Source organism: Monodelphis domestica, chromosome 4, assembly GCF_027887165.1.
Source record: "Monodelphis domestica isolate mMonDom1 chromosome 4, mMonDom1.pri, whole genome shotgun sequence".
Classification (NCBI taxonomy): domain Eukaryota; kingdom Metazoa; phylum Chordata; class Mammalia; order Didelphimorphia; family Didelphidae; genus Monodelphis; species Monodelphis domestica.
Window position 1 is genome coordinate 340330681 of NC_077230.1, and position 288358 is coordinate 340619038.

General features: G+C 40.0%; 2 protein-coding genes across 8 annotated transcripts in view; one reads left to right on the forward strand and one right to left on the reverse strand.

Annotated features, from left to right (window-relative positions):
* Positions 1-55972: 55972 nt before the first annotated feature.
* Positions 55973-168684, forward strand: GDPD4 (glycerophosphodiester phosphodiesterase domain containing 4). Of its 7 annotated transcripts, XM_007490910.3 has the most exons (24): positions 56012-56042; positions 60070-60110; positions 60899-60955; positions 62445-62650; positions 69335-69438; positions 73497-73590; positions 95647-95706; positions 100959-101057; positions 101136-101229; positions 102358-102426; positions 108003-108148; positions 118585-118667; positions 119049-119199; positions 124092-124316; positions 126045-126202; positions 132939-133086; positions 134275-134357; positions 147193-147242; positions 153263-153355; positions 153664-153732; positions 156639-156707; positions 159376-159441; positions 164245-164295; positions 167782-168684. In XM_007490910.3, exons 3-23 carry the CDS (start codon positions 60910-60912, stop codon positions 164250-164252), a joined length of 2121 nt encoding a protein of 706 aa, XP_007490972.1. In that variant the 5' UTR covers positions 56012-56042; positions 60070-60110; positions 60899-60909; the 3' UTR covers positions 164253-164295; positions 167782-168684. The 7 variants fall into 7 exon arrangements, 6 of the variants coding, with proteins under 6 accessions (XP_007490971.1, XP_007490974.1, XP_007490973.1 ...); XM_007490912.3 differs by lacking the exon at positions 156639-156707 and having other exon boundaries at positions 55998-56042; XM_016421973.2 differs by lacking the exons at positions 164245-164295; positions 167782-168684 and adding an exon at positions 162557-162651 and having other exon boundaries at positions 56011-56042.
* Positions 168685-176664: 7980 nt separating this feature from the next.
* MYO7A (myosin VIIA) overlaps positions 176665-288358 on the reverse strand; it is a 155448-nt gene continuing 43754 nt past the window's right edge. The window contains exons 10-48 of the mRNA XM_056794938.1: positions 287468-287610; positions 285622-285832; positions 283071-283206; positions 281202-281308; positions 277742-277798; positions 271169-271306; positions 265319-265477; positions 262388-262480; positions 257623-257717; positions 256564-256648; positions 255198-255416; positions 254544-254651; positions 254057-254266; positions 252078-252281; positions 249908-250084; positions 248732-248821; positions 243785-243912; positions 240898-241024; positions 238581-238700; positions 235587-235760; positions 224476-224703; positions 223121-223291; positions 219434-219551; positions 215402-215528; positions 213226-213395; positions 210862-211052; positions 206029-206153; positions 203186-203343; positions 201068-201221; positions 199572-199727; positions 199054-199159; positions 196734-196847; positions 194809-194896; positions 192449-192555; positions 190579-190764; positions 189307-189423; positions 180705-180788; positions 180021-180140; positions 176665-177572 (exon numbers count right to left, since the gene is read on the reverse strand). Of these exons, the coding sequence (XP_056650916.1) occupies positions 177483-177572; positions 180021-180140; positions 180705-180788; positions 189307-189423; positions 190579-190764; positions 192449-192555; positions 194809-194896; positions 196734-196847; positions 199054-199159; positions 199572-199727; positions 201068-201221; positions 203186-203343; positions 206029-206153; positions 210862-211052; positions 213226-213395; positions 215402-215528; positions 219434-219551; positions 223121-223291; positions 224476-224703; positions 235587-235760; positions 238581-238700; positions 240898-241024; positions 243785-243912; positions 248732-248821; positions 249908-250084; positions 252078-252281; positions 254057-254266; positions 254544-254651; positions 255198-255416; positions 256564-256648; positions 257623-257717; positions 262388-262480; positions 265319-265477; positions 271169-271306; positions 277742-277798; positions 281202-281308; positions 283071-283206; positions 285622-285832; positions 287468-287610 (5391 nt within the window). The 3' untranslated portion in view covers positions 176665-177482. The remainder of the gene's footprint in view (positions 177573-180020; positions 180141-180704; positions 180789-189306; positions 189424-190578; positions 190765-192448; positions 192556-194808; positions 194897-196733; positions 196848-199053; positions 199160-199571; positions 199728-201067; positions 201222-203185; positions 203344-206028; positions 206154-210861; positions 211053-213225; positions 213396-215401; positions 215529-219433; positions 219552-223120; positions 223292-224475; positions 224704-235586; positions 235761-238580; positions 238701-240897; positions 241025-243784; positions 243913-248731; positions 248822-249907; positions 250085-252077; positions 252282-254056; positions 254267-254543; positions 254652-255197; positions 255417-256563; positions 256649-257622; positions 257718-262387; positions 262481-265318; positions 265478-271168; positions 271307-277741; positions 277799-281201; positions 281309-283070; positions 283207-285621; positions 285833-287467; positions 287611-288358) is intronic.

The window sequence follows — 288358 nt, forward strand, 5'->3', positions numbered from 1 at the left end:
AAGTGATCATGAGGGTTATTCATTATGACCAGGTAGGATTTATACCAGGAATATAAGGATGGTTCAATATTAGGAAAACCATCCACATAATTGACCATATTAACAAACAAAGCGACAAAAATCACGATTATGTCAAAAGATGCAGAAAAAGCCTTTGACAAAATACAACACTCATTCCTATTGAAAACACTAGAAAGCATAGGAATAGAAGGGCCTTTCCTGAAAATAATGAACAGTATATATCTAAAACCATCACCAAACATCATCCGCAATGGGGATAAACTAGAAGCCTTCCCTTTAAGATCAGGAGTGAAACAAGGATGCCCATTTTCATCTTCATTATTTAACATTGTACTAGAAACACTAGCAGTAGCAATTAGAGAAGAAAAAGCAAGTGAAGGTATTAAAATAGGCAATGAGGAGATCAAGCTATGACTCTTTGCAGATGATATGATGGTCTACTTAAAGAATCCTAGAGAATCAACTAAAAAGCTAGTCGAAATAATCAACAACTTTAGCAAACTTGCAGGGTACAAAATAAACCCACATAAGTCATCAGCATTTCTATTTATCTCCAACACATCTCAGCAGCAGGAATTAGAAAGAGAAATTCCATTTAAAATCACCCTAGACAATGTAAAATACTTAGGAATTTGTCTGCCCAGACAAAAACAGGAACTATATGAACACAACTACAAAACACTCTCCACACAATTAAAACTAGATCTAAACAATTGGAAAAACATTGATTGCTCATGGGTAGGACAAGCTAACATAATAAAAATGATAATTCTACCCAAATTAATTTACTTATTTAGTGCCATACCCATCGAACTATCAAAAAACTTTTTTACTGATTTAGAAAAAAATCATTACAAAATTCATTTGGAAGAACAAAAGGTCAAGGATATCCAGGGAAATAATGAAAAAAAATAAAGCAGTGGTCATCAAAACAATTTGGTACTGGCTAAGAGATAGAAAGGAGGATCAGTGGAATAGACTTGGTAAGTGTCTGAGACTGAGGTAAGTGACCTCAACAAGACTGTCTATGATAAGCCCAAAGATCCCAGCTTCTGGGACCAAAATCCACTATTTGATAAAAACTGCTGGGAAAATTAGAAGACGGTATGGGAGAGATTAGATTTGGATCAACATCTCATACCCTACACCAAGCTAAACTCAGAATGGGTGAATGACTTGAATATTTATATTCAAGGAGGAAACTATAAGTAAATTAGGTGAGTACAGAATAGTATACATGTTAGATCTTTGGGAAAGGAAAGATTTTAAAACCAAGAAAGAGAAAAAAAATCACAAAATGTAAAATAAATAATTTTGATTACAACAAATTAAAAAGGTTTTGTACAAACAAAACCAATGTAACCAAAATTAGAAGGGAAGCAACAAATTGGGAAGCAATCTTCATTACAAAAACCTGACAAAGGTTTAATTACTCAAATTTATAAAGATCTAAACCAGTTGTACAAAAAATCAAGCCATTCTCCAATTGATAAACGGGCAAGGGACATGAAAAGGCAATTTCCAGATAAAGAAATCAAAACTATTAATAAGCACATGAAAAAGTGTTCTAAATCTCTTACAATCAGAGAGATGCTAATCAAAACAACTCTAAAGTATCACCTGACACCTAGCAGATTGGCTAACATGACAGCAAAGGAAAGTAATGAATGTTGGAGGGGATGTGGCAAAGTAGGGACATTAATGCACTGCTGGTGGAGTTATGAATTGATCCAACCATTCTGGAGGGGAATTTGGAACTATGCCCAAAGGGCATTAAAAGACTGTCTGCCCTTTGATCCAGCCATAGCACTGCTGGGCTTGTACCCCAAAGAGATAATAAGGAAAAAGACTTGTACAAGAATATTCATAGCTGCGTTCTTTGTGGTGGCAAAAAATTGGAAAATGAGGGGATGCCCTTCAATTGGGGAATGGTTGAACAAATTGTGGTATATGTTGGTGATGGAATACTTTTGTGCTCAAAGGAACTGGAGGAATTCCATGTGAACTGGAACAATCTCCAGGAATTGATGATGAGTGAAAGGAGCAGAACCAGTAGAACATTATACACAGAGACAGATACACTGTGGTACAATCGATTGTAATGGACTTCTCTATTAGTGGCAATGCAGTGATCCTGAATGAGGAAGAACACTATCCACATCAAGAGGAAAAACTGTGGGAGTAAAAACACAGAAGAAAAACAACTACTTGATTACATGGGTGGAGGAGGATATGACTGGGGATGTAGACTCTAAATAAACATCCTAGTGCAAACATCAACAACATGGAAATTGGTTCTGATCAAGGACACATGTAATACCCAGTGGAATTGAGCATCAGCTAAGGGAAAGGGTGGGGGGGAGGGGAGGGAGGGAAAGAATATGATTCTTGTTACCAAGGAATAATGTTCTAAATTGACTAAATAAAATTTTAAAAAATAATAATTTAAAAGGGTGTTGTGCCAAATTATAAGTGAAAAAAGCTGTGGTTGCTGTTTATAAAAATTATAACATTTGTATATTATATTTTATTTGTATATATAATATATTTATTTAAATATACATGTTTATAATATTTATATAATTTATAATAATTAAAATTTAAGCTAAGAGTCTGTTAGTAGTGTCAACATGAAATCTAGGGATCCCAAACTTGTTATTTGTGAGATCTGATGAATCCCAAGTTTCAGGACTAGCTTATAGGTTAGAGACCCTGTTCCCATGGGAATCTACCCTGAAGGGAATCCCAAGCTAGTTTACTTTTTTTTTAATGAGTTAATGCAAATAAAAATAATAAAAAATAAAAATGTTTTGGAACTGGGCTCTGAGTAAAGGGCCAAATATTGGGCTTATCCCTTTCCTGATTAAAGACTTGGTTTTTCCAACTACTTTGGTAGTTCTGTGTTATTTCCAAGTTAACACTTTTAGTTGTTTAACTTTGTAAGATGCAGTTTGGATAAAGTTTAAGTGAACTCCTGAGACTGAACAAAGGCCTTGCAGTGCTGTCTGATTAGTTCTGGTCTTGGTGGCATAAAGAAAATGTTGCATGTTGGTCAGTCATTAAATATTGTTTAAAGCACCTTGCATGTGCCTTGCAGTTTTATACTTGCTGGGGTTACAAAAAGAGACAAAAGACTGTCCCTGTTCTCAAGAAACTCACAATGTAACCGGGAAGACAATAAGCAAATAGTTTTATTCAAATAATATACAGAAAAATAGGAAATAACAGAGGGGAAGCACTAGAATTAAGAGGTTTGGGAAAGAATTCCTGTAGAAGGCGAGATTTAAATTGAGATTTCAAGGAAACCAGGAGGTGGAGATGAAGAGGGAGACCATTTCAGGGTAGGAGAATTGCCAGAGAAAAGACTCTGAGCTGAGATCCAGGGAGGGGGTGAGGGACTAGGGGGGAAGGGGTGTGTGAAATTACAGCAAACTTAATTAACAAGAGTAAAATGTAGTTGTACCAAGGTCTTGGAGAGAGGTAAAATGCAATTGACCGGTGCTTGCTTTTTTTCCCCCTTCTTGTTCAAATGATTTTACTTAATGGAATGATTTTTAAAATATGTAAATAAGTTTTAAAACTTAAAAAAATTATCAAATATTGAAAAAAGTTTATGGACCCTGGTTAGGAGCACCTACTGTACAAAATGTGTCTCTGAACTAATCCTCAAAACTCAGCACAACGCTTGTCATATGGTAAATAATAAATGCTTGTTGAGGGATTGTTAAGTGCAGCTGAATACATGTGAACAAATGTAAAGTCTTACAACGGGGTTAAAAATAAATAAATTTTACAATTACAACTTGCAGGACGACTAACCCTTTTCACCCAAACGATCTTCTTACTTGGTATAGGTTGGAGTTCGTGGAATGAGTCTGTTCTGGAAAGGAGGCTGGACGCTGATCTGAGAAGGACACTTCTTATTGGTGGAGAGTTCTGCCTCGTTTTGGGGAACGAGGCTGCCCCGCCCAAGTTCAGAGCCTTTAAGTACTCTGGTCTGGAGCAGCCTTAACTTTCTCTGGTGTGTTTGCTGCATTCTTTCTTCGTCTTCTTTTTTTTTAGGACTGTTCTCCTGTAAATTCAACTCTTTCTTGGGTATTCTTCAGGCCTTGGCTGACTCGAGGTTTCCTCTAAAAGATAGTCTTGAGCAGTTTTTTTTTTTTCTTGCGTGCGTTCTGCTCCCGAAATTCACGTTTAAGGGACTTGGGAGAAAGGAATCTTTATCTCTCGCCTCCAGGAGCTGAATACCCTGGAGAGTTTGGGGGGGGTGGGCAACTGGGGTAGACTTGGGAGGGGGTGGGGGAGGAGGAATGAAGAATGTCATTTGCTATTTTAAGACAGGTCCCCTAGTCTCTCCAAGTCCTAAATGGGGGCTGGGAGTCGCTTTGGCTGCCGATGCGCTCCTTCCTGAGCTCCGAGCTGGGTAGTGTACCCCGGGGTACATTCCTTTGTATCTGCAACTATGAGATACTGAGGACTTAAGAGGTGCAAGGAAATCCTTGTTTTATTCCTTCTACATCTCCCCGCAGCAAAGGAACGGGGAAGCTGTTTGATAGCGGGATCGCATAGCCCTGGCTGCAAAAGCAATAGGCTGCCGTAAGAGATTGATCAGCTGAGGCATTCTTCACAGCTGCAGGCTCCAAACACGCCTCCACTATTCTACAGATAGCTAGTCTTTTCTAGGTGCCCTCTCATCGTCCTCAGGTTTTGGGGCGTCTCGCTGCCAGCCCTAAACAAATGCCTTTCCGGATACTACAGAAAACTGGCTCATTTCCCTCCACAGCTGCTACTTTGCAGCCTGCCCTAAATATTTGCAAGATAGTAATGGGGTGGGATGGGAAGGTGGGATGGCAGGAGAAGGAAATGGTCTCCAGGGATTCTTTCAATAGCAGGTTAGGCAGATTTGAAAAAATTATCCTCAGAGTTGCAATATATGTCTCAAGACTGAAGTATAGTACCTAAAGTGTCCTCTTTGCTCTAACCATTAGCAACCAGTTAATTCTTTCTGTTTTAGGAATGCAAATGATGTTGGAATTCTCTAAATTTGGCTTCCCTCCTCTGGAGTTGAGGGAAGTTGGGGAAGGTGGGAAAGCGATTGGAATGAGAGCTAGAGTGCAGGAGTCTGCCTAACTGTAAAGTATTTATTTTTTCTTAGAGGAATGAACTTATATTCTGTACAGTTAGTGGGGCACAAAAATTAAATTCAATATGAAGCAATTTATACGACAGGTTTTGAGGATTAGAAGAAACCCTAACAAATGGACAAGTGTCTCAAAGATTAGTGAAGGGTAAACTAGTCAGGAGGCTGATGAGTATATAAAAAATAATCTGCAGACATTTTTGGGGTCGCAGACATTTTGGGTTGGATGGGTCACAGAAAAGAGTCAGATTTGCTCACTTATTTGGAGATCAGTTTCAGAAAGCAGTGATCAAAAAATGAAATGGAAGAGAGAAGGGGAAAGATAATATTCTGGGGAAATAGAGCCTCTCTTTTTTTGGAAGTGGAGAACCTGTTCTGTTGGTGTTTTCTCACTAAATAGATAACATCTTTTCTAGGAATATGTTATGTGCCCCAAGGACTCAACCTTAGTTTTTACCTCCTCTGGAAAATGGTTATTCAATATACATTTATTACTCTACTATGTGTAAGGCCTAATAAATATAAATACACACTTTAAAAAAAAAGAAAAAAAATCTCCAATATAAAAGCCCTGATATTTTCGCGGGTAGAATGTCAAGGAACTAAAGATGGGAACTGGTAGGGAGTTTCAGAAACTGAAGAAATGGGATAGGAAATAACTTGGTGGGTCAGAAACTTGCCAGTGGAAGGTACGATAGTTGTAGGAGTTCATCCCAGTCCTTAAATAAGTCAGATTTCTATTGGTTTATATGCTTGGTTTTTATATCCAGGTTTTCCTCTCAGTTTCAAAGAGAGCTTAAGAAATGTATTGCTTATAGTCTGACCAGCAGGGATTAATCTAGCCATTAATAGCCTAGTCCTCAGGTAGGTTGACAAGCTAAAAGGCAGATGACTTACTTCTGTCAGTAGGGTGGTTTTCTGAAGATTCTAATTTCTTCCTTATCTCTTAGACCTCTGGCTTGAGTTCACAGATGATAAGCTATAGTCATTAGTAGGTGAATAAGACCGCCATAAGGAGGATTGCCATTGCCTGGATCCTGGAGTTAGAGCCACTCTGTGAATAATATTTCCAAAAGTGTGGTTCCCTTAAAGTAGAAGATGGTGGGGAGGGAGAGAAGCTATAAAGTGCAATGTGATTTACATGAATTTTAGTAAGAATCAGTCCAGTGGATTCTTCTTTAGGGAAAAAGCAGCCTCTGGACAAGGTTGGTGAACTTTTTCCCAGTTTGAGTGCCCAGAGGGCAAATTCAAGTTGTCTGTGACCCCCCCCCCCCCAATACTGGAGAGAATTGAGGGAGAAAGTGCTTGCTTTGGGGACTGGACAGAAGGGTAGGGCATGCAAAAAAATGTCCTCCAGTGCTGGGAAGAGGGGGAATGGAGAAGCTCCCCCAGTACCAGCTGTGCACTCTGTGCCAGGGCTTCACCAAGGAGGCTCTAGGGAGTTGGCTAAAAGCCTGTGGGCCTTTGAGACTTATTAGAGCCTTTGTCTCAAATTAGCATTCAATTCAATTTAGCAAATATTTATTAATTTCCAAATAATATGCACAGTACTGTGTTCCTCCAAGGTGTGTAAACATTGAAAAGAAACACAAAATAAAACAGCCTTGGTCCTCAAGGAGTTTACCTTCTACTATAGCCAATAGGTAACCTGGCATGGGGATGAAGAGGTATACTAGGTTAGGAATTCCTGGTTGAGATTCAGGCAAAAGGAGAGAATTTTGTTTTGCATATCAAAAACCTTGATTTGTGAGATGTTTCTAAGTTCACTAGTGCCCAGACCTTATTCTCCCCTGTGTTTCTTGGATGAGCCTGTCCCCATGGCCATCTCTTTCAGGAATAAGATTTTCCTCTCATATGTAAAGAGACACATCAGGCACAATGTTTCCAGGATTGGTAATGATGCTTGGCCTTGCCATTATTAATCTAGACCTCTGGTAGAGATGTATAGAGTGAGAAATTAGTGTATTATTCTTAAGTTAGTAGTAGTTATTAAAATCTCCAAGAAGTTAGTAAAAGCTGGTCCCTGATCTTCCCTCCCCACCCCCCCCACTCCCAAGTAAAAATAACCCCATTCCCATTCTTCTCCAGATAGGATAAAAGCCCTACAGCTTCCAGTGTTTTGGGTTGGGTCTTTGGAATTTGTTTGGGAACTTGCCTTAGGGAGATGTTCCAGACTGTGAATTTTAAAAGTCTCCATCTTGGTCTAGCACCCCAAAATTGTGCACACCCACACTACACGGGCATGTGCTAGTCAATGACAAATCAGAAATAACTAACTGCCCACCTGGGCTGTCCTAGCCAAGCTAGAGCCACCATTGGCACTTGTGAGGCACAGGAAGTGAGGTAGGGAACAGCCTCTGGAATTCGCTCACTTCCTATGGAGAGAGCGAGACGGGAGTTCGTGTTAGAAGCTTGAACAGAGAGGAGGCCCGCAGACAGCTTCCCTTCAGATTGGTCACGTGAGTCAAGGACTGATTCCTTCCACCTTGGCCCTTTGGGCCTAAACTCCCTCTGCCTTGGTCAGAGGTTGAGTAGCCCCTTTCCCTTTTCTCCTCTCTCCTTCTCTCCCTCTCCTTTTCCCTACTCCCATTGTGATTAAACCTCCATAAACTCCATTCTGACTTGAGTGTTTCATTTTAGGAATTTCATAAGTAAATTCCTTGGCGGCCATCGTTCAATATTATAACAATTTTAAAAGGTGAAATTTTCACCATAACAGATGGCAACCACTAGATTGGATGAGAATTTCTCAAATTTTTTAGCCTAGATAATGATTTTTTTAAAGCCAAATTTCTCCAAGATGCTCTTTAGAAAACTCTTGATCAGCTCCTGTCTGCGGTCCTCTCCTGCTCCTGCTTCTGCAGCCTCTCACCTGGTGCCCAAGCTCCTGGCCCTGCTTGTCTTTTTTTTTTTTACCTTCCCAAAGTTGTTGATCAGCTCCTGCCTGCCTGCCTGCCGCCGCCGCCGCCGCCACCATCCGCTTTGGACAGCCACTTCTCCCGGCCCCACCCCGGCTGCCTGCTCCGCTCGGCCCTGCTTGTCTGTGCTCTGGCTCTGGCCCCAGCCCAGCGGACTTTCTCTCGCTCACCTGGCCCACCTGATTCAACCAAGATTGTAATCACCTGATGACCTGCCTGCCCAACAAACCCAGATCCTTGGTGGGTAACAAAACGGGGGTGGGGGTGGGGGTGGGGGGGTGTATTGACTCCACATGGGTGGCCTGGACTCCATGTGGACTGGGGCAGGAGGAGGTGTCAGAGCAGAGGAGAGAGAAAAGGGAGAGGAGAAGAAACAGATTTTTCAAACAGACTTTTAAGCAATGGGCTGTTTAGAAGGATACCTTTTGATTGTTCTGGTAATTTCATTGATTTCATCTGCATGCCAGAAGAAAGATTCAGCCCAAAGATTCAACTTTGAATTTGCAAATGGGTGGCTCAGGGCACTGAGAGCATGGTCTTGGGTTAAAATCTGGCCTCAGATACTTCCCAGCTATGGGGCCGTGGATGGGTCCCTTGAAACCCATTGCCTAGCCCTTACTACTCTACCTTCAGACAATAGACATTTAAATGGATAATCACACCTAAGGAATTTTAAAGACTAAAGGCTATATTCTAAGGCATTTCAGACTCCAATGGTTTATAAAAATCTCTGTATTCTATTGCATTTTTTGTTATGGTTTAACTTTGTGATTTTAAGTTCATATATTACTGGATTCAATATTATTCTGCTTGAACTGAAGGTTGATTGAATTTATTTTGAATGTAGTGAGTTTTGAAATTCTGTTGTTTTTCCCCTATAACTATTGAACAAATATTATTGTGAATAAGCCCATATATGGAAAAAAACAGCTTTTTTCTATTTTGCGGAGGATAGATGGACTTCAGAACTGGTTATAATTGTATTAACAACCTTTGGAAAATTTAATGTGCTAAATATCTCAAATGATTTTAAGGGTTTTTTAAATATGATTTTTGTAATTTTTTAAAACAATCTCTGGTTATTTTTGCCTGCCCCTACCACGAGGTAAGGCCTAGTAGCTGAAGTGAAATACATTTTATAACCCCCAACCTTCCCGCATTTCTAAATATGTGAATGGAAGTTGGGCAGTTAATCTCAGGGCATTTGTATCCCTAAAAGCCTCCAAAAAAGGAGCACCCCTTTATTTATAATCTTCAGCTCACTATTTAACTTCCACCAAAATGATATCTAGATTTCTTGATTATGTTCTTAGCCCAAGATGAGTTTTACTTTGTTTAAAAATATGTTTATTACCAAGGTTGAAAGATTACTATGTTTATAAAAATTGTGACAAATGTCCATCAATTAATAGGTTTTTTAAATGTCATACAGCAACTTATGTGAAATATGAAAGTGTGTTTATTTGCTATTGTAATTAATTGGGCTATTGAGAATTTTGGGGATTTTGGTAACTATATATTTGTACTACTGTATTTTTAAAAATGAAAAATTGTTAACCTTGTACAATTCATTTGCCTTCTACTCACAGTGATCATGGCCAGATATTAAGAGGAAATGGATCTCATTTTTGGTGAGAAAGCTTTGTATTCTATATTTTCTTAGCTGACACAGAGTGTCAATGATTATAAGCTATATTTTTGAATTTTTAAAGCTCTTTTATTATTATATTTTCCTTGCATGTGCAATATACTTTTTCAGTTTTTTTATTATTTTTTCTCTCCTTTTTATATTTGAAGCACATGTCACCAGCATTAAGATTTTCTTTAACTTTTTTACTTTTCAGTGCCACAAGTTTGAAATACATTTGCTAATGCATGCCCTAAAAAGCTTGTGACTATAAAAATGATGCCACTAATTATTTAAATAAATTATGGGACTTTGCTTAATGATTCTGTCTGATTCCAGGACAAGATATACACAAAAGAGCCACTGCATAGTGCCAATAGAGCATAAGGTCAAAGACCAATCCAGGTAGGATTAATGCATTTCTAAGCCAATACTAAGGACTTGAACCTAGTGTGAGACTCGGGGTTGCGACACTTGACAGACTTTAAGATGTAGGCCTTCCTTGTACCCACACTCTTCGTGAAAATACCTACAGACAAGTACCAAAGGTTGGCTACCATCCTGGCTCCCACCATCCCTGAGAACGAAGGTAAAATCAGAAGAGGGAATGACACTTCCCTACATAAATAAAAAAAAAATCTGGTCCTTTTTTCTCTCCTATAGTATGGCAACTTCCTGTAGCCTTGGCTGCAAATGGGGAAGTAAAATATGCTGCATTCTGTCCTACAGACTTGTGGGATTAGAAATTACTTAACTGGACCCTAATACAGGGGCCTGTGGGGGGGGGTTAATTTTTGCTTTCTCAAATTTTTGTATACATAGATTTTTTTTTATTTTTTGATACTGATTTTGAATTCTTCTTTAATATAAATATATGTATATATAAAGGGTCTATTTTTTCCCCTTTTTCTTCTTTTGATTTTGTTTTTGATTTTATTTTTCATTTTGTTTTGTTTTCCTTTTGGATTAACACCCCCACAACTAAAACTTGCATCCTCAGCTGGACTCAGTGTTTTTTTTCAACACTTTCTTCAGGGGGGATTGTATTTCATCAAATCCAAGATTTAAATTTTGTTCGAGATAAATCTTCAGAGAAGAAGCTTGCTAACTAACTGAATCCAGAGAATGAACTGTTTGCAGAAAGATATCTAAACCTTTTCACTACAGGAAGATCCAGAATGAACCTTGGGGTGTGGTTGATTGAATATTTTTTGAATGTACACTCTTATGCCAAAGGGGACTGCCCCCTAATTGGCTTTTGTCAATGCGCCCAGCAAAACATTGGTTTGCTGTCTTTCTCTCTCCTCTATTTCCCCATATCTACAACTATTATAGTTTTCCTCTTAGTGGGTAAAATTTTTGTATACACTTACAGTTAGAATTTTTTTGGGTGCAGTATGCTTATGTTTAGTGATCAATTGGGGAGACTAGTCCCCCAATCATCATTAGGGGGGATTGTGAATTTTAAAAGTCTCCATCTTGGTCTAGCACCCAAAAATTGTGCACACCCACACTACACGGGCATGTGCTAGTCAATGACAAATCAGAAATAACTAACTGCCCACCTGGGCTGTCCTAACCAAGCTAGAGCCACCATTGGCACTGGACCAGGGATGCCTTTTTGGCACTTAAAGAGTAGCCTAGGTGGTCCAAGTTCTTTAAAAGAGCTAGTGTGGCTTGCTCACAATCATCTGAGGTGCGGACAACCAAAAGAAGATCATCCATGTATTGGAGGACGGTGACCTCAGGGTGGGGGTGTCTAGTTCAAAAATATTGAAGGTCCTGAACCAAGGCTTCACTGAAAAGTGTGGGGCTATTTTTGAACCCCTGGGGCAGTCTAGTCCAGGTGAGTTTCCCAGAGATCTGAGTACTTTCATTAAATCATTCAAATGCAAAAATTGGCTGACTGGAGGGTGCCAGGGGTAAGGTGAAGAAGGTGTCCTTCAGATCTAGAGCTGTATACCAGGTCAAGTTGGGAGAGAGGGAACTGAGCAAGGTGTAGGGGTTAGGCACAGTTGGGTGGATGTCCTCAACTGTAGCATTCACTTTCCTTAGGTCCTGGACAGGGTGGTATTCAACCACTCCTGGCTTACGGATTGGTAGTAAGGGAGTATTCCAGGGAGAGTGGCAAGGTACCAGGATACCCAAGCCTAGGATAATGTTGATCTGAGGGGTAATACCTCTTCGGGCCTCCAGGGTCATAGGGTATTGTTTAATCCAAATAGGCGTTGCACCTGGTTTTAAGGTGACAATGACAGGGGGTCTGTTTTTGGCCAGACCTACCCCTGATAGTTCCGCCCATACCCCAGCGGCCTGATCCACCCACAACTGGACATCCTTACAGATGGAAACTGGAGGTTGGAAGTAGAGGGGCTCATAGAGACGGTATTCTTCTGGGAGGGTTAAAGTCAAGACCTGTAAGGGGGCACCAGTATGGTCTGTGACAGAAACTGCTGAGTCCGTAAAATGAATATGGGCCCCAATTTTGTGCAAGAGATCCAGGACCAATAAGGGAGCAGTACTCTCTGGAATAACAAGAAAAGAGTGTGACACCAGATGAGATCCTAGATTAACGGTGCGTTTTGTAGTCCAATTATAGCGGCAGGTTCCAGTGGCCTCTTGGACCCAACTAGCCCGTGAAGAAACATCTCCAACGGGGTTCCTAAGGATGGACTTGTCAGCTCCAGTGTCTACCAAAAATTTAACCAGTTTTCCCTCCACTTTAGCGGTTACCCAGGACTCGGGGAGTGATGACAAGTCCCATCCCCTTCAATCCTCCTCTCCTTGAAGGGCAAGGATATTTTGCCTTCTCTCTTGTCTCCACCGCTCCCCCACCCCCACGGGGTTGAGGGCAATTTCATGCCCAGTGGCCCTCTTCACCACAGTTAAAACACCCATTCCTTTGCTCCGGTAGCCTTTGAGGGACAGGTCTATAGGGTATCCCCTGAGGTCTTAGATTACCTGTTGGAGGAGTCTGAGGAGTCTGAACCAGGCTGGCTGCTAGGATGTGGGCCACTTCTCTTTGGCATCTATAGTCTTTCTGCCTCTCTTCCTGCCTGCGTTTCTATTCACTCTCTTCTCTCCTTTTTCTCTCCTCTCTTTCTTCCAGATCTTTCCTTTCAGCCCTATCTTCAAGAGTTTCTCGGGTGTTAAAAACCCTCTCTGCAATTTGTAAGCGGTCAGATATACTCTGGTTCCCTAGATCCTCCATCTTCTGGAGCTTGTGGCGAATATCTGGTGCCACTTGGTTAACAAAGGCTAAAAGGATGGCAGCCCAACTAGTTTCTGCTTGGGGGCCCATAGGGGAATACAGCCGGAATGCCTCTTGCGGACGTTCTAAAAAGGCTGCCAGACTTTCATCTGCCCCTTGCCTAACTAAATTAACCTTGGCCAAATTAGTGGGCTTGTGGGCTGCAGCCCGGAGACTGGTCATGAGAATCTGGCAATAGACACAGAGACACTCCCTACCTTCAGGTTGTTCAAAATCCCAATTGGGATGAGTGAGAGGGAAGGCTTCTTCGATGAGGTGTTGCTGGGTTGTGGGATGGCCTTCAACCCCATTAGGCACATTTTTGCAGGCCTCTGTGAAGATGTGTTCATGCTCTTCGAGGGTGAAAAGGACCTGCAAAAGCTGCTAACAATCGTCCCAAGTGGAACTGTGGGTAGACATAATAGACTCACATAGATCAATTAGATTTTGGGGTTCTTGGGAAAGGGGAGGGTTTTAGGTCTTCCAATTATAGAGGTCACTGGAGGAAAATGGCCAATATTGGTAAAGTCGGGGGGCTCCAGGAATTGATGGGCCCATCACATGCACAGGTAAGATGGTGCTAGTAGAAGGTTTCTCAGCCTCGGGGTCCGGGGTTAGCACCCTCCCGCTTCCCCTTGTACGACTGGCCAGAGGGCTAGAGTGGGGGCTAGCAGCTGTGACTGCCTCCCCCGGATGCTGATTTAGATCAGGGTACAAGGGGGCATAAGGAGGCAGGGCAGGATCAAGGGGACTATTGTTTGAATCCTGTGGAACTGGTTTCCTGGGTGAGGAAGGGGGAGAAGTGGTCACCTGTAGTTTGTGAATTTTAAAACTATTCCACCCTAATCAGACCATTCTTTAGAAGATCTGATTTAGCTATTTCCTGATCAATAACAATGAAGATACTTGGAATAATAGAATCAGGTCTTGGAAACCCATATTCTCCACCCTACTCAGTTTAATAAGATTTTGAAAGGTCTGCATCAAACTCAAGATTTAATTATCTGAGGAGATGGCTTTCAACAGACATGTGCAAAAAAGGACAGACCTCTGGGCTGTCCTAAGTCAAGCTAAGTCCTCATTGGTACAGATGAGACACAGAAAAGTGATGTAAAAACATCCATATAAGGCATGTTATGGGCTGCCTCTCGCTCTTTCCCTGGAGAGATGACTCTGGCTAGCAGAGTGCTAAGCATTCCGACATCTTGGAGTGTTGGGTGGTGAGTTTTGCCCTGGAGCTGATTTCAGGTTCAGGCATCTTAGTTGAGCCCCTTTGAAGGTCAAGCTGATCCCTTCCTCCTTCATACTCCAAACCCTTACTCCCTTATCTCTTGATCTCCCTGCCTGGATACCATAAGGGTGGGTTCAGAGCCAGATCTTGCCAGGTGATTAAATATGGGGCCTGATCTGGGTGACTGGAGGGTCCGGGGTCCAGGATACGGGAACTGAGGTGTGAGATGACCCCCAAGTTAAAGGTGCCTCCTTTCAGCCATCCAAGCTCAAGGGTAGGCCACTTCGAATCACAATAGATGACAAGGCGTCCCTTCTTAACAGTGAGGGAGAGATTCTAGGCTCGCTCCTTAAAGTCGGAGAAGTGAGCCAGGACCAAATCTAAGGGGGGTAGATGTTTGCTGGCCCATGAGGACTATTAAAGGCCCAAATGTAGAAAGACACACGAGACAAACAGTAAAGGCCAGACAACAAATAGACGTGGAAGACAAACAACAGATATACAGACTTTCACTAGGTTTCGGGGCAGGCAAGAGTACACTCCCCTGACCCCAAGGGCTTATCTTAGAAGTCCTATTCTGTCTGCCAGCATGGAAATTTTTCACACTCACCATCTAATGATGCTCCTTAGGACTTATTGGGTCCTCAGAGGACTCGAACCTCTGTTGCAGGGACCCAGTCCCTGTCCCAAATCCAACTTGGGTGGGAGGGCCCTCTAACCACCCCAAAGTTCCTACTGAGCACTCTTAACAAATCCTCTAGAAGGGAAATCTTTCAATCTCTCAAAACAACACTTCTGCTTCCCAGCCGTTCTGGCCTAGCTCCTTGCAGGACTCAGGAACCACATACTTGGCAAGCCATCACTCAGAAACAGGTGAAAGGGCATCTCAATGGATCTGACTTGGCAATAGGCCGTCTCCCTGTAATCTGCGGAGCAAGGAATCTGCCAGCCATTTCGCTGTATGCCGTGATCCAGACTCTCCCTTCCCTATATACATTCACACAGACAAACACACTCAGATTTCCCTTCAGGGATTCAAGTACCTTTACCACTGTGTGGTCCAAACCTTTGGAATCCCGGACAAGCCCCCAAATGGTCTGTCCGGTTCTGGTTCAGATCCCAAGGAGGAGACACTGACCGTAATGCAATATACAAGAGGTACTTTATTCAAGCTATAGCTTGGGCCTCCACAAGAAGTTGAAGACCCCGAGCCCTTCCTAGGCCAGGCTCATATAGAGGGACTAGGGATGGGGGGTTGTCCTGAAAACCAGGTGCCAAAAGGAATGACACATCAATCTCAGTCTGTGCTACCAGATGTTTCTCTTTAACATATGGTCACAGTGACCTCGGTCAGGTCAGTGAAACCTGAAGTTCTGATATAACATATCCTTATGATACTACATAAATAAGGACATGTCAATCTTTGTTCTTGGGAAAAGGGATCCATTAGGGGGTCATCTGGAGGGCAAGTTCCCGCGATGTCAGTCTGTTTCTTAAAAAATACTTTAAATGTTCCTCTATTAATGCTGATATATAATGAAATTTTATGTGTTTCATCTTGAAAATTTCATCTCATAGAGATAATGCCAAATACATGTGGTTATGTTTTAATTGAGCATAGTCATTGTTTGGAATGCATTTATATAATTCTACTATATAATCTTGATCTTTGCCTTTTTGTTTGTCATTGAGATATAAATTAATCACTCCCACTTAAAGATTAGATGGAAGCTTCTTAATTGCACAGTTATATTGAGAGGAATGACCACTCAACTCAGCCTCAGTGTGTCAAAGGCTCTTTTATTTCATCCTCCAGAGAATGGGTAGTCAGGAGCCAGTACTACAAGTGCTACAGCAATTAAGCAAGTACAAAGACTGGGAGCAGGCAGGCTCCTATTTATCCTAGTCTCTGCTGCAAAGATGGTCTCTGTTCACCATTGGCTGGTTATTTGAGAGTTATAATCTTCTTCCTGAAAGCTAGCTAATCTGAACTGGCTATTTACAAAATCAATTATCCTAATTATTCAAGTGAGTTTTAACCAATCAAACAAGGACTGTTTCAATCCTATCTCTCTGAAATGGGGTTTAGGTGGGAACATGAAACTTAATTTGTTTTAATCAAAACTTGGATGACTTCTTCCTACTTTGGCTCCATTTTGTATCTTTGTGAGAGGAGTCCACCATTTTATAGGTTCCTGCTCTTCACACATATGAATTTTGAAATCTGGAAATTTCTTTAGGACTCATATCGAGGTCCTGAAAAGTGTTAGAACTGTAGTTTTGAACTCAGAAAATATGTCCACTGAAAATCTATGTGGAGATTTAACTTCTTGTTTTAACTTTTCATAGCACAAGAAATGGGTAAAGTAGATTGACATTACCTGTGATTTAACATTAGTTGTCATCCAGTTGACTTTACTGTAGCATAAGTGTAACACTAGCCTGGCCCTGACTCTCTGAAAGCCAAAGCTCTGAAGACTACATCTCACCCCTCCTTCTGAGTTCGTTAGTTCCCTTAAGGGAGTTAGGGATGTTTAGGCTTTCTGTAAATGCCATTTTGTTGATATTACTTTAAGTGTAGGGGAGGAGTCCCCTAAACTCCAGCTCCGTTCAGACACTAACAGTTGGATTAGCTTTTACAAAGAAATATGTACTTCAAAAGGTAATCATAACTACATATGAAGTGGGATGACTTCATAAACTAGTCCAGACACCCAGAAGTTCAAATCAATGGTACTGGTATTTATTTATCAATCTATTGATTAATAAATGAAACTACTGGCCAGGGCAATCTTTCCTAGTGAAAGATGCCCCACGTGGAAGTTACAAGCAGTGTTTATAGGATTACATAGGTGAACAATGCAAGGTAACTTTAAACAATTCTATGCATGCCTTTCCTTATAGAGTTTAATGATATATTTCCTTTGTGGCAAAAGCAAGCAAGCAAGTCTTGCGTGTAGAATGTACAGTATTGTCCATTGTATAGTATATTTGGTCTTATATTGTATTTAGCTCTCCATTATTAGTATGGAATAATTTCCTCACATACATCAACTATATATTCCCTGGGTTATGTGAGATTTAAAATGGTTGAGGTCTTAAACTGTAGTGATTAAAATAGTGGAAGATATAAATTGTGATAGATATAAGAGAGGGTGAGTAAATTTGACCGCAGAAATATGTTTCACTACAGTGTCTTGGTTTTAAATCAAATATAAGGTAGTCGCCAGGGAAATATTACCAATTATTCAAATACCCAAGTCAACTGGCTTTTATAGAGATTTTTAATTAATAATATAATGAGGAATTAGAGAAAGAGGAGGAAAGGAATAATTATGAAGGGCTTCAAGCCAATATGGCCTAGACCTGAGTCTTAAGAGAGAGAATCAATCAGTCAGTCTTTTAACACTCACCACAAGGTCTGCCTAAACAAGGATTCTAGTGACACCAGGCAAGCTTCATCTCAGCTGACTTCACCAGAGAGAGATCCAGCGAGACCTCCTTAGAGATTGTCCTCCAAGAGCTTCCCTTCTCCAGAGCCTCTCTCAAGAGATTCTTCCCAAGCAATCCTCATCAGAGATTCTCCAAAAGGATTTCTCCAAAAGGATATCCTCAAGAGATTCTGCTTTTTCTTATATAGGGGTTTTTCTCCCATGTCACCTCCCCTAAGTCCCTACATCTACCAATCACGGTAGACACTTTCCAAAAGACAGCCCATTTTGAATTCACATCTGAGCAGATCAATCTCTTTAGTAAGTCAGAGAAAAATGCTGCTGTGTCGACTAATTTCATTAGTAAGTCTGAACCAGTGAAAACACAGCTGAGTCAACTAATCTCATTAAGAGAAAACTTGCCCGACCCTTTTAGGTACCTAGCATCCCATTGTATCAATTTTAAAAACAGGCCTGGCTCAAAGAACTCCTTGCCCCACCATAAGCATGGATCCAAGTACTTTCTTTGTTTAGCAAGGAGTTTTCTGCCCTAAAGCATTCTTAAGTACGGGTGGAATAGAGGTCCTCCCATTTCTGATCCTGGCAAGTTCTCACATCAAAATGGGGAATGTTTCTCAGTAGGGAATTTGAGGATTCCTCAATGTGGAGTAAAATTTTTAACATTCATAAGTCTGTGAAATTTTAAGGTTCACAGTTACTGCCTCTGAGTTATCTCACAGGTGTGTCTGACTTTCTCATGGGAAAACAGCTTTCTGATTAATACATCAATCAATAGATTAATGAGTTAATCTATTTCAATCCCTCCTTTTCTTGTTCATGAGCCAAACCTTTGACTGGGCAGACATAGGAGAGTAATGAGAGTGAAGGACCAAAATCTTAACAGCCTCCAAATGTTATCAGACATAGGTTGTGAGGCAGTTAACCAAGCAGGGGTCTATAACTCAAATACCAGTTGGTGGATTGAGAATTCTTCTGTTCCCTCTCTTGAATCCTACCTGGGAGCACAGTGAGGGATTCCTGTACCAATCCCAAATGGTTGGCATAGAAACAGCAGGATTCTCCCAAAGCTACACAGAGGCCACCTTGCTTAAGGAAAAGGAGGTCCAGCTTCCACTATTTTGAAGAAACATTTCTGCCAGAGAGGACAGTGATTTTTCCGAGAAACTAACAGTTTTCTAATTCACTAAGGTCTAAATCAATCTGTTGAGAGAGAGACTGGAAATTCTGACTTCCTTGAACGAGGGCAGCAGTACTTAAAGCCTCAGTTCTTCCTACCCAGATGGGGATAAGGATAGGCACTCTATGATGCTGAAGAGGCCAGCGAAGTTTTCTCCAGTCTGCATTCCATCAAAATGTTCTCTATTTCCTTGCACTGAATAATAGTAAACCTGGAGAATAATGTGAACCAGGATGCAAATTGTGGGGTTACCTGTAGCATCTGGTGTTTCCAAGGTCTGAGGGGTGAGGCAAGGTATAATGCCGGTAGTACAAGCAAACCATGTTCTAGGAGGGGCTTTCTAGTACCATATATCTGAGGAATCAGTGGGAGAGGTGGTGACAGTACTGACACAGTAAGGAGCAAGAAACAAGCTACTGAGGTTGGCCTTAGAGTCCATAAAACAGGTGCCATTATCTTGTTGGTCCCCTAGGGTAAGGATTGGCTCATTCCCCCATTTACACTGGGTCTGGGCCTCAACATTTGTGATTAAGGTGACATGCAGAGCATCTGGACAGGACAGGTGACATGCAGACATCTGGACAGGAATTCAAGAAGTTGAAGATTGTTGTGAGCATATTGAAGAGGGATTGCTCGTGGTGGGGGCATCGTCCCACAGTCATGCCTGGTTGCTCAGATGCAGAGACTACAGGGGTGGGTCCCACCAGGATCCCTCTGGTCCAGCCAATAGGCGAGGGCACTAACTTATCAGTTATTTGCTGCACCAGAAATTCTATCTTTGGATCCCTTCTGGAGATATATAGCCAAAGTCCACCATGTCCAGCTTGCTGACCAGCCCACAGCTGCCGGGTTTCTAATAGTTAAAACAAATGGATTCTAGGAACCAACAGTGTCCCCAAACTCCCCTTTTCTGCATAGCTGGATATCAGGATCTGACTGATGCCTTAGGGCAATGGTTTCACAACCTCAAGCTGCACAATGAAATGTCCCAGGTACTTTGCACAAGGATGACCCTGCTGAGGGATACTCATAGAAAGAGAATGTAGTCAGCATTTGTTCTCCCACTGGAGTCCCACACCCTTAAGAGTACAAACAGTCCTTCTGGTTTTTTCCCAACAATTCACAAAGATCAAAAAGAATTTTGGGGGCTTGATAGGCCACAGCAAATTTAGCACTGGCCAGCTCCTTCCCATCCCAAGTTCTATTGATCACCATCTGTGACTTATTTGGTAAGATAGATCAACCTCCCAAACCCTCAGAAGTATGAGCCCAGTTATAAATCCGATCCATCCTCCCTTCTCCATGTTGATCAATGTCAATGGATCCTAATCTTTAAAGGATCATAAATTTTGGTAGCCATTCATTGCTCTGCTTCCTGCACTGTTGCACGTGGTTTAACTAATTTCAGTTGGGACATGTGAATCCAGTACTTCTTTCCTGTCACCTTTATGGCTGTTGAGGTGGTTAATATTATCAAGTAGGGTCCTGTCCACCCATGATTCAAGAGTCCCATTGGGGATTTTCTGGACCCACACAAGGTCCCCTGGTTCACCTGTAAAAGGGGGCAGGTTACATTTGGAGGGTAAAGCGTGGGCAGCTGGGACAGTTTGATTAATGATTTTCCTGAGTTTGTTCAAAGGCTTTAAGGAGGAGAACAGATATTGTTGTCATGTTCAATCAGGCTTTCTAGGCCTAATTTAGGAAGGAAAGGAGGGAGTTGACTAAAGAGAATTTCAAATGTGGTAATTCCTTGTATATAAGGGGTGTACCAAGCTCTAAGAAGGGCAAAGGGGAGGAGGCTTACCCAGTTCTCACCAGACTCTAGAGCCAATTTAGTCAAGGTTTCCTTCAATGTGTGGTTCATTCTTTCAACCTGTCCCAAACTTTGGGGCCAAAATGCACAATGTAATTTCCAATTTATACTGAGGGCCTTAGCCAATTGTTTGCTATGAAGGCAGGTCCACTATCTGATCCTGTTCTAAGTGGGAACTCAAACCTAGGAATAATCTCTGACACTAATTTTTTTTACCACCACTGAGGCAGTCTCATGTTTTGTTGGATATGCTTCTACTCATCCTGAAAGGGAGTCTACCAGAACCAAAAGATACTTGTACTCATACTTCCCTGGTTTAACTTCTGTGAAATCTATCTCCTATTGTTCTCCTGGCTCCAATCCTCTTAATCTGGTACCCCCTGGTTCCTTCAGTCCCCCTTTTTGATTAACTCATTCGCACATTTCACATCACTTCCAGATCACTCATTTTTATGCCTCCCATATGTGTGGTCTCATGTATTCTTTTTGCCCCACTGATTCTGGTAAAGGGTCCTGCCATCAGATAGGACCAGCCATCTGCCTGAATTTGGGGTGGCACCCAGACTCTTGCCCTGGTCTGAATCATCAGGAGAGTAATGAAGGACCAGGGAATCATGTGGCACTCCCATGGGTAAGGCTTGAATGGGTGACACAGGCTGCAAGTCCACGGCCCATGCCATTTCATCTGCCAGTTGATTACCCACAGCCTCAGGGAGTTGCCTGTTTAATGGCCCTTGCAGTGGATGGTGGCAAGGTTAGATGGTATATATGTATATATATATATATATATATATATATATATATATACATATATATATATGTATATATATATATTGTAAACCTTAAAATTTCTTAGACTTGTGAATGTTGGAAATTTCACCATTGGAATGTGAACCCCATTGGCAAGGGAGGTTCCTCCTCCTCCCTTCTTAAGATTACTTTAGGACAGAAACCTTTTGCTGAACAATGGAAAGGGCTGTAGCATAGATCAAAATTTAATTATTCCAATCTCCACCCTACTCAGGGTAACAGGATTTAGGAAGGGCTGCAGCATAGATCAAAATTTAATTATTCCAATCTCCACCCTACTCAGGGTAACAGGATTTAGGAAGGGCTGTAGCAAAGGATCAAGATTTAATTATTTGAGAATATGACCTTCAACAGACATGTGCAAAGCCACAGACCTCTGGGCTGTCCTGGGTTAAGCTAGAGCCACCATTGGCACAGGGAAGAGATGGACAGTGATTGGTAGATGTGAGAACTGAGGGGAGGGAACTTGGATGGTTTCCTTAAAGATAGCGGGGTCTGAGGACGAGGGATGGTTGGTTGGAGAGGTTGGTTAGAGAGGTTGTGCTCTGAGAAGCTGGCTCTGAAGGAAGCTGGAGGTGGAGGCCCCTGAGACTGTTTCTCCATTTTGGTCACGTGAGTGATAGGGACTGATCTCTTTTCTTTGCCTCAGCTATCTAAGAGCTTGGGCCTTTTGGCCCAGCCTAAACAGAAGGGGTATTTAAGCCCTATTCCCTTCTCTCCCCTTTCTCTCTCCCTCTCTCTCTCTATCTTTAATACCTTTCTTCCTCCTGTTTGTAATTAAATTCCATAAAAGGTTGACTGCTGACTTGAGTTTTCATTTAGGAATTACATAGCTGAATTCCTTGGCGACCTTAAATTAATATATATCAGTCTTTTAAAGTGATTTCCTTGTCACATTGTGGTGACCACGAAGGGACTTGAACCCTTTGTTTTCTGGTAACAAAAAAGATGACATTTTTTCAATATAATCTGTCTTACAAAGATGTTGAGAACTTGCTACAGGCTTTTTTAACTGAACATGAGAAAAATAAAATAATTGCTCATGTCAATAAAACCTGGGGGCGCAATGCAGTACACTGGCCATCTCAGGATCCTGAATGGGAGTATAAAAACTCTGAGGATTATTTACAACTATACTGTTGTAGGGAGGCTATCTTAACGGCAATGAGAGAGTGTGCAGACAGTACAGATAATTGGACAGAATTTGAAAGAATTAAAATGAGGAAGAGACACCCTCTAGATTCATGGATGGAATAATTGAGTTTGGGGGTTGATACCTGGATTTTGACCTATCTAAAGAAAATTGCTTAAGACAAATTAGAAGGCACTTTGTCAATAACTCTTGCAAGATGATTAGGGATTATTTTAGAACACATTGCCCAAGATGGCCTGAGATGGACCTTGAAGAATTGAGGGAAAAAGCTCTATATGTTTCAAAGGGAAACAAAGAAAAGGAGGAAGAAAATAATGATCTCATGGAGAAAATGAAGAAAGAATTGCCATATTTAAAAGATAAGATTGCTAAACTGGAAAGTGGGCCTTATACTCAAACAATGGCATTTGCCCCTCTTCAGGATTCTAATTATCAATTCATTACCTGCCTGCCAATTCTGTGAGAAGAAGGGCCACAGAATGATAGAGTGTAGAACTTTATTCAAGGCAATCAGAAGGAATATGCAATTTAATAACAACTACAGAAGTGATAATTATAGAAATAACTATAATAATGATAATGGAAACCACAACTTTAGGAATGATAACTATAGGAATAGATATTGGGAAAATGATAACTCAAACCAAATGACTTCTCAACAATATAACTTAAGTGGTGCTTGTCCAAAAAATACTTGGGGTGCTAATGCCTCTCAGGGGGTGTGCCTTTCAGGGGGGTGCCCAAGGATCTTCCCAAATACAATGAAGGTGTCTGGGGGGTGGGTGGAACGCAGGAATCAGAGGATACAACCTTTGATTTTTCTGGACCCTGATGTCCTGTTACCCGTTGTCCCTATCCACTGCCCCCCAACCCCCATACTAATGAGTCCCATGTTACCTTAAAGGTGGGTAACACCTATTATGATTGTCTTCTAGACACTGGAGCTTCCATGTCTGTATTAAAGAGTACACTTGATTTACATTGCTATTCCATTGGCTCAGAGAATGTAATGGGAGTGCCAGGAACACCCTAAAGAGTTAAAAAGCTTTCCTCTAGAATGGTGTCTGTAGGACTTCTAGAAGTACAACATTCCTTCCTTTTGATGCCTGACTCCCCTTTAAATTTGCTGGGGAAGGATCTTCTATGCAAATTCAGAGCCACAATAACTTGCTCCCCAGATGCTTCCTTATCATTGGAAGTACCTGAGGAATATTTAAAATTACTCCCTGTACTTCTCTCAGAGAGTCAGGAGGGGAAAGAGCATTCCACCTTTTTAATACCTGCAGATATACCAGTCTCTGGGCCACATCTTCTTCTGATGTAGGCTTACTTAAGTCAGCTGTTCCTGTGCAGATAAAAATGAAATCTAGCCCACCTTCTTCCATTCCTCAGTATCCCCTCTCAAAAGAGGCAATTGAGGCTATTACCCTGGTAATAAACTCATTAATTGACCAAGGAATAATAATCCCTTATAAATCTGAATACAATTCAACCATCCTGCCCATTAAAAAACCAAAAATGGTCCCCAATGGCAAGCACTTCTATAGATTCATACAGGATTTGAGGGCTGTGAACAACCACGTTATAAAGAGACACTCCTGTATAATCGCCAAGGATAAAAAGGCAACAATTTATATGGATTCTAGATATGCTTTTGGCATTTGTCACTCAGTTGGGATGCTATGGCTCCAGAGAGAACTTTTAACCTCAGCTGGAAAATCTATAGCTAATGCAGAAATTATTAATGAAGTTCTTTCTGCTCCCCAACTGCCTGAAACCCTAGCTGTAGTTCATTGCTCTGCCCATACAGGTGGCACTGACTTTGTCTCTAGGGGAAATGATCAAGCAGATGCTGCTGCAAAGCTAGCAGCCATAGAAGGGCCTGAATTAATTTTAACATTAACAACCACTGATGACTTAAATTTATCACTTTCCTATTATGAAAGGGAAGTGGAAAAATGGAAGCAAAAATTCAAAACAAAAGAGATTAATGGAGTATGGGTGTCATCTGAAGGAAAACCCCTGCTTCCTAGAAGTTTCTATCACCAAATTTGCCAATCTATTCATAAAAATGGTCCCTGGTATGACTACTATAGCCTCTAAAGTTTGTACAGCCTGCTTTACCTGCCAAGCATATAACCAAAACGCCTTTTGTGGCAAAGACTTTGGTGGGTATCCTCTGGCTTAAACACCTTTTGAGTGCCTACAGATAGATTTCATAATAATGCCAAAGGGCAGACATTATAAATTTTGTCTAGTCATAGTAGATCAACTGACCAGATGGCTGGAAGCATTTCCTGCAACCCAAGCCACAGCAGCTTTTGTTGCTAAGGTGCTTTTAATAGAAATTATTCCTTACTTTGGCCTGCCAGCACATATTGATTCAGATAGAGGAAGTACTTTTACTGATTATGTCCTAAATCATATATATTCTTGCTTGGGGATAACTCCCAAATTTGCTATGGGACAGATACAACAGGTCCTCGAGCTCAAAAGCACAATGGTTAAATTAGGTCCTCTCACCATTGATCATACATTCCTATTGATCCCTTCATGTCCAGATAACCTTTTAGGATGAGATTTTTTATGTAAGATCATAGCAACCTTGAAATGTGAATATTTTGGAAAGATATACCTGCATTTGCCCAAACATTCTCTAAAACACTACCCATTATTATATCTGGATCAATTGGAAGAAGAACCTGAGCAAATTCAAATTTTGACATCTATGTATGAGATACCAAATGATATTCCACAAGGGGTGGTTGCTAAACATTAGAATGATGTATGTAGAATAAAATCAGTGGCACTGGTAAAGATTGAAGTCAAGGATAGTGTTCCTCCTAAGATATCTCAGTACAAATTAAGCAGAGAAGCCATAGAAGGCATAACACCAATTATAAATAGCTTATTGGAACAAGGCATTTTAAGACCCACAGTGTCTGAATTTAATAGTCCAATTCTGGCTATTAAGAAAAACAAAAGTTCATTCGGAAGAACAAAAGATCAAGGATATCCAGGGAAATCATGGAAAAAAAAATGCAAAGGAAGAAGGACTTGGTTTCCCAGATCTCAAACTACACTATAAAGCAGTGGTTATCAAAACAATTTGGTACTGGCTAAGAGACAGAAAGGAGGATAGGTGGAATAGACTTGGTAAGTGTCTGAGACTGAGGTAAGTGACCTCAACAAGACTGTCTATGATAAGCCCAAAGATCCCAGCTTCTGGGACCAAAATCCACTATTTGATAAAAACTGCTGGGAAAATTAGAAGATGGTATGGGAGAGATTAGATTTGGATCAACATCTCACACCCTACACCAAGCTAAACTCAGAATGGGTGAATGACTTGAATATTTATATTCAAGGAGGAAACTATAAGTAAATTAGGTGAGTACAGAATAATATACATGTTAGATCTTTGGGAAAGGAAAGATTTTAAAACCAAGAAAGAGAATGGCTGAACAAATTATGGTATATGTTGGTGATAAAATACTATTGTGCTCAAAGGAATAATAAAGTGGAGGAATTCCATGTGAACTGGAACAACCTCCAGGAATTGATGTAGAGTGAGAGGAGCAGAACCAGGAGAACATTGTACACAGAGACAGTGTGGCAATGCAACGACCCTGAAAATCTTGGAGGAACCTACGAGAAAAACCACTATCCACGTCGAGAGGAAACACAGTGGGAGTAAAAACACTGAAGAAAAACAACTGCTTGAATACATGGGTCGAAGGGATATGGTTGGGGATTTAGACTCTAAATGAACATCCTAGTGTAAACAACAACATAGAAATAGGTTCTGATCAAGAACTCAAGTAATACCCAATGAAATTCCGCGATGGCTGAGGGAAGAGTGGGTGGAGGGGAGGGAGGGAAATAATGTGATTATTGTAACCAAGGAATAGTGTTCTAAATTGACTAAATAAACTTATTCAAATGGAAAAAAAAGAAAAACAAAATTAATGCAGATGGAAAACAAAGTTGGGGATTTGTGATGGATCTTAGGGCAGTGAACAACTTTATAAAAAAGACATACACAGTAACACCTTCACCAAACGATATTATCACAGTGATACCACCAGATGCACGGTGGTACACAGTGTTAGATTTAAGTAATGCTTATTTTACTATACCATTGCACCCTGACTCCCAGAACATTTTTGCTTTCCAATGGGGCAAAATCAACTCTGTTATATTAGAGTAGTAAAAGGGTGTTGTGAATCAACTTTTATATTTTGTCAATTTCTTCAAAGAGATCTAGCTAACATCACTTTCAAGCACAGCAAGCTAGTACACTATATAGATGATTTATTGCTAGGATCACCTAACCCAAAGATGTGCTTGGAAGATTCAAAGAAGTTATTAATAGAGCTTTATAAGAGAAGACATAAAGTGTCAGTGGGTACTCCCAAAAGTTGACTATCTCGGATTTATCCTGGAGGGGGGCACCAGGAAAATCTCAAGTAAAAGGATAGCAGATATACAGAAGCTTGGCATCCCTAGTACCAAGAAAGAACTCAGGGCATTTCTAGGGGTTGCTCGCTTCTCAAGACATGATATCATAGGGTATTCTCATATTTCCAAGTGTTTAACTGACTTGACAAAGAAAGAAGTTAAAGAACCTTTGAAATTAAACAAAGAACATCTGCATGCTTTGTCAAAGTTGAAAGAAGCCATTTTAACAGCTCCAGCTTTGGGAATACCAGGCTATAAAAAGGAGTTCCACTTGTATGTCCATGAAGCTAAGGGCACCCAGTAAAAGAGCCTCCAATACAAGTCCAGGGATGTGACTCAATGTGGCCACTTGCACCTTGAATAAGGGTGTTCCAAGAAGAGTATAGTATAGACCAGGATCAGGGTGCATGGCAGAGTAGGTGGCCTCCATGTTGACTAGGAAGTTCACTATTTTGCCCCCTACTTTCAACTTAACCATTGGCTCTTGGGGGCTGGCCATGCCCTGGACCCATCCACCTCAGGCACTCATTCTTCCAATGGCCTTTTCCCTTACAATAGGCACATTGGTCTCTTTGCAACCGAGTGATTTTCCATCACTCCCATTTTCTTTATCCCTGCTGTCCCCAACTCTTCCCTCCCTTCTGTCCCTTCTTCATTGGGCTGGCTGTTCTTTCCCCCAGTGAATGCTGCTAGAACTGCCCTAGCTGCCTTCTTAGTGTTTCGGGTGTCAGCCCCCTCCCTAGTGTTGAATATCTTTTGAGCTACTTCCATTAGTTCTGATAACAGTTTCCCTTCAAACCCACTGTAAGAGAGAGAAATCTGGAAACTTTTGGGAATAAGCCTGGAAGAGCTGCAAGAATCCTGCAAGTAGTGAAGGCAGATGGGCAAAAAGGAACCTGGAATCTTGGAGGGAGAGAAAAAGCAGATCCAGGCAGTTGAAATGGACTCCCGACTGAGAGTACCTGGGCAGAGGGGTTTTTTTTGGACTCTGACTGAATCTCAAAGTCAGTGATCTTTCTCTCCCTGAATTCCTGATCCCAGATCCTCCCCAAACCCAGCCAATGGCCATGGATTTTGAGAGACAAGCAGTCCACAAAGAAGATCTCTACAACTCCTTTTGAACTTTGAACTGGGGGACACTTATTGTGCCAGCCAAGAAACTATGGTTTCTCTACTCTGAGGGTTCAGATTATTAGACCAGAGCTATCTAACTTTGGGGAGAAAGGTGTTAATTTCCTGGGGACCCCCTCTCCCTCTTTCCCTCCTGAATCTCAATCCTTACCATTCATCAGCCCTGTCCCTTTCCTGCTTCCCTTGAATAAACTCAGTCATTAGGACCCAGAACTGACTCCAGCTTTATTAGAAGACAACCTGAATTGGGGGGGGGGGAAGGGGTTTCTCTCTCTCCAGAAGAAAGAGGCTTACCACCTGAAGCCTCTTCCAACAAAGATCCCAGAGAGCCTGCTAGTAGGAATTGAAGGCAGCCATAGTGAGGGGGTCTAGTCAGAGAGGGCTGAGGAAGAAAAGACGAAATCCATCCTCTTTCTCTCCTCTGGCTAAACAACAACACCTCCTCTCTGTCCCTGCTTTAGAAGAAAGAGGCTCCATTTCCATTTTCCCCTTTCCCTAGTATATTACACCATCCAGCTTCTGTAACTTTCAGTGTATATCTGGGGTAGGCTGGGCCACAAAAGCAATATTGACTGCCCTGTGATTTTCGGGGGCCTCGGGGACTACCGGGGTCCAATAAGCCTCCATGAGGTGCTCAAGAAAAGCTGAAGCTGACTCATCTGGCCCTTGGACAGCTTCACTTCCTTTGGATAAATTAGTCAGCCTCCTGGCTAAGGCCAGATTCCTCTCAATAGAGTCTGTCAGTAGCACTCGAGAGCCTCCTTACCTTGATCAGAATTAAAATCCCAGGCTGGCCTAGTGGGCGGAAAGATAGCCTCTATGAAGTGTGGATCAGCAGTCGGTTGGCCATTCCATCCCAAGATAGTTTTGATGGCTTCCCACTTGATTTGATCCCTTTCCTCAAAGGTGAACAGGACCTGTAAAAGTTGATGACAATCACCCCAAGTGGAATTATGGGTAAAGAAGATAGTTTCAAGCAAGGAAATCAATTTTTTTTAAAAGGAGGATTCTAGTTCTTCCAATTGTAAAGGTCTGTGGAAGAAAAGGGGGCATTCACCAAGAAGGTTTGTAAATCTTCACTGGTCCCAGGTCCTGCCTGATATAAGGGCAGCTAGGATGGAGCAGCCATTTTCTCAGCAGCCTGTCCTGGATCCTGGGTATAAGGATGGGGGTGCCCTGCTGTGTATGGGCTGGGCTGGTTATGGGTGGGGTCCCCTGGAGCACAGGAGAGGTTTTGTTTTTCTTGCCTGGGGAGAATAAGTTTACTAGCAAGGCAGCCTCTGCTTGGGTAGAATAATTTTGTCCTGAGAAACAAACCTTCAATTTCTTTGGGGCATCAGTAAGTCAGTCAATTCAATCAATTCAGTCAAAAATATCAATGTAGGTAATTTGATCAGGGTGTTCTGGGTCTCATATATTATTCTCTGGATCGCATGGGCCACCGAGAGAGGTCTGTGGTTCTTTCTGGGGGCCACTCGACTTCAAAGATGGGCCACTCTCACATAGGGTACAGAGGGTACCAGGGGATGCATCCCATAATCAGCTGCAGCCTTTTTGAAAAGCTGGAAATTCTTAAGGATACATACCAGCAGGGTCAGATGGCCTGATGATGAGGACTGACCCACAACTTCAAACCCATGATATAAAGGATGCACATAACAGAAAGGGAAAAGGGAATTTTGGGATGAGGAAAGAATGCTGGGAGATGAAATCCAAAGGATACACAATTTCCACTTACACAAATATTAGTATGGAGTATTTCCTCACACACATCAACCATATATTCCCTGGGTGCCTGCCTCTGAGTTATCTCATAGGTGTGTCTGACTTTCTCATGGGAAAGCAGCTTTCTGATTAATTCACCAATCAATAGATTAATGAATTAATCTATTTCACATAAACTTCTCTAAGATATGGGTGGCATAATCTCTCCCTAACTTGTGTAAAGGTTAAAATTTGGGGAAACTGAGGCAGGTAGAAATTAGTTTCTCTCTGCAAGGAGTATTATATTTTAGAGGTTTATTAAAAGTTAAGGATTAAAGAAAATACAGAATAAGAAAGGCACGTGCTAGGTGGGCCGAGAGGCCCAATTTAATTTCACTCACATCATGAGAGCCGTGTCTGCTCCGAAGTGGAAGTAGAAAAGAGCACATGTAGCCTTTACAACGAGGTTAAATACCCCATCTCGTTCTCTGCCCAGGTGAGGTTGGAGACTAATTAATGCAGGCCACTCCAATATTTCTTTTGTTGGTGATGAGGACTTGAATTGCCATTACTATTCTAGTTCTCTGTTGGAGATGGGACATGCTCATCTCCCGAGTTAAGTGAGAGATACCTTTCTAGTCAGGAAGAATGGTTGGAGGTATGGAGAGTCTTCTCTACTTAGTCCTCTCAGGCTGAATCTAAGCCATGATTCTTCCTAAAAACAGACAAGTTAGATGCTAGCTGAAGAAAAGATTTGTTTGGCATTGTTACTGTTCTGAACTCAGGCGTGTATAAGAATTAAAATTAAGAAACTGGTCCTTAGAATTTTATAAAGTTTATTAGAGTCACTTGGATAGGTAAAAGATGAGAAATAGGCAGAAAAATAAAAGTAAAATAGACTAATTTAACTACCACGTGGATGCTCTTCAGCCTGACATCCAGCAGCAGCTCCCCCTTGGCCAGTCAGCAGAGACAGAGAGTGAACACTTCCTGGATTGAACCTTTTATTCCTTCCTTTTACACCCAGTTCAAATTTAGAATCATGTCCAGATCAAGTTCAGAATCACAGTCACATGGCCTACACGAGATGATGTATGTGATGTAGCTTCCGGAATCCAGGGGTGCAGGAAGGACAGCATCCCATGGATAATCCTAGGAGAGGATTCCTTTCACACAATCACCCCCCTTTGATTCTCTGGGAGACCAGCATGTTAAATCTCCTCACTTGGGGTTTCTAGGAGATTAGCATGTCAGATCTCCCTAATGAATCATTCCACATATGTAGCTTATATATCTAAAGGTGAGAATGTAGACGTATATAAAATATTGTACTTTACATACAATTTGGGGGATAAGAGGGAAAGAAAGAAAAAGGAGAAGGAAAACAAAAAAATGATAGGTGCATTAACAAATAGCCAATTGAGGGGCACTCCCCTTTTGCATAAGAGTTTACATTCAGGGAATAAATGATAGGTTCAACCCCTTTCAATTCAGTTCATTATATTCTAAAGTTCACTTAAGATCTTTTGACCTAGTGTGTGGTTTCTGTAGGCATCTTCACCAGAAGATCCACTTTCTTGATTTGGGGTGTTGGTGATTTTCTTTTCCTAAAATTGCTTTAAAAGACCTTAAACCTTGGATTTTAGGATGATTATACAATCCCCCTTTAGGAGGATATTGACCAACACTAGAATCACCCCAGGGCACATGGATAAGCTATACAGTATATGAATAAATTCTCAAAAGAACCCAAAAACCAAAAAGAAGAGAAAAAATTAAATTCTGGATAAAAAATATATCAAAATCTTATGTATAAAATTACAAGTAAAAAATAAAAACAACATAACAAATCCTTGAATCACCAGCAAGGATCAATTAAAGTGGTTTATATCCTTCAAGCATGCTGGACAATTGTAGCACTATTGCAATTACCCATCAGCAGCCAGGGTTATGGAAAGTTGCCATACTATAAAAGAAAAAGGGGAAAAAGTCTGGGGTAAAAAGGGAAGTATGATTCCCTGGTCTGATTTTATCTTCAATCTCAGGAAGAGGGAAGCCAAAATGAAAGCCAAATGAAGGTACCTGTAGAAACCTTTCACCTGTGGAAATCCAATGTCTGAATTTGTCAAAAAGTTGCTACCTTGAACCTCAAAACAAATCCTTTGTCTTGGTGTGGATCCTCATCAATCCTATAGGGATTGTTGTTCTCCTTGACTTTGTGATTCTTTGTACTGAACAGAGTCTTCTTAGTAATCCCTTCTTCTGAAATCAGACACAAATATTGGTATTAGGGCTAATAGATATTATAAATTTATCCTTCAAAATAAAAACACATTAATATTGATTCCATGAACTCATGTACAAAACATAAGAAGGAAAAATATAGAAAATATTTGAAATTGAAAAAATATTGAAAATACAGAGAAATCAATTAAAAATCAGAAATTCATATTGCAAATCCCATCTGACAATGGCTCAGCCAAACAGAGGCTTAACAAAAGGATTTCTCACTCAAAAGTGAGCTCTGTCTGGATGTCTTGCCACATTGCTTGATAAGGTTTTTCCCCAATGTGGATTCTCTGATGTTGAGGTAGCCAAAATGTAATAATTAATATTAAGGGACCCTTAGAATTTTATAAAGCTTATTAAATTATTTGGATAGGTAAAAGATGAGAAATAGGCAGAAAAATAAAAGTAAAATAATCTAATCTGACTACCACGTGGATGCTCCTCAGACTGACCTGAGTAGCAGCAACATCTTGGCTAGTCAACAGGAGTGAACACTTCCTTAATTGAACCTTTTATCCCTTTCTTTTACATACAGTTCAAATTCAGAATCATGTCTAGATCAAGTTCAGAGTCACAGTCATGTGGCCTATGCTAGGTGATGTAAGTGATGTAGCTCCAGGGATGCAGGGATGCAGACACGACAACATCTCATGGATAATCCCAAGAGAGGATTTCCTTCACACAGATGTACTTCTTTTATTGGTGGAATAGTGTCCCAAAAGGGCTTATGGAGTTCTGGCCAGTGGTGATGTTTAAAAGAAGTGGTAGGCTACAAAGAATAAGAGGGTAAAAGTGCCAGGACAAGAGCACCTTCTGGAGGATACAGTGGGAGAATTGTTCTGTTGTTTCTAGGTTCTGTTTAGCAGAAAGTAGTGAGAGTTAGCATCATGTCTGTGGGCTTATGAGCCCTTTTTTTTGCCTCTATTTAAGGGATGGATTGGTACTGGATTCATTTCTACATATCTTTATTAAATGTGTGTTATGTGGAAGGCACTGTATTAAACTGGGGGATATAATGTTGATAAAAACAAAACAATCAAGGCCCTCAAAGGAAGTTTCTCTTAGCTTCTACTAGATCCATTGGGAAGTTGGGATGAGGAAGAAAATGTAGACTGGAAATTCTAGGCAACGAATTCATGGGGGAGACAATACTTTTGTGGTGTTAAATACTTTTCTGTCAAAGGTTTCTAAGTTCACTGTTATGCATTTTGCATACCCCAATTCCCAATACAAATATTTTACTAATAAACATGTAGTAGCAACTTTTCACATAAGTGGAACTAAATCCTGAGTGCCTCAATCCTTCAGAGTCCGTCTTTGCATCATCTGCACATCTTTAAACAGTTGAGTACAGGAAGCTTCAGTATTTACAATAATTGTATTGAGGCCTTGATTTGCCAGTACTAGTTTAGTCCTCTGGTGGAATTAAGAAATGCTTGTCTCCAAGATAAGTGAGAGGTGCCTTTCTGGTCAGGAGATTGGGTTGGACTTAAGGAAGTTCTAACCTGGTTGACCTCTTTTAGTTCTTTCATATCCATAGATAATATACTATATAGTTCTTCCTAAAAAATAGGTGGGTTGGATACTAGTAGAAGATGAGCAGACTGGCTTTGGTATTCTCTGCTCTGGTTTCAGAGGTACTTCCTTAACCCAAAAGAGTTCCCAAAGAACTTGGGATATTTGTATCCTTTAAGTGGGAAATAGTGAAATCTTCAGGGCAAGATTGCATTGTCCTAGGGCAGTGATAGCGAACCTTTTAGAGACGGAATGCCCAGAACCCACTTATTTATTTCAAAGTGCCAACATGGCAATTTAACCTGAATACTGAGGTTTTCGTTTAGAAAAAAACAAAAACAAAAAACAAACCAAAAAAACAACTCATACACGAACATCTTTTGTCTTAAAAGGAAAACACAGCAACAGAACTTTCAATGATATAAACAACTATATTGAAAGATAAAAGTTTGCATTTGTCATGATTTTGAACAATTAATGTGATTTTTGCTGTTGTATGCATACTGATAATTTGTCTAATCTCCTACTTTGTAAGTGAGAGCAACACATGCGACACTCAGGTCATCTGTTAGTCTATTTCTGGTGTCAAATTTGATACAATTCAAAGCTGAAAACAGCTGTTCACAAGCATAAGATGATCCAAACAAAAGTAAGAAAAGCAATCCCAAGTGCTTTCATGACTTAAAATTTATTTGGCAGAGAATTGCACACTTTAAGGATTTCATTTTCAGAACTAACTGTGCTGTCCTTTGTTACCCCTTCTATCTTCTCAAGTGTTTCATGTCAGATTTCCTAAATCTAGCCTAGTAAGCAGGAAAGATCAAGTTCTTCAAATTTGGCTTTATCTGGAGAAGTAAGAAAACACAAGATTGTCTCCATCTTACAGAACTGTAAAAATCTGTTGCTAAAATTCACCTTTGCAGCTGCTACAGTGCTAGAAAATTCCTTGTAGATTTCCTGATGGCTTGTAGGCTTGTCTTCAGATGTAGAGTTTTCTAAATGCATTTTTAGATTTGGAAAATATTTTAGCTGCCCATTTTCAAGGTCTCTTTCAAAAACCTGCAGTTTCTCTCAAATATTTTGATATCACAAAATATCCTTTCTGCTGTTCTCCTAGCTACACCTTGTAGTTGTTTGTTCAGTACATTGAAGTATAGTGTAAAATTTGTAAAAATCATGAAGTTGGTAAGCCAGGCCATACATATCATTGAGCTGTGGATATTCTGCCCTTTTTCATTCATAAACAGCTGCATTTCATCCAAGCAGGCTACAAATCTGCTCAGCCACCAGGCATTATTGTACATAAGTAAACAATTATGCTGTGCCTGAATCTCCTCAAGAAGTGCTTGAAACTGTTGAAAATTCAGAGCATGAAGCCATGATTCACCATTTTTGTGACATCTTTGAGGACATCATCAAGTTTTTTGTTGCTTTCCCCGGCACAGAGAGCTTCTGGAATTGAATGACTTGATGTTTTGTTTCCTTAACAAAGAACTGTATGAAACCAGATATTGTCCCCCACCATAGAAGGTGTCCCATCACTGGTCACTGGAATCATTTTTTCTGGTCTTATGTCTTGTGACACAAAAGCCTCTGTCACAGCATTGTAGATATCCATCCTTGTGTTATTTCAGGCAAAGACACCAGTTTCACCAGCTCTTCTCTCATGATGTCACCAACGGCATAATGCGAAATGACTGCTAGCATTGCAGGACTATTTATATCTGTGCTTTTATCCAAGCATGTGGAGTAACAGACTGCCTTTTATAAGTCAGTGGTAAGCTGCTGACTAACATCACTTTCCACGTGCTGGACTCGATCTTTAACAGATCTGCTAAGTGGCATCTCAGAAATGCATTGACTAATTTTATCTTTGTTTGGGAGATCATGAAAAAGGGAATTACTCACAGACAACATGGCTATTTTGATAATAATATCCCCATCAGAGAGGGGCTATCTTGTTTTGCTATGCACGGTGAAATTTGAAAACTGACAGCTGTCAGATGAGTTTATCTAGAAAGATAGTTGCAAGAACTAAGGATATTTCCTCAATTTCCCTTTAAGAAACTCTTTTCGGTTTTACCAAGTTTGGCAACACTTTTGTGGTTGGTGTCAAAGTGCCATCTGGCACTTGATGCACGACACACAATACTTTCATTACACAGAATACATAAAATTTCCCCATCATGTTCAACCACTCCAAATTACTCTGTCCAGGACTCTTGGAATGATCTGCCACTATCTGTTTTTGCTTTTTTGTTTTTGTTTTTGTTTTGCAGTACTCGGTCAAGACTTGGAGTTTGCAAAAACACAATTTTTTTTTTTAAGATGAGGCACCCAATACAAATCTATCCCTATACCAAAAATAGCTAAAACACCATTAGTCAACCCTAAAGAAATGGATATTCCCCGAACCAACCATCCAAGGCAGTGACTCTCAGCTGGGGTTCCTTTGGAATTGCTGACCACCAGGGCAAGGGGGCAATGTTCCACTGACCACCAGCTTTTGGCTTGCTCTGGACAGAGCCCATTTGGCCAGCTCCTATATCTCACATCTATAATAAGGAGGTAGCACATACGCATCAGGGCTAGTAACCTGTGATGGACTTTCCCTCCAGAAATTTGTCCAATCCCCTCTTAAAGGCATCTGGGCTAAATGCCATCAGTACATCCTGTAGCAAGGAGTTCCACAGGCTAATGATGTGCTGGGTTAGTGGGTGTTCCTCTTTTATGAAGCAAGGGGAGAGTAACCAGTCCTCGCACCCTAGCAGTGTCTTTTCTGGTGGCCAGCTGCTGCTTTTCTTTTGCTTCCTTTTACATAGTGAGCCCCTTAGGGGCAGGCAACAGTTAGAAAAGTGAAATATAAAAATGGTCAATAATAGTAATACTGTGGAAGATTGCATTTATTATTATTTTTTTAATTAAGCCAGCAGTATCCTAGTTGGATGGCTGCATCATGCTGTATTTCACGAACACTCACAGCTATGTGAAATTCTGCATGCAATTCTTTTCCAGTAGGATTAGAGAAGCAATTCTGTGGCTTATCTCTAAGATCATAGAAAAATTAGTTTTATGTGATGTTCTTACAGATAAGCCTCCAGTGGGCAACAAGGCATGGTCAGTTGCATGGGCAGGGCTGGCCCCACAGTGGCCGAAGCACTCAGCTCCCCTCCAGCTCTGCTCCACTCCAGCTATGTGCCATGCTGTGAACTATGCTCACCTCAAACCTAGTTCCTCTGAAAACCCACTGTTGGAATCACCTTTACCACATACTCAACAGGCTGCCATCTGTGCTGCACTCTCATGCAGCATGTGAGTCTGTCACCCTCCCCCAGGGCTTCACCCCTGACAGGGGAGAGAGGAAGTGCTCCCACTGGACTCCTGGGCAGAGGGGTGAGTGAAGTGAGGAATGTCCTCAGAGGCCTGTGGAGAGGGGAAGGGAAGCAGTCTGGCTCTGTGTGGGGTCCCTCTGGCTTTCTAATAATGAATTCTGGCAAATTCTGTGCTGGGGTGATGGTGCATGTGCCCAAGGAGAGGGCTCTAAGTGACCCCTTTGGCACACATACCATAGGTTTGCCACCACAGGCCTAGGGGAATCTATCAGAGCAATGGCCTTCTGTTCCTTCTTCTTCACCAGGCAAAAAGTAGCATCCTTCTAGGAGTCAGCATTATGCTTGTTATCCAAACCTTTTCACCTCCTCAGTGGAAGGGGTTCAATACTAGATCTACTTCCACAAATACTTGTGAATTGTCTGTTCTGTGCAAGGCACTATGTTAGGTTAGGAGATATAAACACTGAAAAACCGAACCCCCAAATCTCTGTTGGTGTTAGTAGGTAACCTGGTATGGGTAGTTATAGACTGGTAGTTCCAGGCAAGGAGTTCTTGGGATTGGGGTAAAGAGAAAGAAAATTATTTTTGGGGAAGGTTAAAAGCTTTTGTCTATGCAACATTTCTAAGTTCACTGTTACCAAGAGCTCATTTCTTTGCTTCCTGCATGTTCCAATCCTCAATAACCCTGTTTTTTGGTAAGGATATTTTATTTTACAAATTAGCATGTAATAATTTTCCACTTAAGTTTTCTAAAGTTTTATGATCCAAATTGCATGCACTTTTCAAAGATTTTCTAACCTGTATGTAAAGTACATACTTTCAGAGAGATGAATAAAGCAACATTACTATTAGTAGGGCCTTTCCTTGCTATTACTAGTCTAGAAGGGAGACATATACTAAGTTTAATGACAAATATCTTCCTTGGGAGGAGATTGGAGTGATATTCTGCATCTTCTAACCTTTCCTATCTCAGTCTTATTTGGTTATGTCCACTGACAAGAAACTATGGTTATTACCTGGGTGGACAAGACAACCCATCTGTGTCCTCTAGGCAGTGGTATTCACTTTAATTGGATAAGTCATTTTCCAAAAGAACTGACATAATTCATATGAGTGGTGCACTTTTAAAAAGGGAGAGAATATAGTGGAACGTAGCCAAATGCTGAAGTATGCTGTCTTTTGGCCCCTGGAGATTATTTTCCTCATCTGAAAAATGGATTTGAGATAAAAGGAAGCAAAAATGAATTTTTGTTTGTTTTGAACAAGGTATTCTCTTAACCTGTGTCTATGGTCAAGGGATAAGGTTTAAAAATTAAAGGGTTGGACCGACTATATAAAATGTGGCCGCCAGAAATTATTACTCAAGTCAGAATCAATTGATAGCAATTTATAAAATAGAGGGAAGGAGTGAAAGTAAGGAAATAAGAGAGTAGATAATTACTCTAGCCTGGTTCAAACCAGGCAGGGCTTCAGAGGCCCAGAGGTAAATTAAACAAGGGTTTTAGGCCTCCTCCAAGATGAGGGGACTCTCCAGAGGCTAGTACCTCCAGAAAAGCCAGGAAAGGGAGTCAGCCTTTTTCACTCACCCACATGGTAGTTCTAAGGGAAAAATCTAAAAGCAGTCTGAGGTTCCCAAACCAGAGCTCCTTCAAGGTCAAGTTACAAGGTGAAAGAGCTTGTCACAGGAAGTTCTTGCCACTTTTACAGACCCTTCCTTTCATTACTTCCTGTGCCTTCCTTTCACTTTATGTGGACCAATTGTAGCTATAGCTTTACTTAGGACTGCCCGGGGGCAGTCAGTTCATTCTGTTTCGTCACTCACTATAGCACACATGGGTTACAGACCGCCCCATACTTAAGGATAAGTGGGGTGTATACGCTTCTTATGATTAAATCTAAAAATAGGCAGGGTAGAGTTAATCCGATCTTCACACATGATACTAGGATAAGGATGTGAAATGGTATTCATTTCCAGGCAGTAAATTTCTAGGATTGCGGGAAGGTCAGAGAAAATAATTTTGGGGATAAATAATTGCTGTTTATAGAACATTTCTAACTTCAGTGGTGGTAAGAGTTCATTCCTATGCTTTCTGGATGCTACTGTCCCCTATCACCATGTCTTTGGGGAAGAGAATTTTCCTGAGACATGTGCAAAGAGGCACAAATGTTTGGACAGAAGAATAAAGGAAGCTTTTGTTTCTAATGGTGACAGCAGAGCCGATCCGATTCTCTGATGTGTGAGACATGCTTGTTTCCCCATCCTAGTAAGAGGTGCCTTTCTAGTGGTCAGGAGTTTGGGGTGATGTAGCTTATAATTTTTTAGATTTCTTTTATTTCTTTAAGGCTGTATCCATAGAAAGGAACAAGAGGTTTAGGGGAAAATGGAGATGAGAAACCTAAGGAAGAGATTTCCCTCTCTGAAATAAATGGGGGAGCTCTGGATTTATATTTATTAACTAACTACTTATTGTTATAGCAGAATTTTAACAAAAGGACAAACTGAGGCAGCTCTCTGAGCAAGATAATATGTATTATTTGGAGCATGCTACCTGTCAGTTAACATATCTGTGTTAACTCCATTCATACCAAAATCCTGAGGAGACAGCTCCCCTTTTATAGATGTTGGGGAGTCTAGAACAAAGAACAAAAGAGGGTAGATGACATTATGGGCTTAAGTACAACATGCCTGGTTACAGAGCTCAGTACAGGGAACAACATGATTGGTTGGAAGTTTGGTAACTGGGGCCAACACTATACCTCCTTTTCCCATGAAACTAAGAAGAGTTTTATTGTTGGAGTTCAGGTACAAGATAATCGCCTAGACTTTTGGATAGCAAACCAGACATTCTTGAAAAATAACATAGTAGCTAAAGATATTGGTCCCAGCTCTCAGTTTCTCACATCATTCTCAAGGTTAGCAAAATTTCTCAAGCTGGAGGGATGGACTTCTAGATTTGTAACCCATTATAGACCAGCTGAATTCTGAACAATGTTTATAGACAAAGAATCACAAGGAAATAAAGCAGTATAGGATGAAATAAATTACCTGTAAATAGGATCAATAAGAATCATACATAATCATTTTTAATCATCATATGTATAAGGCATTGCTTACAACCTGGGACTTCAAAGATCAAAAATAATAATAATAATAATAATAGGACACAAAAGTCTTCAAAGAGCTTACCTTGTGTAAGGAAAATGATAATGAAGCTTTGGAGTGGTAATTAAAAAAAATTTATTTAATTGATTAATTCAGAGTATCTTTCCAGAATTACAAAAATCACGTTCTTTTCCTCCTCTCTCCCCACCCCCTCCTGTAGCTGACACACAATTCCACTGGGTTTTACATGTGTCATTGATCAAGACCTATTTCCATATTATTGATATTTGCACTAGGGTGATCGTTTAGGGTTTATAACCCCAATTATATCTCCTTCAACCCATGTGATCAAGTAGTTGTTTTTCTTCTGTGTTTCTACTTCCACAGATCTTCCTCTGAATGTGGATAGTGTTCTTTCTCATAAGTCCTGGAGTGGAAATTCCTTGCAAAGAATTTCTGGGTTATGCAATAGAAGAAAAACAATCATTTGGATACTTATAGACTTGTCTGTGGATAGTTCACACTATTGAAAAGCTCATCTTGGACCCTCCTGGATAGAGCTACCTCCTTGAAGGAAAGATTTTCCTGACTCTTCTGGAATGTAGAGAGGGGTATTAATCCACAGCTGCCTTTAGTGGGACCAACCAGGCCCAGATTTGCCATTATTTAGGGGATAAAAGAACTGAGAAAAGGCCCCAGCCATTGTGCTACCTTGTAGGTTATAATGCACACAGGGTAAAGGATGGAAAGTGGTAGAGGGACAAATGAAGTTTGGGGCAATATTTACATAAAAAGTAATTCTTTTATTATTGGGGAACTTGCTAAACATCAAAAGATAAGAACTCTTCCATGTACAAAAGGAAAAAAAGAATTGTCAGTGTATTTTTTATTGCAGCATGGATGCTCTCATTTTTTTTTGGCTATTGTTATTACTACTTCAAATTTCTCTCTTCCAATCCATTTTCTGCTGACCTGTTGAACTGATCATTTTATTCATGTTACCTTCTGTGTCCCCCCCCCCCCCCACCCCCCATTCAGTAAAACTCCATTTGCTTCTTACCTCCAGAATCAAATATAAAATCCTCTTTCTGGTATTTTGGGCCCTTCTCATACCCCCCCATCTTTCCAGACTCCTTAATTTACAAGATACTTCATATCCCTAGCCCGAGTATTTGCACCGGCTGGCCTTCATTCCTAGAATCTAGTCCCACCTAATTTCTGCCTTCCTTCAAATACCAGCTCAATCTCAAGAATCTTCTCCAGATAATGCCAACCTCTCCCTTCTCTTAATTATCTCTAAATATCTCCATTCCTATCTCTATCTTATTTGTACAGAGTTGTTTGCATATTGTCTTGCCCAGTAGCTTGTGAACTTCTTTAGGGCAGGGGCTGTTTTTGCCCCCTTGGTGTCCTCAATGCTTAATGTAGTGGTTGGTATGTGCTTATTAATAAAAGCTCATTGCCTGACAAATTTACCCCTGTCCCCACAGACTCACTCTCCAACCCCACCAGGAAAAAATTAAACAAAAGCAATCTAGTCAAGCATAACAAATGAAAACGCTGGATGTATCTGAAAATGTAATGGCCATTTTGGATCTCTAGTCTATCACCTCTCTTCCAAAAATAGAGGAACACAATTCGTCATTAGTCATTCCACTAATCATTCTGTAGTGTAAACCTTAAAATTTCTTAGACTTATAAATGTTGGAAATTTCACCATTGGGAAATTTCATACTTGGAAAATTTCTTACTGATAGTCTATTGGAATGTGAACCCCATTGGCATGGGAGGTTCCTCCTCTTCCCTTCTTAAGATTACTTTAGGACAGAAACCCTTTGCTGAACAATGGAAAGGACTTTGACCTATGCTTAAGCATAGAACAGGAATTTCTTTGAGTCATGATTGATTTTAGAATTGATACAATGGAGATACTTGGAATCATATGGGCATATGTGTAAAAAGCAATGTGTCTTCAAATTAGTGAAGGAAGCTTCAGTGTTTCCAGTAGTGGTGATGAATCCTGGGCTTGTCTTCTGGGGTAGATGAGAGCGCTAAGTGAGAGGTGCCTTTCTGGTTAGGAGGTAGAGTTGGTATTCTGCCTCTTGTCTTATAGGCTGAATCTACCAATGACAAACCTTAGTTCTTCCCAGAAACACAGAAGAGGAACAGACTAGCTTAGAAATATTTCTGCCCTGGACTCAGAGATACTCTTACTTCATTTGATGTAAGTTTACCAAAAGGCTATCTAGTTGTGTTCTTCAAGTTCAGAGCAAACAGCATAGAAGGGATAAGTGTGTGAAATCTTGGTGGCATTGGTACCTCATCCTGGGGGAACTAATGGGAGGACTGTTTCCTTTGATTCTTCATTATTAGGAAGAAATAAAATCCTTCTGAAAAGAGAGCAGTGAACCTGTGGGCTTCTGAAGGAGCCATACTAGATTCACTTAAACATTATCTTCCAGTTATGTACAAGGCACACTGCTAAAATGGGAGATAAAAACACTAATGACCAAAACAAAACAGACCAGGCCCTTTAGGAGCTGAGTTTCTGCTAGAATTAACAGATACCTTGTCATAGGCAAAATAATATGGACTGATAGTTCAAGGCAAGGAATAATTGAGATGAAAACGACTAGAGGAGGACTAAAAACTCTTTTGTCTGTGTACGGTTTCTAAGTTCACTGTTACCAAGAGCTCATTCCTGTGACCTGAGAATTCCCCTTATCCCAAGTAACCAGGCTTTTTTGGAATAAGATTTTCCTTTTGCATATGTATAAAACAGTGAATGAACATTTTGAAGGTATGTGTTTCTGTGGTGGGGATGAGGCCGGATGCTGTAATTAGGCTAGTTCTTTGTAGAGAGAACACTTATCTATCCCCCAAGACAAGTGTTTTCTGCTGCAAGATGTGGGGCTGATGGTCTGCATCTCTACATTTTCCAGCTTTCCAATGTCTCTTAGCCTTTTCAAGCTATAACTTGGAACAAGAAGAAATAGTTATTACTAAGATGGAGAAGACTGTCCATTTCAAGGATTCGACTTTTTATCATCTCTGCCCTCAACCACTGAGGCACTCACTAAATTGGCATAATTTCCCCAAAAGACTGACCTAGTTTTAGGCACTTGTAGCATCTCAGTGTAGAAGAGAGAGGCTAGAAAGGTAAAAGGATGAAATATTATAGGGAAGAATGTATTGTCTTGAGAAATCAGTGGGAGAACTGTCCCCATTGACTTTTCTTCTTAGGGCAGAAAATAGGCATCTCCTGGGAGACAGAAGTGTACGTATGGCCATTTGAGATGTTTTTCCTTCCCTGTAAAAGGGGGAGAGATACTGGAATTGGCTTCCACAAATATTAACTGTCATGTGCAGGGCAATGTATTTAGCCTGGGAATATGAACACTGAAAAGCTAAGGATCCACTGCTGGAAAGATCATTGCCCATGTTATACTCAACAGCCTCCTGTCATCTGTTTCAGAGCAGAACCTGCCTGAATCACAATGTGGCTTCCGACTAGATCGCAGCACCATCGATATGGTCTTCACGGTGAGGCAAATGCAGGAAAAATGCCTTGAGCAAAACCTGAGTCTCTACATTGTCTTCATAGACCTGATGAAGGCATTCAACACAGTGAACAGGGACGCATTGTGGGTGATCCTCAGCAAGCTCAGTTGCCCAGCAAAATTCGTCAAACTGATCCAGCTCTTTCATGTCGACATGACAGGGGAAGTCCTATCTTTTGGAGAGACTTCCGATCACTTCAACATCTCCAATGGCATGAAACAAGGCTGTGTCCTCGCACCGGTACTATTCAACCTATACTTCACCCAAGTATTACAACATGCTGTGATGGATCTAGACCTGGGTGTCTACATCAAATACCAACTGGATGGCTCACTATTTGACCTTCGCCGCCTGACTGCAAAAACAAAGACAATAGAGAGACTCATCCTGGAAGCTCTCTTTGCAGATGACTGTGCTCTCATGGCCCACCAAGAAAATCATCTCCAAACCATTGTGGACAGGTTCTCCACCGCAACAAAACTGTTTGGCCTGACCATCAGCCTCAGCAAAACAAAGGTGCTGTTCCAACCTGCACCAGGGAGACCAACTAACCAGCCTTGCATTACAATCAATGGCACGCAGCTTTCCAACGTCAACACTTTCAAGTACCTGGGCAGCACCATGGCCAACGACAGGTCCCTAGACCACGAGATCAATGCCAGGATCCAAAAGGCCAGCCAGGCACTCGGGCGGCTGCACTGCAAAGTCCTCCAACACTGCGGTGTAAGCACTGCGACGAAGCTCCAAGTGTATAACGCAGTGGTCCTCAGCTCGCTCCTGTACGGTTGTGAGACATGGACACTGTACCGAAGAACATGAAACAGCTGGAGCAATTCCACCAACGCTCCCTCCGGTCAATCATGAGGATCCGATGGCAGGACCGAATCACCAACCAGGAAGTCCTCGACAGAGCCAACTCCACCAGCATCGAAGTCATGGTCCTCAAAACCCAGCTATGATGGTCTGGACACGTCATCCACATGGACCCACAGCGAATACCAAGACAGATATTCTATGATGAACTGTCAGCTGGACTCAGGAAACAAGGCCAACCAAAGAAAAGATTCAAGGATCAGCTAAAGTCAAACTTGAAGTGGGCTGGCATGACACCAAAGCAACTAGAACTCGCTGCCTCTGACAGAAGCAGCTGTTGTACCCACATTAACCATGCCGCCACCACCTTTGAAGATGAGCGACGTTGACGTCTTGCCGCTGCGTGTGAATGCCGACACCAGGCCACACCCGCATCTCCCGTTACAACTGGAGTCCCGTGCCCCATGTGCCACAAACTGTGCGCCTCAGCCTTTGGACTCCAAAGCCACATGAGGGTACATCAATAGATGATAATGCACAAAGACAATTGTCATTCTCGGTCACCGAGAGACTACCACTACTAGGGTTGGGGGGAGTTGGGGAGAAAATCATTTTGGAGGGTTAAAAATTCTTCTTTGTGGGTGGTTTCTAAGTTCACAGTTACCAAGAACTCAGTTTATACTTTCTGGGTGCTTCAGTTCCAATAAATGGTCTTTTGAGAAGATACTTTGGCATGTATGAGAGTATGAGCGAGGAAAGAAAGGAAAATGGTGATCTAGGTGTAGCGTCTTTGAGAAATAAGGGAGAATGATCCAGGGGTCATTCTATAGCCTACTCATAGCATACTATCTAGCACCATTTTTATTGGGTGAAAATTTTTTGAGAGACTTCCAAAGAGGAAATGTGTACTAAACAAAGGAGGCAAAGCAAGAGTCTGGAAGCGACTATTCTCTCTCCCCCTCTAATCCCAGTGAATGGGCTGGGTGAGAGAAAAGTGTTGGAGAGAAAAGCTGGAGAAAGAGAAAAAACAAGGTCACTGAGGGTGGCCACATGTCTTTGATGGCTAATAGGTGGAATGTGAGAGGGAGGCATTAGTCTGAAAAGAAGGTTGTTTGAACTGGAATTCAAAGGACACAGTGGAAGAGTTAGGATTGGATATAGGACATAGGCTGGTTTGGGTTGGGAGAAATGGAAGAAACTGGAGAGGGTGGGTGACTGCTTCCTTCTAAATGGCCACTGATAAATTATAGGAATGTTGAGAAAAACAGCAAGTTAATAGTGGACATTAGATGAGGAGAAAAATCTACTAGCTCCAAGCTTTGTTGAAAAAAAATTGAGCTCAATATTATGTTCTTCACCTTAGAGGCAGGCAAAGAAGGGGTGGGATGAGGCATTGGAAGTAGAGTGGGCATTGTTCCCCGAACCCTCAGGAGATGTTTGGATGGAGAACTGACCTAGAGCTCAAGGTTTCAACCTGGATTGGTCCAAGTGTAGGTGAGTTTGCTTTTCCTCTCCTAGAACGGGTGATATATGGGCTGGGAGATGAAGTATTGAGGAAAAGTCTCATCCTCAGCTTGACATAAGGCCCTGATGGTAGACAACAGTATATTTTAGCATAACGGTTCTTAAACTTCTTTACCTTAGGACCCCTTAAGAGATTTTGAGGACCTTAAAAGAATTTTTGTTTATGTGGATTATTTCTACCATTATTTATCATTTTAGATATTAAGATGGATAAAGTTTTAAAATATTTATTCATCTAGATAACAACATACACATTAACAGAAATAAAATATTTTATGAATAATAACTTTTCGAAAACAAAATTTTTGCGACAAGATTGGTTGCTAATTTACCTTTTTGCCTATCTTTTTTTTTTTTATATCTGACTTGATAGAAGACAATTGGATTCTCATATCTGCTTTTGCATTCAATCTGTTGTGATAGGTTGTTTTAGTTGAATTATACTCAGAAAATTTGGTCTTACCCAGATAGGTAGAAAAAGGAAGGTGTCTATTAATAGTCTTTTCAGATAATTACAGATTTACTTTGATACTACGCCCAAAACTCAAGTGGTGGTTTGTTAAGGTTAGTTGCATAAATCTAAGACCATATCAAAGAACTTTTCATTCTCTGTTTTTATGAAAACCCATTCACCTCTATTATACTTTTAGTGATTTTTTTTAAACCCTTACCTTCCATCTTGGAGTCAATACTGTGTATTGCTTCCAAGGCAGAAGAGTGGTAAGGGCTAGGCAATGGGGGTTAAGTGACTTGTCCAGGGTCACACAGCTGGGAGTGTCTGAGGACCTCCCATCTCTAGGCTTGGCTCTCCATCCACTGAGTCACCCATCTTCCCCCTCATGATTTTTTAACAGTAGGCATTGGTCATTTGGAAAACATTGGTTCACTCAGTTATACAGATTGTCTTGGTGTGGGCACATTTCATAATGTGTAATATAAGAAAATCACATTCATTAATATGACCATCTGAAAAGTCTGTATTGGGAAAGTGTCAGACGCACAGTAGCAGATCCAAGCCTTCCAAAATTCTCATTTTTCTTGAAAGCTTGAATTTCATCATTGCCAGCAAATATTTTCAGTTGTTTTCCTTGAACTGACACTTGCTTTATGTTTGAGAAAATGTCTGCCACCTACCCAAGTCTGAATAACCACAATTTATCCATTGTTCTTTGAAGTAAAAATGGTGTTCTGTGAAAAAGGAGGCTGGCTCAGTTTAGAATTCAAACAATAAAGAGAATAAATTCTTCACTTTGATCAGCCATTAGACTTGAGTGTCATGAAAGGACTATATTTAAGCTTCCATTTTCTCACACAATATAAAAATATGTGGACATGGGGTAGTGATTTGATAAAATTCATCATTTTTATTGTTCAATCAAGGGCATTCGTAAGTGGGGTGTGTGTGTGTGTGTGTGTGTGTGTGTGTGTGTGTGTGTGTGTGTGTGTGTGTGTGACTGATTGAATTTCAGCTCAAAAGAGATCTAACAAATAAATGATGTTATGGTACCCGAGGTGGTTGTTAGGCTCAACAAAGAGACAAAAAGTGGAGGAGATATGCAGGTAGTTGGGGGAATAATACCAATATTTGCATTTATGATGTATATTTAATTTAATTTTGTACATTGAGATATATTCATTGCTTTAGATTCTGAGTAATGTTTCAGTTGTACTATTTTGCTGTTTATATTTATTTGCTTATGTGTTATAGCTATGAAGGTACTATAGCTAACATTTGAGAGCCATGCATTGTTGTAATTTGTTTATTTGCTAATGCTAATCCTGTTTGTTGCTGACTATCTGTTAGCCTATTGATATTTTGTTGCTAGCTTTACATTATCTCCTCCTTTCAAGACTCCATCCAAAGTACAAGTCCTAATTATCAGTAGGTATGGCTTAAAATCTGCAGGATGGTTTTCTATGCTGATATATGCATGCAAAATGTTCTGCATGTAATATAAAGTAGCTGCTGTCAAGTATTACTTTCCATTGAGCTGTGTCTATTGTAATGGCCATTGACCATTGGGACAAGATGTAAGTAGTACTAATAGGATGGTTACTTGGGATTTGGGAATAAGTGTTAGTGTTTACTGTATTTTGGTGCTTGTGATGTATACATGCAGATTTCCAGTACAGTGACATAAAAGTAATTAAAGGCAGAGACCAGCCACCAAGGGAAAAGATATGGGGATTGGCTGTATTCCCTCCATGAGTCCTGCCTAGGGATGGGATGGAGTCAGAATCATTGAGCCTCCTAAGCTTTGCTCCTTTGCCTTCCTTGACCTTGGGGAACCCTGTCTTAGTCTCCACTCACCTGAACCACAGTTACTGAATTACACATTGGGGACCTTAACTATTTTCTGAGAGGGAAGCAGGAATGATGGATGATGGGAAAGGAAGAGAACACACATCTATTAAATATTAACCACATGCTAAGCACTGGGCTAAGTGTTATGCAAATAATATCTATGTCTCTATATTTTTCCACATTTTAATTCTGGGTGTCTAAATCTTGTGGGGGCTGAGGATTAACTGGGAGCAGTGAATTGTGCTGGATGAATGGGAGCAAAGCCTAAAATAGAAATATAGAAAATTCTGTGTTTTTCTATTTTATCACTTTTTCATCCCCATGATGAGACTTGGGATAGTAGAGAGGTTAAAAGCTGATTTGAAGAAGAAAGCGTAAGTAGTGTGGCTATAGTAGGGGAAACAGGCCAGGTGATTGCCAGTCTTGAGAGCCCTCTCCCTCTCTCCGTACTACCCTCTTTGTTCTATCTGGAGTGTAACACCGATGAATGGGATTGAATATGAATGACACACTAGTTAAATAGGACATACTACAGCAGTCCCTGCTCATCTGTCTACCTCTAAATAGAATACCTGATTTTCCTAGGAAAACAACAACAACAATAACGTAGCTAGTAGGTGAGTTTGTAATCTGGTTTAAAACAAAACAAAAAAACTCAAGAGCCCCACTTGGTGATTAACTCGGGTGGTGCATTCTGAGCTAATTCAAATCCTTTGGCTGGATTTTTAACCTGTGAGAAAGCATAGTAAAAGCCATTGCTCCCAAGTTACAGCACCAATAGGGGTATTCACTCATATGTTCATATATTGTCAACCTAGGGTCATCCATCTGAATATATGCCACTTTGTCCAACATTGATCATTTTTATGACTTGGAATTGTTAGTTAATTAGGAAGTTGGGTTAATTAACAAATAATCTATTACAGAATCTCTTACATTCTTACACTGTGAAAACGGGAATTCAATAGAATTCAATCACCAGTATGAAGCATTTGCTACAGGGTACGTGATGATAGGTGGGGGGATACAAACTCTGAAGAAACAGAGCCTGACCACAAAGAAATGACGTTCCTTGTATTCACAGATGATTGAAAACAAGATCATTTTAGGAGAGTGCTAATGATAAGGGGCCAGAGATCAGAGAGAGCTTTGTATAGGCTATAATATTTATATTCCCTTTTGCTGTTTTTCAGTGGTGTCTCTAAATCTTGGTGACCTCATTTGGGGTTTTCTTGGCAAAGAAACTGGAGTACTTTGCCATTTCCTTATCAAGCTCATTTTACAGATGAGAAAACTGAGGCAAATAATATAAAGTGACTTGCTCAAGGTCATAGAACTAATAGTCTGAGGCTAGATTTGAACTCATGAAGATGAGTTTTTCTGACTTCAGGCTCACAAGTCTATGTCACCTAGCAGCCCTTTACCTACCTTATGGTATTTGAGGATATAGCTTTGTGATTCTTAGTACAACTTAGGGCACAAAAGTATTAGTAAACTTGCTTAAAACATTTTATTTGATAACTACATTTCTATATACTTGTTTTCTTTCAAATCCTATGCATAATAATACAGGACAATTCTGAGGGCCTTCTGAGAAAGAACACTATCCACATCCAGAGAAAGAACCGTGGGAGCAGAAACACAGAAGAAAAACAACTGCTTGATCACATGAGTCCAAGGGAATATGATTGGGTATGTAAACTCTAAATGATCCACTCTAGTGCAAATGTCAATAACATGGAAATAGGTTCTGATCAATGACACATGTAAAATCCAGAGGAATTGCGCATTGGCTGGGAGAAGGTAAGGAGGGGAGGGAAAGAACATGAATCATGTAACCATTGAAAAATATTGTAAATTAATTAATTAAATAAAAAATTTCAACATTGTACACAGAGACTGATACACTGTAGTACAATCAAATGTAATGGACTTCTCCATTAGTGGCCATGCAGTGATCCTGAACAACTTGGAGGGATCCATAAGAAAGAACACTATCCACATTCAAAGGAAAAACTGTGGGAGCAGAAACACAGAAGAAAAACAACTGCTTGATCACATGGGTCGAGGGGGATATGATTGGGGATGTAGACTCCAAATGATCACCCTAGTGCAGATATCAACAACATGGAAATAGGTTCTGATCAAGGACACATGTAAAACCCAGTGAAATTGTGGGTCGGCTATGGGAAGGGTGAGAGGAGGAGAGGGGAGGGAGGGAAAGAATATGATTCTTGTAACCAAGGAATAATGTTCTAAATTGACTAAATAAAAAAATAAAATAAAATGAAGATGCTAAGTAAAAAAAAATGTTTAATTTAATTTAAAAATAAATAAATAAAAATGTTCAAACCTAAGGAATAAAAACAAATCCTATGCATGGAGAAGGGGTTTATGGACTTCCCTATACTGCCAAAGGAGTCCATGGCATGAAAAAGGGGGAGTAGCTCTGCCCTAGGATGAGTTCAGTAATCCTCTCATGACGAGACAGATTCTTTGGGACGAAGAGAGATGGTTCTGGGAGGAATTGGAGTGCTTTGTCAGATGGACAGGTGACAGTGCTCAAATGTTCACTTTGGGTTTAGGATCTTAGGGAGAAGGAATGTGGAGACTTGCAACATAGTTAACCCCATTGCTAGTGACTAGATTTTCTTGGAGAAGAAGAGTATTCAGATTCCTACTTTCTGGACAAGCTTGTGTAAGGCCTTGGTTGGCAAAATTTAGTGGCAAAGGACAGTAATCTTAGTGAGAAGGAGGGACTTAGGACATAACAATGGCTAGCATTTATTTATATAGTGCTTTAAGGTTTTCAAAGTGCTTTTCAGATGATTTTATGATATTCCTAACATAATCCAACCCATAGGTGCTGCCTGATTTCCTGGGTTAGAAGGATTGAAAGACCTGTTGGACTGGTTGGTAACGGACAAGGGCCATTACCAAGTGCTTGAGTGTTTTCCATGAAACAGGGAGAACTTGGGCCACTTGGGAGCCAGAAGGGATTCTCTAAACATGCCATCCAGGGAGATCCCAAGTGCCACCTTTTGTAATTTCTATGTGGGTTGTTCAGGGAATTTTCCAAATCTCTGCTAAGTTTGGACAAGTCAAAGTTGTTTTTCTACAAGCAATAATCTAGAATCACAATGGAGATCATGTTTTTGAAGTAAATGTTGCTACATTTCTGAAAAGAACACTGGGTTATTTTGACATTTCATGACCCCGGAGCTTGAGTTGAAGCAAAAAGAAGTTGCCTACCCCATCACAAACAGCTTAGGTTTGTGTTCTTGTTGCTTAAATTATTCCTCCCAAAAGGGAAAACATTGCAACTTAAGGTGTTTTTCTTTAAAAACAAACAAACAAACAAAAAACCCCTCACAATAAGATTCAAGAGGAAATATCCAACTCTTAGCCTGAGAAGGCAAATGATACAGCTGCTGGGAAGAAACCCAGAGGAAATAGGGACTGCCATTGGCTGTGACCTCAGATATCTGCAGTCATTTGATGGCCCCTGGATGGAGTGGGGCCAGGGCCACCAAGGACTCAGAGGATATGAGGTCCACTCCTAAAAAATCAGTGACTGTTTCACCAGGATTTTGTTGTTCTCTCTCCATTTTAACAGTATTTTATTTTGAATATTGGATTTTATTGTATATCATATGGTTGCTCTCTCTCTCTCTTTCTCTCTCTCTCTCTCTCCACCTCCCTCTGTCTCTCTCTCCTCCTCTCCCGCTGTCTCTGTCTCTCTGTCTCTGTCCCTCCCCCTCTGTCTGTCTCTGTCTGTCTGACTCACTCTCCCTCCTCTCCCTCTCTCTCTGTATGTGCATATACCTTTTGGTCTGAATGATTTCACTGGAAAATTCTGCATACATGTATTTTAAGACAATAAATAGTAATCCAAGTAAATATGATAATGCAAGGGGAAAAAAATCTCAGTTTTCTCAACAATCTTCAAAAGTAGGTGCTATTATCCCAATTTTACAGATGAGGTATCAGTAGCATTTGCAAAAACAGCTTTCCCAGGGGCACACAGCTAAGTATCTGCAGGTAGATTTGAAATTGGTTCTTCTTGACTTCAAGTCCTGTATTGTATCCACTGAGCCCCCCAGCTGTCCCTAGACTGGTAGTAACTGGACCATCTCTACTGGGATGGGAGCAGCTGTAGTGGTTCAAGGACTAATGGGGGGGCCTGGCTTGTAAGATCAGACTGTTGATGCTGATTTCTGGTAACAGCAGTCAGAGAGAGAGACCCCAAATGGCCTCTGCTAGAAATTGTCCAGAACTTCAAGAGATGCTTTCTGGGAGCCTGTCTGATAGGACTGAGAAAGACTGTCCATTTCAGGGAGGCATCTGCTTTCTGGAGGGTGTTTATTATCTGGGTGTTCTGGTGAGTGTTCCATTTTGTTTTCTTTGACTGTTAGTGCCATACTTCTCAGTGATTTTCTGGGCAGAGGTTATCAACCAGAGAAAAGAGGAATTTCAAATAAACTCCTGGGGAGGGCTGGGGAACCTCTTGACATGAGGCTTGGAATGGCTGGGCCACTTTCTCTATGTTCAGTGAAGACTGGTGAAAGACAAGTGTGGAATGATCAGCCTTAGCATCAAACTTATCAGAACACACACACACACACACACACACACACACCCCTAATTGGGGATGAAGTATCAGTCTGGGGACTTTTCTGACATCCTAATAGGATAGGCATGAGCCTCCAGTACAGTAACAATCTATCATCTCAGCCTAAGTCTGTTTTCTGTTAATAACCTTATAGTGTTTTAGAGTTTGCAAAGTGCTTTACAAAGATTTCATTTGATCCTCAATATGACCTGAATTGGGGACTGCAAGTATTAATTCCATTTTATAGAGGAGGAAAAAGATGCCCAGAGGTCAAGTGACTGTCATGGTGAAATAGCTGAGAAGCCTCACAGGGAGGATCCACAGGCAAATGTCTCAGACTGACTTAGAGAGCACACTTTCCTGCTTGCCAGTCTAGGTACCCATCTCAGAACCAGTTTCACAGGATCTAGGAGCTGGGTGTTAGAGACCAGTTTATCCAATCTATAAACTCATGCTGCAAAAGAAAAAGTTGATGTTACCAGATATAAAAAATGGTCATTTAGGAATAAAATTAAAATCCCAATGAAAATTCTTATAGTGCGAGTGTAAATAATTGGGTAATAATGTAGACAATCCACTTGAGAAACAAAAGAAAAGACCTGTGGAGGGTTTGGTCTATTCCTTCTCTCTCTTTTGTGGGTAGAGGAAAAATTCCCAAAGGCCTTTGGCAAGAATTAGCCCATCTGCGTAAGGATGGCACCATGGAGAAGATAAGGCATTGGCAAGAAGGGAGACAACGGAGGAGTACACAGTAATTGGGATCTGGTTGAGATTGGGCATCAGAAATTTGTACAAGACCTTGTCAACCTGCTCATGTGACTTCTCCAGAGGCATTCAGGAACATTTGAACAGCACCAGAAAAAGTAGTTTTGGTAGGTCAAAATTGAACCAGTAACTAAAGTGAGTCTAGAACAAAGATAATGGTTTGGGAGTGTGGGAAGGGTGTCTAGAAGTGACAGCAGATACTCTGGCAGGAGGGATGAGACAAAAATATAAAAAGCAGACCCAAATCTATGATATAAGTAAAAGCCCCCCACACACCTCTATAGGTCCTGTGGCCATTATAGTACAGTAATTGCTATTCATTCATTCATTAATTCAACAACATTTGAACATGTTCAAAGTGCCAAATAGGTACAGGGTACTATGTTAATAATGGGAGGAAGTAGAAAGATAATGATAACATGGTGCCTCCTTTTATGGAACGAATAATTTACCAACCTTGAGACATCAAAAAACAGTTGTAGGACATCCAACAGCCTTTTTGGTTAAGAAGGCAGGGAATACTATGATTGAAAAAAATTCTGCCTATTAATACTGAATTTTTAAAAAGCTTTTGGGGACTTTGAGCTTTTTTGGTTGTCCAGAAAGGCTCATTTAAAAAAAAAACTTTTTAAAAACTAAAAGTATATTTTCCCATCCTTTCATTTTCTCCCCTGTTGGGGGGAGGGGGAAGCAAAACAATAGAGTATTGGCCTAGTCCCAAAATATGCCTTAATCTGCATTCTGGGCTTTTTTGAAGCAAATATTTTGTAACTCTAAAATGTTACAGAAATATTATACTGTACTCTTTAATTTTTCAACTTAATATGTCTTATTCCATTTATAATTTTATTTTGTAACTAATTTATAACTAATTTTTATAATTATTTGTTTTATAATTTAAAATTTCTTATATGTAATACCTGAAAATAATTTTAAGTTAGTATTTCTAGAGGCAACTGGTGGAGCAATGGATAGGGCTCTCTGGGCCTGGACTCAGGAAGACCTGAATTCAAATATGACCTTAAGATATTTCCAGCTGTATGGTCCTGAGAAATCGCTCACTTTAATCTCTGCTTCAGTTTTCTCAATTCAGTTCCTCTGCTTTCTTAAGCGGCTACCTTGAGAATCATATGGCATAATATTTGTGAAGTGCTCTGTCCAGGAGCTGGCACATAGTAGTTACTATATAAAATACTTATTTCTTTTTCCCCTCTCCCTTTAAAAAATAAATTTTATTAATTTAGTTTTTATAACACTAATATTTTCTGATGTCTCTCTTTTCTTCATAGAGAGCCATCCTTTATAATAAGAATTTAAATTGTATTTAATTTTAATAAATTTATTAAAATTTTAAATATGGCACTATTTAAATTGATTTGAATTTTTAAATAGCTGAGTTACAAATCAGTCAACAATCATTTATTAAGGGCTTGCTATGCTTGAGGCACTGTAGAGTACCAGGGATACAAATGTAGTCCTTGGCCTCAGGTAGCTCAAAGTCTAAGGGAGGAGATGGCAGATAAATGTATGTATGGGATAGATGCAGAGTAAATGGGAGATAATCTCAGAAGGGAAGAATTAAGGGATTGAGGAGAGAAGAGAAACCAATTCAGAGAGATAGCCCAAACATGGAAAAATCTAGTACTTGTGGCACTGGTCTCCACCTCCTCAAAGGAGAGAGAAGGTCCCTTCTCATGCCTCTTCATAACAATTTCCCAGCCTTGAGATTCAGTGCTAGGTCATTCATTTCCTGTCCTGCTGGATGGTTTCTAAAATTCTCTGCTCCTCATACCAGTCCTATGAAGGAGGCAGATCAGACAGTAGCACTCCTCTTCTAAAGGCCAGAACACTGGCTTACGAGGGTTTAGGAATTTGCCAGAGGTCCCGTAACTGCCATGTCTGAGTTGGTATGAGACCCTGCTCTTGTGATCAAGAAATCCAGCCCTTCTCCGTGCACTACACCCACATATTGGCCTTATGGCAGGACTTTTTGGTGGTTGGGTGAAGCATGAGTTTTGTGATCAAGGAGCCCTTGATGAGCCTCCATCATGGCATGTGGCCCATGAGGGAATCTCTGCTTGGTTGCCAGACATGGAAGTCCCCCCTCATTCTTAGGCTCCTGAGGAAGAGAAGCCACTTCCTGAAGAGGCATCAAGGATTTAATATCTCTCCCCAGGAAGGAGACTCCATCCAATATCAGTATCACTTACCTGAGAGTCCTCCAGAACTATGGGAAGGGAAGTAGAATCAGGGGCCACTGGGGAGGGAGGAAAGGCTGGCGTTGCTTAGCAACTGCCAGTCTAGATCCTGACACTTGGAAGGAAAGTGTGGTTAGGTGAGCAGTTGGTCAAGGGAGGATCTGGGATGGGAGGGGGTGAAACCCAGGCACAGTAGGGGACAGGAACTGTGTCTGGCTTGAGAAATGGTTACGGGTGGCACTTGATTTCCACCTTGTGTATGTGTGTTCCCCTTGGGAAGTGTCCCTTTCCCATCCCCCCTTGTTTCCCCCCGAATCCCTTTACATAGACTGTGTCTACAGGTTAAATGCTATCAGGATCCTGGGACTCAATTTGGGGGGAAGACTTGAGCTCTGCCAGGCTGTTGCCCTCAGAATGAGGGTTAGGGTGGGGGTACTGAGAAAGGTCTAAGCCTTCTAATTCCCATCCTGAATCATATTGTATTACCTGGGAGGGGTTCATGGCATTCTCAGTCATAAAATATCCTGAAGTCGATTAGGTTCTCTGAAGAGCGACCTGGAGCACAGCTAGGCTGTAGGTATTGTTTAAGTTTAGGGTGGGATGAACCAGAAAGGATCACACCCCTGGGGCCCTGAGCTACTGCTGTCAGGAATCAGGAGGGAGAAGAAGATGGGGCTGGAGCGGAATTACCCTTTTTCTTACTTATCTGTATCCTGCCCTTGCCAATACTACTTTGTGCTGAGAGAGAGAGAGACAGAGACAGAGACAGAGACAGAGACAGAGACAGAGAGACAGAGAGAACGCTCAGATCCTCTCCCTGAGCTACGGGAGAAACAGCTCTCTTTTCCTCCCATTCTGCCACTTCATGTATCTTCTCTTCCTTTTCTCACCTCTTCGTATTTTCTTCCTCTTTTGCCCCTTTTCTCCGTCTTGAATGATAATCCATTACTAGAATTTTAAGGGGAAACTATATGGCTCAGTAGATAGAGAGCCAGGTCTAGAGATCGGAGGTCCTGGGTTCAAATGTGGTCTCAGACACTTCCTAGATGTGTGACCCATTGCCTAGCTCTTACTACTCTTCTGCCTTGGAACCCAATACATGGTATGGCTTCTAAGACAGAAGGTAAGGATTTAAATACTTGTTTAGAAATAGTCATTCCTCTCCTTTCTTTGGTACTCTCTGGTTTTCAGGTATCAACTTGGGTCCTCTTAAACTCGACTCACATAACCACAAACCTTATCTAATAATTTCTGGGGTTGCACAGGTATGCCGGCTATTACAACACTGGTGGAATTGTGTGTTGGCCCAATCATTTTTTAAAAAATCCTTACCTTCCATCTTAGACTCAATTCTGTGTATCGCTTCCAAGGTAGAAAAGTGGTAAAAGCTATTGAGATCTGTAGTGCCAGTATCATTACCCCTTTTTACAGATGGGGAGACCAAGACTTGTAAAGGTAACAAGTTCCTTCGATTTAAGTGTTTAAGTGTTCCTGCGATCTCCAGGTTATCCCATCAAGTTACTGGCGATAGTATCTGTTGATGCTTGGACAAGGAGTATTTGCTACAATCTGGAGAGGAGATTGGAGGGAGAGTCAAACTACTGAAGTGATGATGTAATACAGGGTATAGATTATACAGGGACAAAGTGTAGCTCAGGTTCTTGACCAAGAATTGCTGCCTAAATCATTCAGCTGGGAAGAAGCTAGGGCTTCAGAGTCCAAGAAAGAGGGTCCAGTCATTTCTGATGATTGGGACCACCTTTGAAGCAGTACGTTAAACCTTGGGTTCTTTTTTAGTGTTTGCTATGCTTATTCCCTGCCTCCTCCCCCATTTTATTGTAAAGATGGAAAGCAAAGACCATTCACACATCCAATTTTTTTTTTAAAGTTTTAAAAGTATTTTATCATTGAATTTAATTTAGCCTCCATGAACTTATAAGTATTTCTAAATATAGGCATATGAATAAGAAAATGAAAAACAAAATTTTCATTTCAAATTTTATTTGAGGTGAAATAAACTCACCACAAACTTGTTATTTATGATTATTAGCTTCATCCCTAGAAGGGAGAATATTGAAATTAGTTTAGTCACAGCTTATTGTTTTCATCATATCTTTCTGACCCTCTTTATGGTGTTCATAACATAAATTTGTTGCTGTTTTTATAGTATTTAAGTTATGGTTATTGCTTCATATTTGGTTCTTTGTCGTTCACTGTGTACCATTTATTTTTCTATATTTCTATGCATTCCTCAAATTCTTTGTTTCTTATGGCATCATAAGATTCCATTGCATTTATATGCCCAAATTTGTCCAACCATTCCCTAATTGCTAGGTTGTTCGCAATTTTTTTTGTTATAATTAATTCTCCAGGCAAAATTCTGTCTTTGGAAGGATAGTTATGAAACATATGAATGACTTATGAGAATATCCTCTATTGGAGAGGGAAAGCTCTTGATCAATGGGCTGAGGGATTGGGATGGATTGGGATCCCAACTCTGCACTCAAAAAAGTCACTCTCTATCCTTTAGATGTCCTGTGCAAACAAAGGTATGCAAGGATATGCATAGGACAGGGTTAACAATATGAATTTATGAGAAATATGATTACTACAGTGAGATGCAGTCTTTAATAGAATAAAAAAGACAAAGGGCTGGTTCTTCCATTTTGGTTTTCTTTTTTTCCCCCTCAGTGCTCCCGATCCTCTGAGCTAATTTCCTTGTCCTTTCTACTTGGCTCTTCAGATTTCCACCAGAGTTTTAGGAGGGAAATGGTCCCATTTTAATTCTCTTCTCTCTGGGTTCTTCCTTCTTAAGGCAGATGCTAGGTGGCACAATGGATAGAGCATTAGACTTCGAGGCAGGAAGTCCCCAGTTCAAATTCTGATTTAGAACTTTATTAGGCTATGTGACTCTAGGAAAATCATTTACACAGTATCTGACTTATCTGTAAAATGGGAAAAACAGAAGTATTTACCCTTTGAGGATTGTTACAAGAATTAAATGAGATATTTGTAAAGTACTTTGATAATCTTAAACTGCCATGTAAATGTTAGCAATTATCATTATAAATCCTTAAAACTCCAATTATAGGGGGAAATTTTTGTCCTCTGTCCTTAATTACAGTTTAACTTCCCATTTTCCTAAACTGGAAAGAAATATAAATATGGCTTCCAGAAATACAGTACAGCTTCTTATTTGATTTAATTAGATTTTTAATGACTTTAGCCATGCTATATAAGGCATCCAATTCAAGTCTTGCCAGAAGGACTGTTAACATCTTTTCAATGTTGTTTGCCTTTTATAATCAAAAGGTCATCCTTGCTGTAACATCTTTCAAGAAAATCTTGTGTTTTTTGAAACATAAATAGGGGGAAATTTCCAGTTAGAGGAGAAAATATTTTAAGGTGGCATTTTGCTCTATGGAATCCTGTTTGTCAATAAAATTTGAACAGATTCCATTCAATTCATCAAATTTTTAAAGTACCTTCTATGTGCAAGGCACTGTTTTAGCAGCTGGGAATGTAAGACAAGAAAATTTACACTCTGAACAAATACGTCTTTAATTCTCTATACTTCTCAGTGAAACATTATATGGGGAAGTTTGCCTGTTTGCTTTTCTCATTTTTATAATCTCTCTCTATCCTATCTAACTCTAGATACCTATCTACCTATGGATATTGGCCCGATCTATAGATCTATAACTATAGGCATTTAACCTGTATCTATAGACATCTATATTATTTTACAGGGTTTCTAGAGGTTAGAAATTTGTAAGGATCAGTAATAGTTATTTTTTAAACCACTTACTGTAATGGTTAGAATGGGTGGTCACCAAAAATTGTAATTAACCCTTAAGTCACAAGACTGTTAATAGCTGGATTTATTAGTAAGAAAAAGAAAATAAGAGAGAAATATAGAAAGGAGGTGAAGAATTTCCTAACCTGATAATCCAGAGCCCAACAACTCAGTGTCTGTCTCTGAATCTCAGCCTCAGAAGCTTCCTCAAATGAGTTCCATCCCTTTTCATGATAGCAATTTGGTTTTGATTTTTGTCCTGACAATTTGATGGCCACTATATATTAAAAAGTTTTTCCCCATTTGTAGCCTTTTAGGTTATAATCCATTAAATTGGGACCTTATTTATTCAATGCTTTCCTTTTCAGCACCTATGACTGACTCTAAATAAAGAAAGAATTCACATCAGGTAATGTACTTGAGATGCAAAATGAAACATTTTATGTTGATTTACCATGTGCATTTTCTAAGGGTTTCATTTTGTCTTTTTTTAAACCTCTTCAAAGAGACAATAAATATTTGGTCATTGAAAAAATTTTTAGTAAATTTTGATGATAGATAGGCTTGAGGCTTATTTGCAATTTCACAGCTTTTGGCCTCTTATTTCTCATTTCTGAATCATTTTCACTGTTATATTTTTCTGTTTCTGTCTATTAAAATCACTGAGTATTAAAATAGGCTGATAACTATTTTCAGGAGCATATCTATTACTTAATAAAATTTCTTTGTGTTTAGCTTCTGCAGCATAGGTTTGCTATCTATTGGCTACAAATATTTTCATAGTCATCCTTTAAGAGAAAGAAATGCATCCATTTCAAAGTATCAGTGGAAAGACCACCGAATTCACAGTCAGAGGAGTTTAGTTTGAATAATGGTTCTGCTGTTCATTTTTGTGTGACCTCATGCATTAGGGTAGGAATTCCTCTGCTTACATGGGGCGCTGGGTTGACCTTTGGAAGACTTGGGCTCTGGCACTTACTAGCTGTCTGGTCAAGTTGCATAGCCTTCTTAAGCCTTGTTTTCCTCATTTGTAAGATGAAGATAATAATAAAGTGCTAAGTAAATGCTACGGTTATATTGTTATTATTACAAGATATGGTAAATATGTTATCAAATCATTATCATAACATTATTATTATTATTTCTTGATTCCTTTCTACCCTTCTTCCTTTTTTCTTATTTTAAAAATTCTCCTAGGATTTGGAACAATGAGTAAACCTAACGATAAGAAAACCATGATTAAGCTTTGCCCAGGTAAATGGGGACTTAGGGAAAAAAAGTAGCTCCGTTTAGTAGCAGACTACTTAGCTCACCTGCCATCCATTCAATAAATGATAATTTTCTAGACTATTGTTTGTGTGCAATGAATGTCCTCTGTTCAGTAGAGCAACTGCAACCAATAAAAAGATGAACCTGTTCCCCACCAACTCGGCCTAAGTTTAAAGGCCATAGCAGATATGGGTGTCTGAGAAAGATGGATGCAGTGACTCACACACACATACAGATAACTATAGGTGCTATATCTCCAGTTTTTTAACCCAGATTTCGATGGTTGTTTGTCAAGTTTGTCTAGCAACCTTGCAAAACAGGAATTAGAGCACTCACTGGAGGATATTTTGGGGGAGAGGGAGATACTCCAAATGTTCCATTAAAACAATGTTCCATAAAAAAGCATATCTTAAACAATAAAGGGGAGGGGCAGCTGGGTAGCTCAGTGGATTGAGAGCCAGGCCTAGAGACAGGAGGTCCTAGGTTCAAATCTGGCCTCAAACACTTCCCAGCTGTGTGACCCTGGGCAAGTCACTTAATCCCCATTGCATAGCCCTGACCACTCTTTTGCCTTGGAACCAATATACAGTATTGATTCCAAGTCGGAAGGTGAGGGTTATTTAAAAAAAAAAGATAAAGGGAATAGTGTCATATTGAGGAAAGGGTCCTAGACTCTCCCACCACTACTACTTTTGCTGTTGCTGATAGTAGTATAGGATAGTGGATAGAGAGTTGGCCTTGGAGCCTGGCCTGCCTCTGACTCACACTGGCTATGTAACATTGGTTGGGTGAGTCACCTACCTCTCGATGCCCCGGACCCCTGTCTACAGCTAGAAGGGGCAGGAAAAGTGCTTGCCTGCATTTATAGAGGGAATTTCCTGATCCCAATTAAATCTCAAATCTAGGCCCCAATTCTGTTGTTGGAGAGCAGGTTTAACTTTTCTAAGCACTTTCCCATCTGTCATCTCAATGCATTTTCCATTTGATTTTATTATAATTTCCATTAAAAAGAAATTTATTTTTGAGATCAGGTCTGCCCATCTCCAGGCTTGAAAATACAGAGGCCACTCCCAGACCCAGCCTTATCGATGGGCCTTTGCTCCACCTTAGGCAGCCAGATGGATCCCTTTGTTGGTGCTAGTTGTGGTACAGTTGTCTAACTGACTTAGACTAGAACTCCAGAACTCATGATCCACACACCTTAAGCTTTCCAAGAGCGGGAACTAAAGGGATGTGCCACTATGCCCACTTAATTATATATTAGAGAATTGGGCCCAGTTGAGGGGTTGGGAGTAGGACTTGATCAGTGCTATACAGAAAATTTGTATCGTAGCAGCACCCTATTCCTGGGATCCTAGTCCAAGGCTCGGCCTTGTGGAAGGGCAGCTTCCTATTGGGTTATGGATGTTGGAACCAGGGCAAAATGCCTTGGTGAGAGTCTCAGACCTTGATCTTCTCACCTTGATCCTTTCAGAAACACCACTGCTTTCACTGCCTAATGAGAATAATTCTTTTAATCCTGCGCTGCTGAACATGAGCAAAATTAAGGTGGTGAAGAAGGAGTTACAGCACCGATATCGGCGACATCGCATCTTAGCTTTCCTGCAGGGCCTGTACAGCTGCCACTGGAAACGCTACCAGTGGAGAGAGATAGAGATAGGTGCCTGTTGCTGTTTGAGGGTAAGGGCTGGTGGGGAAAGTACCTCCCCTCAAATGTAAAAGTCCCCCATCTCCCAAATCTGCTGGGGATAGCTTGGAGGGGGATGGTGAACAAAGTGACAAAAATGGGATATTTAGAGGTCCAAATCCTGCCACTACCCATCCTGGAGCAAGGACAAACACAGCTTCTGTCACATCATGAAGTCTCGAGAGTTGGAAGGGACCTCAGCCACCATCTGGTCCAATTTTTACTCAAAGAAAGACTCTTCACCACCCTGTTCCTGACAAATCTGGTCTGAGTCTGAAGACCTCCAAGGAGCCCACAACATCACAAGGCATCTCACTCCACTTGTTTGGTTAGACCTAATTGTTAGAAAATCTTAGTCAAACCTTAATTTGCATACTTACAGCTTCAACCCTGGGTTCCTAATTTTTTCTTAAGACCAAGCAGAACAAATTAAGTTGTTGGATCTGATAGCCTTTCAAATAATTGAAGACTTTTTTCATGTTCTGATACTGCTTCTCTTCTCCAGAATAAACCCCCTCATTTCTCTAACTGGTCCTCTTGGGGATGGAGCCAGAGATTTTTACCATTCTGGTTTTGCCTTCCTCTACATGTTCTTTAGCTTAGCAGTGTCCTTGCTAAAAGACATCTCTTCATGCCCTCTCAGTATTTGACCCTCTTTCCTCCTTTTTATCTCCCCTTCTTCTTGGAAGGAAGTATTTATCAATCACCTACTGTATGCCAGGCAGTGTGCTAAGCTCTTCACAGCTAACACCTTCTTTGAGCCTCACTACAATCCCTGGGAGGTAGCTGCTAAAATTATCCTTACTTTACAGATAAGGAAAATGAGGCCCAAAGATCAGGTGGCTTGTCTAGGGGAACATGGCTAGAAAGTGATCGAATTTAGTTTTGACCTTGAGTCAGGTCCAACTCTATCCATTGTACCACCTAACCATCTATTCCTTTTACTTCTCAATTCCACTTTTAATCAATCCCTTGCTACCTCTTCTTCATCCTCTCACTACTATCACAAAAGTAAAAGTAATGAACAAGTCCCTCTTACCCCTCATCTGGTACTGAGGACTACAGCTTCTCCAAAGAGGGAAGGGTCAGCCAATATTGCTATGCAGCCTGTTAGAAATGAAGGGATGGTGTTGAAAATTTGGACTTGTCACAACTGGAAGAGGCCATAGAGATTAGACAAAGTTCCTAAGCCTGCAGTTGAGGAATCTAAGTGACTTTTGCTCTCTGGCTGGGGAGCCTGGATGCATATCATGGGCATGCAGTCCAAGATCCCCAGTCTTTAGATCTAAGATGTTTCTCTTGTTGTACATTAGATTGAATGATATCTGAAGTCCTTTATTACTTCAACGTTCTGTGAAAATGAATGGTACTTAGCATTCATAAGACTAGTTCATGTTTATATTGTGCTTTATAAACACATCACATACAACATCATTTCATTGGTGCTTCATAACAGGGTAACCCATTTTATAGATGAAAAAACTAAGTCTGACAAAAAAATCTAATGGTCATGAGAAGGGAGATTTCTTTGTTTTTCCTGTGGTCAGATTACATCTGTAGCATCTATTTAGCTCAGTGCTATATTTTAAGGATACTGATAGAATATGGACCAGAGACTGTGTGATATGGATACTAGTTGCATGAACTCCCAAATGTAGCCATGGGCCCCCATGGAAGTCAGTCTAGTGAAGCCTGTGAGCCTCATCTCTGTTTTTATTTCTCAATATTCAATATTTTATTTTTCTCCTCTATTTTACTACCTGTAAAAGTCTTTTTGTGCTTTTTTATGCTATGTAATTTACCACCATTGTACCTTTTTCCCTTCCCCTTTCTCTTAGTGCATCCCTCTTTCTCATCCCTTAATTTTATTTTTATATATCATCATTATATTTAACTCACATCCATGACCATGACTATGTTTAGTACTTCTAATTACCCTAATAATGATAAATTTCTTAGAAGTTATAAATATCATCTTTCCATGTAGGAATATAAACAGCTTAATCTTATTAAACTTAAAATTAAGTTAACCTTCTTAAATTCCTTCTGATTTCTCTTTCCTGTTTACCTTTTTTTTTTAAACATTATTTTATTTGGTCATTTTCAAACATTATTCCTTGGAAACAAAAGATCATTTTCTCCCCCCACCCCCCAACACCCCTCCCATAGCCAACGTGCGATTCCACTGGGCATCACATGTGTCCTTGATTTGAACCCATTTTCATGTTGTTGGCATTTGCATTAGGGTGTTCATTTAGAGTCTCTCCTCAATCATGTCCCCTCAACCCCTGTAGTCAAGCAGTTGCTTTTCCTCGGTGTTTTTACTCCCCACAATTTGTCCTCTGCTTGTGGATTGTGTTTTTTCTCCTAGATCCCTGCAGAATGTTCAGGGACATTGTATTGACATTAATGGTGAAGTCCATTACATTCGATTGTACCACAGTATATCAATCTCTGTGTACAAGGTTCTCCTGGTTCTACTCCTCTCACTCAGCATCACTTCCTGGAGGTTGTTCCAGTCTCCATGGAATTCCTCCACTTTATTATTCCTTTGAGCACAATAGGATTCCATCACTAACATTTACCACAATTTGTTCAGTCATTCCCCAATTGAAGGGCATCCCCTCATTTTCCAATTTTTGGCTACCACAAAGAGCACAGCTATGAATATTCTTGTACAAGTCTTTTTCCTTATCTCTTTGGGGTACAAACCCAGCAGTGCTATGGCTGGATCAAAGGGCAGACAGTCTTTTATCACCCTTTGGGCATAGTTCCAAATTGCCCTCCAGAATGGTTGGATCAATTTACAACTCCACCAGCAATGAATTAATGTCCCAACTTTGCCACATCCCCTCCAGCATTCATTACTTTCCTTTGCTGTCATGTTGGCCAATCTGCTAGGTGTGAAGTGATACCTCAGAGTTGTTTTGATTTGCATCTCTCTGATTATCAGAGATTTAGAGCACTTTTTCATGTGCTTATTAATTGTTTTGATTTCTTTGGCTGAAAACTGCCTGTTCATGTCCCTTGCCCATTTATCAATTGGAGAATGGCTTGATTTTTTGTACAATTGATTTAGCTCTTTATAAATATGAGTAATTAGACCTTTGTCAGAGGTTTTTGTTATGAAGATTGTTTCCCAATTTGTTGCTTCCCTTTTCATTTTGGATGCATTAGGTTTGTTTGTACAAAAACTTTTTAACTTTATATAATCAAAATTGTGTATTTTACATTTTGTGACTCTTTCTATGTCTTGCTTGGTTTTAAAGTCTTTCCCTTCCCACCAGTCTGACATGCATATTATTCTGTGTTCACTTAATTTACTTATAGTTTCCTTCTTTATGTTCAAATCATTCACCCATTCTGAGTTTAGCTTGGTGTAGGGTGTGAGGTGTTGATCCAAACCTAATCTCTCCCACACTGTCTTCCAGTTTTCCCAGAAGTTTTTGTCAAATAGTTGGTTTTTGTCCCAAAAGCTGGGGTCTTTGGGTTTGTCATAGATTGTCTTGCTGAGGTCACTTACTCCAAGTCTATTCCACTGATTCTCCTTTCTGTCTCTTAGCCAGTACCAAATTGTTTTGATGACCACTGCTTTATAATAGAGTTTGAGATCTGGGACTGCAAGGCCACCTTCCTTTGTATTTTTTTTTCATTACTTCCCTGGATATCCTTGATCTTTTGTTCTTCCAAATGAACTTTGTTATGGTTTTTTCTAAATCAGTAAAATTTTTTTTGGAAGTTCAATGGGTATAGCACTAAATAGATAAATAAGTTTGGGTAGGATGGTCATTTTTATTATATTGGCTCATCCTACTCATGAGCAGTTAATGTTTTTCCAATTGCTCAAGTCTAGTTTTAGTTGTGTGGAGAGTGTTTTGTAATTGTGTTCATATAGTTCCTGTGTTTGTTTCGGGATATAGATTCCTAAGTATTTTATTTTGTCTAAGGTGATTTTGAATGGGATTTCTCTTTCTAGTTCTTGCTGCTGAGCTGTGTTGGAAATATATAGAAATGCTGATGACTTATGAGGGTTTATTTTGTATCCTGCAACTTTGCTAAAGTTGTTGATTATTTTGACTAGCTTTTTGGTTGATTCTCTAGCATTATTTAAGTAGACCATCATATCATCCACAAAGAGCGATAACTTGGTCTCCTCCTTGCCTATTTTAAAGCCTTCAATTTCTTTTTCTTCTCTAATTGCTACTGCTACTGTTTCTAGTACAATGTTAAATAATAGAGGTGATAATGGACATCCTTGTTTCACTCCTGATCTTATTGGGAATGCATCTAGTTTATCCCCATTGCAGATGAAGTTAGTGGATAGTTTTAGATATATATATTGTTTATTATTTTTAGGAAAGACCCTTTTATTCCTATGCTTTCTAGTGTTTTTAATAGGAATGGGTATTGTATTTTATCAAAGGCTTTTTCTGCATCTATTGAGATAATCATGTGATTTTTGTTGGTTTGCTTATTGATATGGTCAATTATGTGGATGGTTTTCCTAATATTGAAGCAGCCTTGCATTCCTGGTATAAATCCTACTTGATCATAGTGAATGACCTGTTTACCTTTTTTATGCTTCTCTTGAGTCTTGAATTTGAAAGTCAAGTTTTCTATTCACTGTGATCTTTTTTTAATCAGGAATGTCCAAGGGTCCTCTGTTTCATTGAATTTCCTTTTTTTTCCCCTCTGAAGGACTATGCTCAGTTTTGCCAAGTATTTGTCTTGAGTTTAATGCTAACTTCTTGGCCCTCTGGAATATCATATGCTAAGTCCTCTGATCCTTTAAGGTAGAAGCTGCTAAATCTTGTGTTAATCCTAATTGTGGTTCCATGATATTTGAATTGTTTCTTTCTGGCTATTTGCAATATTTTCTACATAACCTGGGAGCTCTAGAATTTGGTTATTATAATATTCCTGGGAGTTTTCATTTTGGGATCTCTTTTAGGAGATGATCAGTGGATTATTTCAATTTTTAAATTTATTCTCTGACTCTAGACAGCAGGGTGGTTTGCCTTGATAATTTCTTGAAAGTTGATGTATAAGCTGGTTTTCTTTTTTAATGTTTCTTTCAGGTAGTCCAATAATTCTTAAATTCTCCCTCCTAGATCTATTTTTCAGGTCAGTTTTTCTAATGAGATATTTTATATATTCTATTTTTTTATTTTTTGATCTTGTTGTTGTTGTTGTTTCTTGACATCTCATGGAGTCATTACATTTTACTTTCCTAATTCTAATTTTTAAGAATTTATTTTCTTTAGTTAGCTTTTGGTATCTACTTTTTCATTTGGCCAATTCTACTTTTTAAGAAGTTTTCTTTAGTGAATTTTTGTAGCTCTTTTTCCATGTGACCAATTCTGCTTTTAAAAAAGTTCTCTTTAGTGAATTTTTGTGCTTCTTTTACCATTTGACTTATTCTGTTTCTCAAGATGGTTTTTTCTGCTTCTTGTATTAAGTTGTTCATTCTTTTTTTATGATTATCTTGTATCACTTTCATTTCTTTTCCCAATTTTAAATGAACCTCTCATTTTATTTTGAGCTCTTCTATGCTCTTTTTAGGCCCCCAAATAATTCATATTTTCTTTGAAATTTTGCATGTAACAGTTTTGACTTCTTTGTTTTCTTCTGAATTTGTCATTGTTTTAAAACCTGACTTCAAAAGAGAATCCACTCTTGGCACTCTTCTCCCTCTCCCAATTAAAAATCCTAGAGGCATCTAATTTGGCTAGTGGCTAGAGTGATGTTTAGAGTCAGGGAGACTAGACTTCATATCCATTCTTAGATATGTACTCGCTGTGTGACCCTGGATAATTCTCTTAATTATTTGCCTGAGTTTATTTAACTAGAAAATGGGGATAAATAATAGTACCTATTTCCCAGAGTTGTTGTGAAGGTCACATGAGATACTTGTAAATTACTTAGCTCAGTTCCTGGCACATAGTATGTACTTAATAAATTCTTTCAAGGGACTGAATATTATTAGGAAATATTTTGAGATACAATGGAAAGAGCACTAGACTTGGAGAGTTAGAAGACCCATATTCTAGTCCTAGGTCTGCTAATTATTAGCTATTTGGTTTCTAAAGTCACCTTAACATTTCTGAGCTTTAGCTAGTTCATCTAGGGTTAGGGGGAATGGTGGTACATAAATTAGATTTGGAGTCAGAGGATTTGACTAATACGTGACCTTGGAAAACTCATCTTACATCTCTGGGCCTTAGTTTGCTCATTTGTCAAATGAGTGGTTGGACTGATAGACTCTGACCTTTTAACTCTTAATCAGTGATCCTACAATCTTTAAAACAAGGATTTTTAAATGTGATCCTTGCTAAGATGCCTTTCATATCTATGTGGTTTCTGTATTAATTCCTTGTTTTGAGGACTCTTGCAGTTCTGAGGTTTCAACATTCTCTGAACTTTAATCTAATTTAGTAATCATTTGAGCCAAACATTAAGAAAGTTTGTAGCTGACCCCTCCCCACCCCAAACACACCCACACCCACACCCACACACCCACAACCAGCAAGAACATGGAATTATCTCCTGTTTGCCATTTATTCATGCCATTGCTCCTGTGCAGGAAATTCATTTGTCTCTCTTTGAAAAGTATATGCTGAGATTTTTTAGGACTGCCTGAATTGGAGATGTTAGGCTAATTTTCTTTTCTTTCTCAGGGAGAGCAAATATTTTTTACCTTCCTGTTATTGACGTTCTGCATATCATTTGTATTTCTGTACATGTGGCTGGAGGCAAAGAACGACTACGGCGGCTTTGACGCGTGAGTTTTCCCTTTTTTATGTGAGTGATCCTGAGTCTTAGTACAGCATCTTTTCTCCAGGGCATTCTGTAGTTTAATACTAAAAGTCCTAAGATGCCAGATGCCTGGGCTGTGGGCTAGCTCTACTGCTCATTCGGCTTACTTAGGTCACTTTTCCCCCCATGGGCTTTGGAGTCTACCTTTAGGAAATAAGCAGGGTGTTGAACCGGATGATCCCTGAGGTCCCTTAAAGCTTTGGAACTTCTGTAGTCCTTTAGGTACTCAGCATGCACCTGTCTCTCCTATATTGGCCCATGTCTAGGGTGGGGTGCTGAGGTAAAGGAGTGGTGGAGTGGCTGGCTGCTGTAGGCACCCTGTACTGGGGACTGTAAGGGTTTGCCCTTCCATCTCCAGATAGAGTACTCACTCTGGCTACATTGTCTTCCAATTTCAAGGCTATCGACTCAAGAAGGTAGAAGGTAACTTGTGTCCAGTGTTATGCTCTATTCTTTAGGTGGGTTCCCCATGCCTATTTGCCAGAATTTTGCAAAGCAAGGGACACACACACACACACACACACTCACACTCACACTCACACAGTTGGTCTTAATCAAATGGTAGTGGAAGTGATTATTAGTTTCAAATTGCCTAGAATTTTTGGCCTGGGTCTCTTTCTCCTCTTAGATCTAATACTTTTTCTTTGCTGATGCCAACTTTGTGCCATTCTTCCTTCCTTCCTTCTTCCTGTCAGTGCCCTAGGAGAGGAGGTCCATATTGGCCTCTTTACAGGATTTCCTATCTCTTCCCTTTTCCAATTCTTCATGTTGTTTCATGCCCAGCTATGTATTCCTGGAACTCAATGGATTTCCTTCTGCCTCATTTTTGTCATCCACAACATAGAGCTGTGAGAGTAAATGTGAGAGTAAATTTTTGTATAGTGTTATCCAAACCTAATGTACTATCTTAATGCCAAGATTATTCTTATTCTTGTCATCGGTGCTACTAGTCTACTTTCTTTATGTGTTAATCTTTTCACCTTACTCCCCTGCTTGAGAGCTTCTGTGGCTCTATTATTTAAGGGAATCGGCATTTATATAGAGCCTATGGTGTGCCAAGTAAGTGCTAGGCTGAAATTACTTTATTTGATCCTCATGACAACACTGGGAGGTAGGGCTATTATTATCTTCATTTTATAGATGAGGAAACTGAGGCAGACACCATTGAAGTGATTTGCCCACGGTCACATGGCTGGAAGTAACTGGGGCTGGATTTGAATTCAGATCTTCCTGACTCCCATCTTGGCATTCTATCGATGGCACCAACTGGATACTTCTATCTGCTACCAGATGCTTCTGAATTATAACCAGACCCAACTTGGACCATTGGTTTCCCCTTGTCCATGCCCTGTACCTTTCTACTTCCATGCCCATGGTCTAGCTGATTCTTATATTCAGGTTCATGGATCAGAAACTGAGAGCTGAAAGGGATAGTTCAAATTAAGCCCAGGATGTCTCCTGGATTTGGTTTAGGTCATACAGGAAGTAACCAAGTATGAGAGCCAGGATTTGAATTCATATCTTCTGACTTAAAAGATTGTGATGTTTCCACTGTATTCTGTGTGTGTGTGTGTGTGTGTGTGTGTGTGTGTGTGCTCACAAAGAAGAAAGAGTTTTATTGAAAGGGGGATTAATATTTAGATATTTTGTTAAGTCATTTCAGTCAGGTATGACTCTTCATGACCCTATTTGGGTTTTGTTTGTTTGTTTTTTGGCAAAGATGATGGAGTGGTTTGCCATTTCCTTTTCCAGCTCACTTGAGGAACCCGGTTAAGTGACTTGCCCAGAGTCACATGGCTAGGTCAGATTGAACCCTATTGTCTCTAGTCTTGGCTCTCTCTCCACCTAGATGCCCCCTCCAACTTCTGGCTTTAAAGAGTTACCTGGGAGTTACTGACAGGTTAATTGTCTTGCCAAGAGTCCCATGATAAATATTTGCCATGTAACTTTGCAGTTCAGTGAGACTGGTCTCCTTGATCTTCGTCAAAAACAACACCCCATCCCCTAACCAAGTATTTTTTCTGGCTCTCCCTTGGCAAGAATTCTCTCCTTCCTCATCCCTGCCTCCTGATTTCTCTGACTTCCTTTCTTCCAGTCCTGGCTAAAATTTGACCTTCTGCAAGAAACCTTTCCTGATTCTCCTTAATATTAGTGGCTTCCCTCTAAAATTATCTTGTCTATATCCTGTTTGTCCATAGCTGATTGCATGTTGTCTCCTGCATTAAAGGGTGAACTCCTTGAGAATTTTGGGTTTGTTTTGAGTATTTTTGCTTGCCTTTGTATATACCCCCAATGTTTAGCCAAGTGCTGGGAACATAGCAGCCACATAAAAAATGCTTGCTGACTAACTCCCAGGAACTCAAAATGTTAAACTGGAAAAAACGCAGAACTATTAAATAGTCAGAAAAACCACGTCTTTAATCAGGAGAGGAGTAGGGCACAATTTATTAGGCCTCCACACAGCCACACACTCAAAACCCACCTAGAGCCCCAAGGCTCTGGCTGCTCTGGCTACCAACTCCAGGGAGAAATCACCATGTTAGATGACAATTCCAAAGAAAAATAGAATTCAGGGAACTTGTATACCTCTTGGGGAACTGAGGATGGGAGAATATGGCTACAAAGCCATGAGGAGTCCTAGATATGCTTTACAATGGACCCAAAGGGAAAGATCCAGCCAAGGGCTGGGCTAACTGAGTACTTTAGGTGGAGCTAGCAGATTGAATCAGATGTTAAATACCCTTTTTGCCTGGGTAGGTTTTCCTAATGTATCAAAGACTTCAGACCTCATGCTGCTACAAATGTGGGGTTCTCAAGATCTCAAGATTGGGGTTTCTAGGTTCCAAGTTGACAATCATAATTGCTTTTGAATTGTGTATGTTTTAAATTGTGAATGAATGGAAGACTACAAAGGAGTTAGCTAATGAGTGACTAGAATTCGACTCAGAAAGGGAGACAGAGTTCAGACTCCTTAATCTAAAATTGTTTTCTAAAATCAATCTCTCTCTCTCTCTCTCTCTCTCTCTCTCTCTCTCTCTCTCTCTCTCTCTCTCCATCTATCCATCCATCCATCCATCCATCCATCCATCCATCCATCCATCCATCCATCACCTATATTATCTATCTGTGGTTTTGGGTCAATTGAGAAGGAAATTTATAGTTTATTGACTTTGGATAAATGTTCCAAAAGGCAGTTTTCCCTTTCCCTAATCCAAAAAGAAGGCCTCACATTATTTTTCTGAGACTGTGCTATTGGGTCATATTGCCTCACTTGTTACTCCCCCCTGGCCCATTATTCTCCCCTCATCTCAATGTAAGGAAGGGACTTATAATGAGTAGAGAGTAGGAATTGCTTTGTGAGGGGAGAAAAAGTAGGATTGAACCCACTGGATAAAACCCATATTCTAAAAATAAAGGTCAGAAAAGAGAGTAGTCACTTCCAAGCCTGGACAAGAACAGAAAGCTCTGTAACACTAATCCTTAATTCCTGTAGCATCAAGAAGCCCAAGTTACTGCATATTTCCCTAGATCCTACCACCAGTCCTCTAAACTCTTGCTCCCTAAGAATTTAGTCCTCATGGCAGTTGAGTAGTTTCTTGAAGAGAAGATAATAACTAGAGAATTTCAAGGGAAAGTTCTTTAGGTTAAGAGACACCTGAGTATATTTTTAGGAAAATAGAAAGGTTCTAGGAAAGAACCAATGACAGTAAGGGAAAGATTGGGGAAACTATTGATAGAGCAATGTCCTGTTGAATAGCAGAGGTAATAGGATCAAGGGTATAAGTGAAGAGGTTAACCTTGGGGGACAGGAGAGGAGGAAAGGAGGGATAAGTTTTGATTTTTTGGAGGAGTCCAAAATCTCTCAAGGCCATTCATGATTAGGCTTCCATGATCATTTTCAAACATTTTATCTCTCCTCTTCAGGAACCTTCCCTCTACTATAGCCAGACTGGTCTCCCTGGCGAATAGGTCATATTTATTCTTAGCACATTTTAGAGAATGGAATTCCTTGCTGTCTTTCAGGTTCGTTTTCCAGTTCACAAAACAATGGTTTTACTGGTCCTTTTTTCTGGTGATTATAGCCTCAATCATGTTTACTTACGTCTTGCTGCTCATGGTGAGTGTTGGTAAGCTCTCTCCAACTTAACCCCGGTGGTATTTAGAGCTGGGAATCCAAAAGAGGAACTCCAAAAAGGGGGGGCATCTAGGTGACTTAGTGGAAAGAGATCCAGGCCTAAAGATGGGAGGTCCTAGGTTTGTAAGATTTAAAATGGTTGAAGTTTGTAAACTGTGATAGATATAAGAGTTGTATGTTTCCACTACAGTGTCTTGTTTTTAAATCAACATATAAGGTGGTCGCCAGGGAAATATTCCCAATTATTCAATATACCCAAGTCAACTGGGTTTTATAGAGATTTTAATTAATGATACAATGAGTAATTAAAGGAAAGAGAGAAAAAAGGAAATAAGTATGAAGGGCCTTAAGCCAACATGGCCTAGACCTGAGTCTTAAGAGAGAGAATCAGTCAGTCAGTCTTTTAACACTCACTACAAGGTCTGTCTAAGCAAGGATTCTAGTGACACCAGGCCAGCTCCATCTCAGCTGACTTCATCAGAGAGAGTTCCAGCCACAGTCCTCCTCAAAGAGAGATCCAGCCAGAGACTGTTTCAAAGGGCCTCTCTCCAGAGCCTCCAGAGGGACAGAGTCCCCTCAGAGGAGCTCCAGTGAGACCTCCTTAGAGATTGTCCTCCAAGAGCTTCCCTTCTCCAGAGCCTCTCTCAAGAGATCCTCCTCAAGCAATCCTCATAAGAGATTTCTCCAAAAGGATTGTCTCAAGCGATTCTGCTTTTTCTTATATAGGGGGTTTTCTCCTATGTCACCTCCCCTAAGTCCTTACATCTACCAATCACTGTAGACGTTTTCTAAAGGACAACCCATTCTAAAAACACTGCTGGGTCAACTAATCCCTTTAGTAGAAAACCTCTTAGTAAATCTGAACCAGAGAAAACACAGCTGAGTCGACTAATCCCCTCAAGTGAAACCCTCTGAATAAGTTTTCACCTCTTTGCTCCTGGCAAGTTTACAAGTTGCCTGACCTTTATAGGTACCTAGCATCCCATTGTATCAATTCTAAAAACAGGCATGGCTCAAAGAACTCCTTGCCTTATTATAAGTATGGGTCTAAGTACTATCATTGTTTAGCAAGGAGTTTTCTCCCCTAAAGCAGTCTTAAGTATGGGTGGAGTAGAGGTTCTCCCATTCTGATCCTGGCAAGTTCTCACAGTCAAAATGGGGAATGTTCCCAGTAGGGAACTGTTCCAATTGAGAATTCCCCATTGGGGAAAATTTTTAACATTCACCAGTCTGAGAAATTTCAAGATTTACAGGTTCAAATCTGGCCTCAGACATTTCCTAGCTGTGTGACCCTGAACAAGTCATTTCACCCCCCTTGCCTAGCCCTTACCACTCTTCTGCCTTAGAGCCAATACACAGTATTGATTCTAGGTGGACAGTAAGGGTTGCTTTTTTGGTTTTGTTTAAGAGGAACACTAATCTTAGTTGTCCCCCTGTGATGATGACCGTCAATACCATAGAGAAAAGCCCTTGTTTTAGACTGTTCTAAATGGCCCTGTTTAAACTGAAATTCTCTTGGATCTCCCCAAATTTGAGGATTCTATCTCTGTAGGCAGCACCTTATTTTATGTTTGGACCTGATAAAGGCAAAATGGTTATTTGCAAGACCTTGCCTTTTGTCTACCAAAGACATTTCTGGTCTCTCTCATGAGTGCTTGCCATTTTTGTTACATATACCCCAGGGGAGGGGAGATAAGTTTGCAGACACATGATCCCTTAAAAAAATAAGCAGCACTTTCATATTCTACCAATTCAATCCCATTTTAGTTGTAGAAAACAGCCTCAAAGTATTTAGAGCTGGGTGGGATCTTAGAGATCATGTAGTTTTACCTTCTTATTGATAAAAGAGCTAAGGCCTAGATTCTATACTATTTTCAACATTCTTCTTCTAATCCCATTCCTATCATTAGGAGGATCTGCCCTCTCTGATTGCTACCTAAAGCTACCCTTCAAACCACCCACTGCTTTTTGCTTCTCTCCCATCCCCTAATCCAAACACATTGAAATTTCTGTCCTCTTTTTTTATCCCTTTAGAATCAGGCTCTTTCTACCTTCTGTGGTGCCAATTGTTATGAAAGGCTAAAAGACAGTCCTTTTCCCCAAAGTTTCCCTTTCTAGATGATGTGTTTGTTTGGCTAGTAGTTCCCAGAGACGATCACTTTTTCTGTTAAAACAATTGATGGTCCCAATAGTGGAAGTTTCAAGCAACAGGAAGAGGAGCTTAGTCATTAAGGTAGTCATTTATGGTGACTGTTTAATGTCAGATGGTAGTTTTTTGATGTTACCATAAAATTATGTAGGTAGACCATCCATTCCACCTATGTATAGGGCTGACCTTGATCCTTTCATGAGTTTATCATTTCCCTATCTTCTTACAAAAATGAGCTGTGACATTTGCAGAATTCTTTTGTAACATGGCCCAATTTAGTGCAGATTTTGGACCTCTAACATGTTTCAAATTATGTCCTCTAAATTCCATAAAATAAGTACCAGGGATGAGCAAATCTAGTCTTTTAGTTGAGGTGGTGTTCTAGATCCCATTATCATTACAAGTGGGGTTCTATTTTTTAAAAAATGAAAATGAGCACCATCAAGAACCCTGAGAGAATTTTATGACATTCTAGCTCTAATCATACCCAAGTTCATTACAGATAATCAAAGTCTAGTGGGAAGAGCAGCTATTCTGTCAATAAACATTTACTAAGCACCTATTCTGTGCCAGGCATGGTGATAAGAATTGCACATTCAAAAAAGAGGCAGAAGACAGTCTCTGCTCTCAAGGAGCTCACAACCTAAAATATGTACAGCCAAGCTATATACAAGATAAATAGGAAATAATGAAGAAAGGAAAGGCACTAGATAGAAGGGTTGGGAAACACTTCTTGTAGAAGGTAGGAATTTAGTTGTGACTTAAAGGAAAACCAGGTCAGTAGTCAGAGCAGAGGAAGGAAGTGTTCTAGCTGTGGGGAACAGCCAGAGAAAATGCTGAACTGAAAGATGGATGCCTTGTTTTTGAAGCACAGCCAGAACACCAGTGTCACTGAATTGAAGAGTAAATTTTGGGGGATTGAGATGTAAGAAGCCTAGAATAATAGGAGCACAGAACTCAGAGGTAGAAGGCTTAAATTCTTTTCCCTATTCTGTCAGTGACTCATTATATGAATTGTACAGATCACTTCTAGGCAGCAAATAAATCTGAAAATTATTGGTTTCCCAGAAATAAATGATGAAACAAAAAAAACCTGAAAATATTCCTTAGTGAAAGCATACGAGACAATTGCCTAGACGTATTGAAAACAAAGCACAAATAACAGATCAACAGAATTCATAGAATATGGGGAGAGATCCCTCAAGTCCAAGACACCTCAAAACATTGTGATCATGTTGTAGATCTTTAATAGTAAATACCAAATATTTCATGCATCCACAAGAATATTTCACCTAACATGGACTTGCCCAAGGCAATAATAAACTCGACTTCTCAATTATTTTCATACCAATTACCCCATTTGTAACCTGATCAATCCTAGAATTCTCCTTATGATATATATATATATATATATATGTATATATATATATATATATATACTCTGATCATTACATTCACCAATTCTTCAGATATCTAACAAACTTTCCTTCTAACAATAATTATTCTAGTATCAGCCAACAATCTATTTCAACTATTTATTGGGTGAGAATAGAGGGTGTGGGAATTATATCACTCTTATTAATTGGATGGTGATATGGACATGCAGACGCCAATACCACAGCCCTTCAAGCAATCCTTTAATTTTTTCTTTTTTTAAAATATTTTATTTAATTAGATGATTTAGAATAATTTCCCACGGTTACAAGACTCATGTTCCTTCCTTCCCCCACCCCCTCCCATATCTGATGCGCAATTCCACTGGGTTTTACATGTGTCACTGATCAAGACCCATTTCCTTATTACTAATATTTGCACTAGGGTAATCTTTTAGAGTCTACTTTCCCAGTCATTGCCCCACCGACTCATGTGATCAAGCAGTTATTTTTCTTCTGTGTTTCTTTTCCACAGTTCTTTCTCTGGATGTGGATAGTGTTCTTTCTCACATGTCCCTCTGAATACTTGTAGATTATTGCCTTGCTGCTAGTAGAGAAGTCCATTACATTTGATGGTCCACAGTGTATCAGTCTCTGTGTACAATGTTCTTCTGGTTCTGCTCCTTTTACTCTGCATCTATTCCTGGAGGTCATTCCAGTTCACATGGAATTCCTCCAGTTTATTATTCCTTTGAGCATACTAGTATTCTATCACCAGCATATACCACAATTTATTCAGCCATTCCCCACAAGCAATCCTTTATAATCATATTGACGACATTGGATTTATACTTAAAATAGCATGGTTAATATTAAATAATAACTCCTGAGATCTACAACACATTTTTTCTACCAATATAAGCTCAATTGCATGCCTAGATCTAATTATTGCTGCAACTGGAAAATCAGCTCAATTTGGCTTTCATCCATGACTTCCTTCAGCAATAGAAGGACCAACCCCTGTATCATCCCTACTACATTCAAGCACTATAGTTGTAGTAGGTATCTTTCTTTTAATACACTTTTACTCTATAATAGAAAATAATAAAATAATCTTAACAATTGTCCTCTGTTTAGGCACCATCACTACAGTATTTATAGCAATTTGCACAATCACACAAAATGATATAAAAAATTGTATCATTCTCAACCTCTTAACCAACCTTACTTAGTCTTCCTTCACATTTGTACACATGCTTTCTTCAAAGCTATTCTATTTTTATGCTCTGGATCAATCATTCATAGCCTAAATGATGAACAAGATATTTGAAAACTAGGAGGTATATTTAATGCATTGTCTATTACATCATCTGCTTTAATAACAGGTAGCTTATCTCTAATAGGCACCCCATTTCTAGCCGGCTTTTACTCAAAAGACTCAATTATTGAAGCCATAAACGCCATAAACAAATTCATGAGCTCTAACAATAACACTAATTGCTACTTTTCTTACTGCTGTTTATAGTTTGTGCATTATCTACTATGTTCTTCTAGGTAACCCATGCTTCATATCGATCTCCCCCATTAATGAAAATAATCCAAACCTAATTAATCCTATGATATGATTAGCCATAGGAAGCATTTTCACAGGGTTTCTCTTAACAATCAACATCCCACCAAAGTCATCAATTACTATAACCATACCAACCATAACCAAATTATCAGCCCTAATTATTACCCTACTAGGTCTTCTAATTGGAATAGAATTCAACTCTTTTACTAATAAATTTATAAACTCAATAAGCAATACTAATAACTTCTCAAACATATTAGGGTATTTTACTCACATCAACATCGAACTTATTCCCTAATAAATCTATTTGCAGGCCAACGAATTGCTACCATACTAATTGATCTAAACTGATAAGAAAAAACAGGACCTAAAGGTCAAACTAATATTCATTCCACAGCATCATTAATTATTTCAACTCAAAAAGTTCTTGTTAAAATATATTTTATATCCTTTTTGATCTCTATTATCTTTATTCTAGTATTTATTTCATCTATATCCACGAGCAACTTCTAATACAACATAAATAGTACTAAACAAGATTCATCTTAACAAGGCTAATGCTCAGCCACCACAACAATACAACAATGAGCCACCACCAAAATCCTGACCAATGCAACTCACTATAGCAAAATCAATCAATTGAATATACATACCAATATGGGCATTCCCAGATATAAAATATCACATCAATTCCATAAGCAAAACAAACAACAACATACTAAAAGCCACAATATTACCAATTCAAGTTTCAGGATACTCCTCTGTAGCTATGGCAGCAGCATAACCAAAAACTACTAATATTCTCCCTAAATAAATTTTAAAAAAAACTACTAACCCTAAAAATACATCTTCCAAACTTACAACTATGGCACATCCTAAATCCCCACTTACAACCAAACTCAATCCTCCATACACAGGAGAAGGTTTAGAAGAAAAAGCCACAAACCCAAAAATCAAGAGCCAAGAAATAATAAAAATAAGTATCACTTTTATTATTTTAGCATGTATTTCAACTACAAAAATCTAATGACTAACCTACAAAAAAGCTACCCTCTAATAAAAATTATTAACCGCTCGGCATCTTCCTAATCATCCAAATCTTAACAGGACTCTTTCTGGTAATACATTATACATCAGATACACTTACTGCCTTCTCATTAGTTGCCCACATCTGTCGAGATGTTAACTATGGATGACTAATCTGAAACCTTCATGCTAATGGAGCATCCATATACTTCATATGCTTATTTCTTCATGTAGGCCAACGGATTTACTATGGATCTTATCTATTTAAAGAAACTTGAAACATTGGAGTAATCCTTCTACTCACCATCATAGCCAATGCATTCATAGTGTGTCAAGGAAGTTCATCCCCTTCCCATCTTGAGTAGCTTGACCTGTCCATCAAATATTCCTGACATAACACAGTTGTGCCAGGTTTTATGTCCGTCTATGTGCTGTACATCAATAAAAGTCAAGACTTTGGTCTTGAGGAGGGGGAGAAGTGAGAAGAGAACAAAGAAGGAAGAAGGGGGAACAGAGCAGGCAGGGATAAGAAGGAAGGAGGAAGAGACTTGCACATTAGGCACCACGTGGTCAGGTTACTTAGAGGAATAATTGTCTACCCTTTCTAATAAACTTTATAAAATATATATCTGGGTAGAAATATTATTTCAATTCTTACAATAGGATATGTACTTCCTTGAGGACAGATACCCTTCTGAGAAGCTACAGTAATTACAGATCTATCAGCCATTCCATATATTAGGAGAACACTAGTAGAATGACTCTGAGGAGGTTTTTCTGGTAGACAAAGTTATATTAACCTGATTCTTTGTCTTCTATTTTATCCTGCCTTTTTTTATCCTAGCCTTAGTAATAGTTCACCTCTTATTCTTACATGAAACAGGTTCAAATAACCCTACAGGAATCAACCCTGATTCAGATAAAAATCCCATTCCACCCTTATTACACTATTAAAGATGCCTTAGGGCTAATTCTCATAATTCTTATTCTAATATCACTAGCAATATTCTCACCAGATATGCTAGGTGATCCAGACAACTTCACACTGGCTAACCGACTTAATACCCCTCCCCACATTAAACCAGAATACTTCTTATTTGCCTTCGCAGTCTTTCGATCAATCCCTAATAAATTAGGAGGGGTATTAGCCCTTCTAGCATCCATCCTAGTACTCCTAATTATCTCACTACTACATACATCCAAACAAGGAAGCCCTATATTCCAACCAATCTCACAAGTTCTTTTCTGAATATTAACAGCTAACCTACTAACTTTAACATGAACCAGAGGTCAACCCATAGAACAACCTTCCATTACCAGTGGCCAACTAGCCTCAATCCTTTACTTTTCCTTAATCATCATTATAATGCCACTAGCAGGAATATTCAAAGATTATATACTCAAACCAAAATACCTATAAAATCAGTCCAAGTAATTTAACAAAAATACTGGCTTTGTAAGCCAGCAATGAAGGAAAATCCCCTTCCTAGGACATCTCAAGAAGGCCTAAAACACCCTACCATCAACACCCAATGCTGATATTCTAATTAAACTACTTCCTGAATTTATTTCAATTTATATACTATGTCAGTATTAAATGAATCTATCTTAACAAATTTTTTAGTCCCATGCCTATAGTTCATGGATTTATTTATCCCTAGCATATCTATATATACATTATACTCTTATATTACTAGATGTATTGTATTCATAATTATACTAAACACATTAAATTCTTATAGTACTATAATTTATCTAATACATAGATATCCTTAACCTAATATATATCATAATTTTACATAAGACATATCATGTAGACAGACATATACATTAATTCCATGTTCACAGCCTAATCTTTCTAGCATATCATCACCATCAGGAATACCTCAATCTTCCCCTCATGAGAGATCATCATCCCACCATCTAAAGGCTTTCGATACTTTGGAGGAAATGTATGAATTGTGACAAACATACCTAATTCCTTCAACTGGCTACTGGTTGTTACTTCAGGGTCATAATATTGTTCATTGCATCCAGACTGCCATTAAATAAAGCATCATGATGTTACAATTACTAATCAGCCCATAATGCAGCATAACTGCTTCTGACTGGCATGGGGGGGCGATTTTTTTGGAGGGAGCTATATCCAACGAGCAGGCACCTTGGACACCAATATAATCTAGGACCTAACATAAAGTGCTGTTCTCAGAGTTCATGCAATTAAATGAGGATATTATATAAATGATTTTAAGACATATTATATTATTAGAATTAACACATATATATGTATATGCACTATTAAAAGATTATCATTTAATTAATTTTAAGCTGACATTAAATCAATGATCTGAAGACATATATTTACATTATTCCACCCAGGTGATGGAAGCAAGCATGAATTTATAATAATTTACATATTATTAAGTGAATATAATTTAAAGTATATATTCATTAAACCCAATACCCCCCTTAACAAAAAATCATGTCCATCAAACCCCAAAACCAGAAACATAATTTCAAGCATTTATATAGGGTCAAGAGTCAAAACGATAAAAATAGTATATAGATAGTATATAAATAATACAATTACAATATAAAAACTACCACATATATAGTATATAAATAGCTTAAAACTATCTTAATTTACTCATAAAAACTATACTATGTCAGTAGATTAAAAAATTTTTTTGTTTTTACTTTTTGCAAAAACAAATTTCAGAAATATACTATATCAGTAGATTAAAAAATAAATTACATCAATACTGACATAGTATACAAATTTAAATTACTCCTCACATATCTATAAGTTTTATTATCTTAACTAATTAATGTAGCTTATTTAAAGCAAAGCATTGAAAATGCTTAGATGATTTATAATATAAACCCATAAACAAAAGGTTTGGTCCAAGCTGTCCTTACTGTTAATTTTAATTAGACCCACACATGCAAGTTTCCACTACCCTCTGAGAATGTCTTTAAAATTAATATAAAAGATGAGAGGAGCCAGTATCAGGCATACTAATAGTAGCCCATTACACCTTGCTCAACCACACCCCCACGGGACAGAGCAGTGACTAAAATTAAGTCATAAATGAAAATTTGACTAAATCATAATTATTTAGTGTTGGTAAATTTCGTGCCAGCTGCTGGGGTCATACAATTAATCCAAATTAACAAATCTCAGTGTAAAAGCATGTTTAAGCTGAACATAAAAATAAAGTTAATACTTAACTAAACTGCAATACACTCTAGTTAATAATAAAATAAGCAATTAAAATGATTTTAACAATGCTGACATACGACAACTAAGACAAACTGGGATTAGATACTACCCCACTATGCTTCATCATAAACTCAAATAGGTAAATAACAAAACTATTTGGCAGAGGACTACTAGCCATTGATTAATACTCAAAGGACTTGGTGGTGACCTAAACCAACCTAGAGGAACCTGTTCCATAATCCATAAGCCCTGATAAACCCAACCCTATCTTGCCAGTACAGCCTATGTACCACCATTGTCAGCCCACCTTAAAAAAGCCAAACAGTAAGCAAAACTATTTCTCCATAAAAACGTTAGGTAAAGGTGTATCACATGAAAGGGAAAGAAATGGGCTACATTCTCTATTTTCGAGAACAACGAATCACATTATGAAAGTAAAGTGTTTAAAGGAGGATTTAGTAGTAAATTAAGAATAGAGTGCTTAACTGAAATGGGCAATAGGGCATGCATACACCACCGGTCACCCTCCTCAATACAACTAATTTATATTACTAATAATTTTATCCAAGTAAAGAGGAGAAAAGTCATAACATGGGAAGTGTACTGGAAAGTGCACTTAGAATATCAAAATGTAGCTTAACTTTTAAAGCATTTAGCTTACACCTAAAAGATTTCAGTTAATTCTGACCATTTTGAGCCAATTATAGCCCTAACAAACATCAAATAAATTATCTTTTAACTAATATAAACCATTTTAATCTTCCTAGTATAGGTGATAGAACAGATATTTGTAGGAGCAATAACAATAGTACCATAAGGGAAAAACGAAAGACCAATTAATAGGATGAAAAAGCAAAGACTAACCCTTGTACATTTTGCATAATGATTTAGCTAGTTAATATGGACAAAAAGAATTATGCCTGACTTTCCGAAATTAAGTAAGCTACCATAAAACAGTTAATTTGAACCAACTCGTCTATGTAGCAAAATAGTGAGAAGATTTTATAGTAGAAGTGAAAAACTATCAAACTTAATGAGAGCTGGTTATCCAAAATGCAAATTTCAGCTCAACTTTAAGTTTAATATAAAGCATTCACACAATTTAAGCATACCTTAAACTTAAAAGTTAATCAAATGAGGGACAACTCCTTTGAACCAATAGACAAACTCAATTTGAGGATAATGATTAACCTAACCCCATTGTAAGCCTAAAAGCAGCCACCAATTAAGAAAGTGTTAAAGTTCAAACACAAATTTTAAACCTAATTTCACAAAATTCTCAAAACCCTAATATTATATTGGATGATTCTATTTTACTATAGAAGACATAATGCTAAAATCAGTAATAAGAATTTTATTCTCCTCTCATAAGCCCAAATTAGTAAACGGATAACCCGCTAACACTTAACAAAATAGTAATTATAAATATCTACTAGTCTATTACCCCAATTATTGTTAATCCAACACAGGCATGCACCATTATGAGGATAGATTAAAAAGAATAAAAGGAACTCAGCAATCTAAAACCCCACCTGTTTACCAAAAACGTCACCTCTAGCATATTAAGTATTTGAGGCACTGCCTGCCCAGTGAGTTAACTTCAAGGGCCAAGGTATCCTGACTGTGCAAAGGTAACATAATCACTTGTCTCTTAGAGACTTATATGAATGGCATAATGAGGGTTTAACTGTCTTTTTCTTAATCAATGAAATTGATCTACCCGTGCAAAGCCAGGTAAAATTAGATTAGGCGAGAAGACCCTGTGGAGCTTGAGATAAATAACTTAAATGACAACCATTAATATATTCCTAAGGGATCAAACCTATGAAAACTTTAAGTTAAATCTTTGATTGGGGTGACCTTGGAGCACAAAAAAACCTCTGAATGATATAACCAAGATCAACTAATCTAAGTGCTATAAGCCAATAATTGACCCAAATTTTGATCAATGGAACAAGTTACCCCAGGGATAACAACAGCACAATTCTATTTAAGAGCCCATATTGATAATTAGGGTTTATGACCTCGATGTTGGATCAGAACACCCAAATGGTGCAGCTGCTATTAAAGGTTCATTTGTTCAAGGATTAAAATCCTACATGATCTGAGTTCAGACTGGATAAATTCAGGTCAGTTTCTATCTATATATTAATTTCCCCCAGTACTAAAGGACAAGAGAATTAAGGCCAACATTATAAATGAGCCTTAAAACTAATTAATGAAACATATCTCAATTAATTAATATAATAATTCACTATTCTAGAAAAGAGTACATTAAGGTGGCAGTGCAGGTAATTGCATAAGACTTAGCCTTTATAATCAGTGGTTCAAACACTCTCCTTAATATGTGTTTTTAATAAATCTCTTAATACATATTATTCCTATTCTATTAGCAGTAGCTTTCCTAACACTAATTGAATGAAAAATTCTAGGTTATATACAATTTACAACCTATAACAATAGGTTATATTACAAAGGCCCAAATGTCATTGGACCATATGGCATTCTCCAACCGTTTGCAGATGCTATAAAACTATTTACAAAAGAACCATTACAACCTCTAACATCATCAATCTCAATATTTATTATTGTACCAATCCTAACCCTAACCATCTGAACCCCACTACCTATACCCCACACCCTAATTGACCTCAACCTAGGACTTTATTTTAGCCCTATCTGGTCTATTCATTTACTCAATCCTATGATCTGGGTGAGCATCAAATTCTAAATACACCCTAATTGGAGCCATGTGGTCCGTAGCTTAGACAATTTCCTATGAAGTTACATTAGCCATTATTTTGCTTTCCATTATACTTGGTAATGGCTCATTTACCCTAAAAAAACTAATAATTACCCAAGAAAACATATGATTAATTATGACTGCATGGCCCCTAATCATAATATGGTATATCTCTACATTAGCTGAGACAAATTGAGGTCTATTTGACCTACCAGAAGGAGAATCAGAACTTGTATCAGGGACCCTTCGCTATATTCTTCTTAGCAGAATATACCAACATTATCCCAATAAATGCCATAACAACTATTCTATTTCTTGGCTCCTCACTAAATTGTAATTTACCATACATTAATACAAATGATATCATAATCAACTCAATACTCTTAATAAGAGCCTTCCTATGAATTCATGCATCATATCCATGATTTCAATACAACCAATTAATATATTTATTATAAAAGAACTTTCTACCTATTACCCTAGCACTTTGTCTATTATTTATCTCAATCCCTATTGCACTATCAAGCATCCCACCACAAATATAAGAAATGTATCTGACAAAAGAATTATGTTGATAGGATAAATTATAGGGGTTTAAATCCCCTTATTTCTAGAACAATAGGAGTTGAACCTACATTTAAGAACTCAAAATTCTCTGTGTTTCCTTTACACACTACATTCTAGTAAGATCAGCTAAATAAGCTATCGGGCCCATACCCTAAAAATGTTGGTTTACACACTTCCCATATGAATGTCCCCATATGTATTAACAATTATTTCACTCAGCTTATTAATAGAAACATCAGCACCTCATTAGCAATCACTGATTAACCACCTGAATAGGACTAGAAATCAACACACTAGCTATTATTCCATTAATAACTTATCCACATCACACCCGCAACACAGTTAGCTATTAAATATTTTATAACTCAAGCCACAGAATCAATAATAATCATATTTTCCATCATTTATAACGCATCCATAACTAACCAATGAACTATAATTCAAATTTCCGATCAATAAGCCTCATTACTAATAACTCTAGCTTTAGCTATAAAACTAGGACTTGCCCTTTTCCACTTCTGAGTCCCAGAAGTTACCCAAGGTATCCCACTCCTATCAGGCATAATACTTCTTATATGACAAAAAATTGCACCAATCTCAATCTTATACCAAACCTCACCATCATTAAATATACCTACGCTCACAATTTTAAGCATTTTATCAACTATTCTAGGAGAATGGGGAGGCCTAAACCAAACACACTTACGAAAAATCCTAGCCTATTAATCAATTGCTCACATAGGATGAATGGCTATTATTATTATAATCTACCCCGCACTTACCCTACTAAACCCAACAATTTATTTCATTGCTACACTTACTATAGTTCTTTCATTAAACTATTCATCAACAACCAAAACCAATTCATTATCGATTCTCTGTAACAAATCCACTCCCATAATAACTATCATTATAGTAACCCTGCTATCTTTAGGAAGATTACCACCACTAACCAGTTTCAAATCTAAATGACTAATCTTACAAGAACTTATCTCATATAATATCTTTTTAGCAACTAACTAACTAGCCCTATCTGCACTACTAAACCTATTAACTATAACTATATTTCCATCTATCAACAATTCAAAATTACATTGAACTTTCTTCTCACCAAAAACAATTATACCCATCCCAACACTATCATCTCATCTCAATTCCTACCATTAAACCTTATATTTATCACATTATCCTAAGAATTACAAGCCTTTATCTTGCATATTTTGAATGAAAATTGAATGCTTTAATTAAGCTAAATCCTTAAATTATATATATATATATATATATATATATATATATATATATACTTATATATATATCAGACCTTGGTAGTATTATTCATCTACTTCTTCAAATTTGCAATTCAATGTATTATTATACTTCAAGATCTGACTATAAAAGGCTTGGGATAAAATTAGACCAAAGGCCTTCAAAGCCTTAAGCAGGTGTTAAACCACCTAGCCTTTACTAAAAACATAGTCTCTCCTGCGTTGAAATGAAAAAAAAAAAAGGGAGAGCCTCCGGGGAAAATATATACTAAATTGGTAGGTATTTATCCTACTTAATCTTGGTTAACAGCTAAGTGCCTGTGCTTTTGGCCTCAATTTAATGGTAAAAAGAGACTATTATTCTCTGTCTTTGAATTTACAGTTCAATGCTTAACCAAGCCATTTTAACTATGTGCATTAATTGATGACTTTTTTCAACTAATCATAAAGATATTGGAACCCTATATTTACTCTTTGGTGTCTGAGCAGGAATAGTTAGTACAGCCTACTTATTTGAGTAGAGCTTGGCCAACCAGGCACCCCAATTGGTGATGATCAAATTTATAATGTTATTGTTACTGTTCACGCCTTTGTCATAATTTTCTTTATAGTAATGCCTATTATAAATGGGGGTTTTGGTAATTAACTTGTACCATTAATAATTGGTGCCCCAGATGTAGCATTTCCACAAATAAATAAGTTTCTGATTACTCCCACCTTCATTTTTACTTCTAGCATCTTCTACTATTGAAGCAGGAGCTGGAACCGGCTGAACAGTATACCACCATTAGCTGGTAATCTAGCCCATGCAGGAGCTTCAGTTGATTTAGCAATTTTCTCACTCCATTTGGCTGGAGTTTCATCTATTTTAGGAGTTATTAATTTTATTACTACAATTATTAATATAAAACCATCAGCAATATCCCAATATAAAATCTCTTTATTTGTTTGATCAGTAATAATTACAGCAGTACTTTAGCTATTATCACTTCCAGTTTTTTAGCTGCAGGAATTACTATACCTCTAACAGACCAAAATTTAAACACTACTTTTTTTGATCCTGTTGGGGGAGGTGATCCTATTTTATACCAACAGTTGTTTTGATTTTTCGGCCACCCAGAAGTCTACATTTTAATCCTACCTGGATTTGCAATTATTTCTCATATTGTTACATACTATTTAGGTAAAAAAAGAACCTTTTGTCTATATAGGAATAGTTTGAGCTATAATATCAATTGGATTTCTAGGTTTTATTGTATGAACCCATCATATGTTTACAGTAGGCTTATATGTTGACATTCAAGCATATTTTACATCAGCAACAATGATTATTGCTATCCCAACAGGAGTTTTTAGCTGATTAGCTATTTTACATGGAGGCAATATTAAATGATCTCCTGCAATACTATGAGCCCTAGGCTTTATCTTTTTATTTACAATTGGAGGCCTATAGGTATTATACTAACCAGCTCTTCATTAGATATTGTTCTACATGACACATATTATGTAGTAGCCCACTTTCATTATGTTTTTTTTATCAATAGGGGCTGTATTTGCTCTCATAGGTGGTTTTGTTCACTGATTCCCATTATTTACAGGATATATACTCATGATTTATGAACAAAAATCCATTTCTTCATTATATTTCTTGGAGTAAATTTAACCTTTTTTCCTCAACATTTTTTAGGATTATCTGGTATAGTGGTAGTCTCTCGGTGACCGAGAATGACAATTGTCTTTATGCATTATCATCTATTGATGTACCCTCATGTGGCTTTGGAGTCCAAAGGCTGAGGCGCAGAGTTTGTGGCACATGGGGCATGGGACTACAGTTGTTACGGGAGGTGCAGGTGTGGCCTGGTGTCGGCGTTCACACGCAGCGGCAAGACATCGACGTCGCTCGTCTTCAAAGGTGGCGGCGGCATGGTTAATGTGGGTACGACAGCTGCTTCTGACAGAGGCAGCATGTTCTAGTTGCTTTGGTGTAATGCCAGCCCACTTCAAGTTGGACTTTAGCTGATCCTTGAATCTTTTCTTTGGTTTCCTGAGTCCAGCCTTGTTTCCTGAGTCCAGCTGACAGTTCACCATAGAATACTTGCCTTGGTATTGGCTGTGGGTACATGCGGATGACGTGTCCAGACCATCGTAGCTGGGTTTTGAGGACCATGACTTCAATGCTGGTGGAGTTGGCTCTGTCGAGGACTTCCTGGTTGGTGATTCAGTCTTGCCATCGGATCCGCATGATTGACTGGAGGGAGCATTGGTGGCATTGCTCCAGCTGTTTCATGTGCTTCCGGTACAGTGTCCATGTTTCACAACCGTACAGGAGCGAGCTGAGGTCCACTGCGTTATACACTTTGAGCTTCGTCGCAGTGCTTACACCGCTGTGTTGGAGGACTTTGCAGTGCAGCCACCGGAGTGCCTGGCTGGCCTTTTGGATCCTAGCATTAATCTTGTGGTCTAGGGACCCGTCGTTGGCGATGGTGCTGCCCAGGTACTTGAAAGTGTTGACGTTAGAAAGCTGCGTGCGGTCTATTGTAATGCACGGCTGGTTCATTGGCCTCCCTGGTGCAGGTTGGAACAGCACCTCTGTTTTGCTGAGGCTGATGGTCAGGCCAAACAGTTTTGTTGCTGTAGAGAACCCGTCCACAATGGTTTGGAGATGATTTTCTTGGTGGTCCATGAGAGCAGAGTCATCTGCAAAGAGCTTCCAGGATGAATCTCTCTATTGTCTTTGTTTTTGCAGTCAGGTGGCGAAGGTCAAATAGTGAGCCATCCAGTCGGTATTTGAAGTAGACGCCCAGGTCTAGATCCATCACAGCATGTTGTAATACTTGGGTGAAGTATAGGTTAAATAGTACCGGTGCGAGGACACAGCCTTGTTTCATGCCATTGGAGATGTTGAAGCGATCGGAAGTCTCTCCAACAGATAGGACTTCCCCTGTCATGTCGACATGAAAGAGCTGGATCAGTTTGACGAATTTTGCTGGGCAACCGAGCTTGCTGAGGATCACCCACAATGCATCCCTGTTCACTGTGTTGAACACCTTCATCAGGTCTATGAAGACAATGTAGAGACTCAGGTTCTGCTCAAGGCATTTTTCCTGCATTTGCCTCACTGTGAAGCCCATGTCGATGGTGCTACGATCTGGTCGGAAGCCACATTATGATTCAGGCAGGTTCTGCTCTGAAACAGATGACAGGATTCTGTTGAGTATAACACGGGTGAGGATCTTTCCAGCAGTGGAGAGTAGTGAAATGCCTCTGTAGTTGTCACAGGCTGCTCGTGTACCTTTGTTCTTGTATAGGGCTACGATGGAGGCATCTCTGAGTTCTGGGGGCATGTCTTCCTCTTCCCATATGCTGGTCAGCACTATGTGGAATGCCTGGAGCGCCTTTCCATTTAAGGCCTTGTACACCTCGGTTGGGATCCCATCTTTACCGGGTGCCTTGCCTGCACTCATTTGTTTAATGGCTTTTTGGACTTCCTCTATTGAAGGAGGGACGTATATTAATTTTTTTTAGAAGATGTTTTACACGCATGGGCAGTTCCATCATTAGACCTAAAAGCAGATGCTATCCCAGGATGACTGAGCCAAGTTACCTTAACCTCATCTCGACCTGGCATATTTTATGGGCAACGTTCAGAAATTTGTGGATCAAACCATAGCTTTTTACTCATTGTCCTAGAAATAATCTCACTTAAATATTTTGAAAAATGATCTTCCATAATGCAATCATTTTAAGTAAATTAACCTTATACTTTTAAGTATAAATGAGATATAATATTCTCCTTAAAATAAAATGCCACAACTTGATACTTCCACCTGATCGTTAACAATTTTATTAATAATTATTTCACTGTTTTGTGTTTACCAACTAAAAATAATGAATCAACCAATAATCCAAATTTCACCCTCAACAGAACAAACAAAAACTATAAAAACTACTCTAACTTGAGAAAAAAATGAATGAAAATTTAGTTGCCCTATTCATCACACCAACAATTATAGGTATTACAACTTTACCAATTATTATTATGTTTCCATGTATTATTTTATCATCTCCCAAATGATGATTACCAAATCGAATCCAAATTTTACAAATTTGATTAATTAGCTTAATTACTAAACAAATAATGACAATACATAATAAACAAGGCCAAACCTGAACCCTAATACTAATATCCTTAATGCTATTTATTGCCTCAACTAACCTATTAGGACTCCTTCCATATTCATTTACACATACTACCCAACTTTCCATAAATATTGGCATAGTCATTCCACTATGAGCAGGAACAGTAATTGTAGGATTTTGAAACAAACCTAAAATATCATTTGCTCATTTCTTACCACCAGGTACTCCTACTACTCTAATCCCTATACTCATTATTATTGAAACAATTAGCCTATTTATTCAACCCCTAGCATTAGCAGTATGATTAACAGCTAATATCACAGTAGGCCATCTACTTATTCACCTGACTAGATCTGCAACCCTAGCCCTATCCTCAATTAACATAACCATGTCAACTATCGCATTCTCAATTTTATTCTTTGTTACTATTCTTGACCTAACTGTAGTTCAAGATATCCAAGATATCAAGATAATCCAAGCCCATGTTTTTACACTTCTAATAAGCCTCTATTTACATGATAATTCATAATGCCCCACCAAACGCATGCACATCATGCTTTCAGCATTACTTTTAACCTCAGGATTAATTATGTGATTCCACTGTAATTCAATAATACTTCTAATCACTGGATTAACCTCAATACTTTTAATAATATACCAATGATGGTGTGACATTATCTGAGAAGGAACATTTCAAGGACATCACCCTCCTGTAGTTCAAAAAGAGCTACAATATGGAATAATCTTATTTATTTTATCAGAAGTTTTCTTCTTCATTGGATTTTTCTGAGCATTTTTTATCACTCAAGTCTAGCTCCTACTCCAGATCTAGGAGGTTGTTGACTTTCTACAGGCATACATCCACTTAATCCACTTGAAGTGCCACTATTAAATATATGCATCTTACTAGCCTCAGGAGTCTCAATTACATGAGCCCATCATAGCTTAATAGAAGGTAATCACAAACAAATAATTCAAGCACTATTACCATTCTAGTAGGTCTATATTTTACAATTTTACAAGCCATAGAATATTATGAAGCCTCATTTACAATCTCTGATGGAATTTATGCATCTACCTTCTTTGTAGCCCCAGGATTCCATGGCTTACATGTAATTATTGGATCAACATTATTAATTGTCTGCCTACTTCACCAGTTCTACTTTCACTTCACTTCTACACATCATTTCGGCTTTGAAGCAGCTGCTTGATATTGACATTTCTTAGATGTCATATGATTATTCCTTTATGTCTCTATTTACTGATGAGGTTCATATTTTTCTAGTATAATTAGTACTACTGATTTCCAATCATTAAGTTCTGGGTAAACCCAGAGAAAAAGAATTAACCTAATTATCACTTTAATAATCAACTCACTTCTAGCATCTATTGTAATAATTATTGCTTTCTGACTCCCACAATTATACTTATACTTAGAAAAATCAAGCCCATATGAATGTGGTTTTGATCCATTAGGGTCCTCATGACTACCATTCTCCATAAAATTCTTCCTAGTAGCAATTACATTCCTCCTCTTTGACCTAGAAATTGCACTTCTCCCCCTCTACCATGAGCTATTCAACTACCAAACCCATTCGTTATATTAATATTATCTTACTACTTAATTATTTTACTCACAGCTGGCCTAACCTATGAATGAATCAAAAAAGGGCTAGAATGGGCTGAATAGGCATTTAATCTAATTAAGATATTTGATTTCGACTCCACTAATCATGGTTTAAATCCATGGCTACCTTACCTTATAGAACAAATTAACTTAAACATAAATATAGCCTTTATAATTGCCCTAATGGGAGTCCTAATTTATTGATCACATTTAATATCTACCCTACTATGCCTAGAAGGAATGATATCATCATTATTTATCATAATTATCTTATTAATTTCTCACTTCCACATATTCCCCACCTCAATAATACCACTTATTCTCCTAGTATTTTCTGCTTGTGAAGCAGGAGTTAGTCTGGCCTTACTTGTAACAATCTCATACATTTATAGTAATGATTATGCTCAAAATCTCAATCTCTTACAATGCTAAAAATTTTATTCCCAATCTTAATGTTAATCCCACTAACCTGATACTCCAAAAAAACCTTGATTATTAATAAATACAACTTCCTATAGCCTTATAATTAGGATCATTAGCCTATCATTACTATATCATAATATAGCCTTAGGCTACAATTTTAATAATTCATTCTCCATAGACACCCTATCAGGCCCCTTATTAACCTTATCCTGCTGACTACTTCCATTAATAATCATGTCAAGTCAAAATCACTTAAACAAAGAATCTTTGACATGAAAAAAATATTACTATATTAATTACCCTTCAACTCTCACTGATTATAGCCTTTACCTCATCAGAATTCATTATATTCTACATTTTATTTGAAAATACTCTAATTCCAACTCTTATTATTACCCAATGAAGTAACCAAAATGAACGACTAAATGCATGACTCTATTTCCTATTCTATACATTAGTAGGATTACTTCCACTCAACATTTCAATAAGCTTTAAACTAGACTTTGTCCATGAGAAATGAGAGTAAAGATTGGAACAGGGTATTCTGAAAAGCAGCATAGTTTGTATCCTAAAATAATATTGTCCTTCAATGTAAGGCAGTAGCAGTTAAAGAAACAAATGAACAAACATATAACTGGAAAAGAGATAGAATGGGAAACTGAATTAAATAGTCTCTTGGAAAATGGTATCACGGACAGTGGTCCACTCAAACAAAGACATGGGGACATAGGGAAGAAATATGAGAAATGCACAAGCATATCCATGTGGAGAAAATAAGCAAATGGGACAAACTCATTAGCCATTGGAAATCTCATCTTGTCTATTTAAGGGTCATTAAAAGAAGCACGAGAAACATTTATGGACAAAATCATTAAAAGAGTATAGGAGTTAATATAGTGATTGAGTAAAGGGAAGAAGGAGAAAAGTTCAGTGCATTCAGAAAGATGGGAAGAAAGGAGTGTGTATATGGGGAGACTGGACTCACACTATTAGCTAGGCTAGGAAAAAGAAGGAAAAGTCTAAATAAAATTATTTTATATAATATTTATATTTATAAAAATAATAATTATAATAAGTGGCCCATTTATATGGCACTTTAAGGTTAAGAAGTCACTTACAAATATCTAATTTGATCCTCACAACAACCCTGGGAGATAGGTGCTATTATGACCTCCATTTTACATTTGAGGAAACTGAGGTAGATAGATTAAATGCCTTGCTTTGGAATCAGAGTTAGTAAGTATCTGAAGTCAGATTTAGGTCCAGTTCTCTATCCACTAAACCACCTCACCGCCTCTTATTTGCCTTACTTTTGTATTAAGGTCATAGAGAGAACATCTCCATTTAAATCTTCTATAGAGAGATCAGGTTTTAGGGTCTCCACAGTGCCTGGCACACAGTAAATACCTAATCAGTCCTTTATTTAGGAGTTACAAAGTGAGGAAGGGGAGGAGGTGATATTTCTTGAAAAAGAGAGCCACAGATTAAGATAATTAAAGTGAGGAGATGAGGAAAAGGGTAGGGAGGATTCTGAATCTCGTTCTTATCTGGGTTGGAGGGGAAAAAAAGAACAGCAATAAAAATAAAACCAAGGAATCTCAGCTTAGGCAGAAGAACAAATGAGGGGGGAGTTGGATGGGCTAGAGCCAGAGGTTAACTTTTTTTGTGACACAGATCCCTTTGGCAATTTGATCAAGATTAGGGACTCCTCAGAATAATGTTCTTAAATGCATAAAACAAAATGCATAGGATTTTAATGGAAACCAATTATATTGAAATAGTTACCAAATATATCTTTTTAAAGTTCATAGATCCCAGGTTAAGAAACTCTTGTAGAAGGAGGAGACTGTTATCAGATGACTAAGAACTTGGTGCTTATTTTAATGACTTTCAGAACCCTGCCAGCATCTTTTCCATTTGTCTTTGCAGATGATAGGTCTATGTTTGTTAACGGAAGGGCAGCAACCTCATCTGCACTGGAGCAACAAGGTAGGACATATGAAAAATTTCCAATCTGACTTTCCCTAGAGTCTGGGTGTATGCCAGTGATGGTGAACCTATGGAATGAGTGCACACAGAGCACTCTCTGTGGGCATGTGGCTGCCCCACCTCCCCAACCAGAATTGATTACTAGAAAGGCAGAGGGACTTGAGCAGAGCTGCTCCCCCCCTCCCAACCCCCTGCACCATGCCTCCCTCATCCCTCTGCCCAAAAGCCAATGGAGGCATACAGGGGGTAAGGTGGGCAGCTCGCAGGTGGCAGAGCTGGAGGGAAGCAGAGAGCTCAGGCCATTGTCCTCCCCCTCCTCTATACTTGCTGAGAACATTCCTCACTTCACCCACCCCTCTGCCCAGCAGCCCAATGGGAGCGCTTCCTCATGCTTCCTCGCTCCTTGTGTAGGGTAAAGGGGGGAGTAGGGGGCATACCCAGCATGTGGTGTTGTGGAGGGGCACAGCAATGCTCTGGGGGATTGGGGGTGGGGGGGGTTGGCACTCTATCTCTAAAAGGTTCACCATCACTGATGTATGCTTTCCCCAACCCTACTTAAAAAGTCTGGGGGAGAAGGATGCAAAAACTACCTGCAGAAGGAAGAAGAGGAATATTTACCTGTAGAGATTAATGAAGGAGAAGGGTCGAGGGTGGGGAGGGTTTGTATTGGACTTAATATATTGTTAATAATTGCATTTAAAAAAAATGATGGTGACTCTCTGTTCTACTACCCAGATTCACTGTCAAGTCCAAGCTGCCTGTTTCCCATAGCAGCTTGGTACCCCTCCAGAGCCACATCTGTTTTGCCATATGTTGGCATTTCAAGTGTCCTGGTTCAGTTATCTATTTATCTACTTACCATTCATTTAGCCAACAGTCCAATCTTGTCCACAAAAATATTATAGGTACCTTAATTCAATCAAATAATTTATGCTTATGATAGTTCTTGCCATTCTGAAAACCCTGTCCAAAAAAAGACATCAGGTCAACTTGTCATGACTTGTTTCTTATGAACCTATTTTCTAAGTGCCCACAAAACATATTCAATGACAATATTACCATTTTGCTGGAGATCCATGCCAAACTTGGATATCTGTAGTTCTAGGATTGATCTTTCCCTTTTTATGGGCTTCCCTCTTGTTCTCTTGTGTTTCAAAACTTCTGAACAAAAATCCCTTCATCACATCTGCATATTTTTTCATAGTCTCTATTTCATCTAGACCTGGAGTCTTGAAGTCATTATAATTCTCTCTAGTATTGAAGGGATTGAAGGTATTTTGATAAGGTAAGAGAAGCCTGATTGCAGACATGAACTGTCTCTAAAAAATGACTGCCATATAGAAAAGGATTAGATTGATTCTAGAAGTTAGAAAAGGATTAGATTGATTCTAGAAGTTACAGTGAGGTTAAATTTGGCTTCACTGGTTGTTGCCCATATCTAAAACACTCTCCATCTTCACCTGTGCCTCCTGGCTTCCTACAAGACTTGAATCTCATCTTTGCAAGAGGACTCTTCCAGTTCTCCCAATCCTCTAAAATTACACAATATTCATCTTGCTTTATGTACATAGTTGTCTGTTTAGAAATCTGTCCAGTGGTCTCTCGGAGGGTCCATGATCTACTCTGTCCAAGTGTGATCATTTCAGTTGAATAATGGAGTGAGAAGCACTATGTGTTTAGTCCTACATGCATAGGCATCACATAGTGTTCTGCCATGGCAAGAGATTGGTTTATTTTATTCAGTGAGTACATGCTTTTTTGGCACACAATCAATTTTCTACATACATGTTTCCATAGAACTTAACAACAAATGCAAAGTCTAAGGAGATAAACATTGTTGCTACAACAGAGATGGAGATAAATGACATAGATAGGGTAATTTGGAGGTTAGTCTCTCTTGACCTAAGGAGAATCATTGTTACTTTTGGCCAGCTTTCACAATCAATGACAATTACTTAGGAGATGGATAACAACATTTCATAGCTAGGTACAGGGTCAGAGGGTAATTTAATGACAGACCAGAATTGGGGTTTTTCCCAATTTACAAGTTCTATTTTTCTTGTGTTACTTTAAAGCATCTGGCAATGTTGCCTGGTTTCTGTCTGCAGTGGAGTGTGTCTTGAAGGTGACTGATGTTCTTGGCTTGCCTGGCTCCTACACTCCTTGTAATAGGAGTGAATGTAACTCTGTGGAGAGGGAAAGGAGGGAGTTAATGGGTAGTGATCTTCAGGTTTTAATTCTGTGAATGTAATCTTTTAGGGTAACAATCTGGGGGAATTAAAGTGGGATACGCGTTTCTTCTATAAGTCTTTGCTCTTATATTATTTCTTTTGTATTGGAGAGAGAACAATAATCATCCATTAGTGAGGGAAGTTAAAGAGAGAGAAGTCACAGAGGGGGATCAGTGGGGGTCTCATTTCCCAAACTGTGACTTTGTCAGCCTATGGGGATTTGATGACTCCCAACATGTCTGCATGCTGTCTCCCTCATTAAAATGTCAGCGTCTTGAGGAAAGACTGTACTTTAGCCTTTCTTTAGAAAGACTCCTCAGCATTTAACACAATGCCTGGCACATGGTAAGAGGCTAATAAATACATAGTGATGATGATGAGACTAAGAAGGGCTCATTTTTGGAGTCCTGGTACAAGAAAACAATCCAGACATTTGGAGACCCAACCAAAAGGATAGCTTGGTGGCTAAAGATATTGAATCCAACTTACTTTCTTACATCCTTTTCAAGGCCAGCAAGAATTCTTTGAGGCATAAAAAGATCAATGATTAGTAGGAGAGCTAGATTTCTAAATTAAACCATAATAAGCCAGCTGAATTTTGAACCACAGTTCAGAAACAAAGAACTATGATGTAAGCAGACAAATACAATACAGGACAAAATAAATTATTTGTAAACAGGATCAATAAGAAAATGATACAAGATCACTTTTAATCTTCTCAATCCCCTTCTTTGATCATGAAAGACATTAATCTCCTTCATTAATCACTTATCTATAATCTAATCTTTCAAGATATTTTATATAACCATTATCAATAATAGATAAATGGCCAAAGGACACAAATAGGCAGTTTCCAAAGGAAGAAATCCAAGCTATTAGTAAGCATGTGAAAAAAACAACAACCTTCAGTCACTAATTAAGAGGAATGAAAAATAAAGCAACTTTGAGGTTCCACCTTTCACCCATTACAGTGGCAAAAATGACAAAAACGGAAAACAGGCAGACAAATGGCAGAGCTTTGAATAGATCCAGTTATTTGGTACTGTGCCCCCAAAGTCATTTAACTGGTATGTCCTTTGACCCAGCTAGAGTATTCTATTTCCTGGTAGCTTGCCTGTCTTTTCCAGGCTAAAATAGATTTTTTCCCTGACCTTCCTGTTCTTTTGAGCTTGCCTCTTATGATTTGGTCTAACTCTCTCTTACCTTCCCATCATTCTCCTCCTTGGTCTATTCTTTGTTCTAGCCAAGCTTATATACTTGCTATTTTCTCACATTTAACATTCTAGTTCTTATCTGCCTCTGCTCAGGTTTTCTCAGCCTGGAATGTCCTCCCTCCTCATTTATGCCTCATGGAATCCCTAGCTCCTTTAAAGGCTCAGCTCCAAAGACACCTCAAGAACATGAGACCTTTTCTCAACCCCCAGTTATTAGTGATCCCTTCCAAAGTTCTTTTAAAATTTATATCAGTATAAAATTTATATCAGTATTCTTTATCCCAATGGAAAGTTACTTTAGAGAAGGGATTATTTTCAGATTTGACTTTGTGGCTCCACTACCTGACCTGGCACATAGTAGATTCTTAACAAATGCTTCTTGAATTGGACTACTGAAAGAACAGTCTAGTGGGGTCCTCTAGACTCTGTGAACCTAACAGGAAAGAGGATATGGAAGGATAGATGATATCCTCATATATATCCTGGGGAATATCTGATGGATTGATAGCTGTGTGGTCATTCCATTCTGAACATTATGAGGAACCTTGAGGTCTGTATCCCAGGATAGGGTCCTGGCCATTGTGAACTCTAGAAGAGTGTGGGGCTCAGAAGCAAATCATATTGTGTCTTCTTCCTCCACAGCATCATAAAAGAATGACATTTGGTTCAAGTAGATATCAAGGGCAACCTTTTATAGGAGAGGGGAAAGAAGTTACAGAAAAGGGTTGTATGAGAGCTAACAGTGCCAAAGTGATCGACCATAAGCTCAGATCTGACCAGGCTATCCTCTATTTAATCAATTCCACTGGTTCCCTGTTATTTCCAGAATCAAATATAAAATCCACTGTTTGACTTTTAAAGTACTTAATAACCTGGCCCCTTTCTGCCTTTCCAGTCTACTTATACTTTCCTCTTATATACTCTTTGATGCAATGTCACTGGCATCCTTGCTGCTCCTTAAATAAGGCATTCCATCTCTTGATTCAATGCACTTCAAAAAAATACACCTTTACTTTCTGCTTTAGAATCAATACCATGTATTGGTTCCCAGGCAGAGGAGTGGTAAGGGCCAAGCAGCAGAGTTTAAGTGACTTGCCCAAGGTCACACAGCTAGGAAGTAGCTGAGGCCAGCTTTGAACCCAGGGCCTCCCAGCTTCTAAGCCTGGCTCTCCATCCACTGAGCCTATCTAGTTGGTCCCTCAATGCACATTCACTGGCTGTCCTTCATGCTTCAGGCCCCCTTACCTTCATTCCCTATCTTCCCTGGCTTACTTTAAGTCCTAGCTAATCATCTTACCTTCTGCAAAAAGCCTTCATCAGATCTCCTTAATATCAGTGCCTTCTTTTGGAGATTATCTCCAAATTGTCATCCATCCAAATAGCAATCTATTTAACTCTACATCCATATCTCATTTGTACATAATTGTTTTCATCAGACTGTGAGTTCTTGAGACAGGGAGCTTTTTTTTTTCTTTGCATCCTAGTACTTAGCACAGTGCTTGGCACATTGCTTTCTAAATGCTTGTTGATAATGATGATCACCACCAGGAGGTCATTTGGAATTGCCTTGGTGTGCTTGGTGAGTGTGAATAGTTTTTTGCAGTTATTGTATGAATATGAATTTCTGGTCTTTTGATTGCATCTCACTACACTACAATTTTCTCTTGGCTTCCAACCTCCAATGGCATCCCAAGTCACTAGACTCTCTATTTTCCCTGTCCCTATGGTAGTGTGGGGTTCTGCAGTCCTTAGGGCTGCCATTACACCCTGGGCATGCTTCCAACACAAGAAGTATTTATCTCTGCAGATTGGCATCCTGCTGGTCTTGTCCATATGTATCTTTGGTATGGTGGCCGTAACTCTATTTTATGAGGAAAAATGGAAAGCTGCTGAGTTATCACTACAGGTAAGCATACCCAGAAGAGTCACAGTTCTGTGCCTATTAGAAGCTAATCTCAGCCTAATAGTCTGACTTTCTTGGTAGATGACTGCTCCCTACTTACATATCTTTGGAATATGCCTGATGGTGGCTTTCTCGTGGCCCATGGGCCTCTATTTTGCCAAGCTGAATGGAGCAGGTAGGCCAGGTTAAATACACCCCAGACACTGGAGTAACTGGAGGTTGGGTAGTAAGGAGGAATACACATGGGGGCCCTGAGAGGCTTTGCCAGAGGAGGAGGGCTTGGGAAGATTGTTGGCCAAAGAGTAAACTAGAGATGCTGACATTCTTGCCAAGTGCCACGAAATGTATTTGGAGTCAGTATCACCATTAGTTGGGGAGGACACTGTGTGGTATAGGGGATTCCACCATCTGGTGGTTAAGCCATTCTTACTGAGCAGTTGGGAGGTATCATGGATAGAGAGCTGACCTTGGGAGCCAGGAAGTACCAAGTTCAAGTCCAGCCTCTTGATCTATACTTAGCCCTTCATACTTTGCTGTAGGCCATCTCTTTAAGACTCTTGGGTCTTATCACCCTCATAGACTCACACTGAGCTTGCAGTCACTTTTTGCAAAAAATCAGATATGGCAAATCACAGAAGGAAGCTGACAGTCTGTATTCCTCCTAAGAGGAATCTTCTTGCCTGAGAGTCCTCAGTGTAATCACTGATTCAGAATCTAGCCCACTGTCCCTGTTAACTAAGTGTTAAGCTGTGTCTTCTGTATGTTGCTGAAACACTGAGATGCCAATGCCAGCTTCCTATAAATTGAGACAAAGCTCTGGTTTGCCACACATCCCATCCTGTCCCCAGGCATGGCTTTGCCTTTCATTTATTCCTAACCCTTTTTCCAGATTTGCCAGGGCATCAGCCCTCCTTCAACTCCTCTAGGGTGATGATGAGCTCTAGCATAGAGCTAGCATAGTATTCCTCTCCCAGTTTCTAGAGAGAGTAGTGGTAGTCCCAATTAACTCTGTAATGTGAATAGAGTGGATGTTCCCTGGGAAAAACTCCATCTGATAGTAAGCACAATCCAGCCAGGATTAAAGAGGGAGGATGGCCCCTTGTTAAGTGCTAGCTGCAATAACAGCATGTTCTATTTAGACCTGGGAAAGACCATGGAGGTCATCTAGTCCAAGCCCCTCATCATACTTGTAGTTTGGGGACAATAGTGATATCTGTGGAGAGGAGAGGAAAAGTCTTCCCAGAATAGAGTAGCCATGGAAAAGAAGCTAATAAACTAATGGTGGTTCTATTTTCCTCTTCAGCTCTCGTTGAGAAAAAGCAAAGGCAGAGCGGAAACGTGAAAGACTCTAGGAAAATAAAACGAATTAGAGGTAAGGGTTGGTGCAATAGATTTGAGCATCAGGTAACTGAAATCAGGCAAGTGCAGCAAGGTCCTACAAGTGAGGCTGAGGCCATGCCAGAGTCCTGCTAATTACATTTTTGGATGACACAAAGCTTGGGAGGGAAAACGTATGAGGTCTTAACTAGTTAGAGCAGTGAACTCATTGAATCTAATGAGATGCCTTGATAGGAACAAATGGAAGTCCTGTACTTGGGTTCAAAAAAGTCAACATTACAAATACGCAAGGGGAGAGAGAGAGTTATGGCTAGACAGCAGTCCAGGCTGTCAAGAATTTATTCAATGCCTACTTTGTGCCAGGCATTGTGCTAAACCTTGTGGGTGCAAAGTAAGGGAAAAGACAGTCCTGCTCTCAAGGAGTTCACTGAAGTAAAAAAAAAAAAGAGGGGGGGCTTACACAAGCTTAATGTGAATCTATGAGGGTAATAAGGTAGCTAGAGCAATCATAAACTGTATGAATTAAAAGCAGTATGGGGCCAAGAAGGAGAATTATCTCTACAGTACTCCACTCTTTCCTGACCCCGTAGACAAGTTCATATCTACTTCTAGAAATGTCTAGGACCTTTTTAAGAGGTCCTTGATAAACTGGAGTGTATCCAGAGAGGAGCAGCTGGAATGAGGCCATTTGGGTCTATACAGTGAAGGGAATAGGTGTCAGTGCTAAGCCACTTAGCTCTGGCATGGACAGATGTCACCTCGGACACAGGTAAGATGGAGCTCCCCAAGCAGCCAGGGACAAGTACCAATCTGTGGACAGAGGGCAGAATCCCAGTATTCTGCCTCTGAATCTTGAGGATAAATCTGGCAGTGGTTCCAGGAAAGCCATCCATTGGAAACTATAAGAAAGACAGGAACATGCCCAAAAGGATAGTCTTCAAAATATAGGCTGTTGAACTTGATTGATTACTGAATGATAAAGCAAGATACCATCCAATAAGAGATCATCTGGCAAGGGTCAGAGAAAGAAGATAATGGTGGCCAACTACCTAGCTGGGATACTTATACAGTCCTTTGTTGACCTAGTTACCCCAATAGAGAGGACTGCTGTTTTCCCTGGAACATGGATCTGGGACATCTTGGGGAACTTCCCAAGATTTACTAAATTGGATGACTCACACCTACTTCTGGTGATTGATAAGGGTATGGATTAATCTAGGAAGATTTGAATCCAGGACCTTCCATCTCTAGGTCTAATTCTCCATCCACTGAACCACCTAGCTGCTCCCTGTTTGGCTGTAAAAGTACTTCATAACTTGGCCCTTTCATACTTTTCTAGTCTTATATCTTTCTCCATCTCCTTCCCCCATATTCTGTGATTCAATGACACTGGCCTTGCTGTTCTCCCCCAAAGGCCTTCTATCTTCCAACTGTTCATTTTCATTGGCTTCTCCTGTACCTGGAATTCTCTCATGCCTCATATTTACATCATGGCTTCCTTCAAGTCTCAGTTAAATTCCCTTCTGCAAGAAGCCTTTCTTCTGAGATGAACTTCAATTTGTATTATATTATCTCCTGCATATATATAGTTTGCATACAGTTCCTGGCATATTATCTCTGCTACCCTCAGCTACTTTTACACTGTAATCTTAAGGGCAGGAATCATTCTTTTTAAACCCTTACCTTTTGTCTTAGAATAAGTGTTGCTTATTGACTATATTTATGTAAAAGGCAAGAAAAGAGGAACATTGGATATTAAGGAGACATACTTAAGTGAAGAAATTAAGAAAGCATTCAAGGAAATATAGTGGAGATCATTTGGGTGAATTTAAAGAGGGAGAAACAGAAGGTATCATCAGAATGTATTACTGGGTACTTGGCCAGGAGCGGGAAGTAGATACGATCCAAACACAGATATGTCTTTTTATGGACATCTTTGGGGGAACTTTTCCCTGCCCCAAACATAATCTTGTGACTTGATAATTTCCTTTCCAACAAACAGAACTCTCTGGCTATAATTCTTACTAGTAAGGAACTGGTTAATGAGGTCATGAGTGTTGCCAGAGTGTGTGGCTAGGGACAGGTCTGGAGTTGAGAGAACCTGGGTTCAAATTTGGCCTCAGATACTTCCTAGATATGTGACTCTGGGCAAGTCACTTAACCCCTCTTCTGCTTTAATAATGTCTGTAAGATGGAAGTGAAGTGTTTTTTTAAAAAACCTCAAAAACTTGTCAAATACTACCTCATTCGATCTGGCAGAACTAAAGACCATGGATGAAAGTTGTGGAGAGACAGTTTGAGATTTGGTATTCAGAAGGGCTTCCTAGTCATTGGAGCTATCCAGAAATGGTATGGGCAGCCTTAGGAGAGGAGCCTTAGGGCACCTACTTTTCTGGAAGTATTCAAGACAAAGACTAGATGACCACTGGTTAGGTAGGTTGTAAAGGGTCTTCTTATTGAAACTGGTGGCTCCCAAAGTTTCTCTCTACCTGGAGACTGTGATTTGATGTTCTAGAATGCTTTGGTAGGCATATATTGCCCTTCTGACCACTTTTATTGTTGCTGTTCAGTCACTTTTTAGTTCTGATTTTTTGTGACCCATTTGGGGTTTTCTGAGCAAAGAGTGGTTTGTCATTTCCTTCCCCAGCTCATCCTCAGGGATATCTTTTAAAGTCATTTCTTGTCTATATCTACAGTGTGTCTCTCCATTGTTCTCTGAGTCACCTGCATTTTGATTCTCCTGAAGACATACTGCTCTCTGATTTGCATCCATATAGCATCACTGGAGGGAAGTTGGTATTGAAATGATGGGTGAAGGAAAGAAGCAAGAAAGCAAGCCTGCATGGACTTCGTGATGTTCTTGGTCTGGCCCAGTTGCTTTTCCTAATTTCATCTACCTTTATGTCATTCCTATTTTTTTGTACAACCCACTTGGTACTGTGGTGTCTGCTTTAAGTGTGGTAGTTTTGTTGTCATCAGGGATGAAAAAGAGGATTCTGTTGTCTACTTTCCAGGTTCATCATAATCTTTGTAATGCATGTTATTGATTTTTACCGTTGCTATTCCTAATGAATTCTTTGACTGCTTGTACATGATTTATTTGTAAATAATTTTATACTGGCAACCAGTTTCCTATATGTTAATGTATTTGTTGTTTAGTCATTTTTCAATTGTGTCCCATTCCTTGTAATCCCAAGGGGGGTTTCTTGACAAAGATACTGGAGTGTGATTTGCTATTTCCTTCTCCAGCTTATTTTACAGAGGAGGAAATTGAAGCAAACAAGGTTAAGTAACTTGCCAAAGTCCCACAGCTAGTGTCTGAGGCTAAATTTGAACTTGGAACTTTCTGACTCCAGGCCCAGCACTCTATCCACTTCAAGACCTAGCTGCGCTTTATTAGTGCCCATATTAATGTATAAGTAGTTCCATTTCATGTATGTTTGTCAAAAGTACTTTTCAGATTCTTCGGATTTCTTTCTTAATCTATGGTCTTTTTCATTTATTAATCTCAAATTATATTCCCTGGCCCTTTTTTGGGGCATCATCCTCTATGTTTACCTTGGTGAATCTTGTCAAGTACTTCCTACAATATCCCTGCTTATTCATCTCCAACAACAGGTGTTGGCTCCTAAGTTCTTGTTACCTCCATGGGGGCCTGCTTTAAGACAAAGTGATTGAATATTCCATGATATGCTTCTTGTTTCCTTTGGGCACATGATGAAACCGATTCTGCCAACTTCCTTATTCACATATCCAAGGAGAATTTGTACTTAGCTGTAACTTTTTAAGGTCTCTTGATTTCATTTTTAGTGAGAATGTTAATACAGACAAGGTCCATTTTCTCCAGTAATCTATTAACTTGTCAGTCATTGGGAAAAGATCCCATAGTCAGAGGGTCAACATTTTAAGATAGTTTAAAACCTGTTGTGATTCTCATCTCCTCTTGCCCCTCCTTACTACTTCTCTTCCACCAGTGGGGCAGAGGAAAGAGGGCCATTTTGTGTTTTTATGTATTTCATGGGCCACCATGACTCAACTAAAAGTCTATTTTCTATAGGAAATCTTTCCTATCCCCTCTTAATTTCAGTGCCTTCCCTCCATTATTTCCTATTTATTTTGCATGTAGCTTGCTTTGCATATATTTATTTGCATGTTGTCTCCCCAATTAGGCTATAAACTCCTTGAGGGCAATGATCTATCTTTTGCCTCTTTTTATATCTCCAGTACTTAGCACAGTGCCCGGCACATAGTAGGTGCTTAACAAATGTTGAAGAATTGATTGATGGACCCAAGAATTCACTTTCTGGTGACCAGTCTTGCTGGTGTTGGGCCCTATCCAACTTATCGAGGCTCTTTCAATTCTATGTGGGCACAATCTGTGTTGGGAGCTTGTACTTTGTTGATAAAGCCATTGGGATCCCTAAGTCACTTCCATAATGCAAGGAAACATTAGAGCAAGACAGTGGAGAAAATTGCTCAAAATACAATTTATTATTATCATACTTATTTTAGGTTTAGGAACTTGGACTAGTGTTGTTTTTTAAACCCTTTCCTTCTATCTTGGAATCAGTACTGTGTATTGGCTCCAAGGCAGAAGAGTGGTAAGGGCTAGGCAATGGGGGTCAAGTGACTTGCCCAGGGTCACACAGCTGGGAAGTGTCTGAGGCCAAATTTGAACCCAGGACCTCCTGTCTCTAGGCTTGTCTCTCAATCCACTGAGTCACCCAGCTGCCCCCCATGAACCTGTGTTTTCATTGGTATAGGGGACCCTCATATGAGAAGACTCTCTACCAGTGTTCCGGTATAGGTTGACACGTTCTCTAATGAAGCTTTACGGTTTTAGAATTTCTTGGAGCAGTGAGAGATTAAAAGACTTGCCCCAAGACACACAGACCTAATGGTATATGTTTGAGGCAGGTCTTGAGCCTGACAAGCTCACAAATGCTTTGCTGTTTCTTCCATCCCCATTTTGAAGTCAATTAGCTTACTCAAGATCACAGAGCTGAGGGGTAGAGCCTGGAGTCTGGAGACTCTTCTATCTCCACATCTGTGGCTCAAATAAAATTGTAAGAAACTACCATTTTTATCCCTTTCCCCTTGCCTTTCCCATATACATATTTGTATACAGGTGGCAGCAGGTTAAAGTATGTCTCAGGCAGCTTTAATATAGCTAGAATTAGAAGAAAGTATAAAACACAGCCTTGGTGGGGAGGATATCAAAGGGTAGGACTGTCACACCTACTTTGCCTGGGCAACAGTGAGAGATGTAGGTAATTTGTATCCATGCAAGGGCTCTATTCTCCCCATCTAGCATCCCTACCTGACTGTTGTCTCCCCAAAAGAGAGAGTAGGACCAAAGCTTGGACCCTAAGGGCATCCCCCACTGATTTGTAGTACTTATGGGGTGGCTGGCTCTTGGAGCTCTGGTGATGAAGGGTAGAGGAGGTCTTTGAAAGCAAGAGAATGAGGGAGGAGTGGCTAAACACCAACCAGTCATTGTAGGAAGGAAATTTGGGGGCATATGTTGAGACAAGCACTTCATAATGTGAATCTCCTTGAGTTGGCCCTCAGTGAATGAATCTTTCTCTTCTCTGCTTCAAACTCTTTCAGCTATTCAGTTCATCAGTCTTATTTCCTTCCTGGTCGTTCTTCTCATTATCTACACCATCCCCCTAGGGATAAGTTCTCCCTGTATCCGAGAAAACAAGACCCTGGCACGCAAACCAACTTTCATTGGGCACAGAGGCGCACCAATGGTAGGTCTGAATATGTGGGACAGATTTGTTAGAGGTAGGGTTAGTAAGAATGCAGTCAGAGACCACAGATTCCATAGCCGGGACCTGAAGGATTTTTGAGACCTATGTATTTAGAGATCACTGAACTCAACCTCTAAATCACTTAGGAGGCAGTGTGGAAGAGTTGTAGGCTCAAAAGAAAGCCTGGGATCCTATAACGCTCCTTATTAGTCATGTGGCCTTGGTTTAGTAACCTCGAATCTAAGAGTCTCATTTTCTTCATATGTAAAATGTCACAGGGTTGATGTGAAAAATCAAATAAGATAATAGAGGTCATGTGAATAAGTTAATGTTATGGGCAGCAGAGGCAGAAGGACTTGCCTCCTTCTCCAGTGCTGACGGGTTATTGATCATAGGGAGTTCTCACGTTTATGTTAGGGTAGTGCCGTTTAGCCCTGAGGAAGGAAGGAAGGCTGAAGTGTAATTTACAGCATGGCATTAAATATCTGGGTGTAGGATGGCTATGTTCTCTTTCCATAGGAGACTGAGCAAAAGGAAAGAGATTTATATTAAAGCAAGAGATGTAAGTTAGAAAGATGTTATCCATGGGGCTCAAACTCTGGAGTTGTCAACTCAGACTAGGGAGGCTCCATCCTGAGACCTTCAATAGGAGAACAAAGAAGCAATCTATTATCCCTCCTAACCTCTCTTGGAGCCACCTTGTCATTTCTATTCCATTGGTTTTGCAATTCCTCACTTTCTTACTCCATCATGAGTAATTAGCATATGCTGATTATTAATTAAGGCCCTAAGGGTTGTCAAAGGTGTTCCATATTCCTGGTGATACCTGTAGGGATGAATGATGCCAATCAAAAAAGGCTGGAAAGAGTCTCTTGGGATCATGTGGTCCAAGGCAGAAGACTGAGGGATATAAGGACACAACTAGGCGTTTTCACCACTTTTGATTGCCTGGGAGGAAGATTACATCTAGGAACTTGGCCAGTGATTTCAAAAGTCTTGAACTGCTCCATAGAAGCTTCCCCTAAACGCTCAATGTGGGTAATCAAAGGTCAGCCACTGGGTATAAGTAATTTCCACCCTGGTACCAGTGGATGACTTGCACATGAGTAGGGGGGGTGGGACAAAGATGGGCTGGCCATACTGCAAAAGTGAGGGGGTAGGGCAGCAAAGTGGCTCACTGGATAGAAAGCCAGATATGGAGATGGGAGGTCCTGGGTCCAAATCTGGTCTCAGACACTTCCTAGCTGTGTGACCAGGCAAGTCACTTAACTCTAGTTGCCTGGCTCTCACTTTTCTTCTGCCTTGGAACCACCACACAGTATTGATTCTAAGACAGAAGGTAAGGGTTTTTTTCAAACGAGAGAGGAAAAATGGATGGCCTGAGTAATGTCTAGCACCAAGAGCCAGAGAAAGTCCTTTAGTATGTCAGGTAGATCCTTTAATCTCATTGAAGAGAGAAAACAGGCTTTAGCATGATGGGTTCTAGGAATAGGATTTAGACTTTGGGACTGTCTAAGCTCTTGGCTACATTTAATGTGTTTGGGAAAGAATATATTTTCCTGAAGCTTTGTTGATCTGAACTTTCAGCTGAAAATGATAGATGGAGAGAGTTTCTCAGGCATAAGCACGGAATCAAACACTTTGGAAAGTAAATATTACATCAACAGAAGAACTATAGTGGAAGATGTATCTATCTAGTAACCCATAACAGAAAATCAATGGGAGAGACACAGTTGATGATTGACTTCCAGACATTTATGTTATCTATGTGCAAAATTTACCACCTCTTAAATGTATTTATAATCTACAAATAAAGTGAACTCTAAGACTGGAATACATATAGGGGATATAATTGTTTCAAAAGAAAGAGATGAGATAAAAGAGTCATTGAAGTAACATGAAAATCCATAAATCTGATGTGAAAAGCATGGTGAAGAACCATTTGGGTGAAAAGGGAAAAAAAAGATACAATGATATCTGTATGCTATAGACCATCAAGTGAGACAGCTGGAGAAATTAGATAATGAATTCAAACATTAAAGAAGCAGGATATTGCCTTTTTTGTTTTTTAACCCTTACCTACCATCTTAGAATCAATACTGTGAATTGGTTCTAAGGCAGAAGAGTGGTAAGGGCTAAGTAATGGGGGTTAAGTGACTTGCCCAGGGTCACACAGCTGGGAAGTGTCTGAGGCCAAATTTGAACCCAAGACTTCCCATCTCTAGGCCTGGTTCTCTATCTACTGAGGCATCTCTAGCTGCCCTGGGGCATTTTCTTTTGAACTGTAATAGAGCAGGTTTAAAATAATTCAAGGATCTATGATTTCACCAAATTTGTACTCCTTCTAGACTGATCTGAACCCATTTTTGTTGTAGGAGACTGTCTTCATGAGCTGATATGTCTGGGGAAAAAAGTCAAAAGTAACCTGGCAGTCATCTCTCTTTGAACTTAGCCAGTCTATTTCCTTGAATGACAGATTCATTACTGGTTCCCTACTTAGGATCTTTTTAGCTTGGTAGGATTTGGTGGAGTTTGTGCCTTAAGAAACAGGGTCTTCTGTACCAGTAGGGTAAGAATTGGAGGAGGACATTATTGGAAGAGGGCAGGTATACCACAGATTGAACATTAAAAAGCATTGAATCAAAAACTTTCCCAATAGTTCTGAAGAGGGAAGAAAAAGGGTGGGTTTCTTCATATATATGACTGCATAGGATTCTCTCTGTTGAATCCACATTTTAAAAGCATATGTTAAAATAGAATTGAAGGCATGTAACCCTGGAAGAATACAAAAGCTGGCAGAGGCCTGTAAGGATAGCTAATACCTGTCAGAAAAATCACAAAGGCAATAAAAGAATCTTTTTTGGGGGTGTAGGAAGAACAAAGAATGGGGGACAGTTGGGTGGCTCAGTGGATTGAGAGCTAGGCCTAGAGATGGGGGACCCTGAGTTCAAATCTGGCCTCAGACACTTTCTAGCTGTGTGACCCTGGGCAAATAATTTAACTCCCTTTTCCTTGCCCTTACTGTTCTTCTGCCTTAGAACCAATACACAGCATTAATTCGAAGATGGAAGGTAAGGGTTTTAAAAAAAAAGGAACAAAGAATGAATAAGTTTGGGGTGAATAAGGCATTAAAAGATAATAGAAAGCAAAACTACCCAGCTCCTATTTTGCTTCTTTTTTCTCTGTTAAGGAGAATCATCCTCAGACTGAAAAGGATAGGAAAGAAAAAAAAGGTCAAAGGGATTTGAGCCTCAGGATAAAGTGAGGTCAGGGGAAAAAGAGTATCTTGCTGTCCTCAATGACTCCCCACAGTTCAGAAAGGACCACATCACTGTGACTCAACCCATAGCTCTAAAAGAATACTTTCTTCACTGAAGTCATCTCTCCTGGATGAACTACATCTCACAAGAAGGATGTGATTGCTGAGGCACAGTCTATGGCCTTTAAGGAATCTTGGTGAATAAGAGAAGCTACAAGAATGGAGATATGTAAAGGCCATTCAGATGTTTTTTCAGAGTTGGATTCTTTTCATTCCAAGCTGGTGCATCTGAATATCCATCTCTGAACAAAATTGTAGATTATTAAGTAGGTTGTTTCTAAGAAAGGGAAGTGATAACTCCGAGGAGCCAGCAAGGGTTACTAGAGAACAAATCATGCCAGACTTATGTCATTTCCTTTATTGACAAGGTTTCTAAATTAGTTGCTTGAGGAACCATCATAGACTTCAGAATCCTGTTGCTGGAAGGACTACACAGAAGAGGCTACAGAGGAAAATTTAGCAGCAGATGAGGATTGGACAAGATGATGTGACTGCTAAGGACCCTTCTGACTTCAAGATTTTTGTGGCTATAATTGAGAATGAATTTAGTTTCAATGATTTAAAAAAAAATTTCATGATACCCTTTGAGAAAATGACTCAAAGTGGTGTCTTTACCTCTAGGGTAAGGAGCCTCAGTCTTATATGATAGAGTAGGGTTTTTAATTCCTAAAGATCTTCCCAACTCTAATATTCTTCTCTTGAAAATGAACACAGAGCTAAAAATCACTATTATCTATTTTAGTGACATGTACATATTTGTTGAGTTTTTTAGTCATGTCCAATTCTTCAGGATCCCATTTGGGGTTTTATTGGCAAAGATACTGGAGTGCTTTACCATTTCCTTCTCCAGTTCTTTTTTTACAGATGATGAACTGAGGCAAATGGGATAAAGTCACTTGCCCAGAGTTACCCTGATAATAAGTAACTGAGGTTGGGTTTTGAACTTAGGAAGAGGAGCCTTTTTGATTCCAAACCCAGTACTCCATCCACTATACCACCTCGCTGCCATATGTACATACTAGGTACTCAAGAAATGTTGAATGTGTTGTTGAGTTATTTGCTGAAATTTATATGAAGAAAAGATCAAGAATATCAAGGGAATTGATGAAAAGAAAAAAAAGGAAGAAAGGGGGGGCATGGCAGTATCTGATCTCAGAGTATATCACAAAGCTGTAATTGCCAAAATATTTGGTTCTAGATAAAAAATGAAGAGGTTGATCATTGGAACAGATTAGATATGCATTATGTAGAAGCAAATGAGTGTAGTAACATAGTTTTCAATAAACAGGAAAAAATGATCCCAGCTATCGTAGCAAGAACTCAATAAGGTATAGACTACCTCACACTGTATACACCAAGATAAGCTCCAGATGGACATATCAGTTAGACATAAAACATAACACCATAAACAAATCAGAGGAGCATGAAAGAAATTATCAGATCTCTAGATAAGGGAAAAGCTCTTGGCCAGAAATAAAAAGATTCAGAAGTAAATTGGACTATTTCAATTACATCAAATTTAAAAAGGTTTTCCACAAACAAAGCCAATGCAGCCAAAATTAATAGGAAAGTAGGAAGCCGACTTCTCATATTTAAATATCAAAGCACCGATAAAACAGTTAAGTAAAGATGATTTGTTCACAATCCTGCAGTATCACAACCAATAAGGGGCAGAGTTGGAACATGAACTCATGTCTCCTGATTCCAAATTTAGTGCCCATTTGATTTCTCCATGCCAGCATCTTTGAATACCTTCAAAAAGTGAAATTATAATCTCATGAGTCAGTTCATTGAGGCAGACAAGTGGCACAGCAGATAGCATCAGGAATGGAGTCAGGATAGCTCTGAGTTAAAATCCTGTTTCAGACACTTACAAGCTATGTGACCCTAGGCAAGTCCCTTAACTTCTGCCCCAATTTCCTCAACTGTAAAATGGGGATAATAATACCTACTTCTTAGGTTTGTTGTAGAGATCAAATGAGAAAATATTTGAAAATTACTTTCATATAATGTGTGGTATCTAGTAAGTGCTTTATAAATGCTTATTCCTTTCCCCTCTCCCATTCTTGACTGGTTCTAATTTCAAGAATGCTCTTCCTTACATGGGATTAAAAGTTATTGGTTGATTGTGGACAACTCTTAATGGAACAGAGGGTTACCCAAAATAAATCCATTCTATGGATAATACAAGCTTTTCAATTTTAAAGAAAATCAGAGCCACTTAAGTTGTTCCACTGATTGACTGAACTTTGGCCTCAGTATCCACCTAGGCCTGTATTGGAACCCTGGGGAAAGCTCACTTTGCTGTGCTTCCTCCCTAGCCTCCCTAGATTGTTCACTGGAGGAAGAGGTATGTAGCAAAGTGAGCTCTTTATTTGAAGTCAGAAGATCTGATTCAAAGTTTAACTCTGCTACTAGCCCATTGATGGCAAACCTTTTAGAGATTGAGTGCCCAAATTGCAACCCTCACACTGCATGTAAGCTGCCCCCTTAGTCCAGACAGGAGAGGGAGGAAGTGCTCCCATTGGACTGCTGGGCAGAGGGGTAGGTGATGTGAAAATTGTCCTCAGACTCAATGGAGTGGGGGAGGATAGTAGCCCCTACTCTGGCACATGTGCCATAGGTTTACCAACATGGTACTAGCCCCTTCTATGGCCTGGGACTAGTCAACTTATCAGTGTTTCAGTTTCCTCTTCTGTAAAATTCAGAGGTTAAAAGTTGCTTTAAGCTCTAGTGCTTATGCATAAAGTCTTTGTGTAATAGACAATAATAGTTAACATTTCTTAAGTACCTATTATATACTAGGCACTGTACTAAGCACAGGAAATACAAAAAGAAACAAAAGATAGTCCCTGCCCTGGAAGAGCTTACAATCTAATGATGGTGGTGGTGATAAGGAGATGTTAGAGTTCAAGTCTAGCATTTCCCAGGCTAGATACCCTAGAACTCTTGTTACCTAGGATACAAAAGAGCTTCAATGAGAAATATTCTTTTTTTAGAGCCTATTGGTCACTAAAGTCATAGCCAATTTGAAGTGTTGTCCTTGATATGGGGTGAAGCTATAGGGAAAGAGTCCACTAATTTATATCATCTCCAGTGGTCTGGGGCAGAATAGAATCTATCAAAATGGATGTAGGTAGAGGACCTGGGTTGGAGTGCTTAAGCAAATCGCTGGTGTCTACATTAAAGGTGCCATGCCATGGTTTCCTTGAATCACCTAGTCTTAAGATTTGGAAGGAACATCAAACTTCATCCAATCTGTACCTGAAGAACAATATCTTCTACAATGTACCTCCTGAGTAGCCAACCATTCTCTCTTTGTAGGAATTCAGTGATGAAAAACCCATTCTCCCCAAGATAGCCTGACTACTGATTAATTGTTAGGGAGTCCATAGGATCATCTGAATCTGTTATATGACAAATTGTGTCTGACTTTCCTCTCCTCTGCCATAGATTCTAAGATGGGGCAGTCACTCTTCCCCCAGATTCCATCAGTAATCAGTTCCTTCTTGTTTTTAAGCACTAAGTCAAGAATAGCATTTCCCTTCATTCCTTCCATCTTCCTTCTCAGGAAGTTTTTAGGAGTTGCTCTGCTCAGAGAGAGAATAAAAATAGATGTGGAGCAAATGAAGTCGTTTATAATTCTATCATGTCTCTCTACCCGGCCTATGATTCCTGACACTATTTACTTCATCATTTTGTCCAGGTAGTATTAATCTAATGACAATATCTCTTCTGTTTCTGCTTCCAATGATCTCTACCTAAATGCTCTCAACTATGTTTAAAAAAATACATACACATACACACATATAATTCAGTTGTTTCAGTTGTAGCCAACTCCGCATGATCTCATTTTGAGTTTTCTTGGCAGAGATACTGGAGTGGTTTTCCATTTTCTTTTCCAGTATACTTAACAGATGAGGAAACAGGCTAATAGAATGAAGTGACTTAGCCAGGTTCACACAGTTAGTAAGTGTGTGAGGCCAGATTTGACCTCATGAAGATGAGTCTTCCTGACTCCAAGCCCAGTTGCTCTATCCACTGGGGTCACTTAGCTTTTCTCTCTCATACATGCATACATATCTGTGTATATATATCCTTTCTATGTACTGGGCTTATTACAGCTATCTCATTTGATCCTCACAATAACCCTGTATTATTACTTTTTTTAGTGATTTGCCTATTTTTTTGTCTCCCCACTCTTTCAATTAAAAAACAAACAAACAACAAAACCAAAAAAGCCATCGTAACCAATATTCATAGTCAAGTAAAACAAATGCCCATGTTGTATATGGCCAAAAAAGTTCTTACGGTCATCTTGAATCTCTCACATCTGTCAGAAGGTGGGTTGAACAGACCATCATCCCTCTTCTGGGACCATGCCTAGTCATTGCATTGATCAGAGTTCTTACTTTCACAGGGATATAACTTAGTAAAAAGACATTGTCTTTGTTCTTTCTCTTACTGTTTCATTTTGGATTAAAGCCTTTTTGATTAGATTGTAATACTCCAGGTACCTTTTTAGCCTTACATGCATATCATTTCAGACCAGGAGCTTGTCATTCTTGTATATTAAAATATGGTTCATAATTTGAAAATGCAGTCTTTTTTTATGAAGATACTTTATTTTTAACCAATTATATGTGATAACAAATTTTCACATAAATTTTTTGAAGTTATGTAATTCAAATAGTCTCCTTCCCTCTCCCCTCCCAGAGCTGGCAAGCAATTCAATCTGGGTTATACATGTCTAATCATGTAAAATAGATTTTCATTATTCATTTTTGTAAGAGAATAATCATATAAAACTAAACCCCTCTAAATAAAAAGCCAAATAAATTAAAGTGAAATATATTATGCTTTGATTTGCAGTCTGACTCCCAATAGTTCTTTCTCTAGAGGTAGACAGCATTCTTTATCACAAGTCCCTCAGAACAGTCCTAGATCATTGCACTACTGAGAGAAGCTAAATTTATCACATTTGATCATTCCACAATATTGCTGTTACTGTGTACAATGTTCTCCCCTGCTTATTTCATTCTGTATCACTTCATGTAGGTCTTTCCAGCTCTGACATCAACTTGTTCATCATTTCTTATAGCACAATAGTATTCCATCACAATCATACACTACAACTTGTTCAGCAATTCCCCAATTGATGGACATGCCCTCAATTTCCAATTCTTTGCCATCATAAAAAGAGAAGCTATAAATATTTTTGTACAAGTAGGTCTTCCCCTTCCCCTGCCTTTTTTTTTTAATCTCTGGGATACAGATCTAGTAGTGGTATTAGTGAATCAAAGGGTATGCATTGTTTTATAGCCCTTTTGGCATAATTCTAAATTACCCTCCAGAATAGTTGGATCAGTTCACAACTCCACCAACAATGCATCAGGGTCCCAATTTTGTCACATCACCTCTAACATTTTTCACTTTTCTTTACTGTCATATTAGCCAATCTAATAAATATGAGGTGGTACCTCAGAGTTGTTTTAGTTTGCATTTCTATGATTGAGAGAGACTTAGAACATTTTTTCATATGCTTATTGATTGCTTTGATTTCTTCATCTGAAAATTGCTTATTCATATCCTTTGACCATTTGTAAGGTGGGGGATGACTTGTATTCTTATATATTTGAGAAATGATCCCTTTATCAGAGAAATTTGTTATAATTTTTCCCAGTTTGCTTTCCTTCTCATCTTGGTTACATTGGTTTTGTTTGTACAAAACCTTTTAAATTTAATATTATCAAAATTAGTCATCTTATATTTTATAATGTTCTCTCTCTTGTTTAGTCATAAATTCTTCCCTTCTCCATACCACTGTTTTCTTAGATACCTTCACAGATCTGCCTTTTTTTTCCTAAAGACCTTCTTTTTGAATGTCAGCAGTGAGAAAAACACAGCGTTTGTCCCAAAGCATTCAGGTATCTTGCCCCAACTTTCATAACCTTCAATGCTGCTTTCTGGATTTCTTTTAACAGTTTGTGCCTTTATGAGTTATTGGAAGAGTTTTTTTGTTGTTCAGTCATTTCAGTCATGTCCTATTATTCACAGCTCCATTTGGAATTTTTTTAGCAAAGATACTTGGGAGTGGTTTCCTTCTCCAACTCATTTTATAATAGGGAATTGAGGCAAACAGGTTTAAATGACTTGCCCAGGGTCACACACAGTAAGTGTTTGGGGCTGGAGGGCTGGATTTGAACTGAGAAAGCTTAGTCTTCCTAACCTGAAGCCTAGTACTCTAACCACTGTACACCCCTACCTGGTCCCTAAAAGAGCATAGGAGCCATCAGAGTGGTAAGACTTTGGAAGGTCTCTATTATATCCTTTGTACGTGCCAATAAACCTCTATTATTAATACTAGATTGACAAATAGTTGCCTCAGCTATGGAATAATCCTAATTCCTCCCCTCCACACCCAAGTAATTGACTAAAATTTTGGTGTTCTATCAGTGTATCTCAACCTTGAGTATGGTACCCTGTGGAAAGATTCTACAAAATTATTATGTAATTCTGTAAAATTATTATTTAGTCTAACCATCTCAAAGAGGAGAAACTTGGGGTTTAGAAAGGTTAAACGGTGTGTTTCAAGACAAATAGTGGTAAATCCAGGACTAGAAGGCTTTTGACTCCCAGTCTAATGTTTTTTACACTGTCTTGAATGACTAGTTTTCTTGAAAGTAAATTGGACAAAGGAACCTGGTGTGTATTGGAAAGACAAAAGCATTTATTGGGCAGTGCCAAGGCAGTAAGGACAGGTCCTGGTAAAATGGAAGTTTTCAGACCCCTGCATGTTCGCCTTCTCTTCTTACTCTTTCTTCTCCCCTTGTTAATGGACAATGCTCATCCTTCCCCTACTTTTTTAAAACCCTTACTTCCTTTCTTAGGAACAAGAGTAAGACAGAAAGTCAAGGGCTAAGAAAATGGGGTTAAGTAACTTGCCTAGAGTCACACAGCTAAGAAGTGTCTGAGGCCAGATTAGAACCCAGGTCTTCCTGACACCAGGAATGGAGCTCTATCTACTGTGTCACCTAGCTGCCTCCTTCCCCTTCTCTTAAGGAAGGTAAAAGAAGAACCTTGCAATTCATTCTGATTTCCTATTCCTTTTCATTAGCTGGCCCCAGAGAATACGCAGATGTCCTTTGAGAAAGCTATTGAACATGGTGCCACAGGGCTGGAGACTGATGTCACTCTCAGGTAAGAATGGAGGCAAAAAATTCTAAAAATATGTATACCATACTTTGTAGTTTCTTTCTGTGGGTTTCAGAGTATAGAATATTAGTTTTGTTATATTTGTCTTCAGGACAGTGGGTGATCCCTAGAAAAATCGAGTACGTCTCCATTTGTCCCTGTAAGAATGAATTCTGACTATGACCTGGGTGGTAGATAATATGTTAAAGAACTTAACTTTGATGCCAAATGGCCCCAGATTCTGTTGGCTAATCATGTGTCTGGGAGCTTCCCTCCCCATGTCACTAGAATTCAGTAGGTAGGAGATGAAACTAGCTGACCCTTCTGAATTCTCCTCCTTTGGGAAATAACAATGTAGTAAATTCCTTGCCTTCTCTCCGTCCACAGTTATGATGGTGTGCCTTTCCTCATGCATGACTACACACTGAGAAGAACAACCAATATCCATGAAATCATGCCGACTTCCTCTCACTTGCCTTCCTCTATGTTCACTTGGCAAACCCTGGAAACCCTGAACTCAGGTCAATGGTTCTTCAAGGTAACGGGGCCCAGATAAGAGTTGATCAACCTGGATTGACACATGGGCCACACTGATTGGGTCCCCCTGTCAGAATTAAGGAGTTTTGGAGTTCTAACAGATCTCAGCAGCCACTTTAATCTGATCCATTTCCCAAAAGGGATCTCTCCTCTACAGCATACCTAATGAGTGGTTGCCCTGCCTTTGCCCTTAAAGTTCATGCCTTTTTGGGTGGCTCATCATTAATATGACTGTTGGCAGGAGAAAAGAAAAAAAATAAAATCATAGAACTGAAAGGGAACACAGAGTTCATCTGTTTTGTCTAACCTCCTTATTTTATAAATGAGGAAACAGACCCAGCAAAAATAAGAAGCTTGTTCCTGAGATCCAGAAAGATCTTTGGAAGTGAACTGAGACTTCTTCTTCAAATATGGGTTCCTGAAACCTTCATACAGCGTCCAGGGACACTTTGGATTAGCCTCAATCTCAGTCCACAACCCATGAGCCCCCATCCAATGCTTCTTTTTACCAGGACATATAAAACTACATATTAACTCAAAGCAAAGGCATCTAGTGAAGTGGAATATCAAGTGAATTACCTCAAATAAGGTCATATTTGTAAAGCACTTAGCCCAATGCCTGGCACATAGTAGGTACTTACTAAATGCTTATACTCTTTCCCACCTGCCTCCTTCCTTTCCAAAACTTCCATCATAAATGCAAGATCATACTCTCCCAAAGATTCCCAAACTCCTGGTAGAAGATGAAATGAACACATACTGCTTGGATGAACTCATGCTATTAGGGCCATAAAGGTCATACTGGCCTATTCAAACTAATTCATTATCTCAGTTTTTCTTCAATTAAAACTAAACAAACTAAGTTAAAACAAATGAGAAAACAGACTAAGTTACAGATTTAAACACTCAGTTTGCAAAATCTTGTACTCAACAAAACTATAAGGATATATTTTAAATAAATCATATTGGACTAATTGAAAGAAGGAAATTTACATGTCACAAAACTAACCAGTCAGCATCAGAGGGAATCCTTGTACTAACAAAATCCCTTGAAAGTTTTTTTTTTTCAGAATTTTCTTCTTTTTCTCATTTGGTTTACTTCAGAAATATCAAAAATCTTCCTTTAATGCTACTATTCTGTGAGTCAGGTTTTAGTCAGGTGAGATTAATATTATCAGGAAATAGGTATTGGTTTGCTAAATGTTCTAGGAGAAATGGCCCTAAGCCTCAAATTATAAAAATCAATAAAAAGAAAAAAATTACATCCTTAAAATAGTTTGTAAAATTCTCATAGTACTGTCATCTACATACCTCCAGCTCACTGTCCCTCCTTTTTCAAAGAATTAGCTTGCCTCAGTTTTCCTTTTAACCTAACCACTGCCCTATTCTGATGACTTTAGTACCATAAGCTGGTGTTCTCTTATAAAGCTTTGTAACCAAGTTCATCAGACTTTTAAATTTCTTTCCATAATATAGATTCACTCTAATTTCCCCAACACCTAACCTTCCTTCAGATTTTCCCCTTTCTGTGCATGGTACCCCATCCTTCCAGTAACCTTGGTTCACAACCTTAGTTATCCTTAATTCTTGCCTCTTTCTCATCCTAGTTGACAAGTTTTGTTGACTATCTGCAACAACTCTTGCATCTGTTTTCTCTCCATTCATATAGTGTCCATCCTCATTTGGACCCTCATTGCCTATTATCTAGATTAGAGCAACAGCTTCCTAATTGGTTTCTCTAATCTCCCTCCAAGCTGTCCTCCACACAGTATCCAAAATTAGTATGCTAAAACACAGATCTAGCCATCTTGCCACCCCCTATTGCCTACATGATACCTTTTCTGATCCCTAGAATTAACACCACTGTCCCTTTCTTGAAATTATTTTCTGTGTCAATATACTTTGTGTACCTACTGTATCCCCCTGACTCCATGGAAAGTAAGCTCCTCAAGGGCAAAGACTGGTTCATTATTGTCTTTGTATCCCCTGGTGCCCAGCATGTTGCCTTACACAATAGTGAGTGCTTAATAAATATTTCTGAAATCAAATTTTGTTCCTCCAAATTAATTTTGTATCATATCGTCTGGTTTTTCACAGTTTCATTAGGATAGTATTGTTTGTTTGTTTGTTTTCTGGAAGTGATCTGTGGATTCTATCAATTAGCACTTTGTTTTCTTCAGAGGTTTGAAAAAGTGCTTTTGTATTATTTAATGTGTCATGGAATTTGGGTTTTTTGTTGTGTTTTCACTTGTGTTCTTTTGGTAGATAGATAATCCTTAAGTTGTCTCTATGCATCCTATCGTTGAAAACAGTGTATTTGCTTATATGGAGATCTTATTTTCTTTCAATATTTTAACTTTTTCCTTTGTCTTTTTGCAGATTAGGAGTATATTTTGTACTCCTAATCAGTTATTCTCCTCTTTGTTTTTTGGGTGAGACTTGCTATCATGAAATCAAATGTTTCTATTCTCCTGTGCAGGTCTTAAATTCTGCATTCATAATATTATTTTTCTTCTAAATGATTCAGGAACATTCTGTTGATGCATGCTTTCTTTATCATCTATAGGTCTTTTGCCTCAATGGATGTTGATTCATGTTTTTTGTGTTATAATATATTTATTCATAGATGTCTAGGTTCTTTTATTTGATCTGGGGGCCATATTCTTTTCTATTATTAACATTTTCCCTAATGGTTTATCTTCTTATGCTTAAGGCCTTTGAGTTTTCTTCTTTTTAAGATCTTTGGTAATGTCATTCTTCTTTTTTCTTCTTATAGTTTATTTATATATTTATTAAATATTTATATATTTATTTAGTTCATCATTGTAGTCCTCACTTGCTCACTTTCTGATTCCTTCCTCTTTGATTAGGTTTTCCTTGGGACTAGACCTCAAATCCATTTCCAACTCCTCCTTTACCAGGGAGTTCAACATTTCATGGCCTCAATTTCTTCCCTAAGTGGAAGGACAGAACAGCCCTACCTGTATGCAGGGCTATTTCCCTTAAGTTTAATAGAGTTCCACACAGTGTTTTATATATATATATATATATATATATATATATATATATATATATATATATATATGTCCTGCCCTAGTTCCCTATGTTTCTTTGGCTGAGCTCCTTTAATGCTTGTCAAAAAAATAATGGAAACAGGGGACAACTTTGCTTTATCCATATACTTTTGAGGAAAATTTTCAGTGTTTCTCCACTGGGAAAGAATGCTATCTTGCAATTTTGGCTTCATAATTGTCAACCTATTTTAAAGATTGGCCCTTCCATAATAATGTTTCTTAGGAAAATATGAAGATATTTTATTTTCCCAATTACATATGATAATTTTCAACATGAAATTATAAGATCCAAATTGTCTCCCTCCCCCCACTCTGAGATGGTAAGCAATTTGATCTGGGTTATACATGTATTATCATGCAAAACATGCTTCCTTATTTGGCACTGTTATAAGAGCACACTCATATAAAACCAAGACTCAAAATAAAACTGTAAATAAACTAATATGAAAGATTGTATGCTTTGATCTGCATCCATTTCCAACATTCTTTGTCATAAGTCCCTCAGAGTTGTCCCAGATCATTGTATTGCTGAGACTAGTTAAGTCTTTCACAGTTCATCACTGTACAGTATTGCCATTACTTTGTAAAATGTTCTTTTGGGAGATTTTTTAAAAATTCATGTTAGTGCCATTTTTGTTAGACTTTTTCTATATCTACTTACATCATAATAATGTCTTTTTTTGTTTATGTGATTGATTATAGTAGTTTTCCTAATGTTGGACTATCCTTGTATCCTTAGAATAAATATTCTTCTTTGGGGCAATGAATACTTTTGCAGATAAATTAAGGCAATCTCCTAAATTTGAATTTACAATTTTTTCCCATTGGTATTCATTGGTGAAATTACTTTTTAGTAATTTTCCCCTTTATCTTTCATTAGTTTGAATTCAAGACAGCAATTATTTCATAAAAGGAATTCAGGACCATGCACATTTTAATTGTTGAATTTTTATAGCAAAGATACTGCTGTTTGAATATTTGATAAATTGTCTTACAAATTCATTTGGGACAGAACTTTTTTTCTTTGCTGCTTAATTTATTTCCTGCTTAATTTCTCTTGCTGAGATTTAGTGTTTTAGTATCTAATTCTTATTTCATTTATCAGATTGTTTTATATTTTGTAGAGGCTCATCTGTTTTCTTTAAATTTTCTAGTATTTAACTAGTAATTAATTTCTAGTATTTCTAGTAATTAATTAATTTTGAAAAAGTTTAAAATTTCCTGTCTCCTTGATGAAAATTCAACATGTTCATTTTTGGTAATTCTGCTTTATTTTATATTTATTTAATTATTTATTGATTTTATTAGTCTAATAAATAACTCTTAGTTTTATCAGTTCAGTCTTTTCTCCATTTTCTTATAATTTTCCAGATTTCTTTTCTATTTGATTTGTTTTTGATAATTTCTTTTCTAGTTTCTTAAATTTCATGCTCAACTTCTCCATTCTGATGGGCAAAAGTTGCAGAAGCAGAGTTAGACTCAATGTAATTAAATATTTTCTAATAATAAAGTGTCTAAACAGAGAATGGACTTACTTTTGAGGTAGTGAGTTTCTCATGACTAGAAGTCTTTTGAGTAGAGTTCAGATGAACACTTTTCAGATATTCTGTAGTATCAAGAATTTCTGCTCAGAGATGAATTGGTCTAGATGGCCTGTGAGCCCTCCTCCAGCTCTGGCTCTGTGATTTTGAAGAAACAGAAGAGCAGACAAGCTACCGGTAAAGAGATGTATTCTGTTTTGTATAAGGATAACACATAGTGTATGGGAATCTAGGAATTGGTTGCCAATTTGTTCACTGCCGTTATTGCTTAATTCTAGGCCCAGCCATTTAAATTCATGGAACCACTGACAAAAGAAGATGAACTGAAGGCAAAAAATCAGTCGGTCATGAAGCTAAGCAATTTCTTGAGACTTGCAAATAGGGAAAATAAGCTGGTGATATTTGATCTCTACCGTCCCCCAAAGAAACACCCTTACAGAGATAAATGGATCATTAGAGTATTAGAAGTAATACTCAATGAAGTTGGGATGAAAAGCCATCTGGTAGGTCTGTCAATAAATCAACATTTTTTAAAGCACCTAATATGTGTCAGGCACTGTGCTAAGTACTAGGTTAAGAGAAAGGAAAAGGGAAAAAGGAGAGGAATGGGAAATTTGGCAGGTAGTTTTGGCACCTAACCATCTCCCTTGCTTGTCACTTTCACTTTCTGAAGCTCTCAGTTTCTGGATTCCAACATGTCTGATGGTGGGCCACCTGAGGACCCTCCAGTGTGATTATGGAAAAAGTACTGCACTTGGTATTGGAAGTATTGGTATTGAAAGACCTAGATTCAATTCTTGGCTCAGACACTTGCCACCATGTAACTTGGGCAAATCATTTAATAGATTAATTATAGACTGCAGTAGAAATGTCAGTTATTTTTTCTTTACTTTTGAGTGGTCATTTTCCTAATAGGATTATCCATTTGCAAATGAGCTAAGTCTGACTGGGTAATATTGGTCAAGAACCACTTGAAACCAAGTGAAATGTTACTTTTTTTTTTCCCCTAAAGAAGTATAAGTATTCCAGCTTTGGCTATTTTTTGGCCATTTTTCTAGTTTATAGGAAACTCATAGGTTTTAGAGCTTAAAGGGACTTTACACGCTATCTCTTCCAAATCCTTCATTTCATAAATGAGGAAACAGAACCAGAAAGGGGAAATGACTCGCCCAAGGTGACACAGGATCAATATAGTCCTACATTGCCCTCTCTCATGAAGATGTTGAGTGCTATTCAGCTAGCCTCAAGCCTCAGTGACTAGCTAAGCAGCCTTGCTTATAGTGCGTACACAATTTGTGATGTTGGACAGCCCAAAGAATGGTGTTCTTAGGGAACTCTGCTCTAGAAAAACTTCAAAGAGGGTTCCTAGAAGAGCTCACTGGGCAAATCTGTGTTGGATGACTGCTCCCAAGCTACTAGTGGGATCCCTTTTTCTTCTTTCATTACTGTCAGACTTCACAGGGATGAAGAGCCAGTTCCAAATGTAACTTGAGAGTTTCTGGGGGTTCAATCAAAAAAAAAGACAACTAAGTTGGGTGTTGGGAGTGGGAAGGGATGAAAGAGAAATTATACTTGTTCTTAGCTCTAGAAGGTATAGCTAGAAGCAACTGGTAAAGTTGCTAAGGGTGAAGATTTGGATTTAATATAGGGAGAAAATTTCAAAACAGTTAAAACTGGCTTAAAGTGGACTTACAGGCTATTTTCTAAGGTAGTGAGCTCACTGCAAATAAAGGTTAAATGATCACCTGTTGGGGATGATACAGAGCTGATTCCTGTTGAGGTATAGTTTGAATTGGATGCCCTCTTACATTTCTTATGACTTTGGGTCCTGGTTTAGGAACTCCATTTCTCCTCCAGTGAATCCCCTCTGCCTGATATGATAGAGAGAATGCTGTACTGGGGAGTCATTAGAGCTGAGTTCAATTCTTGGCTCTGACGATTTCACTGGTGTGACATTAGGTAACCTCACTTCACTTGTCTGGGCAGCAGTTCCCTCATCAAGTCAAAGGAGGGTCTGTATTGGGTCCATTCCAACGTTTCTTCTAACTCTAGATGAGAATGCTAAGATTTTTTTGGCATTGCTATGAGTATGAAATATGCTAGTATTAGCCCTTCTAAACCATACACACACACACACACACACACACACACACACACAAACATCTAACGGTGCCTACAATCACTATTCTGCCAGTGACCTGAAAGTTGGCTTCCTCTCTGCTTTTTTACAGGTCCTTTGGTTGCCAGGGCAGTTCAGGGCAGATGTCCAAATGATGGCTCCAGATTTCAAACAAGTACTGGGAACGAAGTTGCCTCTTTCTGAGCTCTTGAGAATGAAAATTAATGGATTGAACCTTGCTTACAAGGATATAGACAGCAAGGATATCAAGTAGGTGATGCCCAAAAGGGATGGGGGCAATCCTGTCCCTTCCTACCCATCTTTTTTATATCTCATTATGCCTTTGCACCAGAGAATTTAATCTGGGGGTCCATGCATTTGGAATTTTTCATTATTAGCACAGTGATAATTATGTTTCACTATAATTGGTTTCCTTTATATTTATATATTTTTTATTTTACGTCTTTAAGAGCATTATTCTGAAGAGTTCTAGGTTTCAACCCAATTGCCAGAGGGTTCCATGACACAAGAAAGAACCTCTACTCAACACAGACCCTTTGCTCTAGTCGTTATCTTGTTCTCACCTCCATCTCTCTATGTAAGCCTCCAGTTCTTTTAGAATACCTTCTTCTTACGTCTCTGTTAATCCATCCATCTATTTTCTTCAGGAAATCTTCATTGATTGAACCCAATTGCTCCTCTGATAATCTAAGATGTAATCTCTTGTTGGTCTTAATTTGGTTTCTGATGCTAATTGTTTAGTTTTCTAAGGCCAGGACTCAGAAAGCTATTACTGCCTTCCCCTTCCATGAACTTCATTTACATAGGACCACCAAGTGATACCTTAATCATGGTCCTGTTGACCAAATAGGCAAATGTGATGATTGATTGGAAAGAGAACTTTATTCTCCTTTTCTAATGGAAATAAAAGCAGAATTTATGCATTTCAGTGGGAAGATCAACTAGTATCAATACACAAAATATTTATAAATAAAAGATTGGAGCAACATTTAGAGAAATATGAAATAGAGACATAGGAACATTGCTTTATATCAATCAGTACATACCTGGAGTATCAGTTCCATGCTGATATTTTGAATTAGAAATTACTTAGAAAAATTAGAGTAGGGGAGCAGAACAGAAATACTACAAACAGTAGTCAAAGACTATAACAATATTGAGTTTGACAAAAGGTATTTGGGATAAGAACTCACTATTTGGTAAAATTGCTGGAATAATTGGAAAGTAGTTTAGTAGTAGTTCTGGTATAGAGCAATATCTTACACCATTCACTAAGCTAAGATCAAAATGGATATGAGATCTAGTTATAAAAGGAGATTATCATAAGAAAATTAGGAGAGTGGGGAACATCCGACTATCAGATTTATGGATAGAAGAGGAAATTATCAGTAAACAAGAGATGGAAAGCATTATAAGATGTAAAATGAATAATTCTTATTACATTGAATTAAAAAGATTTTGTACAAATAAAACAAGTGTAGCCAAGATTAAAAGAAAAACAGAAAATTGGGGAGATAATTTTATAGACAGATTCTCATATGGAGATCTCATATCTAAAACATATACATTTGTGAGAATAAGAGGCATCTCCCAATTGTTAAATGGTCAAAAGATCTGAATAGACAATTTTTGGATAAGTAAATCAAAGCCATATATAGAAATGTGAAAAATGCTCTAAATTACTACTAATTGGAGAAATGCAAATCAAAACAGTTCTGAGATATCATCGTACACCTCTCAAATTGGCTAAAATGTATAAAAGGGTAAAATGACACATTGGAGGGGATGTAGAAAAATGGGGATACTAATTACATTATTGTTGGAACTGTGAACTGATCCAATCATTCTGGAGAGCAATTTGGAATTATTCCCAGAGAGTTATAAAACTGTGTATACACTTAGACTGTTTACTGAGGAGATCAGGGAAAAAGGAAAAGAAACTATATGTTCCAAAATATTTATAGTAGCTCTCTTTGTGGTGACAAGGAACTGGAAATTGAAGGCATGTCCATCAATCAGGGAACGGCTGGGCAAATTGTGGTATAAGATTGTGATGGGGGGTGGCAGCTGGGTAGCTCAGTGGATTGAGAGTCAGGCCTAGAGAAGGAAGGTCCTAGGTTCAAATCTGGCCTCAGATGCTTCCCAGCTGTGTGACCCTGGGCAAGTCCCTTGACCCCCATTGCCTAGCCCTTACCACTCTTCTGCCTTGGAGCCAATACACAGTATTGACTCCAAGATGGAAAGTAAGCGTTTTTTATAATAATAATAAAAAAAGATTGTGATGGAACATTATATACAGCTACAGAATTAATATTAAAAGAATAACTTCTGTATATTCACCTCCAGAGAAAGAACTGATAAATAGAAAATGAAAGACATAACTTTATATTATGCACAACTTTTTGTCATGTGAAACATTCTTTGGTGCAGGAGGGGAGGGTGGGGCTGAAATAACAAGGAATAAAATCCTTTTTTTTTTTTAAAGGGAAGAAAAATCAGAGTACATCCAGAAAAGAGTGATTATGTCAAGAGGGCAACTAAGTAAGAAATGTTTGGAGGAACTGGGGCTATTTTGTTGAGAGAAGAGAAAATTTGGAAGTGTTAGGAAGGCTGACCGGGCGGGGGTGGGGGAGAGAAAAGATAATTGTATAGGTTGTGTTTACTGCCTTGAAATATTTGTAGGGCTCTCTTATATGAGAGAATAGACCCTTGTGTACAGAACTAAGAATGATTCAGGGAGGTTACAGAGAGGTAGGTTTTGGCATAATATATATGTTTATATAGTTAAAGATATTTATTTCCCCATTTACATGTAAAAACAATTTTCCACAAACATTTTCCGAAGTTATAAGACCCAAATTGTCTCTCCCTCCCCTCTCCTGGAGATAGTAAGCAATTTGAGCTGGGTTATACAACTATTATTATACAAAATATATTTCCATATTGTTCATTGTTGTAAGAAAATATTTGCATTAAACCAAACACTGAAATAAAAGCACAGATAAACTAAAAGTGAAAAATCATATGCTTTGACCTGCATTTCGCCTCCAACAGTTTGTCTGGAGGTGGACAGCATTCTTTGTCACTAGTCCTCCAGAATTGTCCCAGATCATTTTTGCTGAGAGTAGCTAAGTCTTTCACAGTTGATCATCCCACAATATTGTTGTCACTGTGCTCTCCTGGTTCTGCTTATTTCATTCTGCACCAGTTCATATAGATCTTTTCCAGTTTTTCTGAACTTGTCCTGGTCATCATTTTTTACAACACAATACTATTCCATCACCATCATATACCACAATTTGCTCAGCCATTCCCCAATTGATGTGGACATCCCCTCAAATTTCCAATACTTTGCCACTACAAAAAAGGCTACTATAAATAGTTTTATACAAGTAGGTCCCTTCCTCCCTTTTTTTTTTTTATCTCTTCGGGATACAGACCTAGTATGGTATTAAAAGATCAAAGGGGTAGAGTTATATGCACAGTTTTAAAGACCTTTGGGCATAGTTTGAAATTGTCCTCCAAAATGGTTGAATAGATCAGTTCACAGCTCCACCAACAATATGTTAGTGTCCCAATTTTGCTACATCCCTTCCAACATTTATCACTTTCCTTTCCTGTCATATTGGCTAGTCTGATATGTGTGAAGTGGTACCTCAGGGTTGTTTTAATTTGAAATTAAATATGATTATTATTCATCTGAAAATTGCTTGTTCCTATCCTCTGACCATTTGTCAATTAGGGAATGACTTGTATTCTTATTAATTTGACCTAATTCTGTATAGATTTGAGAAATGGAACTTTTATTAGAGAAACTTGTTATAAAAATGTTTCCCAGTTTGTTGTTTCCTTTCTAATTTTGGTTTACATTGGTTTGTTTATACAAAAGCTTTTTAATTTAATATAGTCAAAATTATTCATTTTATATACTGTAATTTTCTTGATTTTGGCATAATATAAAGAAAATTTTTATGATAGATAGGGCTAGTAGAATGGGCTAGTTTGAGAGGAAGTGAGGCCCTCTTAGCTAGAGGCAAAATGAACACATGTTGACAGTATTAGAGGCATTTCTTTTCAGGGGATGGACTAAATTAATCCTTCTAATACTGAAACTGTGATTTTATGAAAACCTTGGCTCCCTCTCAACTAATATTTTCTCTTCTCTACTGTGAATTCTTTCAGATGCTTGGCTGACACTCTTTTCTTTCATATAGTTTCAGAATTGTAAAACCCCAGGCCCTTTCCCTAAAACATGCTTTCTCACTTGCTACTATCTTAGTGCCAGAGCATAGCCAAAAATGAGATGAAGAGAGGACCTTTTTGGAGATACCAATAGTTCTGGCTTTGTAAATAATTGTAAAAGGTTTCTCCAACCCTATAATTAGCTAACCATAATCTGTTCCAGAAAGTTCATGTATGCCCCATGTTTTCAGGAAACTTCCTTGGGCCATCATCACAATTCTCCCAGAAACAGCATCTTAGCATCCTCTTTGTAGTGAGAAGCTATCTGCTCTCTAAGAGCATCTTCCACATGGAGACTCCCTCTGAGATACCAGAACCCTATTACACTGGATACAAATCTCTTCTCCCCACTTTCCCTCACTCCACTCCAGCCAACTGTTTCCCTACAAATGATTTTACCTGTGGAAAACTTCAATTTTATGTAATCAATATTGCTAAATTTTATCATCTCTTTTCTCTGTACCTTTTTGGATCAGGAATTCTTTTTTCCTGCCCATGGGTGCAAAAGGTATCCCCTTCCCTCCAAATTCATAGCATTAATGTTTTGTCACTGTTATTTCCATTTCCATTCATTGTATAGTCCTGGTTTTCTGTAGTTCACTTTGTTATAGAGAAATCTTATGCTTCTCTGTATTTGTCATGATGTCTCTTAAAGCACAATTGTAGTTCATTAATGAATCAAGCCTGTGTTATGTGAGATTTAAAATGGTTGAGGTCTTAAACTGTAGTGATTAAAATAGTGGAAGATATAAATTGTGATAGATATAAGAGAGGGTGAGTAAATTTGACTGCAGAAATATGTTTCACTACAGTGTCTTGGGTTTTAAAATCAAATATAAGGTGGTCGTCAGGGAAATATTCCCAATTATTCAAATACCCAAGTCAATTGGGTTTTATAGAGATTTTAATTAACAATACAATGAGTAATCAAAGAAAGAGAGAGAGAGTAAGAAAGGAATAAGTATGAAGGGCCTCAAGCCAATATAGCCTAGACCTGAGTCTCAAAAGAGAAATCAGTCAGTTTTTTTTAACACTCACCACAAGGTCTGACTAAACAAGGATACTAGTGACACCAGGCCAGCGTCCTTCCTCAAAGAGTCTTCCAGCCAGAGATTGTTTCAAAGGGCTTCTCTCAAGAGCCTCCAGAGCTCCTACCCCAGAGGGACAGAGCCCCTCAGAGGAGCTCCTCAAGGAGCTCTCCTTCAGAATGAGATTTCCTCCAAGAGCACTTCTCCTCAAAGAGATCTATCTCCAAGGAAAGAGCCCTCAAGCATCAGTCCTCAAGGAAATGAGCCTCTCAGAATGAGATCCTCCAGAATGCGAATCAGAAATCGAGATCCCTGAATGAGATCCAAGCTCTTCCAAAGTTTCCTCTGTCACCTCCCCTAAATCCTTACATCTACCAATCACTGTAGATGTTTCTAAAGGACCGCCCATTTTGAATTCACAGCTGAGTAGTTTTAATCTCTTTAGTAAGTCAGAAAAAAAATGCTGCTGTGTCGACAAATTTCATTAAGAAAAAACCTAAGTTATCACCCTTTTAGGTTTAAGTAGTTTACAAGTTGCCCCACCTATATGGGTACCTAGCATCCCATTGTATCAATTTTAAAAACAGGCATGACTCAAAGAACTTCCTGTCCTTTCCACAAGCATGGGCCAAAGCACTTTCATTGTTCAGCAAGGAGTTTTCTGTCCTAAAGCAGTCTTAAGTAGGGTGGAGTAGGGATATTCCCAAGGCAAGGAGTGTTCACATTCAAGTAGAATTCTCACTATCTGCTAGGGAATTTTTTTAAGTAGAAGATTCCCCAATGGGGAAATTTCCAACATTCATAAGTCTGAGAAATTTTAAGGTTTACAGTTATACTATTTTCAAGTATTTTTAAGCAAGTAAAACTGCTTGGAATATTTTGATCTAGTGGTAGTTTTCATAAATGTGCAAAAGAAAAAATGTCTCCAAAAAAGGTCCATCATTAGTCCTTACTTAGTTCATGATTCTTTTATTTTAAGCACCTCAATGTTTATTTTTTAATAATATTTTTATTTTTCCCCCAATTACACATAAAACAATTTTTTGCCTTTGGTTTTAAAATTCTTTGATTTCCAAATTCCCTTTCTCTTTCCCTTTCCCCTCTCTGAGATGGTAAACAATAATCATGCAAAACAATTTCCCATATACTCATTATGTGAATGAAAACTAGATAGTGATGTAACCCTGGGCAAATCACTTAACCCCAAGTGCCTAGCCCTTACCTCTCTTCTGCTTTGGATTCAATATTTAGTATTGATTCTAAGTCAGAAGGTAAGGATTATTTTTTTAAAGGAAGGAAGGAAGGAAAGTAAGAGGAGGAGAGGAGATGAAAGGAAAAAGGAAAACAAAATGAAACTCCCTCCCCAACCAATTCAGTGAAATATATGCTTTGATCCACATTCAGACCTTATTTTAATCCCTTCCATGTCCCCCAAATTCAAATTTTTGTTCAGTTTTCCATGCTTAGCAGATGTTATTAACGTTCCAGCTGAAGTGCATTGGGAAGGGTGGTGTGGGGAGGATGGGAAAGGGTCTTACTGGCAAAAATCCCACCCACTGCCTTTACAGTTCCTTTGTTCCTAGTGGATCATCATTTTTGAGTTTGTTTCTTTTATTTAGATAGTGGGTATTTTTTGACACAAAAGTTCTGTTTCACCTTTCATTGACTGGAAGAAGAAGGTACCATTGTTTATAAAAGGTTTTGTTTTCCTCTAGGGAATTTGAAAAATATGGCATCTTCACCAACATCTATGTGATCAATGAGCCCTGGTTATACTCTCTGGCCTGGTGTGCTGGGGTTCATTCAGTCACCACCAATACCATCCATATACTGAAGAAAATTAAACGCCCATTCTTCTTTATGGTAAGTTAGTTACCTGTATTAATTTTCCTAGGGGCAAAGATAGGTGGCACAGTGAATAGAGCACTAGACTGGAGTCAGGAAGACCTTCCTGAGTGCAAATCTGGCATCAGGCACTTATTAGCAGTGGGATCCTGGGCAAATCACTTAACTCTGCCTCATTTTCCTCATCAGTTAAATGAACTGGAAATGGAAATATCAAACTAATATCTTTGCCAAGGAAAAACCTAGATTAGATCACAAAGGATTGGACACAACTGAAATGACTGAACAAAATTTATCTTCCCCAGGGATCCAGTCTAGCAGATATTGACATCAGAGCATCTCTAAGCTAGAAGGAATCTCAAAGTTCATTAAGTCTAAGCCTTGTCTAAAACAAAAAAAGTTCTTCTCCTTGAATACCTCTAGTGACAGGGAGCTCACTTACTATAAAAATAGCCTGTTGCATTTTAGACACCTCCCATTAGGAATCCTCCCCCCCTCCCTTTTTTAAAAGAATATTGAGCTGAAATCTACTTCGGTAGCTTCCACTCAGTGGTCCTAGTTCTACCCTCTAGGATCAAACAAAACAAATCTAATCCTTCTCTGTGAGCTAGTATAATGTGGTGAAAAGAGTCCTGGATTTGAGGTCAGAATCCTGGTTCTGCCACATATTTCCTATGTGACCTTGGACAAATCACTTAACCATGCTGGACCACAGTTTCCTCAAATCAAATAGATTAGACTAGATAGCCCTGAAGCTTCCTTCTAGTTCTAAATCCTATGTTCCTATGAATGCTTTAATTTAACTGTTTTCTTCTTTGGACTAAACAGCCTAGTTCCCTCAATACATCGCCATATGGCACTGTTTCCATGCCCGTCATTGTCCTGCTTGCCTTCTGCTCAGTGAGTTCCAACTTGCCAGTGGCTCTCCTGGAATACTGAATGGATAAAGCAGAGGATAGTGACATGTTTATTCTTACATCTTGAGACTGAATTAGTTTTTTTGACTCAATATGGAACCCTTAAGAACCCTCCATCTCCACCCCAGGGCCCTCTGCACATGAACAGTTCTTCCCTTCAGGTTCTCTAGGAAGCTTGATATACTAGCCAATACATGATCTGAGATTGTTCTGCCATGGGAAATCTAGGAGGTCTTTCTTCCATCCCTGTACTCCTGCAAATTATGCCTACCTCTTTTTTGTTTTCTAGACACCAAAAGAGTATATGTTAAAATGGTTACTGCTGGACTTTATCTCTGCCATCGTCATTGTGCTTGTGTTTTTTTACCACTGGTAATTACTTCTTAAGATTCTAAATTCTGACAAAAATGAGTGGACACCTATCCCCTACCTACTCCAGCCAGAAGTTGGGGGCTTGGATTTGAACTTTACATTCCAGGTGACCCTAAAGCCAGAGCTATTGCTGGGGGTCAGAGTTCATCCCTCTGTTAACTGTACCATACTTTCTTTCTGTGCTTATGTTTTGGATTATTGCTTTTCTTACCCTGCTCATGGAGAATGGTGCAAATTTCAAGACATGGGTAGAATGGTGGCTGGAAATGGGCATGGGATACATACACATCCTTTCCCACGTAAGCCAGGATATATTCAGAAAGACAGACCCAAGAGTAGAACATCTGGGCAACTAGGGCCCAGTTACAGCTTTCTTCTCTATAGTATATATACTATATACTATATATACTATAGTAAGATAGCCTTACTATAGTAAATTAAGCACTGGACCATGAAATTAGGGGAGATTTGGGTTCTAATCCAGCCTTAGATACTCAATAACTATATGACCCTGGGCCAGGTACCAAACCTAAATGGATTTCACTTTTCCTTATCTGTAAAATTTGGGGATGGTTGCAATGACCTGTAAGATCTCTTCTAGCTCTAAATTTGTATTCCTATGAAAAAGGTAGGTAGGGAAGCATTCCCCACCAAGCGCCTGCCATTGGGGTCCTACCTTAAAACTTCTTCATCTCCACAAAACAGGCCTTTTGAAAGAGAGAGGTATGGTGGTGGGGCCTTTCAGTTCTGAAACTCTGTGACCTGGGCTTGGGCAAACTACTTCCCCTCTGGTCAGTTTTTAACTCTGTAAAATAGCAAAGAAACACAATTCAGTTTGGTGTGAGAAAAGCCTTCTTCACTTCTAATTAGAAAGGTACAAAAGCAGAGTGGGGAATTCCTCCTCTTTGGAGATCTTTAAGTAGCATAAGTGATCACTTGTTGGATATGTTAGTGGAGATTCCTTTTGGGCACAGTCAGTTGGGAGTTGAGGTTGAGGGCACAGTCAGTTGAGGAGTTGATGGGAGCTGAGGTCCCTTCTACCTCTCAAATTCTGCTACTCTGAGAGGAGATTTAGTGGAACATGGAGATTATCTTCAAGTATTTGAATGGCTATAATGTGAAAGAGGGTTTAAATGCATTTTGCCTGATCCCAGACTAAAGAAATAGGAACAATGGGTAGAGGGCAGAGAGAGGCCAATTTTGCCTTCTTGAAAGGAAAAAATGATAAAACAAAGAACTTCTTACAGCTGAGAACTATCCAAAATATCCTATCCCTCGGGAGGTAGTGAGATCCCAGTTATTGAGAGACATCCAAGGAAGACTGGGTGACTGAGTGACCACTAACCATGGGAGTTGTAGGGAGGACTACTATTTAGGGTTAAGTTGGACTTCTGACTCGATAATTCTGTAAGTCTAAGAAGATTGTGGTAGCTAAGTGGTGCAGTGAATAGAGTGCCAGACCTGGAGTTAGGAAGTCCTGCATTCAAATCCTACTTCAGACACTTGCAAGCTATGTGATCCTGGGGAAGTCACTTAACTCTGCTTGCCTCAGTTGCCTCATCTGTCAAATGAGCTGGAGAAAGAAATGGCCAACCATTCCAGTATCTTTGCCAAGAAATCTTCAAATGGGGTCTCACAGAATTGGACACAATTGGAATGAATGATTGAACAACAACAAAAATGGGGTCTAACGTGGCTTCCCTATATCCTGTGGCAGCCCTAGCCTCATAAAGAAGCCTCTGGGTCTTTGCTACTGATCGTAGAGACTTGTACTAAGAATATGCTCTAATACATTCTATAGTGACATAGGTATCTCCTTAAAAAAACTGGCATGTATATAAAAATCCTATTTCAAATACTTCTTAGGGTCCATGAACTCATCACGGGGGGGCTGCCATTCTACCTATGTTGGTCATGGCCCTACTGTGTCTCAATAGTCATTCTTAAATGAATAGCTACAAATGAAGAATTCAATACCTTGTTGTCAAGGTTTGATGATGAGCTTTTCCAAACCTAGACTGGTCCTTAGGTGATGGATATATATTTCAATATCATTAGGCATCATTCATTCTTTCATTAGTTTATTCATTAATTCACTGCAAGCTCATTAAATACATAGGCACCAGGATAAATATAAATACTATGTTGGGCAATCTCTGCCCTCATGGATAAGGTCTATTTAAAGGATAAAACCCCCAAAATGGCCCAGATCACTCTCCATTCAGGCGTCCCTCTTCAATCTCCCTGCATGGCTTAGAACTCACAAGTGAGTTCTCAAAGGCTTTGCTATCCCTTTGGCTGGGAGCAGCAGCATGGACCAAAAAGTCACGTAAGGGTGAGGAGAGTACTAATAGCTAGTTAGTGCCAAGGATACAAAGAGAGGCAAACACAACCTCTGTCTTCAAGAAGCTCACATTCAAATGGGGGGAGCAAATCAGAAATAATTGGTTATGTACAAAATACTTATGTAAGGTATTCTCAGGGAAAAGAAAAGTTAGGAAAGGCCTCCTATAGGATACTTGAGGTACGCTTTGAAGGAAGCTAGGGAGACTAAATGATGGGAGCTGAGGAGTTACAGGTGAGCTCATCAGTTCTTGTAGATTCAGTATTAGCTCAGATTTGTGTGTTCATGCCCAATCTCTCTGCTGACCTCCAATCTTGCCAGCCTCTCCAACCCCTTTCTCCCTCCACCCCCCATTTCCAATCTCTTGCCAGTTGCTCGTTTCTACTTTCTCAAAAAAAGCTCCCTTTTCCCTGAACATTGCCGCCACTCAGGTACCAATGCTCATCCCCTCACACCAGGACAATTGTAATAGCCCACTAGTGAGTCAGCCTGCTTCAACTCTCCCTACTCCAGGCCACCCATAGCTGTCAGATCTTTATGAGTCTGACTATGACATCCCTCTCTGCAGTAACTTCCAATGACTCCCTATTTCCAATTCAAATATAAAATCCCCAGTTTTTAAAAGTCCTCTTGAACCTGGTCCCTCCCTTTACTGCCTCCTTAACTTCCTTCAGATTTCAGATAAAGTCTCACCTTTTTTTTTAAACCCTTACCTTCCACCTTAGAATCAATACTATGCATTGGTTCCCAGGCAGAAGGGCTGGGCAATGGGGTTCTTGCCCAGGTCACACAGCTAGGAAGTGTCCAAGGCCAGATTTAAGCGCAGGACCTCCCATCTCTAGGCCTGGCTCTCAATCCACTGAGCTACCCAGCTGTCTCTTAAAGTCTCACCTTCTGCAAGAAGCCTTTCTTGTTCTTTCTCTTAATGACATGCACCTTCTCTCTAAATAAATTGAGAATCTCCAATTTATCCTATCTATATCTCAGAAAAGGGGTAATGTGCTGGTGAAATGAGTCAGAGCCAGAATGAGAAGGCCTTGAAATACTATACAAAAGAATTTGTCCTAAAGGCAATAGAAAGTCACAAAAGCTTCTTGAGCAGAAGAATGACATGCTTAGAGATACACTTGAGAAATGTGAATTTGGCATCTAGGTGGCAATAGACTGACCAGAAAAGAGATTGTGACCAGGAAGACAAATTAGGATTTGTCTACTGCTATAATCCAGGCAAGAGGAGATAGGAACCTAAACTATGGTGGTGTGATTGTGGAGAAGGTTTTCTATTCCAGCTACATAATATCCCAGTTTGGTTAAAATTCCAGGGACAGTTTTTTCCAGAAAATACATATCCAAATAAAAAAGTATGCAACTGTATTTAATTCCTTTCCTTAGTTTCTATTCCTGGTGTGTTTAAATTGTGGAGACATGTGGAAGTAAAGAACTCCTTTAAAACATTCTGCCCCCAAATCCCATTTGTACCAAATATCCTGAAAAAGATAAAACAACGAGACATGTCTTAATTCACTCCTTTCTCCTTTGTCATTCCCACCTCAGACATAACAGGTCTGTAAAGGAGGTCTTACTTCCCACTCCTCAACTCATGTAAAATATGCAAGGGCTTGAGTGACCATTATCAAGTATTGGCCTGCATCCATGTTTGATTTTTGGCATCTGTTAGTCATTTTCAACCCTGTATCCTTTGGAGATACTTAGTTTTTTCCCTTGTTATTTAATATTAAGTGCTCTTTTCATTGAATCAATGTGTTATTTGAATGTGTTAAGCATAAACTACATTGGCAAGGAGCTCCTAGGTGCAGAAATGAAAAGGTACTGACCTAGTCAATATCTCCAACCTGAGAAGGAACAAAGTGCCCTAGTCATGAAGAAACTTAAGGGGCCAAGCTATACCAGGAGTTTTAATTTTCTGAACTTTGCTACCATGTTACAGAAAACTTTTTTGTGTGTTTACACCTGGTTTATTCTTTGATTTACTTGATTAACTTAATGCAAAGTCCAGGTAAGCTTCACTCACACATAAATGAGGAAACTGAGTCCAGGAAAAAGAAGGCTTTTTTTTTTAACCACAAAGGACACATAGTAGCACTCAAGCCTAGAATTTAGGTCTTTTGACTCTCATTCAGGTCTCTGCATAGTATGCTATTAGGTTAGGCCACCCAGCAAAAATCTTTCCTGGGCCAGGAAAAGATTCATAGTTAGATGGTGATGATATTGTTGATGATGTTGATGATGTTTATGTTGATGATGATTGAATTTGGAGTTGGCAGTTTTCCTTCAATTTGAACCTTTCTGACCCTTCCCACTATAATGAATAAATTTTTTTAGAGACTATCACTAACCCCTTTCATCCTTCCATTGTATTGATCTCCCCACCTCCCCCACCCATTCTCTTCTTTGTGCAATATATATTTATCATATTTCATCTCTTTTCCCATTTCTTTTAGTATTATCCTCTTTTTTACCCCTAGTTTTTTAATATATTTTTGACATTTCATCCTATCCAATTTGTTACTGTACCTTCTAAGCATACTTCTTCTAGCTACTCTGATGATAATAACAATTTTTAAGAGTTACCAATATCCTCTTATAGGAATACAAATCCTTTGAACTTATGGAGTCCCTTAAAAATTTCCCCCCCTTTTCTTAATTACCTTTTGGTAATTCTCTTGAGTTCTGTGTTTGGGCATCGAATTTTCTGTTTAAATTAGGTCTTTTCTTTATGAATGCTTGGAAGTCTTCTATTTTATTAAATGACCATACTTTCCCTTATAAGAATATAGTCAATTTTGCTGGGTAATTGATTCCTGGTTGTAGACCCAGTTCCCTTGCGTTCCAGAATATCATATTCCATGCCTTCCAGTCCTTCAGTGTGGATGCATCCAGGCCCTGTGTTATCCTAACTATGGCTCCATGATATCTAAATGGTTTCTTCTTAGCAGTTTGTAGGATCTTTTCCTTGGTCTGGTAGTTCTTTGAATTTGACTATAACATTCCTGGGTGTTGTCAATTGGGAATTAAATGCAGGAGGTAATCTGTGGATTTTTTCAATCTCCACTTTTCCCTCCTGTTCAAGAATGTCAGGGCAGTTTTCTTAGATAATTTCCTGTAGAATCATGTCCAGTTTTTTTCTTTTGTCATGATTCTCTATTAGTTTAATAATTATTAAATTGTCTCGTCTGGGTCTATTTTCTAGGTCCATAGTTTTATCAATGAGGTGTTTCATATTTTCCTCAATTTTTTCATTCTTTTGATTTTGTTTTATAGACTCTTGCTGCCTTGTGAAGTCATTTGCTTCTAGTTGTTGGAGTCTAATTTTTAAAGACTGAATCTCATCCCTGGCTTTTTGGTCATCCTCCTTCTGGTCTGTTTTTCTTTGTAGGTCATATTCCACTTTCTTTGCCTTATTTTCAAGCTGGTCAATTCTGGCTTTCAAGACACTATTTTCTTGTTTTAGTTCATGTGCTTCTGTCTCCAGATGAATTATTTTGCTTTTTAAATTCTTTTCCAAATTGTCTTCAGCTTCTCAATTGTTTTTTGAATTGTGTTTTGAGTTACTCCAAAGTCTTAAGCCCAGTTCACTGGAGTTTCTGTGTTTTTGCTTGATGTTCCTTTGTCTTCCTCTGTTCCATTTACTTTTTGTTCATTACCCAGATAGAAGCTGTTGATTGTAATTCCTTTTTGCTTTTTCTGTTGTTTACTCATATTTTTTCCTTCTTTGTCCCCTGTCATTGGCCATAATCTTGCTTCTCTGATGATTTGCTTAATCTGTGGATTTGGGCTATTCTGTCCTGAAGGGGCTTCTTCTCTGCTCTGCTGATTGACTAGATTAGACTGATGGAGTATTAATGAGCCCTGAGGCCAGATCTTCTCCAGCTGGCACCAGAAACTGAAGGGGTATAGGTTAAGGTGTGGAGGCTGAATGGAGCTATGCTTCTCACTCTGTTATCAAGGTATTCTGTAACAGTTGCAGCATTTGCCCCAGGATCTGAGTCAGCAGGATTCTTACATCCTTTCTCAGCTCAGTTTGTGGGGAAAGGGTGTTGGAGATTGAGCTTCCCTGCCCTCTGAAGGCTTCTTATCTGCTCTATTGATAGACTAGATTAAGCCAGGGCAGAGCTGATCTGTAGAGCTGGATGTGCTCTGAGGTCCAAACCTCAAGAAGCTGAGACCTAAGATGGAGAATAGTGGCTGTGACTAGGCTTCCCTCCCCTCTGAGCTTCTCTCCTCTAGCTGCCTCCCTGCTGGCTGTGGTTAGAACATTCCCTCCAAGCTGGAGTCCTCACCCAGAGATTCAAGAGATTGCCAAAGACTCAGCACAGTAGGTGGGGGAAGGGTCCTTCTTTCTTTTCCTTAAACCCAAGAATTCAGCCTGCTCTGGTTACTTTTTAAGTTGAATGGAGCAGGAGGATCCCCCGGCTCTGTCCTGTTATTAGATTTGGTTTTCTGTCCCCTCAAAGCACTTTGTTTTTGATTGGTATGGAAGGATTTTCACAGAGGTCTGGACTTTTGCTGCTTGTAAGCAGCCATCTTGACTCCGCCCCCACTCCCCCCCTTACAGAAAGCTTTTTAACCTAGAAGTTCCTTCAACATCTGTGTCCTACTCACCCTGGTTTATCTTTCTCTGGAGATAACTAGTTTTGACTCTTGAAGAAACAAAAAATAATGTTGAGTAAGATTAGGTTCTAGTCCTTTCTTCCCTGGCCATGTGATTCAAAGTCCTATCTCTGGTCCAAAATTGCACTCTCTTAACTGTTAAATCTAAGTCTTCCTCTTGGTTGTTTCTCTGTTGCTCTTGAAATTATTACCTTTTCATCCTGAAAACTTTTTCTTGAGTTTTTAAGAAATGAGTCATTTTTGTTAAGATATAACAATTACATGTAATAACAATTTTCCACATAAGTTTTCTGAAGTTATATGATCCAAATTGCCTCCTTCCCCCTTCCCACAACTGGTAATTTGATCTATATTATCATGCAAAATCTATTTCCATATTATTCATTTCTATAAGAGAATACTCATATAAAATCAAAACTCCTAAATAAAAACACAAATCAAAGTGAGAAATCATATGCTTTGATATGCATTTTGATTCTAATCGTTTTTTCCCTAGAGGTGAATAGCAATCTTTGCATGGCATTAACCTTTCCTGGTTTTCCTCCTTCCTGTATGATTGACTGGACAACTCTTCCTCAACCTTCTTGTCTGGATCATCATCTAGACCTTACTGGAGTGTGAATGTACTCTGGCTTAGGTGCCTCATCTTATAAGAAGTCTCTCCAGAATACCACCTTGCCCAATATACACACAAATACCAGTTACTAGGGCAATGTTGTAACTGCCTTGTATGCATCTTGCATTTACTTTTCTCTGCAGGTGATTTTTGTATTTGAATGCCCAATGCATAGCACATAGGAGGCATTTGATAGAACTGGATGAGTGGTGTATTCAAGAGATGTTGTGGAGGTCACAATGAGCTGTATTTGACATAGGGATAAAGGAGAACTAAGAGTTGGAGATGACTCTGAAGCTTAAAAACTGATATGTTCAGAAGGATGTTCTTGATAGAAACATGTGATGTAGAAAGAGAGAGGCCGGTTTAAAGAGAAAGAGAAGAATCTCTTCTGGGGCATGTTGAATTTTTTTTCCTTCAGCAATACTTTTTCCCAATACATGTAAAAACAATTTTTAGCATTTATTTTCTAATATTTTGAGTTCCAAATTCATTCTTACCCTTCTTCCCTAGACGGTAAGCAATTTGATATTGGTTATACATCTGAAATCATACAACACATATTTCCATAATCATCATGGAGCATTTTGAATTTAAGATGCTCTTGGAATGCTTAAGTAGACATGTACTAGGCAGTTGATAACACAGTATTGGAGCTCAGAAGAGAAATGGGGGCTGAGTATACAAATTTGGGAGTAATTTGCTATAGAGATGACAAATGGGATCACTTGATGATTAGTTCAGAGAATATAGTGCAGAGAAAAAAAGAAAGTGGAGAAATCAGAGTCCTGGGGTGCATCTACATGAAGTCATTAAAGCATTGAGGTTGCTCCAACAGAGCAGGTGGGTACCAGAGAATAGCAAAACAAAAAGTCTAACAAGTAGGAGATTTAGGAGACTATAGGGTCCCCAATAACAATGACAAAAAACCAGGAAGGAGAGTGTCTCACAGAACAGAGTAATCAATAATCAAAAAAGATCAAGAAGAATGAAGACAGCGATAAAATGGTCATTGGATTTAGTAGTTAGATATTTGATAATCATAGAAATAATTTCAGCTGAGTAATGGTATCAGAAAAGCCTGATTGTAAAGGGTTGAGAAGTGAAAGGGAAGTGAGAACATGGAAGGAAATTAGTGTATATAACTTAGAGGGAAGAGATACAGGATGACGCCTTGAGGGCATAATGAGATCAAGTGGAGGGTATTTTTCTTTAAAAGAATGATTGGCTAAAGAGAGACTAACGATTGTGAAAAAATCAAATGATCAAAGGAGCAAGATCCTAGAGAGATGGGAGGGGAGGGGAGGGGATTAAGGGCACAGGTAAAGGTTGGTTTTGGCAAGGAGAACTATCTGTTCCCATGAAACGGGAGAAAGAAAGACTGGAGTAACAATGAAGGTATTTGATTTATAGCAGTGGGAAAGCAAAGGATGTTTTCTCAGTAAAAATATATGAAGTTCATCCTTCTCCTAAGAGAGATGTGAGAATGGAGGGGGAATAGGTGACTTGAGAAGTTTGAGACCATTTGTTGTAGGGTCTATGATGGGAAGTTAGGGAAGAGTTCAGATTCTGTTTCATGTAACTATGAGGGTTCCATAAATATTAGATGACCAAAATTGGGATGCTAATGCATTGCTAGTGGAGTTGTGAATTGATCTAACCATTCTGGAAGGCAATGGAATCATGTCCAAAGGGTTTTAAAAGAATGCCCTCTCTTTGACTACTTCTGGGTTTATACCCCAAAGAGATAATAAGGAAAAATGTTTGTACAAAAATATTTATAAGCCATGCTTTTTATAGTGGGGAAAAAACTGAAAAATGAGGGTGTGTCCACTGATTAGGGAATGGCTGAACAAATTGTGGCACAAGATGGTGATGGAATACTATTGTGCTGAAAAGAATGAAGAACTGGAGGATTTCTATATGAACTGTAAAGCCCTTCAGGAACTGATGCAGAGTGAAAGGAGCAGAACCAGGAGAACATTACACACAGAGACTGATACACTGTGGCACAATCAAATGTAAAAGACTTTTCTACTAGCAACAGTGCAATGACCCAGGACAATCCAGAGGAATTTATGAGAAAGAATGTTATCCACATCCAGAGAAAGAACTGTGGGAGCAAAAACAAAAGAAAAACATACAATTGATCATGTGGTTTGATGGGGATATGATCGAGGTCTTGGCATTAAAAGATCACTCTAATGCAAATATAAATAACATGGAAATAGGTTTTGAACAATGATATATTCATAACCCAGTGGAACTGCTTGTCAGCTCCAGGAGGGAGGAAGGAAAGACTAGGGTGGAGATCATGAATCATGTAACCATGGAAAAATATTCCAAATAAATAAAATTTTAAAATAAAAAATTAGATGACCACCATGGCCATTATCAATCAAGAGGAATGACTGATGGTGAAGGAGCATGTCCTTCTTGCGACCATCCACTCCAATTGTTAATGATCTATTGTCTATCTTGTCACCAATGGGCCCTGCTATTATAGCAGCATCCCTTGGCCACTAGGCCTGCTTCTAGCCAAGGGACCATCATCTAAGTTAGAGAATCCTCTGTGGGTAAGGGGGCCAACTTAACTCGACCACCACCAACTGACGACCAACTGCCACTGACAGGCAGGTAAACCCAAGAACCCCGGAACACAGCAACTCCCCAGAGAGCTTCTTGCCTGGCTTTCAGCCAGGCTCCAGTCATCACCTAGGGTAAAAATCCCTTTGGGTAAGCAGCCCACCATCCCTGCCAACCCTAATATCAACTGCCAGACAACTACCATGTATACGCAGGTAAGCCTAAAGACTCTAGGAATGGCAGCTTCTCCCTCCCCACCTCCCAACCTATAAACCCTCTGCCTACATTGCCCCCAACACCATTATCACCAAGGGGAGAGACAGCCCAGAAACTACTCCTGTAGGGGCTACAACCCCAGCTTCTTCGAGAGCAGTAGGTCCTGAAGACCCAGAAAAAAATTTTGAGTGCCAAAGCCCTTGGCATAGTCAAATGTTCTAACATTAGAAACTGCTACCAGTTTTTACCAGTTTTCCTTTCTAGAAATGCTTCCCATTTCCTCTGTTAGATCTTGTATGTACCCAGCTATCTATATATGATCTCCCCTATTAAAATATAAATTGAGGGTAAGGAGTGCTTTTCCTACTTTTCTTTGCATCCTCAACACTTCAGGTTCTGGCAACCAAAAGCTTACTAAATGACTGGTTGACATTTTTGTTGCTGTACCCTAGCTAAAATGTAAAGGTGTGATTCTACCCTATTAGACTGTGAACTCCTTGAGAGCAGAGGCTATCTTTTCCATATGTGTTTTGCACATACTAAGCCAACATATAAATAAATACTTTCTTAAAGACAGTTAGATGGCTCTGTGGATAGAGAGTCAGGCCTAGAGATGGGAGGTCCTGGGTTCAAATGTGACCTCAGACATTTCCTAGATGTGTGACCCTGGGCAAAGCACTTAACCCCAGTTATCTAGCCCTTACTGCTTTTCTACCTTGGGACCAATATTATCAATTCTAAGACAGAAGGCAAGAGGTTGTTTTTTTTAGCTAGTTAATAAACACTTTTATATTCATTCATTCATAACACCTTTTCATTTGACCCAATCAGTCCTGCCATGTAAAGTTATTGAGAGTGGCTCATTTTTGCCTTTGTCTGTGTTGCACCCATTCCCTTACACATAAGAGATAATAAATATTTCTGAGTTGAGGTGAGCATGAACAAAAGCACAGAGGTAAATGTGTAATATGGTCAGAGTATAGCCAAGTTCACTTAGACATGTAGTGTGTTTGGAGTGAGATGCCTAGAAGTGTAGATTGTGAGGACCTGGAATGCCAGGCAAAGGAATTAGAACCTTATTTAGAGATAATGATAAGCAGTAAAGGGATTCAACTAGAGGAGTGACAGGCATGACCAAATCTACACATATTTTGGCAGTAGGATAGTTTGTGGAGAAAGAGTGGGGAATCAAGCCAAGTTGATTTGCCTCTTGTTTGGGGAATTTAACACAATAGTAAGAACCTTCACTGGGACAGTGACAGTAGGACGAGAGCACAGGGGCAGATGGGAATGGTGCTGCAGAAGGTGAATCAACAGCACCTGGTCACTGATTCGCTATCAAAAGTAAGGGAGAGACAAGAGCTAGAGAGAGCCTCAACATGACAGTATCTCCATAAGAGCCGAGACTGGCAAGACCATTGAAGTCCTGACTCCTGATGCCAAGCAAGCTGTTTCTCCAATACAGCCTTATTGTTAGTGCCATTCTATCCCTTGAGACTCCCATGGAGTCTATTCTCTAATGGTTATGCTACAAGAGACTTTAGAGATCAATCCAAACTTTATTCATTTATTGGTGACGTAGATGGAGAGGAGAAATAACTTACCCAAGGTCATGCAGTGAATTTGTTCTAGTTGGGCCTAGATTCCAATTCTAATTGTCTCGACCCTGATCACTCTGTGCCGTGCCTTATGGCTGGATTAGGCAGTGGCACCCAACCCCTCCTCTACTGGATGCAAACATTTTACAGAAGACCACATGCCCAGTTTAAAGCCCTCATGGTAGGGATCTTTGCTGAGAAGCTGAGTGGATAGCCCTGCCTTGTTTAGATTGGCAAATACAACTGTAGCCAAATTCAACATCTCCCTGATAAGTCTTGATATGTGTAGCCTACTGCCTTTGCCTCTGCTCCTTTGGACTCAGGATGTCTCAGAAAGCTAAAAGAAACTTTGGAGATGATCCATTTTATTAAGGAAGGTCTCTGAAGACTCTACATTTATACAGGTTGATAAGGAGCAGAGCTAGAATTCAAACCCAAGTCCAACCAGAAACCTAGCATTTCTCCCCATGCCTTGTTTTTCTTTCCCACCTTATTCAGCTTACTTACAACTTTACTACAATAATCTCATTAATTTATAATTAAGTAGGTGGCACCTGTTTTCAAATATTTGAAGGGCTACCAAGAAAGATTAGACTTTTTTCTATTTGTCCCCTAAGGGAAAACTTGGTGAGGGGACTGGATGGAAACCACCAAGAGGGAAACTTTGGGCTTGACATCAGGAGAGGCTTTCTAACAAACAGTAGAATAGGCTTCCTTGAGAAATAGTGTGTTTATGCTTGGGATCTGATGGCCTCTAAAATCCTCTCCATGTCTGAGAGTTGGTGATTTCTGGGTGACATTGCTTCCATAGGTAAACAACTTCATTCTGTGACTTTATTCCAGGTGGAGAGAGAAAGGATGGTATGAACTGCTTGTGAAAAAGAAAAGCCCAGGTAGGTAAAGGTGGACAACTTGTGAGGTGAGTCAACAGGAAAGCCCCAGGACAAGTGGTCTCAGGTCTCCCTGAGATTCCTCGATACAGGAACTTCCTATGACCCCCCCTAACCCTCACCACCACACACACATAAGCCTGGGTCATAGGAGAGTCCTGGCTGTCTCTATGGGACGAGGCACAGACTCACCTATGATCACTCTCTACAAACCGGGCTTCTCTTTCTATTTCTTCACTCTCTGTAGCATCATGACTCATCCTTTTCTTCTGCTAAAACACTGTGACTTTTGAAAATAGTTAGGCAGAGCAGTGGGCAGAGTGCTGCTCTTGGAAGACTGGACTTCAAATCCCCTAGCTAGCTGTGTGACAGTGGGCAAGTGACTTAATCATTCCTAGTCTTAGTTTACTTCTCTATAAAATGGGGATAATAAGAGCTACCTCATAGGGCTATTGTGAAGATCAAATGAGATTTTATATACATATATGATGTTATATGTACATATGATAAACATGTATGCATACATGATATGTATACATTACATAAATGCAATATTATAGAGACATATATGCTTTTAAACCTTAAAGATCTCTCTATATACTAGCTATCATCATCATCATTACTATCATTTGTTATTCTCTCTACCATAAAAAAACTTGCCAACTATGCTGTACTAACTAGAAAAATCAGTGTTCCATTTATACATTTTTTGAGAAAGATAATCATTTTCACAAAGTGCCTTTTTCTTATGTTGCCAGCTGCTTCATGTTTCCCCTTCACAAATCTTAGACAATTGTCATGAATGGAATTTAACAAAAAGGTAAACTGAGGAATGTTTCTCCAAACAACATTTTATTCACAGGGTGTGAAACCTGATAATAGGATAGGTCAAAGGCTGCCTCACTTTCCAGCCAAAGACCCCAAGCAAAAGGAGAGTTCCCCTTTTATAGATTTTTGGGAAATATAGAACAAAGAGCGGAACAGAGTAGGTGACATCATGGGGCTAAGGACAACATGCCTGAGTACATAATTGAGATATGGGGAACAATATGATTGGTTGGAAGTTGGAAATTGGAAATGAGGGCTAGTAACAATCCCCATACCCTTCTCTCCTGTGTGTGTCTAAGATGTATTCATTGTTTGAATCCACCTGTAAGATAGTGGCCTAGACTTCTTTGGGGATAGCAAACTAGACATCTTTGAAAGATAACTTGGTAGTGTAAGATATTAGGTCCAACCCCCTTGTGATAAGTCTTATGCTGTAAAGTTAGCAAAATTCTTTGAGGCAAAATTAGAATAGTTATCAGCAAAAGAACTGGATTTCTAAACTGAAGAGAAAAAGAACCATGACTTAGGCAGTTACAGGTCAAAGCCAATTAAATGTAAATAGGATCAATAAAAAACTAATACAGGATCAATTTGAATCTTCTTATAGTCAAAAGACCTAAATCAGACCTCAGTTCTCACTTTCATGGTGCTAGACTACAGGGAAATCACTTCTCATCAGGCCTCACTTTTTCTTTGTCCTAAGAATAAATAACATTTATATATAGTGCTAAAAATGTGCGCATCTCTCCACATAGTGTTCTCATTTGAGCCTCCCAATAGCCCAGGGAGGCAGGAATTCCCAGGGTCACTGTCCCCATTTTGCAGATGAATAGACAGAGGCTCAGAGGTGAAGTGTCAAACATGGCATTTGAACCTGGATCCATTTGATCCCTCACACTGCTTCTGTAGATGATGAAGCCTGAACTTGAAAATCCCCAGGATTCCTTCTAGCTCTGACTTCTGAGATCCAGTTCATGGAAGTCAGAGATTGTTATAATCTCCTTTAATCCTCTCCCCAAGGCACCTGACATATGGTGCTGTTCACAAGGATTCTTGGTTTTCCCTTCTCCATCTGCTCATTCTTAGCATCCTTGGCCAAGTTCAAACCAATCCAGCTGCCATTTATGAGGAGCCTACAGTGTGTAAAACACTAGAGATACTGAGACAAAACATAAAGAGAGTTCCTGGTCCTCAAGGAGTTTAGACTCTACTGGGAGGAATTAACATACAAACAAGGGAATGTGTGAAAACATTAAGTGGGGAGAGAGCCTAACATATATAAGGAAGAGCAAAGGCTTTCTGTAGAAGAGGACCCAAGTGCTGAAGCTTGAAGGAAGCCAGAGAGTATGACATAGAAGTGAGGAAGAAGGGCATGCTGGGCAAAGAAGGCAGCCTGTGCACTCAGCCCACCCACTCAAAATGAAAATGCAAGCTGCTTTACTTCTCTTCCAAAAGAGGGCATCTCAGAGATGCAACTCAGTTGGGAAGTATGCAGTGAGTGTTAAGTATAGTTTCAAAGGGGGGTGGGTTTCCCTGGTGCACCAGAGGGGCTCACAATGTAACAACCAATCCTATCCTACTCCTTGTGCGTGATCACCTTCCTAAACCCAATTCTCACCCTCCTCTGTCCTTGGGCACATCTTTCACAAGCCAGTCGGAACCCCCCCTCCGTTCTCATGCACCCCACCGTTATTTTACTGCAAGAGGAAAAAGAGGAAGGGGATTGTGGTTCGGGACTTCCTGCTCTCTTCTTGCCAGCACACCCAATATGTTTCCCCTTCAGCATGAAGATAGAATGTGAAGGTGGAGATCTGGGAACAGCAAGTAGACCAGTTTGGCTGGGATAAAGAGTACACAAAAGGAGGCCATGTGAAATGATAATGAGAGAGTAATGATAGCTGCCATTTATATGGCATGAAAGGAGGTCATGTGAAGTAATAACAATAGCCAACACTTATGTGGCACTTGCTCTGTGCCAGGTGCTTGACATGCATCTCATTTGATCTTCCCAACAATCATTGGAGGTAGGTGCTATTACAACCTCCATTTCACAGCTGAGGGAATGGGTCACATAGCCAGCAAGTACCTGCGGTTGGATTAGAACTCCGGTCTTCCTGACTCTAGAGCCTTGTTGGTGAAGCAGTGGCATGCATGCAGAGCTGGCACTTGGGGAGCTGCTCCGTTCCTCTGGGCCAGAGGACATTTTTTGCATGCCCCAACCCTCTGTCCAACTGCCCAAAGCAGACTTTCTCCCTCAGCTCTCCAGTAATCCAGGGACTCACAGACAGTTTGAATTTGCCCTTTGGGCACTCAAACTGGGAAAAGATTGCCAACCCTGCTCTAGAGTGCTGTGTTCTCTGTACCACTAAGCTGCCTATATTTGCATCGCCATTACTATTCCTCCATAACTCTACTCCACCCCCAAATAAAGCACATTTTTAAAAAGCTTTCCCTTGTAATGAAAAAGTACAGTCAAATAAAACTGATCCTCACATTGCCCATGTTTAAACATGGTTTAAACAGGTTAAACCATAAGATATATCCATACATATCTCTTTCTAGATGCTGAGTTTCCCCCAGACAGAAGCCCACCATTTTAACCTGGGATGTTTCTCAGTTAATTTGGGGTCACTATGGTTTCTGACATTTAATAGTTCTGTGACTCTGGGCAAGTCACTTAACCTTGTTTGCCTCGGTTTCCTCCTCTGTAAAATAAGCTGGAGAAGGAAATGCCAAAACATTCTCTGCCAAGAAAATCCTAAATATCATGAAGAGGTAGACACAACTAAAAAGTGACTAAACAACAACACAGTCTGAAGAATCAGAATTGTTGAAGGGAGATCAAGTGGGGATGAGTAGACCACAGTATATTTCCATTATGGTCACCACAGAAGTGGCGTATCATTCAGAAAAGGGAACTAGTAAGCCAATTAGTAAGAAGACTGAGGAATATTATTGAATTTGTCAACTAGTTATCAGTCGCTTGGGGGGGGGGGTGATACATTGGTAAGGCATCAAGAAGAGTGAGAAGAGGGGCAGCTGGCTAGCTCAGTGGATTGAGAGCCAGGCCTAAAGATGGGAGGTCTTGGGTTCAAATCTGGCCTCAGACACTTCCCAGCTGTGTGACCCTGGGCAAATCACTTGACCCCCATTGCCTAGCCCTTACCACTCTTCTGCCTTGGAGCCAATACACAGTACTGATTCCAAGAGAAGGTAAGGGTTTAAAAAAAAAAGAGAGACATGAGAAAGTGGAGGAACATATTGTAGATGGTGTTTTAGAGGAATTTAGCTACAAAAGGCAGAAGAGCTCTAAGGGCAATAGTGGAAATGGAAGGATCAAGGGATGGCTTTTTCAGGATAAGGAAGTCATAGATGTGCTTATAGACAGAAGGGAGTTAGCTAGTAGACAGGGAGAGATGGAAAATGAGGAACAGAATGTGAAATATGTTTGAGCAGACTGGATGGAACAGGTTGAGCAGTAGAGAAAAGGAGTAAAGCCACTTTATCAGAGGTCTGAGAGGCAGAGGAGTGAGACTGAAAGAGGTAAGAATAGGGCAGGACAGTTAAAGAATCATTAGTATAGAAACGATCATTAAATCATGGAAGCTAATGAGATCAACAAGTGAAATAGTATAAACAGGGAGAAGAGAATAAGCACTGTACAGAATGCTGTGGGACACCTATGGTTCAAGGGCTTGATTTAGAACAAAGGAGACAGAGAAGAAGTGGTCAGATAGGGAGAAGAAAAACCAGGAGAGAGTGATGTCCTGACAATGTATAGAGAAGAAAGGAGACCATCCAGGATAAGAGGGTAATCAACAGTGACAAAGAGAGACATAGAGGAGAAAAAGGACTGAGAAAAGGCCATTGGATTTGGCAATGAACAGATCACTGGTAAATTGGGAAAGTGTTTTTGGTAAAATTATGAGGTTGAAAGCTGGTCTATGAGGGGATAAAAAGACAATGAGAGGAGAGAAAATGAAGGCTTCTATTATAGATGACCTTTTTTTCAGGGAATTTAGACACAAAAGACTTAAGAAATATAGAATTACAGTTAGTGGGGTTGGAAGGATCAAGTGAGGTTTTTATTTTTTTTTAAGAAAGGAGATACATGGCTTAGTAAAGGAGGAACTGAAAGAAAAGGAGAGAATGAAAATAAGTGATAGAGAGGGGATGACAGAAGGGCAATCTGTAGGTAGAAATGAATTGGCACAGCTGAGGCTATGTAATATAAATTTGTAGTGGACTCAGTCAAAATAATTGTGTAGTTTTTTTCCACCTGTGTCCATGTTTGGTCATCCTACCCACATAGGTAGGAATGAAGGCAGCAGATGATGAGAATGGTCTAATGCTGGGGCTTGATGAGAAAGCAATCAGCAAAATGATAAGGGGAACAGAGAGAGACTCAAGAGAATAGGGCAGTGTGGAGATGAACTGGTTCACCAAGGGGTCAAGATAGGGTACAGGGGAGAGTGACTAGTACAAGGAAGATAGCCTAGGAAAGAAATGATTGGAGGTTACTGTATGGACAAGGGAAGACAGAGGTAAAGATGGAAAGCTAATAGATTTTGATCAGATATCTGAAAATGGAAATGGTGCATCTGTGGGTGAAGGCAAGATCAAAGGTGTGTATAACTGAGATGGGGGAGGAGTAGCTCATGGGAGATGAATAGATTAAGGAATTAAGTGGTTAAAGTAGGTACATTGTAGGTACATTGATTGAATGACTAGTTGCTATATTTAGAATCCAGGGACCTGAATTTCAAATTCCAAGCTATATATTGCTTTTACCTGCTTGACCATGGACAAATCACAAATTTGATATCTTCTAAGGCGCCTCCAATTTCTAAATGTATGTTCTTGTGCCCTGATGAGGGATGGAACAAGCATAAAAAACACTAGAAAAGAGGGAGCAGCGAGGTAGTGTAGTCTACAGAGAGCCAGACCTGGAGGAGATCCTGGGTTCAAATATGACCATAGACATTTCTAACTGTGTGATCTTGGGCAAATAATTTAACGTCCATTGCCTAGCCCTTACCACTCTTATTGATTCTAAAATGGAAGGTAAGTGTTAAATCCACACAGTATGAGAAGTGTTCAGCCTGAGAAGCAAAGGCATGGGGAGCTATGGGTATTATTTCCAAAAACTGTTCCCCTTCAGGTCATTCTTTGCTGATTCTTCTCTGTTTCCCCAGTATTTCCAATGTCCGGGGTTACTGATGTTGAAGAGAATACTGAGGAGATCCAAAATCAAGATGAAAACAATGAAAATCAGGAAGAAATTCCAGGTAAGGATACAATAAAAACATTCAAAAGTGCTGGATCAGGGACTTGGAGCCTTTGCCCCTTCATTCCTAGGTCACTGGGCTATCTGTTACATCATTCATTCTGTCTCGGTTTTATCATCTATAAAATGAAGATAGTCCTGCCAATCTTTCAGGGCAGACTAAATCAGATAATGTGTATGAAAAGTATTGAAAATATATAAGATCCAATCAGACAAGTGTGTCCCCTAAATAATTCAAATTCTACCTCTGTAGAAACATAGTGGTTTGCCTCATTCTTTGTTTTTACAACCTCTTTCCTTTCTCCTCAGTATCACCAAGTCCTTCTGATGAAAAGAACCCAGGAGATTTTTGGGAATCCCTCTTAGAAATGAAATCAAGTGAGTAGATTATGGGGCTGGAAGAGATCTTATGACCTTTTCTTGACCCCTTGCTAACTGTGTGGCTTGGATGATCATTCACCCTCTCTGTACCTCAGTTTCCTCATCTACAGAATGAAGGGGTTGGATTAGGTGACCTCTGAGATGCTTTTCACTTATAAATCTATGTACTCATGATCCCCAGGACACCTCTGTCCTCTCAAACAGACATCCCACCATTTTGATTTCAGGACCCTTGTGGTGGGAAGGGTGGGGTCAGACTTTCTCTCCAGTTCCTGGGGTCTTGCCATTTGTTAGACCCCACTCCCTCTTCTGATGTTTGGAGGTAGCAAGCCTACCGAGGTTGAGTTACTAAGGGTACTAAGGGGTGTGTGTGTGAATACTACAGATATGTGCAAGACAGATTTTGCCTTCAGGGAGTCTCCATTCTAGTGAAGGGGACAAGACAATTACAGATGGAACACTAATGAAAACTGACATGTACAAGGGGTTTTGTGGTTCAAAACTATACCATGATTTCATTGGATTTTCACAGGAACCCTATGAAGTAGGGAGGGCAACTTGGTTCAATTCAACAAACATTAATTAATCACTTAATATCTATAAAAACTTTTAATTCAAGCAAGAGTACAAAGATGAAGAAGAATATAGTCTGCAAGGAACTCTACTGTCTAATTGTAGTCATGGAAATAGACATACATACAAATAATTATCATATGAAAGAGCATGAAATAAGGTGAAAAGAGCAGGCCTTGAGAAATTTGAGGATGAAAATATTACTTTCACTTATAAATTGGTGTGATGGAGGGGTAAGTCAGGGAAGGTGTTCTAGAGGAATGGTATGCCTGGGCTGAGCCTTGAAGGAAAGAATTTAAGAAGATAAATGTATAGAAGTGTCCATTCTGAGTTGGGTTGGGGGCCAGTTTAAGCCAAGGCTTGGAGGCAGAAGTAGGCAATAAAATGATAACCTGTACAGGAACTAGAATTGGAAATGAGACAAGATTCCTCTTTCTTGGAGTCTGAGTAGCTGCCTAGGGCCACCAGCTCTGCTCATTCTTTATAAATACATCAAGAAACAGAGTCCTTTGAATAATATATCCCATCTCCCCTGAACAGAAATGGGAGCAGGAAAGATAAATGGAAAAAGAAGAGAAAGACATGAAAGGTTGCTTTCAAAGCCCTACTCCCTCATCCACTGACCCCTTCCTCCCCATTCAGGGTGAGGCAGATACCTAGGATGGCAAAGCAGGCTGGGCACACTGAACATAAGCCAGTCCATAGGAAAATCAGAGACTTAAGAGCCACCAGAAGAGATAATTTTGTATCATAGGTGGGTTCAGAAGGCCTAACAATGGAAAAACATTAGGATGCTTACCCAAGGAACTGGTGGCTCCTTGTGGGGAAGAACAGGATATTAATGTTCTCAGGTTACCTACTGTGGGTTGAAGGATAGGTGCCCATGGCATACTTGGGTCTTTCATGTTGGGAGGGAGTATTAAAGTTCCAGATAAAGTCTTACGTCATATAGAAGCCCTTTTCTAATGTTTCTTAATTTTAGTGCCTTCCCCTTGTTGATTATTTCCAATCCTTTTTTTATCCTGAATTAAGTTTGTATGTTGTCTCTTCCACTAAAATGCAAGTGAGAGCAGGGACTATCGTTTTTTTAATCCCCAGTGCCTAGAACCATGTCTGCTACAATAAATAAAATGCTTATTGACTGATTTGAGTTTTACTGGTATATATGTAATAGGAGATAAGCTGACCATACAGCCAGAATATAGAGAACCTTAAGTTTCAGTTAAAAGTTTTTACTTTGTTGGGAAGGCAATAAACCACTCCAAGAAGATTTTCTTTAGAGAAGTCTGATTGGAGTACCTTTGTAAAAGTACTGAGAGTCTGGTGTACAGGGTAGATTGGACAGAGAAGAGCTAGCTAGGAAGCTGTTAAAATAATAATAGAAGCAGTTTTGAAAGTCAAGGCTCTTCTTTTGATTATGGCTTTCAGATAATCCAATAATTCTTAAATTATCTCTCCTCAATCTATTTTCTTTTTCTTCTTTATCAATCCTTACCTTCTGACTTAGAAATCAGTTCCAAAGTAGAAGAGCGGTAACGGCTAGGCGATGCGGGCAGTGGGAGTTAAGTGACTTGCCCATGGTCATATTGCTAGGAAGTGTCTGAGGTCAGATTTGAACTCAGGATCTCCCATCTCTAGATCTGACTCTTTATCTACTGAGCCACTTAGCTGCCCCTTGTTCTGCTTTTTATGGTGTCATTTTCATCAGTATTTTTCTGCCTCTTTTATCAAGCTGTTCATTTTTCATAATTTCCTTGCATTACTAATTTGTTTTCTCAATTTTTACTTTTATCATTCTTATTTTATTTTTAAAATATTTTTTTGCTCTTTTTTGATCATTAATTTAGCTCTTCCAGAAATTCTTATTGGACTTATGTCCAATCTACATCTTTTCTTTGAGGCTTTGCTTGCAGTTGTTTTCCTGTCATTGTTTTCTTCTTAGTTTGTGTCTTGATCTTCTCTTGTCTCCATAGTAGATTTTTACAATTGGGTTCTTTTTTATTGTTCATTTATCCACTCTGGTTCTTGACTTTGAACTTTTTGTTAAAGTTGAACTCAGAACTGCTCAGAACTGGGTTATGGTATAATTTTCAAATAGTGCCCAGTCCTGCACCCAGCAGAAGCACAGGAGTTTCCTTGTAATATTCCTGTGAAGGCTAGAAGGAATGACCCCAAGAGAATTTAACTGGTTAGTGTCCCAAGAAGAAAATGGTAAAAAGCTACCAGGAGAGCAGAAGAAAATATTTAGAATCTCAACTTTATTTTTTCCACGTGGGCCCATCCACCTGTTTCATTTGCCTATTTTAATTTCCTCTTCTCCCACTTTTCAGAAAACCTGAAAATGACAAGGAGCCTCAGCACAGAGAGTGTTATAGGATCCAATGATGAAGATATGCCAGGTAACCTGAAGGGGAAGTCCTACAACCCCAGATCTAGAAGGAACACTGAGTCTTCCATTCTTGACCTACTCTATTGCCCCAGGAGAAGTCCTGGCTCAACTGCTGAGAGCATCTGTGTGGGTCTTTGGCATCCTTGCCCACAAACCTTCTTGGGCAGATGGTTATAAGGCAGAGACTCCAAATTTCCCTGGGGACAAACTATCTCTTCTTTCTTTTTTAAACATATCAGAAATTTTCAACAAATATTCATAAACTAATTTTGAAAGCAAAGACCTCACTCCTTCTGAGGAAGTTTCTCCTTATTAGAGCCGAAGACTATCTTCTCATAACTTCTACCCATTGATATTAGTACTTCCTTTTAGAGGCAAGCAGATTTCCTCTTTGGTGTGGAAGTCTGTCTGATGTGTTCTCCCAAGATTTCACTTCTTGGAGTCTGCATGATCTTTCCACTTTGTGACATGCCATTAAGAAGTGCCCAATATTTTAATTATACATAACTCCCATCTTATCCTCAGGCTACCCCTCTAACGAACTCTACACTGATAAACTGATCCCTGGAAGGTTACATATTGTTTAAGATTCATGAGGTCTATGTGGGTGAAAAGTAAAAAACTATCACTTCCATGTCCTGACAAGTATAGGCAGTGAGTAGATACAATTACCTCAAAGTGAAGTGAAATACTAAGATGTCATGAATACATCACATTTCCCCTGCAACAGACTCTTCACAAACACACACATCATCCATGGGAAGCGTGGGCATATCTACAAGTTCCAATGGGAATGAGACATAAATGTGGCCGGGACAAGTTATACCTCTAGCACTGTGGGGTCTGATAATCTGCTTTGCTCATGGTACTCTCACACTGCTTCTGCTGGGCAGATTTCTCAGAATCCCTGGGTCTGCCCCTCTCTGTGGCTTTCAACTGCCCATGCTAATATTCTTCTTTAATAGATGCCTGCCAGGTATCACCATTCTTGGAACACTTCCCCCACCCCGATTCTCTGTCCTTAACACCCTGCTCCCTGCTGGGTCTGGTCTCTTCTCCTGCCAAGCAGCTCTACTCTATGACACCATCGGGAGGGAGAAAGGGAGGAGAGAATAATGCTCTCTTTTCCATTGCCCTCTGGGAGAGACACAAGGGAAAAAAAGGTAAGAGGAATCCCCTCTCAGATTTGGACTCTTCTTCCATTACTTGCTGTCATCTTCAAACTCATCAGAGTCAGAGGTCAGACTCATTGGAAACATTCTCTAGGAGTATGTCTCTTTTTAAAGGCTGCTAAGGTTGTGTTAGAAGGTAGAGTGCTGGGAAGATTTATTCTCCTGAGTTCCAATCTGGCCTCAGATACTGACTAGTTGAGTGACCCTGAGCACTTAATCATGTTTGCCTCAGTTCCCTTGTTTGTCAAATGATCTGGAGAAGGAAATGGAAAAGAACTCCAGTATCTGCCAAGAAAACCTCAAATGGGGTCACAGAAAGTCAGGCATGATTGAACAACAAGGTTGTGTCTGATCTTCAGCTATCCAGTGGCAAGCTGCCCACCTAATTCCATGATGGAAGAGTTTTATATCTCATGAAATGATAACAAAATGAAAACCCTTTTTTTCTTTAAGATATTAATGCTTCATTGTCTCTATTGCCTGTTCTGTAATTTCATTAGCTGGGGTGTAGATGAGGGGAGAATCAATTGGTCAGGGGTATCTAGACCAACCTTTCCTCATCCCTCACCAATATGTAACTGACTTACTACTACATTTCAGCTCTTCAGAAGGGGTGGGAGTGGAGGGAACAGAGATGATAATTACTTCTTTTGCCAGCTCTAGCCAGAATAGGTCTTGGAAAATGATGTAGTGATAGGCCATACGACTTTTTCTGTTGTTAACAAAGTCAGACTCCTTGATTCAAAACTGACCTCCCTCTTGAAAAGTAGCTCCCAGAGCTTGAAATGCAAAAGGTGAGATTTTTGCTTCTGTCCTTCCTTCAGGAATACCAGAGAAGCCTGGTAAGTAAAGATGGCCATAACAGGAATGGGAATTAACCTACAGGACTTCCTTTCTCTGATCCTCTATACCAGGATCTGTGTCACATACTGGTGGAGAATGTGTTCATAGTGTTTAAAGATCTACAGAGAGTTTGAATAGGTTTGGCAGCATTGGTTTCCAGGCCTCTCACCATCCTGGTGGCCCCTCTTGTGGGCAACCTCCAACTTGTCAGTGTCTCTCCTAAAAAATGGCACCCAAAACTGAATTCCATACTTTAGATGTAGTCTGATCAGACAAATTGCAGAAAGATTTATCACTTTCCTCATTTTGGAAACTGTGTGTGCTCATTGTGTAACACTATGCATGTCCAGATTTGATGCCTGTTTAAGAACATCAGATATAAAGAAAATGGACAGTATATATTCTTGGATGGTCTGTTTGGGGGGAAAAACATAGCAGCCACTCATCTTTGCTAGAATGCTGCTTTACATATACATGGTTTGTACTTTTAAAATGTCTATTGAATTAAAATATCGAAAGAGATGAAAGGGAAGAAATCCAAGTGGAACCCAGAAACGATAGACTAGGTGAAGAGATGGATGTCCTCGAATCCCAGAGCTAGAAGGCCTCTTTGATTCTCACCAACTGCCCTCTTTTAACTTCCTTTTCCCCACCTCTCCTCAGGAAATACGTTTCCTACAAGCATAAACAAAGACCAAGTGAAAGGATCAGCGGAAGAAGAAGTACTAGGTATGCTGATGGGAAAATCCCAGAGGGACAAAGCAACGAGGGACACCACAGTCTCTCCTTCCCTCTCATGATCATAGAGACCTCTCCCTCTTGTACCCATGGTCCCACACCCTCTTGTTTTGGAGCAGTTGAAAAAAAATGTATCTCTACATTTTTTTTACTGGCTAAGTAGCTCCCCCCCCCCCACCATGAGGTAATTATTATTTTACTGTACTCCAATTCTCCCAACAATTATGTTCAAACAAATGCCTATGTAACAACAAAATGTAACTTCTTCAACCCCCCAAAAGTACCAATATAGCCACTGGGGAGCACCTGGATGCTGAATTTAATGTTGGGTTACTTTTTTATTTTTTCCACACACAACCAGTCTTTTGATAACCTTCTATTCATTCAAGAATGAAAACTAGATTGTTCTATCTATCACTTGGAATAGAGAGCTAGAAGAGGCCTTAGAAGTCCTATTAGCTGGATCTCTCCTTCACATCCCATATCCTCAAATATCTGAAGATTATCAGATTATATTCTCTTGAATTCACTTCTCCAGGATGCATGTCAATGGTTTCTTGAACAGCATTGACCTGCTATCCATTCTCATCATTTTTTTAAAGCCTTACCTTCTGTCTTAGGATCAATGCTAGGTACTAGATACTCTTATGGTTGAATCCTTATATGTGGCTCAGAAAATTAACATAATTCTCCAGAATGGGATCTGATCAGACCACAACAAAATTAGACAACCATTTCTCTGGCTCTAGATAATAGGTGCATTCATGCAACCTGTAATGCCTTTCAGCTTTTTTTAATAGCTTCACTTCTGTTTTGAATTATATTGGATTTTACAGTCCATTGAAACCCTCAGTTCTTCTAGTTAGGAATTACTGTCTAGATACATTTCATGAAATCATTATTTTTGAACTGTAAAGTACCTAAGCTGTAATCTAGAATGACTCCTGTCTAAAGCAGATTTCACTCCAAAGCAACCACCCCAACCTCCCTCTGAAGGACCTTCAGCTACGGGGAACTTGTATCTCTCCCTTCTTCCCCAGTGTAGCCCATTCTATTTGGGGGTAAAAATTTTTAGTAATTTTAAAATTCTCTTGATTTGTGATCTGAAGAACTGTAATTACCACCTATTGGTTCTTCCAGAATCAAGCAGAATAAATCTAATCCATTTAACATGACAGTCCTTCAGATATTTGAAGAGAGGACTCAGGTCTCCCCACAAACTGTACTGTTCTCCAGGTTAATTTTCTCCAACCCAATGGTTTTTTCCCCTAGTTATTAAGTTGTATTGTATTTCTATCTTTTGTTTTTACATCACCATCTCTACACATATACACCCCCCAAATGTGCTATCCCTTATAACAAATATCAAATAAAGGGAGAGAATATCTCAGCAAAACTAATCAACACATCATCTAAGTGTGACAGTGTATAAAGTGTTCTAGTCCTGGAGGCTCTCACCTTTACAAAGGAGGGAAGTGCATTTTCTTATCTCGGAGACTAAACTCTTGGTCATAATTGCATAGCATTTGGTTTCAGGTTTTTGTCATTTTGGGGATTTTAATGGTCCTAGTCATTGTATTTTCCATTTCCTGGTTCTATTTACTTTTTCCGATTCATATATATTCCTAGGCACCTTTAAATTCTTCATATCCATTATTTCTTAAAGCACAAATTACATTAATGTTGTCATAATTTATTTAAACATTTCCCAGTTCAAAGCCATTTATTTTTTCCCAGTATTTTTGCTACCTCAGAGAATGCTGCTTGGACAAGTTTGGTGAAAATGGGACCTTCTATCTTTGACCTCAGAGAAAATGTCTAGCAGTGTGTTCTGTGGATGGAAGGCTGTGGACATTTTAGATCCACTTAGCATAATTCCATATTGATTTCCAGAATGGTTGGACAAATTTCCTGGTCCACCAATTTTGTTGGGGGACCTGCCTCCTATAATTCCTCTAACACTGACTATTCCCATCTTTGCTAATTTTCCGGATGTGACTTGAAACCTCAGGATTGTATGTTTACATTTATTTTTAGTGATTTTACACAACCTTTAATATGGCTGTTAATATTTTGCTAATGTTAATTTTTTGCCAATTCTTTTAAGAACTATTTGCTTATATTGTATGACCACTTCTCTACTGGGAAATGGCTTTTGGTCTTAGATATTTGTATTAGTTCCTACATATCTTGAATATTAGGCCCTTATGAGAAATCTTTGATTCAAAGAGTTTTTCCCCAGTTGACAGCTTCCCTTCTTATTCTAGTTGCATGGATTAAGCAAGAGCTTTTCAGTTTAATGGAACTAAAATGATCTGTTTATCTTTTATGATCACTTTTACCCTTCGTTTAGTTAGAAGGTATCAGATATGATTCTCCTCATTTTTAATAGTGTGATATTTTAATATTCAGGATATGGATCCATTTTGAGCTTATCATGTAGTATATATTGTGGAAGAAGTTTATCCAAATTGCTTTCCAATAAAACCTAGGCATTTAAAAAGAAGTTTTCCCCTAAGTAATTGATGGTCTCAGGTTTATCATACACTGGGTTAAGGATTTTAATGCTTTCTCAGTTTAGCTTTTCTAGTCTGTTCTTATGATCTTTTTAAATTCAGTGCTAAAAAGTCCAATATGATTCCCACTTTATGGGCCATAATTTGAGGTCTAGAATAGCTATGTGGCTTTCATGCTTACTTTGAAAAATTACTTCTCTTGCGGTTCCTCCAACAAATTTCGTTATTTGTCTAGCTCTATAAAACATCACTCTGGTAATTTTATTAGCAAACACGACATCCACAAATTAAGGTGTTAGTGTCATTTTTTTCTATTGATGGGCTCAACCACAAACAATGAACATTCCTCGTAATTATTTAAGTTGTTTTTATTACTTTCAAGAGTGTTTTATAAACAAAACTGAATGCTGTGTAACTATAGTGACCAAACTTATTCTTGAAGAAGTGATAAGAAAATATATCATCCTTCCTTCCTTGGAGAGGTAGGAGAATATGAGTGTGAAACATTTTATGTTCTGTTCATGTGTTGTTTAGTTTTGTTGAATTGGTTTATTTTTTCTTATTTTTCTCTTTTTAATTTTTATTACAAGGCATATCTCATTGCATAGGAGAGGATAAAGGGGATATAATCGAAAATGAAGATGATCAGAAAACAAATGCTATCAATAAAATTTTTTAAACTCTATTTTCCTAAGTCTTGAGTTTGCTTTGGTAGATTGCCATATATTTTATGTATATTGTAGTACTTTTGAATGGGACTATTCTTTCCATTATTTCCTCATGTATTTTATTACAACTGTGTAGAAATACTGTTGACTTTTGTGGATTTCTTTTGTGACATGCTACCTTTACTGAAGCTATGAATTGTTTCAATCACATTATTTGCTCATCTCTGAAGCTTTCTATGTAGTCATGTCATCAGTACATAGGAATAATTTTGACTATCTACACTTATGGGTTTAAAAAAATTCTCTTTCTTACTATTATTGCCATTTTCAAAACCATGGCAAATAACAGTAGAGAATGGGAATGTCCCAGCTTTCTTCTTAGTGTTTCTCACAGTAGAAAAAGTAAAATAAAATGCTAGGTTTGGGTTCTGGATAAATACTTTATTTCATATTTTAAAATCCCCTTTTATACCAATGATTTGAAGAGTTTTTAGCATAAACAAGTGGTGTATTTTTGTCAAGAGTTTTTTCTACATATATTGATCTTATCAAGGTTTGGAATTTTTTAAAAGAATGACTTTTAATATGATTAATTATGTTAATTTTATCATGATAGTGAACCATTGCTGTATTTCTGGTATACATCCAATTTGTTCACACTGAATACTTATTAAAATAAACATATTAAAGGCAGTTAGAGAGAATGATGGTTCAGTGGATTGAGAGCCTGGGTTCAAATATGACCTCCGACATTTCCTAGCTGTTTGATACTGGACTTTATAACACCCTTTGCCTACTTACCATTCTTTTGCCTGGGAACCAATACTTTGTATTGATTCTAAGATGGAAGGTAAGGGTTTAAAAAAATAAAAATATATATTGCTTTGGCCTTTTAAATAACATTTTATTTATGTTTTTAATCAATATTTATTGGTGACATTGGCCTACAGTTCTTATTTTTATTCTTCCCTGGTTTAAGACCTAAAACTGTATTTTTCTCATAAAAGAAATTTGGATTAGAACATTTTCTTTTTCAATTTTTTATTCTAATTAGATTAATAATAACAGAGGTATTGTTCCTTAGTAGTTCAATAAAGTTCACCTGTAAGTCCATATGAATCAGGGTTTTTTTCCCCCTTTGGTAATTCCTTTGGAGTTAGTTCAATTCCTCCCTCTACACTTCACTCCACCCCAAATTGGATTATTTAAGATCACTGTTCCCTGAGAGCTAATTTGGGTATTTTTAAAAGTCTTCTATCTTTTACATTCTCAGCTTTATTAGTCTGTAGTTGTGCCTAGTAGTTTCTGATAATTATTTTTATTTTCTATTTGTTGTGATTTTGCCCTATTTGATTTTTAAAATTTTGTTAGTTTCATTTTCCTCTCTATTTTTATAAGATTAGTATAAAATTTGTAAATCTTTTCAGTCCTTTAATTTTTTCAAAGAACTAACTTTATCAAATCTGTGCTCTTTTTTGTTTTCTATTTGACCTCATCTAATTTTCACAAAATTTCCTTTTCCTGATTATTTATTAATTTTATTTTTAAAATATTTTTATTGCATGTTAATTTGATTAATCTTTTCTATGTTGTTTAATGTATGTTTTCAGAGATGTAATTTTTCCTTTAAGGACTGCTTTAGCTGCATCTCAGAAATTTTGGTATGTAGTCTCATCATTATCATTCTTTTTCACATAGTTAAGTGTTTTTATAATTTGTTCTTTGACATATTCATTATTCAGGATATCATTAAGTCTTTTTCATTTAGATTAGTATTTTTGCTTGTGTTCCCTGTATAAACTACTGTTTTATCATGCTATTAAAGAGGATATGTTTAGAATTTCTGCTTTTTTTACAAATTAATAATTTCTACCAGAAGCCTATTTTTTTGGAAAGGTACATGTAGGATTGAGAAATGATAGTGCTTAATTTTTTTTCTTTTGGTTTTTTATATCACCAGAATTTCTCTTAGTACCCTTCCCCCTTCCTCCTCCCAGAGAAGCATCCCATATTACAAATATATTTTTTAAAGAAAAACAAAAGATAAAAATCAAAACTCATCAATATCTCAAATCTGAAGATAATGTCCTCTTTAAAGGAATGGGGTTGAGGGTGCCTTCTCATTTCTTCTTTGAAATTGTGCTTATTCTTTGTAATATTTACTTTTGATTTTTTGTAGGATTCCCCCCTCCCCCCATTTACATGGTAGTAATTGTGTATGTTGTTTCCTTGGCTCACTTTACTTCATTCTGCATCAGATTGTTCGAACCATTCCATGCTTCTCTGTATTAATCGTAATCAATATTTCTTTATAGCACAGTAATATCCAGCATATTCATGTACCACAATTTGTTTATTCATTCCTCAGTCAATGAGCATCTACTTTGTTTCCAATTCTTTGCTACCACAAAAACTGCTGCTCTACGTATTTTGATATAAATTGGGATTTTTTTCTCATCAGTGACCTCATTTGTGTGTATACTTTTAATAATTCCTTTCATAAGATGCCAAAGTCCGATTTATATTCTCCAATAGTTCATTTCTATAATTTCCTTTTTGTTAGATTTGTCTAGCTCTGAGAAGAAAATGGTCTCCTACAATTATTATGCTATTATTTATGTCATTTTGCAACTCGGTTAAAATTTCCTTTATGAGTTTAGTTGCTATGCCATTTAATGCCTATATGTTTAATACTTCTATTGGCTCATACCTATGTAACCTTTAAGCACAATGTAGTTTACCTGTTTATCTATCTTGACTTGTGAGTTTAATTTTATTAAGTTATTGGTTTTTATTTTTGCTTTGCTGATATGATTGCATCTTGGGCTTTGGGGAATTCATCTGATGCACAGTAAATTCAATTCCAGATTCTTATTACCATTCTGTGTATATCCAATGACTTGAACTCTTTTGCTCTTTGGGATATATTATTCCATTTTTTCCGTTTCTCACCTATGTAGATTGATTGTGTATTATTCAAATGGCCTTTTACATTTGAAGGTATCTTTGCTGATTGTGAAATTTGATTTTTTTTCATTAAATTATTTTAATCACTTCATTTGAATTTTCTAGAGTTTAAAACAGGATTCCCTGGCAGAATCTGTGATAATCTTTTTTTTTTATCCTTACCTTCCATCTTAGACTCAATAACTGGTTCTAAGTATTGGTTCTAAGGCAGAAGAGTGGTAAGGGCTAGGCAACAGGGGTTCAGTGACTTGTCCAGAGTCACACAGATGGGAAGCATCTGAGGTCAGATTTGAACCCAGGACCTCCCATCTCTAAGCATGGCTCACCCAGCTGCCCCTGAATCTTTAGTTTTTTAATGTCAACACATGTTTTTGGAAGAGTCCAAAAGATTTTCTCTTACTGATAATTGTCACACTTTCCTTAGGAAAAGTAATAGTTTTGGCATGATTTTTTTGTTTGTGTGGTAACTCTTTGTGACCTTATTTGGGGTTTTCTTGGCAAAGATGCTGGAGTGGTTTGCCATTTCCTTCTTCAGCTCATTTTACAGATAAAGAAACTGAGGCCTAAAGCTAAAATTATTTTACAAATGAGGAAACAGAGACCTAAAGCTAAAATGACTTGCTCAGGGTCACATAGCTAGTAAGTGTATGAGATGAAATTTGAACTCAAGAAGAGGAATCTACCTGACTTCAGACCCAGCACTCTATTCCACTGGGTTGCCTAGTTGCCCCTGGTATCTGAGAACCTGAGTTCAAATCCAACTTCTTATACTTACCAGTGCTTACTATGTTAATGACCTCGGGCAAGTCATTTAGGTCCTGATTTCTTCATGGGCAAGTCAAGATGGGGGAATTGAACCAAATGGGTTGAGGCCTTTACAGCTCCAGATCTGGGATCCTGTCTATTATAATATTTGTTCAATGCATTGGTTTCTTTTTTGATATTTTATTCATTCTTCCTTCCGTCCTAATACTTTCTTTTGGTTTGATTTTGGTTTGGTATCTTAAGTTTTTCATCTCATTCAATCTCCTTTAAGAATCTTCCTCACTCTTCAGCTTCCTCTTCTTCCTCATTCCTCCCCTCCTCCCCTCCCACACTCCCATGGTTGAGCTGTGGGGCAGCCTCAACCTCCTCACACTGGGGGTGCTGACCAGAACCAGGGGGAGAGGACTCCTGGGCTCTCTTCTACCCTGTGACTTTGACTGAAGTTGGCACATCTTGACCTTAGTGATCTTTTCTCCTTCTTTTCCTTTGCTTTTCTCACAACAACTCTAAGAGTCGGACCTGGTGCAGATGTTATCATCTCCATTTTACCAATGAGGTAACAGGTTAGAAGATTTAAGGGGCTTTCCTATGTTCACAAGGCTAGTCATTGGTCAGTCTGGGACTCAATTCAAGTCCTTGGTTTCTAAGTCCTGCTCCTTTCTGCCACACCATCACAAAGACCCCTGTTATTCTACAGGATTCTCCTTAAAGACTACACAGAGCCCTGCTATAGGATTTCAAAAGACCCACTGTGATTTCTTCTTCCATGGAGCTCCTTCCTTCGTTGGTACAGATCTTTCCACTCCTTAGCTGATGATCTGTATGGCTTGTTATGACACATCTCATGGCGGGATTCTCCAGAACTTGGGATGGCCCTCAAAAACCAAACATACAGTCCATCACCCTTTCAGCTGGGTAGGCCTGCCCATGGCATGAGCTTTGTCACCATAGGCTTCCAGAGTTCAGGAGTACCATGTTGATTAAATTAAGAAAAACATTTCGCCATCTAAGACAGAATTTCCCATAACACATGTCCATTCAAGTTTTCTTAAAATGCATTCATGTTTAATGGATTTTCCTACATTATTTCTATATTCTATTTCCATAGTATATTAGTTATATGTTAAACTTGTATATCATATAGTATTTTGGCATTTGAAGACTTTAGCAAGGGGAATATAGAATAAGAGCTTGGTGCCAGCTTTCTGGACTTGCTTGAGTACCAAAGGCCTCAGTGCCTTTTGGCTCCATGCATTAACAAATCAGACCTTAGAGAATGGAAAGGATTGGGAGAGTGAAAGGCCTACAAACCAGTGGGAAACCTGTGTCACATATTCCACTTGCCCACATTTGGGATGAGGAAAACACTTCGTAAACCTGAGTTTTCTTATTTTTAATTTTTATTATCCCTACAGAAATGTCCAGCCTTTCATTGGAGAACTCCAAAAATGATCCATCCTGTGAAAAAATTTCCAAGCCTTCTGCCCTGCAAAAGTTCTGCTAAATCTTCTGAGTCCTGGACTTTGGCTGGGGAAGATTCCCTGGATGCCATCTCTCCTTCTACGTATAGAAATTAGTCAGCTAGTTCTCTACCTCTTTTTCCTTGTCTCTCTCTCTATCAGGTGGTGGTTCTTGAGGGACGGAGGGAGGGATGTATCTGAAGGCCAGCCAAAGATGGTTTCCTAAGAGTACCAAGTTGCCATCTGCTTTGGCCTTGAGCAAGAAGGGCCAGGCCAAGTTGAACTAGGTCCTTCCCAACTTCCTCCCCTATATTCCCCAGAAAGCTTACCATGACATAGAGGAGCATGAAAAGGACAAGAGCAAGGGCCTCGCCTTCACCTCTCATCCCACTGAAACATCAGGCTACTGTGGACCTGGTCTGAGTGAAACCAACGACCAGGGGGGAGGTGGGCTGAAAGGAGCCTATGAGTCCCCAGGACCCTGGTAGTCATGACACTCCTTGACATTCCAGGGTGCATAGCCAGATTTGGGGTTGAGGTATGGGTCACTTCTGGGGTTGGAGATAACCTAGGAAACTTGAAACACATCAAGATCTTCGCAGAAGAGACTAGGCGCCACTTGTACACAGTGTCCTCCAGAAGCTCAAAATAGTTTTAGATTGGAATGAGACTTGTCTGCCAAGATGACTGATGAAGCCCCACAGGAAGAACATCAGTGGGGATACCTAACAACATAATATAGATTCTTAAGCATCCCATCTCCTGTCCCTTGTTTCTCTATTAAATAACTCCTGTTGAAAAGTCAGGCATCAGCAAATATTGGAAGCTTCAATAAAGGAGAAAATGAAGCCTTCAAAAGCTGGGGTGTCTTTGGAGTCTGTGTTAGGCTTCTTAAACCACCATCTCTATGGAAGATTGTTCTGACTTGAGTGCCAGGAGACAAGGAAGGCCACCCCTGGGGTTAGAAAGCCAAACTTGGAGCTAGAAGAGGGGATTTGCCATTGCTTCTCTGAGCCTAATCTGGACTGCCTACTTAACATGCCTATCCCAAGGTTACTAAGTGACTGAGACCTGTAGTGGAAAGACAGATCTTGGTATTGGGCAGATATGGATCCAAGTCTCACCTACTGGCTAGATGACCCTGGGCGAGGGATTTAACCTAGGTGCTTTAGGTTGCAGAGAAGGTGCCTGCTTTGGTTAGTGGAGATCCCTTATATAGAGCTCCTACACCAGTGAAATCCTGGGTTTAGTCTACAAAAGAAGTGGGGAATTGTTAGGTTAGAGCAAAATGGAGGCCCAGGAAAGGTCTGCACGGATGGTGAAGGAAGCACATTTCAACTTTGGCAGGATTCAACTCCAAGGCATCTCAAGGGTTCAGTGCTCAAGCTTATACTGTGAACACTGTCTATGGAATCTCTTTGTATTCCTAGAACTCGGCACAATGCCTGGCGCATAGTAGGTGTTGAATGTTTACTGGCTGCCTGAACTCAAGTTCAACTGATTTTTTCTAGAATAAGAGGGCTTTAAAAATGGATCACTGTATAGAGCCATGAGGTATGCAAAAGGTTCTTGTGCTCTTTTTTCTCTCCCCTCTCTTCCATTTCTTTTTCTCTCCCCCATTTCTCTTTCTCCACACACACATATATACATGCTTATACTATCCATAGCCTAATATTTATGTGAATATATTACAGATGTTTTTATGTGTGTGTATGGGCAGCTAGATGGTACAGTACCAGACCTGAAGTCAAGTCACTTAAACCCGTTTGCCTCCCATTTCCTCATCTGTAAAATGAAGGAAATGGCAAAGCACTCCAGTAACTTTGACAAAAAAAAACCCAAATGGAATCATGAGTTGGGATGTGAAACTGAACAAAATGTGTATATCACATGTGTGTGAATGCATGTATATGTACATATTACAACAACCCTGTGAGTTAAATGCTAGAATTATTTTCCCCCTTTTCCAGATGAAAAGCTTGACATTCCGAGTCCAAGTGCCATGCATAGGTTACACAGCAAGCGTCAGAGGCAGGATTTGAACCCTGGTCTCTTTGATCTCCCAAGTCTTGCCCACTCTTCATATAACACTACATGGTAAAGTAGGTCTAACACCATCACTTTGGTTTTTAAAGACTGTCTCCATATCCGACCATGGACAACCTGAGCTGGTTCACTCCTCCATAGGCCATTTGGGGTGTCCATCCATGCCCTGCCTCCCCTTCTCTCACCCTATCACTGCAGGGTTGGATGAGAATATCTGATTGGCTTTGGATCTCGGCAGCTCAGAAGCCCACCAGCCTCAGCCTTCCTGGCAGACAGATATAGAACCACCAGGTCAGGCAGCTCCATTTTACAGAAAAGGAACCCGAGACCCAAGGTCACACAGCTAGTTACTACCAGAGAGAGAAGGAGGCTCCCAGACCGCTACTCTTTCCATCATAGCCGCTGCCTAATTTCTATTGGGCAGGGAAAGAAAATACTTGATAAGGGCCACATCCACAAGGCTCCAGACCTGTGACACAGGTGGGGTTTTTGTCCATTCCTCTGAAGACCACAGCCCAGTCCTTGCCTCTCTTTGGAGAAAAAATACCAGAATGAAGGGCCACTTGGATATTCCCTCATCTTGTGGAGATGGGAATTTCTTGTCTTTGCCCAACAAGGTCAGCAGCCGGGTGGAAGATCCAGAGAGCTCTGGCAATGGGAGCCAAGAGACCTGGCTTGTAGGACTGTGCTGGCTCCAGGTATAGAGTTGCCCTTGGAGTTGCAGCTTTTAGTCCTCCCTAAAAAGAGTATTGCAGGAGATGGTCACTGAGCTCCCTTGTAGCTCCAACACCTCACCTTCCAAGGCCTCTCAACACTGGAAGAAACACCGAACCCTCCACTAGCTCTTTGGGTATTGCTGTGGGGGAGGAAGGAGCGGGGTGGTGTAGGGGGTTCCTCACCCTCAGATTGTCTTTTGTAAGCATTCACCCTAGTTTTTGTTTTTATAAACGGGGATCTCAAGATCTTGTTCACTTGCTTCAGCTGTATCTGACTTCATGATCCCATTTGGGGTTTTCTTGGCAGAGACTAGTTTGCCACTTCCTTCTCCAGTCCATTTTTCAGATGAGGAAATGGTGGAGTGACTTGCCCAGGGTCACACAGCTAGTCAATGTCTGAGGCCAGATTTGAACTCGGGAAGAGGAGGTCCATCACTGTGCTATGTCTTACTAGGTAGCAAAGACTGACACAGCCATCTGGGCTGCATGATTAAATACCATTTATTGTCTTCTTACAACATCCCTGCAAGGTATCCTTTATACAGTTGAGCCTATAAATTAATTGTACAAAAACTCAAGCCATTCTCCAATTGATAAATGGGCAAGGAACATGAACAGGCAGTTCTCAGCCAAAGAAATCAAAACTATTAATAAGCACAGGAAATAGTGCTCTACATCTCTTATAATCAGAGAGATGCAAATCAAAACAACTCTGAGGTATCACCTCACATCTAGCAGATTGGCTAACATGACAGCTATGGAAAATGAATGCTGGAGGGGATGTGGCAAAGTAGGGACATTAATTCATTGTTGGTGGAGTTGTGAATTGATCCAACCATTCTGGAGGGCAATTTGGAACTATGCCCAAAGGGCGATAAAAGACTGTCTGCCCTTTGATCCAGCCATGGCACTGCTGGGTTTGTACCCCAAAGAGATAAGGAAAAAGACTTGTACAAGAATATTCATAGCTGCGCTCTTTGTGGTGGCAAAAAATTGGAAAATGAGGGGATGCCCATCAATTGGGGAATGGCTGAGCAAATTGTGGTATATGTTGGTGATGGAATACTATTGTGCTCAAAGGAATAATAAAGTGGAGGAATTCCATGGAGACTGGAACAACCTCCAGGAAGTGATGCAGAGTGAAAGGAGCAGAACCAGGAAAACATTGTACACAGAGACTGATACACTGTGGTACAATCGAATATAATGGACTTCTCTATTAGCAGCAATGCAATGACCCAGGACAATTCTGAAGGACTTATGAGAAAGAACACTATCCACATCCAGAGGAAGAATTGTGGGAGTAGAAACACAGAAGAAAAACAACTGCTTGATTACATGGGTCAATGGGAATACGACTGGGGATATAGACTCTAAGGTATCACTCTAGTGCAAATATCAATAATATGGAAATAGGTCTTGATCAATGACACATGTAAAACCCAGAGGAATTGAGCATTGGCTATGGGAGGGAGGTGGGAGGAGGGGAAGGAAAGAACATGAATCATGTAACGATGGAAAATTTTTCTTAAATAAATTTTTTTTTAAATAGACCAAAAAATAAGCACATGAAAAAGTGTTGAGCCTACTGAAGCAGACAGAAGTAAAGGGACCTGCTCAGGGTCCCCCAGTGTCCAAGAACTGGATTGGAACTTGGCTCTTACTGATTCCCTCCACCATTCCATCCCAGTGCCTGGGTCAGTGTGTTCCATATATATATGGAACATATATTTATGGACATATATGGAACATTTATGGAACATATATGCTCCATATATATGGAACATATAATTATATTCCATATATATATATATATATGGAATATAATCGGGCATCTTCCCTGCTTCCCTAGCACCCCGCATTCTCAAAACCCCTTATTCTGGGGAAAGGGGTAAAGAAAGCTTTCATTCTGGAGGAGTATGGGGGAAATGCTGGAGCCCAGGGCTCGAAATCATTCACCGCACTGAGGGCTGGGACCTCAGACCTCTCCTAGGCCACCCCTGTCGTTTTTACAGGGGAAGCAACTGAGGAATATAGAGAGAAGTGGTCTTCTGAAGGCCACACAGTGGAGAAGTAGAACCCAAAAGAGCCCGCAGGATGTGGTGTCTGGAGACCCAGAATGCCTACCTATGATGCTAGCTGTGTGACCCTAGGCGAGTCATATAACCTGGGCTTCCGGTTCGCCCTCCGTAAAAGGAGTGAAGGCCGCTGACGTGCCTTCCAACCCTCACGAGTGTCTCCAGAGGAGCAGAAGGCAATTCCCGCTTCAGCCTACCTAGTGAGATTCACGTTTCCTCCAGACAAGGTGAGAACTCCAGGCAGTTAATAGCAAGACGAAGTTGGCAGAAGAAACGAAATGGGCGGGGAAGGGGGAATGGAGGAGGGGCGTGTCTCGGGTCTGGGTCCCTGGCTTGTTTGGTCTTTGCCCCAGCTTGGGCAGAGAGATGCGCAGAGAGACGGGAGAGGAGCATGATGGGATTTTAGGCAGGAAGATAACTGAAAGGAGGAGACGACCCCCCAATGGTCGACCTGAGAGCTGAACGGTGCCGCCTCCCCTGGAGTCCAGAAGAGACATCCAGAAAACGTCCCCGATCCTCGGGGGATGGGGGGCGGCAACTCACCAAATGGCACCACCTGGATGTCGTGTACATGCAGAGAGTTTAGAAGTCTAGGAGTTGAGGCTAAAGATCCCTTGTGGCGGCCCAAAGAACACCGTGTGTTGTGTGGAGAGACAGGAAGCTGAAGAATATATTCCGGGACGTCCATGGATGGAGACCCGGAAGTTTTCCCTCTGCTGGGGGCAGCCTGGGATACATTTCTGGGGGGGAGGGGTGGTGGTTAGAGGAGGGAACTCGGGCTGGGGGGTGAGGACATAGACTCCTAAGAGAGCAGAGCTTAAAGGGGCGTCACCGACCATCTAATCCAGCCCCCTTGTGGTGCACATAACGTAACCACATGGGTTCCAGAAGGGACCTGCAGAAGGGCACCGGGCTACCTGATAAAGAAAAATCCTTTTTACTCTTTGCTAAAGACTCTGGCAGAGGGTCCGTTTGGTTCCCCACATTCACAACTCCATGGATGCTTCACCCTCGGGAATTACTCATCTTCCTGTCTTTGGACTTCCAAGCTGGAAGGTCCACCATTACCATTCGTTTTGATAAGTTAAGCACCTCCCCCTCCTGGATCCCTGCCAAGATAGGAAGCCATGCTATAAGCTCTAAGTGAATGAGGTTATCAGATCCATTTTTTCTGACCCTATAGATGAGGGCAAAGAAACTCCCAGTCCTCCCAGAATGTTCTCGCTGCTCATCTCCAAGGCCTGGCTTGCTTGGCTTCAAGCAAGCCTCAGATGAAATCCCACCTTCCTAAAGAAGCCTTTCCGGTTCCCTCTCTTATTTTTATTTCATTATATTTATTATTTACTTACTACTTATTAATGTCTCTTTTAGTTTTCTCAGTAACCCTATATTCATCCCATAGAAATCTTACTGATACATAGCTTTTAGGGGTTGTGTCTCTCAGACAACAGTGAGCCCCTGGAGATCAGAGACTTTTTTTTTTTGTATACAACATATATCTATATATCTTTTTTTTTTTTTAAACCCTTACCTTCCGTCTTGGAGCCAATACTGCATATTGGCTCCAAGGCAGAAGAGTGGTAAAGGCTAGGCAATGGGGGTCAAGTGACTTGCCCAGGGTCACACAGCTGGGAAGTATCTGAGGTTAGATTTGAACCCAGTACCACCCATTTCTAGGCCTGGCTCTCCATCCCTAAGGTACCCAGCTGGCCCCTATCTCTATATATCTTAGTACAGAACTTGGCACACAGTAGGTGCTATTGACTGACCCATTTTGCCTTTCTCCTCATCAAAATGTCCCTTTTCTTTGTTGCCTCCTTTCTTCCAAGCCTGACCTCACAAATCCTCTTATTTTACCAAATAAGGAAACTGAAGCTCAGAGAAATGAGAACTTTTCCGAAGACATGTTGCTAATAAGTAGGGAGGACCTGAAATGGCATCCTGGCTGTCCACTTGTTAGCTATCTGCACTGGAACAAGTTGGGCCTTGGTTTCCCCTTCTGTAAAATGAGCAGGGGTCAGTTAGGTGACTCAATGGATTGAAAGCCAAGCCTAGAAACAGGAGGTGTGACCCTGGGCAAGTCACTTAACCCCCCACTGCCTATCCCTTACCACTTCCACCTTGGAATCAATGCACGGTATTGATTCCAAGACAGAAGGTAAGGGTTTGCAAATAAATGAGAAAGTTGGACAAGATGAATTCTAAGGGCATTCCCAGAGAATCACTCAATCACCGTCCCCATCTGAACCGTATGCTATTGACTCGAATACTCATGTTTGTTTCTTCTCACAAGTTTTTATTTCCATAGAAGCCTTTCTAGAGATAATGTCTTACCTAGAAAAGAAGCATTAATGATGGACATATCAGGCACTATGAGCAGCTAATGAGAAGATATCAATCAGACCCCAGTCCGCCCCATGGGCTGAGGCTGGTAACTGATCCTACTCCTACAGGCCTTTTAAACTGCATTCAGATAAACACTGTCTATAGACGTGTTTGTTTTCCTCAAATGATGGCTTCTCTAGGATAGAGAAGAGGAGGGAGGGAGACATCTGGGGATTTTAATGTAACCAACAAACAAATTAATTGAATTTTCCCCAAAAATGACATTCAATTTACAGAAAAGTTATGGAATGAGGAAGGTGATAGTCTGGCTACCTTTAGCCCTGGCCAGGCAAGGTCTGGAGGCTTACTTTTACTGCCAGACTCCCTTTAGCAGGAAGAATGTTAACAAAAGCAAGCATGCCGGAGGGCCACATGCACCATGAGGAAGTACCTGGAGATAATGCCTTGGGAAGATTGATCTGAAGGGACTGGAGCTATTTAGCCCCAGAAGGAGAAGGCTGTGGGGGGGGGGAGGGCAGGTTGTGGTCTGTCTTCAAGAGCTGGAAGAAGGGGCTGGCTGGCTGGGGCACGAGAAGAAGGATGGACCTTGCTCTATTTTTATACCGACCAGGAATCAAAAGAAACGTTACCATCTGCTCTGCTGCTGCACCCTAAGGATCATGGGACTTCTCTGACTTGAAGCTAAAGTCTTCTCTCTAGTTGTCTCCCCACAAGGACAGAAGCCCCTCCAGAGCAAGGACTGCCTTAGGGTTCACTCTGTATTCCCAGGGCTTGAACAACAAGCTGGCAAGATGGGAGTTTCAGTTTCCTTCCCCGTGTGAAAATGGGCCTCGAACCAGGGACTGGCTTTAGTTCCTGTCTGCCCAGCTCCTGGTCTCACTGGACACAAGCAATACATCCCTTGGCCTCAGCTGCTTCCTTGCAGGGGATCAAGGTATGGGGGAGCCCTGAGTCTTCCCAGCACCAGCCCTTATCCCCGGCTGTCATGCTCGGACTCCACAGGCCCTCTCCCTCCAGCTCATGAATGGACTTCTGGCAGGCCAGGGGGCCTGACTGTCTTCTTCAACACATTTCATAATACTTGACAGACCATGGGAACAGAAAGCCCCCTACTTCAGGAAGAAACGAAACTCTTCTGCCCCCAGTCCCAGGATCCTTGTGGCCTCCTCAATGCTGGAGCACTGAGGTCTTGCTCCATTGCCATGGAGGGGTTTCAGCAAGGAAACAGAGGAAAGGGCTCTGATTCATTTGGGGTTCCTTTTTCTCATACCTAAACCCTTATTGGGCCACGCAAATGTCTTCACCAGCACAATGCGTGACCCAGCCTTCCTTGGGGGCATCTTTTTTTTTTTTAACCCTTCTGTCTTAGAATCAATATGAAGTGTCCGTTTGAAGGAAGAAGAGCAATAAGGGCTAGAGAATTGGGGTTAAGTGACTTGCTCAGGGTCACACAGCTAGGAAGTGTCTAAGATGAGATTTGAACCCAGGACCTCCTGTCTCCAGGTCTGCCTCTCCAGTGGAGCATGCCCCCGGGGTCTCTTCAGGATAGGTGTGTGCACATCTATGTGGGGGATAGGAGGTTGGTGTTTGGGTTAAAGCACTACCGAGCATTAACAAAACTTTTCAAGTGGTAAAAAACCAAAATTATATGCTTTCCATTTAATAAGCACTGAATGAATGCTTTATTCATAATAAATGGAAGTTGTAGAGATACACAATTTGGAGCATCCAAAGTGGGGAAAAAGTTTCGATGAACACTACCCTCTAGTGGGTGCTTTGAAGGGCTTGGACCTTTGAGGCTTCCTTTGAGTGAGTGGATGGCTACTTGCTAGGGACTAGCTGAGGCTGGTGTAGGTGGGACTGGAGCCCCTCTAGACCCCTCTGGTTCCGAGATTCTGTCACAGAAACATTTTGGTGGGTTTTCTGGGTAAGAGGTCAACACGCATCTGCCTATGTTTTTACTGAGCTGAAACACTAAGAGAAGTCACACAGGAGCTTTTTAAATGGCTCCAGAAGAGGGCTGGAACTGGAAAATCAGAAAATCTCAGAGCTGAAAGGTACCTTTGAGACCCTCCAGTCCAATGACCTCATTTTACAGAGGAGACTGTGGCCCAGAGAGGGGATATAATTTTCCCAAAGTCACACAGCAAGTCAGAGGTCAAGTCAACACTAGAACCCAGAGCTTTTCCAACATCTTGGACATTCAGCTGTCCCAATCAAGGGGGAAGGGTGTCCCCTGTAAGGCAGAAAATGGTTCTGAGTCTAGTCATAGATAATCATCTTCACTGGAGGCAGAATCCAAGTCAGAGTCCAGGTTGTCCTCCTCAGAGACTGGAACCCGCTCCATCGGACTCTCCCCCATCGTCCCTGCCTGGAGAGCGAAGGTCTTTCCCCAGCTACAGGGATAGCCCACGGGCCTCAGCTGGCGGCTGATGAGGGCCACAGCCAGGTGCCCGCGGCATCTCTCCATTCATCTGCCGGCCCTGGAGCCCCTCTGTCTGCTCATGGTGGTGAGCATTTGGCTGATGTAGGAGGTCAGGAGGTCATCCATCTTGTAGCCCTAGACAAGAAAGGGAGGGCAGAGAAACAAAGACAAGGATGTCGATTCCACAAGGGCATCATCCTGCACCTCCATCACCAACACCCATGCTCTGGTTTTTTGGTGGTCAGATATTAACCAGAGACACAGAGAGGTTAAACCAGGTCTGTGGGCACTTCCCCTTGGAGTTTCCAAATTCTTGGTTTAATGCTTAGAAGTCATCAATTCATTTAGTCAGGGCTCGAGAGACCTGCAAGGTTTTCTAGTCTAACCCTTTCATTTGACAGAAGGGGAAACTGAGGCTTGGGTCAGTAAGTAACCTGAGAACGTAAGCTCCTTGAGGCCAGGGACTTTTCCCAGAGCCAGGACCAGGATCTAAGGCTCCAGACCCTTGGTCTGGTACCCTCTACTCTATGCTCTGTCTTCTGTCTCATTGAAAAACCTTAGTGCCTCTCTGCCTGGAATGATGGGCCAGGATGCCCTGGGATGGGATGGCAGAGATCTCTGTGGATTGTGATGTCAACTGCAGAAGGTGACCTGCAGGCACCCAATTTCTACTTTTCTTAGTACTGAGATGCTGGAGTAGGAGTTCTCCGCCTGGGTCCTGGCTATCCCAGGAAGCCTATGAATCATGTTTTCAAATGCAAAAATAAAATCCATAACATTACCAAGTAAGCCAATTAGAGTAAAACAGAGCTATCAAAATTTCAAAAAAATAACAAACCACATTTATGGACATCAGGTTAAGAGCCCCCAGTCTGAATGTCTTTGCTTTATGCAATGGACCTAAGGAGCCAACTGCAGGCTCAGTCTCCATATCAAATAGCTGCACAAAGAGAATCTGTTCTACACCAGACTGAGCCCTGCCCTTACACACTCCAGACATCATCCAAACTGAGAGATCTCCCTTTGGAGAGCCTGGGTGGGCATGAACCCCAGGCTCAGCCTTTACCCCTATTCCATACCCCATCTTCAAGCTGAGCCCTGACCTGGTCTCAGACTGAGCTCTACCCCCTGACCCCAGGAGTCTTGACCCCATCTGCAGTTAGAGGATGACTTTCCCTGAACTCTGGTCTGAGCCCTGCTCCTGGCCCCAATCTGAGTCCTGACCCTGACCCAGGACTGCTCCCTTTCCCTGGCCCCAGGCTAGGCTCAGTCCTTAGACAGCCTATCATTAACCCCATCCTAGTCTTAAATTTAACTCCAGTCTGAGGCCTGGCTCTGACCCTTGTCAAATCTCTACCCTTGGAACTAGTTTGAGCCCAGTCTTTTATCCCCAGACCCTGACCCCCAGAATGAACCTAGCCCTTAGCCTGGACCCCAAACCCTGTCTAAACTCTGCCTCTGGCCCTTTGACTCCTAATAATTCCATTATTGTTTCACAGCTGACGAAACACTTTTCTTACAACCATCTTATGAAGTGGTGGTTCATATATTATCCCCATTTTTAAAATGCGGAAACAGTGCCACAGAGAGATGATGTGAGTTGCCCTGTATCATATAGTTAGCAAATATCAAATGTTTGACAATTAAATTTGAACCAAATCTTCTTAATCCAATTCTTTTTCTTTCCTCTCTCCCTCTCTCTTTCTCTCTCTTTTTGTCTCTCTGTCTCTTCCTTCCTTCCTTCCTTCCTTCCTTCCTTCCTTCCTTCCTTCCTTCCTTCCTTCCGCCCTGCCTTCCTTCCTTCCTTCCTTCCTTCCTTCCTTCCTTCCTTCCTTCCTTCCTGCCTTCCTTCCTTCCTTCCTTCCTGCCTTCCTTCCTGCCTTCCTTCCTGCCTTCCGCCCTGCCTTCCTTCCTTCCTTCCTTCCTTCCTTCCTTCCTTCCTTCCTTCCTTCCTTCCTTCCTTCTTTCCTTCCTTCCTTCCTTCCTTCCTTCCTTCCTGTTTTAAGATAGAACAGCAGTAAGAGCTAGGTAACTGGGGCTAAGTGACTTTCTCATGGTCACACCACTAAGAAGTGTCTAAGGTCTCATTTGAACCCAAGACCTTTTATCTCCAGCCCTGGCTCTCTCTCCACTGAGACAGCCACCTAGCTGTCCCCCATGCTCTTTCTACTACATCAGGCCACCTTAGCCACAAAATGAACCCTTAACCTTAGGCTAAGCATATCACAAACATGAGATAATTTTTGTCTTTCTTTGTATCTCCAGAGCTACTTAATACAGTCCCTGGCACATAGTAGGTGCTTAATAAATATTTAATTTGCATAATGGTAGTAGGTGCTTAATAAATGTTTACTGATAGATATGGGCTGTTGGTCACTTAGGGGCCTCTGGACCTAGAGAGTATGGATGACTTAGTCCCAAACCATCCCTACTATGAGAGTCATAATGGCAGTGCTAACATTTGACAGAGAGGGAAACAGAGGCCCCAACTGGTTAATTGCCTTGCCCAGTGGTAGAGCTGGGATTTGAACCCTATTGAGAAGCCAGGCCCTTGGCCCATTGGTTAGTGAGTGGTGTTCTTACCAGGGAAGTTTCACAGAGTAACTTGCTCCCTCGCACCAGGTTCCCAATAGTGATATGGAAGTAGGTGTTCCCGCTGCTCCAGTTGGAGATCTTGGTGAAGGGGTGTGTGGTGAGGATATCCTGAAAAAGCAGAGCAGCCTTGTGAGAGGCACCGACAGTCCCAGGGCCTCTCCCCACCATCTTTCTTGGCTACATCCTGTTGACTCCTCCATCTTGGCACCACCTCCCACAGTATGCTGAGCATTAAAGAATCTCAAGGATGGTTTAGTGAAATGCCCTCATTTTACAGAGGAGGGGAAGCAGCAGTGTGGCAGGGGGAAGTTGGCATTGCCTTCAGGGTCCCGGGCCCTGGGCCAAGGTCCTGGCTCTGCTTCCTCATCTGTAACATGAGTGGGTCTGACTAGATGATTTGGGAAGGCTCATCCACATCTACATCTGTGGCATGGGGAGCTGAGGACCAGAGACAAAGAGCTCAGACAGGCACAGAAAAGGGAAGTGACTTGCCCAGGTCATATAGCCAACTAGTGAGAAAGTCAGGACTGGCACCCAGGTCTTCTGCCTCCTAAGGCAGGCAGTATGGTCTCTAGCTCAGCCTGAGGCATTCTTTTGTGACAAAATGATGAACACTACTCCCTGGTACCCAACTTCCCTCCAGCCTTTCTTCTCCCTTGACACCCTTCTCACCTTGGTCCGTGGATCAATGAGGCTGACTCCATATTTGTTGATAGCGATTAAGAGAATCTCAGGGAAGTTTGGCTCCGTTGTTTGCTGGCAAAGAGAAGACACAAAGCAGTCAGATTCCCAGCTCTTCTTGTGAGGGGCCCCCATACCAGGAAAACCAAAGAAAATGAAATTGCTGAGAAGCAAGAAGTCAGCCCATTCACTATCGCAGGAAAGTGAGCATAACTTTTCTCATTAAGATCCATGGCTTTGCCTCGATTTAAGACATGTTCTGTCCCTTTCTTCACTTAGTCACAAATGTGTAACCTCTTTTAGGTACTTTTTTGCAGTTTTTCTGCCTTCTTAGGCTTTTTATTTTTCATTTCTTGATATTTCTAAAGTTTCTATTCTCAACCCTTTTCAGTTTCCATTGACACTCTTGTTTATTCCTATAGGTCAAGGGTTAGAACCTTAGTGTAAATGACTCCACACTATTTTTTCTAGCTCTTAGCTCATGCTGTCCCCAGGAATCCTGCTGGCTTGGAGCAGCATGGGCTCATCTTTCTTCCCCCTGAGCTCTGGCACCTAATTGTTTGAACCATACAATCTAACTGCCTGATTAGTCCCTCTGCAGGCACACAGCCCAGCCACATATGCAATGAAAACTCTTTGAAAAGAAAAATATATGTGGCTCTACAAGAAAATCCTTCTGTGATTTCCCCAATGGGAATCCTACCTCGCAACTCCTCTATGCCCCAGGAGACTCCTTCCAGAAGCAGCTGTGGTCCCTAATGTCCATCCCCTGGTGGCCAGCCCTCTGGGGATGCCTCTCTAAACTTAGCCGTAGAGGACAACCGTACATACATTGAATAAACAAAGCTGGCCTCTAAGTCAGGAAGGCCTGCTTCTGATGATACTGCATGTGTGACATTGGTCCAGTCATTGAACAGTGGTCCTTATCACTTATAAACCTACATGGTAACCTGCTTTGGAAGAAGGAGTTTCAAGGGCAGCTCAGTGGTTCAGTGGACTGAGAGCCAAGCATAGAGGTGGGAGGTCCTGGGTTCAAATTTGGCTTCAGATACTTCCTACCTATGTGACTCACTTAAACCCAGTTGCCTAGCCCTTACTGCTCATCTGCTTCGGAACCGACCCATAGTATGAATTCTAAGACAGAACATGAGGGTTAAAAAAGAGAGAGGGAGTTTCCTTACCTGGAGATTCTTTTGGCAATGAAATAAAAGGTGTAGTTAAAAAAAAACCCAGTGTAAAAAATGTTTAAAATATGTATTTTTAAAATATACTTCAGGAAAGTATATTAAAATATGCTTTTAAAAATACACTTTAGAATAAGAAATCACCCAAGCTAAAGGCTGATGGGCTGCCCACAAAGCTCACTCCTGCACGTAATAAATATTTTATTTACGAGGAGAGGCAAGAGGCTCCAGGCTGCTTCCCCCAAGTTAACTCTAACCTTACAATCCAGAACTGAAGGGCTACCTATAGTTCAGTTGTGTTAGTCATGGCTAACTTCCTGATCCCATTTGGGATTTTCTCAGCAAAGATATCTGAGTGGGTCGCCATTTTCTTCTCCAGCTCATTTTACAGATGAGGAAACTGAGGCAAACAAGGTTAAGTGTCTTGCCCAAGGTCATACTACTGGTCAGTGTCTGAGGCCAGATTTGAACTCAGGTCTTCCCAACTCCAAGCCTCATGCTCTATTCACTGCACCACCTAGAAGTCACTTTCAAATTTTCTGTCTACATCATCAGGGCATTGCTTTGTTAGAGCAAAGACTAAAATGACAACCAAATTAGAAGAATAAAAATGAGAACATATGGCATGTAATTAAACATGACCTTATTTAAATAAGCTGTAGCCAGCAGCAGCTGACAACTCAGTGGAGAAAATAGCTCAGCAGGTAACAGCAGAAGTCTGCTGTTCATGTCATCTAATGTCATCTCTCAGGCTGTAATTAGTACCAACTCTTCCCAGCTGCCATCACACATTGCTACATTTTCTTCATCCTTAAAAATCCTTCCCTTGAGGGGGCATCTGGGCAGCTGGGTCACTCAGTGGATTGAGAGCCAGGTCTAGAAACGGGAGGTCCTGGGTTCAAATATGACCTCAGACACTTCCCAGCCGTGTGACCCTGGGCAAGTCACTTGAGCCCCATTGCCTAGCCCTTACCTTTCTTCTGCCTACACAGTATCAATTCCAAGATAGAAGGTAAGGGTTTAAAAAAAATAACCTTCCCATGACCCTAGCATTCATAAAAGGCTAGATGTAGTTCAAATCTGACTGGGTGACCCTGGACAAATCATGTAACCAATGCCTGCCTCAGTGTCCTCAACTATAAAATATTGATACTAGCATGTGCCTCCCAAGGTTTTGGTGAGGGTCAAATGAGGTAATATTTGCAAAGAACTTAGCACATAGTAGCACTCTATCTATACAGATGACTATTTCCTTCCTCCTTTCCTAATTCAAACTCCTATAAAAAGTCCCCACTCATTTCTCGGCAGCTTACAATGGGACTTCTGGCGTCACCACTCAGTTGAATCTGCTCTCTCCAGGTCAAGTGCTCAACTGTTAAATCCAATGATCTTCTCGGCCTCCCTCTTCTTGACCTCTCTACAGGCTCTGACACTTCATTCCCGTCCAGCCTCCTCTCTAGACTCTCTCTACCACACCATCGAAGCCTCCTCACCCTGGACTTCTCACCATTGAACTACATCTGCCCCATGGCTCCTTCCTCTCACTGGCTGGTTTCTGCCCAAACCTCCCTTTTAAGGAAAGCATTCAGACCAGCCACGTCATCCTTCCTAGCCAGAGTCTGCTTCTGCCTTTCTGGACATCCTCTGCCATGTCCTCTGGCAGGTACCTTCTCCCTCCCTCCCTCCTTCCCTTCCTTTTCCCTCTTTTGACTGTAAGCTCCTTGGGAACAAGGACTGTGTTTCTTACTTTTGTATGTTCTTTTCCCAAGGATAAGAGCAACGCCTGGTACAAAGTAAGGATGTTATAAATCCTGGCTAATGGGATTTAGCATTTCTTTGGGGGATTTTGTGATACTCTTCTATATCCTGGTTCTCTTCTTTCCTGTCTGAACTAGACGTTCCTCAGCATCTTTTCCTGGCTACCCCATAATGGCAGGCGCCTCCCAAGGCTCTTCTTGCTCCATCCTCATCCGTTCTGTGTCCAAGTTTCATTTCTTATGTAGATGACTCCTCAGTTCCTATACCCAGTTTCAGTTTCTTCTGACCACTAACCCTGTAATTGTTTCCTTGATGTGTCACAGGAATCTCAAACTCAACATGTCTAAAATAGAGCTCATTTTATCACTTAAACTTAAGATCTCGACATTTTCTATTTCTGCTGAAGGCATCTCTCGTTATGTAGGCATCCAGATTCATAATCTTGGAGGAATCTTTGACTTTTATAGCTCCTTCAATCCTCATTATCCCTATATCTAATTAGTTGTGAAATCTTATTTGTAAACCACAATTTCTCTCAATTCATTCAAATCATATGACCACAAACTTAATTTAGTTACCCATTATTTCTCCTTTCTTTTAAATTACTATTTTCTTTCTTAGTAACAACTCTAAGACAGAAGGGCAAGGGCTAAGCAAACAGGGTTAAGTGACTTTCCTAGGGTCATATACCTAGAAAGTATCCAAGACCAGATTTGAAACCACATCCTCACAACTCTAAGCCTGCAACTCTATCCACTGAACCACCTAGCTGCTCCAGTACTATTTCTTTTAAAATAATTCTTTTTTTAAAAACATTATTCTATTTAGTCATTTCCAAACATTAATCACTGGAAACAAAGATCATTCTCTTTTCCTCCCCCCCACCCCCTACCCACCACCTCTCCCATAGCCGATGCACGACTCCACTGGGTATCTCATGGTTTCTTGGTTCGAACCCATTTCCATGCTGTTGGTATTTGCACTAGAGTGCTCAATCTCCTCAGTCGTATCCCCTTCCCCCCTGTAGTCAAGCAGTTGCTTTTCATCGGTGTTTTTACTCCCATAGTTTATCCTCTGCTTGTGGATAGTGTCTTTTAGATCCCTGCAGATTGTTCAGGGACATTGCACTGACACTGATGGAGAAGTCCATTACCTTCGATTATACCACAGTGTATCAGTCTCTGTGTACAGTGTTTTCCTGGTTCTGCTCCTTTCGCTCTGCATTACTTCGTGGAGGTTGTTCCAGTCTCCATGGAATTCCTCCACTTTATTATTCCTTTTAGCACAGTAGTATTCCATCACCAACATATACCACAATTTGTTCAGTCATTCCCCAATTGAAGGGCATCCCCTCATTTTCCAATTTTTGGCCACCACAAAGAGTGCAGCTATGAATATTCTTGTACAAGTCTTTTTCCTTATTATCGATTTGGGGTACAAACCCAGCAGTGCTATGGCTGGATCAAAGGGCAGACAGTCTTTTATTGTCATAGTTCCAAATTGCCCTCCAGAATGGTTGGATCATTTCACAACTCCACCAGCAATGAATTAATGTCCCTACTTTGCCACATCCCCTCCAGCATTCATTACTTTCCTTTACTGTCATGTTAGCCAATCTGCTAGGTGTGAGGTGATATCTCAGGATTGTTTTGATTTGCATCTCTCTGATTATAAGAGATGTAGAGCACTTTTTCGTGTGCTTATTAATCGTTTTGATTTCTTTGATTGAGAACTGCCTGTTCATGTCCCTTGCCCATTTATCAATTGGAGAATGGCTTGATTTTTTGTACAATTGATGTAGCTCTTTGTAAATTTGAGTAATTAAACCTTTGTCAGAGGTTTTTATGAAGATTGTTTCCCAATTTGTTGCTTCCCTTCTGATTTCAGTTACATTGGTTTTGTTTGTACAAAAGCTTTTTAATTTGATGTATTCCAGATTATTTATTTTGCATTTTGTTACTCTTTCTAATTCTTGCTTGGTTTTAAAGCCTCTCCCTTCCCAAAGGTCTGACATGTATACTATTCTGTGTTCACCTAATTTTCTTATAGTTTCCTTCTTTATGCTCAAGTCATTCAACCCATTTTGAATTTATCTTGGTGTAGTGTGAGGTGTTGATCTAAACCTAATCTTTCCCACACTGTCCTCCAATTTTCCCAGCAGTTTTTATGAAATAGTGGATTTTTGTCCCAAAAGCTGGGATCTTTGGGTTTGTCATATACTGTCTTGCTGAGGTCACTTACCCCAAGTCTATTCCACTGATCCTCCTTTCTGTCTCTTAGCCAGTACCAAATTGTTTTGATGACCGCTGCTTTATAATATAGTCTAATATCTGGGACTGCAAGGCCCCCTTCCTTTGTATTTTTTTTCATTATTTCCCTGGATATCCTTGAACCTTTCTTCTTCCAAATGAACTTTGTTATGGTTTTTTCTAGATCAGTAAAAAAAATTTTTGGAAGTTCCATGCGTATGGCACTAAATAGATAGATAAGTTTGGGTAGGATGGTCATTTTTATTATATTGGCTCGTCCTACTCATGAGCAGTTAATGTTTTTCCAATTGTTCAAGGCTAGGTTTAGTTGTATGGAGAGTGTTTTGTAGTTGTGTTCATAAAGTTCCTGTGTTTGTCTTGGGAGATAGATTCCTAAGTATTTTATTTTGTCTAAGGTAATTTTGAATTTAAAATAATTCTTAATGACATTTTTGTTCTTACAGCACCTATATTTCCCACCATATTCCCACCATATGATTTCCCAGAGTCATTCCTTATATTAAATTAAATTATATATAAATATATATATAAATAAATTATATAAATTATAAATATATTATATTAAATAATAAAGAGAAAGAGAAAAAAAGTTCTTCAAAATTAATGAACATGTTGAAAAACTCTTATGTTATATACAATATCCCATAGCTATGGCTCTCCTATTTCTGGGGGAAAAAAAGGTGTTTTCTTCTATTTCTTCTTTGGGACCTAGTTTGGTCCTTAAAACATTAATCTTCAACTGTTTTTGATGGTTGTTTTTTTACACTTATATTGTTGAAGTTATTGATTTTGTAGGTACTGTTTTCCTGGTTGTGCTTATTTCATTTGCATCTGTTCATACACATCTTCCCAGGTTTCTCTATATTCATAATGTGCACAGTAATGCTCCACTGCATTCATGTACCACTATTTGGTTAGCCATCTCCATATCCCTATGCATCTACTTTGTTCCCAGTTCTTCGCTACCACAAAAAGTACGATTATATATATTCTGGTACATCTGGGGCCTTTCCTTTTGTTATTGACCACTTTGGAATCCAACAGTGGAATCACTAGGTTAGTGGGTATAGACATTTTTGCCACTTTCTTTGAACAATTCCAATTTTTTCAGAATTTTTTTTCTTTTTAAATAGTTCATAGCTTCATCAATGATATATTTTTTGCCAAGAACCTTTAGTGGCTCCCTATTGCTTCTAGCATAAAATAGAAACCTCTCTGTTCCCATCACTACATGGCTCTAGCCTACCTTTCCAGGATGACTGAATCTCACTACCTTTACTCTATGTTTGAACCATAAAACTAGAAATCTATTTACTGTTCCTTCAACTCTGCATTTTGTTTCTTGTATTCCTCCCTTGCCTCCACCTCTTAGATACTCTAACTTCATCCAAGGCTCCTTTTATGTGCCACTTCCAATGAGAAGCCTTCTGAATCATAATCATAATCACAATAACAGGTAGCATCTTATATAGAGCTTTATAGTTTGCAAAATTCTACATGTGTTATCTCATTTGATTCCCCTATCCCCTTCTTGTTAGGGCTCTCTCTCCCCTCAAAATATCACATACAGAACATATTTACCTGTTTATATGTTATGCTCCTTTGGTAGAATGTAAGCTCCTTGAGGGAAGGACCTATTCTATGCTTTTTCTTTTAGTTCCTAGCACCAAGTATGGCACATTGCTCATAGTGGACACAATAAATACTTCTTTGTTGGACTGAATTGGATTGGCAACTCAGAGTTTCTCAGCAATGGATTGGAGGTAGGAGTGGGGAGGGACACAAAACTTGGTTCACTGGTTCTCCCTCCATCTTTTCTGTCATCTGAACCTTCATTGTGCATGGACACCTTATTGATTTCTTTCTGATTTCCCCATTCCATTCCTAACCCAGGCTGTTCCAAATCTGAAGATTATAGAATCATAGCATCTAGATTCTAGAGTTATTGGACCTTTGAAGCCAAGTGGTCCAACACTCTCATTGTGTGCATGAAACAACTCAGAATTCAGAGAAGCTAAATGACTTGCCTGATGAACAATGAGCATCTTAGACAGGATTTGAACCCATGCCCTCAGACTCAGAGCCAATATTCTGCATTATATCATACTGAATTCCCTTCCTTCCTTTGAACATAACCTATGTGTCCACTCCTTTGGGTTTCATAAGATGACCCCTCCTTCTACTTTACTGAGAAGATGGAAGCCACACATCCTGAGCTCTTTCATCCCTCCTTTTCCACCTCAAAACCTCTGTGTTCTCTCATCTTCTCCTTACTCCAATTTCAGGGATGAGGTAGTCAGGAGGCAGAATATATATAGAACACTGGGCTTGGATCAAGAAAACCTGAGTTCAAATTTAGGTCAGATGCTGACTAGCTCTGTGACCCCAGACAAGTTGCTTAACTCTCTTTGCCTCAGTTTCTCTTCTGTAAAATGAGCTGGAGAAGGAAATAACAAACCAGTCCAGTATCTTTGTCAAGAAAACCCCCAAATGGAGTCACAAAGATTCAGACATGACTGAAAAACAACAGAACACACCTACACTGCCTCAGTTTCTTCATTTGTAAAATGGGGATGATAATAGCACCTAACTCCTAGGGTTGTTGTGAGGATCAGGTGATGTAATATTTGTAAAGAGCTTAGCACAATGCCTGGCATACAGTAGGCATTTAATAAATGCTTATTTCCTTCTTTCTAACCTTAATCTCTCTACTTTTTAAAAAAGTTGTATTAATGGCTCATTATTTTGTCATCATGTTTATTACCTATTATTTACATCATATTTATTATCATATTTATACTCCCAGAAGCCTTCTTAGTAACAATAACAACAAAAAGTAAGTGAAACCAACACAGAAGCTATGCCTATGTCTATGACATTCTGTGACCACAGATTCTCATCTCTTTCTACCAAGAGGAAGTTTTCTATCCTCTTTCCTCTGGGATGGAAATTGCACATTATGCTTGAATTTAGTTCATCCATCCTTTAGTTTGTTTTTTTTTTACATTATTGTAAAACAATCATGTATATTGTTTCCCTTAATTCATTTGTCTGGGAACCAGTTCCCATCTCATCCTATTGCCTTCTTTTTTTTAAACCTTTACCTTTTGTCTTAGAATTAATATCATGTATTGGTTCCAAGGCAGAAGAGTGGTAAGGACTAGGCAATGGGGATTAAATGACTTGCCCAGAGTCACATAGCTAGTAATGATCTGAAGCTAAATTTGAACCCAAGACCTCCCATCTCCAGGGCTAGCTCTCAATCTATGGAGTCACCTTGCTGCCTTCATCCTATCTACTTCTAAACAAGACCTGCTCCCCTTCCCCCTCCCCGCCTCCCTCCAAGCCCTCTGAAGATCAGTTAATAGAAAAAGTGCATACCTTCACTTCAAAGAAAGCTGACCCAAATGTTGGCCACTTAAATATTAGCTTCAGAAAGGCCAGCTTTGCTTCTTCCTTGCTCTTCCCCGCATGCTTGTTGAAATAGGCCACAATGGACTATGGGAAGAAACAGATTATATCAGTGGGAAGGGCAGCAATAGCACCAACATTTAAAATATTACATCTAGATTATGAAGGTATTTGAATTTCCATTTTCCAAAGCACTAGACATCCTTTTGCTTTATATTATCTGCAGATGGGATAAACCTTTCTATTTATAATATAATAAAAATATTTTCCATCCCAGGACCAAGGATAGCTGATCCCTGGGATCTTCCACTAGAGATCTTTCTTTAGGTTGATCAAAAAGTAAACCTATTTTTTTTATCTAAAAGCCAGTTAGTTTCAAAACTACTCACCTGTACCATTATCCAATCCATATTTCTCCATCTTTAAATCACAAAATCTCAGAGATGGAACCTCCATGAAAATATAATGATAAATCTTATTAGATGCTTTGCTGAAGTCCAAGTACAGCATGTCTTTGGTATTCCCTCAATCAACCAGTTTCATAAACATCAATACTTTGATGAATGAATACAATGAAATGATTACTCATTTCATTGGTATGGGTATTTCCTTCATTGATATAGATCACAAATTTTTCATGTCTTAACTGATGATCTTTATGAGTTGCCTTAGGAAGTACCTAAGAAAATGCATCATCTGCTGGCCAAAATTCTAGCCCAGAACCCATTATGGCACCTTGCAAATAATGGGTTCTTAGTAAATATATTTTCAATCAAATTGAATTGATGAGATCAGTCTAGTGAACTTGTAAAAAAAAATAAGGTTAATTGGGATGACCTTTCCTGTCACTTTGATGAACATAGGTTCTTTTTTTAATGCTTTTTATTATTTTTTTATATATAATATAATATAATATAATAAAAAATAATAATTTTTTATTATTAATGCTTTTAAATTCTCACAAACCAGCCCTTTAATAATACATTTTAGCATTTTGCCAGAAATTAGAATCAAGCTTGTCATTCTATAATTTGAGAAATTTACCTCCTTCTCCAATTTGAAAATTAGAATGATTTGTTTGTTCTCTCCTTTTTGTCAACAACCTTTAACCCCATTAGTCACCTCCCATTCTCAACCTCAGCCAATCAACAAACATGGATTATCTAATACATGTAAGACACTGTGGAATGACAGAAGATGGGTTCCTGGGAATCCATCATTCCTAGGAACGACTCTACATACCCTTTTCCAGTCGTCTGGTGAGATCTGCCGGATAAGGTCCTGTGGCACCAGCTCACGCAGCATCTTGGGAATGCTTGGGAAATAGGATTTGTCATCTTCAAACTTGACCCTGTAGATCAGGGCTCCCAGCTGAAGGACTTCTTCCCGGGTAGACTTATGGTAACCACGAAGATATTTGGGTAATTCCTGCAAGAGACAGAAGAATGAAGATGAGGAGAAAACCTGCTCCTTTCTTCAAGAATTTTGAATGGCTTCCTAATGCCAACAAGGTCAAGTATTATCTTTCCTATCAGGATTCAAGTCCTTCCATGATGTGGTACAAAGCTAAATTTCTTTTTTTCTTAAAATTATGATTTATTGATGTCTTTGTCTTTATATGATAGTTACCTCAACCAGTCCCCTGCCATTTAACCAATAAAATACAACACAATAATAATATCTGTCAACATATAAAACAATATTCTATCCTAGTAATCCTCTCTTCTCACTTCCCACTTAGCATAAGCTATGGAAGGAAACAAGGTCTCTAGGATCCACATTGGTTTTTCAGTTACTCAGGGTCTGACTTCCTTCTAAAGATGGGTTCATTTACCATGATTCTGCTTATTTCCTTCATCAGTTGATACAAATCTTCCCATGCCTCTCTAAATTCTTCATAATCATCATTTCTGCACAATTATATTCCATTACCTCCATATGCTAGAGTTGGGGATTTTTTTAGCCATTTGTTTCCAGTTCTTTGCAATCATGAAAAATGTTACTATGAATATTTGGTATATGTGGGGTTCTTACTGGGCCTCCAGTAAAGTATACATTTAGCAGCAGGATTTTTGGACAACTGAATCATTTTGCATTGATCAAACTAATCTAGAATGACAGGATTAGCTCACAGAGTATTAGTGCATCCTTCTTCCCACAACCCTTCCATATGGTTCCCAGTTTTATACAACTTTGACAGCTTTGGAGGATGCTATTACAGTGATTGGGAGTATGTTTTTGTCAGGTCATTTATATAATTTGCAATTCTTCTTTTGAAAATTGTTGAGGCAGCATGATGTGAGAGTAAGCTGAACCTGGAGTCAGAAAGACCCGGGTTTAAGTCCTGATATCTACTGGTCTTGTGTGACCCTGGGAAAGTCATTTACATGTCATTACTCCAGCAAACTACTGCTCTCATGTGTAACTCACAACTCACCTTGACACAGCTGATTATAGCCAGACTGGTCTGCCTGGTGCTTTTAAAACATAGCCAGTACTATCCCATCTCCCTGCTTCTCTTCAAACTGTTCCCTAAGCCTAGATGCATTGTGGTACAGTGTACAAAGAGCTGTACACTGAATGGGAAGCTGTATATGGTGGAAGTGATATGACCCTCTTGGACCAGAGAGCTGTCCTGGCATCAAGAATTATTATTATCATTAAATTCAAGTTTGAGAGAAGAGAAAGCCATTTGGGAACTTGATTGAAGTCAGCATGGCATTAAGATGAAAACATTAATATGCTTTTCTTTTCTGGAAATTACTATGGAAGTCACAAGGCATTCTGTGTTGTTTAAAAAAAATTATTCAGCCAGATAGAGAAGTACAGTAGGAGCGTCTTCAGCATCTGGAAAGCAAAACTAATTGAAGAAGTATGGCGGGGCCAGGTGGGGTGGGGAGAATTGGGGAAGGGCAGGCTTAAATTGGGCCAGCCCTTCATATCAATGAATAAACTTTTATTAAATGCCTACTGTCAGGCACTGTGCTAAGCCTCCCTAGAGGTGCCATCAGAAGCTGTTGGACCTCAGAATTTCCCTAAGTTTAGGAAGAAAGAAAAGCTGCTCCTTCCTTTCTAGCAGCACCAATCAATCCAGGCAGTGGCCCATGCTCACCTGATAATAGTGGAAAATAGAGTCTGCCATAGGATCCTTTCCAGGCACCGTATTGGTCCATAGCTTCTTCATGAAGAACACTTGGTAGGTAAGAGAAGGCACAATCCCTGCAAAGAGAGCCCTGTTGTCAGCTTGGGCAAGCCTGGAAATGAAAGCCATGGGCTTGGAAAGTCACTGGGTACTGTCAGCCTTGGTTCCTACTGCTGTCTGCTCTCAACCAATTCATCTTTTATTAAGTGCTTGCTATGTTCCAATCCCTACCTGCAAAAGACTTATGGCCTAATGCCGGAGACAACAAGTACCTGTATAAATATATACAGCATACATATAACGTGAGTGAGCACAAATATATAGAAAACAATTAAATATGAAGTAAGTTGGGAGGTAGGGCACCAGCTATTGGGAGTCTCAGAAAAGGCTTGATTTAGGAGACGGTGCTAGAGATGCAGCTTAAAAGAAAAGGCTGGCTCTGTGAAGCAGAGGGAAGGAAGGTGTGCATTCCAGGCATAGGGGATGGATAGATTGGAATGGGGGAACTTTGGGGCAAAGAGACCAATTAAGAGGTGATTCTAATAATCTGGGAGGTGGTGAGACCCTAGAGTATCCTTGTCCCTATCCCCTGTACCTGGTGAGTCCCTCCATATTTATCTTTTAAATCCTACTCAAATACTACCTTTTATAGGAAGCCTTCCCTGACTTCCCTAACTGCTAAGAATCCTCCCCCCTAGAATTTCAAGTAGCACTTTTTCTTCATCTCTCTAATCAGGTAATATTGGATGTTACACTATATGTTTATGTGTTTTATTCCCTATTAGAATATGAGCTACATTAAGTAAGGGGCTGTGCCTTAGCTAAGCTTTGTATGGATTATATATATAATGTAGTTATCTTGGACAATACAAATATAATATTGTATATTATATACTAGATATGACATATCTTTTCCTAGGAAATACATGTATAATATTATATATAATATCTATACTCACAGTATTATATGAATATATTTAGCCATCTATATTCATGTCTCTATGTATAGATATAATCTCTGTGTATATATGTAGCTGTGTGTATGTATGTATATCAATCAGGATGGACAATGACCTGGGGCCAGAATTGAGCAAGAGGAGGGCAGTCAGTTGAATTGCATTTGGAAAACTGGGCTGCACTTTCAATGATTTCCACCTATTCACTGATGCAGAACCTGATTGGTTTACCACCAAAAGTCTTCCACTGATAATAACTACAATAATGATAACTGGCATTTATATAGCCCCTTAAGGTCTGCAAAGCACTGTTATATGACATCTCATGAAGAATCTAATTTGCCAATGGCCCAACAAAGAATGGAGAGAAACATGGTGATTCTAAATAGGGTATAGTAAAATGCCAGTGAAGTGTTATGGTCAAGAAATGATGCAAAAATCTATGATCTAGGAGGGATAGCTAGAGGTCTCAGTGGATTGAGAGCCAGACCTAGAGATAGGAGAACCTATGTTCAAATCTGGCTTCAGACACTTCCTAGTTGTGTGACCCTGGGCAAGTCACTTAATCCCAATTGTCTAGTCCTTACTGTTCTTCTGCCTTGGAACTAATACTTAGTATCAATTCTAAAAGAGAAGAAAAGGGTTTAAGGAAGAAACAAAAATCTAACATCCGGGAAATGTAAGATCAAAGAGGGAGATAGGCCAATCATGTAGTGAAAGCAAAGGGATAATAGAAGCCTAATCTAGCCTGACAGTCAGCCTAACCTGATGGTCACCCTGTTACCCAGTAGCTTTAGAAGGGCCTTCAACACATTTTCTGCCTGGGGACTATTTATGAGAATATTGGGATAGATGGGATGAGAAGGCATGAATGGATGGTGATCTCTACCCATGAAAGTATACCCACAATAATGATTTCATTGTATAGGAATATTATGGGGAACTTTTGAATGTTCTTAGTTCATTTCAAAACCCATTTAATTTTTTTTAACCTACTAAATGAAAAATCCTCTAGGAGATATTGAGATTAACTAAAACATGGTCTTGGCCATCACCAAAGGACAGTAAATCAAAGAATCAGGGAAGGGACTGGAGAAATTAGTGTATTTAGCCTTCCCACCCCCAGTTTCAGGAAGGTGACTATTTAAACCCCCTAGGACAAGTAATTGGAGGTTATTTTTAGGAAGATCTTATAAAAGAAAGGACCCCCCACCCTTAATTCCCTTGGTTGACCATTGTAGGTTTTTAGAATATGTGATCTTGGGCAAGCCAAAGTCCCTTCTCTGGATCTCAGATGCCTTCTCTGGTGATGAGAAAACTGGACCAGATAGCCTTTAAGGACCCTTCCAGCTCCAAAAATTCTCAGATTGTTACCATCTTTCATGGGTCTTGCTTTTTTTATCCAGTCTGTCAAGTGTCGGACGAAGTCAAAGAAGAAATCACCCTCAGGGACACTGATGACCTAAAGAGGAATATCTCTGTTAGGCCAAGGTGACTTGACAAGGGTCCCCTGTTTTCAACTTCTTGATACTACCCTAGTATAAACTCAAATTGCTTCTTGCCTGGGATGTTGAGATTGTCTTTTAATTAGTCCCCTTACCTCATTTCTCCCCATCCCCAATCCAGACTACAGAGGCTGCCAGAGTAACTCTCCTAGCTCCCAGATCTGATCACATCACTCCCCTGCTCCAGAACCCCCAGCAGCTCTCCAGTGTAAGTCTTTAGTCTGGGAACCAAGTTTTTCTACAGTCTGGCACTAACCATTTTTTCCAGCTTTATGTCCCATTCTCTAATCTCCTTTGGGTACCCTGTGCCCTAGACAAAAATGGATTCTTTACTATTTTCCAAATCTATCCTCTTTTTTGCCCCCAGGCCTTTGCTGGCACCACTGCCTGGGGTGTCTTCTCTTCTAATTTCTCATTCTGTCCTTTCCCATCTCATGCCATCTCCTTTGTCTGGTAGGAATACTTCCTCCCTCCCTCAGCCATCTCCCCCAGTTAGAATGATAGAAGGGAAGGGAAGGCCTAGCACCTTGCATACAGTAAGTACTTATGTAACTTTTGGACTGGAATTCCTTCCCTTCCTTATAGGTCCAACCTAGGTAGTTCCTTTTCCATGAATCCTTTCCTGATCATTCCTAACTAGAAGCAATCTCTTCCTCTGTGGGCTTCTCATGATGAGTGTGCACAAAGATACTTGTGCGTGAAGGAGATTTAAGTGGAAAAGCCGATGCACAGAGATAGTCCCACTCTCTCAGCGTTGGAAGCCTGGGTCCAGTGGCACGAAAAATCGTTACACCTGGAGACTTCCTCAGCTGCATTGGATGGCTGTGTTGTCTTTTGTGCTCCAACACACCCTAAGCACTCCACAGTGCTTTGCTGCGTCGCCATCTCAGCCGTTGAACCTTCTTATTGGTTTCTTCCGTCTGTTCAGCTGAAGCAGCCTTCACATGCTGGGTGAGCAAAGCCCTGGTTCACCAGGGGTCGATGACCCGATGGCTACCCTCACAAGGTTTAGCCGGCCTGTCGAAGCCGTTGCCCGGGGTGTGGCCGCTGCCACATGCTAGCAGCTACTCATAGTCCTTTGTATAGGCACTCAGTACTTATTGCCTGATTTGCATTTTATTGTCCCCCTACTGTATTTGTCTTGTCCCCTAACTACATTTTAAAATCCTTCTTTGTGTCACTCATCACCAAGGTCAGCAGCCCACACACTGTGGACACAAAATAGACATTCTTAGATTTACTGCTTTTTTTGAAGAAGATAACACATGCTGAGCCTTGAAGGATGGTATTAGAATTCCAACCAGTGGTGGGTGGGCAGAGTGGGAGGTAGAGAGACACTCTAGGCATAGGGAATATAAGCAAAGGTAAGGAGATGGGAAAGTTTAGGCATGGGTGGTCTATAGATAATAAATAGCAAGTCTTGCTATGAATATTTTATGTGGGATCTTTCTTTTGTCTTTGACCTCCGTGGGGGATGTATTTATACTAGCATTAATGCCCGAGGGTAAAAGCAGTTTAGTGATTAGATGTGATTGCAAATAGTCTTCCAGGATGGGTGGACTAAATCGCAGCTCCACCAACAGTGTATCAGTTTGCCTGTCTTTCCACAGTCAGAGGTGTTTAAGAGGTAGTGAGTGCTCCAATTCATCTCTCTAATTGAATTATCAGCTACTCGACTAGTTTAAAATCAATCCTTTCATCACCTTCTCTTCTCCCACCTCCCCACCATTATTTAATCTAATATATTCCACAGTTCCAGGCCATCCTGGCTGACTAAATGACTGATTGACTCACCTTGTCAGAAATTTTAACAAAGAGACTGAATCCATCTGAAGCCTTCAGGAGTAACCTAGTGGAGATGCTCTGGCAGAAGTCCTTGGCCTTCGTGCTAGATTCTACCTCAAAGGCCTGCATGGAGGGAAGAGAGTAGATGCCCTCAGAGCTCTCTTCCAATAGGTCCCCTCCATCCCCAATACATCCCCCCTACCCTGGGGACCTGTACCCACATGATCGCTTTCTCGGGTATCTCTTTTGGAGCCATCTCTAACCCTCCAACTCACTCTTCCTACATTTGTTGCAAGAAAGTTGGGAGATGACTTTCTTCCTTTAAACCCCAGACAATTCTGCCTTTCTTGCTTTGGCCTAGGAGATTTCTCCTGATTGCAGTCTCATTCTTCTCCTCCCCACAACCACCTTTTGTGTCCTCTCCCACCTCGTTGCTTTTGTCCAAAGGACTACCCTCAGCTCCACTCCATACTATCCTCACCTCTTTATCTCTTCTAAGACCCAAATGAGGTACCACTTTCTTTCAGAGAGCCTTCCCTGATTTTCCAAGGCTGAAGTACAAGTAGTGAAAAATAGTAGAAAGATATCTGGGCTAGAAATCAGAAATTAGAAAACTTGGGAATTATATCTCATCTATAAAGTGAAGAGCATACCTCTAGAGCTAGAAGGGACTTCAGAGGCCCACAGGTTCAACTCTCATTTTGCAAGTGAGGAAACTGAGACCAAGAGTATTAAAGGGACTTGCCCAAAGTCACAAAGGTAGCCAGAGGTAGGACAGAACAGAAGTTTAGGTCCTCTGAGCCCTGATTCTTTTCACAATATAACTCCAGACTAAATAAATTCTAAGATTCCTCCAAGATCTAAAAATCTAAATCCTGATCTCTCTGGATCTATTGAGCCTCCATAATTGGCTTTTCCTATGTATTTTATAATTTTTTAACCCTGTAACATGATTTTTTGGGTGCACATATCCAATTCTCTCCACTAGAATAGAAGCTCTTTGAAGGCAGGGATCATGTCATTTGTCTTCTTTGCATTTCTAATGCTGAGCAAAAGGCCTTGAATGTACTAGACATTTAACAAGTATTTGTTTTTCAAAATGCCTATAGGTCATTGATATTCTGTCTTGCCCCATGAGGCTGAGGCATAAATTCCTGATGCATGAGTTACCTGATAAGCTCCATAAGGTATTGGAATGAACAAAAGATCTCAAGGATAATTAGATGTTTTTCCATTGTAGAATGGGAAACCATGGGAAGTAGTGAGTTGCCTGCCACTAGAAGTATTTAAATAGAAGCTTGTTGGCCACTTGTCAAGGATGCTAAAGAAGAGAGGCTCACATATATGCCTTCTGAGGTCCCTTGCTCCTTGAAATTCTGTCATCCTATATTCTGTGAGAAGCTGACTTCTAATCAGTTAACTTGTGGTTTGACAAAGCCAACATACTAACAATAAGAGAGGGGGTCCTGCTGTCAAAGATGGCAGTCATGGGACTTGGAGGTGAATTGAGTAAGGAGGATGAGTGTATCACAGTAGCCTTGAGAGGGATTGATAAGGAAGTCCACTTGGCCTTGAATGCCACAGTCACAGGAGAGAGAATGATACAGAAAAGGCAAAGAGATCATGCCATGGGTGAGAAGGATAAAGGACCAAGGTATTTAGGCAGTCTCTGAAAAAAACAGAATTAGCAGAATTTCTAGTACGATTCCCACAAAGCTTGAGAACAACGGAGGGTGGCCAATTGGAAGTTGATCTAACGTATGAAGAATGGATTTGGAGTCCCAAAGAACTAGAGTCAACTGATTGCAGCTCAAAGCCCACCATCTTTCACTTTTTTTTCCTTCATGAATTTTTTATTGTGTGTATGATGTCTTCTGTTATGGCATGGCAAATATGGAAATATGTATTGCATGAAAGCATTGATATAACCTATACTAGATCATTTACTATCTTGGGGAGGAGAGAAGAAGAGCATCTGAAACCCAAAATATCAGGGAAAAATGATAAAAAATTGTTTCTACATGTAATTAAAAATAACAATGGGTTAAATATGTTATATATGTGTGTATATTTATATGAACTAGATTCAAATATTGACTAACTACTACCTGCATAGCCCTAGGCAAGTCATTTCCCCTTTTCCCTCCTCTGCAAAATAAGAAAGCAGGACTACATGATCCTTAAGGTCTCTTCGAGCTCTAAGTCCCATGGCAGCTTTGACTGCAGATTCTGAGCTCTTTCCTCCTATTGCCTCCCAGGTCTAACCCACGTTAGACTCTGGCCACCCCAAGGCAGGGAATGAATGAGCTGTATCTGGCCTCTAACTTACCTCATCAGTGTCATCAGGAAAGTAGACTTTATGGAAAATCTGAGTGGTTTTGTGCTGAATGGCCTCCACTTCCACCAAATGGGGTGGATACTTCCGAGAGCCATTCCTGAAAGAGAAAGCATCTCATTGTCGGAGTCCAGGGAAACTGGGGACTCCAGTGAGGCTTCAAGGTCTTCCTCAGGAGCATGGTAAAGAACGAAGAGACAGGGACATCCATTCAATACTAAAGTCCATGAAACCTACATAAAGATGCCCACGAAGCCTGTTGGTCCTTTCCCTTTTTCTTTCCTCACAACCACTGCATTAATGCAAATACAGTCTCTGTCCTCATGAAAGGTACTGTTTAGTAGGGGAGATAAGAAACATACCAAGAAGAAGCAAGGTGCTTCTTGCTCTAAATTCTATGACCCTCAGATCCTTCTGAAGTTCCCCCCAAACTCTGAGGTTCCATGAGTGAACGCTCCTGTGTTTGTTTTATGAAACATTTGTTCTGCATTCTGCCCCAGCCTCCCCTCTACCTGAGAGCCTTCTGGAGCCTCTGCATGCAGTCTGTGGACAGCTGGCAATGCTTCCGGGACTGGAGGAACCTCTGCACATGGGGGAGCAGGATGCTGCTGGGTGGGAAGAGGCCGGTGCACAGCCAGAGCAGTTCCCAGCCTCGCTCTTCACTGTACCTAGGTACCAGAGAGAAACACAACCAGCCACATCTTACGTCAACTCATGCTGGTCCATGGTAGGGATGGGAGGGTTGATCAGGGGATTTCTTGTATGTCCCACACCTAGCCCAATGAGGTGACAACATGCTTGGGGAAGTTATATGAAACTGATTATAGTATATGCTGGTAAATGTTTGTTTTTAAACCCTTGCCATCTGTCTTAGAATCAATACTGTGTACTGGTTCCAAAGCAGAAGAGTGGTAAGGGCTGGGCAAGGGGGGTTAAGTGACTCGTCCAGGGTCATACAGCTAGGAAGTATCTGAGGTCAGATCTGAACCCAAGACCTCCTTTCTCTAGGCCTGGTTCTCTATTCACTGAGCTACTTAGCTGTCCTGCCCTCTAGTCATTCTTTTTTTTTTAATACATTGGTGGGGATTGACAACCATCTAAGAGCAAGGTAGGCATCTGTTGGGATTAGGGGTTAGGGATTAGGATGGGAAAGTAGGCAGGTGCCAGGAAATAAGAAAAGGGTCCTAAAAGGAGAAAAGTATGGGAAATAAGGGCATCTCATCAAGCTCAGAACTCCATGGAAAGCTAGCCCTGTACTGATATAGCCCAGATATGACCAACACACGTCAACCATAACTATCACCATTTTGCAATCACATTTTTATAAAATAAATGCTCTTCACTCAAAAGTTGAGAGTCCACTATATTACCCTTTGACTGATCACCAGATTCTGTGATGCCCTGATGCCTGGAATGGACTCTTCCCAACCCACCTGTCTGTCTCCTTGTCTTCTTAAACCTCCTTTGCTTCAAGATTTAGCTCAGACTTCCATGAACAACCCCCCACCGTATCTGCAGCTGAAAGTGGCATCTCCCTCCTGGGATTATTCATAGCACTTTGCCCAGCGATCACTTTTGTGTTTATTTCTTATTCTCTGGGATCCTAATTATTTGTGCACCTCCAACTTGCCTTTAACATTTGAGCTCCTTCAGTGTAATATCTATATTCTAAGCACCAAGCACAAGGCATTAAAAGTAATTAAAGAAACATTTAAACACCTGGTATTTATGAAGAATGTGTTCAGTGCTGAGGATCCGGAGGTGAAAAAAAAATGATGCCTGCCTTCAAGGCACTTACCATCTCCTAGGCTCTGGTCCTAGTAGTCACTTAATGAATATTTAAAGGAATTGGGTTTTGTTTTGTTGTTTTTCAATGGAAGAAGTGTTATTTGAGCTGAGCTCTGAGAGGTGAGTAGGAATTTGCCACATGGGACCAGATAACTGAATTGACTCATATCATCTACTAGCTTCCTTCCCTAACAATCAATCTACCCTACTAGCCACATACCTGATGTGGTTGTCAGTGAGCTGCTTAAGGATCTGTACATAGATCTCATCCTTCAGAGGTTCAGCCTTCAGTGCCCCTTCAAAGATCTGGTCTGTGAGCTCATTGACAGAGCGGGTTCGCTTGGAGGGGTAGTCACCCATGTACTTGAGCATGGGTACACCATCTGTCAAGGAAATGCTAACCAAGAGCCAACCAAGAACTAACCAGGGACCGTGGGGAGGGGATTCCTAATAGACGCTTAGAGACTGGGGGGTTCAAACTAGAAGCTGCTAAATTAGAAAGTAAATAGAGGAGGGTGTGTAGAACTGGTGGAAGAATCTGGACTTGGAATCAGAAATCACTGAACCTTCCTAGGCCTCAGTTTTCTCATTTATAGAAAACAGAGATCTGACTACATGAGCTCTAAGGTGCCCCCTGGCCTTAAATCCTCTGATGCTATGAATTATGTTCCAATCCAGGGTTGGTCAATAACCCAGTGTTTGATCTTGTTGTGTCCTTGTTCTGATCTTCAGACTCCTCATCCTTCAAATAGAGCTCTTCATACCTGCCCTGCAAAACTGATAATTATTACAAGGATAATTATAATAATAAAAGTGGCAAGTGAAATGATTTTAAGGTTTGCAAAAGTGATTTGCCTATATCATATCATTAGATTTCCACAAAAAAATAAAAATAAAAATGCTGTGAGATAGGCACTCTAGGCAGTATTTTTCCATTTTAAAGATGGAAATTGAAGTTTAGAGAGATTAAAGTGAAGTTAGTTCCTATGATCACAGAGCTAGTAAGTGTGAAAGACAGGATTTGGACTCTCCTGTTCCTGGAAATCCAAGCATCCAAGTCCAACATCTTTCCACTATACCACATAGTCTTCCTTATTAAATGGGGGTAAGGAATGCAAAGTCCTAGTTCACTATTTTATTGGGACTTGTTACTGTCTCTTTCCCTCTTTTTTCTCCCTTAAACCATCTCACCCTTGATTTCACATGGCCTTGATATTTTCATTTGGATAGATGGCTAGTTTCATGTGTGTCCATTCTTTTTGTGTTGGGGAAAGATAACCTAAGATTAATTATAAAAATGATCATCCTAAGACTATAAGCTTCCTGAGGGCAAGGGTCATCTCTTATGCATTCTAGTACCTTCTATCCCCTGTCCCACAGAATTGATAAATATTACTTGTTAGCAAGCTCCATGAGGGCAGAACTGACCCCTCTTGAGGCCATCAGGTAAATCATAAAGGTCTCTTAATGAATGTCTGCTATATTTATTAACTGAACCTCTTACATTGGTGCCCAGACACCTTCTCTCCCAGTCTGCTTTCCTCTCTTCCCATGCATTTCAATTTTGCAATCTCTTGCTTATCTAGAGTATGTCCCTCCTTGGCTCTTTCCTTTCATTCTTTTCTCCCTCCCCGCCTCCTTCCTCCTCTTTTCTGTATCTCTTTTCCTCTCCTCTTTCTTCAACCCATATATAATGAACTTGAATCTCTGAACTGGGTATTAGGAATCCGGCCTGGTAGACCTGAAGGGTAGAGGGAAGCCTTCTGTATAATTCTTGGCCAGGATTGAAAGAAGATTCTCCCATGGAAAAGGAAGAAATGTGAGCTCACTTCTCTTTTGGTGATTTATTCATCAGAGATGGAAGAGACCTTAGCAATCAATCACTTAGCTCTAACTTTCATTTTATAGATGAAGAAAACCAAGGACCATGGCAGGAAATTATTTATGTAGAGCTACTAAGTACCATGTTAGTGACAGACTTGAGACTTGAACCTGGGTGTCCCAACTCCCAGTCAAGAGCCCTTTCTACTATCACACACATTGGTGGTTGAATTCAGTCTATCACAGGCTTGTCACCAATTTGCCCTATAGATCAGGCAATACCTACTGGTAGATATTGGACTACGCAGTATTAGTCATAAGATAGGAAATGATCTCCTCTAACCTATTCTAAACCTAGATGGTTCATGTTCCCCCTTCCCACCATCTTAGAATATCTTGGTGATGCCTCAATCCCTCCAGAATTTTCTAGGAATATCCTTGGACTCCCTTCCTGCCAGGGCTCAGTGATACTCCTCCCTATGATCCAGCATCTCCACATTCCCCTAGGGCAGGATATCAATGAAGGCCATGCAGGCCTCCTGGGACAGCTCCTCATTGCCCAGAATCTTCTTCAGCAAGGCCTGCTTCAGGGGTTCTCTTGTGTGGCTCCATAGCTTGTCCTTGCCCCGGGCCTTGGAGATCATGACTCGGCTTAAAGTATGCTTGGGTGGGGGCCTAGAAGGGTAGCAAACATAGGTAAAAAGGAGCAGTTATAACCAAGGGAACAAGAAGCCAACCCAAAGCTCTGTTCTTTTCCCCTTAGAAGCTGAGCAGATCTGGTGGCAGAGTATGGAAGGAAGAACAAGGGAGAGAATGGGGAAATCCACAAAGATTTCGTAAGAGCTTTCTCATTTCTCCCCATCTGGCACCTCCAGAAGCCACAAAATTGAATGGTTCTTAGAGATTTTTCCATATGGAAAATGGGTGAGCCACTTAATTACCAAAAGCCTAAGGCATTTCGACTAGGACTTATCTGCTAGGTCCTAGTGCTTTTGATCTCTGAAATCGAATGAGCAAACACACAGATCCTTCTGGCAATAATAATAAAAACCAACACTTATAAGAGTTTTAAGGTTTTCAAAACCCTTTACATATATTATTTCCTTTTATTCTCACATCCACTATATGAAGCAGGTACTATTTATTATCTATCTCCATTTTATGGATGAGGCAGAATTCAAACTTGGGTCTTCCTAAATCCAGATCTAATATTCTATTGACCTATACAGTGTGAATGACATTGGGCAATCACTTAACCATAATTAACTTCAATTTCTTCTTCTGTAAAATGATAGGGTTGAGCTTGATGCCTCTGAGGTTCTGTTCAACTCTAAATTTATGGTCTCTGACATATACTGGTTGGGCGGCTTTGGGTTGGGTGTTAGCTTTTCAGTGTCCCAGGCAATTTTCTAAGCCTGTAAGTTTCAGAGTTAGTACCAATCACTATTGGTAGAAGGAGATTCCTCACCTAGAATTCCCAATATCAGCCAAATCACAGGTCTCATTAAAAAAAAAAGTTTGTGGAATTGAATGGAACCATTGACTTGCCCAAGGTCACACAATGAAGAGATAGATGGATTGCTGGACCTGGAATTAGCAAGACTTGGATTTGAATGCTGCCTTAGATACTTAATGACTAGCTGATGATGGGCAACTGACCTAACAGTTTCTTCATTTTTAAAATAAGAGAGTTGGATCTGATATCTAAGGCTCTTTCCAGCTACAAATCTTTGATTCAAACCCAGGTCTTCTGTCTCCAAGCCTGGAGCTCTTTTCTCCATATTTTTTGGAGTGTTGACCAAGTAGATACCATAAGTTAAGGCTCCATGCAGATAAAATGCTGAAATAATGGAGATGCTCTTCTTTCATCTAGGATAGGAAAATGGCGTACCCAGCAGAGTGGAACCAAGAGTATTTGACTAGGAAGATAAACAGCTTGACCAAACAGAAGGTATGTTCAGAATCACTCAGCCTGGAAAGTGTCTTCACAGTCCTACCCACTAGGCTCAGGTCACCTGGAAGGCCTTTCCATCTCCCCAAAGTCTTTGTGTATGTACAACATGGGGCTGGAGGAGGTGGGTTATGCATGTGATAATTTCCAAAAGTCCTATGTAGAAGTACAAGTCTGGTTTTGATACCTCAGTTAAATGTGATAGGACAATTTCCCTCTCATCTATCAATTTGAAAGATGGTATCTTGCTGTTCTAAAGTTGCTGCTGCCCAGAGACACTTCCTTGCCCAGTGAACTCAGAGATGTGAGGGCTAATCAGTGCTGAGGAATTTTCAGAGGATGATGGAGTGGGAGTGGCACCTGGCCAAGGGCAGTAAGAGGATTGTGTCTGGGGAAAGTCAGGAGACAACTATGCTTAGGAGAAACTGGGCTCAGTATACTTGAGAGAGAGGAATAGGAATACAATTATCCCTGTCTTGTATTATTCCTGAGTGAGGAAAAGGATTCTGGTATTACTCAAACCCCAGTGGGTCCAGCTCAATATCATCATGTGGAATCCACCTTCTAAAGTAGTGAAAAGACCTGGGCATTCAGAGCAGAGGACCTGGGCTTGAATCTCAGCTCTGCTTCTTTCTAACTATGTGATGTAAGCAAATCTGAGTCTTGGTTTCCTCCATCTTCAAAATGAGGAAGTTGGATTAGATGATGCTTCTTCCTCTCACTCTGTGATCCTGTGAATTCTGAGGTTCCTTCAAACTGGGAGGTTCTACAATTCTGAGTAACCCACAGACTTTATGTTTCAAGTCATGTCCCCTGTCCAGGGCAATGGTTTTCTCCTCTGTAAAATGGAGATAATAACTCCTTCCTTAACCGCCTGCCTCATAGAACTGTTGTAGAGATTGAATGGGAGAATGCATGTGCGAGCCTGGTGCCAACTGTAAAACACTGTTTAAATAGAAGATTTCTCTTAATGCTGTGGTTTACTTTCTGACTTTCCTGGTCTTTGGGTCTCTCTATAAAACTATCCATACATAGGATCATTGATTAAAGGTGGAGGAACCTCATAGACCATGGAATCCAACTCCTTCATTTTACAGATTGGGAAATTGAGGGCCCAAAAGGGTATTGCCTTGCCCATAGTCATGGAGGTAGCAACAGAGATCACATGTGAATCTAGGTCCACTAGAACCACAGGGAACATACTTACTAAGACTATACCAGGACTTCTCCCCCCAAATTACCCATCCTGTCTTTCCCATTGTACCTGTGTATACCTGGTATCTTTAAAAAGTGCTCATATTGCTGACCCCCTCCCTGGCCCAGAAGGTGTTGGAAAACTAGGGTTTGAGATCATGTTTCTGGTGAGGGGAAAAGCCTATGGCTGCTAGGCTGAGGGTAAGGATCAGTACCTGAAGTAATCATAAGAGAACTCCTCCAGCGTGTAAGGTTTCACTCGGACTTCAGGTTCTGCCATGTTTAGCTGGGTAAGGCGGATGATGTCTTGCCTCTGAGCTGGAGTCATCGTGATTAAGGCCTAAGGAACCGAGATCCTCATGTTAATTCTGTCCAGAGCACAAAGACCTGGAGAGACTGTGATCTGCCTTGGCAGGGGGAACATCATCTTGGAGGAAGTCCTAGGCCACCAGGTCCTAGCAAGGGTACAAGGACCTGAACCAGGCACTGAAGAGGGAGGGAAGGGAAGGCAAAGGGAAAGAGAACCAGTTCCACCTGCAAGAGAGAGCCTATTCTAGTGGGAGAGTCTAGAAGTGGACTGTAAGGGGGAAGCTAGGTGACTCAGTGGATGGAGAGCCAGGCCCAGAGACAGAGGGTTCTGGATTCAAATATGATCCCAGATACTTCCTAGATGTGTGACCCTGGGCAAGCTACCTAATTTCCATTGCCTAGTCTTTCTGCCTTGGAACCAATACCCAATATTGATTCTAAGATGTTGAAAAAAAATAAAGAAGTGGAATGTAAGCTCCTTGAGAGCAGGGACTATCTCATTTCTGTAGATGTATCATGGAGCCCAGCACAGTGGCAAGTATATTGCAGGTGTATTATAATAAATGCCTGTAAATTGCTCAGCTGACAAAGAGAACACAAGTTGCTTTAATATAAAATATAATAATTGTCCAAATCTAGGCAACCTCCTTAAGATGACATTTCTTCAAAAGAAAAAAATGACAAAGCTTCTATACCTTTTATGGTAAAAGCCATCCCATGGAGTCAGGTCAGGATGACCATTCCTACTTCTGGTAACCACATGGAAGCTTGGTGATGGGACTCTTCTGTCCACATGCCCCATCTTGTAGGGGTTTGTACTTTGAGAGGGCAATGGCTTTCCTTTATGGATGCAGAAGAGCTCATTATTCAGTAGACCCACAAAAGGGACAGCCTGCCCTTTTGACTCTTTCTTCTTTTCCAATAAACCACATCAAGACTATTGTGAGAGGCAGCTAAGTAATATACTGGTAGAAAGCCAGGCCTAGAGTCAGAAGGACATGGTTTCAAATCTAGTCTTGGGCATTTCCTAGCTGTGTGACCCTGAATCGGTCACTTACCTAGCTCTTGTTGCTCTTCTGTCTTAGAATTAGCTCGTTCTATTATCCTAAGGCAAGAAAAGAATTATACTGAATATTGTTGTTTAGTCATTTTCAGTTATGTCTGATCCTTTGTGAACCCATTTGGGGGTTTACTGGCAAAGATACTAGCTGATTTTATAGATAAGGAAATTAGATAAACAGGGTGAAGTGACTTGCCCAGGGTCACACATCAAGTAAGTATCTGAGACCAGACTTGAACTTAGGAAGTCCTGGTGCTCTATCTATTGAGTCATTTAGCTAGATATACCAAATGATTATATAATAAATATATCTCCTACGACCTCCTCTAATGCCTTTAATGACTCTCCATGGTGTGGAAATGAGTCTGGGTAAGGAGAAAAGAGGAGAGGAAAGAAGAGAGAAAGAGAAGAGAGAAAGAGGGCACAGAGATTGGAAGGGAAGGAGGAGAAAAAAGAGGAGAAGAAGAGTAAGAAAGACTAGAGAAAGAGGAAGAGAGAAAAAAGACAGAGACAGAGATACAGAGAGAAACCAAGGAACAGTCCCCTCATGATTCTTGACCATTCCAGGAGATTAATCATCAGCTCATAGATCTAGAGCTGAAGAGACCACAGAAGCCATCTGGTCCAAACCCATTGCTTTCACGGAGAAGGAAACTGAGGTCTATAAAGGTTAATCTTTCACAACTTGACCCCCAAACTAGCTTTCCTGTCTCATGGACATTATTTCCTTTCTGACTCTACAATTTAGTCAAATTGGTCTTCTCTACGTCCTCACATGTGATATTCCTTTTATCATCTCTATACCATGGTACTGGCCACACTCCACACTTGGAATAGATTCTCTCCTCCCATCTGTCTCTTAGAATCCTCTTATTTAACACCACTTCCATTCTAAATCTGGGGTCCCCAGATCTGCCAAGGAGTCCAAGGATAGATTTCAGGAATCCATTAACTTGGAGTGATTGCAATATAATCGATTTCCTTTGTAACCACAGATTTTATTTTATGCATTTAAAAACATGATCCTGAAAAGGGGTTCAAAGGCTTTATCAGACTTACTTCCAAATAGGTCCAAGACCAAAAAATAGGTTGAGAACCTCTAGTCTACATGATCTCCTCAAGTGCCTTCCTCCTGAACTACATTGCATTCACTTTGTATTTATTCTCTCTCTCTCTCTCTGCCTCTCTCTTTCTTTCTCTCTCTCTCTGTCTGTTTCTCTTTCTCTTTCCTTTCCTTTCCTCTCTCTCTCTCTCTCTCTGTCTCTGTCACTTTCTCTCTCTCTCTCTTTCCTTTCCTCTCTCTCTCTCTCTCTCTTTCTCTCTGCCTCTCTCTCTCTCTCTGCCTCTCTCTCTGTCTGCCTCCCTCCCCCTTCTCTTTCTCTCTCAACATATATAGTATGTATATATATAATTGAGTTTTATTATTTGCAAATTTGCCTCCTCACTAAAATTTATTGATAACCTTAAATGGATAAACAAAGTCCCTTTGTGGTCATTCATAGACATTCACAGTGACAAAAAAAATGTGAGTCACGTACACATGTTCTCATCCAAGACTTAACAAAATTATTCTCCGCCTTCTTGTTTTAGCTCTCATACTGGAAATGTTTCCTTTTTGCATTCTATTTGGTACCACATTTTTTGCATTTTTGTGATTCTTGTTGGTGATTTCACTATTTAAAATGGCTGCCATGCATAGTGCTAGAGTGCTGTCTAGAGAAAATAGGTGTGTTTGATAAGCTTTGTTCAGGCAGGAGTTACTGTTGGCCAGGAGTTCAGTGTTAATGATAAACAGATTTAGCTACAAATCTATCTATAGAAAGATAGATAGCTCTGTATCTATATATTACAACAATAATGTTACAAAAGTTATGTGGTTTTTCTTTAAAGCCATACCTTACAAATTAGAATCAATAGGTATCAGTTCCAAGGCAGAAGAGCAGTAAAGGTTGGGCAATGGGGGCTAAGTGACTTGCCCAGAGCCACACAGCTAGGGAGTGTCTGAGGTCATATTTGAACCCAGGACCTCCTGTCTCCAGATCTAGTTCTTTATCCACTGAGCCACTTGGCTGCCTCTAATAGCAATGTTTTATATACAGATAGATATATGAATATAGATACTCATAGATAGCTATGTATATAGACATATATATATATAGCTATACATTTAAACACATTTATATACAAAGATGTATATATATATATGTATTTTTCTGTATAAACTTATATAATACATGTTGTCCATGTCTCCTAAATTAAAATGTAAGCTCACAATGGATAGAAATCTTTTTATTAGCCGTATATGCATCCCCAGCACCTAGCATAACACTTGGTACAGAGTAGGTGCTAAATAAATGCTTATTTAAAAAAATTAACACCCTTATTTTATCTTCTATCTTAGAATCGATACTATCTATTGGTTACAAGGCAGAAGAGTTGTACGGGTTAAGCAATGGAAGTTAAGTGACTTGACCAAGGTCACACAGCTAGGAAGTGTCTGAGACTAGATTTAAACCCAGGACCTCCTGCCTCTATGCCTGGCTCTCAATTCCTGAGCTACCTAGCAGCCCTTTAAATAAATGCTTATTGATGAGTTGATGAATGATTGAGGGATCTAAAGATATTCTTAGGGGGTATGAGTATCCACATGGATGAAATCATAGCTCCTAGAAATAATGAAGTAAGGATTTTTTTCTTTTTTTTTTTAACCCTTACCTTCCATCTTGGAATCACTACTGCATATTCTTTCCAAGGCAGAAGAGTGGTAAGGCCTGGGCATGGGGGTTAAGTGACTTGCCCAGGATCACACAGCTGGGAAGTTTTTTTTTTAATTTTTTTATTCTTTCCTTTCTTTTTTTTTATTTTTTAAAAATAAACATTATTTTATTTGGCCATTTCCAAACATTATTCATTGGAAACAAAAATCATTTTCTTTTCCTCTCCCCCCCCCCACCTCTCCCATAGCTGATGCATGATTCCAGCTGGGAAGTTTTTGAACCCAGGACCTCCCATCTCTAGGCCTGGCTCTCAATCCACTGGTGCCCCCAAAGAAAGGATTTTTACTGATGATGTGTATCTTTTTAAAAAATTTCTTTAGGTCTAAATAAATGTCATTTTAGCATCACTTTTACTTTCATTTTCTTAAGTTAGTGCCTTTGAATTGTGTACAAGCCAGACTTTGGGGGAGGGGGAAGGACAGCCCATATTTAGAACAAAATAATAGAACACAATAATTGCCTGATTGGGTCCAAAGAATTCTGAGATCCGCTGCGGGAAAGAACTCTACCCACTGGAGGGACCTGGGGAAGTTTTGAAGAGAAGGTAGAATTGGAGCCATGTAGTTATACTATGCTCTTTCAGTGTAAAGGAAACTGTATTTGGAGCCCCAAGACCAAGATTGGAATTGTGATTCTGTGACATTAAGAGAGTCTCTCAACCTCTTTAGAGTCTCAATTTCTTTCTCTGTTAAATGAATGGATGAGGCAAGGTGATCTGTAAAATGTCTCCTAATGCTAAAACTCACGATCCTATGATAGTAGGGATGGAGAAGTCACAGAGAAGCTCTAGAAAAGCACATGAACAAAAGCAAAGAGCCCAGACATCACAAGCTCTCAACAGAGGCCATCTTCCCCAGAGCCACAAAGCTCCCCATACTTTATCAAGCTGTCACAATACCTACCACCGTCTCCCGGGAAGGTGCAGTGGCCGTGGGCATTACATACACACAGTCTGTAGGGAAGTCTCCTCGTATCTTAGTTCTCTCATTCACTCCATTGGCCCAGCCAGAATTCATGACGTGCTCCCCTGTGTCATGGTCCAGGATGATGAGATCTCCTTTCAGGAAGCTAAGGAAGCCCGATTCTTCACCCACTGGAAACAGAATGGGAGTAGAAAATGGTAGCTGGAGGACTGAGGGTCCTCTGGAGCCTTACTTTACTTGGATGATACTCATGACAAGGAAGAAGACTAAAAGAACACCTAGCTTCTTTTGATGAGTGAATTCAAGCCACCAAATTAATATGAAGCACATCCTTGAGAGAATTGACAGATGTGGTCACTCATAGTCAATAATCATTGAAAGACTGGGCAATCACAACCAGATTACCATCCTAATTTCAAGAGACTGGCAAACTATAGGCAGATGAGCTTGCCTTCGACTCCTGGAAAAATTCTAGAATGTATTATTATTATTATTATTAATTATATCCTTATCTTCCATAAAAATACCATGTATTGGTTCCAAGACAAAAGAGTGGCAAGAGGTAGACAATTGGAGTTAAATGATGATTTGCCCTGGGTCTGAGGCCTGATTTGAAAGCAGAACCTCCCATCTCCAGGCCTGACTGTATTCACTGAGCCAACTAGCTGTCCATTCCAGAAGACATCATTAAAGGAACATCTAAAAAGAAAGCTATGACCAGAGAGTCAACATGGCTTCATTAAGAACAGCTCATGACAAATATTGACTTTCTGGCATTTTATCTGGAACTAGTTGAATGGTCAGACCAAAAGAATAATCATTAATATGGGCTGATGTGACCACGGCAAGAAATTTCCAATAGAGCACTCCAGGGATCTTTGCTTGGCTTTGTATTGCTTAATATTTTGATAAATGATTTGGGTAAGAGCTTATCAGAATTGTTGTTGGTGTCCTTCGTGGTTTTGAGTTTGTAGGTGATTCGAAACCAAGAAGGACACCCAACAACCAATTCTGAAAAGATGACAAGCTTGAACTTTGGGCCAAACTAATTAAGATGAAATTGAATAAAGATAAATGTAAATTTTTCAACTTCTGAAAGTCAACTTTATGACTACAAGATGGAGAAAGGGAAGGTTAGAGAGTAGTTTTTTAAAAAGCATCTGAGATCCCAAACAGATCAAAGGAAAGGGAAAAGGTTTTATTTGTACAGACATATTTATAGCAGCCCTTTTTGTGGTGGCAAAGAGTTGGGAATTGAAGGAAATGACTGAACAAGTTGTGCTACATGAAAATAATGAAACACTATGAAATGATGAGTTGGATGATTTCAGAAAAACCTGGGAAGGCTTGTATGAACTTGTGCCCTTCTGCTTTAAAGTTGTTACTAGGACAAGAAAGTAAGGGTTTAAATAAATAAATGCACGTTGACTGCCTGAGGTATTGTTGTTCATGATTATATATTGAATGTGCATTATTTCCATTCCCTTGCCCCGAGCTGAGTGGAATATAGTTAGTTATAAAGTCAAAGGGAGATAATACATGTAAACCCCAGTAGAATTGCTTGTCAACTATGAGGGGAGGGAGACAGCATGAGTCATGTAACCTTGGAAAACTTATGTGTAGATTTGTTACTGGAATAAAATAAAGAAAAATTAAAAAAAATAAAGGCAAATGGACAGCTAGATGGATCAGTGGATAGAGAGCCAGGCCTAGAGATAGGAAGTCTTGAGTTCAATCTGGCCTCAGACACTTACTAGCTGTGTGCCCCTGGACAAGTCACTTAACCCCAATTGCCTAGCCCTTACCACTCTTCTGCCTTGGAACTAATGTTTAGAATTAATTCTAAGACATAAGGTAAGGGTTTAAAAAAAAAAAGAAAGGAAAGAAAGGCATTGAAAGAGAGAGTTAGGATAGGGGCCACAAAGTAAGTAAAGGAAGGGAGGTAAAAATGAGCCGTGTGTATGTGTATATTTGTGTATATATGGTTGTGAGAAGAGGTGGGAGACAGCAAGGGCAGCCAGTGAAAGGACAGAAAAACAGGGGGAGTAGAATAAAAAAGTGTATTGTTGTAGAAATCAGTCGGGCAAGTGATTTCTCTAAACCTTCATTTCTTCATCTTCAAAATGGGATCATAATCCTTGTACTGCCTACCTCATAGGATGGTTATGTAAAAAAACAGTGTGGAGTCAAGTTCTACAAAATGTGAGTTATCATTGTTCAACTCATGCTCATTACGAGGGGCAGAGGGCCTTTTCTGAGAGCTGTGGAGCACTGTCAAGCTCTTGGATATCAACTTGGTCTTGGTCCTTCTGTGGAGGGGGAAGGGGTAGAGGGCTCACTCACCAGGGTTAGGGTTGTCTTGGAGGGCGACCACATATTTGGACCTCTTCCGCAGCCCCTCCAGGAAGGTGACCACCAGGTCTCTGATGTCCTCGGCATTACTGGATGTAAATGTATACTCATCCCCCTTGATGGTGGCCAGTGTGAAGCTTTGAGCCTGCAGCTTCCCTCCACTGCAAGAGAGGGCAGGGGTACTTCTTGAGCCTCACAATGAACTTCTAGGTCTCAAAGTCTATTGTTGCTTAAACATGAGTCACCACACTTCAAGGCCTTCATTTTGGGGATTGTCTGGGGAGAATTGCAAGCATTGTAAATTTAGAATCAGAAAGGGTGTCAGAGGTCTCCTTTTACAGATAAGGCTACTGAGCTGGTAAAGTTCAGGAGGGAGTAAACCTTCAGATGAGGGCTAGATGACCTCCTAATCAGGAATGTCATAGAAAAGGGGCCCCGTTGAGCTATCAGAGAGAATCAGGTATCTCCTGAGGGTCCCTCCAACTCTGAAATTCTGATTCCCTGAAATTTCAAGATGGTGAAGGATTAGGCCAATGTCACAGAGAATCAGAACCTGGGTCCCTGACTCCCAGGCCAGGGTCAATTCTGCTATTATGAGCAGAAGGAGCCTTTTATAATGTGAACCATCGTCCCCAGATTAACTTTTCCTACAGAAATTTTCTTAATTTTTTTTTCTTAAAGTGGGGCCTACCCACAATTCAAAATTAGATGTAATTAAGGGAAATTAGAGAAGGTGCTTTGGGTTCAAAAAAGGAAAGACCCAATGACAATTTAAACTGTCCCAAAATGGATCAGTTGCCTTAAATATGGTGAGTTCCCAGTTACCTGAGGCAAGCTATCTGAGGGCCCTTACAGCTCTGAGAATCCTTCTGTAGGGTTACAGAAATCAGGGAGAATTAGAAAAGGGTAGAAAGCCATAATTTATCTCACTCTCTCTCTCTGTCTCTGTCTCTGTCTCTCTCTGTCTCTCTCTCTGTCCCCACTCCTTTTCCTTTTCTCTCTTTCTTGCTCTGTGCCTCTGTCCTGCCCTCTCCCTCTTCTCTTTCTGTTTCTCTCCTATCTCTGTTTCTGTGTGTCTCTGTTTCTGTCCCTCTCTTCTATCTTTCTGTCTCTCCTTTATTTATGTTTCTGTATTTCTCTCTCTCCTTTCTCTATTTCTCTCTCTGTCTGCCTTCTCTCTCTCCTGTTTCTGTCTCTCCTCTCCCTCTTTTTGTGTCTCTGTCTCTGCTTTTCTCTGTGTATTTCTCTTTCTGTCTCTGTCTCTTTGTCTCTGTGTCTCTGTTTCTGTCTTTCTCTTCTCTCTTCTGTCTTTCTGTCTCTCCTCTATTTATGTTTCTGCATTTCTCTCTCTTTTCTCTATTTCTCTCTCTCTGTCTGCCTTCTCTCTCTCCTGTTTCTGTCTCTCCCTCTTTTTGTGTCTCTGTCTCTGCTTCTCTCTGTGTATTTCTCTTTCTGTCTCTGTCTCTTTGTCTCTGTGTTTCTCTGTCTCTGTTTCTAACTTTCTCTTTGTCTCTGTGTGTCTCTGTTTCTGTCTTTCTCTTCTCTCTTCTGTCTTTCTATCTCTCCTCTATTTATGTTTCTGCATTTCTCTCTCTCTTTTCTCTATTTCTCTCTCTCTGTCTGCCTTCTCTCTCTCCTGTTCTGTCTCTCCCTCTTTTTGTGTCTCTGTCTCTGCTTCTCTCTGTGTATTTCTCTTTCTGTCTCTGTCTCTTTGTCTCTGTGTTTCTCTGTCTCTGTTTCTAACTTTCTCTTTGTCTCTGTGTCTCTGTTTCTGTCTTTCTCTTCTCTCTTCTGTCTTTCTATCTCTCCTCTATTTATGTTTCTGTATTTCTCTCTCTCTTTTCTCTATTTCTCTCTCTCTGTCTGCCTTTTCTCTCTCCTGGTTCTGTCTCTCCTCTCCCTCTTTTTGTGTGTCTCTGTTTCTGCTTCTCTCTGCATATTTCTCTTTCTGTCTCTTTGTCTCTGTGTTTCTCTTTCTCTGTCTCTGTTTCTGACTTTCTCTTTGTCTCTGTGTGTCTCTTTCTGTCTCTCTCTGTATCTCTCCATCTATCTCTGTCACTTTGTATCCATCTAACTTGGTCTCTCTTCTCTAGTCTGACTCCCTGGCTGGCCTGCCAATTGCACTAGTTCTTCTTGTGTGTCCCTGCTCCCATCCCCATGTCCTCACCTGCTGCTGGACACAGCAGTGATTTCAGGGTAGGAGAGCTCCAGCAGGACTTGCTCCTGCTCATCCACAAAGTAGACCCCTGTCCAGTTGACAGCGACAATGACATCATTCTTGGGCAGACTTGGCCCTGGGTTGGAAACAGTATTTACTATAAGTAATAATGATGATGGCAATACTAATAATAGAAAAATCAGCTGAAGGAACTGGGGATGTTTAGCCTGGAGAAGAGAAGACTAGGGAGATGGGAATATTGTCTTTAAATATTTGAAGGTCGGCCAAGAGGGAAAGGGATTATTCTTGTTCTCTTTAGTCCTGGAGAGCAGAACTAGGAGCAATGGGGACAAGTTACAGGGAGGTACATTTCAGCAAGAAATTCCTAATCACTCAGCCAATCAATCAATAAACATTTATTAATTGCCTGCTCTGTGCCAGGCCCTGAATGTGCTAAGGTGCTAGGCATACAAATAAAAAGCAAAAACAATTCCTGCTCTCAAGGAGCTTACGTTCTAATGGGAAGACAGTATGCTTATGACAGGCACATATAAGATGCTAGGAAGGCACTATTATCTGAAAGGGCTGAAGGGAAGTTAGAAAGACCCTCTTGCAGGAGGTGGCATTTGAGTCCCAAAGGAAGTAAGAGATTCCAGGAGGCAAAAGTGAATAGGGAGTGCATTTCTAAGACTCAGAGCTGGAATAGGCTACCCTAGGAGATAGTGAGTTCCCCATCCTTGGAGGTATTTAAATAGAGGCATTTGGCCATTTATCAGGTATACTGTAAAAGGAATTCCTGGTCAGGTATGGGTTGGACTGAATGATCTTTTAAGTCTCTTCCAGTTAGATTCGGTGAGACCAATTTCATTTTGATAGATGGAAAAATATCCCAACCATTACAGTTGCCTAAATGTGGAACAGCTTATCTCATAAGGTAATTAGCAACCTGTCACTAGCGGTCTTCTAGCACAGAATAGATAACCATATCTTGGAGATGTTAGAGAGGGGCTTCTATTTAAGTACACATTGAATTAGATGATATCTGAGGTAACTGCAAACTCTAAGACCCTACAATGCCAATAATAACTGTCCCCACATTTGTATATAGCATGTTTCAGTTTATAATGTTGTTTAGTCATGTCTGACACTTAAGGACTCCATTTGGATTTTTTCTGGCAAAGATACTAGAGTGGTTTGTCATTTCCTTCTCCAGCTCATTTTACAGATGAGGAAACTGAGGCAAAGCAGGGTTAAGTAACTTGCTCAGGGTCACACAGTTAGAAAGTATCTGAATCTAGTATGAACTCAGGAATGTGAGTCTTCCTGATGCCACCTCGCTGCCCTAAGAGGCATCTATGCTTTCTCTCATGGTCCTTAGCTCCCGACCCCTGGGATCCCCTTTTCATCATTTTGGGCATCCTGCTACCAAGGCTTGCCAATTTCATCTTTGCAATGTCTCTGGAAGATATCCCCTTCTCTTCACTGATACTGCCACCACACTGGTGCAGACCCTTATCACCTCACCATTGGATTATTACAATAGTTGCTGGTGGGTCTACCTGCCTCAAGTCTCTCCCCACTTCAAGCTTCTATCTACCAGTCTTCTTATACCTTATTCTTTCTGGAGACACTGGCCTTCTGGATGTCCCATGAACAAGACACTCCATCTCTTAACTCCTGAAGTCTTTTCTGGCTATCCCTCATGTCCGGAATGCTCTCCTTCCTTTGCTCTGACTGCTGACCTCCTTGACTTCCTGTATGTGCCACTCACTAAAATCCCACCTTCTTTGGGAAGCCTTCCTTACTCCCTCTCAACTCCAATGCCTTCCCTCTGTTAACTATTTCCTAATTATCCAGTATATAGATTGCTTCACATATATTTACCTAGTGTCTTCCCTCCAGAAGATTGTAAACTCTTTGAGGGCAAAAACCATCTTTTGCCTCTTTTCTGTATCCACAGTGTTTAGTACAGTGGCTGGCACATAGTGGGTGCTTAATAAATATTTATGGATTGATTGATTGCCCTGGCCAAGAGCCATTCTGTCTCCAGTGGTTGTAATTTCCATTCATTGCTCCTGGTTTGGCCCTCTGGGGACAGGCAATACCAATGCCAATTTTTTTTTAATGACCTTTCTCATTCACTACAACTGCACCTTCTCCACGAAGGCTGACTAGTTTTCCACAGCCCACTTTCTCTCACTAGAAAGGATCTCAGGCACAATCTGTGTCTCTAGGTGATTTGGGTCAATGTTATAGTCCAAGCTTCTGATGTATACAGTTGACTATTTTATTCTAGAACAAGGAAGAAGAAAGTATAGTCTTTGCCCTCAAAAAATTTAGTTTGATGGGGCATCCTATTTGCATATGCAGACACTCTTATCCAACCACTCTTGGTAGATACTCATCTAAATCTTCCCTTTCCTTCTTGGCCAAACTCCTTGAAAAAGCTGTTTACACTCTGTGCTTTGACTTCATCTCCTCTCACTCTTTTAATGCTCTATAATCTGGCTTCCAACCCTATCATTGACTGAAACTGTTCTCTTCAAAGTTACTAGCATCTTCTCTTTGTTGCCAGATCTAATGGCGTCTTCTCAGTTCTCAGCCTCCTCGATCTCTCTGCTTCATTTGACATTGTTAACCACTCTCTCCTCCAGGAAACAATTTCCTCTGGGGGTTTTCATGACACTCTTCTCTCTTTGTTCTCCGTCTACCTTCCTGACCTATCCTCCTCAGTTTTCCTTTGATGATCTATCATCTAAGCTGTACAGTCCAGCTCCTTTCCTATTTTCTCTCTATAATGTCATCCTCAATTATTATCCGGGGGGGGCGGGGGGCGGGATCTTTCTCCAGCTCAAGCGTCTCTATTGAGCTCTAATACTGCATCATGAACTGCCTACTGGACATTTCTATCCAGTGTCACATTGATACCTCAAATTCAAAAGATCTAAAACAGAATGCTTTATCCCATCTCTCATCCCTTCCCTTTTAAACTCTGTTAATGCTGTTGAGAGCATCACTGTCCTCCCATTCAGGGCTTAACCTCAGAGCCATCCTCATTCTCACTTAACCCACATATCCTATCATTTGTCAAATGTTGTGTTTTCTACCTCCACAATATCTAAGTCCCCTTTTCTCCATTCACATAGATACTATATTAGTTCAGGTCCTTATTACCTCTTTTAATTTGCATCCCTGCCTCAAGGGCATAATTCTTCAATTTGGCCTTTAAATAGCCACCAAAGAAATTTGATTATGATACCTCCACTGTTCAATAAATTCCAGTGGTTTCCCTTTGCCTTTGGAGTAATTCAAAGTTCCTCAAAATTTAACCCTTATCTACTTTTCCAGGTTGCTTACACATTCTCTGCCTCAAACTCTGAGATCTAGTCATTCAAGACCACATACTGTTCCACACATATAACACTACAACTTCATCTCCCACTTCCATGCCTTTGTACTAGCTTACCTCATGACTGGAATTCATTGCCTTCTCACCTTTGCCTCTATGAATCCCTGATTTTCTTCTGGATCTGGATCAAGTGCCACCTTGCAGATGAATACTTCCCTGATCTCCCCAGCTGCTAGTGCCTTCCTTGTATTAATTTTTTAAACCCTTACTTTCTGTATTAGAATTGATACTAAGTATCAGTTCTAAGCAGAAGGATGCTAAGGGCTAAGGAACTGGGGTTAAGTGACTTGCCCAGGGTCACACAGCTAGGAAGTGTCTGAGGCCAGATTTGAACCTAGGATATCTCATCTCTAACCAGGCTCTCTATCCATTGAGCCACCTAGTTGCTCCTGTATTGTATTAATTGTGTATATGTTAATATGTACCTTTTTTTTTTTACTTAAATGTAGTCTCTCTGATCTTTGTATTCCCAGCACTTGGCACAATGCCTAACATATAATAAACACTTAATAAATGCTTGTGGACTGATTGATTGACTGGAGAAAGAACCTCAGCCCAAGAAAGTTCTTTTTCATCTCTGAAATTCTGTCTCTAGACACAAGGATAGGGAGAGAGGAGCCTAGAGATGTTACCTGAGAACTTAAAGGCTTCATAGAATCTAGAGAAGAGCAAAGGCCATTTGAAACGTGCAAAGTTCACTACATCTTCTTTGACTTTCTGAGGGTCTGTTCTCCTATGGGCATAAATCCCCTGTGGTAGAAAGGAAAGACCATAAGACATATATACATACCCTATATTGGGGACCTCATCGGACATTAATTGGTCCCTATTAGATGAAAAAGCTCACAAGTTAGTAATTTTTTCAGAAAAACCTAGAGGGATAATGAAATAATGTTCAGTCTCTTCCTTACCTTTGTCACCTTCAACACCACCACCGTCATCATCATCATTGCTATCATCATTGCTTTCATCACCACTTCCAGTCCCACCATTGTTACAGTCCCTATCATGCTCACCATCACTATCACCAGCATTATTGTCTTTGCCATCACCACCACCATTATCTTCATCATTTTCATTGCCACCATCATTATCACCACTATCACCACCACCACCATACTTATCCTCATCATAATGAACACCAACAGCATCATCTTCAACAACACTATCACCTTCATTATTGTCTTTCCCATCGTCACTACTACAACCACCATTCTTCTCATCTTCACTACCACCAACATTATTATCATCATTGACCTCTGCCATATTTATCCTCATCATAACTGCCCCCAGCAGCAGCATCTTCAACATCTTACCCACATCACCTTTATCATTGTCTTTCCCATCACCATCACCATTACCATTCTTCTCTTCCTCATCTTCACCAACATTATTATGATCATTGGCTTCTATCATATTTATCCTCATCATAACCAAAAGCAGCAACAGCAGCAGCATCTTCAATATCCTCAACACCATCATCCAGCTATTATCAACATAAACACCAAAAGACATTCAGAATCAATGCCAAGGGGAAGTTCAGTCATTCTGAACTTGTAGAACCTCCTAGCAGGCTACTTATCACTGAGTCTAGCAGCAGTCTACTGAAACTCAACCATTATGAGCCAGCAACAGATAGTACAAATTATTGAAGGAAAGATTAAAGAAGTTACAGGAGAAAATAGAGAGCAAAACTATAGTAGTGGGGGAAGGGGCTCAATTTACCCCTGTCAGATCTAGACAAATCTAACCACAAAATAAAAAAATAAAGAAAGAATATAAGGAGATAAATAGACATTTAGAAAAGTTAGATATGATAGGCCTCTGGAAAATGGTGGATAGAAGTAGAGAGGAGTAATTTATAAGCTTTGCATATCTCCTTCACAAAATTAATCACATATTGATCCATAAAAACTTCACAAACAAATGCAGAAAATCAGAAATATTAAATGTATCTTTTCTGACCATAAAGTAATAAAAAGTACATTCAATAAAAAGCCTTTGAAGTCCAGTTAAAAATTAATAAAAAATTAAATAATTTAATGCTAAAGCATTGTGAGTTCAAAGAACAAATCATAGGCACAATGAACAATTTTATTAAAGCTAACAACAATAATGAGACAATATACTAAAATTTGAGGAATGTGGCTAAAGTAGTACTTAGGGGAAATTTTATATCTCTAAACACATATTATTAAAAGAAAGAGCAAATCAAGAAATTGAATTTGTGACTAAAAACTAGAGAAACGACAAATTTAAAACTCCCAATTTAACATAAAAAAAGAAATCCTTAAACTCAAAGGATAAATAGATAAATTGAAAGTAAAAAACCCACAAACTTCCAAAACAGTGAACTAATAAATAAATCAGGGAGCTATTTACAAAAAGTAAAATAGATACATTATTGCTAATTTTATTTTAAAATAAGAAAATCAAATTACCATTATCAAAAGTGGAAAGGGTGAATTCACAACCAATGAAGAAGAAAGAAAAGTAATTATTAGGCACTATTTAGCCCAATTCTATGTCAATAAAACTATCTAAGTTAAATAAATAACATATACAAAACTAGAAAACCAAATGAATAGGGAATAGAATATTTAAATAATAGAATATTTAAATAACCCTTTCTTAGAAAAGGAAACTGAACAACCAACAAACGAACTCCTTAAGAAAAAAAAAAACCTCAGTACCAGATGGCTTTAAAAGTGAATTCTACCAAACAGTTAAAGAATAATTAATTCCTGAGCTACATAAACTTTGAAAAAAATAGCTAAAAAGAATCCTACCAAATTCATTTTATGATACAAATATGATTTTGATATCTAAACCAAGGAGATCCAAAACATGGGAAAAAAACTATAGAAAGCTAGAGAGGAGATTGAAACAATACAGCACAAACATTATACAGAATAACTAGGCTGGATTTTTGCCAGGAATTTAGAGCTGAAAAAATATTAGGAAAAGTATAAGTATAATCAATCACATCAATAACAAATATCATTCATTTTAATTATCATTCATTAAAATAACAAAAATCATTCATTTTAATTTAAAAAGATACAGAAAATGCTTTGGTAAAATTCAACACCCATTCCTGTCAAAAATATTAGAAAGCACAGGAATAAATTGGGTTTAAATTTTTAAAAAATAATATCTATCTAACATGAAGAGCAAGCATCATCTGTAATGGGGATAAATTAGAAGCCTTCCCAATAAGGTTGAGGTAAAGCAAGGATTCCATTATCATCATTATTATTTAATATAAGAAATGCTACTTATTACTCTGGTCAAGACAATGATCCAAAACAATTCCAAAGGACTCATGATGACAAATTCTTTCTAAGCATTCTTTATTTTCCTTGCTGTTTTGCAACATGGCTAATATGGAAATATGTTTTGTATAACTTCATATGTATAATTTATATCATATTACTTGCCTTCTTAAGGGTAGGAGAGGAAAGGGAGGGAAAGAGAATTTGGACCTCAAAATTTTTTCAAATGAAAGTAATTTTTTACATGTAATTGTGAAATATTTAACAAGATATATATATATATGTAAAATAATAGAATTCTAACTATAAGAAGAAAAAGAAATTTAAGGAATTAGCACAGGCAATCAGGAAACAAAAGTACAACTTTTTTGCAGATGCAAAGCTCCAAAATATAAAATAAGCCCACACAAAACATCCACATGCCTATATACCAACAAAATCCATAGGAAGAAATAGAAAGAGAAACTTCATTTAAAATACTACAGACAGTATATGATATATGAGAGCCTACCCGCCAATACATGCACAGGAACTATATGAACACAATTGCAAAACACCTTTCACACAAATAAAGACAGATCTAAATAACTGGAGAACTATTAAAAATAATTATCAAATTATCAAAATTAATGTACTTATTCTGTGCCATACCAATCAGACTACAAATGATTACTTTATAGAGCTAGAAAAAAATAATTTAAATTTAAATATAAAATAAATTATAATATATATAACTTTATATATAACATATTATATAATATAATTTATAATATAAAAATAAAATTTAAAAATGTATCTGGAGAAACTTTATAGGAATTTACTCATTTGGCAGATAAAACTCTTAAGATAAAAACCTTTGCTTCTGTCCTTCCAGATGAATCTTATCCCCCTAGATTATTCTGTAAGTTGGTAGCAGAATCAGAACTTGACTCTGAGTTTCATGACTCCTCAGTAAGGTATTCTTCCAAGAAGAATGCCCCCTTTTTAAGGGTCTCATCCCCCCCCAAACCCCTCCCAATAGCTTCCAGAGAACCACCTGCCTACCTTTTTATGAGCAGCAATGGCAAGTTGGGCCCACTTCTCAAGGGTCTTTAGTGGCGTGATCTCCCTGTCTGGGATGTAGGTGGGGACCAGATTCAGGAGCCGTTCCAGGATCATCTCTGACCCATAGTCAACAAAATATTGCTGAGAAGCCAGTTCTGCTAGGTCATCTTCCTGGTAGGGTCAGAGATATGGAAGAAAGAAAGAGAATAAATCCAGGTCCAGCTCATATGCCACCTTCTTTGAGAAGATTCTCTGTTTCCTCCAACCCATACAGAGTTTCTCTTTTCCCTAATTCTTAAGTACTAAGCTCTATTAAGGTTTGGTTGATGAATAGCAAATGGACTTCTGGAGGGCTGTTGCTGGGGAGGACGGACAAAACTCCTGAGCTTAAGGGTTATATTTGTGGTAGAGCTTTATCTTCTTTTTCTTTTTATCCTCAACTTTGCACCCCTTGCATCCCTTCTCCTTTATCCTTATTGTGTTTTAAACCTTGAACCTACTCTGAACTGACCTAACATAGGCCTGGCTCACAATAACTTAGAAGCTTATATTTATATTGTGTTCATTTATAGTTGAGAAAGCACTCTCCCATGTATGACCTCATCTAGGAGAGACTTGAGGTAGAAAGACCCATTAGAAAGCTATTGAATGGGCTTCCTAGCTGTGTGACCCTGGTCAAGTCACTTGACCCCCCTTGCCTAGCCCTTACCACTCTTTAGCCTTGGAACCAATACCCAATATTGATTCTAAGACAGAAGGTGAGGGGGTTTAAAGAAAGGAGGCTATTGCAAATGTCTGGGTCTGAGGAAGTGTAGTGTTTAGGTTAGTGGAGAGAAAGAGCTGGAAGGAGACAAGTTGTGAGGGTAGAGATGACAAGATTCCACAATGGAATGGATAGCTCAGGTGAGGGCAAGTAAGGAGGAAAGGATGACTCTGAGGTTCTAAGTTTGGGCAACTAGAAGGAAGCCCAGGAAGGCACTTGAACCCTATAGGACTCCCCTCTGGCAGCCTCAGGATTCCTTCTTCAGTTGGTTCTTGGCATGTGTTTTATGAAGTGCTTTGGGTTGGGTACAAAGGCCTGGGAGGGAGCCCCTGGAGCTATGTATCAGAGTATATCAAAGCAGAAAGTCAGGGGACTGCTCTGCTCTAGCCTCTGATGAGAACTGGCCCCAGACTGGGCTAATTAGACACTGTTCTAGATCTAATCTCATGAGGAACAATCGAAGAGAGAAGCATCCTATTCCCAGGAAGGAAATGAGAAGACTGACCCTCCCTGGTCTAATCCACCCAGGTGCTGTCTCTTCCTTCTCACCTTCAGCGTGTAATAACCCGGAACAAGAGGCCAGCAGACCTACCTTCTCACACCGGTACTCCCCAAACTTCACCCCTCGGACGACCTGCTGGTAAATGAGGTTAGTGGCCACACTGTCGTCACGAGGGTTGTGCCAGGGTGTAAAGATCTCCTTGCGGAAGAAGAGCCTCCATGGGGCATTGCGCTCCTGGGCGCCCTGCTCCTTGGCATACTGCTCACACTGGGAGATGGCATCCATGACATGGTCATTCCCACTGCCCAAAGATGACACCTGAATGGGGGCAAGACAAGAGGTCAACAGAGAGGGAAAAGAAGGCCAGACAAGGTAGGACATTGAATTCAAGTCATAGTTTGCTAACAATGATAATGACAGCAACAATAACAATGGAGGGGGACAGCTGGGTGGCTCAGTGGATTGAGAGCCAGGCTCAGAGACGGGAGGTCCTGGGTTCAAATCTGACCTCAGACACTTCTCAGCTGTGTGACCCTAGGCAAGTCACTTGACCCCTTGCCTAGCCCTTACCACTCTTCTGTCTACACAGTGTAAACCTTAAAATTTCCCAGGCCCTACTTTATAAGATTGGATTAAGACCATTCCCCATTTGGACAGTGAACTCTACTTAAAGCAGGAATGTGAGAATTCTACTTTACCTACTTGGGTCTGCCCTAGGGGAAGATAAAGTTGTAAACTCTTTTCTGAACAATGAAAAGTACTTAAACCCATACTTTTCTTAAGCTAAGTACCTATAAAGGTCAAGCAACTTGGGAATTTACAAGGAACAAAGAACTGGAAAACTTACTCAGAGCTTTCCTGGTGTGAATTACTTAAAAATCCACACCTTCTTAGGTGTGGACTAAAAATGGGCGGTCCTTTAGAAACATCTACAGTGATTGGTAGATGTAAGGACTTAGGGGAGGTGACAGAGGAAATTTTGCCCTTAAAAAGAAGAGCTCAGGGAAGAGCTGGGAAGTCATTCTGAAACATTCAGATTGGAGAGACTCATTCTGAGGAGACTGATTCTGAAACATTCAGATGGAGGAGGGAGCTGGTGAAAGCAGCTGAGATGCTGCTGGCCTGGTGTCATTAGAAATCCTTACTTAGACAGATCTTATGGTGAGTTATAAAAAACTGACTGATTTCTCTTTTAAGACTCAGGTCTAGGCCATATTGGCTTTGAGGCCCTTCATACTTATTCCTTTCTTACTCTCCCTCTCTTTCTTTGATTACTCATTGTATTGTTAATTAAAATCTCTATAAAACCTAATTGACTTGGGTATTTGAATAATTGGGAATATTTCCCTGGCGACCACCTTATATTTGATTTTAAACCCAAGACACTGTAGTGAAACATATTTCTGCAGTCAAATTTACTCACCCTCTCTTATATCTATCACAATTTATATCTTTCACTATTTTAATCACTACAATTTAAGACATCAACCATTTTAAATCTCACAACAGTATTGATTCCAAGATAGAAGGTAAGGGTTTAAAATAATAATAATAATAACAACAACACCAACAGTATTGTTGCCAGAACTACCTCTAACATTGTAGCCTTTCTGATTCTAGAACTGAAAATGGCCTCTCCATTCTCAGATCCCCTAGACTTTGATTTCTCTTTTGCTTCTTTGGTTTACTACCTCATACAAATTGTCAACAACAACAACAAAAAGTGTTAAAGCTTTATTAACTTCAGAAGTACAAATGCTTGTTGGAGTTGGATGGATGCGAATCAAAGCATCCTATCTTTCACATCTGTGTATTTACAGTTTTGTTTGGGGGTTTTGGTTAGATATGACTTAGCTCTTAAAACAATGACCAACATGGAAGTGGGGTTTGCATGATAATTAAAATAAAATAAAAAAAGAAGTGCAAATGCTGCAAATGTACAAAAACAACATTTGAAAGACTAATTATTTCATTTAAGTTTTAAAATATTTCTTGTTATTTCTTGTTACAATTTATTATAATCAGTGTCAAGCACTGTTGATCATTCTATTCAACTTTTGAACTTTGTAAGGCACCAATTGTAATCATAGACTCGAGATCATCCAAAGAAAAAGCCTAATGGAGAATTTGGGTGATAGAGGTGACTTCTACCAATTCATTGGTCTGAGAAAGTGTCATCCCAAAACTGTTGCACATGAATGCTTAATGCAGAGTGCCCTGACTTGTTTAAATAAAAAATTAAAATTTATAATGCAAAATTCTTAGACCTAACTAAATAAATAAATAGAGAAATGTATATAAGCTTTCAAATGATAGTTTTTGTAACCAGATAGCATTTATACTTCTGAAATTATTCAATCCGAAAGCTGCACTAAGACTTTTTGGACATCATGTATTATTTGGGCAGCTAGGTAGTGCAGAGGATAGAGCTCTGAACTTGAAGTCCAGATGATCTGATTGAAATCCTATCTCAAACACTTATTAGTTGTGTGACCCTGAGCAAGTCACTTCACTGTTTGCCTCAGTTTCCTCATCTGTACGATGGGCTGGAGAATTAAATAACAAATCACTATTATCTTTGCTAAAAAGCTTGGGGTCGACTTCCGGTTAAGATGGTGGCTTAGAGAAAGCTAAAGTTCAGATCTCCGGAAAACCCTTCCCTACCGATCTCAAACTATAAGCTCCTAAGGCGCTGAAATTCAAAACGATCAAAAGCACAGACCCTGGGAACCCTCCTCCTGGACCTGGACCCGGTTCAAAAGGTACGGCTCCCCTCAAAAGCCAGAACCCAAGATCACTTGGACCTCAGGGGTAGGAGCGCAGAGTCCAAGGCTCCGGGAAGCCGCAGCCCGGCCTGGCTCAGAGAGCAGGGTCCTCGGAACAACAACCCTCAGGGCCTTCTACCCGAGTCCCAGTGAAAGTTACTGCCTGGGGCTTCCGCTGCAGAGAGCTGCTCGAAACAACAGCAACCCTCTGGGTGGGCAAGACAGCCTCAGGGGCTGGATCCTGCTATCCAAGTCTCAGTGAAAGTCCTTGCCCTCAGAGCTTGGGGAAGCTGCAGCCTATCCCCCCGCAGGCCGACCAAACAGCCTCACGGCCAGCGATTCTGAAGGCAACTTCCGGAAAGCGAGCCGGGGGGAGAGTGTGGCCTCGTGGTCCGACCCTTCCATTCCAGTTCCAGTGAGGCATATTCAGTTTAACCCAGGGAAAGCTCATAGAACCAACATCTGCCCAGGACTAAAGCCTCTGAACACCAGACAGAGATAAGAAAAGCTAATCCTCCACATTCAGAGATGGCAAACTCCACAGAAACACAGAAGCCCCAAAATACCAAAAAAAAATAAGAAGAAAGGGGCGACTTTGGACACATTCTATGGAGCCAAAATACAAAATACAGAGCAGATAGAAGAAGATATACAAGAAAATTCTCCAAAATCTTCCAAAGGAAATAGAAACTCTCCACAAACCCATGAAGAATTTGAATCAGAAATGACCAAAAAGATGGAAGCCCTCTGGGAGGAAAAGTGGGAAATAATGCAAAAGAAATTCACGCATCTACAAAACCAGTTTGACCAAACTGTAAAAGAAAACCAGGCTTTAAAGCAAGAACTAATAAAGCAAAGCCAAAACACCAAGAAATTAGAAGAGAACATAAAATATCTCACCGACAAGGTGATAGATCTGGAAAATAGAGGGAGAAGAGAAAATTTAAGAATAATTGGACTCCCAGAAAAGCCAGAAATAAACACCAAACTGGACATGGTGATACAAGATATAATCAAAGAAAATTGCCCAGAGATTCTAGAACAAGGGGGCAATACAGCCACTGACAGAGCTCACAGAACACCTTCTACACTAAACCCCCAAAAGACAACTCCCAGGAATGTAATTGCCAAATTCCAAAGCTATCAAACAAAAGAAAAAATCCTACAGGAAGCCAGAAAAAGACAATTTAGATATAAAGGAATGCCAATCAGGGTCACCCAAGACCTTGCAAGTTCTACTCTGAATGATCGTAAGGCATGGAACATGATCTTCAGAAAGGCAAGAGAGCTGGGTCTCCAACCAAGAATCAGCTACCCAGCAAAACTGACTATATACTTCCAAGGGAAAGTATGGGCATTCAACAAAATAGAAGACTTCCAACTTTTTGCAAAGAAAAGACCAGAGCTCTGTGGAAAGTTTGATACTGAAAATCAAAGAGCAAGGAATACCTGAAAAGGTAAATATTAAGGAAAGGGGAAAAATGTTATCTTCTTCTTTTACTCAAACTCTCTTCTATAAGGACTACATTTATATCAATCTATGTATACTAACATGTGGGGAAAATGTAATGTATAAATAGGGGGTAAAGAAAGACCAAATAGAATAATGGTTCTCACACAAAGATTCACATGGGAAGGGGAGGGGAAGAAAACTCCTATAAGAAGGAGAGGAAGAGAGGGGGGGGGGTTTACTTAAACCTCAATCTCAGGGAAATCAACTCTGAGAGGGAAAAACATCCAGATCCATTGGGATCTTGAATTCTATCTTACCCAACAAGGGTAAGGAGAAGGGAAAACCAAGGGGGGGAGGGGGAGAGGGAGAACAAAAAGGGAGGGAAAGAGAGGGGGGAGGGGGAGGGAAGAAAAAGGGAGGGACTAAAAAGGGAAACATCAAGGGAGGGGACAAGGGGGACTGATTCAAAGTAAATCACTGGACTAAAAGGTAGAGCCGAAGAAGAAAAGGTTAGAATTAGGGAAGGCAATCAAAATGCCAGGGAGTCCACAAATGACAATCATAACTTTGAACGTGAATGGGATGAACTCACCCATAAAACGTAGACGAATAGCAGAATGGATTAGAATCCAAAACCCTACCATATGTTGTCTTCAAGAAACACACATGAGGCGGGTTGACACCCACAAGGTCAGAATTAAAGGATGGAGTAAGACCTTCTGGGCCTCAACTGATAGAAAGAAGGCAGGAGTGGTAATCATGATATCTGATAAAGCCAATGCAAAAATAGACCTGATCAAAAGGGATAGGGAAGGTAATTATATTTTGTTAAAAGGGACTCTAGACAATGAGGAAATATCATTAATCAACATGTATGCACCAAATAATATAGCACCCAAATTTCTAATGGAGAAACTAGGAGAATTGAAGGAAGAAATAGACAATAAAACCATACTAGTGGGAGACTTAAACCAACCATTATCAAATTTAGATAAATCAAATCAAAAAATAAATAAGAAAGAGGTAAAAGAAGTGAATGAAATCTTAGAAAAATTAGAATTAATAGACATATGGAGAAAAATAAATAGGGATAAAAAGGAATACACCTTCTTCTCAGCACCACATGGCACATTCACAAAAATTGACCATACATTAGGTCACAGAAACATAGCACACAAATGCAAAAAAGCAGAAATAATGAATGCAGCCTTCTCAGATCACAAGGCAATAAAAATAATGATTAGTAATGGTACATGGAAAACCAAATCTAAAACCAATTGAAAATTAAACAATATGATACTCCAAAACCGTTTAGTTAAAGAAGAAATCATAGAAACAATTAATAATTTCATCAAGGAAAATGACAATGGCGAAACATCCTTTCAAACCTTTTGGGACGCAGCCAAAGCGGTAATCAGAGGCAAATTCATATCCCTGAATGTTTATATTAACAAACAAGGGAGAGCAGAGATCAATCAATTGGAAATGCAATTGAAAAAACTCGAAAGCGATCAAATTAAAAACCCCCAGCAGAAAACCAAATTAGAAATCCTAAAAATTAAGGGAGAAATTAATAAAATCGAAAGTGATAGAACTATTGATTTAATAATAAGACAAGAAGCTGGTACTTTGAAAAAACAAACAAAATAGACAAAGTACTGGTCAATCTAATTAAAAAAAGGAAGGAAGAAAAGCAAATTCACAGCATTAAAGATGAAAAGGGGGACAGCACCTCCAATGAGGAGGAAATTAAGGCAATCATTAGAAATTACTTTGCCCAATTATATGGCAACAAATACACCAATTTAGGAGAAATGGATGAATATATACAAAAATACAAACTGCCTAGACTAACAGAAGAGGAAATAGAATTCTTAAATAATCCCATATCAGAAATTGAAATCCATCAAGCCATCAAAGAACTTCCTAAGAAAAAATCCCCAGGGCCTGATGGATTCACCTGTGAATTCTATCAAACATTCAGAGAACAGTTAATCCCAATACTATACAAACTATTGACATAATAAGCAAAGAGGGAGTTCTACCAAACTCCTTTTACAACACAAACATGGTACTGATTCCAAAACCAGGCAGGTCAAAAACAGAGAAAGAAAACTATAGGCCAATCTCCCTAATGAATATAGATGCAAAAATCTTAAATAGGATACTAGCAAAAAGACTCCAGCAAGTGATCAGAAGGATCATTCACCATGATCAAGTAGGATTCATACCAGGGATGCAGGGCTGGTTCAACATTAGGAAAACCATCCACATAATTGACCACATCAACAAGCAAACTAGCAAGAACCACATGATTATCTCAATAGATGCAGAAAAAGCCTTTGATAAAATACAACACCCATTCCTATTAAAAACACTAGAAAGCTTATGAATAGGAGGGTCATTCCTAAAAATAATAAACAGTATATATCTAAAACCAACAGCTAATATCATCTGCAATGGGGATAAACTAGATGCATTCCCAATAAGATCAGGAGTGAAACAAGGATGCCCATTATCACCTCTACTATTTGACATTGTACTAGAAACACTAGCAGTAGCAATTAGAGAAGATAAAGGAATTGAAGGCATCAAAATAGGCAAGGAGGAGACCAAGTTATCACTCTTTGCGGATGACATGATGGTCTACTTAAAGAATCCTAGAGATTCAACCAAAAAGCTAATTGAAATAATCAACAACTTTAGCAAAGTTGCAGGATACAAAATAAACACACATAAATCATCAGCTTTTCTATATATCTCCAACACAGCTCAGCAGCAAGAACTAGAAAGAGAAATCCCATTCAAAATCACCTTAGACAAAATAAAATACCTAGGAATCTATCTCCCAAAACAAACACAGGAACTATATGAACACAACTACAAAACACTCGCCACACAACTAAAACTAGACTTGAACAAATGGAAAAACATTAACTGCTCATGGATAGGACAAGCCAATATAATAAAAATGACCATCCTACCCAAACTTATTTATCTATTTAGTGCCATACCCATTGAACTACCAAAATACTTCTTCACTGATTTAGAAAAAACCATAACAAAGTTCATTTGGAAGAACAAAAGATCAAGGATATCCAGGGAAATAATGAAAAAAAACACATATGATGGGGGCCTTGCAGTCCCTGACCTAAAACTATATTACAAAGCAGCAATCATCAAAACAATTTGGTACTGGCTAAGAAACAGAAAGGAAGATCAGTGGAATAGACTGGGGGAAAGCGACCTCAGCAAGACAGTATATGATAAACCCAAAAATCCCAGCTTTTGGGACAAAAATCCACTATTCGATAAAAACTGTTGGGAAAATTGGAAGACAGTGTGGGAGAGACTAGGAATAGATCAACACCTCACACCCTACACCAAGATAAATTCAAAATGGGTGAGTGACTTAAACATAAAGAAGGAAACCATAAGTAAATTGGGTAAACACAGAATAGTATACATGTCAGACCTTTGGGAGGGGAAAGGCTTTAAAACCAAGCAAGATATAGAAAGAATCACAAAATGTAAAATAAATAATTTTGACTACATCAAACTAAAAAACTTTTGTACAAACAAAACCAATATAACTAAAATCAGAAGGGAAACAACAAATTGGGAAAAAATCTTCATAGAAACCTCTGACAAAGGTTTAATTACTCATATTTATAATGAGCTAAATCAATTGTACAAAAAATCAAGCCATTCTCCAATTGATAAATGGGCAAGGGAAATGGATAGGCAGTTCTCAGATAAAGAAATCAAAACTATTAACAAGCACATGAAGAAGTGTTCTAAATCTCTTATAATCAGAGAGATGCAAATCACAACAACTCTGAGGTATCACCTCACACCTAGCATATTGGCTAACATAACAGCAAAGGAAAGTAATGAATGCTGGAGGGGATGTGGCAAAGTCAGGACATTAATGCATTGCTGGTGGAGTTGTGAATTGATCCAACCATTCTGGAGGGTAATTTGGAACTATGCCCAAAGGGCGACAAAAGAATATCTACCCTTTGACCCAGCCATAGCACTGCTGGGTCTGTACCCCAAAGAGATAATGGACACAAAGACTTGTACAAAAATATTAATAGCTGCGCTCTTTGTGGTGGCCCAAAACTGGAAAACGAGGGGATGCCTATCAATTGGGGAATGGCTGAACAAACTGTGGTATATGTTGGTGATGGAGTACTATTGTGCTAAAAGGAATAATAAAGTGGAGAAGTTCCATGGAGACTGGAACAACCTCCAGGAAGTGATGCAGAGCGAGAGGAGCAGAACCAGGAGAACATTGTACACAGAGACTAATACACTGTGGTATAATCGAACGTAATGGACTTCTCCATTAGTGGCGGTGCAATGTCCCTGAACAACTTGCAGGGATCCAGGAGAAAAAAACACCATTCATAAGCAAAGGATAAACTATGGGAGTGGAAACACCGAGGAAAAGCAACTGCCTGAATACAGAGGTTGAGGGGACATGACAGAGGATAGACTCTAAATGAACACTCTAATACAAATACTATCAACAAAGCAATGGGTTCAAATCAAGAAAACATCTAATGCCCAGTGGACTTACGCGTCGGCTATGGGGGGTGGGGGGGAGGAAAAGAAAATGATCTATGTCTTTAACGAATAATGCTTGGAAATGATCAAATAAAATATATTTAAAAAAAAATAAAATAAAAAAAATAAAAAAAAAGAACTGTGGGAGTAGAAATGCAGAGGAAAAACAACTCCCTGATCACATGGGTCAGTGGGGATATGACTGGGGATATAGACTTTAAATGATCACCCTAATGCAAATATTAATAATATGGAAATCAGTCTTATTCAACGACACATGTAAAACCCAGTGGAATTGCAGCTCGTTAGCTATGGGAATGGGGTGGAAGGGGGGGGAAGAATATGAATCATATAACCATGGAAAAACATTCTAATTAACTAATTAAATAAAAATTTTCAAATAAAAAAACGAATACTTAACAGGGAAAAAAAAAAGCTTGGGGTCACCAAGAGAGGACAACTGAACAACAAGTATTATTTTGGCCATCCCATGTGCCTGGAAAATATTTCATCCTTATCTTAAACTCAGAGAGTCTAATCTTTTTCTTCCTTTAAGACTCAGCTCAAGTACCAACTTCTACACAAAGCCTTTCCTTATTCCTCCTATCTGCTGATGCCCTCCCTCCTGTTACCTTGCATTTACTGACTTTTTATTCACTTCATATTTACACTGTATTTTTCTCTGTGCTTCTTGTCCACCCCATTAGAATGTAAGTTGCTTAGGACTGGGGATGGTTTCATTCTTTGTACTTGTGTCTCCAGTGTTCAGGACTTATTGGTTGACTATTCCTATCTATGGATGTGTCCTACTCTGGCACCCCCAGTCCTGCCAACCAGAATATAAGCAGGTCAGGCACTGCAGATTTTATCACTGTTGTTCATGTTGTGGTTGTCCAATTGTTCAATTGTGTCTGACTCTTTGTAACCCCGTGGACCATATTGTCCAGTTTTCTTGGCAAAGATGCTGAAGAAGTTTGCCATTTCCTTCTCCAGAGGCTAAGTGACTTGCCCCGGTCCACAGCTAGTGTGTTGGAGATCACATTTAACTCAGGTCTTCCTGACTCCAGGTCCAGCACTCCATCCACAGAGCCTCCTAGCTTCCCTCTTTCTCATAGTCTCATTCACAGTTGTTGCTTAATAAATGCCACTTGAATTGAATATCAGTGACTTTTTTCCCCATAGCAGAGATGGAATACAGGTAAGGGCTTGCCTAGAGTCATAGAAGTGTCTAAGGTGGGATTTGAACTCAAGTCTTCCTGACTCCAGATCCTGTGTTCTATGCATTGTGCCACCTAGCTGCCTCAAAATCCAACAAACAAATTGAAAGGGAAACACCAAGTTCTAAACACATTTTTTCACCCTTGGGAGCTTACAAAGGGATTTTTTTCCTGTGCCATCTTATGGGAACTCACAAAATCCTATAAGGCAGATGGTACCGGCACTCCCAGTAGGTTTAGCCCAAGGAATGATGAAGTTAAAAGACCTGTGTTCAAGTAAGAGTTGTAACTAATCTAATTAATCACAGGTATAAGCTGTTTGATTCCTGAGAAAGTCTCTTCACCCTCTTGAGGGTTTAGTTTTTTCCTCTTTTATAAAAGGGAGTGATTTCCATTGGTATGTCTTATAGCTAATCCATAAAATCTACTCTATCCCTTAACTATATTCCTACATAGATAAGATGGGAGCTGTAGGCAGGGCCCAGAGAAGAGAAAGAAGAGCTCTCCCTAACTTTTTTTTTTAAACTCTTACCTTCCCTCTTGGAGTCAATACTGTGTATTGGCTCCAAGGCAGAAGAGTGGTAAGGGCTAGGCAATGGGGGTCAAGTGACTTGCCTAGGGTCTTACAGCTAAGAAATGTCTGAGGTCAGATTTGAACCTAGGACCTCCCATCTCTAGGTCTGGCTCTCAATCCACTGAGCTACAGCTGCCCCCCCCTTTTTTTTCAGATGAGGCTAATGCCAAATAGATTTATTGTATATAGAAAAAGAAAAAAAAAACACACTTGAAATGTTAAAGGTTTATCATCCAAAAGAAGGACATAGGGAGTTGGGTGGAGTCTAGTTTTAAGAGTGATGGGGTGTTACCTACCAGTTTTCCTTACTCCTACTATAAAATAAATTTTGTTTTCCTATAAACCAAGGGTTTGTGCTTTACTGGGCCTGAAGAGGTCCCTGGGCGGGTGGTTATTATCTCCCATCCATCTAGGAAGCTTCCTAATTTCATATGTTCTACTTCACAAGGAAGCTGGGAAAATCCCTTGCCATCAGCAGAGACGTAAGGACACATGAGCTTTTTAGTATTACCCCCGTTTTTCAAAGAAAAAAACTGAGACTCAAAGAGAAATGACTTGGAATTCACATAGGCACATACCCTCCCCTCTGGCCTTCTGGTTTGAATCAAGGAAGCACAAACCTTATCAAATAGGGCAATGTAGAGAGAAAACCCAAAGCGATCCCTGAGTGTTATCTTGTCGGCGAGAGAGTTGCAGAGCTCTCGGGCTGTTGTTGCTGAGTCAGCCAAGAGGGTCTTGGTGGTCCCGTCCATAAATGTCACAGGCAACATGATGGGTTTCTTGGATTTTGTAGCCTATGATGTTTCAGGGGCAAAATGAGACCACAGAAAGTTAGAGTAGACACATTGGAATGACCTACAGGTCTCCCTGGGTATCAAATGTCAGAGCTGAGAGGGACTTTAAAACACAGAAGGTCAGAACTAGAAGGGTCTTAGAACATGGGCTGCTAAAGATTTCCTTGTGGAAGAAGAGCTGCCATGGGGTATCATGCTCCTTGGCCCTCTGCTCCTTGGTGCATTGTTTACACTAGAAGATAGCTTCCATAATACAATCATTCCCACTGCCCAAAGATAACACCTGAACAGGGGTAAGACAGGAGACCGTGTAAGAGTCCTTAAAGCACAAAAAGCAGAGATGTAAGAGACTTTGGAACATAGGCAATCAGAACCTAGGATTTGGGGACAGCTAGGTGGCAGTAGGTAGAGTTCCAGACCTGAAGTCAGGGCTCAAATCTGGCTTCAGACATTTCTTAGCTGTAAGACCCTAGGCAAGTCATTTAACCATGATTGCCCAGCCCTTGCCCTTCTGTGTCTTAGAGTTGTTAATAGGACAGAAAGTAATGGTTTAAAAAAAAAAGAATCCAAGAGGTTGTAGCTAAAAGGGACTCTAGTACATAAAATGTTGAAGCAGGAATGGATCTTATAAATCCTTTATTTCAACCTCATTTTAACATTGAGGAAAGTATGACCCAGAGAAGGTAAATGACTTGTCCATAGTCACTACTAAAGTTGGAATAGAGCCACAAATGGATCCTGGGTGTCCTGCTTTCCAGTCCAAGACTCACTCCATTAGACTATCCTGTCCCCTCTTTGACTGAATAAAGCCAGGCTATTTTCTTTTTGAACCAGCCAGCATGTGGCTGTGTCTTTCTGTCTCACAAAACTTTCATGAGTAGATTGAGAACAAACTGGATGCATTACTCATGGGAGCCAAGATACACTTCTAGCTTGATTTGCAGCTTGGCTTGCCATCTTTGAAAGTAGGTAGGCATTTGGAGGTGATGACATGCTAATCTGATCATCTACCCTACTGGGACCAGGCTAGAGGAGAAACCTGCTCCTCCCCTCAAAGTCTTTATATCTTCTCTGTTCTGTAGCTGCATTTTCACAGGGGGCTTTGTGGAGATGACACATTCTAGATCATCATCTGGCCTCAGAAAAGAACTCTAATGCTGGGCCTTGCTTGCTGTGTGACAAAGCCAATGACCCCATCACAGAATCACAGCATCTCAGAACTGAAGAGAACTCAAGGGCCTCTTTTTGCAAAAGCTAGATTAGACTTCTCTTCCTTAGGCTCAGAGGGTAGAACTAAGAGTGATGGGTGGAAGTTACAAGCAGACAGATTTAGATTGGATATCAATAAAAATATCATAATAAGCAAAACTGTCCAAAGATAGACTGGATTTCCCTGGAAATTAATGATACTACTAACACATTTCTCTAATATATTAAAGACTATGGAACTCTTCCCTCAAAATAACCCTGTGAGATGAATAGTACAAGTGTTATTAGTTTCATTCTATAGATGAGAAGATGAAAGTGAATTAAGGAGGTGAAGGGTCTTGACTAAAATACAACTAATAGTTTTCAGCTGACATTAGAACCCAGGTCATCCGACTCCAAATTCAATACTCTTCTCACAATACCAGTCTAAGATCTCTTTTCTTAGAGATTTTCAAATGGGGTCTGAATGGTTCTATGTTGTAGACTCAGTGCAGGGCATTCCTACTCAGTGATAGATTAGATCAGTGATGGCAAACCTTTTAGAGACCAAGTGCCCAAAGTGCAACCTTGTATGTGAGCCTCATGCCTTACCCCAGACAGAGAAGGGAGGAAGCTCTTCCATTGGACTGCTGGGCAGAGAGGTGAGTGAAGTGAGAAATGTCCTCAGGCAAGGTGGAGAGGGGGAGAGTCCCCTCTGGTACGAATGCCAAAGGTTTGCCAACATGGTATTAGGTCAAGATCCTTTTCAGCTCTGAGATTCTGTGATTTTCAGGCAAGCAGGATCATAAGGCAGTACTCTGGCATTAGAATATAAGCTCTTACAAAAATATTTATAGCTGCACTCTTTGTGGTGGCAAAAAAAATTGGAAAATGAGTGGATGCCCTTCGACTGAGGAATAGCTAAATAAATTGTGGTATCTGTTGTTGGTGATGGAATACTATTGTGCTAAAAGGAATAATGAACTGGAGGAATTCCACGTGAACTGGAAAAACTTCCAAGAATTGATGCAGAGTGAAAGGAGCAGAAATAGGAGAACATTATACACAGAGAGGGATACACTGTGGCACAATCGAATGGGATAGACTTCTCTACTAGCAGTAATGCTAGTAATCAAGGACAATTCTGAGGGACTTATGAGAAAGAACGCTATTTACATCCAGAGAAAGAACTGTGGGAAACACAGAATATAAACAATTGCTTGATCACATGGTTTGATGAGGATATGATTTGGGATGTAGACTCTAAATAATAACCCTAATGCAAATATTAATAATATGGAAATAGGTCTTGATCAATGACACATTTAAAACCTAGTGGAATTGCTCATTGGCTCCAAGAGAGGGGTGGGAGGAGAGGGAAAGAACATAATTCATGTAACCATGGAAAAAAATCTAAATTAATTAATTAAACTTTGAAACTAATAAAAAGATAACTAAAAAAAAGAATATAAGCTCTTTAAGGCAGGAGCTATTTTACTTATGTCTTGGGGATGTCTGGTACAGAGTAGGTGCTTGAAAAATGCTTGATTAGTTGACAGGTCAGGGTTGGTAGAGACCTCTATCATAAGTAGTTACCTTCTCCAACCTACATAAAGCCAGCCCAGCTCATACCTGTAGTTCCAGCCAGCTAGGAGGCTGGGTCCTTGTTCCATTCACAAAGGTCCTCCTTAGCCTTTCTTCACAGTAAGGAGCATAACCAGGTGGGCCCCCATTCATGTAGTTCCTCAGATACTGTCAGATATACAAAGACATAAGCAAAGAATGGTGAGAAACAAGCCTGTGTTCAGCATCACAGTGGAGCTGGGAAAAGCTTTAGAAGGTATCTAGTCAGGGGCAGCTAGATAGTACAGTGGATAAAGAACCAGGCCTGGAGTCAGGAGGACCTGGTTTCAAATTTGACCTCAGATACTTCCTGCCTTGTGATCCCAATTGCCTAGCCCTTACCAGTCTTCTGCCTTGGATACTTAATATTGATTCTAAGATAGAAGGTAAAGGTTAAAAAAAAAGTCATTTAGTTCACCCCTGCCTCCACATTTGTAAAATGGGGAAATTGAGACCAGAAGTATTTAAGTGACTTGACCACAAAACCAGGTAGTAAGTAACAGAGCTAGGATTTGAACCTAGAGCTTCTGACTCCAAATCCAGTGATCTTCTTTCATTATATTATGGCACATTATATGTGGGTGTAATTCTTGGTATAATATTGGATAAAACAAAATCTTTTCCTGGAATTATTTTTTTAACCCCTACCTTTTGCCCTAGAATTGATACTAAGTATTGGTTCCAAGGCAGAAGAGCAGTAAGGGCAAGGCAAATGGGGTTAAGTGATTTGCCCTGGGTCGCCCAGGTAGGAAGGGTCCAAGGCTAGATTTGAAGTCAAGTTCTCCTGACTCCAGGCCAGGCACTCTATCCACTGCACTACTTGTCTGTCCTCCCCTGCACTCTTCCACCCCCACCCCCCCAACCACAGAATGCACTTGGAGACAAGAGGGTAGACATGAACTCCATGATTTCTGGGGGCCATCCCTGAGTGCCCAGTTCTATACAGTTAACAGGGCTCTTCTAGAAGAAGCAGTAGCAAATAAAGGAATCTCGGCCACAGAGGTCCAGTCAAAACATAAAGGATCTCCCTTTCCTTTGAAGCCCAACAGTGCTTAGAGTTTCTAATGCTAGGAACTTAAGTTTCTAGAGAGCTTTGCAACTCACAAAGTATTTCCCCCTAAGCTAGGATCCACACCTACCTCTTCTAAGGTTCTAAGTTTCCCCTACCTATAGCTCACTGACCCTCACAGCAGACATGATCCCTCATGGTGGCTCTGGAGTCAATCCACAAATATTCATTCCCCAAACCTTGGCAAAGTTGCCTCCCATTCCAGAGAATGAAGAGGTCTGCCGACACTTTCCACTGAGGTCATCTGTCAAGAGGATCAGCTGGTTTTAAAGCAGTTAGAGGGAGACAAGTCATAAGTGAAGTTTGGGAATTTCAGTATAAGGGAATTAACAGTATGGGAGTTATGTTGTAGAAAGAGCCCTGTTGTAGTTGGAATGAGAAGTCTTGGGATCAAGTCCTAGCTCTGGCATGTGCTCACAGGAAATCTTTCCTTTTAATACCTCTGTTGATTATTTCACACACACACACACACACATGAAAACAAATTAGCTCCTCTATTAGATTGTGAGCTCCTTGAGGGCAGGGAACCACATCTTTACTTTCTTGTATCCCCAAGGTTTAGTCCAGTGCCTAGCATATAGTAGGATCAAATGAGATAATAATTGTATTTAACATAGTGCCTGGCTTTGTACCCCAAGATTTAGGTTGTATCCCACTAATATTTTGTATCAATTAGTGGTGCCCAGGGACTTAATGAATGTTGCTGACTTCTACTCTGGATATCAGTCTCTTCTTCTGAAAAAGTGTGACAGTAATGCCCTCCATGTCTAGGATTACTTTGTAATCCAATAGAAGCTGATCAATGTGAGCAGTTACACTAATACATTTTAATATTAGGCATTCTGTATTCTTGATGCTGATGGTCTGTCCTCTCGGTTTGCCCCTGCTCTATCAAGGTAGTTAATAGTGATTCAAACATGAGTTCTGGTCCCAGTCAGAATGCTTTCAGGGATTCCTTATTCAGTGTTATAGAACCACCCTCTGATACCTAGCTCTGTGAGTAGGTGTGTCTCCCTCATAATCTGCCCATTAAAATCTAGATGAAGGGAGCTGGGTCTTATTGTGTGCTTCTGGGAGAATTAGTTTCCCTTTAAAGGGCATTCATTGGTCTGTGAGTTTGGGTAAATAATGAAAGGAAGGGACCAGGGAAGCCAGCCTTAACCTAATCTGGACCTGTGTGAGAGAAGTTCTGAAGTAGTCCATATCTCAGCTCTACTTAAACACGTGGGAAAAAAGACTCCTCCCCTCCCACATTACCTTAACGAACTTTTCAGAAGGTGCAAAGCACCCCACACACAGGGACACCAGGATCCAGCCTCGGGCATAGCTGCTCTTGGAAGGGTTGTGAGTGAGCTGTTTGCAAATCTGACAATATATTTCATCCCTAGAAAGCACAAGGCAGGCAGGGATGGTTAATCATGCAGTGAGTACTTGAGAGAACACAATATAGATGAGGGGCTGGAGAGGCTTAGGGTCAAAGCCTTTATAGGTGATAGATTTCCTTCATCACCTTCATCATCAGCATCATAATTTGTTGTTCAGTCATTTCAGTCACATCCAACTCTTTATGACCCCATTTGAGGTTTTCTTAGGAATGATCCTAGAGTGGTTTGCCATTTCCTTCTCCAGATCATCTTATAGATGAAGAAACTGAGGCAAATAGGGTTAAGTGACTTGTCCAGGTAGTAAGTGTCTGAGGCCAGGTTTGAACTCAAGAAGGTGAATTTTCTTGACTCTAGGCTGAGCACTCTATCCACCATGCCACTTTGCTGCCCTCACAATAATAATCTTAGTTGGTATTTCTTTAGTACTTACAGTTTGCCAAATCCTTTTTGTATATATTATCAACTAATCAATCCATGAACATTTATTAAGTGCCTGACTATGTGCCAGGTACTATGCTAAGTGCTAGGGAAATAAAAAAAGAGGCAAAAGATAGTCCCTGCCCTCAAGGAGCTTACAACCTAATGGGGGAGACAACATGCAAAAATATACACAAAGTAAGTTAGAGTCAAAACAAATAAGAAATAATTGGCAGAGAAAAGGCATTTGAATTAACACAGATTCGAGAAAGTGGGATTTTGGCTAAGACTTAAAGGGATCCTGGGAGGTCAGTGATCAGAGCAGAGGAGGGAGAGCATTCTAGGCACAGGAGATAGAGAAAATGCCCAGAGCCAAGAGATGGAATGTCTTGTTCCTGGAAAAGCCAGGAGGTCAATGTCACTGAATCAAAGCATACGTGTCTGGGAGCAAGGCGTAAGAAGACTAGAAAGGGAGAAGGGACTAGGTTATGAAGGGCTTTGAATGGTAAACAGAGCATTTTGTGTTCCTTCTGAAGGCAATATGAAGCCCCTGGGAGGGAGGAGTGGGGAGGTGTGTGTGGGGGTGTGAGGACACGACTGGATCTGTGTTTTAGGAAAATCACTTTGGTGGCTGGAAGGATGATGACTTGGAGTAGGGGGAGACTTAAGAAAGATAGACCCACCAGCTGACTATTGTAATAACCTGGATGATAAGAGCTTGTACCAGAGAGTCAGCAAGTAGTGTCAGAGGCAAGCAGAAGATATATTTGAGAGGTGAAATGGAAAGGTCTTGGCAAGAGATATGGAAAGTGAGACATAGTGAGGAGTCCAGGATGCCTCCCAGGTTGTAAGCCTGCAAGACCCTGGGAGGTAAGATCGATTTTATCACATTCATTTTTACAGATGAGGTGACCAAGGCCTACAGGAGATAGGTGACTTACCCAGGGTCACACAACCAATAAGCATCTGAAGAAGGATTCAAACTCAGGTCTTCCTGGTTTCTAAGTCTTGGCTCTAACTACTATGCTACACTCAATGGACCAGTTCTGGAAATATACATGAATACATCTTCTGCAAGTTTAATCACATTCTCTTGGGGAATGGGGTATCGCTGATTTAATTAGCCAAGATTAAAGAGGGCTGGACTCCATTCCAGATGGAGAGGTGGCACACTGAAAAGTGCCGGTCTTCTGTTTTGAAAGACATGACAACTTACTGTGTCAAGACAACCACACTGTAGCAGTTGTTACCTTGGGCAAGTCCCTTAGCTTCTGGGTGGAAACAGCCTCTTTCCACACAGCTGGAAATGTCTGAATCTTTAACACTGCCAATCTGTACAAGATTAGTCTTTCAGATGGCATCTAGGAAGATGGTTCTGTTCCTTCAGAACCCTGGGCGTCATGCACTGGGCCGGGGAAGAGGAGCAGGGCTACCCTCCCATTCTCCCCCTCACTCCAGGGCCCCTGTGGCCACAAGACTCAAGGTTGGAGTTTCTTTCGTTTGTTCTTTTCAGTTCGAGGCTCAGGCAACAGAATCCCCAGATCTGGGAGCTCCAGTCCTGGTGACCCTGGAGCCAGAATCCAGGCTGCCTATTGCTGCTAACCCAGCAGAGATGCCTTGAGAAGTCAGGGTCCTGGGACTTTACACTTGGAACTAGTGGGGCTAATGCTATATAAGACCTGAATTAGGTTGTGTGTTTTTTTTTTAATCATAACCTTCTGCCTTAGAATCAATACTGTCTTGGTTCCAGGGCAGAAGAGCAGTAAGGGCTAGGGAATGGGGGTTAAGTGACTTGCCCAGGGTCACACAGCTAGGAAGTATCTGAGACTAGATTTGAACCCAGGACCTCCTAGCTCTCTGAGCCTGGCTCTCCCTCCACTGAGCCTCTTTGTTGTCACCTGATTTAAGTTGGAAACCTAATCTTCCTCTGCTTCCCAGAGGCTGATGGGGCATGAAGGAATTATGTCCTTCTCCCACTTCCCCCAACATAGTGAGGGGGTTACATTTGCATCTTTGCTCTTTCTGTACCTTTGAAGTAAATATTTCTCTATAAAGACTAACCTGACTATTCAATGATTATACTGGGGTACCAGAGACCCCTAAAATTAGGGGGTAGCCAGGTGCCTTAGCAGTTCTGCCTGAAGACCTTCTGGGGGAAGCCGTCCTTGTGAGGAAGAAGCCCCTTCTTAGACTGATCTGAAAGGGGCACTCCCTCCTCCATTGGTCCCAGTTCTGCCCTCCAGGTCTGAGCTGAACAAATCAGCTTCCTCTTTCTCCAGGACAGCCCTCCCTCCTTCCCCTCATCCTCTCCTCCAGGCCATCTGCCTCCTGTTTGCATGTACCTCAGGGCAGGCCGCAGGATGCCATTCCCAATGATGAAGTGAAGCTTCTCCAAGTTAGAGGTGGGCCTGTCCTCCAGCATACTGTTTCCCTGGACGGTGGATTCCCCATCATGCAGTCTCTTGGTTACCTGAAAGGTCAGAAGTCAGAGAGAGAGAGAGAGAAAGAGAGGTGGGGAGAAAACAACCCAGAAACAATGAGATAAAAGGATAATTTTATCTTTGATTCCGTCGGAATCCCGGGACTGCAGGTCTTCTTCTTTCTTTTTCTTTGTTTTCTTTAGAATATTTTTTTCCATGGTTACATGATTCAAGATTCCCCCCCCCCCCCCACCTCTTCCCTTCCAGGGCTTCTTTATTTCTTCCAAACCTAACTGGAAGAATTGAGGCAGGTCAGGGAGCCTCTTTAGACTTCTCTTCCCACATCTCTGTCACTTCCCTGCTGATTCCTGCTCTGGCATTCTCTAAGTTCTCCAGATCCTTCCCCCCCCCCCTTTTATCCTAACTTCTGTCTTAGAATTGATACCAAGTATTGGTTCCAAGGCAGAAGAGTAGTAAGGGCTAAACAACTGGGGATAAGTGACTTGCTCAAGGTTGCACATAAGACATATCTAAGGTCAAATTTGAACCCAGGACCTCCTGTCCTCAGGCTTGGCTCTCAATCCACTGGGCCATCTAGCTGTTCCTCCCTGCATCCAATGAGCTTGAGTATTTTCCCTTTACCTCTCTATAAGCCCTTGTCTCTAGCTCTGGCCCAGGACTCAGCTCATCTAGGAATCCCAGCCTGATTAACACCATCAAATCTTTGCTTACATGCACCTCTTAGTACAGAGGACCATTCCCATCTCTCATACTCCTGTTGTTCTTAACACCAAGCCACACACATAGGAAATACAAGCAAAAGCTTGTTGGAGGAAATAAGTAGCATTTATTAAGTGCCTACTATGTGCCTGGAACTTTGCCAAGTGTTTTACAAAATTATCACATTTAATCCTCACCCCAACCCTCAGAGGTAGGTGCTATTTTAATCCCCATTTTATATTTGGGGAAACAGAGGCAGTCAGAGGTTAAGTGACTTGCCCAGGGTCACACAGCTAGTAAATGTCTGAGACTGGATTTGAACTCAGATATCTTTAATTGCACACTCAGCAATACAGTCACTGTACCACCCTACTACCTTCAGTGCTGAATAAAGAACAAATAAATCTGTGAATGAAAATATAGGCAAAGGGGTAACCAGGTGACTCAGTGAATAGAGTTCCAGGCCTAGAGATGGGAGGTCCTGGGTTCAAATCTGGCCTTAGTCACTTTTAGCTGTGCCACTTACCCTAATTGCTTAGCCCTTACAGTTCACCTGCCTCGGAACCACTATTTTCTATTAATTCTAAGTCAGAAGGTAAGGATTTTAAATAAATAAATAGGGAAATGAAAGATGAGTGAATGAATGAGTAAAGGAATAGATAGATGACTAATGAGTAGGTAAGTGGAAAAATGAATGAGTTAATTCATTCAACAAAAGAAAAATTGGTGGAGCTGTGAACTGATCCAACTAATTTGGAAAACAATTTGGAATTATACTAAAAAAGTCTCTAAAAAGGTTTTTGTACAAACAAAACCAATGTAATCAAAATTAGAAGGGAAGCAACAATTTGGGAAAAAATCTTTATAACAAAAACCTCCAACAAAGGTATAATTACTCAAATTTATAAGGAACCAAATCAATTGTACAAAAAAATCAAGTCATTCTCCAATTGATAAATGGCCAAGGGACATGAATAGGCAATTTTCAGATAAAGAAATCAAAACTATCAATAAGCTCATGAAAAAGTTTTCTAAATCTCTTATAATTAGAGAAACACAAATCAAAGCAACTCTGAGGTATCACCTCACACCTAAGAGATTGGCTACCATGACAGCAAAGGAAAGTAATAAATGTTGGAGGGGATGTGGCAAAATTGAAACATTGATGCATTGCTGGTGGAGTTGTGAATTGATCCAACCATTCTGGATGGCAATTTGGAACTATGCCCAAAGGGCACTAAAAGACTGTCTGCCCTTTGATCTAGCCATAGCACTGCTAGGTTTGTACCCTAAAGAGATCATAAGGAAAAAGACATATACAAGAATATTCATAACTGCACTCTTTGTGGTGGCAAAAAATTGGAAAATGAGGGGATGCCCTTCGATTGGGGAATGGCTGAACAAATTGTGGTATCTGTTGGTGATGGAATACTATTGTGCTCAAAGGAGTAATGAATTGGAGGAATTCCATGTGAATTGGAACGACCTCCAGGAATTGATGAAGAACGAAAGGAGCAGAACCAGGAGAACAATGTACACAGAGACTAATACACTGTGGTACAATCAAATGTAATGGACTTCTCTACTAGCAGCAATGCAATGATCCAGGACATTTCTGAGGGACTTATGAGAAAGAATGCTATTCACATCCAGAGAAAGAACTGTGGGAGTAGAAACACAGAAGAAAAACAACTGCTTGATCACATGGGTTGATGGGGATATGATTGGGGATGTAGACTCTAAACAATCACCCTAGTGCAAACATCAATAATATGGAAATAAATCTTGATCAATTACACATATAAAACCCAATAGAACTGCTCGTTGGCTACTGGAGGGGGTTGGGAGGTGGGGAGGGAAAGAACATGAATCATGTAAGCATGGAAAAATATTCTAAATCAATTAATTAAATAAAAATTTTCAAATAAAAAAAAAGTCTCTAAACGCATTCACTCCTTGACCCAGTGATATCATTCCTAGGTGCATGTATACAAAGTCAAGGGGCAGAGGGGAAGTTTCTGTACTCACTAGACTATCTATAGGAGCACATTTTGTAATGGTGAAAGAAAGTGTTGATTTGTTTTGCTTAATTACTTTTTTAAAAAAATAAGGGAAGTGAGGAGTTTGGTGACATGCTAGTGATTTTTTAAAAGCATGAATTGAATATAAAGAATTAATTGGATTCTCTTCTCCAATATCTCCTCCACATGAATGCCAGAAAAAATATTTTCTAAAGCATCTGCTCAAGAATCTTTAGTGGATCCCAATTGCCTTTGGAATAAGAGTGAGGCTTATTTTTGTCATTTAAAGTTCCTCAGAATCTGGCCTCAGCCTCCTTCTTTCCAGGCTTACTGTGCATCCCCTTTTTCTTCATTAAAAACAAATCAATCTATTTGCTGATCCCCAATTTGGCATCTTAATGTCCTGCCACCTCCATAGTTTTGCACGAGCTGTGTTCCATGCCTGGAATATACTTCCTCTTTATCTCTTAGAATCCACAGCTTCACAGCAGATTTAAGTTTAAATGCTGCCACATAAGGGGAATCTTTCCTGATTTGTCCTACTTCCCCTTTGAAACCCTCCCTGGTTTTTTCTGTCCACAACCATGATCTCTTTCCCTACAGTAGTAATAGTGAACCTTTTAGAGACTGAGTGCCCAAACTGTCCCTAGTTCCCCTGCACCTTACCCCAGACAGGGGAGGGAAGAAGTGTTCCCATTGAGCTGCTGGGCAGAGGGGCAGGTGATGTGAGAAATGTCCTCAGGCGTTGGGGAGAGGAAGAAGGGAGCAGCCCAGACCCACTGGCTTTTTAGTAACAAACTCTGGCACTCAGTGCTGGGGCAAGGGCAAGGGCATACTTGCCTACAGAGAGGGCTCTGAGTATCCCATTAGCATACATGTCATAGATTCACCACCACAGCCTTGTGGTATCCTCCTAGTAGTTCCTTGGGGGCAAGGTAAGGTCTGGTTTCTGACTTGTCATTTCTCCCATTCCTTGAACAATGCTTTGCACATTATTATTTAAAAAACAAAAAAAAAAAAACTAGTATAGAATTCCCAGAGGAGGAAACTTCCTCTGCCTAATCCATAAGAGCACCTTCTTAGGAACTTATGGTTTTAAGGAGTTGCCTGGGGCAGAGGTATCAAATTCTCCAGAGTGTAGAAACTAGATTAAAATGTAATTGGGAATATTTAATAAAATAAAACAATGGAATTAGAAAACATCGATATGTAGTTTTCTAAGCTAATATACAGCTTGGAGGGATCTTTATATTCAGTTAGTGGCCCCTTTCCTATTTGACTTTGACACCACTGAGAAGTTAAATGGCTTCTCCAGAGTTCAACAGCCAGAATGTGTCAGTGGGGAGAGGGACTTGAGCCCAGGTCTCCCTGCCTCAGAAGCTAGTTCTCTAGTGTCTTTCTGCCTTGGCATTTATTAAATGTCTGTTGAATTAGAGAAGAGGAGGGATATAAACTTATTCCTGTCTCTCTCTTTTTAGGCATTTAATAAATATTTGTTGAGTTAGATGAATGGAGGTAGAGGGGGGGACTTATGTATATAATCTTTAAATCTGTCTTTCCTTTTGCATACAGTGGGCACTTAAATGTTTGTTCTTATGCAAGTCAGACATCCTCCTGGGATACCAAAACGAAGAACCAACCACAAATGCTTGTCCAATTGGATGACTTGAGGAAGAGGGGGAACTTATGTATAAATTGTCATTATTGTCTCTCACTTTGTATACAGTCAGCACTTAATAAATGCTTATAGAACTGATTAAATTGCTCTCTTGGAAAGGCAGTGCTCTCTGGCTAGAGGCACCAGGTGGTGCAGTGGATAGGTGGACTTGATGTCAGGAAGACCTGAGTTCAAATCTGACCTCAGATACTTACTTACTAGCTACATGGTCCTGGATAAAGTCATTTAACTTCTGTCTATATCAGTTCTCAACTGAAATATCACTAGCAATAGCATCTACCCTCCAGGACTCATTTAAGTGAGTCAAATTTGGAAAAACAGCATAATGCCTGGCACGTAGTAGGTACTTAATAAATGTATATTCCCTTCCTTAAAATCTTCCCAGCCTCATCTGCCTTCTTAATTAGACTTTTCTCATTTGTATCCCTATAAAACGTAAGCCACTCTTACCTCTTCTGTTAACTTTGATTTTTTCTTCAGGGTCAGGTGGACCAGTTTATGTCTCACACTGCTCTTCTTGAGACCATCTGAGTGTCCGCCCTGAAGGGGAAAGAAATTTTTGGTTCAGAGGTTGGCTTGAAACAAGCTACCAGCATAAGATGATTTGTGAAAAGGAAAGAATGCAGCCTTGGGAAGGAGAAAGCTAAAGTACTGAAGGTCCTGGCTCTGTCATTGAACTTAGATAAATCACTGCTCAAGAAATTTCATCAGTTCCTTCCTGTTTTTAGAATAAAATAAAAAGGTGCAGCTAGGTGGCTCAGTGGATTGAGAGCCAGGCATAGAGATGAATTCAGATCTGGCCTCAGACCCTTCCTTGCTATGTGACCTTGGGCAAGCCATTTAACCTCCATTGTCCAGACCTTATCCCTCTTCTGTCTCAGAACCAAAACACAGTATTAATTCTAAGATGGAAGGTAAGGGTTTTAAAAATAAAATAAAAATTTAAAAACTACTCAGCTTGGCATTTGAAGCCTTGAACAATCTGGTTTTAGTGCAGCTTGCCAGGTTTGCTACATATGACACTCTGGTATATTTTCTGTTTCAGCCAAATTAGTCTACCTGCTGTTCCTGGTGGGAAGGGAATTAAACCGTCCAAAATTAAACCTAACAGTTATCCTCCTGGGCTGGAATAAAACTATTTCTCACCTACCAATCTCCACCCCATCGTACCCAGACTAGAAGAGGGGAGCAAGACGGGAAAGAATTTAGTGACCAGAGAAAGTGACTTTTATCCTGACTCTCAAAAGATCCATTCTCCTACTTAAAATGCCTGATGTGCAATAAGTGGACATAATTCTCATCCAATATTCCTCAAGAAGATAAGAAAGAGGGGGCAGCTATGTGGCTCACTGGCTAGAGAGCCAGGCCCAGAAGTAGGAGGTCCTAGACTCAAATCAAAGCTTACAAAATCTTTTTCAAGCATCTCTTTGAGTCCTCACAACAACCCCATGAGGTAGAAAGGACCAGTATTAATTACTTGACTCATTAATTATTAAATTAACTAATTTGAGTATTAGTTAATCAATACAATATTATAGAAGAGGCAATTGAAAGAAAGTGATATGCCAAGTAGGCAACAGTATGGGTCACCTCACATGCCCAGTGGGCAGATGGCATCCACCTCACCTCGCCCTCCCCCTGAAGGGCCTGCAGCTCCCTCTTGTATGTCTTCTTTCCTAGGGTCTCATAGATCTTGGTCATCACCGGGATCTTCTCACTGCCGTCACTCATTGCCGTATGGTACTTGGGTTCAGGAAGATCTCCCATGAACCGAAGGATGGTGATCCATACTGCAAGGGCTGCCTGTTGATGCAAGGGAACCCCACATTAGGACAAGTCCCCTAGCAATGATTTAGCCTCATATTCATATACTGCTTCATATTTACAAATTACTCTTCATGGGGAGATTGAGGCAATATGACCTTGACTTGGAGTCAAGAAAACCTGTATTCAAATCCTATCTTGGACAATTAGTAGCTACGTTTGGCTCTAAGTAAGTCACTAAATTTCTTGATGACTCAGGTTCCTAAATGAAATAGAGGGCTGGATTTGATGGCCTCTAAGATCTCTTCTAGCTCTTGGCCCATGATTTGTTTTTCACAAAAACCTTGTTGAGAGAGACAGAAAAGAGATTATTATTCCCATCTTAAAGAATGGGGCCACGGAACCTGAGAAGGCACAATGACTTTAGCAACATCACACAGTATTGTCTCAACCAGAATTTAGGTGTTTGATGATATTGTAGCTTTATTGATGGTACTGATGATTTAGTGATGATATCTAACTCTTCAGAGTAATGTGGCCAGAAATAGGCATTTATTAAGCACCTACTACATGCCATGCACTGTGCTAAGCATTTTAGAAATATCTCATTGGATCCTCAACAACTTCCCATTTTGCAGTTGGGGAAATTGAGGCAGTTAGAAATAAAGGTGACTTGCTCAGGGTCACCTAGTTAGTAGGTGCCTGAGGCTGGATTTGAACTCAGGTCTTCCTAACTCTAGACCCAGAACTCTCCCCATTGAGCTACCTAGCTGCCTTGTTGTTGTTTTTTAGTCATCTTTAGTAGTATCCTGCTTTTTAAAGACACTGGAGTATATTGCCATTTCCTTCTCTAGCTCATTTTATAGCTGAGGAAAATGAGTTCAGTGACTTGCCCAGAGAAACAGTTAGTGTCTGAGAACAGATTTGAACTCAGGACTTCCTGACTTTAGACCCAACACTTTTTCCACTGTGCCACCTAGCTGCTTCACCAGTGAGGCTCATCACCAGCCCCATGATTTGGGGTATTGCCTTTTGTACTTTTCCTAAAACTCTCCCTAGGGAGATAAAATTACACAGGACCCAGCACCACCACTAATACCACAACTTCTATTACTATCATTATTACTAAAACCCAGGGCAGCATGGTACAATTGATGAAGGGCTGTCTTCAAAGTTGCGAAAGCCCTGTGTTCACATCCTACCTCATCATTACAAACTGTGTGTCCCTGGGCAAGTGGGCAGGTCCCTTATTGGAACTCGGGGGCTCCTTATTCTTAGGAAATCACAGGTTCAGTCCTGGTCCCTTCTTTCATGCTTTAAGGTTTTCAAAGTATTTGACATAGGTACCTACTTCCTATTCCTCATGCCTCGAATGTTTTCCCTTCTTCCCTCATCTTACCTTCCAGGTTCCTTGGCTTCCTTCAAGGTTCAGCTCAAATCTCCTTTTCTGCAGGAGACTTTCCCCTCTTTCCTAACCTGTTCCTGTCTTCCCCCCTCATATGAGCTTCATATACCTCTGTAGGTATCTTCTTTGTACCCAGATATTTACACATTCTCTCTTTTAAAATGGAAGTTTCTTGAGGGCAGACCCTGGGTTGGGGGCTTTGTTTTTTGTTATTGTTGTTTGTTTTTTACTTTTTTAAAAATTCCATAACTTGGCACAGTTCTTGGCACATAGTAAACACATAATACTTTTGACATTAGTTTCTCTGCCCTGGTCTCCAGGCATCTTTGTTTATCTACACCGATGGGCACAGGCTGACACCCAGAGTTACCAAGAATAAGAAATGGAAGAAACTTTAGAGGTTGAGTCCAACCCCTTCATTCTAGGGAAGAGGACTCAGAGGTCAGTAGAAGTTAAGTATCTTGTCCCACAGAAGGTACCTCGCAGAGCTTGAATTCAAACTTAGGTCTTTGGACTCTTTGCCTCCTTCTATCTATCACATCATCTAGTAGCTATATCCGTATTTAAATGACTCTGTTTTCCCTTTGTCCTTGGTCCTCAACCCCTCTGGTTCCTTAGTGACCTCACCAGCTGGTCTCCTTCATCATCATGATAGAGCAGAGGCTGCTTGAGGGGCCTGCGGGTGTAGGTATGTGTGGTTGTACCCTGAAAGTAGGTGGCTGCAAACTTGGCAAACTTATACTCTGAGAGGTCCTCCTCATCCTCATCTGGGAGGGGCAGGGCTGAATCCAAGTCATCCTCCACCATCAACTTCTTAGATCGTTCCAAGTCCTGGGGAAGGAATTGGGGGTTGGCTTTCAGAGGCTGTGAGACTGGTTGGGGAGCAGGGTACTAGAGGGGAGAGGGTACAGGAATCTTTATGTCTGGGACTCATGTGGACGTCAAACCTGGACACATAATATTAAAATGTTAGGGCTGGGATGAACTGAAGAATACAAAGTGTCAGAGCTGGAAGGGGCCTTAGAACATAGAACGTTAGAGCTAGAAGGAACATTAGAACACAGAATGTCAGAGATGGCAATGACCTTAGAATCCAAAATGTTAGAACACAAGAAAATAGGATGCCAGAAACAGAAGGGAATTAAAAACACAGAATGTCAGAGCTGCAAGGATCCTAAAATGTAAGAGCTAGAAGAGACCTTAGAACACAGAATGTTAGAACACAAGAAAATAGGATGCCAGAACCAGAAGGGAATTAAAAACACAGAATGTCAGAGCTGCAAGGATCCTAAAATGTAAGAGCTAGAAGAGACCTTAGAACACAGAATGTTAGAACACAAGAAAATAGGATGCCAGAACCAGAAGGGAACTAAAAACACAGAATGTCAGAGCTGCAAGGATCCTAAAATGTAAGAGCTAGAAGAGACCTTAGAACACAGAATGTTAGAACACAAGAAAATAGGATGCCAGAACCAGAAGGGAACTAAAAACACAGAATGTCAGAGCTGCAAGGATCATAAAATGTAAGAGCTAGAAGAGACCTTAGAATCCAGAATGTTAGAACACAAGAAAATAGGATGCCAGAACCAGAAGGGAACTAAAAACACAGAATGTCAGAGCTGCAAGGATCATAAAATGTAAGAGCAAGAAGAGACCTTAGAACACAGAATGTTAGAGCTGGGAGAGACCTTAGAACGTAGGAGCAAGAAACAACTTTAGAATATAGAATGTTAGAATACAAGAACACAGAATGTCAGAGATGGCAATGACCTTAGACTATAACATATTAAAATATAAGAACTATAAGATGTCAGAACTAGAATGTCCTAAAGACACAAAATGTCAGAGTTGCAGAGATTTTAAAATGTAGGAACTAGAAGAGATCTTAGAATTCAGAATATTCGAACTGGCAGGGACATAGAATGTCAGAGTTTGGAAAGACCTTAGAATGTGGGAACTAGAAGAGACCTTAGAATATAGAATCGTAGACTATAAGAACATAGAATATCAAAGCCAGAAAGGATCTAAAAATAGAATGCCTACGCCAGAAGGGCATAGAATATTAGAACTGAAAGAGGAAGCCTGAGCAATTATGTAGTCTAATCCCATATTGTTAAACTGACACCCAAAAAAGGAACAAATTTGTGCAAAATTCCACAGTGAAGTGAGTAGTAGAAGCAGGATCTGAACCCAGATCTTCTTACTCCAAACTTTAAAGATTAAAATTAATATATAATAACTAAATATTATATTTTATAAAGTTGTATTAATAATAACTAAAGCAAAAAAAACTGCCTGAATTCAGCCTGGTTGCAGGTCAAAAAGAGAGCATGGGAGGAGCATACCAATACCAATAATGTGATCTTGCCAATGTGGAGATGCAGGGAAATACTAAGGACTTCTGGGGAATGAAGTCAAAGGTTCAAAATCTTCATTTATACAAAACTCATAGCTTTTTCTACTCACCACAGTAAACCCTTCCCTGCTGCTAGAGCTCTGTGGCTCTCTGATCATTTGACTGCCTAGATCTTGGCTCATTTATTGCTCCTCATCCCAATAATATTGTGGGGATTCCCTTTAAAGCCACCCCTTCCCTTAGGAAGTACCTCAAAACCAGTGGGGGCCTGGCCCTCCTGGCCTGGTAGCGATGACGTCGTTCCAAGGAAGCCAAACATTTTGTCCACCATGTCTGAGTCATTTACAGGCTCATTGCGGGCTCTCTCCATCTTATCTAGTAGCTCCTTTTTCCTTCGGGCTTCCTCTTTCTCCTTCACTTCCCTCTCAGCATCTTCCCGGGCCAGCTGGGCCAGACGTACCTATGGGCAGGAGGGAGATGTGGTTATGGCTTCCCACCCAGAAGACAAACAATTATTAGGGATTTACTATGTCCCTCACACTGTCTAAGGTCAAGAGAAAGGCAAAGATCCAGGCCCTGCCTACAAGGAGCTCGTGAAATAGACAACGTGTCAGTAACGATGTCCATACAAGCTAGTACTGAGTCCTTTTTTCAGTTATGCTCAATGCTATAGAACCGATTGGGGTTTCCTTGGCAAAAACATTGGAGCAGCTCCCAGACCTTCCCCACAGTCTTACCTGGTGCTTCTTTTCTGCCTCCTCCTTGGCCTTCTTTGCACTCATTTCCTTTTTGAGTTTCTCCTCTTCTGCCAGCCGCAATTTCTCAGCTTCCAAACGGCGAAGGTACTAAGGAAGGGGTGGGGAAAGGAATTTTTAAATAGCCGACCTAGGGGAACTATGGTCCTCGGAAGGCCTTGGATCACAGGACTTCAGAGTTGGAAGGGACCTTAGGGGTCATCTGGTCCAACATTTTCATTTTAAAGCTGAGGAAACCAAGACCCACCTAGAGAAGTTAAAGTGATCTGCCAGGGGTCACACAGGGAGCAAGTAACTGATCCAGGATTTGAACCCATGCTCATGCTCTATGACTCCAAATATAATGCTCTTCCAACTATATGACATTACTTTCAATTATATATAATGAAGTATTAATTGAATGAATAATTAATGACTGAATAATAATTAAAGAATATTGTATACACACATTTATATATATATCATTATATGTTATATAATATATATAAATGTGTGTGTGTGTGTGTGTGTGTACACAAACACTTGTCATTAGAGCCAGAAGACTTGAATTCGACTCTTAACTTGGCTGATGCACACGCCAGGGACTGAGAGACTGGGGAGGGGACTGGTATTCAAGCTCTCCCATTCCCCACTCACCTCTGCCTTTAGGCGCCTGTACAGTCTCCGGGCTATCATGCCCCTTGCATAGGCCTGCACAGTCAGAACGGCCCAGAGCCTATGTCTGAAGGCTCTTCGTACCAGGTAACCCCGACACTTGGCCTGGAAGTCAATGATCCTCCTTCGAGCCAATCGGTATTGCTTGTGGAGCTTTCTGGACCGGTACAAGGCCTGGAGCCTCAGGAAACCAATCCTCATCTGCAACCAAAGTGGGATGTGCTCCTTTAGTATCTCCTTTTCAGGCAGCTTTTCTACAGCAATCCCCCCAAAGCCAGGTTGCCCCCAGAACCCCTGGAGCTGCTGGCACAATTCTCTGGAGATGCTAGATACTTTCCCCCCACGTGTCTGTTGCATGCTTTTGTATGACGTCTGTTTTGTGTCTGTTTTGCTCCAAGGGCAGGGGCTGGGGTGGGCCTCACCCCAAACAAGGAACTTCCTGTGGGCAGAGAGACAGCACCTCTCTTCAGACTGGATGCTCCTAAGGGCAGGCTCTATGTCTCACCTTCTGACTCAGAGTCCCTGGAAGCCAGGACTGTCTCCTCAGACCAGAGGAGACTGCCTTGATGAGGCACCCTGTTACTTCCTGAGAGCCTGAGGGACTGTGCCTACCCTTTCAGATTAGGGGATATGAAAGGAGAAAGGCTGTATCTCTAGCCCCTCAACTCCCCATGGTGCCCAGTTCACAGTGGCTATTGAATATAGCTTTCTACCTTTCAATTAATTAATAGTTTCTCCAAAGCATATCTAATTACTGCCAAAGGGATATCTTAAAATTCTACCAAAAAATTGTATTTTCTATGAATCTTATAATAGGTATTTGATGAATTCTTGCAAAATGTCTGGAGGAAAACATATATCTAAGCTAGAAAGGGGTTTTTAGGATCTTATCATTAATCCCATCCCTTCATTTTACAGGGAAGAAAACTAAAGACCAAAGAGAGAATTACTTTGAGCTCAATGTTGGAGCTACCCTTCATTCACAGACTGCGGAACTGTCCAATTTACTATCTTTTTAAGAGAAAGAGGTAAATCTCAAATCAAACAGTTTTTAAGTATTAGTGCATTCTGGGTTCCTTGCATCATAGTATCCTAGATCTTAATGTGGAACTTGAAGCCCATGAGGTTGTGACATGATCAAGATCACATGGGAAGAATCAGAGGTAGGATCTGAATCCAAGACCCTTGGCTCTAGAGTTAGTGTTTTCGTTATCATACCAAGCTTACATTCTTCTGGAAATGGCCCACTTTGTCCATTTATCACAGAAAATAAGATGGCAGCAATTGATCATGCATGGGGTTCAAAGGCCTCCTCTGCAATGATGGCAGGCCTGTGACATGTACTTACCGCTCCATAGTTCTTCCTGCAGTTGTGGCCCCTCCAGTGTCTCTGGATGAGTGTTGCAGCATTCTTCAGCTTCAGGTAATTGGATCTTAAAACCATAAGCATCAGCATCAGCATCCTCAGTGGACACCAGTAAGGCATTTTACAGTTTACAAAAATCTCTATTCACAATAACTGTGGGAGTTGGGTCATTTAAGGATTATTAGCCCATTTTACAGAAGAGGAAAGTCCCTTGCCCAGGGACAGCTCAGGGGCACAATTGGGATTTGGATTTACTTCTTCTGACATGGAGGAGACCAAGGACTCTTTTTACTATGATATTTAATATCTGTAAAGTCCCTCTAGCTCCTCCTCATTAGATCTACAAATTCTGGGAGGGAGGTCAGGGGTGATTTTCGCCCTAGGAGTGGAAGAGTCTTGGCTCAGGCCATATGGAGAATGAGACATTAGCACAGCTTTGGGCCACAGCCCAAGTCTCCTGACTCCCAGGGGCCAGGGCTCTTTCCGTTGGCTGGACTGGACAGAAATGCTGGGCTCCCTGTCGCCCAGGGCAGAAAGAATGGACAGTTTCTTCTTCCTGTTATTCTTGTGAATGAAAAACACTGTCTTTTCTACTCAAAGACAGCTGACAAAGATCATTATTGTGGGTCTGTGTTACTGAGCACACATATATATCAAAGATACATATATATGTGTGTGTGTCCAGTATTATATGATGATATGAATATATGTGTATGTGAACGTGTATACTTGGGGAAGTGAAATCATGTATGTTCAAGTATAAAAATGCTTATAAGCATATATGGGAGTTATGGATTTGTCGACCTACTATTTGTACGTTCATGTATGTGCAAATTCATATCCATGGATGAGTTATTCACACATTTGCATGCCAACATTGTAAGCACATGTGTGACCATATCTGTGGGTGTACTCAACAGTGTTTGTCTCATGGTGAGGGCTTGATATGAGCTAGAGTGTATATGTGTGTGTGTGTGTGTGTGTGTGTGTGTGTGTGTGTGTGTGTGTGTGTGTAGCTATCTGTGAACAGCACCCAAATACCTGTCTTTAAATCCTCGGATGACTTTCTGAAGGAGGATGACCCGGTCCGTGATAGCTTTGTCCCTTTCAATCTCAAGCAGCATGTCATGGTGATCCTGAGGAGAAAACCCACCCTCCATTACCCACTTGGAAAGGATTTCTAAGCCCTGGGGGAACCCACAAGTATTCAGGAAGCCTTTCATAACCAGCCTTATCAGCCCTATCACAGATTTCAGGACCCTGAGGCAGGGACATGGCTCTCCTTGGAGACAATGTTGCTAATAGTATTAATTTTTCTCCTGGTTCTGCTTACTCCACTCTGTATTGGTTCATACAATCTTTGCAGATTTCTCTGAAATCATTCCTTGCGTCATTACTTACAACTCTGGTGTTTTATGACATTGAATACCACAATTTTTTTTGCTTAACTGTGTGTATTTGTTACAAAGATTTGCCTTTCTTTTAAATAAGGGAAAAGGGGGGGAAAGTCTATTAATTTAACAATAAAATACAGTTATCAAAAATTTATAATTGGAGTGTCTCACAATTTTCCTTTAAACTGGGTAACTGTGAACTCCTTATAAAGTCAAACTTCTCCCAGAGGCAGTGGTCCCCTGTGGCAGCCAGAAATCACTACAAGTTGGATCAGGACCAAATTGCCACATAAGTCACTGGCATGGTCCTACAAGAATGCGGGATTCTTCTTTTTCCCTTTGTGTTTTAGACAAGTTTTATTTTATGGTGATTATTAACATAATTTCTGTTATAAATCATAACAATAAATCTCAAAGCCCTCTGTAAATCTGTCATCATCATAAGTAATAATAATGACAGATTACATAGTGATCTATGGTTTGTTATGATCATGTATAATAATAATTTCTATAACTGTCTATGATTTGCACAGCACATTCCCCAAAATGGCTCTTTAAGGTAGCCAGGACAAGTACCATCATTCCCATTTTTACAGATGGAGAAACTGAGGATTAGAGATGGAAATTGCCTTGTGTCAGATCATATAATCTAGTGAGGTCAGAACTCATACCTGAACCTAGATTTCCCTTGGCCACTCTTCCACACATGCTGCCTTTTAGCACGTGAGAGGGTCTTGTTGTGAAAGTAGGATTTTCTGCATGTACGAGAGTGACCTTCCATGCTTCCTTCCTGTCACACTAGCCTGGTCTTCCTCTCCTTTCCCTATTTCCTGTTCAGGCAGCAGCTGGCTAAGCCAGATAACACCTGCTAGGTCAGTGGCACTATGAGGAACATAAAAAACACTCACTGAAAAATAAGCAGGAACATGTGAGGGTGGAAAATTGGAGAAAAAGACCAAGCTGAACATGCCCAAGCATAACCTGGACTAGCAGAGAGCCACAATGGAAGTAAATCTTCTCTTAAGGAGAGAGTGAAAAAATTCTGGTGATGGTAACCCCTATATTGCCCCTCCTTCTAATGTCCCTATTGTTATTGAAAGCTCCACTATCCTCCTGGTCACCCAAGCATAGAAGTCCAGAGTTATCCTAAACCATTCCTTTTTTTCTCATTCTCCAACATCTAAATCAAAATTCAGGAAAGGTAGGGTTTCTGTCATCAAGGAACTTACAATCTAATAAGAGGATAAGACATAAACACAGATAAATATATTATATAATATTACATGATAAGTATATCGAAGAGGGATGAACAAAATTTGCTATTTGAATTTTAGGAGAGAAAATTATTATGGGCAGAGGAATTATGGGAAACATCATAGAGAAGGTGGGAAATATTTGAACGAGTAAAGAGGGAGAGGGAAAGCATTGGAAAGGGAGGTAGAAAGTGCAGGTCAATCTTTAGAATTCATGGTTCTAGGCAGTCAAGATGGTAGAGTATGGTTCAGGATTCAGCTTACTTCTCTCATCTCAATATTCCCTTCCAGATAATATTAAGATAATGCCTCAAATCACATTTTGGAGCAGCAGGGCCAACAAAAGGTCAGAGGAAAACATTTTCTCCAGAATAAGAAAACTTAGGAGGTCTTGCTGGGTCAAGCAAGCAGCTTGACCTTGAAAGCAGCAGCAACAGGAGCAGGAGCAGTGTCAGGGACTCTCAGTCAAGAGATAGTAAGGGGATTAGACAACTGGCTAGAAAGAATTTACAAGGGACTCTTTCCTGGCACTGTGTGCAGGTGGCATTGATTGTCAACTCTATTGTCAAAAGGAGCTCTGGGTTGCAGTTCCAGAAAACAGACCAAGGAGAGATAATTTAAGAATTTTCGGTCTACCTGAAAGTCATAATCCAAAAAAGAGCCTAGGCATCATATTTCAAGAATTTTTCAAGGAAAACTGCCCTGTATCGTAGGTCCAGAAGGTAAAAAGAAATCGAAAGACTCTACCAATCACCTTCTGAAAGGGAACCCAAACTGAAACCTACTAGGAATATTATGGCCAAACTCCAGAGCTCCCAGGTCAAGAAGAAAATATTGCAAGCAGCAAGAAGGAAACAATTCACAAATCATGGAGCCACAGTCAGGATCATCCAAGATTTTTCAGCTTCAACATCAAAGGATTAGAGAACTTGGAATATGATATTCCAAAGGGCAAAGGATCTAGGATTATAACCAAGAATAATCTCTCCAGGAAACTGAGCATAATCCTATAGGGGGAAATAGATATTTAATGAAATAAATTATTTCCAAGCATTTCTGAAGAAAAGACAAACCTGAATAGAAAATTTGACATGCAAACAGAATACTTAAGAGAAGCATAAGAAAGTAAACATGAAAGAGTAACTATAAGGTGCTCAATAGAATCAAACTGTTTTTATTATTATATGGAAAGATGATTTATATGACTCATAAGAACTTTATCATTATTAGGATACCTAAAAGGAGTTTATACAAACAGAGGGGATGGGTGTGAGTTGATTAAGTTGGAATGATCTCCAAAAAAAAAATGAAGGGGTGAGAAAGAGAAATACAGTGGGAGAAGGGGAAAGGAAGAGTTAAATGGCAAATTTTCTCACATAAAGGAGGTATTCAAGAAATAGTTTTTATATTTGGGGTTGGGTGGTAGGCAATACTTGAACCTCTCATTGGAATTGGTTCAAAGAGGGAAGAATATATACATTTTTTATATACACACATACAAACACACACACACACAGAGTTCATAAATCTATTTTACCTAATAGGGAAATAAGAAGGGAAGGAGATAAGAAATATTGGGTTGATAAAAAGAGAAAGTGGACTAAGGAAAGAAGTGGTTGAAAGCAAAACAAACTTTTGAGGAGGGGCAGAATAAAAGGAAAAAGAGAAAAATAAATAGAAAAAAATAGGATGTTGGGAAATACACCATTAATAATCATAACTGTGAATGTGAATAAGATGAGCTAACCCATAAAATGGAAGTAGATAACAGAATGAATTAGAAACCAGAATCCACCAATATGTTATATAAAAGAGACAAACAGAGTTAAAATAAAAAGCGGGGCAGAATTTGTTTTGTTTTAGGTGAGGTTAAAAAAAGAAAGGGATAATAATCATGATCTCAGACAAAACAAAAGCAAAAATAAACCTAATTAAAAGAGATAATATGGAAAACTACATTTTGCTAAAATGTACTATAAACAATGAAATAATATAAAAAAATTTTAGAGCAGATTTCTCTGAAAAAAACTTCATTTCTCAAATACATAGGGAACTGAGTCAAATTTATAAAAATAATAGCTATTCCCCAACTGATAAATGGCCAGATGGTATGATCAGGTAGTTTTCAAAAGTAGAAATCCAATATATATATATATATATATATATATATATATATATATATATATATTCAATTTATTTTAAAATGCTCTAAATCATAATTGATTATGGAAAGGCAAATTAAAATTCTATGGTACTACCTCATAACTAACAGAAATGATAAGTGCTAGAAAAGTTGAGAGAAAATAAGTACATTTATGAACTTTTGGTAGAGTAGTGAATTGGTCCAACCATTCTGGAGAACATCTGGAACTAAGCCCAAACTATACTTTGACCCTTTGACCCAGCAATACCACTACTAGGTCTGTATCCCAAAGAAATCAAAGAAAAAGGAAAAGGGCCTACCTATAGGTACAAAAATATTTGTAGTTGCTCTTTTTGTGGTGGCAATTAGAAATTGAGGGCATGTTTATCAGCTGGGGAATGGCTGAACAAATTGTGGCCTATGGTTATGATAGAGTGCTATTGTGCTATAAAAAATGACAAGGAAGGTGCTTTCACAAAATCATGAAATGACCTATATGAACTGATGCAAAGTGAAATAAGAAGACTTGGAAGATCATTGTGCATACTAATAGTAATATTGTAATGATGACCAACAATGAAAGGCTTGGCTACTCTTATCAATTCAATGGCCTAAGACAATTCCAAAGGACTCATAATGAAAAAAAAATGTGATATACCTTTAGAGATAGAACTGATGAACTCTTAAGTATAAACTAATTATACTTTTCTCACTTTTTTTGGTTTTGCAAATATATTTTACATGATTTTGCATGTAGAATTGATTTATTGTTTGCCTTCTCAATGACTAGGGAATGATGGGAGGAAAGAAGAGAATCTAGAGTTCAAAATTCAAAAAGAATGTCAAAAATAGTGATAAAAATAAAAATATTTTTAAAGTTCAGAGTAAGCTTGGAGAAAGAAAATAATCTGGTGTTGTTTGTGGAATTTCCTCTTCCACTCCAGAATAAAAATGACCTCTTGACCCTTCACTCTTTTCTGACCACCACCAACCCAAGATATATGGTCATGTTTTACCTTCAAGAAGATCTTAGTTTTGCCAATCTGCCAGTCATCATGTTTCCCTAGTACAACTTCAGCAATGCGTTGGCAGGTGCCCCGAAGATCTTCCTGGAGAGTCGGGAGAAATTGAAAGAGGAAATAAAGTTAGTCTGGTTTGATTTGTTTTTGATCAAGTCACTCTATGTTCTGAGGCCCCTTCCTACTCTGACATTCTATGTTCTCGAGGCCCTCCCAGCTCTGCTATTCTATGTCTAAATCTCTTTTCATCTCAAGTATTCTATGTTGTTTTCTTTCCTTCCATCTCTACCTTCTAAGATGCTTTCTAACTCTGATATTTTGTGTTCTAAGGGGCCCCTAAACTGGGTCCTAAAGGAACAAAGGGATTTCTTTTTTTAATTAGTTAGTTACATTAAAATTCCCAGATAACTTCTTCCTTCCCTTCTCTCCTCCCATTAGAGAAGGCATCATTTGACAAAAAAGATATATGTATTTATACAACTATATTTTGCTTGTTTTGGTTTCCCAGTTCTTTCTCTGAAGGTGGACATACACAAATTATTCTTCAAACAATATCTCCTGTTACTATGTATAATGTTCTCTCCTTATAAGTTGCTTGCTACACTCTTCATAATTTCATGTAGTTCTTTCCATGTTTTTTAAACAATTAACCTGCTCATCATGTCTTATGGCACAGTAGTATTCCATCACAATCACATACCACAACTTGTTTAACTCTTCCCCAATTGATGGACATCTCTTCAATTTCCAGTTCTTTGCTGCCACTAAGAGAGCTACTCTAAGCATTATAGAACAAAAAAATTCCTCAGGTGTGTACTTAGCCTATTATCCCCAAAAGAAAGATTATAAACTTCTCAAGGATGTCTTTTCCATCTTTGTATCCCCATAATAGCAAGTATATCATCATATCCCTATCATCTCCAACATTAAAACCAAAAAGGTCTAGTTGGCATTCAAAGTTCTTCCTAAACAAGCCTCCTCCTACTCTTTTAGTCTTCTTACATCCTGCTCCCCACCATGTATTCTTTATCTTCTCTTTTCTTCTACCATAGCTCCAAAGTAAAAACAATGCCTGACTCCTCTGATGATCTCAGAGCTCTTTGAAATGCAGCTGGATGCTGTCATTTCCTTATACCAATCCCATGAAATGGTCCAGACAGGTCTTATCATAATTTCCATTTGATGATAAAACTGAGAACCAGAAAGGGAAAATAGCTTGTGCATGGTTACTTAGCAAATTAACAGCATAACAAGGTTTTTAGAAGCCAGGTCTACTGACACTGTGGATCCAGGGTTTTTTTCATTACACCAACCTTCCTCCCCTGACCTGGGTTCAAATCCAAGCTCTTTCACGTCTCTATAAATAAGAGGAATGGCCTAGATGACCTCGTAGATTTTTCCTCACTCTAAATCTATGATGCTCTGATTCCAATTTCAAAGCTAGAAAATCCTGTCACTTCATTTTTCTTCTTGAAAGTGGTATGATATCAATCAGTTAATCAGCAAACATTTCTCAAGTGTCTACTATGTGCCAGGCACTAAGAGCTAGAGATACATAAAGAGGCAAAAGGCAGTCCCTGATCTCATAGAGCTTACAATCTAATGGAGGAGAGACAACATGCAGACAGATATGTACAGAGAAGCTATATACAGGAAGAATGAGAGATAATTAACAGAGGGAAGGCATTAGAATTAAGGGGGTTGGGAAAGGCTTCTAGTAAAAGATGGGATTTTAGTTGAGACTTAAAGAAAGCCGGGGAGATCAGTAGTTGGAATGGAAGAGGGAGAGGTGCCAAGCAGTCAAAAAAGTGAGATATAGAGTGTTTTATTGGTGGAACAGCCATATGCCAGTGCCACTGGACCAAAGAATACAGTGTAAGAAGCCTGGAAATGTAGAAGGGGGCTGGATTGTGAAGAACTTTGAATGCCAAATAGAACTTTTTGTATTTAATGTTGGAGACAATAGGGAGCCAATGGAATTCGCTGTATAGGAAAATGACACGGTTGGTTCTGTTTTGGTAAGGTAGAATTTCCTAATAATCAGAAATTGTAGAACTAACTCAGAATTTATGTGGGATCAGAACTAGATGAGACTTGATCCGTAATGGAATGGCTGCCTTAATAAGGAGAAAGGTGGTGAGCTCCCTGACTGAGGTGGTATTCAAGCATCCCTAGTACTTAGCACAGTGCCTAGCACATAGCAGATAATACACAAGCACATTGCTTGCTATGCTTGCAGAGCAAGTATGTTTGTTGATTGATTCTCAGCCTCTTAAACCCTCCATAACTTGACTCCAACCTACCTCTCTGAGGTTCTCTCATGATCTTCACCTTCATATAGTCTATATTCCAGCTGAACTAGACAAGGAGCTGGCCCCTGCTCTCTCTGACTGTATATCTGTCTATTTGTGCTGACCTCTGGGGCTGAGAGCGCACTACCTCTTCATCTCTTCCTGTTGAAATGTCCCACTTTTCTCAGGTCTAGTCTAAGTGGTCTGGAGTCCATGAAATCTTCCCTGAATTCCTCAGTGGGAAGAGTTCACTCTTGCAACAAATTTCCACAAAGCACTTTCTTTGGGTTCCTCTTTTGTTCTTATTGAAGTGTCCCTTTTGTTCTACCCCTCTGTGTACATCATGCTGTCCCCACAGACCGTAAATTCCTTGAAGTGAGAGCCTGTGTTGTTTTCTATCTTCGCATCCCTAGGATTGAATATTGAATTTGGTGAATTTGACTGAATGGCTTCCTATTGGCCTTTGGGCCCCTTCATCCACCCCTGGGCCCTGTCTCAGTCTTACTCTTTCCCTTCCTTGTGCCATTTTGGCAGCAGAAACACGGCTATTTCAGAGCCTTGTTTATTGCAGTCTTCATGCTCTCGGCAAAGATCTTCCAAACGTCTGGGGGCTTCTGCACCATCTGCCCGGCCATACCTGCTTGTAAGCTGGCTTCACTCCAGGCATAAGCACACGGTAGCGTTCCACAAACTCCACAAAGGTGTAGCGGATCGGGTAGCCGGCCCGGCGGATCCTTATGGTCTCCATCATCCCAGAGTATCTCAGCTGGCGCACACACAAGTGCCGGTCAAACAGCTGGATGGGAAAACAGAACAAGTGAGAAAGAGATCTTCCCCTGGTCCTTTGTCTGCCTTCCTCCTGGCATTAGGCAGAGCTATATGGGGTAGGGGGACCCTAGAACCAAGGTTTGGAGCCAAAGGGCTCAGCCTCTTACTGTGTAACTTCAGGCAAGATTCTTTCTCTCCCTCGGTCTCATTTTTCTCCTTGGTAAAATGGGAATAATAATATTTGGACCCTCTATCCCATGAGGTTATTCAAAGGATCATAGGTCTGAGCTAGATCTTTAGAGGTCAGTTGACTGAGACCGAGACAGAATAAATAATGCAAGGTCTCATATATAGGCTGAGATTCAAACCTAAGCCTTCTGATCCAAAATGTAGTATTCATAGGATTATAGATTCAGAGCTGAAAAGGCATTTGCCAGTCCTCTACTCCAATTCTCTCATTTTACAAATTAGGAAACTGAGGCCTAGAGTGATTAAGGAACCGTGTCCACACAGGCAGTAAGCAGATAAAGGAGCCAGGTCCTCAGATTCTAGTTGGAGCACCTGTAACCTTTAAAGCACTTTCTAACTATGAGCTCTCATCAAGTGAAATTAAGACCAGCAGCTCCCTTCACCTCATTGCCAAGAAAAAGGAATGGAGCTTTCCCCTTACTCTTAGGCACCCCATGCTAGGAGGGAACAACCCTAAGTCAAAATGCAGGTGGAAAGGCTGCCTGCTCCAACTTGCCCAGGAAAGAAGTACTTTCTTTTCCCGGGACCCTGAGAAGGTAAGTTTCTTTAGATGCAAATGAGGAACTGAAGCATTCCAATACCTTGCCACCCCCCCCCCAGTCTTCTTGCTGTTCTCTCCAAGACCTGCCACCCAACCCCTCATTCTCCAAACAAACAATTTCACTGATATAAGGAACTGAGTCAATAAGCATTTATTAAGTGCATCCTATGTGCCAGAGACTGCTCCCAACCCCTCCATCCTCCAAACAAACAATTTCACTCATATAAGGAACTGATTCAATAAGCATTTATTAAGTGCCTCTTATGTACCAGAGACTGTGCTAAGGAAATACAAAAAGAGGTGAAAGACAAACTGCCATCAAGGAGCTTACAATCAATCAATATTTATTAAGTTTCTCTTAATGTAAGTACCTACTAACATTTATTAAGTGTCTAGTATAATTTAAGTACCTATTAATTTAAGTGCCTACTAACATTTATTAAGTACCTATTGATTTATTAAGTGCCTACTAACATTTATTAAGTACCAAGCACTATGTTAAGTGCTGAAGATACAAAAAGAGGCAGAAGAAAACTCCTGCCTTAAAGAGCTCACAATATAATGGAGAAGACAATATATAAACAAATATATATAAAACCAGATTTATATGGGATAAATAGGAAATAATTAACTGGGGGAAGGCACTAGAAATAAGAAAAGGTTGGAAAACACTTGCTATAAAAGATACTCTGGGGAAACAAACTGGAATGAGTAATAGTGAGTTGTTGAGTTGTTTTTCAGGTGTGTCTGATTCTTCATGACCCCATCTGGGTTTTTTTTGGGCAAAGACACTGGAGTGGCTTGCTATTTCCTTCTCCATTGACAGATGAAACGGAGACAAACAAGACTAAGTGACTTGCTCAGGGTCACACAGTTAGTAGGTGTCAGAGGCTGGATTTGAACTTAGGAAGATGAGTCTTCCTGACTCCAGGTCCAGTGCTCTATTCACCTGGAGGCCATCAGTAATGGTAGTAATGATTATATCTCTAGAGCTTTATTATCTCTCATCACAACAAGCCCAGAAGGTAGGCTGAGGTTTGGGAAGCACTTTACAAATATTTCATTTTATCCTCATTACAACCCTTGAAGGCAGTTATTATTATCCTCATTTCACAGATGAGGAAATTGAGATAGAGAAGAAGTTAAATGACTTGTTCAGTCAAACACCTACTAAGTGACCTAGGCAGGATTTGAACTCAGGATTTGCAGAGATCACTGAAGTTACAATTTCTTTTCCTCCTAGAGCTCCAGTTATCCCCCTGTTTAGACCCCTTGGATGTGGAGCTGGGGAAGGGATTTGAAAAAAATCAAATTTTCCTTGCCCTACAGCAAACAAAACTTCTGTTCCATGCTGTCAAATAAGACACTCCAGACTCAGGCATTTTCTCTAATTATTACCCATGCCTGGAATGCTCTCACTCCTCTCTACCTTCTGACCTCCCTGACTTCCTTTAAGTCCCAACTAAAGCTCCTTCTTTTACAGGAAGATTTTTCCAACCCAGTTAATTCTAGTGCATTACCTTTGTTAATTATTTCGATATACCCTTTATAAGTAGGCTTTGCATATGTTTGTTTACATGTTTACATCACATTTATATTATCCATTAGATTGTAAGCTTCTTGAAGGCAGGGACTATCTTTTGCCTCTTTTTGTATCTAAGCACAATCTTAGCACATGGTAGGCACTTAATAAATGTTTATTGATTGATGGACTCAGGTCCCTATACCAGTGAAATCACAGGTCTAGTCTGCATCCTTTTGTGGCAGGCATTAGGCTATAAAATACAAAGGAAAAGCAAAAGCTGTCTCTTCAAGCAGCTTACATTCGAATGGGGGAGATAACACATAGAAATGTTACCTTTTAAACAGAACACACAAGAAAACTACAAAGTATAAGGGAAATACTTTGAAGTCTGTGGAATACTAAAGAAATGGAAACATTTATCTCTGATCAGCGCCATCTTTACCTTTTCTTATCCCCACAAAGCATGCTATCTAGAACAATCATTTTGTGGTATAATTGTTTTAGTTTTATCTGATTCTTTGTGACCCCATTTGGGATTTTCTTGGCAAAGATACTGGAGTTATTTGTTATTTCCTCCTCCAACTCTTTTGACAGATGAGGAAACTGAGGCAAACAGAGTTCAGTGATTTGCCCAATGTCACACAGCTAGCAAATGTCTGAGACCAGATTTGAACTCAGAAAGATGAATCTTCCTGACTTGAAGGATGTCTCTCTGTCCACTTCACCACCTAGCAGCCCCAGGACAACCACAGGGATGGATATATTAAACCCAAAAAAGGACACTTAGATGAATTCCCCATCTCTCCATTAAATGTACCAAAGCTTATCTCAAATGTAGAAGGGCCATGTGAGAAAGAAACATGTTTTCTTTTTTAGCAATGACTTAAAAGCTCCCCTAAGGAACTACTGTGGATGTTTTCCCAACTGAATTAAAGTCACAGAATCTCAAAGCTGGACGGGAACCCATAGTTTTTCTCTCTAGTCCAACCTAAACAGGAATCTCGTTTTGTCTCCTTGTCAAGTGGTCATCCAATGGTAACACTTAAGGAAGCTTACCATTTGGGAATAGTTCTGGTTGCTAGTGAGCTCTTTCATATGATGAACTCAAATTGGTCTTCTTTTAACATTCTCCAATGCTCCCAATTCTTCTGGACCAAAACCGGGAGATGTATAGGTACATTGAAGATGACCTGAAGTTGTTCCCTGGTTCTCTCGCCTACCAACTATGTGACCTTAGACAAGATACTTAACTCTCTAGACCTCAATTTCCTCATTTGTAAAATAAGGGGGCTGAAATAGATTACCTCTGAGGTGTCCTTTCCAGCTCTAGTACTATGATCTTAAATCACTTAATATCTCTAGAACTTAAAGCCTACCTCTTAAAATTAAGGTGGGATAAGACACTCACTTTCTACTTCAGGGATTGTTGACCTTTTCTTATCGTAAGAATTCTTTTAGCAGTCTGGTGGAACCTATGAACTCTTCAGAATAATATTTTTATATGCATAAAAAATTATAGATTGGATTCCAAAGAAGTCAAATATGTTGAAGTACAGTTATGGAAAAAAAAAATGTCATCCAAGTCCATGAGCACCAGATCTGTAGGCTACCTCTCATTCCTGGAATTCTATGTTCTAAGGTTTCTTCCTGTTCTGGCAGCCCATGTTCTATGATTCTATATCACTCTGAAGAGAATACTGTCTTTTATCATTGTAATTACTGGTAATTACTCCCAGTGAGTCATTGTCACCTAGTTCCATGGCTACTTTGAAATGGCCCTGACATCATTTCTTAGTCAATAAACATTTCTGGGAAGTTTCTCATCCCCATGGCTTCCCATTTCTTCTCAAGCTAATTTGTTCCCTAAGAACAAACACCAAAAGAACTAGAACTAGGGTGGGGGTAATCTGGGCTTTGTGATCAAATTTACATGTGCCCTCAATGGCAGAGGCTGTCATAGTAACAAATTTCTTCTTCTTAATTGCTATTTCTTCTTTTAAAAAAGAAAAACTTTTACCTTCTACCTTATAATCTATATTAAGTTATCAGTTCTAAGGCAAAAGAGCGGTAAAGGTGAAACAATAGTGGTTAAGTGACTTGCCCAAGACCACACAACTAGGAAATGTCCAAGACCAGATTTGAACCCAGGACTCCAGTCTTTAGACCTGGTGCTCTATCCATTGAGTTACCTCACTGCCCCTTAACTCTTTCTGGTATTACTTTCTCATCAAGAATTTAAAATTTTGATTTGGTAGTAGTTTTATTCAGCCTGTCTGAGATGCACTTTGTCCAAGGTGCTAAAATTGCTAGTTATAACTGAGCATTCACTTTAACCAACTTAAAGAGATGAAGTAAAATAAGGATCATCTAAGAGAAGAAATGTGGGCATGTCTCCATTTTCTAGTTTCTAGGAGCTGATCAGGATTGATATAGAAGGTCTCTCTCCAGAGTAAGACCCCTTGTGCTGCTTTTACTGGCATTAAAATGGGGCCATTGCCATTGATTAATTCCTTCCTCAGGTTAACTGCATTAAATATAAATTAATGCACTAACTCTGTGTGACTATGGATAAGGGATGTTACTTTTTTTTTTTAACTCTTACCTTCCATCTTGGAATCAATACTGTGTATTGGTTCCAAGGCAGAAGAGTGGTAAGGGCTAGGCAATGGGGGTCAAGTGACTTGCCCAGGGTCACACAACTGGAGGATGTTACTTCTTAAAGATTTTAATTGCCTTGACAGTGAAGTCAAGAGGTAAAGCATTTTATAAACATTAGAGAACTACATGCCTGTGAGTTATCATCATCACTAACAACAATATAATTATTCCTGTGTTTTGTGGGCTCAGAAATGATGTGGTCTGAGTCCTCTGCCAGCTCTGAGAGTCAGTATTTGAAGATTCCTTCCAGCTCTGAGATTTCTGTGTTTTTAAGATCCCTTCTGGCTCTGACATTGTTTTCTCAGGTCCTTCCCAAATCTAACATTCTGTGTTCTAAGGTCTCTTCTAGCTCTGATATTCTACATTCTAAGGCTCTTCCCAGTTCTGACATTCTGTGTTCTAAAGTCCCTTCCAGAACCAACATTCTGTGTTCTAAGACCTTTCCTAACTCCGACATTTCATGTTCCAAGGCCCCTTCCAGCGCTGACATTCTATTTTCTATGGTCTCTTCCAGCTCCAGTATTCTATATTCTAAGACCCTTTCCAGCTCTGACAGTCCATGTTCTAAGGTCTCTTCCAGATCTGACACTGCTGTAAGTTCCAAGTGGTTTTCCAGCTCTAACATCACATCTAAGAAATAAGGCACTGGCGTGACCGAACGTCCCCATGTCATTCTCTCCCCACAGTTTCCCCCATAACCCCCGGACACCCCCCCAAGGGGAGCCAGGGCCCTTTCCACAACTCACCATGGGCCTCTTGAACTCATTGGGCTTGATGCAGCGTACAAAGAAGGGCTGGCAGACGCTGAGGGTTCGCATCAGCAGCTCCAGAGAGCGTTTGAACTGGCTGCTGAGAGTGGGGGAGCGCTTCCTGGTCTCTGCTCCCTGGGATAGGAGAGGACAGGAGAGGAGGACAGAGAACTTGTCAGGCTCAGGAAGGGGAGGAGTGACATTTGGGAGGTGGGGAGGCCAGGCTCTTCCTCCCCTACCCCCCACAGGCCCTGGACCTAGGCTGACTGACTAAGGGAGGGAGGGAGGGAGGGAGGGAAGGGAAGGAGGTCAGAGGAGGCCAGGGACACAGCCAGAGGGCCCAGCTGAGGGAATGGGAAACGGAAGGGGCTGGGGCTTAGGGGTTCCCCCCCCCCTCTCTGAGGCAATTTCTCTGTTTTTGAGCCTTTTAAAAACAAACAAACAACAACAACAAAAAAAAAAAATCCAGAATCAAGGGCACCAAATGTAAAGTGAGAGAACCTGAATCTGAATTCTGACTTTTACACTTACTGCTTATGTAGTTTGTCCCAAAAGTCTTAGTGTGGGTTTAACCTTGAATAGCTTAAAGTTAGTTTTTGTGGCTGTCATAAAATACCACTGACCCTCGGTTATCTCTCTTGTCAAATGAAAGGGTTGAACTAGAAAATCCCCAAGGCCTCTTTTGACTCAACCAACAGTTGTTAAGACCTTGGCCAAACCATCTGTCCTCTGGGCAGTACTAGAACAATAATTTACACTCTAATATCGAGTATGAAAAGAAATAATTCTGAGGACTTGGGTAAACTAATGAAGGACGAAGTGAGCAGAACCAGTGGGATGCCTGCAATCTACCCCTTGCCTGAAAAGTAATGCATTCAGGGTGCAGCATCAGACATATATTTGTTGAGCATGGCCAATGGGGGAATTTGTTTTGCTTGACTATGCATGTTTCTTACAAGGAATTCCTTTTTCTTTTTCCTTTTCCCCAATAGTAAGGTGGAAGAGAAAACAGATTTTTTGTTCATTAAAATAGTAAAAATTAAATGAGAAAATCAAATTGGTCTTAATAATCAGCTAGCATTTGTATAGGACTTTTAGGTTGGCAAAGTGCTTTGCAAATACTACTTTATTTGATTCTCACAGTAACTATGAGATAGATACCCCCATTTTACAGATGAGGAAAATGAGCCTGAAACAAATTTAAATGACTTGCATGAGGTCAGATAGGTACTAAATGTCTGAAGCAAAAGCTAAATTTAAGTCTTCCTAACTCCAAATGTAGGGCTCTAGCCACCATTCCCCACCTAATTCCCTCTCTTCCTCCTGAGAAATGTGTTTTGTAAACCATAAGGATAATTAATAACAAATTCCCATTTCTATAGCAACTTAATGTTAAAGTACTATGGAAATATGCATTTGTCATTAATATTCATGTTATCATTGTTATTTTAATGGTCCTGACTCCAAGCTTACCTCCTCTATGAAGCCCTTCCTGATTTCTTTTTGTATTTACCTTTCTTGTTCCAGGCCTCAGTTTCCCTAGGATGTAGAACTAATGCCCTAACCAACTGTTTCAGGAGCAAGGACTAAGAGGGATCAAGTTGGAAGGCAGGTCAAAGAAGACCATTTATGGAAGGGTCCAAAAGATATTTCTTCTAGGAAAAGAGAAAATATAAAACAAATCCAACCCCCACTGAAAGGGGTGCTCTGCTTAGTACCTCTAGGGCAGAATTAGGAGTTGAGCTGGAGAAGGTAGTTTTCAGATCAATTTGAAGATTGATTTCCTAAAAATCAGGGCCAATCCAAAATGGAACAGGCTGCTTCTGTAAGAAGTAGTTGCACGGTAGGGCAGTTGTATGCCAGGCTGGAGATAGAGGTCTTGTGTTCAAATCTGACCTCAGCCACTTCCTAGCTGTGTGACCCTGGGTGAGTAACTCAACCCCCATTGCCTAGCCCTTATTGCTCTTCTGCCTTGGAACCAATACACAGTATTGATTCTAAGATGGCAGGAAAAAGTTTTTTAAAAGTTGTATGATTGTGGACAAATCACCTGTCCTCTAGACAGAGCTAGAACAACAATATTTCTTATAATATCAACAGAATAAAAATGAATAATTTTGAGGATTTGTATAAACTAATGAAGAATGAAGTGAACAGAACCAGGAGAGTTTTGTCACTGGAGGCATTCGGGTGGTGCCTGGAAAGCATGCTGTCAGAGAAGCTTCCTAGAGGTAGATCAGCTGAAGAAGTCCCTTTTGGGTCAGAGAATCTGGGATTCTGAAATCCTCTTGGCTGTCCCACTAGGTGGCTCAGGACATAGGGAGAGAAAGAGAGAAGCACTTGGGAAAATGAAGAGGGTGCTAATGTTGTAAAACAGCCCACACTGGCCAAGCCCAGTAAAGCCAGGCTCTCCTCCCCTTCCTGGAGATCTGCTGCCAGCCAGAGGCCCTCAGTCCTGAGACCTTATTTTAACTAATCCCATGATGCTTAATGAGATTTGCTTGGTCAAATCCTCCTGTGGGAATGGATGTAGCTGTGGCGTGGGGGAAAGGGCATTGAAGAAGTAGGCTAATCTTTCCTGAGCTGCTCTTCCTAGGGCTTGGGGAAACTGCCTTCCAGTTGCCTGTTGGGGTTTCTCTTATGAGGCTCAGGTACTCAGCAGAGGGCAAGTCATTGCCCTTCCCCTATGATGTGCTTCACTGTTATTTCTCAAAATCTCATTCTCAATAGTAGCCCTCCATGCCTGGAATTGCTCTCCCTCATGACCTCCATCTCTTAGTTTCCCCAGCTTCCTTCAAGTCTCAGACTTAAAGTTCATCTTCTACAGGTCCTCCCAGATGCTAGTGCCTTCCTCTCCAAGATTGTCTTCCACCTTTTCTGTACGTATCTGGTACAAAGTGCCCCAAAGGTCATTAAAAGCTTAACACTGAACTTTGGGGATGCCCTATCCATAGCTTTATTTATCTGTACTATACATACTGTACCTGTACATACAGTATTTACCTATTGTCTCCCCATTAGAATGTGAGCTGCTTGAGGGTGAAGTCTATTCTTGCTATTAATTAGCAGAGTGTCTGGCATATAGTAAGAGCATAATAAATGCTTACTGACTTACTGATTGGCAACTACCTCCCTGGAAGTACTGATGTGAACCAGAAAAGTAATAGAGAAATGAAGACTGTTGTCATTTTTTTTCAGAATGGTTCTCGGGTCTGAGTTCCGTCTACCAATGGCATGATGCTGGGTGACCTTGAACAAGTCACAACATTTCTGGGCTTTGGCTTCCCCAACTGTAAAATGAGGCTATTCATTCCTGACCTGCCTCCCTCAGGGCTGGTGTGAGGTATCAGAGGTGAAAATGGGAAGAAGGAGAATCATACAAAATACAATGATGGGGGCATTGTCCTAGAGGACTGTGGGGCTGACTCCTAGTATAGGGAAGTGTAAGAAATTCTAGCATTGGTTCTAACTCTCAGCTTGCCCTGCATGACCTTGGTCAAATCACTTCACTTAAGCCCCAGTGCTCTTGTTTGCTCTGCCTTCTTCACAACTTTGCAAGGCTCAAATGAGTCAAGAAGAAGGTATATGAGTGTAAAACTAGTGAAAATATATTACACAGACACAAGAGACATGAACTGTGTGCCTGGAGAAATCCTTCCTTTCTGAGCTTTAGCTCCCTCATCTGTAAATTTGTAAAATGGGTTCTAAGATCCCTTCCAGCTCTGAAACTCTATGTTCCAAGGCCCCTTCTACTTATAATGTTACAAGATTCTAAGAAATTACTCTCTCTCTCTCACTTGGGCTTCAGAACTTTCCTTGGCCCTGAGCCAAAAGAGATGAAGGAGTGGGAATTGGAGCTGGCGTCAGAGAGAAGCACTCCACCTGGGAGCCCTCCTCTAGGATACAGAGGCATCAAGTGGGGCATCTAACCCAGTCCAGATGATCCTAGGAACCCAAAGGATTCCCTATGCATCTGCTGGGAATTCCCTGGCAGAGAATCAATTGGTTGCATAACCCACTTTGCTAGCATTTCTCCTATTCCCAAAGGTAGCTGCTAGACCCCAGCCCAAACTTGCAACTTTTGCTAAGGGGATGCCTCCAAATTTAGAAATCTATGCATACAGCAAAATCAATTCTATGGCTGAGAAACAGATATATCTCTTACATGAAGCCTTAAAAAATGTCAGACACCCACCCATAGCACCACAGGCTAGAGAGATGGTACAGTAATAGAACGAGCCAGCCATACTTAAGAGTTAGAAACCTTGAGTTCTAAGCAAGTCACTGCCTTATCAGGGACTTAGTAGTCTCCTCTGTAAAATGGGGGAATTGGTCCAATAGACATCTAAAATACAATCTAGTTCTAACCTTCTATTATCTCAAGACTTCTTCTAATTATCATATTTGATATTCTAATTTCTAAAGTCCCTTTCTAAGGAAAGAATGTTAAATTTTGGTTCTGAGTCTAAATTAATTTATCATGTGACCTTGACCAAGTCAAGCTCCCTTCCCAGAGTCCAGTTTTGAGGGTAAAATGAGGACAAAGAAGCTAATCATCTGACTTCTCAGGACGGTTATAAGGATCAGAGGAGATGAAAGATGTGAAATCACAAGCAAGGGACTAAATGGACACAAAAGGATATCTTTCAATAGATTGTGTCCTGAGGCACCTTTTGTCTCTAGTAGCATATAGCTACAGTTCTGACATATAACATTTATATTCTATATTTTCTTCTGATTGTAATGTTCCATGTTCTACTATTTTATATTCTAAGGTGCCTTCCAATCCTGACATTCTATGCTTTATGTTTCCTTCCAATTCTGATGTTCTGTGTTCTAATATTTTGTGTTCTGAAGTCCCTTCTGGCTCTGATGCTCTGTGTTCTAAGGTTCCTTCCAGGTCTGTCCTAAGGTTCTTTTGTCCTCAGACATTCTGTGTTCAAACTGTGTTTCTAACTCTGACATCCTCTGATTCAAACATGTATGATTTCTCCAGCTTTTCTTAGCATGGAGAGCTTGTCCACAGGATAAACACTGCCCATCATTTCGTACTCATTATGATGTTGTATATGTTAAGATCTCCAGTTCTGACACTTTTTGTTGCATATTCCAAGGTGCATGTTCCAGCTCTGACATTCGGATTCCAGCATGAATGACTTCTCCCTCTGACTGTGTTCTTGTCTTAGATGGAAGGCTTATTTACAGAGTCATATTATCAGCCACTTTTGGGGAACCACTGTTCCCCTAACTGATAGCTTAGTTCTCTCTCTGATCTGTGCTATTTCCCAACGAGTGGGTCCTTTATTCTTTCCCGGAGTGGATGCTCTAGTAACTAGATTGAGAATAAGCCCAGAGTGCCATGACAACTCAACCCAACCCCCACCTCTAGACAAGGCTGAGCCCTGACAGTGTTGGGAAAGTGTGCACCCATGTAGGGAAAGACAAGTCAGGTACGTGGCATTGGCGTGGTGGAAAGAGTTTTGGTTCAGTAGAATATAAGCTTCTTGAGGGCAGGGACTGTTCAAATTTTTGTCTTTGTGTCTCTAGAACACATTATAGAAACTGGCATATGATAAGGGCTTAATGCCAATTGAGACTGAGAGTCAGGAGAGCAGACCTGGGTTAAGGGCCTGATTCTGACTCTTATTTGTCATATCACCTAAGCAAAATTTCTTCCATTTTTGGGTTTTCCTTCCCTGTAAAACAGGAATGATGACATTTGTGCTTTTTGTGTCCCATGGCTATTTTAGGAAGCCATATTAAAGTGCTAAAGAAAAGTTTGAGAGTACTAAAATGCAGGATCTCTAAGATTCCTTCTAGCTTGGGAAGAAACACTGGCTTTGGAGTCAGTACAACTGGATTTGAATCCTGATTCTGCCATGTAATAGCTGTATGACCTTGGGCAAGTCATTCCTTGTTTGTGAACTTCAGTTTTCTTATCTGTGAAGTGGGAATAATAATAACCGTACTACCTACACCACAGGGTAGGTGGTATGAGTAAAGCACTTTGCAAACCTTAAAAATACTATAGACATGAATTGCTACTCTTTATATTTTAGATCAGATCTATAATTTCATCACTGTGATGGAATTTCTGGGGTAGAAACTCCCTCCATGAATGCAGATCATCAACTCACCTGTGAGTTACAGTCTTAAGAGTGTTCCCTAGGGCAATGCAAAGTCAAATGACTTGCCCATGATCACAGAGTTGGCAAGGCATTAGGATGGAAATGTAGGTCTTCCTGACTCTAAGGCTAGCTATCCTCAATCCACCACACCACTGCTCCTCTGAAATTGTTTAGAGTATTGAAATAGCTTAGGCTGCCCTTTGGTTATAAAGCCCTCTGTTTTCCATTGCTTCTACTAAACTTGCCTTTTTCCACATCCTCTATTTGATTGTTACCCACACAGCAACCAGCAAGCTCATGGCACTCAAAGGCACGCCCCTCCCCCAACTCCAAAGCCCCCACCCCTCCCAAATCCCCAACAGCAAACCCAGGAGTCCAACCCAGAGTCCAGAGCATGGGCTTTGGGGAGTTGTCTTAGCACTGCTAACAATGGGGTTTTTACCTTTGCTGAGGAGGCTGCTGACTGGCCAAAAGAACCGGATGCATAGCCACAGAGAAACTATGGGAGCAACAAGGGAGGGGCAGGGACAAGAGAGAAGACAGAGAGGGTGGGGAATAGAAAAGGAAAAAAATACCACAACAAAAAATGAAAAGAGGAAGTCCTACAGGCAAGACAGAGTTCTGAGATGGTATTCTGGCCCTGTCCTAGGACTGAGAAAGCTGATCATAATGAGAATGGAGGGAGGATGGGAGGCCGAGGGCAAGGTAGCTGGCACTTCCTGTGGAACTCAAGGAGAGAGAAAGAGGTACAAGAATGATTGCCCTCTTCTTGCACTCAATTTATAACTCCCCTCCCCCCATTGCTCCCAGGTTAAGGCTCTAAGCATGAGGGAAGAAAGAAAAAAGGAAGGATGAGGGAAAGGGAAAGAGAAGGGGGAAAGAGAGAGGGAAGAAGAGAGAAAATGAACAGAAGGAGGGAAAGAGAAGAGAGGAGAGAAAGAAGGAAGGGAAGAAGGAAAGACAAAATAGGAAATAAAGCAAGGAGGGAAAGTGAAAGAGGGAATAAGGGAGCTGGGGGGAAAAGAGAAAAGAAAGGAAAGAGGATATCCTGTTCTTATTTCAAATTCTACTCACTCAAATCTGAACACTTCATCTTTCCTCTTAAACCTACCATTCTATTCACTTCCCTATTTCTGCTAATGCCTACCCCCCCAAACCCCACCCCACCCCCATCTTCTGTGTAAGGAAGACTCAGAACATCAGAGCTGTCTCTGACTCTTTCCTTTCTCTAACTCTCCACACCCAATCAATTGGCAATTCTACCTCTAAAATCTAATCCAATCCAAATATCTCCTTTCTCTGGGTCCCCTTTCCACCTCTATAGCCACCACTCTAGTTAAGGTCATCACTTTTTATGGGTACTATTATCTCTATGAAGTTAAAACCTTGTTGTTATTTAGTTATTTTCAGTCAGGTCTGACTCTTCAAGAGCCTTTTTTGGGCCACAGTACTGGAGTGGTTTGCCATTTCCTTCTTCAGCTCATTTTACAGATGAGGAAATCAAGGCAAACACAATTAAGTGACTTGACCAGGGTCAAACAAATAGTCTGAGGCTGGATTTGAACTCAAGTCTTCTTGACTCCTGGCCCAGCATTCTATCCACCTATCCCACCCTAGCTCCTAACTAATTTGTTGATCTTTATTTATAGCCCTAATCTCTCTCCTGAATTCCAGCACTATATTCTCAATTGCCCTCTGGCCATTTTCACCTGAACATATTTACATGTAGGTTTCTCTGACTCCATATATCTTCCATAACTTCTCCAAACTTCTCTGTTCCTGTTAAGGGCACCACCATCTTTGGAGTTATCTTTGACTCTTCCTCCTCTTGTCCTCAACATGCCTCAGCCTCCACCACCATATCTAATCAGTTGCCAAGCTTTATCAATTCTTCCTCCACAAACGCTATCCCATCTGTCTTCTTTCCACTCAGTCTCTACCCTGGACCATGCTCTCAATTTTCTCTCAGCTACACATTGCTATTACCTTAGTTTGTGTCTCTCTGTTTCAAGTCTCTCCCTTTTCCAATCCTGCCTCCTCATAGTTGCCAGGCTAATATTATCAAAACAAAGATTTGTTCATATCACTCTTCCTCTATTCAAAAATTTTCAATGGCTCTACCTTGTCTCCAATCTAAAATCCAAAACTGTTTTGGCTTTGGATCTCTAGATCCAAATATATATCCAAAAGTATATACAAACATGCCTAGTATATAGCACTAATGTTTATCAAATTGTTAGAGGAGGAAGAGGGAAGAAAAGAAAGAAGAGGAGAATGGAGAGGAGAAATGGAAAGGAGAGGGGGATTGTGAACATACAGGAAGGAGGAAGGTGGCATGGATTTGTGCTGGAACAGATGTTCTAACTTAAATGTGGGAAAGCAGAATTAAAGTTGCTAAGAAAAAACATAGAACTACTACTCCCTCCCCCATCTGTCACCTCCCTCAGTCACCTGATTTTTAATTCCTTCAATACTCCCTCCCATCCAATTATACCCTGATTTGGGGACTTTTCTCAACTGTTTCATAGAAAGTAATTTTCTATGTCCCCCTTAGCTTCAAGGATAGACATCCTGCCATATAGCTCTCTATAGCCATCTATCTATGTAGCACTCTGATACTGTCTATCTGTTCCTCCATATTCCAAATATTTATTTGTATATTTATCTACGCATCCCTCTTTCAATCTCTAATTCATCTATCCATTCATCCATCCACCCATGAGTGTCCTCAGACCAAGTCCTACTAGTTCCCAAGAGCCAAATGTGCAATTTTCAATGAAAACTACAAATCAGGGTTTGGTATATATTTTTGTTAATACCTAGACTTAAGAGAGTGATGAAGAAAATGTCAATAATACAGGTTAAATTAAAAGGATGTTATGCATTTTCATAGAGCAGTTTGTTAAACATTTACTAGCACATTCTTGCATTTATCTTTTCCCATTCATCCTTTAGGAAGAGCCCTCAAAAAAGGGCTCACAGGTGAGGGAAATAAAGGCAAAAAAAAAGTTTGAAAAAACCAAACAAAAACAAAACATATTGATGACATCATGGAGGAAGGAAGAGCCATGCTGATGGAAATTCTTACCAGTTTCTTTGTGCCTGTTACAGCCAATATCTCCTGGCACCAATTTTATCAATCTTATCCTTCCTGCTCCCTAACCCTTTTCCCCCCAGTCATCCTGAGCCTCCCTGGAACTAGGATATGTTTCTTCTAAACAAAAAAACAAAGAAACAGGAGAGGAAGAGTCCACTGTGTGAAAGACAAGGAATAAGGCCCTAAATCATGGATAGATTCCAAGAATATTTTTGTGCATCCTACTCTCACCAACCTAGGAAAGGGTAAACACTTTGAAGGAAGAGAGCTCAATTTTGGAAAACTTCCCAACTTCTCTCTTCCAGCTGAAACTCTATAATATTTTATGGCCGCCTCCAACTCTCATATTCTGTGTTCTAATGTCCCTTCCAGCTTCAACACTCCATGTTCTAAGAACTCTTCTAGTTCTTTTATGTTTCAAGGTCTCTTCTAGCTATAACAATCCATGTTCTTTGTTCTCAGGTCACCTCCAGCTCTAGTATTCTGTGACTCAAACTTACACTCATGCTCAATCCTCTATCTTCCATGAATCTAGCCAGAGGTTGACTGGGCTATCATTAGTTTAATGAGCTAATTATTCTAACAGGGAGTAATATTCATTTTTTTAGAAAGCTGGGCTCTAGCTAAGGGGACCACCCTAGAGTTCCCACAGAGAACTGATGTGGAAGCTACATCTGCCCCCATAAGCCCTCTTCCTCCAAAACTCCTCCCCTCTTTTAATAGCACCCTCCCCCAAGCCCAGGGCAGGGAGGGGATGGGTTGGCAGATAGCCAGCCAGGGGCCCCTCTCCCCAGACACCTGTTACCATGGCAACGTCGGCCTGGAAGATCTGCTTGACAAACTTGTTCCTTGAAGAATGGACCAGCTGTATTATGTCACCATGGAGAGTATCTCGGTTTTTCTCCAGGAAACCTGTAGAAGTGAGAAAAAGTCACAGGAAACCTCCCATCCTTAAGAACTACTCCTACTCCATCAAAATAAAATACAGTAGGGTTGGTGCGACAGAGGCATGGGAGGTTTGAATTTCTAGAGCTAGAAGGGACTGTAGAGATTGACTAGTACAACCCCTCACCCTCAGACCCTGAGACCAAAGGAGGAGAAGGTGTCTTGCTCACGGTCCCACAGGGAATTGTTGGCAATTTCATCATGGTGGCAGTGCTTGGTAGTGGTGGTGAGGAGGTGAAGAAGGCATTTTATAGATGCAGAAATTGAGGCCCATAAACTGGAAGTGATTTGCCTGAGAGTATCTGAGTAGTAAGTGGCAGACAAGATTTGATCCCTAGTCCTCTATTTCTAAACTTAGCACTCCTTCCACTGTACCATATAGCTCTGCCCTCTCTTTTGGTCTCTGTTTTTCTCTACTTCTCTCTGCATACACATACGTATACACATACACTCATACACCCAAATAGCTACTCCCTGTAGATATGTTGTTGCTATTCAGTCAATTTCAGTAGCATCTGACTCTGTGACCCCATTTGGGGTTTTCTTGGCAAAGATAAGGATTGAGTTGGCCATGTCCTTCTCTAGTTCATTTTATAGATGAGGAAACTTGGGCAAACAAGGCTAAGTGACTTGAGCAGATGAGTCTTCCTGATTTCAAGCCCAGCATTCTATCCACTGGGCCACCTAGCTGCCCCCCCATAAGTATAGATAGATAGATACATCCATAACCATACACACACACACACACACACACATATGTGTGTGTATATATAAAAATTTGATATTTACATATAAATTTGTATATATATATATAAATATAAACATATAAATTTATATATAAATATATGTGGAATATCTGTGTGTATGGGGTTATATTATATATTTATGGATATATATGTATATATATCAATATAATTATACATATGTGTGAGGAGTCCTATATATATATATGAATATGTGAATGTATGTACTCCACATATATATACACACACATATATGAAGTACCCATGTGTACGTATATGTATATATGTCTTTGACTATATCTATATTTATGTCTATATATTGTATACATACGTACATATATTTATATATAAAATTTGTCCCAATACTGCTACAGAAGGATAGAGTCCATTCAAAGTGAACTTGAGCCAGTTTGAACTGGCTCTGGAGAGCTGAGCATTTTCAGTGTAAGCATTTACATCTCAGAAATCAGCAAATGCCAAAATGATGGGATTGGATTAGATTATTTGAAAAAAAAGTTAGATCTCTTCTAGCTCTAGATGTTATGATCTTAAATTATAGAGAGACAAATTTTACTTCGCTAGAAGGAAACATTTCCTAACAATTTGACAGAATGAACTATTTCAAGAGGTAATGAGCTCCCACCATAGAAAGTCTTCAAATGTTGGACTCCATGCTTCTGAGGTCTCTTCTACCTCTGAGATTCCTTGATTTTATGGTGGCCAATGATCCCTCAGGAGACAGGAGGAAGGAAGGTAAACATATGATTTCCAGGGCATTTGTTGTTCCCAGGGGCATCCCAGTCTCCTTTTCTCTTGTTTAATGAGTTCCAAGGATGGGAGAGGGCAGAAAGCACCTGCTACCTCCCTCCACATGTTGTTCTCAAGCAGGTTTTCATTCCCCCCTCTGGCTCACTGTCAAAAAGAACTAAACCCTCCCCAAAGCAGGAGGAAGTTTCTCTAAGTCCCATGGGCCCAGGAGCAGGTACCTTGTGTCTCATAGTAGACAATTCCAGCAAAATGATTGATTCCAAACTGGGTCTCATGGTTGTTCTTTGGAGGGATGTAGTTGGTGTTGAGCTTGTGCTGAGAGTTGAGTTTATGCAACATGGTTGTGTCCGTCCCCTGCAGAGACCAGGTCTCAACTGATGAACCAATCCCACTCCTTTCTTCCTTGAGACCACCTCTCTTACACCATCACCAGGACCCCAGTTTCAATTCCAACTCACTCATTTATGACCAGTAGAATCTGAGACAACCACTTCTTATGACCCAATTTACTCAGCTCTAAAAATCTGTTAACTCACTTTAAAAATTAGAGTGGTAGACTAATCAGCTAGGTGACATAGTTAATAGACTTCTTCCATCCCTGCTATCATCCTATGTATCATCTGTCTTATCCTTGAGAACAACATCTATGATAATTTACTCCACTTTTCCTCTTAATCTCTTCTTCTTTTTTCAAAAACCTTTACTGTCCATCTTAGAATCAATATTATGTATTGGTTCCAAGGCAGAAGAATGGTAAAGGTTGGGCAATGGGGATTAAGGGACTTGCCCAGGGTCATCCAGATGGGAAGTGTCTGAGGTCAGATTTGGACCCAGGACCTCCCTTTCTCTCACTCTCTTCTTAACACTCTACAATATGGCTCCCAACTTCATCATTTCACCAAAACTCTCTTTGCAAATGTACAATTGACCTCTTAACTGACAAATCCAATGGCCTTTTCTGTCTTCATTTTCCTTGACCTCACTGCAGCCTCTGACACTGTTGAACATCTTCTCTCTAGGTTTTTGGGATCCCTCTCTCTCCTGGTTCTCTTCTTACCTGTCTGACCACTCCTCAGTCTCCTTCACTGAAGCTTCATCTAGGAAACATCATAAAGTGCTCTATAAAATCTAGCTATTATTGTTATTATCCTAAAAGTCTCTTCTATGCTTTTATTCCTTGCTCCCTAAACACATTCCTAATATGGTCTCTATGCCCACAAGTAACTTGAGATTTCATATTAAAGGTTTTAGAATTGGAAAGGAACTTATTAGTCATCTAGGCCAATTCCATAATTTTATAGAGAAGAAAACTAAAGCTCAGGGAGGGGCTTGTTCCCACTGTCAGTTTTCTAAAGAGGAAGCCTTTGAAATCAGATGTTTACCTAAGAGCTATATCCTCTCCTTTCAGCTGTTCTGCTTGGTTCTGACTCTAGAAATATCATGTCTTCCCTAATCTGAAATCACATTACCATGGAGTCTGATTTGGTTTTGATACCCGACACCTCCTCAGCACCCTCAGTTCCCCCTTTCCTCTGATTGGAGAGCTGAAGAGCAGGCCAACAAACTCCTCATAGGATCTCCCTTTATAGAGACCCCAAAATGTTCCAGCTAACTTCATTTCCCATCAGCTGACCTACTTGGTTTTGACTCTATGAACATAATGCCTAGAATAGGGTGACCTCTGGTGCCACCTACCCCTTTTCAGACTCCTGTTGTTTATTATTTCCCCCTATTAGATTGTAAGCTCCTTGAGGGGAGGAATCACCTTCCTTTCTTTCCCTTTTCCTTCCTTTTTTCCTTCCTTCTTTCCTTCCTTCCTTCTTTCCTTCCTTTCCTTCCTTCCCTCCTTCCCACCTTCCTTCCCTCCTTCCTTTCCTCCTTCTTTTCTTCTTTTCCACCTTTCTTCCTTCCTTCCTTTCCTTCCCACCTTCCCTTCTTCCTTCCTTCTTTACATTCCCAGCACTTAGCCCAGTGCCTGACACATTGTAGATGCTTAATAAATGTTTATTGACCTTAATAAATGTTTATATGACCTTGTTCTGTTGGTGAAACATTTTATGTTCTAAGGTCCCTTGAAGCTCAAATATTTTGTAGTTTAAAACAGTGATTCTCAAAGTGTGATCTGGGGACTCTCAGGTCTCCTATACCTTTTTAGGGAGTCTGTAAATATTATTTCAAAATAAAACTTTTAATTTCTAATGCTATAAATACTGATAGCTATGATCCATAAAAACAAGAGTTTTGGGGATATGTTCAATAATTTGAGTATAAAAGGCCAAAAAGTTTGAGGACTGTTGTTATAAAATGTGTACATAAAACATAGCATTTCGCATTTTCCTCTTGACCCTTCTTCCATGTTGGTGGGAATACCAGTGATCATGGAGGGGGATTTGGAGCATTTGTTTTTCCGCCCTTCTCTTGCCTATGTCTACTTAGAACCCATCCAGGCTGCTTAACTGTTCATATAGCTTGGATAGGCTTGATGAAGATTAGAGACACCCATTCTGTTTTTCTCCAGTGAGACAGATGGATGCCCTCTAGGCTTCTCATCTGCCCTGATACTTCCACTGTCTCCTAAGGTCCTCCTATATGTTCTTTATTCTAAAATTCTCTGATCTAAGGGTTCCTACAGTTCTAACACTTAATGATTAGTCAGTTGTCCTGGGGTGAGATGGGACTTATGCAAAGAAAGAATGTTCTATACTCTGCCCCTAAACACACACACACACACACACACACACACACATATACACACTCATGCGCAGGTACCTTAGGGAATTTACTCTCCTCATCGATGAGGGAAATGATGTTCATAGGCTTATTGGCAATCATGTCCAAGGCTTCCTGGTTGTCAGTGAACTCGATATGTAGCCAGTCAATGTTCTCCAGGTTGTATTCCTCCTGCTCCAGCTTGAAGACATGCCGAACAAAGAACTGTTGCAGGTTCTCATTGGCAAAGTTGATGCAGAGCTGCTCAAAACTGTGGACCAGGAAAGTAAGGAAGAAAGTAATTAGAGAGAAGGAGGCAGTGGGGCAAGAGGGACAGGACAAGACTACAAGGTCTCTCCTCTCAAGAATGGAGACTCTTACTAAATAGGGATGGGAGGCACCTAAGATGAAAGCCAAGAGACCAAGGTCCTGTCATTCCATTATTATAGTTTCATTCTCCACAAAAGGCATCGAAGGGTATCAGAAAGAGCATAGGGATGGAACTTGGAAGACTTGGTATCTATTCTTTAGTCTGTCATTCATTCAGCAAATCCTTTCCTCCAAGTTTGAAGTCCTTCATTTTAGAGCTAGAGGAGGCTTTAGAGACTAACTGGTCCAATCCTTTCATTTGACAGGGAAAGAAACTGAGCCCCAAGTAGGTGAGGTAATTTACTCATGACCACACTGGGAGTTAGTAGCAGAGCTAGACTTCAGGTCTCCTGACTCAGAGTGTTCCATGTCTTATTAAAGTATTTTCCACTTCACCCCCATCCCCTTCCTAGAGTAACATAGTGCTTTAAACAGAGTAGGTGCTTAATAAATCATTGCTAAATTGAAGTGAATATGCCATCCCTCCCCTGCCTATTTTTCAGAACAATTGTCAAGATCAAATGTGTTTTGTACTCTTTTAATGTATTTGTCATATAGGTTACTCGAGAGCAGGAACTATTAAGTTTTTATCTATGTTTCCTCAGCTTTCATTAAGTACCTACTATGGGCCAGGCACTATGCTGTGTGGGGGATACAAAGACAAAAGCTAAAACAGTACTTGCATGGGGTAAAGACAGGAGGTGGGAGATGGGGTGCCAAGATTGAAGAAAAGCAAGAAGGCCAATTTGGTCGGACTGCAGAGAGTCGAGGAAGGTGAGAATCATACAGTGAGGATAGGAAGAATTTAATGGAGGTATCACATGACATTGTAGGTTATAGCTATCTATATGATGTGTCTTATTTCCCTGCCAAAGTGTGAGGTCATGGAGGGCTAAGAATGTATCTGATCTAAATTTTGTACCCCTCCCATCCTCACCTCCCCTACCCAAACCTAGAATTAGGCTCTAAATGCTTATTTGAAATAATGAAATCATGAGGAAATAATGAAATAAAGTTGTTTTGATAGTATTCTATCTGTAGGTTTTGGGGTTTTTTTGCAGAGTGGAGAGGGAAAGTCTGCTGATATTCAATCTCAGTTATCCGCCTAAGAATTCTAGTCATTCAAACTGTGACTCCTTGAAAGTAAAGACTATCTTTTGCCCATCTTTGTATCCCTAGTACATAACACATAGTAGGCACTTAATAAGTGTATGTTAACTGACTACAAGGTCAAAATCTTCTATGATCATTTTTTTCATTGAATGGAAAGCACCATGTTGACTAATTATTGGCAGCTTATCCTAAGAGCAAGTACATGTACAGCTTCTTGAGGGCTTACTGAAACCTATAAAGAGCTGGCCACAGAGTAGGAGGGCATTCAGAAATGTGGGAGTGAAAGGGGCAACTTTCTAGGCCCCTCTTTTGGTGAAATACTATCTTGACCCCCTAATCTCTTACTGCATGTGAACTTTGATCAACCAACTACCCACTAGACTCTAAGTCATTTTAAAGGAAAGGACTGTGCCTCATGTTGTACCTGTTCACAGTGAAGTTTTCAAAGCCAAAGATGTCCAAAAGACCAATAGATCTTCGTGTGTTTTTGACCCCTTGTGTCGGAGGTCGATAAATTGCAGCATTGATCTTGTCCACAATCCATACAAAGAGCCGCCCGTAAATTCCCTGAAAAACAATCAGGACATTTAACTCTTGGGATCCTTGGGTCTAAGTCTGTCTTCTCTAGTGCCTTCCATTTACACATACTCTATAGAAGCCTCATGTCTGGAGAAGAGGGAATCTAACGATTTTCTTCCTTGGCCAGACCACATAAAAGTAGGAATAATGTAAGAGTTCATCAGGTGAATTCTTGAGCAATTTAAGTTCTCCAGTAAACTTAATGAAAATATAGGGTGAGTTCCATTGTTAGTCCCTTTGTTAGAACAATGGAAAAATCCCCCAATCAAGCTGATAGGACCTAGGAAATTCAGTGATTTACAGACTGAATTAGCACTTCTATTGGTCTATAGAAGCCAGCTGCTGGGGGACAGTTAGGTGGCTCCAGGGATTGAGAGTCAGGCCTGAAGATGGAAGATCCTGGGTTCACATTTGGCTTCAGACACTTCCCAGCTGTGTGACCCTGAGCAAGTCACTTAATCCCCATTGCCTAGTCCTTACTGCTCTTCTGCCTTGGAACAAATACTCAGTATTGATTCTAAAATAGAAGGTAAAGATTTTTTTTAAATGTCAGCTGCTGTTGCTTGTGGTCCTTAACTCTTCAGAACTTGGTCTTCTAGAGTACAACAAAGGAGATGGGGAATGGGAATGTGTCTCTCTCTTACCCATCACCTGAAGCAGCAATGGCAACCTATAGCAGAAGCATATGGCAGGAGGAGATATGTACTTGTATATGCTCTGAAAGTGGAGTTCAAGG

Bases quoted from the DNA above. Each gene is read 5' to 3' on its own strand.
- GDPD4 (XM_016421973.2), top strand. From the start codon at position 60,910: ATGAGTAAACCTAACGATAAGAAAACCATGATTAAGCTTTGCCCAG. The intron at 108,149-118,584 runs GTAGGTCTGAAT...CCTTTTCATTAG, and splicing joins GGCACAGAGGCGCACCAATG to CTGGCCCCAGAGAATACGCA. The intron at 156,708-159,375 runs GTAACCTGAAGG...ACCTCTCCTCAG, and splicing joins CAATGATGAAGATATGCCAG to GAAATACGTTTCCTACAAGC.